The 286,165-nt window shown below is 40.9% G+C and overlaps 6 protein-coding genes across 6 annotated transcripts; 3 read left to right on the top strand and 3 right to left on the bottom strand.

Moving 5' to 3' along the window:
• The first annotated feature begins 29,852 nt into the window (after positions 1–29,852).
• Positions 29,853–38,421, top strand: LOC109032504 (uncharacterized). The gene is made up of 5 exons (XM_019044673.2): positions 29,853–30,084; positions 31,676–31,823; positions 33,012–33,237; positions 34,129–34,810; positions 36,311–38,421. The coding sequence occupies exons 2-5, from the start codon at positions 31,693–31,695 to the stop codon at positions 36,607–36,609; spliced, it is 1,338 nt and encodes a 445-aa protein (XP_018900218.2). The 5' UTR covers positions 29,853–30,084; positions 31,676–31,692; the 3' UTR covers positions 36,610–38,421.
• Positions 38,422–44,614: 6,193 nt separating this feature from the next.
• Positions 44,615–134,033, top strand: Invadolysin (leishmanolysin-like peptidase, invadolysin). Its single transcript, XM_019044606.2, has 14 exons — positions 44,615–44,856; positions 105,290–105,390; positions 107,981–108,011; positions 110,311–110,393; positions 117,666–117,783; positions 120,202–120,380; positions 121,098–121,298; positions 122,254–122,479; positions 123,319–123,506; positions 124,287–124,419; positions 124,982–125,141; positions 126,310–126,476; positions 127,111–127,230; positions 128,650–134,033. The coding sequence occupies exons 1-14, from the start codon at positions 44,731–44,733 to the stop codon at positions 128,824–128,826; spliced, it is 2,010 nt and encodes a 669-aa protein (XP_018900151.2). The 5' UTR covers positions 44,615–44,730; the 3' UTR covers positions 128,827–134,033.
• Positions 134,034–134,895: 862 nt separating this feature from the next.
• Positions 134,896–177,962, bottom strand: mas (trypsin-like serine protease domain-containing protein masquerade). The gene is made up of 9 exons (XM_019044605.2): positions 177,599–177,962; positions 153,429–153,991; positions 152,661–152,718; positions 150,617–151,399; positions 149,654–149,848; positions 148,512–148,770; positions 142,407–142,684; positions 141,422–141,576; positions 134,896–137,802 (listed from the first exon to the last, which is right to left on the bottom strand). Exons 1-9 carry the CDS (start codon positions 177,741–177,743, stop codon positions 137,635–137,637), a joined length of 2,604 nt encoding a protein of 867 aa, XP_018900150.2. The 5' UTR covers positions 177,744–177,962; the 3' UTR covers positions 134,896–137,634.
• Positions 177,963–184,863: 6,901 nt separating this feature from the next.
• nab (NGFI-A-binding protein homolog) lies at positions 184,864–221,519 on the bottom strand. The gene is made up of 13 exons (XM_072297048.1): positions 221,297–221,519; positions 200,935–201,036; positions 200,167–200,304; positions 199,385–199,557; positions 198,146–198,403; positions 197,456–197,575; positions 196,632–196,765; positions 196,380–196,476; positions 193,664–193,830; positions 193,176–193,284; positions 192,166–192,234; positions 187,857–187,982; positions 184,864–187,287 (listed from the first exon to the last, which is right to left on the bottom strand). The coding sequence occupies exons 1-13, from the start codon at positions 221,448–221,450 to the stop codon at positions 187,180–187,182; spliced, it is 1,755 nt and encodes a 584-aa protein (XP_072153149.1). The 5' UTR covers positions 221,451–221,519; the 3' UTR covers positions 184,864–187,179.
• On the top strand, positions 202,986–211,053 carry LOC109038718 (juvenile hormone esterase). Its single transcript, XM_072297047.1, is given in 11 exon segments — positions 202,986–203,454; positions 204,545–204,691; positions 204,887–204,981; positions 204,983–205,038; positions 205,836–206,021; positions 206,510–206,715; positions 207,633–207,798; positions 208,164–208,342; positions 208,676–208,838; positions 209,700–209,832; positions 210,541–211,053. Coding segments are annotated over 11 exon segments (1,638 nt in total). The 5' UTR covers positions 202,986–203,316; the 3' UTR covers positions 210,710–211,053.
• Positions 221,520–224,061: 2,542 nt separating the features above from the next.
• LOC109032462 (proclotting enzyme) lies at positions 224,062–272,161 on the bottom strand. Its single transcript, XM_019044607.2, has 10 exons — positions 271,224–272,161; positions 247,748–247,810; positions 239,869–240,122; positions 238,255–238,506; positions 237,100–237,428; positions 236,185–236,348; positions 234,039–234,231; positions 232,921–233,198; positions 227,873–228,012; positions 224,062–226,190 (listed from the first exon to the last, which is right to left on the bottom strand). The coding sequence occupies exons 1-10, from the start codon at positions 271,249–271,251 to the stop codon at positions 226,035–226,037; spliced, it is 1,857 nt and encodes a 618-aa protein (XP_018900152.2). The 5' UTR covers positions 271,252–272,161; the 3' UTR covers positions 224,062–226,034.
• Positions 272,162–286,165: the final 14,004 nt, after the last annotated feature.

The following is a 286,165-nucleotide window of genomic DNA, read 5'->3' as shown; positions in this document are numbered from 1 at the left end:
TTTTGGACCACCACATTTATTTCGGAGCTCAGATTTCATCCCTAGAGTATTTTGGGCTTCAATATCGGATTTTACAGGAAACATCACATGAAAGGAAAATTACATACAGGAAACAAACATTATACTATACTCTGTGATGTTCCTATAAGGAGACTGAAATAGTAGTTCCTTATTGTAAATGTAGTCTAAATGGCGTCTCATGTACAGCAAAATTTTAACCGGGAAAATTTTTTGTGACGTATCATGTGACCAAGAATTAGCAAGAGACAACGTAATTTTAAATCTCTTTTATTTTCAGTGCGAGAGAAGGAGAATGTGGTTACTAATCTGATGAGGGTTGCTAAAACTGGTGCAACTGTTTGTGAACTTGTAAAAGTCATGAAGTCTTCTGACTATGTGATACCTCAATATATATACATAGAAGTGAAAAATGCAAAATTTGGCGGATCACTCAACCCTTAGACACCCAAGCCGGACCAAATTAACCCAGGCTCGCTAAAAACACGTGCCCCGTGCGTTTCATTTGGCGGCACATATGAGCTTTAAGGCTCGGTAAAAAAACCTCTTGGTTCAAGAGTGCAGTTTCTTGTCGCCGGATTTAAGAGTCTGGACTCTTGTTTCAATGCAAAATCCGCTTGAAACAAGAGTTCAAGACTCTTAAATCCGGCGACAAGAAACTGCACTCTTAAGTCAATGCAATGCGGCATTGGTCCAGGAGGTTTTTTCTTACCAGTGCTAGATAAAGTTCTAAAAATACATTTGAAAAAGGAATGACGTCACATTGAAAATAAGAAAAAATTCGAGAGTTAACACAGCCGACGATACGAGAGACGCGTCCTCGAGCTTCGTTTTTTGACTTTTCTTCCGAGGCCATCGCGCCTTCAATTTTGTAGATGCAACGCGGACATCCATCAAGCACGAATAGTTGTATCTCTGCGCCGTCATCAACGCGCGTCCTGCATGCTCTGTAGATTGATTTAGTGACTACATCATTCAATATAATATCGAACTCTTGGTTCAAACCAAAACAAACTCATACGACCTCGTGTGCAAATTCTTCATGATTTAATTGTGTTAATTTATTAAAATTTAGTCGTTGCATAAATCAACGAAAGACTCATTAAATGCGACAACTTTTGATTGTAAGAAACACTTGGCTGCATTTTACCACCATGCTGCAAAGGGCGCGAATCAGAAACAAGGTTCTGTGTTTCTTTACATTTGAAGCAAGGGTTCCATATTATATCGAGTTCCATATATCGGGTTCCATATTAGTCTTGGTCTCGCAATTACAGCGTATCAACGGCTCGTTTTTATTTTTATTTTTTTTCCGGTTGAAAATGAAATTGTTACTATTTTGAAACGTTCCTGGTTTTGTTTATCTTTTGTTGTTTTTTGCAGCCTTTTCCCCAAATTAAGTTGTTATTTTATTATATCGAACGGAGAGCCACTAAATCAGTCTATTCCAGAATCAAAAGTCAAGCGCCTGGGAGAGCTGCATGTGAGACATAACCTCATGTGCGAATTCTTCATGTGTTAATTGTGATAATTTATTAAAATTTAGTCATTGAACGGTCATAAATCAATTAAAGGCTTATCTAATTCGAAAACTTTTGATTGAAAGGAACACTTGGACGCATTTTATCACCATGGAGCAAAGGGCGCGAATCAGAAACAAGTTTCTGTGTTTTTGTTTACATTTGAAGCAAGGGTTGGATATTATACCGAATGACGTGGCCACTAAATCAGTCTATTGCAGAATGAAAAGGCAAGAGCCTGGGAGAGCTGCGTGTGAGGATGCGTGGTTGTGGATGTGAGGGTGTATTGGTGGTGTGTGAGTGGGCGGGCTTACGGGTCCTCGTGTGTTAAGCGGTGAAGCGCCACTTAGGACCGCCGCCGCACGGTGGATCGAGTCAATTGGAGAGGTCGGACATGAAATTTCTTTACTAAAACCGCAAATTTTGATGTGTACTTCGTCACAATTTAAACAATAAGGGGTGGTTCTGAAAAGGAATCTCACGAGGAAACCAATGAAACGACTTTTAGAACCTCAAAGTCCTGTATAAACGGAGTTATAAGCGTTTAAAGTTTCCAAATTTCGTCCGACGTCTCCTATTGACCCGACCCACTGCGCGCCGCTTGGGCTCGGGCGCTGAGCACCGATCTGGCTCGACACTCATCCAACAGCGCTTCACTTGATGATGCTACAAGAAATCAAGCCGCCTATATATAAATGCTCCTGTCTATATATAAGTTTATTTATGTATGGAAAGTGTGTGCCCTCTGCCACCGTTTAGCATCCAACAGGTACTCGGGGTGAGCATGCTTCAGGTCAAGATCTCGGTCGATCCGCCGATTCTCACTTACGAGCAAAAACAATCGTTTCAGTCCGTTTCCGGTCCTCGGCCCCGCGCCGTGTTTCATTCATCCTTTTCGTTCCAAGTTGGACTCTTGTTTGCTCGCGTCGCTGAGTCGCATTGAATCAGTTGATTTTAAAATACGACCTTACCAAAAAAATGAATTTTTTTTTAGTTTTTTGTGCGGAAAGCTCAAAGGGACACGCTAAAAAAAGTCGGTGCTGATACAGAACCTTTAGTTCACAGGGCTCCTGCACTAGTCCTGCACTCTCTTTAGTTTTTTTTTTTTTTTTTTTTTTTTTTTTTTTTTTTTTTTTTTTTTCACTAGGTGGTTTTAAATTATCCAAGGAAATAACATCTAGATCCGTAGAAACATTTTGCCTAACAAAAAAACTGCACAAGAAAAATTTGGATGAAATTTGGAAAAGCTCATTGTCAGTGAAATAAGAAAAATTATTATTGAATGACACATTGCCTGTGTAACTTTCCTGATCTGCCACGAGACAAACGGGTTCTATATACGTACAGAACTTTTCTGTCCATATTCAATCGGATTTTTGCTTAAATCAAGAACCAAGCCTCTTAATCCGAGCGGATTTCCTTTTAATTTAAGCAAAAATCTGATTGAATCAAGAGTATTTTTTCTTGGCAATGTTTTCAAGAGTTTGAACTCTAGATCGAATGTGTTTTTTCCCCAGTGTTCGCAGCAATTTTTTAGGGCAATTTATCGAACAATGACTAAGCCACGAAACCAGTCTATTGCTGCAAAACACGATCCTCTTAAGGCGCAGAGCTGCCAGGAGAAATTCCAGGCTGAGAACTTACTCCCCAATTTCATTAGCGCACGAAACACATATCCGCGGCGCACGGACGTACAATAGCCTCGTTGCCAAATTTCACAGGCTCGTAACTCAAAACATCACTCAAAAGAGACAGAACGTTACTACTGTCGTGCTAAGGAAAAACGCCGTATGAATATTCGAGAGTTGCCGAATTTCCCTTGATAATACATGTATGTTTTACACCATTCATGCGTATTTCTTCTCAAAATTTTCAGATATTTTAGATTAAATTGCGTACAAAATTGTCTAAAAATTTCGGGAAATGATATTCACAATTTTCTCAGAAAAGTCGATTTTTATCGGAGGAAACGTGGCAACGTCTGAAGGCTCATACGGCGTTCTCCTTAGCACGGCAGACCACCTTTCGGGCATTAAGAATTGTAAATATTCTGGAGTGACGGTGCAGCGGCGCGACCACTCAAAACGCACAATTAATCCACCCTCACAGAGTCGAGAATCGGATGTGATTCGCAATTATCTACCTGTCGGAGGGGCACGAATCGAACGTCAGGGATCCCTCCGAAGGAAGTTTTAAAAAAAACAACGTGTAGTCCGTTCTGGCGATATTGCTGATACGCGTTCTTTCCAAAACGCCGATCCCTTTCGGTGAGCGGCGTCCCGATGCAAAAAGCTTAAACTCCGGTGAAAAGTGTATCGAATCGGTTAAGGGGGGGCGGGGGTGACGGAACACTGATGTGTAATTGTTTTGAAAGTAATCGGAGGGTCGGGGAGGGGCGCGTTTCGAATTACGGGATTAGCGCAATAACAAGGGATTAAGGGGCGGGGAGGCAGGTATCGGGAGTGGATGCCCTCATGCAGGATATTATGGCGCGCGGCACGTGCGGTGTGAAGCTGCTCGTCTTCATCTGGGATGCTCGGATTTCCGCGGCCGGGTCCTGGCCCTCGCCCTCATGCCTGGGTCGCCGGAAACCTCCGGTTGTTGACTCCAAGGAAGAAGCTGCATCGTATGCCGCCGTAATAGATGCCGTCGATTGTACTGGTTGTTGTAGCGTTACTTAATAAAGTTATGTTTTCAAACAAAAAGGAAAACAAAAATGGACTGCAATTTGCAAAAAGGAACCAGGAGCATTGCAATGTTGCTAAGATTGTGCAACTTCTCTTGTCTTGGAAGAAAAACCTGGTCATCTATAACATTTTCTATTTCACACGCTAAAAACGGTAAAGTTAAGACCAAAATTACCATGTAAATTTCATATTTTTGCATGATTACAGTAATTTTATTGCAAATGGTGAAGTCGCACAATCTTAGCAACATGGCAATGCTTCTGGTTCCTTTTTGCAAAATGCAATCCAAATATACCACTGTAAAGAAAAAGTACAGTATGCACAGAGAGATGCCAAAAATAACCACGATATGAATGCCAAAGTTACGAGTTTGAGTTATCTGGACCTTGGACCACATTTTGCGACCAGGAAATATTTTTTTAAACTCATTTAGTCATATTAAAAAGTTAGAAACAACGTATGAGCTCTTACTGTTCCTACGCAGACGGGTACTTTCTTCTGATTCTTCTTATTCTTCTCCTTCGTCGTATTCTTCATCTTCTTTTTCTTTCTCTTCCTTTTCCTCCTCCTTTCCTTAGCTTAGCTTTCCTAGTTTTTGCTGATGAAAACTGATGAGCCAATCAGAGAGCATGAGAGATGGCAATACTCTCCCATAAATAAGTAATTCGCGGCTTTACCCGGCGGCCGCGTTGTCGAGAAGTTTTTGCACCCAGTCGTAGGACTCGATTGATGAGGGAAATTAAAGGAGTGAGAACCAAGTGGAGTGGGATCTTTGAGCAACCTGTTGACGGATACTCGTTGACCACGAGCCATTGACAAAAATCTTACGCCTGCGCGGCGGGAGAGGCGGAGGCGAGGTGGAGAGGCGAGTCGTCAATGGGACCGTGAGGAGGCACTCATCAGAAGGATCGGGTCTTTAAACAGGTGGTTTGATGTATCTTGTTATGCACATACTTTAAAGCCGTAGTGTCTACACTCCAGCATGGACCGGTGCTTCTGCCGAGAAGGAGCCTACGGTAATTGAATGTCCCTGAAGTATTCATTCACCTCCTTCGAGGATTCCACCCCGCACCCTTTGCTTCCCTCCGCAATGCACCGCAGAGGAGTCTCGTCTCGAAAGGTTCCCAATGTTTTTCTTGTGTTTGGACCCTAGATCAATGAGTGCGTGCACCCTTTCTTTCTCCAAGCTTCATTCGAAGGTTCTCTTAATCAAGAAATCGGTTGCTAGCCTAATTTTTGCGTTTTTCAGATTGACGTTTTGTCACTTTAAAGTTACGGAAATTTGGCACGGCTCGTTTACTGGTGGCGATCCGTAACGGGACCCATGCATAACGGCAAAACATTTTCAATACAATTGCCTCGTCTGAATTCTCTCCATCGTTCAATTTGCGCTAAAACGCATTTGAGTTCCTTTTCAAATCCTCCAATTCTTACATTTTTTCATTTTGCTCACATTTACTTTCTGCATGAAGCGTTACAATTCTATACCCCAAACTTCTGTAAAAAATTACCTCAAGAGATAACCTTTTAGCGTAAAATGTATTTATTTTAACGAATAATTAAAAGGTGGAGAAATGGTGCTGGATCTACGCCATTTCACGGGGAAAACAAAGCCAAGAAGTTCCATACAAACATTTTCAATTAGAGTCACAAAATGTTTCGCTCTAACGAGTATACCAGTACCCACTCAGTCTTGTATCGATACTCATTAGAGAATTAGAGCAAACATTTTTGTGACTGTAATTGAACATTTTTCGAACTTCTCGGCTTTGTTTTCCCCGCGAAGTGATGTGGACCCAGCACCATTATTTTCTCCACCTTGTTACAATCATACAGTTCGGTCCTTTTCTTAGTTTATTTTTTCTCGTTTAACAACATTTCTATCCATTATTTTGACAAATGTTTCAATGAAGTCTTCTATAATACAGTTTTCTCGTTCACTACAAGCCGAAAGACTATCCGCGATTTTCGAATATCCGCGGTAGCTCCCGTCCCAATCCCCGCGGATACTCAAGGCCCCACAGTAATAATGAGAGAAGAAGTAATTCCCGTCACCCTACGAAGTTTTAAAACAAGCTGAATAAAATGCTCAATGACCAGATGAGCAAGTACGATGCAGAGATGAAAAAAATCGGCGCAAATCCAAACGTGTGGGAATGTGGGAAGAATTCGAGTCGTAGAGCCGTTGAGGTGATCGTGTCCTTAAACCCGAGGCTGCGACAAACCTCGGGCTCGGGCGCTGGCGGGACCCCCCACAACGCGCCACACCGGGGTTGAACGTTAGCACCCCCGATTCCCGGACGCAGCCCCCATCGCTGGCGAATTAACTTTTTCACCTGAGTGCTCGTTCTTTCGCCAGTCCAATAAGCGATTAGCCGCCGCTGTATGACCCGGGATTACGTGCATTCACGATTAACTCTACTTGAGCACTTAAGAATTGTGATCTCTCGAGCTCTCACAGGCTGCCCATGGGTGGGGAGGCCTTTTTCAAAGGCTGTGGTCAATGAGGCTGCGTAATTCGGTGAGAACTCCCAAGACGCCCAGCCTTGATATGCGCAAGTCGATAACCGAGTGGATTTTATTTCAACGTTTGAAATTGGTTTTTACACTCGAGGTTCTTGGTTGCGCGTTTAATTCGAGGTCTGGACCTTCCCTGGTAGCATCGGCTGGTTAAAAAAACTTGTACGTTTCAAAGAAAAAACTCCTCATCATTGGCAATAGACTGATTTAGTGACTACGTCATTCGAGATTATATCGAACCCTTGGTTCAAATGTAAACAAAAACACAGAACCACAAGGTTCTGTGTTTCTGATTCGCGCCCTTAGCAGCATGGTGGTAAAATGTGTCCAAGTCTTTCTTACAATCGAAAGTTCTCGTAATTAATGAGTCCTTAATTGATTTATGACCGGTCAATGACTAAATGTTAATAAATTAACACAAGTAACTTGTGAAGAATTCGCACATGAAGTTATGTTAGTTTGTTTTGGTTTTAACCAAGAGTGCGATATTAAATCGAATGACGTAGTCACCCAAATTTTTTTGGATGTGACCAAACAATTGAAGGGTAATTTTGCGAGATTGAACACAACATAACCATTTTTTGAAAGTCCCTGACTGAATGACCTGTTCCGGCTCCGTTGTATTACCCTGAGTTTTTGTCTAGCAATATGTGCAGTCATTTTAAAAATATTTTCATTAACCCTTAGATGCTGAGGCCGGGTCAAACTGACCCGAGGCTTGCATTAAACACGTGCTCCGCGGGTTGTAACGGACCGGCACATGCAAGCCTTAGATGTGGGTCTGCAAATACATCTTTAAAAACATCAGACATCTAAATTTTTTTTTTTTTTAAAAAAAGAGAAGAATCCAGTATCAACATCAACCCGGCCGAAGATGGGAGGTCTCTTTCTTTAAACTAACCCTCCTGAATCTGAGCGAGACTTTATAGGCAGCATAGAGCGGAGCTTTGAAAGTTCACGCCTCGCGCCATCGCGCCTTCAATTTCACAGATACAACACGAACATCCATCACGTATTAATAGTTGTATCTCTACGCCGTCATCAACGCGCCTCCTTTCCCTTGCTCTATTTCCGTACTGTGTTGATTTCCGTACTGTGTTGATTTCCGTTTGTCTTATTTGTAGTGGTGCTTCAAGGACTACGAGAACAACCCAGCCGAAAATAGGATCGACGTAATTGGGCCTCGTTTCTCAACTTTTCTCCCGAATCTGCGCGACATACTATTGACAGCATAGAGCGGAGCACTGCTAGCTCACGCGCCATCGCGCCTTCAATTTCACAGACGCAACACGGACATCCATCAAGCACGAATAGTTGTATCACTGCGCCGTCGTCAACGCGCGTCCTTTTCCTTGCTTCCATCGCTCTTTTCCGCTCTTTTCGCTTATTGTGTTGGTTTCTTTACTCTTACTTTCTTTTCTCCCGTTCATTTATGGAATTTCCGCATTTCTTTCGGTCATTATTTTTTTCTATTCTTTTGGCGCTGTTTCTTAAAAAGCGCGTTCTCAGCATGCCAATGGAGCGTATCTGCAAACGGCAGATTGTCCTTATGGCCATTCCGGGCATGATCTCCCTCTATGATATTTTTCCTTTCATTACATACTTTCATTCATTAATGTCAGCCTACAAATTGTATGCGATAAATCCGCGATATGTTGGAGCAATACTTTTAAAAATTTTAAATGTTGTCAAGGTGTCTTTGATGGCAACATTATTGGGAAAATATTTTTCAAATTATCTATTTTTAAACGTTTTTCTAAAAATACAACCATAAATATTACATCGTGGAAACATTTTCACAAATCATCAGGCAGTATTTTCGACAATACTTGTAAAATTTATCATTTAAATACTACAAACAATACTATGCATATTAATAAATGCCAGGGGGCGAGCCCCGTGACCGCTTCGCGCGCCAACTCCTCAAATGCGCTTCGCGTCTCAGACGTTATGCGTCACACGATCTCTCTTTTGTAATTTCATATTATAATTGTAGATTAAGCTTTAAATATTTTTCAATCAAGATCACGTCCCGATAATTTCTGTGATTTTCCATCCAGGCTTTCAGAAAAATTAACTCGCGCTTCCTTAAGAAAACAAAGTACACTGGAAAAAAAAACACATTGGATCTAGAGTCCAGACTCTTGAGAACACTGACAAGAAAAAATACTCTTGGACTACGGGCTCAGTACTACTGCTTGTAGTGTGCTTTATCTTACCCAAAGTGTTACGGCTCATGCGCTAAGTTATTTTCTCCGTGTTGTTATCCAAAATATTTCGTTACCGAAAAATACAGACGGAATGAACTTTAGAATGAACACTCGGTCTCTACTTTCCGGCTTTATCATTCACTGGAAAAAAACACATTGGATCTAGTGTCCAGACTCTTGAAAACACTGACAAGTAAAAATACTCTTGATTCAATCGGATTTTTGCTTGAATCAAAACGAAATCCGCTTAAATGAAGAGGCTTGGTTTTTGATTTAAGCTAGATTCTGGTTGAATCAAGAGTACTTTTTCTTGTCGAAGTTTTTAAGAGTCTGGACTCCAGATCAAGAATTAGCAAGAAACAACGTACACTGGGGAAAAAAAAAAAAAAAAAAAAAAAAAAAACATTGGATCTAGAGTCCAGACTCTTGAAAACATTGACAGGAAAAAGGACTCTTGATTCAATCAGATTTAAGCTTAAATCAAAAGGAAATCCGCTCAAATTAAGAGGCTTGGTTCTTGATTTAAGCTAGATTCTGATTGAATCAAGAGTACTTTTTCTTGTCGATGTTTTTAAGAGTCTGGACTCCAGATCTAATATTTTTTTTTCCAGTGTACGCTCGAAAATTTTTGAAACACCGCAATCGAGGCCCTAGGTTTCCAAGTTTAGCTATTGATATTTTTCAACTCGGTACCTCTCCTTTCACCTGTGTACAAGTCGCTCGGTTTATGCCCCGTGTGACACAGCGGTTTTTACAGGTGCCCGTCACACGTAGAAGAATGCAGTTTAGTTGACAGAAGCCTGCGCTGTCCCCCCTCCCTTCCCTTCCTCAACCATGCCGTCCCATGACCCTGCTCTAAGCCGCGCCGCTGGTGAAAAACCTCCGATCTACATAGGGTTTTCGAGTGGATTTACGCGGTTCCTCCGCTCCGCAGCGGGGCAGAGCAGCGCAGTCACCTCGGCAGATCGCCGTGGACACGATGTTTACCTTTCCACCGGCCCCCTGCCCATGCCCGGGGCGGAGGGAAAGAAAACACTACCAGTCTAAATATTTTTTCTATTTCTTTTTCAAATATTAAATTATCCCTCTTTTTCGAGGCTTGTCCACACTCTGTTAAAAGTGTCACCGCTCACTGCGCGCTGACTTGGTCCGTAGGCAGGTTCGCAGCGACGTTGCCACTGATGGAATGTCGGATCCAGTGAGCCCCTGGACAGAGATAACATACTTTAGAAATCCCGCACTAACAAGATTGTTAAGCAATAGATTGTCACCTTCCGGCCAAAGTATCACAAGCGCCATGCGACGTTTCAAAATTTCCACCGCCATTTTATTTTTTAACAGAGAAATTGTTCAACGAAGCTGTCCAAAAATTTCACTGATTTTTTTTTTCTTTTTTCTTTTCTTTTCTTTTGTGCTGCCGATAAAATCCAGTGGAATTTTCAAACAGATTCAACCAGCAATTTCTCTGTATAAAAATAAAATGGTGGTGGAAATGTTGAAATGCGTCGTATGACGCTTGTGATACTTCGGCCGGAGGATGACGAGATATCCGTAGCTGAGATAAGTAATTTAATCGAGTTATACAAAATTTTGGAAGTAAACTCGTATCATTTTTGCCTGATAATAGTTTATGAGCAATTTGTTCAGCTTTATAGTAGAATAAAATTCGCTTAATAATTACTGATAAATGTCGCGGTGACCACTTTGCTAGGCGAGTTTTTTTTTTTTTTTTTTGCAAATTAGGTTAGAACTGCTAGACCTGTTACTCTACTTTTTGATCATTAGTCATCATTAGGTAGACAAATCTGAGCGTTAAACTTCCGAGTCTAACTTTCACAACAGAGAGAGGATAACATTGCGGGGTCTCTAAAATATATCGATGGCTAACGAACAATACCTCTAATCTGCAAACTGTCGATTTTGCAGAAAAAATTCGTCATTTTTTTACTTTTAAGGTTACTGGCGAACGGATCTGCAGAAACAAATTCTACTCGACCTTAATCCCTGAAAATTTGAAAGCTGGAGCATGGATGTGCCAAAATCCCCCTGATGTCTACTGACAATAAAATAAATATCTATGTTGAAACTCATGTCTATAGATGGTTGTAGATTCCTAAGTTACTAAATAAACAGGAATAGAAACCAAATAAACCGAAAAAAAAGAAGCTAGATTTGCACTTTTTTTCATACATTAGATCGTCATTGAAACGCTCCCCTATACAGAATTGGAAAAAAACTAAACTCATCAACTTGCGTATTTTATACTTTGCGGCTAAGTCGTTTACTCTTTTTTGCCAAAATTGTCAATTCGGTGGTATTGTTCGTTCACCCTCGATATTATCTCTAATCCGAGGTTTTCCATCCATCCAAACAAGATTTTTACAAGGATCTTTCCCGCGGGGAAAGTGTCAGTTTTCTGTAAACTTCCAAACGCCCATGATTCCTTTTTCGGGATATTCCTTAACAATGTTTTGCGTCAAAATGATCTTCGATGAATGTCTTGAGTTTTGGTTCCTCTGCACTGAGGTCACTTTCATCGTGGACGCTCATTCATAGCGTGCTTTGCGATATATCGATTGTTATGCCATTTAAACCTATGGAAAAGGATCGATAAACAGAGTGTTCGCAGCGAACACCTTAATAATCGATTCTTTACCATAGCTTCAAATGGCAGAACAACCGATACATCGCAATTCACGCCACGCCACTGTTCATAACCTACGAGCTTCGTTAGTGCCAGTCAATAATTACATCATTGCATTGACAGACACCATCAAAACATTATGACCGGTAAAATTTTCCCTCCGAGCATTCAGTGTCTTTGTTAACGGATACAATGCTGAGCATATTTCTTTTTTACGGAGAGAGTCGTTAAGGAGTGAAAAAAAAGGATCCAAGGATGAAATGCTCCCTAATTCCACGTCCGAGCCATTATCAAAACGTCGAAGCCAAAATTCACCCACTATCAACCCCCGCGGAGAAAGAAGCAATCGTCTCAGCGGTGTTATTCTTCAAACATGCACCAAAAAAAAAAAAAAAAAAAAAAAAAAAAAAAAAAAAAAAACGGAACGAGGGAAAGGACCTTTAGTGAAGCGGCAATTAATGCAGTAAAGTGTTTTAATCTGTGTTGTGCTCGATGCACAATAACTCGAAGAGGTGATGAAAGGGGGAGGGAGAGGGCTCGCTAGAGGGCTGCTGAGATACGCCCCGAGGGTAAAAAAACCTATGTACACGGGATCATAGTTGTAGTTATGCTGTTAATGCTACGGGCGGGAGGGGTGGGGGTTGGCGGAAGGACCCCGCTCCTAATCTGGAGCGCGGATCAAGTGATCTCATACGGGTGAGTTGCTGCGCTGCATGAGGGTCGAGAGGAAGTATAGTCCTGCATGAGAAAAATACCGCCGCACAAATTTTGGTCCGGAGGAAGAAAGAATTAGAGGTCCGTCTCCGGGCCGCATCATTCCACTCGAGCAACCCGGGGCCCGGGCCCCGAAGGCGCAACAATCAACATTGTACCGATGTTGCGTAAACATTGGCCGGATAATCTGATCAGATTGGACAGGATTAGCGAGGGTGTAAAGATTACATTAAGATTAAGGCTCATCGCATCGGTTCTGCCCAATTGCTCCGTCCCCTTATGCTGGGCTAAGGAAAAACGTCGTAAGAACCTTCGGACGATGCCGAATTTCCGCCGAATTTTCCGGAAAACCTTAGGTTATTTTCCTTTGAATTTTTCTCAGCACTTCATTCGCACACTCTTCTGATTAATTTTGTCACCTTCCCGCCAAAGTATCACAAGTGCCATGCGACGTTTGAAAATATCCACCGCCATTTTATTTTTTTAACAGGGAAATTGTTCAACGAAGATATGCGAAAATTTCACTGAATTTTATCCGCAGCACAAAAAAAATTCAGTGAAATTTTTTAAACGTCGCATAGCGCTTGTGATACTTTGGCCGGAAGGTGACGATTTATAACTCTTTAAAAAAAAGAGCCTCTAAGGTTTCCTCTGGAGTAAATTTTTAATCGAGGGAAATTAGGCAACATCCGACTTCTTTTACGTTCTTTCTGCTAAAGACGGTGGACCTAGACTTCGCCACCACGGCCGGCTGACGGCATCGAGAAGATAAACAGTATCTTTTGGATGCCTTTATTCAAATGTGAGCACTGCTTAATTCGTTTAAACGGTGATCTGATTGATTTGCGTAGCGAGAAAAACCTTGAAGATAGACATCTTCCGTCCTCGGATCGACAAGGCCATGCATGATTCGCACACATTCTCTTCTCTCTCTCTGCTCCCATCTTCCCTCCCCTCCCCGCCTTCCGCCATTAATGAAGTTGTCAAGATCGATTCAAAGGAGGGTCCCCGACATAAATATACTAGGGGGCTACGCCCCCTGGCCGCTACGCGGCCCAACCCCCTGAAGGCGCTCCGCGCCATCAATGGGCCGCTTCGCGGCCCTATTTTTACCCTCCTAGCAGTGTTAGTTTTATTTTTCCCCTAAAAAAATACGATATGAGGTATACTTTAATTTTAAACTTTACTTAAAATTACTTTAAAATTAAAAGGACGCGTTTTGGAATGACTGCTTGATGAAATATTGCAGTAAAACAATGAACAACGATAGTCAGGTAATATTTAGATATCATGATTCGGGGATCGAACCCACACTGTGATCCAAGCGGGCGCATTTGATGTCTTAGACGACTCTGCCACCGCTCGACATGAAGTCGCAGTTGCGAATCTTGTGTAGATAAGTGTAGAGCTGATGCGCAGGCTACCCAGCTACTGCGCAACCTCCTCGACCATTGCGCATCCTCCCGCGCATAGCGGTAGCAGTACCAGAGCATTCTGTAAACTCACTCACTTTTATAACGTGATTTTAAAAAAACCTGGGTCCTTTTTCCAAAATCTGATGGCAGCGGGCTCATCTAGGGCCTATTACCTGTCGATTTACGCAAAAATCATGGAAATCGGCCCGGTAGAACGCTCAAACGAACTATGACAAAAAGTATAAATTTACATTGTTTAAATGGGAGAATTCGCAACTTTACCACGTAATATAAGAAAACCTGGGCCATATTTTGAAAATCTGAAAAAAGTTGGCTTATCTAGAGGCAATTGTCCATCGATAGCCGCAAAAATCATGAAAATCGGCCCAGTAGAAGGCTGGAACTTAGCGTCACCAGTTTCGCAAAATTAGGAGGTCTTGGAGCTTATAGTATAGACAAACTTCGGATCTTCGTATAAACACTACGCTTGAAGACTGTTCTCTGCCGTGATAGTGAAGAGAGCCGTAAGTGCAAAAATGAAGTTCTGAGAAAACGGGCTCAGAAGCCTCTGACCGGAACATTTTATTGAAATAAGCCTCCGTTCTTTGTCAAATTTCCACTATTCGTCCGGAAGACTCCTAGAAATCGTATGGATGATTAAAAGTCGACTGATTTCATTTCCATTACATAAAAAGGGTATTTTTCATTTTCATGCTAGGTTATTGGTAGGCAAGACAGCCGTAAGTGCTATCTTCTGCATGCTTTCGTGGTTGCGTTTTGGACGCACATCAAACACATTTTCAGGTTAGAAATTGGCAGAAGAGGGCGGCACTTAACTGGAAAGCACTGTTTTCATTGGCTCTCATGCACCTGCGGCTGTCTTGAAAACAACTATGTCATTTTTTGTGCACTTACGGCTTTCTCATACATCTCGTTTTCATTAAATTAGGATAAATTTTCCTGATTTAGCTGTCTCAGTAATTTCATCTAAAAGAGTTTAGACGAATTTTGAAGAAAACTCGATTTCGAAAATTTTGCACTTACGGCTCTCTTCGCTATCATGGCAGTTTTGGTGTTTAATTTTAAGCTGAAACCTCGGATATCCGCAAAAAATGGGAGTTATCCTGAGTTGGATGGATTTAAAATTTTAGGGTGAAAGTTGCAGAACACGCGCGTTTCTCGATGTCGACGTTTCAAAATTTCCTCTGTCGTTTCTGTGCATCGTCACCTTCCGGCCAAAGTATGACAAGCATCATACGACGTTTCAAAATCTCCGCCGCCATTTTATTTTTTTACAGAAATTGTTGGTTGAATCTTTTTGAAAATTTCACCGAATTTTATCAGCAGTTCAAAGAAAATTCAGTGAAATTTTCGGACAGCTTCGTTCAGCAATTCTTCTGCAAAAAAATAAAATGGCGGCGAAAATATTGAAACGTCGCATGGCGCTTGTGATGCTTTGGCCGAGGGTGACGATTTGCAAAAAGAAAAGAAAAAACTCCAATGGAAGTCACTGTTGGCCATGTTTACATATAAGATTCTGCACAACTGAAGAAAAGTCGTTAAAGTTCCAGGCTACAATGTTAGGTATTTGGGTTATTTATTATTTTTTTTCTTCTTAAATTTATAAATGCGAGAAGAAATTTGCATTTAAGAACATTCTCTTTGACTTTTTTCATGAACCTGTGGTGGCTTTGAACCTGCTGTTGTTAGGTATTCTATTAAAAGAAGCAGAACAAATTATCTTGTGGTGGGAGTCCCATTGGGCCCTAGGGCGATTGCCCCGGTTGCCCCCTAAATTCGGTGGGTGCTTATGATAAATCGTCGTTCCTAGGACGAAAGAACGTAACTCCATTCCAAAGTTGCCAAATCGACTCGAACAATTTAATCTATCACACCAATAAACATGCACAATTTTTGTCCAAAATTTGTCTGATTTTCAGGCAAGATCAGAAGAAAAATCAGTGAAATTTTAAATTGGAAAGTCTCAAGATTCTCTTAGTAGAAATGCAATTTGCGAGGGAAAATTTGGCAACATCGAAATGTAGTTACGTTTATTCGGGAGGAAAACGTCGAAATGGGAGACAAAATGTATGTCCTTGATGTTTTCGGTCATTGCTATAACCGAGAGGGGGCTTATTTACAACGGCGCAATGTGTTTTTCTATTATCATTATCGATTAATTTTTTTTTTGAGGGGGGGGGGGGTCAATAAATAAATATTATGCATACTATTCGTCAGAAAGGAACTCATTTTTCCAGCACTTGGCAACTAGTTCTCTGATAAAAATGAATGAGATTAATGAAGCGTTGATCCTCATTCACAGGAAGAGGTTAAAAATGTGAGGCTCCTTGAGCCCGGATTCAACGACCCACTGATCGCATCTGAATGGCCACTGATAATATTGATATCCTCTTCACCCAAGTCGTGGTAGTTCTAAACACGCTGAGCTGCCAAATCTCACAGAGATGTATTATTTTTCCAGCACCATCAAGTTTTTCCAGTTTTTCGTCAGATGAAAGTGTTGCAAATTATCCATTGACCTTTTATCGGTAAAAATAAATTCAATTAGATAGCAATAAAAGTCAAAATAAGTTTTCAAATAGCAAAATAAGTTTCTTTAATCGCAATGAAAGAACCTTTCGGACGCATATTGACAGTGAAACTACCAGACCACGTACCTCGTTTGCGGTGTTTAAAAATCTCCGCTCACATTTTATGTATTTGATGGGGAATATATCAATACCATTCCTTGAAATTTTTACTGAGTTTTCTTCGCACAGAGAAGAAAAATCGCGGAAGTTTTCAAGAATTTAGGTTGAGTAGTTTTCCATTTCAAAAATAAAGTAGGACAGAAAGTCTACGACGTCGCAAACCGAGATACGTGGTTTGGTAATTTCACTGTCGATATGCGTGAGCAGTAACCCATTTCATCAAAATTCGATTATTATTTGGACGTATTTATGGTGTCATTGTGTCATGTTGTAATGGTGGGTAGTCATGGTGTTCTCAACTTGTTTGGCTTATGACGTCACCCGAAGCTCATCATCCATTATGTAGGTATTGGTCAACAGCCAAAATTAGGGTGATGACTGTTGCTCCGTTATAATTGTCCATGAGGAATTGTTGAATCCCCGAAAGTAAAAGCTTCCACCTGTCACCAAGACCAAGAGGTCAGTGGAGGGTCTCTTTTCTCTGGTAACGCTAGGGGGGGGGAGGGCTATGAACCTGCGTTCCTGCGTTATGCTGCGTTACAAGGGGAGCGGGGGTGAGTGCCAGCGTTACGCAGGTAACCTTTTCTTTTTTTACCTTTTTATAGTATTTTCTTCTTCTTAGTAGATTCTCAATAACACCAATCAACAAAATCCACTTCGACATTACTTGTCACACTATATCATTAAGCATACTTCAAATTTTATCCAGCTGTATGCTCAACAATTTCCCACAATTTCTGAGATCTTAAGAGAAGAGGATCCAGCAAGCGTTAGGTACGCGATTATTAAGAGGGGATGGAGTTGCGTTTCATAGCGTTACAAGGGGTAGATCGGGGGGAGGGGGCATATCTACTGAAAAAGTGCGGTATGTAATTTATGAACGCTCCCATAGCTTAGACGACCTCCACCTCGAAAATTATGAAGACTACTTCGGCTTTCGATTCTTGAATGTAAGTTTTAGCGCTAAAATTTAGTCTAGACACAATACTTGTCCTCCAAATTCTTCTACACGCATCGAAAAATTGTCTCTTGAATTCGATACGAAATGACTTCGCAGGATACGTTTTAGGCCTATAAAAAGTCGTTTCATTTCTTCGGAGAATATTTTTTTTTCCTGAAAGTTTAAAAAGTTGGGTGCTGGATTTTCAGGGACGTCCCTCCTCCCTCGAAGTTGAGTCGAGACCCAAGCTCCAACTTGGTAATCAAATTAAAAATGCATATTGCAGATTGTCTCGTGAGCCTGCGTGATGCAACTCCAAGAAAGCAAAAATGAAACTAATTTCTTTGAAAATTAAACAAAGAAAAAAGTAAAAGGGAAAGCTGGGAAGTTGGAGTAAAGGCGCTGAACTCAAGTTAAGAGCTTTGCAAACAATCTTTATACACTTTCCCCTCACCCTTTTCATCGCTCACCCTCCTTCCCGCCCCATTTACTCTTCTTTCTCTTTCTCTTTTTCTTTCTCTGTCTCTTTCTCTTTCTCCGTTTCCCTCCCCTTCACGTCACCTGTGCTGTGCCGAGCTTTAGCTTCCCTGCTCATATTACTGCTTAGTTCCGTTGTTCTATCAAACTTCCTCACGTGGAAAATAACATACCCACGGTTTATACTCATGATGGACAAAACTCATCAATAATAATGGTGCTGGTCCGTGCGTTTCACGATGTCGAAACTACTATTTTCTGGTTATTCCAGGGGATATTTTGACCTGTGTCATTATGATATTATCATATTTGGCTCACTGCCTTCTCCTACTGTAGACAAGGCTGGATGGTTGCCTAAAGATTTTTTCTTAATTTTGTAAGAAACGTATGGGATTCCTTTATCTATTTTAACAATAAGGCAAATACCCAATCCATGTATATGAAAAAATCAACCAGAAGTATAACCGAGCAAATTATTGAGAAAGAAGGAGGAAGAGAACCACGTAAATGAGATGTAAATTGAAGTATATACTTTAAACATAACACTGGAAAAAAACACATCCCAGGTAAAAATTGGCAGTAGTAATGTGCGTTCCAAAATACTATATAGACCTAAAGCCGGCTATAAGATGTCCAATAGCTTCTGTAACCGGCTGTACAATTTCTTTTAGCCTTTTATAGCCGATGGCGATTAAGCAACAGCCAGACGATAAATTGTATGCTAAACGTTACTAATTACGGATACTAGGAGTTAGTTAGTTTTTGGGCTACCGCTCTCTTTTTGTGCCGTAGTATCTTGATTTATTTTGCGAGGAAAGCTCCGTACTTTTGAGGGATGCTTATCATTCTTAATTTCTTGGAGCGCCTTCAATTTCTTGTGATACTGTGCAATACCTCTGGTGTGAAATAGTTGCTTCAGACGCCGTGGCACGCTGCGGCGAGGCGGGCGGGCAGAGAGCGCGAAACGCGCATTGGCGCCTACAAACCTAACAGGGATACTTCACGCATTGCGCAATGCGTGAAGTATCCCTGTTAGGTTTGTAGGCGTCAGTGCGTCGCCGCTCCGCTTTGTGTTAGGCTCTAATATTTAATCTCGCGGAGTCAGCGTTTTTCAACTCATGATTTTGAAATGTTTGCTCACTCTGTGTGGACTATTCTCATTTTAATTGATGAAAAAAAAATAAGTCTCAAAGGAAAATATGATGTGTGTTTTGTAAATATTAAGGTAGTTCCGTGTCAAACTTAATGATTTCCAAAGCAGAAGAATTTCTACACAATTTCTTATAGCCTCTTATAGCCAATGGCGATAAATTGTAAAGCCCGGCGATAGGAACTATATTGCTCGACTGTATACAGTATACAGTGTAGCTTCGTATAGCCCGGCTCTATCGCCAATTTTTACCAGGGATTGGATCTAGAGTCCAGACTCTTAAAAGCATCGACAAGAAAAAGTACTCTTGATTCAATCAGAATCTAGCTTAAATCAAGAACCAAGCCTCTTAATTTAAGCGGATTTCGTTTTGATTCAAGCAAAAATCCGATTGAATCAAGAGTATTTTTCCTTGTTAATGTTTTCAAGAGTCTGGAAGCTAGATCCAATGTCTTTTTTTCCGGTGAATGATAAAGCCGGAAAGTAGAGACCGAGTGTTCATTCAAAAGTTCATTCCGTCTGTATTATTCGGTAACGAAATATTTTGGATAACAACACGAAGAAAATAACTTAGCGCTGAGCCGTAACACTTTGGGTAAAATAACGCACACTACAAGCAGTAGTGCTGAGCCCCACAGCTTTATAGGGTTCATTCCTGCAGCCTGTAGTAGTTGGTGTCATTTCACCTAAAGGCTTTGGGCTCAGAGCTGAGTTGTTTTTCCGTGAGACATAAAGTGGAAAACTGTTTATATATATCGAGAGTAGACAAAGTAATACCAATATTATCATAACAAACAGTATAAATTCATCGAAGGGAGCTAAGCGTTAATTGGATATTACATTTTGCAATAAGGAACCACTATTTCTAGCCCATTTTAGAAACAACATACATGCCATTGGTGTCCCTATGCAGATATCTGCTTTTATAGGAGAGCCAGAGATAGCGGTTTCTTATTGCAAAATGTGATCCAATATAGACTTTGCATGTACATTTTTTATTGCTTCATCTGAAAGTGCTTAAAGAACTGATTTCAAAGCATCTTTTATAATTTTTTCTGATAAAGGGAATAGTATAAAAATAGATTTAAAGGTGAAAAAATGCACCGCCTAGTGACGTCATCTGGTGGCATTTCCCATTTAAACACGTATATTTTAGCAGATTAGATCATTTTGTCATGTATTCTCCAATAATTGTTCAATTCTTGAACCAAGGGTATATCCTCGTGTTTAGTTATCACTCAGTAGTTTTCACTTAAACACGAATTCATCAAATTTCAGACACCTGCAAAGTCTCTATTCCTAGATCAATAGTTTATGGAGATTGAAAGAAAGTCTCTGCCTTATTGCTTCCCGTTGCACCTTTAAAAACATATCAGAGCATTGCAATGTCATCAAGTTCAATACCCTCGGCGGGGCTTCAAATGAGTATGTAAGCGAAAAAAGTCCTCGATGTAGGTTAATTTACATACTGCTGAGGCGCCAAGTTATGAAGTCTTTGATTTTGCCCCCACTCCACAGCGCACGATGTAAACAATGGAGTTTCTTCGGTCTGGGAGAGCGCGTGCGTTTTTGCTTAAGCAGCGTTGAATAAATTAGGTGGGAGGTAACAATCTGCGCATTATTGCAAGAAAATATGGTAGACTTTATCGAAATACTCTCCGATGTTGGAAGGATTAAACTTGTCGCCTCTCAGACAAGGAAACGTAACTTGAATTTAAAGTTGCAAAATTTGACTCGAGCAACTCAATTTTTACAATAATATGACTTCACGAAGTTTCTGAACAAAATTTTAAATAAAATTAGTCTTTTATTTTTAATTTAAATTATTTACTGATTGAAATCTTTGACTTTCTCAGTTGCCTTCATAATGTTTGATCCTTTAATTTTAGTTTTATGTTTTATCGTGATTCTTGTTTTTTCAAGAATTTTTCTTGTGTTTCTTATCAGGTCTTTTTTTCACTTCAAATATCTCACGAGGGATAATCTTGCCCTTTACCGTTCCTGAAGTCCCATCCCTCTCCGTCCCTCAAGCTAACCTCAGAGAACTGTTGTTTGAGACCATCAAACTCAGGTCACCTGGCCGGGAATCGAACCCAGAGGGTGCTGCAACCACTACGTCACAGGAGGCCGACAACGGAGTTTAGCGTGTAAAACAATTTCAGTTAGAAATTACCTACCTGCATACTTTAAGTAGTTCGCACATTTAAGGTGAGGCTGCATTTGAAAAAAAAGAAAGAAAGAAAGAAAAAGTTTCATCTTGCAAAAGTCTACTTAACCGAAAAATCGATCAATATTTCTTACTTAATTCTAGACCCCTACTTATTCCTAAGGAGCACTGCGTATCCTTCAAGTCCAGTGCCTGGCTACTTCAGTATCACCGCTCTATTCCTCAATAGACTCTATTAGCGGGGACGTCACGTAGGGATTTTTCTTTATATCGAATTGGACTCAAACAACCACAATGATATAACTTATTTTAATGCTAACAACAAGTTTAAACCGATATGTACATAGCTATTCTGTGACAGACACTAGTAGCTTCAATTGCCTTGGCCCGGGCGTTTTGCGTCTCGTCGGCACAACGCAAAAAGACAGGTCACCGTGCTTCATGCTGCCCGCAATGCGGCGGCACGCAACACGCATTACGCCCAAGTGATCAATCTGCTATCGCGGCGCTTCGTCTCCTGCATTTCGGCGATGAATCCAAATCCAATTCATCAAATCCAAAATAAATCAAATTTTATCAAATTTTAAAGCGTACACGTCGGAAACTTCCGAATGTCCTCCGTGCGATATCAATAATACCTACATATGCCTTCTAAGTTACGATCAGGAATCGTAACTTTTCAAAATCACTCAACAATTAATAAGTCAATCAAAGTGTTCGTTGCGGACACCCTGTTTATCGATCCTTTTCCATGGGTTTAAATGACAGATCAATCGATACATCGCAAAGTACGCCACGCCACTGGTTGCAATTCAACCTAGAGATTAGGTGGATCGCATTTAGCGAAAAGGAACCCGCGCGATTACAGTCATTTCAAAATCGTGCAACTTTTTTTAAAAAAAAACACTTAAAAAACGTACAGCTTCAAAATTTACAGTTATTTACCTATAAAAGTAACCACTTTTAATTGGGAAGCAAAAACTATTTGCTATTCTAGGAGGTTTTTTTAGATACTTATGAACGTGTTCATGTTAATTATGCAAAATTTTCACAACATTGTAATCGCGCCGGTTCCTTTTCACTAAATGCGATCAAGGTCAATATCTCCCAAAGATTTGGTTAATTTAACCCACAGAAAATCTGACCAAAAATATAAACTGCACGTTAAGGTTACTTTGAGTTATACTTCCCATTTTGACACAGCAATATGTCAATTCAATGCTGCCGTGCTGAGGAAGAACGCCGTATGAGCATTCGAGAGTTGCCAAATTTCCCTTGATAAAACATATATTTTTGACGATATTCATACATATTTGTCCTTGTTGAAATTTTCAGATATTTTAGTTTAAGTGCGTACAAAGTTGCCTGAAAATTTGAAAAAATAATATTTGCAATGGAGATGTTGCATGTGTGAGGGATTTGCGATTTGACTGTTGTTTCTTATGTAAAAGTTCGCGAGAAACACGATGGTGCCACTGGTTTTCTCTGAAATCAACTCCCAAGCTCAAAAAAGCTCTCAAAGTGAGGCCAAAATGGAGGGGATATCCCGCCCTACCCTGAGAGTCCACCTCTACGTCAAAACAAACTCTCCACGCAAAGATAGGGAGCAAATACATTGACAGGGCTGCCACTTCATTTGGGGACTCCAAAACTAAAAACACGGCAGCCCTGCTAATGTATTTGCTCCCTACCTTTGCATGGAGAGTTTGTCTTGATGTAGAGGTGAACTCTCAGGGTAGGGTGGGATATCCCCTCCATTTTGGCCTCAACTTGAGAGCTTTTTTTGAGCTTGAGAGATGATTTCAGGGAAAACCAGTGGCAACATCGTGTTTCTCGCGAACTTTTACACAAGAAACAACAGTCAAATCGCAAATCCCTCACACATGCAACATCTCCTTTTTCTCAGTAAATTCGATTTTAATCGGAGGAAACTTGGCAACGTCTGAGGACTCATGCGGCGTTCTTCCTTAGCACGGCAGAATGCCTGTCGGTCTCTAATCCTTCTCTATGGACGCTGAGCTTGCGCATGGTCCCCCGGAAAAACTTTCTAATTACCTTTGGAAAGGCACGCACCAAAGAGGGCAGAAATGAAGGAGCGACTCGGACCCCTCTATCCTCGGACAGAGCTCGAGCGAATGCAACTCCCCCAGGGACTCTTTTCGAGAAAAACATGGGGCATGGTCGAAAACGAGGGGAAGTAGGACGGCGATGGGGCCGAGAGAGAGTGGAGCTTCTGGGACAAATATTGACCGACTAGACGCTGTTCACCCGCACAAATCTCTCGGAGCGAATGGTTTTCATTAGGAAAGCGCGATCTCTATCTACATTTCCAGTTAGAAAGAAAAACGGAGATGGCGTGCCTAGAGACGCTGTGGATTCTTTTCTATACGGTATTAAATATGTGATCAATCAGTGTTGGAAACTCACAGGCGCCAACGCGCCAAATGCGCCAAACATCTTGCGTCTAAATTTTCATTGAATGCGCCGTAATATGTAGGCAAAAAGTCAATTTGGCCCCGAAAAAATCTTCAATGGCGCCTGAAAATTGGCCTTGATGCGCCACATGGTTCCTAAAAATCAAATGGACGTAGTTCTACACTGAGAAAAAACTATGGTTTATAAACCTATTAGTGGTTAATATGGAACACCACTAATAGTAGTACCTCTACATATAATAATAGCACATATACCTTAGTTATGGTCTCTGTACCTTAATTAGGTACAGAGACCTTAGTATGGTTCACAGACCGAGAATCAGTAGTTTATTTACGACTATTATAGGTGTTCCATATTTACCTCTAATAGGTTTATAAACCATAGTTTTTTCTCAGTGTACCAAACAGACCTATGTGGAAGTGAGAAATATGGGGTGTGCTCGTTAGTCTCTGGCCGTAAGAGTGAATGAGAATAATAAAGCGCCAGTGACGTCAGCGACGATGACGGGAGCAACGCCGCCCGGCAACGTGGTCTTTAACTCATGAGTCCTGTCCACAAGGCTCTCTTGCCATGCCCGCGGCTCATGAGTTCCGCACTCAGCTGCACATAGGTCTCTTTGATAGAATGCAATATCCCGCTTTTCCAATTCTTCAAAAGGAACCACGCACACTTTTACATTGCTTCTTATCCAGATTTCTAGAGCACACCCCACATTTCTCATCGCCACATAGGTCTGTTTAGTAGAAATACGTCCAAATGTCAGTTTCGAACGCTGTGATCAATGCAAAAGTTCCATTCGAAAGAAAGAAAGGCAAATAGTGATTCGTAGTTGGATGTATTTCTGTCGAACGGAACCAGAGACAGGTGGGGAAGAAGGGGTGTGGTCGTTAGTCGAGGGTCGTAAGAATGAGTGGGAATTATAAAGCACCCGGTGACGTCAGCGACAACGAAGCCGTCTCCGTTGTCGCTCTAGGTCGGCCTTAACTCATGAGCCCTGTCCACCACGCCCTTTTGCCATGTCTATGACTCATGAGTGCTGCATACAATTGGCACATATAGTTCCGTTTGACAGAATGTAAAATCCCGATTCGCCATTTCTCCAAAGGGAATCACGCCCACTTAAACATTGTTTCTTATGCAGCTTTTTAGAGCTTTTTAGAACATAAATGTGGTTTAATAATTTTAAACTCCGCCGCCGCGCCGCGCTGACCGCACCGTTTGGTGTAATGCGTGAAGTATTCATGCAGTCTTGTAGGCGCCATGCGTTTCACGCCACCCGCTGCTCACCGCAAACCTTATCTCTGTGTGGACAAGGCCTTCCATTTATGTGAAATGAATGAAACAAGTATAAAAGAACAAACATAAATGTGGTTTAATAATTTTAACTTTCGCCGCCGCGCTGTCCGCACTGTGATTGGTGCAGTGCGTGAAGTATTCACGCAGTCTCGTAGGCGCTATGCGTTTCACGCCGCGCCGCCCGCTGCTGACCGCGCGCAGCGACCGCACTGTCTTTGACGTAACGCGTGAAGTATTCATGCAGTCTTGTAGGCGCTAATATGTGTTACATGCCGACCGCCGCGCCACGCCGAGGGTTTCTCCTTTTCATCTCAAGTTCTCGTCATCATTGCTCTCTGTGCCGCGCCGTTCCAGGCCAAATTGCGTGTTCGGTTTCTCTCTTAGTGTTAACTCGACTAATTAAAGGTGCTGTCTATTGTATCACAGAAAGACGACAAATTTAGAGATATACTCTCAGGAAATGAGAGATTTTGTCACCTTTTCTCGTTTGTAATTTTTTTTCTGAGTAAAAGTTTTTTTACACCTATCTTTAATAAATTGCAAATTTGCCGCCCCCTAAATTTGCCGCTATGGGCCGCGGCCCATGTGGCCACCCCCTAAATCCGGTCCTGCATAACACAGCGTTCGTCCGACTTCTCACTCCAAAATTGAGATCCGAGTCTAAAAATGTATACACGTGCTTTTGAAGGCTCGTACATTCAAAAAGCTGTACTCCTTGAAAACGGTGGATGTCGACATCCGCCGTTTTTTCAGATAAGGCTTTCAGTTGCGTTTTTTCGTTAGTACCTCTCTTCCTCACAAGCGCGACCCTTCTTTCCCCCGCAGAGGCTCTTCGCTGCCCTGCACACTAGTTCTGCCGTGCTAAGGAAGAACGCCATATGAACCTTCGGGCGTTGCCAAATTTCCTTTGATAAAACACGAATTTCCTGGTAAACTTATGAATATTTTCCTTCCAACTTTTCGGATAATTTTGTTCGCGATTTTCACCTACAGTTCCTGATCATTTCAAGGAAAAATATTAATAGCATTTCTCAGAAACGAACATTTTATCGAAGTAAATTTGGTAGCTCTCGAATGTTCATACGGCATTCTTCCGTAGCACGGCAGAATTATCCTCTTTCTATTGGCTGCCGAAACTACAACGGCCACCACCTCCTATTTTTTTTCTACAGGTGTAGCTGACCTACCTACTGGAATGAGAGGACCTCTTCAAACACTCGACCTTGCCCTCCTTCGCTCCCGATCGCATCGTGGAAAAAGCCCAAATGGATTGAAATGCCGGTGCAACAGGTGGCAATGGAGATCCATTGCAAAACATATCCTCAGACAGAATATAGTATTCAAAGTTAAGAACTAGAAGGAGTGTTGCAACTTCAACTGGAGGAGGCCCGCACTCGGCTCTCGTCGACAACGCCGCGATGACGCGACGACGCCGCACCATGCAAAACGTGGACGCGGCGACGACGACCTGCGAACAAAGCAGCCGAGGCCCTCGGCGCAAGGGGTGGGGAGGGGGGCGAAAAAAGGCGGGAACGCGAGGGGGGTCGCGGGGGGCCGCAGGGCTGAAACGGTGTATTGTGGCAGTAAGAGTGCGTGCTCGAATGGATCAAGTTTCAAGAGCTCAGAACAAGTTTAAACAAGAAGGAGTATCTCGGCTCAAGAGTTCTTCACTGCTCTTTGGCAAAATGGCGCTTAAAACCTTTGAGATTTTTCTCTCTTCCCGGCCCGCCCCCCCTCCCCCCACTTTCAGCCCCTGCCCCGGCGCGTTTTTTTCTGAATACACCAAGTGTCAAAGCTGCATCAAATTCTGCTACCGTCATAATTTAGCCCTCTCTACTTCTATCCCCTCCTTTTCTCCTCAAATTAACGAACGAAACTTCGGAGTCGCACAAATGACTTGGATTCAGAGCACTCGCGAGTGACCGGAGGGGGGGGGGGATTTGGCTGATTTATCGAGCTCAATGCCTCTGCCTGGATGACGAAGGATCCAGTATCGGAAGTTGACGGCTTAAATCTGAAACCATGCGCAACATCGATTCTCCAAATTTCTGCGCTTACTTCATTTTTCGGTGGAGTAAATAGTATGCGCGCGCGGTATTTGAAAGATATCCACCTGGTTTTGAATTTAGGGGCTGGATCACAATTCAGCTGATGATGGGAAGGTATCCGGCGGAAGAGTCATATGCAGAAACGCAGTTAAAATTTTTCATCGTCCACTAGCAGCCTAGCTGCACTTTCAGCCGCTTGACAAAAAACTTGCCGGGAGTATTCTATTCGAAAACCATTCTTCCATCTCACTCATTGCTTTGCCGAATTAGACGACAAAATTCAGGCGTATCTGCAGTCATCTTTCACTAAAGATTCGCCTTCAAGCCTTGCCAGATAGGCAAAATACCTACCGAGGAACGAGTAGTCGCAGATTCAAAACTCATTGTCAGCATGCTTCATCTCGATCCAGCCGTGCTTCCATTGATGCACTGGAAGACTTTGAGTAGGTGTTTGTACCTATGTGTTGTATGCGTGTGTTTGTAGTTATATCGTTCACTTGATGTGCCCATCTTATTCCACATGCACGCTTTTCCTCTTTGTAGTATGACATTTTCAGACGCGGCATTGAAAACTATTTTCAATTCTTCTTATCTCTTTTAAGAAACCAAACATCGAAAGACAAATACGCAAATATTTATGAAAAAATTGAAAGTTGCCGAGGAGGTAGATAGTAAACAATACAAACTCACCGGAGCTTGGAAAAACAGGAATGTAAAATGGATATTATCAGGTTACGTGAGGTGCATGAAATGAGGTGGTCAAGTCCAAAAAAAGGCCCAAAAATGGCAAATTACTTTCCAAAAAGTTACAGATCTTACTTTATTCTTGATGCAGAATAAAAAGTTGAAGAAATATTCTTAGAATGAGAGAATTTAGGAAATTCTTTCTCCACGAGAGGACCTCGGTTGGACTGTAAGCTTTTTGGCCTTTACCACCTCCTCTGTGTCAAAAAAAAATGATGATATCAATGGTGAAAATAGAAAGCAACATTATCTTGACAGCGATGTTTCTAATTTCCGCTTTTAATGCATTTGGTTTTACAGGCAAACTAGAAATATTTCTTTTGAGATTATTAAAGTATTTTTTGGGATGATAGAAAGTGAAAAATGCAAAATTTGGCGAATTACTTAACCCTCAGATGCCCATTAAACCGGGTCAAATTGACCCAGGCTTGCTAAAAATACGTGCCCCGTGGGTTTCATTTGACCGGTACATACGAGCTTTAAATATAGTTCTACAAATACATTTGAAAAAGGAATAAAGTCACATTGAAAAAAAAAAAAAAAAGAAAGAAAATTCGAGAGTTAACACAGCCGACGATAGGAGAGACACCTTTGGGCTTCGTTTTTTGACTTTTCTCCCGAGTCCGAGCAACACCTCATTGACAGCCGCCTCGCGCCATCGCGCCTTCAATTTTGCAGATGCAACACGGACATCCATCGAGCACGAATAGTTGTATCTCTGCGCCGTCATCATAACGCGCGTCTTTTCCTATGCTCTATTTCCATATTGTGTTTATTCGTGATTCTCGCGAACTTTTACATTAGAATCAATGGTCAAATCGCAAATCCCTCACACATGCAACATCTTCATTGGGCCTCGTTTTTCAACTTTTCTCCCGAATCTGCGCGACATCTCATAATTGGCAGCATAAAGCAGAGCATTGCGAGTTTACGCCTCGCGCCATCGCGCCCTCAACTTTACAGGTGCAACACGGACTTCCATCAAGCAATTGAGGTTAGTTGTACTTCTGCGCTGTCACCAACGCGCATTAAGGTGTCTCATATTTTTGAAATTTGAGATAAGTTTAGGTTAAGTTTGTCCAAAATATGCTATGACGTGACCAAATCAATATGTTAAAAAATAAAATTTTAAAAAAGAGGAAAAAAGGGTTGATAGGTTTTTAAAGCGCCCCTAAGAGCGCACATATAAAAAGTGGTATCTTTGGCGAAAGTTGTGTCGTTTCGGGGAATGTGTTTATTTATAAACTCTGGAAACCGCAAGCTAGATCAAATTGACCAAACTATCTCTTCTAGGCTGGCTATACATGGCGGGTGAGAAGGTGAGCGAGAATGTGTCAATATGTTACCAGAAAAGTAAAAATTTAAAAAAAATTATTTTTTGCTTTAAAAAACACAGAAATAAAATAGATAATGCCGCAAAAACTATCAGCAATGAATCACGATGTAGGTATCTAAATATATGGGATAATACATAACCCGACTTGGGATATTGCGTATGAAAAAAGTCTTAGGCATCTTATGTTAAAAAAGATTGGGTAAACATTGGAACATGACCAGAAATGGGAAGTGGAAACCGGTAAAAAGAAGTGAAAACCTAAAGTGAAAGTTTGAACCCGGAAGTGGAAAGTAAAAACCGGAAATAGAAAGGGAAAACTGCGAGGGGAAATTGAAAACCAGAAATGGAGAGAAAATACCGGACGTTAAAGGTGAAAAGCGGAAGTGGAGAGTCCGAACCGGAAATAAGAAGTGAAACCCGGAAATCGGAACGGAAAACTGGTAGCGGAAGTTGAAAATTAGACGAGGGAAATGCAAACTGGAATGGGTGTTCACATTTTTTGTCGTTTTCAGGCAAGTTCCCGAATTTTTCTGGCCGTAATCTCTTAGAAGCAGATAAAATGTATCCCCTTGTATACATTTATATGCAGTTGACTTATAATCGACAAAAATTGAGGTACAAATCTATGATCTGTTACCTGTAATTTCATGAAGCGGCGTAAAATTTGAAAAGCCCGCTAAGAGAACAGTTAGTTCTTTAGAACGCTGCAAGAGAGCGACACATTCGTCCAATATAGAAAGTCACAACTGACGACAGAATCTTCATTACAACCCCAACAGAGTCGTCAACCCTATTTTGCGTAGCCCATGCGCTTAGCGTGTTGTGTTGGTTGTGTTTGTTTGTGATTGTGTTCGTCGTAAATGTTTTGGTCCTACGGCTTTTAGTTTTGATGCGTAATTTATTACTATTCGTGCGTTTCTAATCCTTGCAAAGTTCTTTATTGAGTCTCGTTTTCGCTTGAACTGACTGTGGTCCTCAAGTGCACATCAACATCGGATTTCCTGTGTTCTTTCCAGTTTTCGGTTCGAGAATTTTCTCTGCTGACTACTAGGTAACAGCCACCGCATGGCTACCATTTAGATAGCCTACATGGCGTTTTTAGTCGTAGAATAAGAACTTGTAATAGTTTAAACATTTTTACGATAATAGACTGCATGTTTTCTTTACTTTTTCAACGGCTAGAGTCAGGAGTTTATGTGCCCAAAAGCAGTGTGATACTGCTTTAAACTTGGCTGGAAGATGAAACTTGGAAGCGTCGAACATGTCAGAGTGCATTATTTCTTGAGTTCTCTCCTCTAAATTCATCGCTACTTTTCACTTCATTTTCTGTATGACCTGCTGCCAACAGACCTTTCAAGATAACCAAGGCAGTTTTTTTAAGGGGCTTACCTTATCCTCAGCTAAGAGGACAAACATCGAGGCCGTGGCTCTTATAGGAGGACATGAATTTAGCCAAAACATGGATTTTAGTCGGAACCAATTTTGAGACAGTGCAAGTAGTTCTACAGTATAGTAGTACCTACACAGATAACTCTTGTTTTCATTCAAGACCACTAACAACTTGCTCTTGCAGAAAGAACTAATATTCTGCATCATCAGAAATTGATTCATTCAGTTTCATTGTTCACCCAATAGATTTACCTACTCTGTCTACACTTTTAAGTAATAGGTGTGTACTTTCAATTGAGGATGATTTAAACCCTTCTCTAGTACTTATATGGCAAATTTGGAAGATTGGTCACATTTAGGCTGTTGATGTAAATTTGCCTGATTCTATCTAGTTCTTCACTTTTAAGTGGCAGGTACACATGTGAGTTATAAGCGCTTGATGGAAATGAAACACACTTATCAGGAAAGTAGGATTTGGATCGTTGGACGTCAAGCTATCAAAATCCTCCTTGCCTATTGGTGTCACTTTTTCAACAAGTGCTTGTAACTCTTACGTGTATCTGGACCTTTAGTACCAGATGCTTCTGAACGATTCATTGACCTTTAAGGATCAATGAGTGTTGAATAAAAATGTTTGGCACTTTGATAAAGACATACAAGTCATTGGACCATTCAAACAAAGTTGAATAAACTACTTATTAGTTATTGGATAAGTACTTAGTTCTGTTCCAAAAGAACTCTTAATATCCAGCTGTGGCACTGCATTAGCTTTTGAACTCAAGGCCTTTCTCCAGGTATTTGTCAAATTTATTCAGAAGCAGATAAAATTTCCCATCGAAAGACGCACAATTTTTTGACAGTAATTAATCATTTTCATCATTCATTAAGTACAGCCCACTTCAGATTACTTTTCCTCTTCCGCTGTATGAGCATACAGCAAAAGAGGAGAAGTAATCTGAAATAGGATCCACAGGATTGCTCCCACTCACTTGAGCACATACATAGATGTTTTCCTGTGAACAAAGAGTGCGTAATGAAATCTGAGGCCTCTTGCATCTTAGCTTCTGTCTAATTAAAAGTTACTTTCAGCATTAAGAACATTAATTACTTGAACATGCCTCAGATGAATTTTTAAGAAACCCAAATAATCCTAAGAGCAGCTGCTTTCCTCTGCCATTGTTTAAGGGCTTGAGTTGATGTTCCAAAAAATTGATATGCTGATTAACTTCAAAACTTTTTTTTGTCACGGATAGTTCTCGGTCTTTAAAACATGGTTGCATTCACCTGCAACGCCTGCGGGGCATCTGTGAAGAAAGCTGCAGTGGAGAAGCACTATTTCGGCGAGTGTAGACGAAGCCGTGTGGTTGACGTTACTTGCATTGACTGTCTCCAGGATTTCGAGTAAGTCACAGTAGATCTCAAATTTTCTGTTTCTGGAGCATTTTGCCTACTTTAATAATAAATTCAAAGCTGCTTTTTTAGGCAATTCCTTTTCAGTTTAAGAGGAGGAAGAAGGAAAGAAAACATCAGTGGCATAGAGAGACTTCAGTTAGTAGGTAGAAATAATGGCCAATGAACAAATTCGAAAGAATTACCTACTTTACTGTGTAAGAGTCATGAAAGACCTTCCTACTTGGAATCTTTAAAATTTCAGCAAAATGAATGTATTATAATCTGTATAGAACATGGTAATTGATTGAAAAAAATTTAGCTACAAGCCAAAATAAATTAAGCCAGTAATATTTCAAACTACATGGAGATGAGAAATAATAAAAAACTGACAAGAAACAAAGCAAACATTTTGATTGCCAATAAACTGGGGTCTTCTTCAGTGCAAAAGGAAACATTTTACAAAATAAAAAAGCTACAGAACTATCAGCACACTTGAAATTAGTACAGCAAAAATAAAAATCTATTGCAACCACATCTTGGAATAAAATCAAAATAATTTTGATGAAGAAATAAATTTTGTCTTATTTTGATTTTATTCCAAGATGTACTTAGTTGCAATAGATTTGTGCTTTACTTAGTTTGCTAAAAGTTTTGTAGCTTCTTTATTTTTTTATTTTGTAAAATGTTTCCACTTGTTTTTCCTTTTGCAATTAAGAAGACCGCAGTTTGCTGGCGGCCGAAATGTTTGCTTTGTTTCTTGTAAGTTTTTTAATATTTCTCATCTCTGTGTAGTTTGAAATATTACTTGTTTAATTTATTTTTTGCTTGTAGCTCAATTTTTTTTAATCAATTACTATGCTGTGTGCAGCTTAGCCAGCCAAATTTGGCATTAAAATGTATAATCTGTAAATGTATAGCTTTTGTCGCAATAGAAATCCCTTGCTAAAAAACTTTGGAAGCAGAACATAAAAGTTGAACAAGCTTGTAAGAACACTCTTGTCTCTTTATTTTTCTCAAGTGCCTTGATTTCACTCTGTCGTATGGTCCATTTCTAAATCTATTCTGCGATTTTTTAAAAAGATCAAATATGAAGATGGAAACTACAAACTACTGTCAATCTCACTATACCTAACTTAAAATTTCCTATTGTCCCTCATCTCAACAATCTTAATGTGGTTTAACCATCTCCTGTTCCAGTGCTGAAACCTACCCTGCTCATGTACGATGCCTGACCGAAAATGAAAAGTATGGTGAAAAGGGCACTGTTGAAAGGCCCAACAATAAAGGAGAAGTGAAACAACAAGACTGGCTTGGAATGATCGCAAGGATCTATGAAACTCACCCTTTAAATTCCAAACACAAGCAAATTTTACAGCATATCATAAATCTTGATAATATTCCAAGGAAAAAGAAGCCATTCCTGGTAAGTTTACGATCTTTAAAAATCTGATAGATTCTTATCAAATCAGAACAGTATCAATAACACAACTGTAAGAATGCTTATCTCGCTTGCAATGTTTCAAAATCTCTGCTCCTAGTTTATTTTTTAAAAGGAGGTTGAACCCTTATCATGGCTTAAAATTTTCATGTAGTGTTTTAGAGAAGAAAAAACACTGAAATGTTCAAGAAATAATGTTTAGTAGTTTTCCATGTAGATTATAATTCAAGGCAGAAAGTCGCCATGCTGTGAACCAAAATACGGGTTTCAGCTTTAATTCATATTGCATTGATGACTGCAATATTTCTTCTCATGTTTCATTGCTCTTAAAGGATGCGATTCAAGTCCTTGCTATCGTAATATGCTATACAGACTTAAAATTTTTTGTAAGGGAAAAGGTTACTTACTCTTTTCTTTGATGACTTTAAGTCTATTTCCATCCCAATTTTGAAACCATCACTTTATTGCGGTCATCAAATACACTGTCCAAGGTCTCTGAGAAATTTTCTACGAACCTTGCTCTTGTGAAAATATCAAATTAAATCACTATAGCACTACTCGATTCTCAATTTCTGCTATGACCAATTTAACCCCCCCCCCCTCTCTCTCTCTCCCCTTGCACTGCTTCTAAGATGAAGGCCTCTATCCTTTAACATGTAATGAAAACGCTTACCTTGACCCTACCTCCCCCCTCCCCGTAGAGCGCTTGTATTTTATGAGCCCCTAGAAAAACGTCAAATTTTGAAGATCCTATGAAATTAGCCCCCAATAGTTGTTATTTTCTCTGGTTGTTGATAGGACCTTATTAGGAAACATATTCACCATCACCCTTCAAATCTCTGATTTTTGACTAATTTTCTAATTTTCCTCTTCCAGAATTTCATGAAAAACAGTGCCCGCATGTTTGCCAAAGACGAATCAGTCATTGAGAGTTTGTATGACATATTAGACAAAGAATTTAAAGCCATGCAAGCGGCCAATAACAATGCAAAGAGGCCTAACATTCAAAATGGAAGCAAGGCTGAGAACGTTGCCATTAACTGTGATGAAACTCCTGTAGAAAATAGTGAAGTAGTGTCTGAAAAGAAAAAGAAGAGGCGGCATAAACTGAAAAGTGAATCTAGGGAAGAATCAACAGCCAGCGCTGAAGCAGAGAACTCATTGATTGAACCAGAAAGTGAGAATAATCCACCACCTTCAGAAGAAGCTGCTGACAGTGATAAGAAACTATCTAAAAAAGAAAGAAAAGAGAAGAAGAAGCGTGATAAGTATTTAACCGAACTAAACGAAATTGAAAAGTATGAAAAGACTGAAGAGCCAGACAACAGTGCCACCGCCGATGAAGAGGTATCAGGAAAAAAGAAAAAAGAGAAGAAGAACAGACATAAGTCTGAGTCTGAAATGGAGACTGTTAGTGCGAAAACAACTGTGGATAAAAACGGGACTGATGATTCTGCTCCAATTGAGCGCAAGCTCTCCAAAAAAGAAAAGAAGAGGAAGATCTCAGAAAATGCTGCTGCCGAAGCAGAGGCTAAAAAGAAACATAAGCATCTGAAAGGTAAGTAATCTTATTAACAACAAAATGAAAAATTTCACTGAAAAGATCATCCGTAAATCGATTTTAAATTCTAGCTGTGCCAATTCTGGATAGCCAAGAAGATAGAATTTGGAGTGCGTTCACTTCCTATTTTATGGCAACTGCTGATGCTGGGATCAAAAAAACAAACAGCATTAAAATGCGCATACTATCAACTCTAATGAACTGCAGTTTCTATCATGAGCTGATAACAAGGAACTTTTGCAATTTTTGTATAAATTCCGTACCAACATTAGTTTGCCTTTTGAACAAATTAAAAATTCCAAGCTCTGAAGTTGGTATTTGTAGTTGCTTTGTCATGGAAAAACTAATCACACTGTTTGTCAAAGCTTTTATGTCCTTGTACCGAGATATTATCACATTGGTATCAAAAATTAAAAAGCGACTCAAACGATTAAAATATAGTGTCTATCAAGAAAATTATTATTATATCAGTCAAATGATTCTTGGTTCCAAAAAATCCTTTTTGGAAGACAATAATGCAAATGTTCCATCTCAAAACTCACTCAACTTTTTTAAACAAAAAGAAGGGGGAACCTCTTGTCTGGATTTACATGGTTGACAAAAAAACGTCAAAATATATAGATAGAAACCAAAGCTAAGTCGACAATCAACATGAAAACCGTATTAAGAGCTTGCTGGTATGGGACAAATTTGAATGTACAACATTCTTTTGTGTCTGAATATGCTAAAATCGGTACGTCGTTCTCTAAGAACTCCTAAGTGAGACGTTCTCTTTCAATTCATTGAAACCTTAGCCTGGAAATGAAATCTTGTGTAATGTGAGAAACCATTGAGCTATTTCAACTCTGTCTCAAATCTGCATCTTGATATTTATCCAGGACACTTGACTTAAATTAAGCAAGTTTCCAAATTTTAATCCACAGTACTCTTAATTATATCATTTGATAGTTACTGGTAAAAACATTATCACAATTCATCGGGTCTCACCATTGTATTCTCTCTCCCTAAAACCAATTGACAATGGACGAGAAAATTTTTTGTGAAAGAAAAATGCTGGTTATCACGAGTGGCGCTTGACAAAAATATGGCGGCATTCGGACTGGATGATTCCTTTTTTATAGAGAAATTCATGTCATACCGGGTGTCTTTCTAGAGAGGGAGAGAGCACTATATTTTCTCTCTATTACCAGAGGGTTGCTGTTGGTCTGGGAAAGTTAGAGAATTCAAGGGGACCGGGAAAAGTCAGCGAATTCATGCAGATACTTTAATGTGTTCAGGGTTTAGCAGAAGTGAGTGTAATTTAAAGGAAAAAAATTAAGGTGGAAGTTTAATGAAAATGTCAGGAAATTTGAAACCTTTGGAGTCAGGGAAAAGCAAAATTAGTCAGGGAATTTGAAGGTGAAGATATTATGGCAACCCTGCCATAGAAGTAATACATTCATGATAACCTTGTCCGATGTGCTGTAATCACTAATAAATTGTCCTCTGTATTTATAGGTAGTGCTGATGTGCCAGAAATAGAGCAAAATCAAGGTAAAGATCCAGAGGGCTCCGAAGAAGAGACTCAGGAATTTATCAAACCTAACAAGTTCAAAATTGACAAAGTTGTGCAAACAATCCTTGATTCTCACGGTGGCGAAATTGCTTTGAAACGTCTAGCGAAAAGAGTCTGTACTGAGTACCAAATTCGGTGTGGAGTCCAAGATGCTGATTATATCATGGCCAAGTTCCAGAAGAAAATCTACAACATCCCCGGTGTCAAAATCATCAAAGATAAAGCTGTCTTACAAAACTGAAGCGGTTCTGAACTCACATTAAATTATTATTCCGTAAATTAAGCTAGGATTAAAAGTGTACCTATCTCCTATTGGAACGTTTCTTTAACGTTCTAAATGCAAGTCTTTACAAGATAACCTAAGTATTTTGCCTTTGTTTAGTTACTGAATCTTCTTCTTTCCTTCTGTTCTTTTTTTCCTCTTATTTTATTCAATTTTCAAATATGTTTCAGTGTATCTCCTGAAAAAACCCCATATTAAGTGGAAAATCAAATCCATCTTTATAACACTCTCTTTTAAGAGAAATCTACAGCAGATAAAAACAAACATGATTCATCTTACACTTTTGGATCATCTGACTTTTATTTATATCTTCATTTCATAAAGAAAAAAGATCGAGCCAAAGGAGAGTGACTTGTGGGATATCACTGTGCAGAAGGGACATATTGACAGTGAAATTCAGACCATGTATCTCTTTTTCGGTGTTCAAAAATCTCTGCTCCCATTTTATTTTTGTAGGAAAACAAATTAATGTCATTCTTGAAATTTTCACCGAGTATTCTTCCAACTGAGAGGAATGATCACAGAAGTTTTCATGAATTAAAGTTTAGTAGCTTCTCATTTAAAAAATGAAGTATGACAGAAAGTCTGCAACGTCGCAAACCGAGATGCATGGTCTAGTAGTTTCACTGTTGATATGTGTTTGGGCAGTTTTTCACAACTTGTACTATATTTAATAACGGAGGTTGTTTTCTAAAACTTCCTCACAGGTAGATAATTTCTGCCGTGATATCCTGTCAGTATTTATCATCGTTAGTTCTTTCCTCTTTTTTCTCTTCTCCACAAGCCGAGATTGAAATTGTGATACTCACCCCGCTCATGTTTTAGACATTGAAATTGTTCAGCATAATATTGATGTACCCAAACTCTTCATTTTGAATTGCAAAAAAGAGAAATTAGTCATTTTTAGGTGTACGGCAGCTTTTTCAGGTGGACCAGTTCTACCTACCTGCAGCATTATGCCCCTCATTTAAGATCAACGAATACGTATTTCTTTTTATTTCTCTGCAACAGTGGGAATGTTGTAGTGTTCTTGTTTCACCTGTCTGAAGGAATTCATAAAACGATTGTAGCACCAATTTTTTCCACCCAGTTTATACTTTTTTTATGCTAGATCTAAATCTTGTATTTATGTATAAGATACTTAATAGAATAAGATGACTCACTTATCAATCTAAATTTTCAATTAATGAATTCCAAGTTTCATAAAATTAGTTGAGAGTAATTTTTTTTTTTTTTTTTTTTTTTTTTTTAATCCTATTAAATCGATTACACACTATTTATAATGCATTTTTAGTAATGAATGGGAGTTTGTATTGCTAAATCTAACCTTTCCATTATTAAACTCAGGGTAAAGCATGTCCTGTTAAATTGGAGAGGGGTTGCAGGAGTATGGGCGTATTGTACCCTTTCTGAGTACAATCAGGCTGTTCTTATACATATTTTTTTTGCCTTCACTCCTTTTAAATCAGTATCCGCCCCTCAGAAGATTTTCTAATTGTTAATCTTAACTCAAGGAAAGTTTTTTTTTTCCAAGTTTATAAATTTTTATTTGTAATTGGTATAAGTAGAGGTACCCGCAATTTGAAGTGTTCATAAATTTTTCGTAATCATAGAAGATGCCAGGGTGATGTGGGTGTGTGGGGTGGACTAACCGGTTTTTCTCCTAGTTTGATTTTTACAATTTTCTCCATCCTTTTATGGCAATGTTTTATTAACTTGTAGTTTTTATCTGCAAAAATGAAATAAATTTGTTATATTTATGTGCTCATAGAGGCTTTTTTTTCATTTTTTTTCTGTCAGTCTGCCGCTAGCCTAGATTATGAGCAGGTCAAAACAGAATAGAGCGAATTACAGTAGAATCAAATGCATGGAAACTCCATTTTTTCATAGTATTACTTACCTAGTATATGCGTTTGTTCGCAGTTTTTTGCTCCACTCTCTTGGATTTGCATATGCTAACCATCCGTAATTGAGTGAATTGAATCTAGTTGTCCTCACATCATATAGGATTAATATGGTCTCTGGACTGCGAAGCGGTCAGAGGGCAAAATCCCCTAGTAATTTTGAATAAATGAGTCCCTAGGTGATTGACCTTCACATTAAAAATCGGAAAATATTGCTGTGCAATTGAGTCACTTTAAATTTGAATTTCTTTGTGAATACGATCCCCGTATGTGAAATGCATTCAACAGCTCGTCACCATCCGTCCAAAGTATAACAAGCGCCATGCGACTTTTCAAAACCTCCGCTGCCATTTTATTTTTTTACAGAGAAATCGTTGGTTGAATTTGTTTGGAAATGTCACTAAATTTTATCGGCAGCACCAAGAAAATTCATGGTGAAATTTTCGCACAGCTTCGTCGAGCAATTTCTCCATAAAAAAATAAAATGGTGGCGGAAATTTTGAAACGTCGCATGGTGCTTGTGTTACTTTAGTCGGAAGGTGACGAGTTACGACTCGGTAGTCGACGGATCAAGTAAATGAGTAGGAAAGAGAGGAAAGAGGAACCATTGACATGTCAGGTAAGAGTAAATGCAGTGCTGAGGATGAGAGTTGAGCTAGTTGCGTCGCACCAAATTGAAGGAGTTTTCAGCTCCTCGTATGTTGTGTTTCTGCTTCAGCCCAATCCCAATTGCCTCTTCCGTCCAGGCCCGCCACATCCCACCTCGGGCCCTGGTACCAGTTTTAAGGTCCGGGCCCCAAGCACGGAGGGGGGGGGGGGGGTCCGAGGGCCATCCCCCGAGAAATTTTAGAATTTATACGACTAATCGGACGCATTGTGAAGCTTCCATATAGAATTTTTCCATCAATTTCTGCGGAATAATTATGTTTTTTTTTTTTTTTTTTTTCCTACTTTCAGCACAAAATACTTGCGAATTGTTGCATTCAAAACATCTGGAAAATGTTTATTTTTGGGGGAGGGGGGCATATGATACTATTTCCAGTTCTAAGAGGGCCAGGCCCCCCTGGACTCCCCCTCCGTTTGTCTATGGCAAGGGAGTTGAGCCATGAGCCATTGAAGTCGAGGATGCCCAGACTGGAGACTCTTAGCATCTGACGACGGAAGAAAATGAAACGCAGTTACTAAAAATATCCCTCTGTACTGAAAATCTTGAAAATAGATAGCAATTTTCAAAGAAGTATACTTCTTTGAAAATTTAAGAAGAATTCTACAGTGTCCCAGCGTGTTTCCAAAAATCTATTCACCTTTTGCGAAATTTTTAGGGTGAATTTTTCACTTTTTCTTACGAAACAAGGGTTGCATGTGAATTCGTAGTGGTTTTTCACGGGTGACACGGGCCCCCTCCACGGGCCAGGGACCCAGTATCCCCCCCTTGTGGCGGGCCTGCCTTCATGCACGCTGGGCTTGTCGATTTCCTTTGACATTTTTGCAGTGGTGAATGCATAGCTGAAGTGCGCTACAGCTAGAATTGTATACAGCAAATGGGTGGTTTTTATAGGAGGATTATAATTGAACAAGAGGTTAGAAATTGAAACACAATATTATGAACTATGCAAAACGATTATTTCGATAACGGAACTTGGCTGTTTTGAAAACGCCTTCAAATGCGGCGTGATACCTCACGCATTCCGGAGAGTTCAAATAGTTGTATCATTGCGCCGTAAGAATGTGACGGGAGATTTAAATGGAGATAGCCTCCATGCACGCTGGGCGTGTCGATTTCCTTTGACATTTTTGCAGTGGTGAATGCATAGCTGAAGTGCGCTCCAGCTAGAATTGTATTTAGCAAATGGGTGGTTTTTCTACGAGGATTACAAATAAACGAGTGGTACGGAATATAACAAAAGAATATGAACTATGGAAAAAGATAATCCGGGTATCGGAACCTGGCTGTTTTGAAAACGCCTTCAAATGAGGCGTGATACCCCACGCATTCCGGAGAGTTCAAATAGTTGTATCATTGCGCCGTAAGAATGTGACGGAAGCCTCCATGCACGCTGGGCGTGTCTATTTCCTTTGACATTTTTGCAGCGGTTCAACGCCTTGTCTCCATGGGACGTTTTATGGGTTCGACCTAGGAAAAAATCTCACTTGCGAAGTTGGGAAAAATATTGATTTAGTCAATACTAATCCCATTACCAACCAAGAGTCCTTATGAAGTCCCGGGAACGACTTTAATGGAAGAATAAGAACTTTAGTTGTGTTTTTTAACGAGGAAACAAGCTCAAAAGTCTCATTCCTGCGATTCGAACTCGGGAAAAATCCCTTGAAACGTCCCGCGGAGACAAGGCGTTTAGTATATAAGTCTCGCCAGACCCGAAGAATCCAGGGTTCCCATTTCCCGGAACTAATTAGGAAATCCGGAGTTTCTGAGACTTTTCTGGATTTTTCCCGGAACTTTTGAAATTTTCGAAATGTTCCGGATCTTTTGCATTCTCCGGAACTTTCTCGGATTTTTTTTTTTTTTTTTTTTGAGAGCTTGCGCACTCTAGATGAAAAATTCTAAAAGGAATCCCGGAACTTTTGACTATCATGGAGTGGGAGAAATTGGGACAAAAAAGTTCCGAATCCCGGAATATTTTACGCACACAGAATGGGAGCACTGGAAGAATCGACACCCGAGATCTTTGCACCTGTGCCACCCAGTTCTCACCTCCATCTCGGCAGAATACTGCCGAGCTAAGGAGAAACGTAGTATGAATCTTTAGGCGTTGCCAAATTTCCTTTGGTGAATCACGAGTTTTCGGGAACATTTATAAATATTTTCCCTCCAATTTTTCAGATAACTTTGTTTGCAATTTTACCCAAATTTCCTGAAAATTTCAAGGCAAAATATTCATAAATCTACTCAAAAATAAATATTTTATTGGAGGAAATTTGGCAACTCTCGAATAAGCATACGGCGTTTTTCCTTAGCACGGCAGAATAATCCCCGAGTATATGCTCCAATTGGATGGGAGGGGACGCACGGAGCGTTCGATCTCTGCTAAGTAATAGAGCGCGAGAACCCGCTGATGTTAGAAGAGAACATTTTCTCCCCGTATGAGCCCTGGGACACACGGCAGTAACAACGCTTCAAGGCCCGTGAGGAAAAAGACATGCTTTCTTTCAACGACAATGGATTTAAATGTCCTCCGGCGCACAGGAACGGGGCACGGTTCAGATCGCGAGATGATCTTTCTCCTTTCACTGATAAGTGTGCACTCACAATCTCTCCCGTCCCGGGACCATGGGATACTATGAATAGAAAGGGGGTGGGGGGCGGGTGTGCCACGCTATTTCCGGCAGACTAAAGCGAATCATTGATTCATGCCTGATTGCGATTCTAGAGCCCTCATCATAATGCTTTCAAAGGAAGGACGTCACCTCCTTATCAAAAAAGTATAAATACCCCCCCCCCCCCCCCGGTCGCCGTGATCTTATCGGATCGATGTTACGGTTGCACCGTGGTTTATGAATTTCTCTGATCTAATCGACCTAAAGTTTACTCACTTACGCAACGTTTTATTTTCAATCGCGAACTTACGCACGACTTGCAGGAACCCATAAATGCTCCTTTATTCTGCTATAACGCGCCTAGGAGGACCGCCGTGCGTATGGACGTTTGAACGTTGCCAAATTTTCTCTGGTATTTGTATTTTTGATGGATGGACCAAATTTTGCGATAAGGAATCCTTATTTTTGGCTAATACTAGAAATAACGTAGATGCGATTGGTTTCCATCTGCAGAATTATGCTTTTGTTAAAGAGCCAGGGCCATCTGGATGTTTTGCAGGAGTCACTATCTCTGGCTCAGAGATAGTGAATGAGTCAGAGACAATGAGTCAGAGATAGTGGTTCGCCTTATTGCAAAATGTGGCACAAATTTTGTAAAAAAATTAAAAGCCCCAGAAGTTAAGTGTCTCTGAAAATTTCTAACAAACCAACTATTTTCCTCGAAATTTGCAAATAAACTAAGAATAAATGCGGAAGCTGAAACTCTAAAGAAATTAAATGCATCGTCAAAAGCGACATCATTTATTGAAATTTTCGCAGAATTTTCTTCGCGTTGAGAAGGAAAATCACGGCAGTTATGAGGAATTGCCGTTGAGTAGGTAGGTATACTTTTCTATTTAAAGAATAAATTATGACAGAAGTCTGCAACGTCGCAAACCAAGATGCATGGTTGCGGACTTACACCGTCGATATATAGCTCCCTGAAAATAACTTTTGCATGAATTTCTTGTTCAATGAGCGGCATAATTTTTGATGACGAAGGTAACTGATGAGGCCAATCAGTTGGAGGGGGGAAGGAAGGGGGAAGGGAGTGCCATCTGGAATGAAATTCTAAATTAAAACGTCTAGAAATGATGAAATTTCAACTTTTTCTTTTTTTCTTGGAGGATGACAATACTTCCTCTCTACCCTAGGGGAGCGAGAAAGTAACAAGGGATTAACACTGCTACTCTTCAAAAATTACTTTGCTTTTTCACTGCTATTGCGATCGCAGGAGTAAACGCGTCATTTTACGATGATGCCACTATTCGACCACGTGGGAGCTCGTTTTGCCTACATCAAAAATTGTAGGCGAACTGCCGATGCGTTAGAATCACTGCTCCACGAGTCCACGTTCCGCTCGGTGAGAGAATATTTATTTGTGTTCCGAATCCAAATAGACGTTACATCTGGAGTACCACTTTTCGGCAACGTAAGTCAACAGTTTCTATTGGCTTTACTAAAAATTGAAAATGAAGTAACATTGCAATAATCTAATACTTCCGTATCTTTTTCGAGTAAGCGTGATGTTTTAGGATGATATGATAATGTGGTAGGATTATGATGACTATTATTGCACTGTGAGGAGCAAAAATGCCTTGGATATTGGGTTCAAACCCCCCTGGGTCCCTCGCGAACAATGAGAGGCACTTCATAAAATACATAATTCGCCAGGGAAGAGGGAAGGAAGAGCTTTCTCCTTCGTTACACGGGTGCGTTATATGGAAGGGAGAGGGGAATCTAGGACAGCGTTACGTTACGTTACGCTGAAATCCACGCCACGCGAAAAATCATACCTAATCATCTAAAATTTTCCAAAAATCGGTGCGAGGGGCACTTTTTCGTCAAAAATTTATCATATCACTCCTGCAATTCAAGGAGGCGGGAGAAATGAACACTTGTTAGATTACTTGTTTGAGGGACGTTGCAAACGCCAGGGTTGCAATTGTCCACGAAAAATAAAATCTTGAAACACGCGAAATATTTCATGAGATTTCAGAAATTTATAAAATATATTAAAAAACACCGGTTCCTCTTCATGTTTCGCAAAATATATGAATTGTGACTTTCTTCTGTTTCTGGGCGTTTTAGTGCGGGTTGCATAGTCTAGCCCCTGAAAGCTATGAAATATTTTACAGCCTCGTGAAATTTCATGAAATATTTAACGGAAATGTCCAATCTTCATATTTTTCATTTCACGCATTCAACCCTGAGAAACTGGCACAAAGCCATTAAATAATAGAAAAAACCCCCTCTGAGAAACGAGTTCGGGGGGGGGGGGGGTCCGATTTTTAGCGTTACTTAGTTTATGAGCGAATCTAAAGCGAATCTCATTGTAAGTCCTCAAGTATTTGTTTTAGTATTCTCGCAGCCCACATGAGCGTGTTGGTCAAACAGAGTTGTGCCATCCCATCATATTGAGAAGCTAAAATAATAAGTTGTCCATCACTGAGAAAAAACTATGGCTTATAAACCTATTAGAGGTAAATATGGAACACCACTAATAGTAGTACCTCTACATATAATAATAGCACATATACCTTAGTTATGGTACGGGGTACCTTAATTAGGTACAGAGACCTTAGTATGGTTCACAGACCGAGAATCATTAGTTTATTTATGACTATTATAGGTGTTCCATATTTACCTCTAATAGGTTTATAAACCATAGTTTTTTCTCAGTGTGGAGAATTCGGTCTTGGGCTGCCGCCGCCGCTGCGCATGATCGCATGTGCCTGGAAGCCAGTATGGGCAGTCTGTGCCAGATTCGGTCGTTGGTTCGCCGCGCCAGCATCCTGACGTGCTCTCCGTACTCTGTGCTCGTTATCTGTTTATTTGTTTACAACCTGCGGGATGTCACATGATGGCTGTTAAAGTGAAGTGGAAAAGTGCCATTCTAGTTTTAACGTTTTTATTTATTGGTGCCCGTGGACATGGAAGATTTGTGAAGCGGCAGTGTGGACACATTCCACCGAAAGATCATGAGGTATGTTTAATTTCCATTGCTCCAATCTCTAACCTCAAAACAGAACGGTGTTTGACATCCTTATCACAAACACCTGGTTATTGAAGTAATTTTTACTCTCATCACAACAATTTTATTTTTTCCACAGTCTTTAGTTTTACACTATTATTCCCCTCATCATTCGAAATTTTTCTTCTATAATCTATTTGTCTTGTCGTGCCATTGATTGAACACAACAAGCACAGCTGGAGATGGAACTGAAAGGAATCCAGAAGGATTGAACAATCAATTAAAATGAATTCTTCACAGTAAAATTCTTCGTTTACCTTACTCACTTTTCGTGTAAACATGATAGTCATCTCTATCGAAAATATCAGATATGTAACACTCCAGAGCGCAAATGATTTCGGTTGCGGTTTTAAAAACAGCGTCAACAAATGCGTTGCATCCTGAAAAAGTTGCTTGTATGTGGAGAATTTCATGAGACAGATTTTCTTTTCACCCCACGATTGGATAACTGTTCGGACTAGGTCTTATTTTCTGAGGACGGTTTTTTAATTTACTTTATTGATATCCCTTTTTTAGCCTTTGTTAGGTGTCCTGAGTTTGAAAATATTTATTAAGCATCTTTGCCATCTGTTCCTGTGATTGTGCACGTACAGCTTATTGTATCATCAGTGGAATTGGTAGTTATACTTCTAAAGTCTCAGAATAAATGCCTTTGCACTTGAGTAGATATTCTTAGGTATCACTTCAACATAATATTTTCATAATTCTTGAGTCCAAGACATTCTTGTTCGATATTCATATGTTTATTGTTTCCTTCAGAGAACAAACATCCGTAAGATTTCAGTTCATTACCTATCTGAAAGAAGAATTTTTGTTGATACAAAAAGCAGGGCAAAAAATGGGGGTAAAGAACAATGAATCAGATAAAATCATGTTGGCGTCTTGTTGTACCTACTGAATATTGACGGTGAAAGGACCAGACCACGTATCTCGTTTGCGATGCTTAAAAATCTCCGATCCTATTTTATTTTATTTAAGGAGAACAAAGCAATATCATTTCTTGAAATTTTCACTGAGTTTTCTTCGCACAGAGGAGAAAAAACATGGAAGTTTTGAAGAATTGACATTGAGTACCTAGTATTTCATATATGACAGCAAGTCTACGATGTCGCAAACCGTGATGCTGGTCTGATAGTTTCACCGTCAATATGTTATTTCTCGCAGTCAGACTGATTTGTAAACCTTAAGCTTTTTTGGAAGTATGGAATTAAGGATAACAAATTCCAGAATAAAGTGTATTACGAGCAAATCCACAGGGGATTTCACAACTGTAAAGCATTTTAGGCATTGCTTAGCAAATATGTGTAGGTATACATCAGTGCTGTGAAAAATTGAATTTTTGAAATGAAAAAAGCAAAAGTGGCTTTGTTATCAGATGTACACGATCTCTGTAAGTATCGAGATCATTGCAGATTGATGCGTTTCTTTCTGGTAGCTTGATAATGTTTAGTCTATGGAAACTAGCTGATAAAGCTTTTTTAGAGGAAAAGATTACCATGGCATTGTAGAATTTTAACAAAGAAAAATTTTCAGGAACTCTTCCACTCTTTCCAAAGGGAAAGATCTGCTAAAACCCAAATAATATTCTCCTACTTAAGTATTTGCATCATACATGAGATACAGTTTTCACTACTTCCGCACTTATCTATCTATCTGACAGTAACTTGGTCCATCAATTTTAGACTTGTGTGAAGCGTAGGTACTGGAAAAATAGCCCTCACTACATGGATGAATTTTTTAAGAGATTCTAAATTAGTGATTATACCTAGAGTAGAAAATATAGCTCAAATTTAATTAGTCAGCAGTCCCTAATATACCCGAGCATTAATAAGCAGATTTTCGAAATTTCAGCCCAAATTTTTTTTGCCCAGTAAAGTGGCTGAATACAAGGAAACTTTCCTATTTTTACACACAGTACCGATAAAGTGGATATTTTTCTGTCTTTACATGACTTTAGGAAAAAGTTGTTCTTAGGGACTTCAGAAGCAGAAAAAGTTAGTAGAAAATAGTTTGCTTTGTTTTTATTTTTCCTAGGAGGAAAATGTAAGTAAATTTTAAAAAAAAAAAGTGCAGGGTATCTAATCCTGGAGTCTCAGATATGGATTTAAACAGGGTGACTGAAATATTTTTTTTTCAAATACTTAAGGAAAGAATCTCCCAAGATTTGCGAAACCTCTAAAATTATAGACGTTTCCGTAAGTACCTTTAGTCGGGCGTTGCTTAATTTCTCATGACAAAATTTGAGTTTACTAGGAAACTTGTGAAGTTCTTTCTTTGAATTTGCAGAAAAATGTATTCGTTATTCTGTCAGGCCTATCTGAAAATTCGAGAAAAATTTATTCATAAGTTTTCCTAAGACTAATGAGTTTTGCATCGATGCAGATGTGTGAGGATGTGACGATTTTGACACTTGTGTTTAGTTTTTGCCTACCCACAAATTGAAGGCGATCTTTGTGACACGGAACAGGATCCCGAATAAGCAACAAAGAGTGGCTCTGGCTCTCCTTTACCAGCGGGCTGATTATTGAAATTTATAGACAAAGCTATAGACAAAGAAGACATAGGGGGTATGGAGCGATCCTATTGGTTGAAATGTGTGGTTCTTATGGACTAAGGGAGAAAATGATAGACTAGCTATCGGGTTTCTCGTGGGTTGCCGTTATTTAGTCTATTACCTATTTCCTTTGTCCATTGCAACCACCAGCTTCCACCTATAGGTTCTCTCCATATCCCTTTTGTCTTCTTTGTCTATAGCTTTGTCTATCAATTTCAATAATCGGCCCGCTGAGCGCGATTGGATTAGAATGTTACTTAGTGACATTTTTGTCGAAATTCGCGATCTGGCAGATCCGCATATATCCGGGGATTTCTGCGGTTTTTTTCGCGCATATTCGTGATACTCGCGGTCCTACGGATACTCTCGACCTCGCGGTTTTTGCTCGATTTTGACCTTGCTGGTTTTCTCGGATACCTTTTTGCGGGTGAGCAATATAATTTGAATTATGTTTGAAGAACTGAGGGGTCAGTTATTTGATCTAAGTAAAGACTCAATTGTCATATCCATTCTGAAACCTTTTACTCTTGCAGCTACAATGGAGCTCTTACCTGTGTAAGGAACTTGCAAGTTCTGATTCCAAAGTAACATTTCGCTAGAAACACAATGGTGCCACTGGTTTTCATTGAAATCAACTCTAAAGCTCTAAAAAAGCTCTCAAAGTTGAGGCCGTAATGTAGGGGATATCCCACGACACCCCGAGAGTTCCTCTCTATATCAAGACAAACTCTCCATGGAAAGACAGGGAGCAAATTCATTAGCAGGATTACCGTGTTTAAGTTTTTGAGTCCCTAAAAAAGTGGCAACCCAGTCTCCGTGACCTACCCTTTAGCTTTGAGTCGGTCCGCGACAAATTTATGATTTAAGAGTTTAAATGGCTTGTGGTTATCATCATCTTACTTGGCTTTTAATACGGATATAAGTGAATCCTGAATCAAGTCTAGGAAGGAACTAAGTTCATCGACTCATTATGTAAAAGTCTATCTGTGTAGGAAAATCAATGACAGGTGTTTCGTTTTTTTAAAAGAGCCGAAAAATTCGGTTCCTTTCTCCTAAATTCGGGGCAATTAGATATAATTAACGTTATTGAGTCCATAGCAAGGTCGCGCGGCTGTAAAATAACAACCTAGTTCAATTGACCATTAAACAAGTGAAGACAGGAAAATCTAATCGCGTAAATGCTCTCCGTTGTTAAGTTTGTGTAACTAGGAAATCATTTTGATCATATAATTTTTTAGGCCCTAAAGGCCCAAAAATATCACAGCTTCTCCTAAAATTAAGACGTAATTGTAGAAATAATTTATTTTTGAAAAGTTTTTGAAAAATATTAATTATTGCGACCGGCTTAGCTATCGATCAAGATCATTTGATAACGCTTCAATAACCCATGCGCTTAAAAGGTCTTTCGAATTTTTTTTCTCAAGTGTGAAACTGCAGAGCAGAGCAAAGTCAATGCACCCTAATATGAATCAAGTCTCGTAGAAAACACGACCGGCGTTTTGGAAATCTTTCAATTCGACTCATTAGCCGGGAATTAGCATCTTTGTCTACTCAAACTTTCCCTCATGGAAAAAACCGAAATCCACACGGTCCAGTAGCGTGGCGTGAATTGCGATGTATCGATTGTTATGCCATTTAAATCTATGGTAAAGAATCGATTATTTAGGTGTTCGCTGCGAACACCCTGTTTATCGATTCTTTCCCATGGGTTTAAATGGCATAACAATCGATATATCGCAATTCACGCCACGCCACTGGTCATTTTAAGTGTTCAACCGCACATGGGTGCAGAAATTTCCATTAGGCCAGGCGTTTTACGTAATCTTGGAAATTTCTCTCTTTCGCTTTTCGAAAAATTTCCTAACTGTGTCAAATTTTAAGAACTTTTTTTTTGTTTTTCCTTTTTTGAAAAATTCCTCACCTAGGAACTTTTTCGCAAGTTTCCCGCGATTCGGGAACTAACTCTGCTGCCGGCCAGTGGTGCGGCGTGCTTTGCGATATATCGATTGTTATTCCCTTTAAACCTATGGAAAAGTATCGATAAACAGGCTGTTCGCAGCGAACACCTTAATAATCGATTCTTTACGATGGGTTTAAAGGGCAGAATAATCGATGTATCGCAATTCACGCCACGCCACTGCTGCCGGCGTGCGTTACCATGGATCGAGTCAATGTGAAAGGTGAGAAATGACTTTTTGGACTGAAACTGCAAATTTAGATGTTTATTTCGTGAGATTTTAAAGTTTGAGGGGTGCTTCCGCAAGTAAATTTTACCAGAAAACCATGGTACCGCTTTGAAGACCTCCACGTTTTGTAATAATGGAGTTATGAGCTTTTAAGTTTCAAAGTTTTGTCCGACTTCTCTCATTGACACGTTCCATTGTGCGACGGCTCCTGCTTGAGATGCAAATTTTCACGAATATTGTAAAATTTCATATTTTTTTATAATTTCTGCAACAGACAGAGTAATCAGTATCCCATGAAACCTAAAAAAACAAAAACAATAAAAGCCTAATTTTGAAGTGTTGGAAAACAAATAACATGAATCTTCCGAGGTTTCTTATCTAATGCTCATCGGCTAATTTTTTCGGGTTGCATACTTACCCTGTAAAATCTTAGAAATTTCATGAAACATTCCGTGAAATTTCATTTCGGATCTCTGCTCCGGCTCCTCAACGCAACCAAGAACTTCCTAGTAAATACTGGAGAAAAAAACACATTGGATCTAGAGTCCTGCAGACTCTTAAAGACATCGACAGGAAAAAATACTCATGATTCAATCAGATTTAAGCTTAAATCAAGAACCAAGCCTCTTAATTTGAGCGGATTTCCTTTTGATTTAAGCTTAAATCTGATTGAATCAAGAGTCCTTTTTCTTGTGTTTTCAAGAGTCTGGACCTAGATCCAATGTGTTTTTTTTTCCAGTGAATCTTTTCCCTCGAGCTAACAAGCCCACGTTTGCTCGCTAGAAGATTATTCGGTTGCATTGTTTGCGAATCCCCCACCCTTACAGGATCTCCGTTATTTGAGCTATCATATTTTTCTTTATCCGTGTAATTTTTTGGGCCAAGCATGAAGTCGTTGTGCGCGCGCGAAGGATTGAATTATGAGAGCGTTTGACGCCTCGGCTACCGCACAGTGCAACGAGTCTCCGGTAGTGCTCGGACAGGACTTTGCAGGCTGAATAGAAAAAAAAAAAAAAAAAAAAAAAAAAAAAAAAAAAAAAAAAAAAAAAAACTGCAAAGTTTGATGTTCACTGGAAAAAAAACACATTGGATCTAGAGTCCAGACTCTTGAAAACATTGACAAGAAAAAATACTCTTGATTCAATCAGATTTAAGCTTAAATCATAAGGAAATCCGCTCAAATTAAGAGGCTTGGTTCTTGATTTAAGCTTAAATCTGATTGAATCAAGATTATTTTTTCTTGTCGATGTTTTTAAGAGTCCGAACTCTAGATCCAATGTGTTTTTTTCCAGTGTTCAATATGTCATATCATGTATTGCAACGAGGAGGAATTGATGAGGAAATTTTACAAATAAATCAATATGTAACCACTTTTAAAGCTCTACATTTCGTTGGCACAAACAGAGAAATTAGGTTGGCTAACACCTGGGAAAACCTGGAAAAGTCTGGTAATTTTGAAAACCTGGAAAGTCAGGAAAAAGTTCACTGGAAAAAAAAGCACATTGGATCTAGAGTCCAGACTCTTAAAAACATCGACAAGAAAAAATACTCTTGTTTCAATCAGATTTAAGCTTAAATCAAGAACCAAGCCTCTTAATTAATTTTAGCGGCTTTCCTTTTGATTTAAGCTTAAATCTGATTGAATCAAGAGTCCTGTTTCTTGTCAATGTTTTCAAGAGTCTGGACTCTAGATCCAATGTGTTTTTTTTTTTTTTTTTCCAGTGAACATCAAACTTTGCAGGGATGGAGCTCCTTGACCCCAAAAAGGCAGCCAACCTGTGAATTCAAATTATCCAGAGTGATTTATAATCACAATTGTTGGGAACTGTCGTTGGCAAAGCACGTATTTGATTTGGTTTTTGCAAGAGAATGCTTACTAATGAATTTTCTCGTCCATTTTCGTTTGATATTGGAGTCTGAAGATTGACAGTGGCATTTTTCATTCCAAAGATTACCTACCCTTTTGGGCCCTAAGAGCTACATATTTCGAGTTGTCCATACTCTCCCTTTATAGATACCCTACTACTTCAAATGCGCTCTGAAAGTTTCCGGACGATGTGGGAGTTCCCGCGTTGATTCGCACCGATGTGCGGCGTGGCGCCTCGGCTCAATGCTCGCGGCTTCTGGTCAGTTTCTCGGCCGGGACTCGATGCCAGGTCGGAGTGGATTCGTGGCTAATCATCTTACCATTACATATTCTGCTCCCGTGTCGAGCAGTCGAGTACGAACCAGTAGCAGTAGCGCCGAGCGTATTCCATTCGCGCTCGCAAACATTGTGCAACTTCTTCACACAGTTTTCTCCACACAAAGCACAAAACTACGCTACTCCGACTTACGAAACTTCCAAAATTTTCGACGCTCTCCTACGAATGAGCGAACCCAGGCAGCCGAGTTTTCTGCATATCGTCCGTTCCCAAACGAAGGGAGGTAACTACATTTCAACGTTGCCAAGTTTCTTCTCTCGCAATTTTTACTCCTTTCACCACGCTGAAACTATTTGCACGGAGAAAAAAACTTCGTGCGTGGAACCCGAAGTTTAGGTCATATGGATCTCTGAAGTTTTCGGATTGAGCATCTGAACACTTTAGGTCCAGCTGCTGAGGTTTGGATCACACATCTGAAACTTCAGCACTTACATCTGAAGTACTTCGGTTTTCACATCTGAACAACTTCGGTTCTCACATCCGAAAAACTTCGGTTCTTACATCTGAAGTACTTCAGAGTAGAAGTTTGAGATGTGTGATCCGAACCTCAACAGCTAGACCTAAAGTGTTCAGATGCTCAATCCGAAAACTTCAGAGATCCATATGACCTCCTTGGTAAAACTTGGCGGTACCGCGGTAGAATTTGTGTTCCAAAATACCATAGACCTACGGCCGGCTGTAAGATTTCCAATAGCTTCTATAGCCGGCTACACAATTTCTTATAGCCTTTTGTATAGCTGATGGCGATTAAGCACCTCACAGCCAGGCGATAAAGTGTATGCTAAACGTCACTAATTACGGATGCTAGGACTTAGTGAGTTTTTGGACCACTGCTTTCTTTTTGGGCCGTAGTATCTTGATTTATTTTGCTAGGAAAGCTCCGTAATTTTGATGAATGCCTGCCATTCCTAATATATTAGAGCTCCTTCAGTTTCGTATGATACTGTGCAATACCTCTGGTGTGAAATAGTTGCTTCAAGCGCCGTGGCACGCTGCGGTGCGGCAGGCGGCCAGCCAGCGCGAAACGCGCATTGGCGCCTACAAACCTAACAGGGATACTTCACGCGTTGCGCAATGCGTGAAGTATCCCTGTTAGGTTTGTAGGCGCCAGTGCGTCGCCGCTCCGCTTTGTGTTAGGCTCTAATATTTAATCTGGCGGAGTCAGCGTTATTCAACTTATGATTTTGAAATGTTTGCACATCCTGTATGGATTATTCTCGTTTTAATTTATGAAAAAAAAAACATGTATTAAAGGAAAATATAACGTGTGTTTTGTAAATATTATGGTGGTTCCGTACCTAACTTAATGATTTCAAAAGCACACGAATTTCTACACAATTTCTTATAGCCGATGGCGAAAAAGCAACAGCCAGGCGATTAAGTGTAAAGCCCGGCTATAGGAACTATAGCCCGGCTGCATAATTTTTTATCGCTCCGTATAGCCCGGCCGTATCATTTTCTCCGCATTCTACAGCCAGCTATATGATTTTCTGTAGCCCTCTTTAGCCGGCTATAAGAATTCCTATGGTATTTTAAAACGCAGCTCCTATCGCCAATTTTTACCAGGGCTAAACTTCGGGTACCACGCACGAGGTTTTTTTCTCCGTGTGGACCGCGTTAAATAGAAAGGAACCAAGCCACGTCAGCTATTGCCAAATTGCTATTGCCAATTTAATTTTTTACATGTAAACGGTTTTGCGGATTTTTGTGCAAATTGCAGTGAAAATTCTCCATAGTACGAAGCAAATTTCTAAAAAATTTTAAAGGAATCCGCACAAACGTTCTCTCGTAAAAAATTGTATTGCCCAGTTAAATTTGTCAATAGCTGATGTGGTTTGGTTCCTTTCTGTTTAACTCGGTCCAATTGTTTATTAGTTACAAGGATGATGCCAGATGCCAGTAGTGCAGGACTATTGAATCACCATGTACACCCAAGGGAGAGTATTGCCATCTCTGCCGATCACTGATTGGTTAATTGGCTTCCCACGGGGCTCCCAAACATACTCAAAAACTCGCTTTTTACTTGAACCGGAAGAGATGACTTTAACGCCAATCAGTTTCGCAGGTCGCCTTCAATTTTTAGTGCAAACAACACGAGCACCCACATGGTCGTATCACGGTATCGACGTGAAATGGCACCTTCAATCGGACTCAATAAATCGCGTTTTATTTAACCGCAAGAGGTTACTCTAAGGGCTTATCAGTTTGCCTTCAATTGCTTGTGTCATTATGATTACCAAAGAAAATAGTTTGTACTTTTGTCTAGTTTTCTTCGACGTAGCTACATCCTCCAAGCCGAACAGTCTGAAAAAAAGAAAAATAAGTGTTAGGAGTAAAATCAGCGAATTTCCTCTCCTCATTTGCCTCCACACCATTCCACAGAAAAGCAGAATTTCCTGGTGTCTAGTGCAGAATTACATATTTTTCTGCCTTCTTCTGGTCTTTGACTTTGTAATTTGTGAAAAACAAACAGGATAACAGCAGAGCGGTACCGCTCTCTTGAGAACTAATGTACACTTACTGACATACGTTTTAGAAAGAATCACCACTGGAGATACGTGGTTTCGAACTTCGGCCATTGCTATTCTAAATTCATGCAGTACCAAGGTGTCTGTTGGTCCGGATATAGTGCTAATTTTTTAGGACGGCCCGGATGTACTGAAAAAGCTCTGTTCAATAACTCGCAGTGGCGATTCCAGCAAGTCGGTAACGCTGTTAATACTCAATTGAAATCTATTAAATCTATCGAATATTTTGATCGAAATATTCGATATATATCGAATATATCGCTATATCGAGATATATTGATGTTGAACCGAGTGTCTAACATGCATTTAAATGGAGGAACAACAGTGTTGCCAACTCGCAGAATCGCCATCGGTAAGACGGTAGTGTGGGGGCTTGGCGAGCGCTGACAGACAGAGCGATGGGAGATTTATGAGTGTTTACCCTTCGACAGGGGCGGGACAAGGGCTTAAGCGGGAACGTAACGGCTCGGCGGGTAATGTCCATAATTTATGTAATAAATCCGTTGCGTCACGGCGTCATGAGGAGAGTCGTGCATCGGCTAAATTAAATCACGTCGATTGCAGTTCATCACCTGCGAACAATGCAGGCGCCGTCGCGTCTCTCCCGCGGTCCCGACGAATCCAGGCATCGCCGTTCTTCGCCGTTCGTGATCCGCCCGTGTGAGACAAATTACCGTCTTGCGGCGCCCCCCGGACCCCGCCAGGCACCCAACCGCGACACCCCCGCCCCCCGAAAGTGATGAATGAACGTCAAGTTTACGAATCGGGAAATTGCCCCTTTGAATCGACATACATACTAAAGTACCTTTACAGACAGAGTATGGCCATTCGTATCTTTTTACTACAGGAAAACGGTACTGCCTTTTGATTGGTCGACGAGTGTTTAGGCTTCATGATGCTCTTACGGCCGTAAATAAACAAACAAGATGACAACTCACCGTAACATTCATAAGAAGCTAAAATTTGACAAAAATTTCAATTATACGCCGGTAACAATTTAAATTGGCATATCTGCGGATAACACATGAAAAACACATGAAAATACCGTCAAATTGCCTGTCACCTTTATCACAGTAGGATGTAAGATGTGCATAACCTCAAATTTGCTTGCTGATGACAGCTATCTTGTTTGTTTATTTACGGCCCTAAGAGCATCGTGTCAGCCTATTCGCTCGCGACCACTGAAAAACCGGAACAGAAATGGCCATACTCTGTCTCTAAAGGTACTCTAGTCCCAACGAATCCAGGCATCGCCGTTCGTGATCCGCCCGTGTGGGACAAATTACCGTCTTGCGGCGCCCCCGCGGACCCCGCCAGGCACCCAACCGCGACACCCCCGCCCCCCGAAAGAGATGAATGAACGTCAAGTTTACAAATCGGGAAATTGCCCGGCTTTGGATCGACGTACATACTAATGAGATCCCGTCTGACAATGGCATATCGACGGTGGAACCCCTAAACCATGTATCTCGCTCGCGGTCTTTTTAAAAGCTCCGGTTTCGTTTGGATTTTGTAAGGGGGATCCAAGGTTAAACGGCGAGACTGCAGCGGGTCGATTATTGAAATTGATAGACAAAGCTATTGACAAAGAAGACGAAAGGGATTTGAAGGGATCCTATCGGTGGAAGCGGGTGGTTGCAATGGACAAAGGACGTGGGTGATAGACGAACCAACGGCAACCCACGAGAGACCCGATAATTAGTCCATCATTTTCTCCCTTAGTCTATAAGAGCCACCCGTTTCCACCTGTAGGATCGCTTCTTACTCTCTGTCTTCTTTGTCTATCGCTTTGTCTATCAATTTCAACAATCAATCCGCAGGAGCGTGTTCTATGGGTCAAAAGAGACTTTTTTGTTGCATTTAGTTTTTTCCAAAAGTGCCCCAAGTTGGAGCTACGCCCCCTCCCAAAGAAAAATTCGGAAAGTTAATAGTTTCTCCTGAATTTTGGCAACGGTTGTGAACCAAATCTTATGAAAATGTGTATTGCCCTGCACTTTTAAATGCCTTAAATTCATAAATGATTTGGAAAAAATCGAAATCTCAATCCAAAGAGGGGGTTTGGGGGTGTTTTGGCTCCTGGAGTGTGACCGTTTAACGCTGGATCACCATGTATACAAATGGGATCACGTCTAACAGAGGCATATCGGCAGCGGAACTCCCAAACGACGTATCTCGTTCGCGGTCTTTTTAAAATCACTGCTTTCGTTCTGACAAAATATGGACCAAAAAATATGTTTCGACCATTGGCGCTGCGGACAAACGTCGAAAAAATTAATTTTTTTTTTTTTTTTGTCTATTTTTGGAAGGAGAACGAATCAACACCATTCCTTGAATTTTCTACAGAATAGTCTTCACACTAAGAACGTAAATTACCGGAGTTTTGAAGGATTGACGTTGAGTAGTTTTCCATTTGAAATGTAAAGTATGACAGTCTGTTAGTCCGCGACGTCGCAAACTGGGGTATTTGGATTAGGAGGTTTTCCTTCAATTTCGCAGTGTAGGCAACAAACGTACAGGGAAGGACATTAGTTACCTATTCGAAAAAACACATTTTATCTTTCTTTATTCGCTTTGATAAAGCCAAAATACGTGAGGCTTTCGGCAGAAATCGTAAACTCGAAGTTTGCCTTCATTCGCTGCGTAGGGGGTTTTTCCCCCTGTTTTAGTGATAGTTCTCTCAGAGCTGTTCGCTTCAAGCCCCTTTTCCTCAAAAGTTCTGAACATAGCTAACTCAAGAAGTGATTATCGATTACTCTCGGAGATATCTCTATGATAAGACTCAAAAAATGATCGATTTCCGACGAGGCCCTTCGAGTTCAACGCGGCAACCCGGGTCACAAGCGTCCGTCAATTTTTGAGCGATGAGGCACTCGTGCTCGGGCAAGAGAGAGCATATAATATTCGATTTTTGACCCGATCCGAACAGTATACAGTTGCCGCGCTAAGCGAAAACCACGCACGTCCAACGTAAATCCAATGTTAGTACGCGATTTCGTTTAAATCGGTCTAGTCGTGCAAGTCGTTTACGGATTCCGGATGAAAGTGAATCGGAAACGACCCAACCAAACATCTGTCGCCCATTGCACTCGTCTATGGATCTTGGGCTTTGGTTTGTTTATCTATCGCAGCCCGCAGGCATTTTTTGACTCTTCGATTTCGATAGCTATTCAATCATTTATCGGTCTCGTTTGAGCTGCTACGAGCCGCCAGTCTCTCGAACGCGTGGTTTTCATTTTCTCTTTTGCCGGCAAGTTTTTAAAAATTTCGACTATTTGAGTACCGCACACAGGGTCCCTTGACTTGGCCGCCGCCTCAGTGGCGTGGCACAAGATCGTATTCGATACATCAAACAGGTGAGAGTATATCGATATCGATTGGCTCAACATATGTAAACGTAGCCTCAAAAGTCAGTTCAGAAATCTGAGGTAACGGGTCTTTTGTGATTGCATTTTTATTCCTTCGAGGACCAAATGGCAATGAAAAGTGAAATTGTCAGGAATTTGCTCATTTTCAGCTTTACCACTTTAAATCCTAAAAAAATGTTTGAGGTTATATTCTATTGTTTTGAACCAAACGATAAATCGAACCTTTATCGAATACAATCTATGAGAAAGATTAATAAACGGGGCGTACGCAGCGAACACCGTAAAAATCGATTCTTTACCATAGTTTCAATGGGAAAGTACTTATTGATAATCGATCGTTCACGCTTCGCCACTGGCCGCCCTCTGATTTGTTGATCAGGTTCACGCTTTTGGGCTCCGATGGTGAATTCTGAGGCAGAGTCCGATGATTTAACTTAAGGTTATATTCAGTAGATCTGTGGCCAACAATAAACCAATCAAATTCGGGCCGAGACCAGTGGTTACAGTTCAGGGACGGTCTACTCAGAGGTGCTAGAATGCTTCAGCATCCTAGAAATTCTGACAAGTGAATCCAGGGGCCCCAACAGGTCTCCTCTAAGGGCCCCAAAACTTAAAAAACCCATACATGAAGGAAGACTTTAGGCTAGTTAGGGGAGTCCCCGCAAACGTATCAGAACCCTAAAGGCACAGATACACTTGCGAGTTACAAGCGCTTGTTGAAAGTGAAACACCAATAAGGCAAGGAATATAGGATAGGTCGACATCGAGTGATCGAAATCCTGGTTTCCTATTGGTGTTTCACTTTCAACAAGCGCTTGTAACTCGCAAGTGTATCTGCCGCTTAAGTATTTTCAATCCAGACCGACACTGCCACAGGGTCCGAATTTTGTCGGTCCTTCCACCATACTTAAATATACTTAAGACGAGTCTCGACTGGTCCGAATTTTGTCGGTCCTTCCACCATACTTAAATATACTTAAGACGAGTCTCGACCGGCTTAGCGCTTCTGATTGGCCGGAGGTGCCGTTTGGACGCATCGATGGATGTTGCACCTCCATGTGAAAGGATCGACAAAGTTGGGTCCCGCTGGTCCATTTCGGCGGCCAAATAGTCGAACACCTCAGCGTTAAAGCAAGAGCGCTAACATGAGATTTTCTGATAGCGATTTCGACCGGTTCCCTCGGTAATTGCGCGGCTTTCGATAGGAATTCGAGGGGCATCGACGTCATCGGGCACAATGCCGGTCGTGTTCGCTCGAGAAAGAATTCGTTAACAAGTGAAGAATCGTTGCCGGCGAGTTTGCATAGCGACTGCACCGCCACCGCTGCGCCGCACGGTGGATCGAGTCGATCGGAGATGTCGGACAAAGTTTGGAAACTTTAAACACCTTTAACTCAGTTTTACGCACAACTTTGAGGGTCTAAAAGTGGTTCCATTGGTTTCCTTGTGAAATTTTCTTCCGAAAACACCCCTTGAAATTTAAAATGTGATGAAATCAACATCAAAATTTGCAGTTTTAGTCGATAATTTCATGTCTGACCGCTCTGATTGATTCGGTCCCATTGTGCGCCGCGCCGCGCTGCAGGATGCGTAGCACTACCTGTTATTAATTTTACACGTGTAAATACTGAACACGCTTACTGATTTTCTCTTGCCTCTCACGACTTCACTACTTCCTCCTCTCTTCACTCGCCCATTGCGTCGTTGCCGCCGGCTCGTGTTCCTTCCCGAAAATGCTAATAAATTTAGGGCCGTATCCATACACAGCTAGAAAAACGAAAGTTAAGATAGGAAGATGAACACAAAGTAACGAAAACGTGCTATTAATATTTTTGGTTAGTTCCTCTTTAGGTAGCATTAAGCAAATCTTCGGGTTGAAAATTTGCAACCAACGCCGGGGATCGTATAGGCAAAATAGTCAAATTCAACACAGTGGCGAGGCGTGAATGATCGATTATCGATATAACCCCATTTGAAGCTTTGGAAAAGAATCGAATATCAAGGTGTTCGTTGGTAACACCTTGTTTATCGATTCTTTTCCATAAATTTAAGGTTTATCTACAGCTCCATGAAGTAAGAAATTTCTCCGCGCTGGGAGCGCCACTGCTGTGTTTTGATTTTTTGGTCCATGCTATTAGAGTCCGTACAGCCCCACGTGAGTCAGTCCTTGAGCTTTTATGAAAGTTGAAGGAATTTCTGTTAAAATCGAAGAGTCATAAGTTCTAGCCGTAAAATTCTTCTTCCTATTGACACTAAAAACGACGTGAAAAGTAATTTCTGAAGCTCTGAAACTTGATCCCAGAAAAAAGTAGGGTTAAGCATGCTGACCCTGATGCAACCAATCGCGATTGATCGCTCTCAGCAGTTACAGATATCTCTCTCTCACCGTGAGCTATCTCTCTCGCGCACTTACAGATATCCCACAAAAGAAATTGGGATCAAGTTATAGCTTTTATTCTTAAACTTTCAAAGCTCGCGTTTGTTTCTAAGCGTTCCAGACGTATGCTGCTAGAACTTATGAGTCTTAGAATTTAATATATCTATCGTGATGTTTAAATAATCACTGCTTTCGAAGCCGGATTTTAGTAGCGCGACGTGGTGAATTTTTTCGGAACTACAGCTGAAGATTCACCTTAAATCAATCGATCTAGATTTTAGGATAGTTCTCCTAGGATGCTCGAAAATCACACCGCGTTAGAAAACTCTATCTATGAGTGCACGCGATTTGACCAGAGACAAGAGACCCTCCACTGGCCTCCTAGCGACAGGTGGAAGTTTTTACTTTCGGGGTTTCAACAATTCCTTATGGACAATTACTAGGGAGCAACAGTCATCACCCTAGTTTCGGCTGTTGACTTACCTACATGGTCGATGATGAGCTTCGGATGACGTCATGAGCAGAACAAGTTTCCCAAACGTCGGCCATTTTCGGCTTGTTTGCAAAACGAAACTGCCAACACGTTGTTGAACATCAGGTAAGTCAACAGTAGAATGCTGAAGTCCCGAAAGTAAAAGCTTCCACAATGGCCAAGATACTAGTGGAGGGTCTCTTGTCTCTGGATTTGACCGAGAACCATTTTGAAATAACTTTAAAGCTACGTCCCAGGTGAAAATGGCGAATCGTTTTTCCGTGCGGTTGAAATTTAACAGGTACTCAGAGAGGCTGTTAAATTTGAACCGCAGGTTATTTTCGTCACAATCCTTTGAGGTGCGGATGCGCAATGCACGTCGGCGGGAATTAAAATGAGTGTGCGTCGAGCGTGAAAACGCATGGCACCGCAGAAACTCGTAAGGACTTAGTGTCAACTCCTGTGAGGCTTAGCTCCGTGAAGCAACGCGCAGCCGGCTCGGCTCGGACCAACGAGACGGCGAATGTGCTCGGAGCTGGAAAATGTCCCACATCACGGAGGCAACAACTTTTCACATAATCAGCTTGTTTATTGAGGAACACGCACGAGGACCCCCAAAAAAGTAATTAGGAAGGCGGCGCTACTGCATCATGCTGAAGGAGCCATCAATGCTTTTCACGCTTCGAGCTGAAAGGGCGGAATTTCATTTTAGAGGGTTCTACAAGGTTATGTTATCATTTAAAATCCATGCTTTTTCATTCCTCTTTTTCCTTTACTTTTTTTCCCGCACTTCCCCGAAAAATTCCTCTTCTCAGTTTTACTGAAATACTTGCTTTATCATTGCTGTTTTTTACTCACCTGTTGTTTGTTTGCTCACTTTTACCTTACCTGACCAGGGTGTCTACAAGTCCGGAAATAGTATTGATTTTTTAAGGGCGGTCCGGAAATACTGAAAAATTGCGGAAATTCTGCATAAAGGTCCGGAATTTTTTAAAATTGTTTAAAAAATTGCAGGGAATTTTTCCTCGAAATGTTTAGATCCGTCTGATCAATTCGCGAATGAACTTCCCTAAAAATTGGTAATAATTGAGGAAAAAATGATTCTTTGAAAATTCGTAGTTTATCAGGGGTTTGACAATTTGTGCAGGCTGATATACGGCGTTCTTCCTAGCACGGCAGTGAAGGTGGATCGTCTGGATCGTTGCCGCTTTTTCAGTCTCTTTCATCTTCTCTCTCTCCTCCGCAGGGTTCGTATCATTGGAACTGAGAAGACTTTCCGTATTTTCTCTCCTCGAGTAAGCACAGGGCAAATTTCGAAGAAGTCAACGGTACGATACGAAGAATTTTACTGAGCGCGTGAAACCATGAAAACCTCCAAGGGTTCGGGGTACACCTCGGTAACCTAAGGGAGTTCGGGAAAATTCCCTGAAAAGGCAGGAAACTTTGACGCTCTCCGGTAACAACAGTCGATAATTTGAAATATTTGCCCCGTGGCTGAGTTTTAACTTGAATTTTCGCTTTCCCATACCAGTGCAAACTCTGAACTTCATCCTTGATACTCCGAAGAACCACACGAGACACGGGGGATTTGGGATTTAGAGAATATCACGAACTTGAACCCTGTGTCCTCTTTTTTCCCCAGGTCCTCTTCTTCTTCTTTCTCAACGGATGTTTTTTTCTATTTTTCTCTTTTTTATCTCACCATAATCAGGGTGTTTACCTACTGCACGGCAAAAAAGCACAGATTTCTTAATGGTCGGTACGGGGAACCGATAAAATTTTCAAAGGAAGGCACGAAAATTCGAGCTTTTTCCGATTAACCGAAAAGAAGAGCCCTGCATACTTTATCTCAATAGATTAGGGTCTAAGGTCTAATAGTCTAAGGAGTATAAATGGCAATGAAAAGTAATGTTGTTTGGAGTTTTCTAATTAACTTAGATCTTAAACTTTTTGTTTGAGGTTATGTTCTATTGTTTTGAACCAAAAGATACATCGAACCACTATCGAATACGATCTATTCTTAGTGCGAGGTCTTGTTGATCCCATAACTGAAGATGCACCTACATGCCTGAGCTGCGAAATCCTGGGGGCTCTCTTAAGTTATCTCTAAAAAACCTCCACGAAAGCACGCCACGGATCGTGGAGCGATTCCGGGCTGAGAGTTTGGTGGCATGCAACACGGGCGACTGGCGATAGAATGCAGGAAACGACTGCATTGGCAGCTGTCGGCGTTTGGCTCTGTCGTCATTCGATTACGGCTGGACGAGGAGATTTGAGAACTCGGCGTAACGCGACGTTTCACGCATACCGCCGCAGCGCAATGCATGCGAGTGGATTTTCAATGTGCCCGGCATTGAACTCGAGGTACGCTGCGGTTTCTGCCGAATTTAGCACGGATTTCCATCCAGGCCCTTCAAGGCTCTGCCCCACATTCCAACTAGAGGCTTCAATGGGGCTCACCGATGCCTTTTTCTAGGCTTCTCATTGGCCAGCGATGCAAGGTGGGGTAATCGATGATCCCCGGCGTGCTCGCCAGGGTGAAAATGAAAGTACCGAGAGACGTGTTTTTTCATCAACATTGTTCGCAAAATTGAGGGTGGCTCAGGTTGAATCAGAGAAATTTCAGTGGCGATTCAGTTCAAAATAAGAGTTTTCCCCCATGAATATAGGTCCTCAAGTTAATCATAACCAAGCTACGTCCCTCGAAGTTAAATAAAAATATCGACCCCCCCCCCCCCCTCCCAACTCTGTGGACAGTTATGAGTCAATCGTCATTTTTTGCAGTTTGGAGTGATTTTTTGTGCCAATTCCAAATTTCAGGTTCACAATTGTATTACTTCCATTTGTGGAGGGTTTTTTTGAGGGGGGGGGGGGACGAACCGGTGGGGGATACTTGACATAAAATATGGCAATTTTAAAATGAGGTCCCTTCCACCCAACCTGAAAATCTACAAAACCGTCCCCGGAATTTGAACAATAAGGATTTTCTTTATTGAACTTCGGGGGTTTTAAAGGGACCCGTATCCATAGGGAAAAAGTTTATTTTATTTTATTTTTTTTTTATTTTTATTTTTATTTTTTATCGTTCTGCATCAAGCACCATCGATAACAGGTTTGGATTTACTTACTTGCCGCCCACGGGCTGCCTGTATTTTGCCGCCCCCTTCTCATTCGTTTTGAAACATCAATAAAAACCATCAGTGAACGTGGAGGAGTGCATAAGACGCATCTACTCGCGTTGGGTACATTTTTTGTGAAAGCCCTGTCAACACTAGCAGAAGTTCACGGAACTTTGCGCGAAAGTTAAGTTCCGTAAACCTACCTCTGTGTGAACAAGGCCTTCCATTTACATGAAATGAACGAAAAAATTATGTGCCGCACTGTGTTTGGCGCACTGAGTGAATTATTTTTACAGTCTTGTATGCGCTGTGCGTTTCACGACGACCGCTGCTGCACGCACTGTGTTTGACGCAATGCATGAAGTATTCATGCAGTCTTGTAGGCGCTATGCGTTTCTCGCCGCACGCTGCTGACCGCGCGCAGCAACTGCAGTCTTTGACGCAATGCGTGAAGTATTCATGCAGTCTTGTAGGCGCTAATATGTGTTACATGCCGACCGCCGCGCCGTCATCATTGCTCTCTGCGTCGCGCCGCGCAGTTCCAGGTCAAATTCCGTGTTCGGTTTCTCTCTTAGTCTTAACTCGACTATTAAAGATTCTGTCTATTGTATCACAGAACTACGACAAAATTAGACATGTACCATCAGGAAATGAGAGATTTTGTCACCTTTTCTCGTTTGTAATTTTTTTTCTGAATCCGATTTTTCTTTATACCCATATTTAAAAAAATTGCAAAATTTGCCGCCATAGGTCGCGGTCCATGTGGCCACCCCCTAAATTCGGCCCTAATCCACATTTGAGTTAATTTACTATCTGAAATTGGCTTAAGATTAATTTTTAAACAGTTTTACAAAATTGAAATAGGCAGGTTTTTTTTTTTTAATATTTTCGAAAATTTTTCATTTGCTATTTTCCGAAAGAGTTCAGGGAATGACAGGATGTGCGAAATTCAAATGTTCATTTATGAAGTACCGAAGCCCCTTTGAGCTACTTTATTTCTACTAACAGTGCTTCAGATTCTAATAATTTTTCATTTGTTTCAGGTAAGAAAAATTCGAATTGTTTCCTGCCTGTTTTCTGAGCTGTTTTTTCGCTTGGATTTCGTCTCACTCACCGCCAAAACGTAAGTCACTGACAATGAGTTTACGCTCCATCCAGTGTTCTTGTCCTCACTTTCACCAATTAACGAACTTTCACGTTATAAAAATAAAAAATAGAAATAATCTAATTTGACGATGATAATATGACGCAAAGACCACAGGTAGGCATCGAGGAATGATAATTAATAGTTGATAACATTGTTATTCCTACGTTTATACTCATTAAAAAAAAAACACTTTAGTCACCGGTTATCCTCCACCAGCCAACAGGAGTGAGCGATAATAATTGGTGAAATTTGGCATGTCATATTTTTGCCAGGTAAAGATGTTAGTCGTTGCTCCTCCGTCAGTAATCGATTGTGAATGAGGCAGCCTTTTTCGATAAATATCGATTGCTCTATACGCACTTTTAAATTGGCGGAGCACGATGTTGCCAATTCACTAGAATTTCAACGACTTTTCCTTTGCTAGTGTAACTTTGAAGACTTTCAATTGGTCTAGAGAAGCGGCATATTTTTGGATTATTTCTGAGACAAGATCATCAGAATTCGATGAATATTTGACAAATATTTGTATAGAGTCTGGTCGCTTGAGCAAATATTCTGTATCGATTTCTTAAACATTTCATGGAAGACTGTCTCGTCACAGCGCAGCAGTCGAATATGACACCATCAACTGTGACTTATGTTTAAGTTTTTTACCAATTGAAGTGGTACCGGAAAACGGTTGGATCCAAATTTTTTGCGGGGACGAAAATCGTGAACCCTTTTTGAAAAGTTCGAAAGTGACCATAACAGGAGCTCCGTGATTTGTTTTTTTAAAGGTGCCAAAAAGGTCTTTACGAAGCCTTGTAAAAGAAACTCTAAGGTTTATCAGCCTCTAAAACCCCGGGCCCGCCCTTCCTTGAATGAGTCTGCCGATTTTTCACGGAGATAAACTTTAAAATAAAATAAATAAAAATTAATCTTGGATCAAGCCACTCCTACGAGGTCATTTAAACAACTAGAAAACTGAAAATGTAAAGGTAAGTCACGGTTGCGACGTCATACGCAACGCTCGAAAAATCTTTTCTCTGGCAAAACGGAAGCCGCATGAATTCCTGATCTCGCCATTTTTTTTTTTTTTTTTTTTTTTTTTTTTTTAATTTTCTCGATTTTCAGAGCTGCGGTCACCCGATCTCGGGTGATTTTCGATCTAATCATCGATAAATCACTCACGCTGCCGCAACGTCGAAGTGAAAGCCAAAGACACCCCTCCCCCACATCGTAACGTATAAAAAAGTGGCTAAGGAGCTCCCAGGAAATATTGCCCCGAGTGAAAGTGATGATACAACGGTCTAGATCAACCAGGTCACTTTTCCACCGTTTATAAGAAGGAGGCGACGAAAGAAGGAAGGGTGGCGTATTTCGATTCTTTCCGCAGGATTGGGCAGAGTTCCAATCAACGGGTGAAATGACCGGATCCGTTGACCAAGACGCGACCGCGGAAAACAATGGCCCGCCAGCCGCGGGAGGGCGCAACGGGAAGAAAAACTCAAATTCTCGGCGAAAACCGCGTAACTCTCGCGGAAAGTTTGCGTGCGGATACGCGGTTTGGCGAAGATGGGAGACTGCGGGGCGCCGGTTGGGGTCCCGGGTGGTCGGATGTAATTGTGACGCAATGACCCACTGCACCGGGCACCGGGGAGCGCTGGCTGGGGCTGTGGCGATGGGGATTAAGGCTGCAATCAGAGCGGCTCACGCTTGAGCGGGCAGCCCGGCGCCCAAGACAAATCCAGATCAGTCGCTCATAATCAGACGCCTCATTGGCCCACGACGAGGCCGAGGCCGCCTGGCCACTCCGTGGCCTTACGGCCCAGGCGCCTCATCTGGGCGCCACTAGCAAAAGGCGCTTCGGTGGTGTCTTCGCCCAATTTTTAGAGTTCACTCCGTGGCCTTGCGGCCCGAGGGCGCCTCATCTTGGCGCCACTAGTAAAGGGCGTTGTTGGTGGTGTCTTCGCCCGATTTCCGAATTAGGGCCGTGGGTGTAGGACAATCGGGTTTCATTTCAAGTGTTCCAGGGTGTCTACCGGTCCCCAAAGTCTCCAATGCCCCCGATTAACCCCGATTTTGGAAGAATGTCCTCGATATTCCTGAAAGTCCCCAATTTTCTTGTTCGGGTCCCTAAAAAATGGCAAAAATCGTCCGAAACACCAGCATTTTCAAACTTTCCCGCCAGCCACGGCGGCGCGGTATAAACAGGACCAGAAATATTGAAGTGTTGCTTGGTTTTTCGTATGTTTTCATCGGTTCAACATGACTTGTAAAATTAAGTAGCCGTATATTACGCCTTTTAACGCTCTAACTAGCTTCCTTTCTCTTATAGTATTTCGGGGGAAAAAGTCCCCGGCTGTTTTGGAAAACCACCCCTAAGTGTCCCCGAAAGTCCCCAATTTAGGTTTTTTATAACTGGCAGGTACCCTTGCTTCATCCAGGGCGCCACTAGCGAAGGACTTTGGTGGTGTCTCCGTCCGATTTTCCGAATTCGGGCCTTGCACGAAGAAAAAAACCTCGTGCGTGGGACCCGAAGTTTAGGTCATATGGATCTCTGAAATTTTCGGATTGAGCATTTGAACACTTCAGAGATCCATATGACCTAAACTTCGGGTCCCACGCACGAGGTTTTTTTCTCCGTGTAAGATACGGTAGCCAATCAAAAGTAGATTCCTCGTGTCTTAACTCTCAGTATGAAGGGACTCAAATCGGAGCCCTCGAGCCAAGCTGTAGCAATATTCTCCGGCGGGGAGGCGGAGCAGGTTCATTTTCCTTGAACAATCGAAAGTCATTCGTCTATTTTGCATGGAAATTTATTAGCGCCGAACGCAATCCCATTGAAAACGTTGCAATTCGCTCGATTTTACGAGGCGGGATAATTTGTCGTGAGGTAACCCGTCTCACCTGCGACGGATCCAGGGCACCGCCTCCCCCGCCCCCCCCCCCCCCCTATCCCCGCCTGGGAATTTGATTTTCCGCCTCCCGCTAGTTGATATAATTACAAATATTCCCCCGAAGAATGCTGCGTGTGATGCAAAACCTCGGGAATAATTAAAAGGAAAGCGAAAAATAGGAGAAAAAAACCGACGCCGCTCTGTTTGCGTAAGGGAGGCGACGCGTGACGACGCGTTCCGGTATGCGGCCTCGTCGAGACTCGTCGGAAGTGGGATTAACGAATTTTTGGTTTTAATTTTTTTAATTTTTTTTTTTTTTTTGTGTCTCATCTTGGTGTTAGTTGCTGGTTTTATGCCGCATCGAATAGGTCTCTAACGGAAAGTGAATGTTGCCTGTTACACGGAAGAGTATCCTGCCGTGCTAAGGAAGAATCTCGTATAAACATTCGAGAGTTGCCGAATTTCCTGCGATGAAATGTTTATTTTTGAGGAAAGTTATGGATATATTTCCTTGAAATTTTCAGGAACTTTCGGTGAAACTGCAAACAACATTATCCGGATAGTTAGTCCATCATTTTCTCCCTCAGTCTACGGGAACCGCCCATTTCAACCAATAAGATAGCTCCATACTCCCTATGTCCTCTTTGTCTATCGCTTTGTCTATTAATTTCAATTATCAATCCGCTGAGCTTGACCCCTGCGTGGAGACAGAGAAGATAAAATTCACTTTTGGATAGCCAGTTCGGGGTCTCTGTTGCCGTGCTAAGGAAGAACGCCGGATGAACATTCAAGAGTTCCCAAATTTCCTTCGAAAACATGTTTATTTTTGAAGAAAGTTATGAATGTTTTTCCTAGCAATTTGCAGGAACTTTCGATGAAATTGCAAAAAATATTATCCGGAAAATTGGACGAAAAATATTCATAACTTTACCCGGAAATTCGTTTTTTATTAATCGAAATTCGGCAATGCCTGAAGGTTCACACGACGTTTTTCCTCAGCACGGAAATATGAGTGTTCGGATCCGAAGGGCGTCGTGCGCAAAATGCGCCGAAATACTTAAATTTTTGTCCAAAGTTGGTGCCTAAATATTCGCTGTCAGCCAGCCATGGAAAAGTTTGAACTTGTACAACCATTTGCTTTGATACTTTTACTAAAATCTGCCAGGAACCCCTTATGAAGGATTTCGTGGGGGTGAAGAAAAGGAAAGCTGTAATAATGTGTAATCAGTTCTGCCGAGCTAAGGAAAAACGTCGTATGAAACTTCAGGCGTTGCCAAATTCCGATTGATAAAACACGAATTTCCGGGTAAAGTTATGAATATTTTTCGTCCAATTTTTCAGGTAATGTTGTTCGCAATTTCACCTAAAGTTCCTGAAAATGAATCGGTCCGTCCCGGGGCTCATCTCACCACTCGATGTAATCTTTATTCCCGTTCGTGACATTATGAAGTGTGAAGATTTAAAATACGGGAACCAATCAGAAATGGATTCGCATTGCCTTTACTAGGTCTTTACCCTCACTGGAAAGGAACTCCAATATCCACTAAGTTCTTGTCAATCGTAGAATTCAAATCTGATACAAATACAAAGTTTGTTCTGAGAGTGTTCGTATGAACGAATGTGCAACAGAATTATTCCGAGTAGAAGTTTTCCACTCAGAACGACTCGCAATTCTGTTAATCCTGCCTTATTTTCCGCCGATTTGAATCCCCCGTTCTCGTCTGAGTCGGCGAGAACCATAATTGGACATATTTCTGTCAAACGGAACTATGTGCATTTTGACGTGAGCCCTGTTATGCATATAGTCTAATGGGTCTCAGGGCTCATGTCTTAATACACATAGTTCTGTTTGATAGAAATACGTCCAATTTCTGGTTTCCCGAGCCATCGGGCGCCTCGATCCCGCGAACCCTGCGAGTGACGGTGCCGAAACATCGACGTTTAGTCGGGAACTTGGACGCCGCTCCGCGTCGATCGGAAAACCGCTGTTGAAGTTTCGGGGGAACTCGACGCTGGGGCGGGGACATTTCTGGGAAGCAAGAAGAGCCCGCAGCATCATAACGAGTTTTCGATGAATTTTGATTCCGCGGTTCGATCCTGTTGTCGTCATCAATCGATACCTCGATCGATATATATCATTGCTAATATAGGTATATATCGATCGACGATTCAACAATCGAACCGCGGGGTTATTAATTGCTCGCCGTGTTGACTGTGTGCCCGTCCGCGTGGGCACGCGACCAAACCGCGTAAGCGACGTTGGGACTAGACGTCACGTTCGCGGTTTCTCGGGCGACGTCCCGCCACGTCGTATCGCGCCACGTCGCGTCTCGTTACGGCCAATATTTTCGTCCGTCGCGCCGTGCTCTACCCGATCGGCGCGTTCTTCTTCCTCTTCGTCCCATTCTTCGCTGGCTCTTTACCCCAAACTCGAGCGTGTAAGTGTGACTGATTGCTGGTGAAATGTTTATCAAATTGAGAAATGCGGTCACATGAAATCATAGTTGCCGCTCCTCTTGTGAGCCTGTATCCGTGGCCAAAGGGCGAAACCACGTATCTCCGTTCATGATGTTGCAGATTTCCTGCCGTATGTCGTTTTCTCTTCAAAAAACTAGTCAAGATCCTGTGTCACACTTGCATCAAAATATGAAGGTCAGGTGTTGTGATTGGCTTATTCGATGACTCGGAGCAATCACAGCACTTGACCTGGACATTTTGATGGAGTATTTTGATAATTTAACACCGGCTTAAGTAATATCTTGATAACTTATTTGATTTTTCCTATCTGTTAGCAGAATATTCTGTGTAAATAAGCTACACAATGTTGGCTCGTTTCTCTGTATAAATGCGTCTAAATATGTGGTTTGAGAAAGTTGACGATTATTCACGCAAATTGAATGGACTATCTACACTTTTGAATCAATCGCATGGAACGTTCGCCGTTTTTTTTGAGCTTTGAGAGCTCCATGAAGCCTAAGATGGTTCAGCGAGCCGCGAGTTGATCCTTCAGTAGACGTACTCTGTCCATAAAGGTACTCTACACAAAGGTATAAAACTCCCTCCAATTCTCGTTGATCGGGCAGCTAAACACGCCGCTCAACAGTCATCGCAAGGCAGGGGCCTAATTTTGTTGGTCCTTTCACCGTGCTTAAATATACGTAGTACAAGTCTCGATCGAACTTGGGTGAAGCTTAACGCTACTGATCGGCCGGTGGTGCGGTTTGGACTCATCGATGGATGTTGCAGCTCCTTGGGAAGAACCAGAGCCTCCACCAAAATAAGAGCCTCCACTAGTATCTTGGTACTAGGCCCGAATTTTGTCGGCCCTCTCACATGGAGTGCAACAGCCATCGATGAGTTCAATCCACACCACCGGTCAATCAGAAGCGGTAAGCCGGACTTAGTGCCGTCGAGACCCGTCCTAAGTATATTTAAGTACGGTGGAAGGAGCGACAAAATTCGGCCCCAGGTGGAAGCCTTTACTTTCGGAACTTCAACATTCAGCTGTCGACCTACTTACTTTTTTGATGGTTCTTGGATGATGGTTACTAACGGGTTTGCAGTTTCGTTTGGCAAACAAACCGAACTTTGGGAAATTTTTTCGGCTCATGGCGTTACCCGAAGCTCATCATCCACCAAGTAGGTAGGTCAATAACCGAAAAATGAGAGATGACTGTCGCTCCCTTATAATTGTCCGTAAGGAAGTGTTGAATCCCCGAAAGTAAAAGCTTCCACCTGTCGCCAAGAGGCCCGTGGAGGGTCTCTTGTCTCTGGATTGGCCGGTGGTGCGGTTTGGACTCATCGATGGAAGTTGCACCTCTTTGGGAAGGACCAACAAAATTCGGCCCCAGAGATTAGTGTCGACCGTTGAGCCCCGATGGACGGCCACTAGGGCGGGATGGAGGATATTCGGTCCGACGGCTGATCACCGAATCACCGATGGTCGGGCAAATCGCTACACGTCTCCCTGCCTTGGGCCGGAGATGGGAGCGCTGCTTCGGTTTCGGGCAGCGGCGGCGATAATAACGAGAGCGTAATGGGACGATCGGATCGCGGCGCGGAGCTGGAGGCAGCCGGCAGGAACGAAAGAAGGAACGGAATCTGGCCAAGTACCTGGAACCCAGCGGCAGGCGGCCGAATTAACAGATTAATTGGAACGATGAAGACCACTGCGGGACTTTCACTCGGCGAGTGACGGACGAGGACGGAGCGCGATGCGATGACAGACGAGGTGACTGGTGGATGGTGGATGGTGGATGAGTCCGCGGTGGCATCGCGCGTCCCCGTCGCGCGAATAAGTTGCCGTGACGCGTGATGGGGTAAAAGCGCCCAAGTGCAGGCGCTTCCCGGTCGGAGTTGGGCGCTTTCGGCCCGGTGCGAATAAAATACGAGTCGTGCTGAGCGGCGTCGCGGCTCAGCATGACACGGTCATCATTCCACCGAGGGGCTTTTTGTTGATCGGCGTGGAATATACTCGATGCAATTATTCGCCGCTCCGAGGCGTTTTCTCGAGGTTTATCGATGATCGCTGTCACACGCGTTTGTGGCCGTCCGAGAAAAGCCCGTTCCAGACGCTCGAACTGGGGGTTCGGTCTGGGGCATCGATGCGGGTGTTGACTGGTGAACTGCGAAGGTCTGCGGGCTGATGACCTTTGAAACCTCCAAAAACAACGATCGCTGAAACATACGGCTTTCTCTCATTTTTTGTTATAAATGTGGAGGTCTGGGTACACGATCAAATCCCGAACCAATTCTGATCAAAGTAGACCAGTTGATGACCGATTGCCACCATGCAACAGGCCTCTTTGATCAAAATTGGACGGGCCGTATTTTGAATGGAGTGTCACTATTCATCATTTCCTGCCGCACGAAACATTTCTGCCATGTTTTCATTTTAAAATTAACTAATTAAAGATTTTAAAACTCAAAAACGTCATAATTATGTGCATTCGAATGTTGCCAAGCTCCCTCTTAGAAATTGAGAGAAGAATTGAGAGAGTTTTGAGAGAAGTTATGGTTGTAATTCCTTGAAGTTTCCAGGCTTTTTAGGTCAAATTACGAGCAAAATTCTCTGGGAAATTTGAAGAGTATAATGTTCACGAGTATTCCCAAAAATTCTTGATTTGTCAAAGGAAATTTAGCAACGTCCGAAGGCTCACACGGCGTTGCCAAATTTCCTTTGGTAAATCACAAATTCTCGGGAAAAATTATCAATATTTTACTTCCAATATTTCATATAATTTTGTTCACAATTTTACCGAAAGTTTCCAAGAAGTTCAAGGAAAAATATCCATAGGTTTCCTCAAAAATAAACATTTTATCGAAGGAAATTTGGAAACTCTCGACTGTTCCTACGGCGTTTTTCCTTAGCACGGCAGTATAGCACACCTTCGTCTAACTCATAATTTGTTCACATCCCTCTTCGGTAACACGGCATCGTCCTAGACTCCGCACATGAAGCTTTCAGTTCGAGAAGGAATCTGGAAACTCTCTCGGTAGATTCCTGTCCCCGTTTCCGGTGGAGAACTTTTCCGGAAAACTTTGATCCCCGTGTGGGCGACGCTTTTGTTCTCAACGGGTCGATAGTTATTCCCGACCAAATGTCTTCATTGCGATTACTTCTCCATGGTGGCCAACAGAAATCTGCTTAGACTGACCGGGCACGACTGGTGGTTCATTATACAGGGTGATCCGGGGTTAAACGGCCAGACTGCAGTAGCGTGTTCTATGGGTCAAAATGAGACTTTTTTGTTAAAAATTGAGATTTCGAATGTTTTTAGATCAATTATGAATTCAGGGCATAAAAGTACAGGGGATTACCATTTTCATGAGATTTGATTCATAACCGTCCTCAAAATTCAGGATGAACGATTTACTTTCCGGATTTTTTTTATTTGGGGGGGGGGGGGGGGGAGGGCGTAGCTCAGACTGGGGGAATTTTTAGAAAACTCTTTATACAACAAAGAAGTCTTATTTTGACCCATAGAACACGCTCCTCTAGTCTTGTTGTTTAACTTCGGATCACCTTGTATCAGAAAGCTCGTATACTGCCGTGCTTATAGGAAGAACGCCGTATGAACATTCTAGAGTTGTCAAAATTCTCTTGAGAAAACATGTTTGTTTTTACGAAATTCATGCATATTTTCTCCTAAAATTTTCAGATATTTTAGATCAAATTGCTTGCAAAATCGTCTGAAACATTTGAAAAAAATATTCACCGTTTTCCCAGTAAGTTCTTTGCACTTGTCTACTGGTCCATTTCTCACGTGCTCACGCTTGTTTCTTCATACCACGCGCAGGCCGAGACTCGTCCTTTCGAGCTTTTTGCACATCTCTGACCCTTAAGTTTTCATGAAGTACTTCTGCATATATTGTCAGAAATCTGGAAACTTTCGTTCCTTGACACAAAAAATCTCTCGGATCCAGAGTCCAGACCCTTAAAAAATTTGACGAGATTAAGTAAATACGACGCTTGATTCTGTCGGATTTTTTCCTGAGCCAGAATGAAATCCGCCTAAATCGAGAGGCTCTGCTCTCGATTCAAGTATAAAAAGCCGATTGAATCAAGAGTACTTTTTCTTGCCCAATTTTTAAAGAGTCTGGACTCTACATTTTTAGCATCTGTAGCATTTTTTTTTAGCGCGCTGGAATTCTCTTGGAGGAAAAAAACTTCAGTCATATGAACCGAATGTACGGTGTTCAATATCGGCCGCACTGTTCGGTCCACGTAACCGCTCTCTCGGTTCTGGGAACCGTATCTTCGGTTCATTCAACCGAGCATTCAAACCGAACAGAACTAACGAAAAAGCTCGGTTGCTTGAGCCGAGGATATGGTTCCCAGAACCGAGGTAGCGGTTACGTGAACCGAACAATACGGCCGATATGAACACTGTAAATCTCGGTTCACACGACCGTACTTTTTTTCTCAGTGCGTAAACTTTTTATGTGCGTGTATGCAAGTGTAAAAATCCTACGTCTGAAATGAAGTTTCGCCTTGTCGTAGGCGGCCTCAAAGGCCAGGATGAATTAATTATTAATTTTATTCGACAGATGTACCAGTAAGCCGGTATTAGTGCCAAAGGCGCGACTGAGCATGGTGCACGCCGCGCGCTACGCGCCACGCGCGCGCAGAACGCCCGGGCGCACAATGGATCAAGTCAATGGAAGAGTTCGGACAAAATTTGGAAAATTTAAAAGCTTGTAACTCCACTAAATCAAAATTTTGAGGTGTTAAAAATGGCTCCAATAATGGTTTCCTCGTGAAATTTTCTTCCAGCAGCACACTTCAAAATATAAAATGTGACGAATTAAACATCGAAATTTGTAGTTTCAGTAAAAAATTTCAAGCCCGACCTCTCTGACTGCCTCGATGCACTGTGGGGCGCATGATGGGTCGACAAGCTAAGTGCCGTGAAAGAGTTCAATAAAAATTAAAAATATTCTGAGTACCATTCCCTCGCTTTACGACCTATTCAGTCCGAAATTTTTCCTGAATTACGGTTTTAATTTTGTGACAAACAGTTCGTATTTTTACTTTATCAGTACTTTTAGCGATCACTTCAAGTGGTTGGAAAGTATCAGGTAAAAATGAAAGCGCTTCAAACCGGAAACGTGTTCAAAACAAAGATTTAAGTTGTTTTCTGAGCCCAAAGTTGGGTTTGAATCGACCCGCTTGCTAAACTACCTCCTGAAGAAGCGTAGAGTATCGCACAAAAATGAAGGCGCTCCAAGCGGAAATCGTGTTTCTCTTAAAATCCCTCAAGATGATATTTCCGTTACGGTGCCCCGTGTTGGGTTCGAGTTCGCTAGTTAATTAAACTAACTGCGTGACAGAGCGTGAAGTGTCTCAAAGAAACGTAGGCGCTACGAAAAACGTGCATTTTTTCCACAAAAATTCTCAAAACCTTACTTGGAACTAAGCTTCAGGTACTATACTGTTCTAATCGGATAAAATTTAAATCTCTCAAAACATGTGACACTGAAGTATTTTAATCGAGCGACCGTTTGGGAATCTGTAAGAGGCAAAAAGGACATCCATCAACCTTTGGTCTGATCACTAGAAATATGTCCACTCGAATCACTCTCGTGTCATAAAATCATCTGAAATGAAGTGGGAGGCAGGAGGTGCAATCGCATTCTAGACATTCCAGCCCAAACAGAGAGGAACATTAACACCGGAGAGACAGCTGGTCAAGAGAGTGGAAACATAGGGTGTTCCGAAAGTTGAGTGACAAAAAATTATGCGTGGGCTTTTTGGATAGAGGAGCCGACTTTTTGAGGAATGAACAGGTTACTGGCCCCGAAAATGTCTGAAAGTGGCCACGGAATCTAGTTCTTTTGGAAATGACCGTGGGTAAGTACTGCCGTGCTGAGGAAAAACGCCTTATGAAACTTTGAGAGTTCCCAGATTTCCTACGATAATATATTTAATTTTGAGGAATTTTTTTAATATTCGTCCTTGAAATGTTCAGGACCTTTGGGTGAAATTGCTTACAAAATTGTCTGAAAAATTTGAGAAAATATATTCATCAATTTACCAAGAAATTCGTGTTTTATGAAAGGAAATTTGGCAACGCCTAAAGGCTCATACGGCGTTTTTCCTTAGCACGGCAGAGTTGTAAACCTACTCTGTGCACATAGCGGACGTTTACTATACGGTACTCTAATCCATGAAACGTCCAAGTATTTTTTAAGACAAGGAGGCAGTCCACTACATGTCTCATTATTAAAGGTAAAGAAGATTTGTATTAAAACGCATGATGGCAAGGATGAAATCCACCGCAAGTCGCACTTATAACCTCTAGAGTCCCTTTATCCTGAAAGTAAAGACAGTGCTAATCAATTTCTGATTGGTTCCCGTATTTTAGGCTTTCACAGTATCACAGGGAACAAAGAATACATTTTACTTCAATTTGAAAGATTATAAACTGGAATAGACCGGGGAATTAGGGACACCGCAAGGAGCAAGCGGAATGAAAGAAGGAACGGAAATAGAATTCGGGAATGGGTCAATCAAAGATTACGAAAAACGTCCGATTTGTGTAATCTTTATTCCCGTTTGTGACATCCACAAGCCGCGTTGTCTTAACTCTCTCGAGAAAGGGACTCTAGTAACCTCTCAAAAATCCGTACGAGCGCTCTCTTGTGAACACATGCATTGCTGGATGAAATTTGGCAACAGCTGACGTCACTCGGTTCCCTTCCGAGAAGTACTGCCCATATTGTTAGTGTCGTCAACATCTTTGAACCTGCATCGGAGCTTTTTTCAACGCTACATCCACGTTTCGGCTGCGGAAGAACGTTCCGAACGCGGTAAGCGAGCCTTACCGACCGAGTCTTTTCGCAATTAATTAAAAAGAAAGAGTTAAGCGAAAAAAAAGCATCCCGGAGTAGGATAATTAATTACGAATCTCGGGTGGATATGCCCGGCCACAATGACCTACTGGCGGTTATGAGGAGGGCGAGTCCAGGGAGAGGTGGAGGTCCCGCCCGGGCCCGGGTCACATTGCGTAACGCGACGCACGCTGCGCGGGGAGTCGCTGTGTCAGCGACCACTACCGCGTCGTCTCGAGCCACGCTCACACAGAGCCCGCGCGATGCGACACCAACCAACAGTAAGAGACCAGAGACAAGAGACCCGCCACCAGGGTTGCATGCGTGAAATGAAAAATATGAAAGATTGGACATTTCCGTTAAATATTTCATGAAATTTCACGAAGCTGTAAAATATATCATATTTTTCAGGGGCTAGAGTATGCAACCCGCAATAAAACGCAAACAAACGGAAGAAAGTCACAATTTATACATTTTGCGAAACATGAAGAGGAACCTGGGTTTTTCAATATATTTCATAAATTTCTGAAATCTCAACCTTTTGACGTCAGGTAGAAACTTCTACTTTCGGAGGGGATTCAACAACTTATGCACAGTCGTATGATAGTGTGTTCACTGCATTGAAAAAGTGCAGATACACTGCAAAAGCACGGATTGTGGAAGGTCGGTACGGAAGTACGGAAAAGGTACGGATTTTCCGTGGAAAGGATACGGAAAGACGAGATTTTCGTGACAAACTCTATCAAGCACCCTGAGCGTTATACAAGTTCCTAACACAATCCTATATCAAGTTCCCGGTTTAAGTCCGGTTCGATTCCTCGAGTTTTTCGGTTTATTTCTTTGTCATTCCATCGTTCCACCTTCCCAATCCGAATAAAGTTGAAATGCGTACGAGGTATACGGTAAAAGCAAGGACTTTTGGGAAACGCCGAAAAAAGGAATGTTCGAGAAAGTGAGTAAAAAGCAAGGAAAGGGTTCCACGTTCCAGTGACGTCATTCATTCGACTACCAAACTTTTGGCTTCTTTACGAAAGGAAATCTTCAACGCGTTATCGAACATCTACCTCGAATTAGGTTAGGTAGGCCAACAGTTCAATTTTAGAAGTCCCGAAAGAAAAAGCTTCCACCATCGCTGCAATGTACGAAGGGAGAGTCTGCGGAAAGGAGGCGGTCTTCTGGGGGAGTGAAAAACAGTAAATATCTGATATTAAGGAGTCTTTTGGGCGAAAATAAAAATGTCCTTTCAGAAGAAAATTTGGGGAAACCGGAAAACTGGAAACGTAAATAAAGCAGTAGTACGGTACACACGCTGATGAAAATATTTGTGTTCTTGTGTTACTTTTGGTTAATATAGGAAGTGAAACACAAACCAACACAAATTTTGTGTTGATTTTGGTACAGTTTGCAGTGAATTTGGAGAAGAAAACAATTGATAGACTAGGAAAATACATTCCCCCGATTGCGACGTTGGTATTAACCACTCGTTTTTTATTTAATTTCATCTAGAAAACTACCTGGCATTTTCTCTTGAAAGTGTCAACCGGGGGCTAGGGTTATTTTGTGTTTCACTTCCCGTACTAACCAAACTTTTGTGTTGAAATTTCTCCTCACGATTTTTCGGACTCGGACACTCGCCCGAAAAACCTCTCCTATTTCCAACAAGGTAAAAAAAATCGGATTCAGAGAAAAAAATAAAAATTCAAACGAGAAAAGGCGACAAAATCTCTCATTTCCGGAGAATACAGTAATTTCTAATTTTGTCGTCTTTTGGCGATACAAAAGACAGCACCTTCAATTCTTAAGAGAGAAACCAATCACGCAATTTGGCCTGGAACGGCGTGGCGCATGAGAGCTATGATGACGATGACTTGAGATGAACAGGAGAAGCCCTCGGAGCGGCGGCGGTCGGCATGTAACACATATTAGCGCCTTCAAGACTGCATGGATACTTCGCGCATTACGTCAAACACCGTGCGGTCCGAAGTGGTCGGCGTGAAACGCATAGCGCCTACAGTCACAGTGCGGTCGGGTCAGCGCGGCGCGGCGGCGGAAGTTAAACTTATTAAACCACATTTATGTTTGTTCTCTCATAATTTTTTCGTTCAATACTTATAAATAGAAGACCTTATCCACACAGGGATAGGTTTACGCAACTTAACTTTCGCGCCAAGTTCAGTGATTTTTTGCTAAGAGTGTTTCCATGGCTTTCGCAAAATTGTGTCCAACACGAATAAGCGCGTCTTATGCACCCCTCTCTCTCTCCGGCACGTTCACCTGATGGTTTTTATTGATGTTTCCAAACGAATGAGAAGGGGGCGGCAAAATACAGGCATAAAATGTAGGCAAATCCGGCCCTGATTTTCGTCTAAATTAATTTTATCCTCGCCCAACAATTCCCTACCCCAAAGGATCCTCCCTGCGCAAATGAGGCACGCGGTTAACGGCTCGCATAGGAAAAAAAACACATTGGATCTAGAGTCCGGACTCTTAAAAATATTAACAAGAAAAAATACTCTTGATTCAATCAGATTTAAGCTTAAATCAAGAACCAAGCCTCTTAATTTGAGCGGATTTCCTTTTGATTTAAGCTTAAATCTGATTGAATCCAGAGTCTTTTTTCTGGTCAATGTTTTCAAGAATCTGGACTCTAGATCCAATGTGTTTTTTTTTCCAGTGCCGCGTCGCGCGCTGTCTGTGAAAGCGTGGCTGAGCGCGGCCGCCAACCCACCGACAATGCTCCGGTGATCCGCACGCATAGTCGCACACGGCAGCTTCCGCACCGGCACCGGCCGGCATGGTACACTACACGGCCCTCCAAGTCGCAGTCGCTCGCGCATTCGTGCGAACTGGTTTTGTCGCTCCTATCCCCGTCGGAGACAGAATGCAATCGCCCTACGAAGGAATCAGACACAATTGAACTCATTACAGGCCAATTTTGGCGAGTGGATTTTAGCGAATTTTATTTGAAGTTCCGAACGTCTTCGGGAAGTTCCGCCCCGGTTTGTCTCCTTAACAGGGTGTCTACAAGCCCGGAAATAAAACTGTTTTTTTAAGGGCGGTGCAAAAGTACTGAAAAAGTACGGAAATTCTGCAAAAAGGTCCGGAATTTTTTAACCTTTTTTATAATTTTTGTCGCAATTTCAAATTTTTGAAATCGTTTAATTTCGTCAAATGGAGGTACTGAAAAAGTATGGAATTTTTCGGTTGGAGGATGTACTGAATTTCTTGAGAATGTACTGAAAAAGTACTTTAAAAGTACTGATTTTTGATCAGCCTGTTCTGATGGACACCCTGCATTAATCACCGCCACCATTGGTGACTACTTCACCCATCGTTGTCACCAGATTCTGCCAATCAGATCCGTTGGTTTTCGATAGGTCGAACCTTTTTAGAACCACCTCGCGAGGTGGTACCAAAATCACGCACCAACGTTGCGATTCGTGAGTCACCGAATCGGAAGTTCCGACTTCAAATAAAATGGCAGCCTGGAGGTTCGGGCACAAAAGTAGTACCGAACCTCTAAATAAAATTCGCTTTTTTCGACCAGATCGGCAGGAGTGCAAACCGTAGAAGAAGAACGCTCTGCTGAAGTCAAGAACTAAACTCAGATGCTTGATGAATTTTGGCCAACGTTTCCATCCATTCACTTTTTCTTTTTCCGAGAATTTTGGATGTGGTCGTTAATGCTGCTAGTGAAAATCAAATGTTGCAGGCGCGTCGTCACCTGCAGGGAATTTCGTTTTTTTGTAACGGAAGTTGTTAGTACGTTAACATCCTCAACCAATTACCATTATCATTAACCATCAACTTCCCATTAACTTCAACCAAATCCACTCGCGAAAATTCGACTTTTTTTTCAAATACCGTTCCAGGACACCCGGCTGTCTGGAAAATCAGGTAGTTTCCTGAAACTCGGGAAAATCAAGGAATTTCTTGCAACCCGAGAAAATCAGGGAATGTCGGAAAATTTATAGATAAGTCGGGGAATTTTTGCCCCGCGCGTCTGCTCAGCAACTTCTGACGACGCCATTCGAGAGAGCCCAAACAACTTTCGAGTACTTTTTTCGGTCATTTTAAATCTCTCAAATGAAGTAGAAGCTTCATCCATTGCTCAGAAAAAACCAGTGCAATCAGAAGAAACAGTCTAAGTGAAGATCAAAAGGCAGGAAAAGTCAGGGAATCCGGAATTTAGTGAGTAAGGGTAAAATAAAAAACTTCAGGGGACTTCCTTCACTTTCTAATTCCCCTTTTTGGGACTTTGAAAGATAAGGAACACGCAATAAAAGCGTCCTTCGCCCAACGCAATTGCTAGAATTGAGATAACCTGCCCCGCAAAGTTACACGGCTGGGTTATCAATGTCTCTCATTAAGGTAGCTCTGCTATACGCGCACAGGTGGATGCAAGTAAACATTTTGGCGCTGTTAGGGGTGACGTCATCCTAGGGATCCAGGACCAGTCTTCATCATATTGAATTGGATCCAAACAATAGCAATGACATAACCTCTCTCAATGCTGACAATGAAAATAAATCGGTATGTATCACTTACCTGTGATGCAACCCTATAGTAGCGCCTTTACGAGTAACAAAGCTACCTGAACCAGTGACATTGGTAACTTAGACGTGTAATTTTGCAGAGCCATCTCAATTTTAACAACCGCAGTTGGGCGAGAGGCAATTTTTTTTCTTTGCGCGCGGATCATGGAAACCTTCAATTCTTTACGTTTCAACGCTGCAAAATTTCCTGTCGCAAATTTTAATATTATCAAGAAACTTGGTTATGTTTGTGAAAGTAAGCAAAAAATGTCTGGGCCAAGAAACTTTTGGGCATTTTCAACTCACAATTTAATTGATTTTTCTTCGGACTACGCGCAAGTCAGCCAAATTGTTGATAGACTTTGTAGGTATACTCTTGTAAAAGATAGAATCGTTTAAGTCTATAACTTTGAAACCTTGGAATGGAGCTACGTTTTCTCGCCTAAGGAACGACGAATTTAGTCGTGATGTCTTTTCAAGGACGTGTAGAATCTGGAGATTACCTCCTAGGAATTCCAGGATCGACCTGAATGACAAGTATCCGGGGGAATTAAGGAATTTATCAAGGAATGGGTGTAAAATTGGGAATTTTTTCTCTTTCCCTCTCAAAATCATATTTTCCTCTGAAGGTGTTCTGTATTGACTCGGTTTTAAAAATCGAACCGAAGATGAAAAAGTCGATGTTTCACTCTGAATTAAGGAAAAAAAGTATAGTTTACCCAAAGAGGACCCTGAGAAAAATGAGAGGATTCACAAGGTTCAGTGAGGAAAGTCAGGAATTTTTTGAAAAGTCTGTAGCTACCCTAGAGTAAGAAAAGAAAGGAGGAATAGGTAATGAAAAATCGAGGCTTTTAGATGATGAGCCACCGGTAAACATAAGCATCTAAAAGAACAACTTAATTTGGGGAAAAGGCTACAAATAAAAGGCAGTCTCGGTCTCGCAATAACAGCGTAGCGACGGCTCGTTTTTATTTGTAATTTATTTTCCGGTTGAAGATGAAATTGTAACTATTTTGAAACGTTTCGGGTTTTGTGTATCCTTTGTTCTTTATTTGCAGCCTTTTCCCCAAATTAAGTTGTTCTTTTATTATGTGTATTTTGGCCGATTAAGTTGTTTCTCATTCTCATAGGCATCTAAACCCTACCGCAAGGACAGTGCAAAAAAGTTTCGACTCCTCTGTACCCACGCGCGAGTTGCGAGCACGGGAAACGAGGTAAATCCGCAAATCGGAAGTAGAAAAAAAATGAGTGAAAATAAAGGCTATCATAATGAACAACTCGCACCCGAAGTCCTTTTCGGGCGGAACACCTTCAATCGTGTACCACTCGTAAAATTTGTCGAAACGCTCAAAAGTGTGCCTGCCGTTTATCTTTAACTGCTTTAAGGGCCTCGTTACCTGTGCCTGCATGTGGCAAGTGAGAGATTCGGGCATCCAGAGAAGTTCGTCGCACCGTAGTCTACGTCCTCCACTTAGCTTGATTTTTTCTCAAAATGAAGATCTTTGAATTTTGAGAATTCCTCACCTTCCGACCAATGTATCACAAGTGCCAAGCGACGTCTACAAATTTCCGCCGCCATTTTATTTTATTTTTTTTCAGAGAAATCGTCGGCTGAATCTGTTTGAAAATTTCACTGAATTTTATCGGCAGCTTGCGCAAAGAAAACTCAGTGAAATTTTCGGACAGCTTCGTGGAACAATTTCTCTATAAAAAAATAAAATGGCGGCGAAAATGTTTAAACGTCACATGGCGTCCGTGAAACTTTAGCCGGAAGGTGACGAAATCGCCCTATTGTATTCGAAAGTTAGAATTTTGAAAACTAGAAAGAACCTGAAAAGTTCAAACAATTTTGCTGTCAAACCTCGTCTTTCGTTGTATTGAAACTTTTCGATCGCACACTCATACCCTATCGGCAGAGCTCAAATTTTGATTAGATGAAAATCATTTTCATTCTCAAAAACCCTCAAAAGTCGAGAAGTTCAACATGCAAGTAAACTTCGCTACCCTATCAATTGCTCCCTTAGGCTTTGTAACGGACAGAACTCACTTTGTCGTTCTCCAGGCGGAAGAACGTAAATACATTCCATCTTGGATAAATTTATTTCTACAAATCGTATATTTACCTGAAAACTGTCGGACATTTCCAACTGGAAATTTAATTGATTTTCTTTTTTCTGATAACACACAAAATTCGAAAAAATTAGAGATAGAACTTTCATATCGTATAGACTAAGGGGGAAAATGACGGACTAACTACGGGGTCTCTCGTTGGTTGACGTCATACCAGATCACTCGACTATTTTGTCCATTGCAACTACCCGCTTCCATCTAAAGGATTGCTCTATTTTCCCTGTCCCTTTGTCACTACACTGGAAAAAAAACACATTGGATCTAGAGTCCAGACGTTTGAAAACATTGACAAGAAAAAGGACTCTTGATTCAATCAGATTTAAGCTTAAATAAAAAAAAAATCCGCTCAAATTAAGAGGCTGGGTTCTTGATTTAAGCTTTAATCTGATTGAATCAAGAGTATTTTTTCTTGTCGATGTTTTTAAGAGTCTGGACTCTAGATCCAATGTGTTTTTTTTTTCCAGTGTAGCTTGTCCGGCAGTTTCAATAATCAGCGCACTGGAGGACTGAAAAATTAACTTCGGTCTGAGCGCATCCGAGTCACGGATCACAGTGCGGCGCGAGGCGTTGCTCAACTTGGACAATTTTCGACTCTTATGACATGAAGACCGGTTAATGATGCGTTTTGAGTCGGCTCATAAATTGTCGTCAATGAGATAATGGCTTGACCCGCGGTTTACGAGTCTGTAGGTGGGTTTTGCGCCGGCCGCGGGGGGGAGTCGGGGACAGCCTCCCGGTACTGACCCTCGTTACCTGGCCGCTCATTTAGTTACCTGCCGTAAACATCAAACAATCATCACAACGGTGTCAAATTCATCGTCGCGGGTGACTCAAGTGACGAGTCATTTCAACGGCTGGTACTGATGCCGTGCTAAGAAGAAACGTCTTATGAACCTTCGTCAGTTGCCAAATTGCCCTCGATATAACATGTATTTTTGACGACATTTATACATATTTTCCCTCGAAATTTTCGGGTGTTTTAGATTGAATTGCGTAAAATTGGTTAATTTGCGTTTAATTGTATGAAAATTTTGGAAAATACTATTCACAGTTTTCCCAGTAATTTCGGTATTTATCGGAGGAAACTTGGCAACGGCTGAAGGCTCAAACGACGTTCTTCCTTAACACAGCAGTATTATGCCGTGCTAAGGAAAAACGTCGTATAAACCTTCGTCAGTTGCTAAATTTCTCTTAATCAAATTCGAATTTTCAGGAAAACTCGTGAATTTTTCACTTTCAATTTTTCAGAGAATTTTCTTCGTGATTAGATCTATAGGTATCATCCGATAATTTCAAGAGAAAATATTCATAACTCTCCTTATAAATAAACATTTTATTTAAGGAAATTTGACAACTCTCGAATGTCCATACAGCGGTTTTTCTTAGCACGGCAGTGTGCAAAAAGTTTACAGGTTGTGTAAACATGGAAAACCGTGAACCGTCGGGGAATTTCACAAGGTCAGGGAAAAGTTAGGAAATAGCGAGGGACTTCTTTGAAAAAAGCCGACCTTTGAAAAATCTGGGAACTTGAAATCTGGAAAAGCATCAGCACTGTTTCCACGCAATCTAACCGATTGTCTGGCTCGGGGTTCAAAGCCTCCACGTTACACTATGTATCGGTCGGCTTTTATAACCAGATCGGCATTGTGTTGCAAATCTAAGGAGAGGAATGCTCTGCTGAAGTCAAAAACTAAATTCAGTTGCTCGATGAATTTTTTCCAATATTTGCATTCATCCGTTTTTCGATCCACCTGTGGAGGAAAGGGGGGGGGGGGGGGTAGTCGTCGAGAATTTTGTGTGTGGTTGTCATTGCTGCCAGCATGAAAACGAAATAACGTAGGCGCACCGCCACTAGGAGAGAATACTAAGTCGAAATAAATTAACCAATTCCATTCGTGAAAATTCGCCTCTTGTTGTTGCGACTCTCATATGAGTTACATTTTTTACACGTCTACTGTACGTGAAATTTCCATGCGAAAACATGTACTACAGAGTTCAATAATTCCTGATCATGGCCTGCGGTCCATTGACCGTATCTCGTGTGTGCAATAAACCCATTTGAGCCGTGCACGGATACCAATGGATAATCAATGAATATGGGCAGTCCCTCCTCGAGAGGCGAGACTTAAAAAGGTCGACGTCATATCCACGATTCCTAATAACAGGTGCAGTTACCGTTTGAAGAGAGGACAGGAGATCGAGTAAACGGTCGATGAAAGACTCACTTCGAGGAGCGGTCAAGGCACGCTTCCACAGACAGCGCGCCACGGGAAGTCAACCGCGCGACGAGGTGCAATGACTTTAAACGCGACTGTTGCCCCTGAAAATGCGATTTGCGTCGCCAACGTCGTGGCAACTGGAGTCCCTATATACTGAGAGTTAAGACAGTGTGAATCCATTTCTGATTGGTTCCCCAGGGTGTCAAGCATCAGGAAAAACCGGAAAATATCAGGAATATGGGCCGATCAGGAAAAAATCAGGAAAATACCATGAAAATCGGAAAAATCGGACGTTTTATCAGGAATTTTTCTTACGCAAATCTCCTTGGCGGAGAAAGTCTTAATGCCTTTTGCCTACCGTGCCAGTAGTTGAGAAAAATCAGGAAAATATCAGGAATTTTCAAAATGAAAAAATCAGGAAAATATCAGGATTTTTTCAAAATTAAAAAATACTAGACACCCTGTTCCCGTAGTTTAGGTCTCCATAGTGTCACAAACTGGAAGAAAATTACATTTTCACCGATTGCAAAGATTATTAACTGGAATAGACCGGGGAATTAAGGACACGGCAAGGAACAACCGGAATGAAAGAAGTAATGGAGACAGAATTTGATAATGAGTTAATCAAATATTATGAAAAACTCACAATTCGTGTAATCTTTATTCCCGTTTGTGACTCCATGAGGTGGGTTGCCTCAACTCTCAGTATAAAGGGACTCTAGTGGCAACGAACGGGTTTAGAGTAAAATTATGGCGGAAGTCAGTGAAAATCCAGATACCGGACAAATTTTGCTAAAATACTAGTTTCTTTTTACATTCCTCGGAGGAATTAGATCCATAACGCCTGGATACAACTATTCGCACTCTGTGAGCACGCGTGTTGCATGTAAAAATATGGAAGGCGCTCCCGGCGCTTCGGTTATTCTTGTCCACGAGGCAGTCCAAGAATTAAGCATCGCATGGCGCGCCATTACGAATATGTGACAAGATGAAAGTCTCTAAAGTAAGGCAATACAACAGGAAACAACGTTTTTGCATACCATTTTCACATAAATCAGTATTAAATAATAGATTATTCGATTGAATGGTCGGTCATTTGATTCATTCGATTCTCTTTGATTATCTGAATTTTCAATGATCCAAAAATTTGATTAATGGATGGATCAATTGATAATTTCTAGACGTTTATTGGGTCTGTTGGAGTGTTGGCGTCGCGCGCTGCCTGTGGAAGCGTGGCTTAAGAGCCCGGTGGAGCAAGCGGCGCGGTACGTCACGCGTGACGCGGAGATCTTTTCTGCTCCGAGTGGCATCTTTTCTGCTTTTCATCTGTCGTTATTAGCACGGGAGTATTAATGAGGCTTTGATGTGTGCAGCCAACGTGATCGTGTCCGTAGCGTAGCCACAACTCACAGAATTATCTCTATTCCCACATGAGCTCCGGAAAGCATGGAGTTCTACGGAGAATAGGACTCATGTGGAAATTTAGATGCGCTCTTATTTTAAAGAAGCAGCGAATGGAGTTTCATCGTGGAGCAACGATCGTCTCGCCGCGGTTGCGTCGTCTCTTCATGACGTCATTAGCGAAGCGCCGGAGCTCCCTTCGCATCGATGAGGGTGACTTTAGCAACCTGGAAAAACGGGAATGGGTCAGTTGCGCTGGGCACAGAATCGTGTTTTGATGGTTGATTCTAATGGGTGTATAGCTAAAATAATAAGATCCGTCCAACAAGAACTTTCTACGTTTAATATTGACCGAGATATCGCGCTTTGAAAAATTCTTTTATGACGTCATCCAATGCAGTAGTGATACTGTTGGTTTCTTCCACCTTGCTGTCACCCGAGTGTCACGTTGAGCAACTAGTGCAAGTAAAATTCAGTGGCGAGACGTGAATGATCGATTATTGACATTCCCGCATTTGAAGCTATGCTAAAGAATCGATTATTAAGGCGTTCGTTGCGAACAGCTTGTTTATCGATCCTTTTCCACAGGTTTAAATGGCATATCAAACAATTTATCGCAAAGCACGCCACGCCACTGGCAATATTATCATCGGTTGATGAATTCAAGGTGAAAGAAAGCATGGCATGCATAACCGGGGTGGATGACGTCATCGACAGAATTTTTTAAAGCGCGTTAACTTAGAAACGCCGCAAAATTCGGATTTTTAAAACGGACAATTTTACGCGAGGACGGATCCGGTACTTAAATGACGTCACAGTACATGACAAACCTAGTCTCCTCATCTTTTACAATGTATTTCTCCATAAGAAATTGGCAGCCGCTTGATGAAGAGACCAGGTTTGTCGTGTACTGTGACGTCACGAGATTACCGGATCCGTTCCCCGTTAAGAGTCATTGTTTTGAATGATATGAGTCGGTTCCTAAAACAGCGTCTTATTTTTAGGTTTGAAGGTGATTTCAAGGCCTCGATACACAATCAAATTCCGAACCAATTCCGATAGGTTTCGATACACGATCAAATTTCCGAATCAATTACCATCAAAGTGTCGGGAGTCATCAGTCTTAAAATCATTACTTTGCTTAATTTTAAAATGAAAACTCAGCAGAAATGTTTCGTGCGGCAGGAAAAGATGAATGGTGGCACTCCATTCTGATCAAAATTTGACGGCCCGTCCAATTTTGATTAAAGGAGACTGTTGCATGGTGACCATCAGCCATCAGCTGGTCTACTTTGGTTAGAATTGGTTCGTAATTTTATCGTGTATCCAGAACTGATCAAAGTAGACCAGTTGATGACTGATGTTCGCCATGCAACAGTCTTCTTTAATCAAAATTGGACGGGTCGTCAAATTTTGATCGGTATAGAGTGCCATCATCCATCATTTCTTGCCGCACGAAACATTTCTGCCAAGTTTTCGTTTGAAAACCAAACGAAGCAACAATCTAAAGACCTATGACTCCCGACACTTCAATGGCAATTGGTTCGGGGATTTGATCGTGCATCGAGAGCGAGACCTTCAAGATTTTTTAATAGTCCCATCGTTCTTTTCGTGAAATGTGCCTTTAGGATCAGTTATCAATCCGCGAATCCCCGCACGTTTCAACAGGCCCATTGCAAGTGACGAGGTCCCTTTTCTCATGAGAGGTCACGTAAAGAACGAGCCGTTTTTCCCAGGGCATTTTCCGAACGGCAGGAGTCGATAAGCCACCGGCACGGCGGAATTAATGAAGATCCACGTGGAATTGAAAGCGTGTGAAGAAGCACAGCGTCTGCACGATGGACGTGGCGCGAAGATGATGCAATAATAGCAACGACGGGCACCGAGCCGCGAACTGGAGCGCTCCCCCGCTCCCATCAGCACCAAGAACCGCGTAACTACTTATGGAATCCCGGCGTGGATGCGCGGTTTCTACTTAGCACGATCCCAGCTCGGGAACCATTGTTCATGTCGATCGGGCACGAATCATCGGCATAATTCACATTCATCCTAACGCGGGTTCTTTCGGTATGGAATCTCTACCTGTTGGCTAATTACATCTAATCACCAAGTAACACCTTCTATCCCCGCTCAACATACATGTGGATAAATGAACTGCATTTTGCAATAAGGAACCACAATTGGATCGCGTTAAACAGAAAAGAACCAAGCCACATCAGGTATTGCCAAGTATAACTGAGCAATTAAATTTTTTATGAGAGAACGTTTGTTTGGATTTTTTTGAAAATTTTAGGGAATTTGCTTCGTACCGTGGATAATTTTCACTGAAATTTGCACGAAAATCCGCACAACCGTTTTCATGTAAAAAATTGAATTGCCCAATTAAATTTAGCATAGCTGATGTGGCTTGGTTCCTTTCTGTTTAATGCGGTCTAATTGGACCGCGTTAAACAGAAAGGAACCAAGCCACATCAGCTTATTTAATGAAGCAATTTAATTTTTTACATGAAAACGGTTGTGCGAATTTTCGTGCAAATTTCAGTGAAAATTCTCCATGGTACGAAGCAAATTCCTTAAAATTTTCGAAGAAATCCGAACAAACGTTCTCTCGTAAAAATGTAATTGCCCAGTTAAACTTGCCAATAGCTGATGTGGCTTGGTTCCTTTCTGTTAAACTCGGTCCAATTTCTGGCTCATTTTCGGGACAACATATATCGACAGCGAAAGTCCGTAATCACATATCTCGTTGGCGATGTCTGAAAATCTCCGCCTCTTTGTTTTTTTTTTAAAGGAGAACAAATTGACATTCTTCCTTGAATGCTATGCAGAATTTTCTTCGCACAGAGAGGAAAAATCACGGCAGTTTTAAAGTATTACCGTTGAGTAGTTTTCCGTTTCAAAAATGAAGTATGACAGGAAGTTTACAACGTTGCAAACCGAGTTATGTGATTGTCGACTTACACCGTCGATATGCCATCGGCTTTCCTATGCAGAAAGTTGCTTTTATATGAGAGAGCCAAAGATAGTGGTTCCTTGTTGCAAAATGTGATCCGAATACTATAACCCGAGTTACGATTTTCAGTAATTGGAACCCCATGTTCAAAAACTTTCAAGGACTTAATTTTCGATGACGATTCGTAACATTTTCCTGTCGTACGTACTTTTGACTTTTCTTTTGGAGTAATTAACTGTCCCCCTCTCTTCTTCTCGTAACGCTTTTGTAAGGTAGGCCTCTATCCTTAAACATGTAGAGTACCAAGGGTGTCACCACTGCTACCACCGCGGTGAATGACGTCATAAGCCGAATTTTTCAAAGCGCGATATCTCGGTTAATATTCAACGTAGAGACTTTCTGTTTGGACAGGTCTTATTATTTTTAGCTGATATACAAGAATCAATCATCAAAACGCCATTCTAAGACCAGTGTAAATGACCCATTCGCTTGTTTTGCTCAAGACGCGGACTTTTGTAAGTGGGCAAGTTTTCCTCGCTAATTGTGACGTGGGACGGGGCGCCGTTCCCGAGCGGTGCCCGATCGGTGGCCGCTTGTGACATGCCAATTGCAGGAGGTCGGCGTCTCGTGGTCGCGGCTCACGGAGTCCAATATCGGCGATGCAAGTCGCGCGGTGCAAGGTGCAAGGTGCATTTACCATTTCGCGAGCTGCCAGCTTTTCGAAACCTTGACCCGGGGGCGACCCCTGACACGACGCTCACACTCGGCCGCCGCGGTCCATGCACCATATGAGCATCCCGCTCGTCCAAACGACCCATCTCCCCGTCTCCGATGAATCGCACATCTGTCGTTTTTCACGTTTTATGGATATAACGACGATGACATCATCCACGCGCGGTCCTTCGTGTCTGCGATGACACGGACGGCGGACCGGGGGTTGTTCATCCAGTGGAACAATGGCCCATCCGAACGCGATCGTGGAATCCGACTCCGGGTGAGGCAACGCGGTGTGTCACACAGTCGCCGCCGTGGCATAAAGATTTTGAGGGAAGTGACGGCCGAGACATGTCATCCAGACCCCGCACTGGTTATCCAAAAGGGAATTTTATCTTTCCTGACTCTGCAGGGGTCAAACTCAGCGGACTGATTATTGAAATTGATAGAGAAAGCTATAGACAAAGCGATAGGCAAAGAGGACATAGGGTGTATGGAGATATCCTATTACTGGAAATGGTTGGTTCCTATAGACTAAGGGAGAAAATGATTGACTAACTAAAAGGCCTCTCGTGGGTTGCCTTCAGTTAGTCTATTATTTACCTTCTCTGTCCATTGCAACCACCCGCTTTCACCAATAGGATTCCTTCCTATATCTTTTGTCTTCTTTGTCCATAGCTTTTTTTATCAATTTCAACGATCGGCCCGCAGGAAGTGTAAGTTATCCGTTGCATTTTAATTTGTCTTGTCTTGTCAGGAATCAATGTCCATTTTGATCAGTATTGGGGAATCTCTCGTTGCTTTTAGAAGTATAGTCCCATTGCCCCCTTTAGTCAAGCAAAGTTCACCGCCTCCGGAAAACTCTCACCATATCAATAGGATATCCCATCAATAGGATCCCTCCATATCTCTTTTGTCTTCTTTGTCTACAGCTTTGTCCATCAATTTCAGTAATCGGCCCGCTGAAAAAAAAAAACTCCGGCCGTGGAGGCCGTACTTACGGGCTATATTATACAGAAATACCGTTCGCTTTCCGGGCTCAGAGGCCAAAAGATGCGGGCGTAGCACCCGGAGCAATCAAAGCTACGGCTTTAACAACCGGAATTTTCAGCCTCTGAGCCCGGAACGGATACGGTATGTCTATACGGCCCTTAACTTTCTTTTAATGATACTTAACGCTCACTTAGATTCTCTAGCTTTAACCCAAAGGAAAAGTTATATAATCTTCACATTTCCCGCAATATTTTCCATCTGTAGTGTATACTTTTTTGTTATTCCTCTTCAGGAAATTTTCTCGGAGCTATTTTGTCAAGTTATACTACAGGTTCGAGAACATTGTTCTTTTTTAACGCTGCGCGAAAGGCTTCTGTAAATCTCCCTAATGTAGATCTTTTTAGAGCCTAAACCAGTGGCGTGGCATGCTTTTCGATTTATCGATTGATTTGCCATTTAAACCTATGGAAAAGGATTGCTAAATAGGGTGATCGCAACGAACACCTCAGAAATCGATTCTTTAACACAGCTCCAAATATGGAAATATCGATAATCGATCATTCTCTTCTCGCCTCGCCACTGGATTTGATGTTCGTATTCGTGGAACGGAGACTTTTGTGATGCTGAAGAAGAACTCCGTATGAATATTCGAGAGTTGCCAAATTTCCCTTTATAAAACATGTATTTTTGACATCATTCATGCATATTTTTACATAAAAATTTCAGATATTTTATATTAAATCGCGTACAAAATTGTCTGAAAATTTTGGAAAAGCATGTTTGCTATTTTCCCAGTAAATTCGGTTTTTTCGGAGGAAACTTGGCAACGTCGAAAGGGTCATACGGCGTCCTCCCTTAGCACTAGCAGCGCGAAAGATTGCCGTGGGAAGAAGGGATTTAAACGCTAAATCTGTTCCTTACGCTTAGAGCTTTCCTGTTCGTGGGCGATCGATTTTCTTTCGCGCCGTCTTGAAGTCGTAGCACATCCCTCTTTGGGGAAATGAGATTTTCCGGGAAGCGCCGGGCTCCGTCAAATCCAAGCGTGGCTCATAATCGAAACCGGGGTCGTTCTTAAAACGATCCGATGATGAACTTGAGTTTCCGCGAAATTTCCGCGAGTTTTCCGCGCTCCATCCGATCATCTTCCGCTAATTTTCTCGGTAATTCTGCCTCAGCCAAAGTGCATTTCATGCCTTTGACTTGCATGCTTTTCCGCACCCGTGTCATCGTCGCGTCGCACAGTGGATCGAGCCAATAGGAGAGGTCAGACGAAATTTGGAAACTTTAAGCGCTTATAACACCGTTCTTACAAAATTTTGAGGCTCTGAAATTGGTTCCATTGGTTTCCTCGTGGAATTGTCTTCACTGGAAAAAAAACACATTGGATCTAGAGTCCAGACTCTTGAAAACATTGACAAGAAAAAATACTCTTAATTCAATCGGATTTTTGCTCGAATCAAAACGAAATCCGCTTGAATTAAGATGCTTGGTTCTTGATTTAAGCTAGATTCTGATTGAATCAAGAGTACTTTTTCTTGTCTATGTTTTTAAGAGTCTGGACTCTAGATCCAATGTGTTTTTTTCCAGTATTCCAGATGCACCGTTTAAAATTTGAAATTTGACGAAATAAACATCAAAATTTTCAGTTTTAGTCAAAAATTTCATGACCGATCTCTTTTACTGACTCGATCTACTGTGCGTCGCACTGGAAGGCATTCTCCGCCATTAAAATTGCATTCTGAGGAAAGAAAACAGCGAGACGAGCAGCGTATTTGTTTCTCATTACCGCCGCAATTTTTATTCCCCTCCGCTCCTCTGGCCGACCTTTAAGTCGAGTAATTCGATCGCCTCACAAAGAAGAAGCAGAAGAAGGAGAAGAAGCAGAAGGAGAAGGAGAAGAAGAAGGAGAAGAAAGAGAAGAAGCTCGAGCCAATATTATAGGTCAGAAAAAATTTGGAAACTTTAAACGCTTATAACACCATTCTTACAAACCTTTGAGGCTCTGAAATTGGTTCCATTGGTTTCCTCGTGAAATTTTCTCCTAGAAGCTCTACTTGAAATATAAAATCTGACGAAATAAACATCAAAATTTGCTGTTTTATTTCAAAATTTCATTCTCTCTTATTGACTCAATCTACTGTGAGTCGCATTGGAAGGCATTGTCCGCCATTAAAATTGCATTCTGAGGAAAGAAAACAGCGAGACGAAGAGCGTATTTGTTTCTCATTACCGCGGCAATTTTTATTTCCCTCCGCTCCTCTGGCCGGCCTTTAAGTCGAGTAATTCGATCGCCTCACAAAGGGGTCCCGGAGCGAGGTTCAACTGCAGTAACGAAGGTCTTTCTCGCGAATAGGCCAAGTTGGAAGGGGGGCGTCTTTTGATCTTCTTTAATTCTCCTTCTTCGCTGTATCAATCGAACGTTACTGAATATTTGCCATCATTCTGCGGACTAATAAAATGTTTAACAGAGGTGATCAAGGAACACTCGAGTCTATCCCGTTGAAGTATCTGTCAGAAGTTTCCCGAAGGTAGATTTACACAGGTATGGACAGAACTAAACAACTGGCCTCTGATTGGCTCTCCAGAGGCCCCTTAACTTTCGCCATTTCGTATGTTTTGATTATTTTGATTTATTATGTTCGGTTTATCGTTTGTCAAAATTTTGTGGGATTTTTTGCACAATATTGATAATGCGATATTAATTTTAACGTTTAAACGCACAAACGTTTGAATGTCAATTTGATTGAAATTTAATTAAAAAACGGGCCCCTTAACCTACGTCACGTAGTCATGTGACACGTACTGAGGCTCATGGAAATTTTCAACTTGTCCATACCTGTGTAAATCTACCTTGAGTTTCCCAAAGTCCATATACATCATGTACGAGAACGGTGACATGCGACGATCGATCAAATGTTGATAATTCTTGGCAGTGGCATAGCGTGCTTTGCGATATATTCATTGATTTGTTAACTAAACCAATGGACAAGGATCGATAAACAGGGTGTTTGCAACGAACACCTTCATAATCGATTCTTCACCATAGTTTAAAGTGGGGAAATATACATATTCATTGATTTGTTAACTAAACCAATGGACAAGGATCGGGAAACAGGGTGTTTGCAACGAACACCTACTCAATCGATTCTTCACCATAGCTTAAATTGGGGAAATATCGATAATCGATCATTCACTGAAGTGTAACAACCTTGCGGCAATAGTGGCGATTCATACAGATTAGAAAAACTTTTTCCCCTTTCCATTTAAATTAAAGAACAGTCGATTTTGCCAGCTGCATCATCCGGAACCGATATCCATAATGGCTCCAAACAGAGGAAAAAATGGTGTTGCCAACTCGTAAAAATCACAAATGTCGACAACATCGGACTGGATGAATTCAATTTTTTGGAAAAAAAGCTACTCACAGTTTTTTAGAAGTTTCGAAATTTCTGGAATGATTTACAATAAAATCACAAAAAATTTCGATGCTATATTTTCGTTCGTTCTGTTTTCTTTTTATTAAGCCAAAATTAATTTTATGCGATTCAAGTTTCAGAATTTTTGCATCGTTTAAACATCGTCCGAGTTTCTGGAATTGTTGAAATTAAGATACATATTAACCTTTTAATTGGGGTAAAAACTGGGCAGGGACCGTCACAAGATATGACCGAGTTTTGGGCGATTTTAGCGTCGCGCAGGCCAGGGAAGGGAGTGCGGTGGAGTGTCGAGTCATCTTCATAGTGTGATGCGCCTTCAACCCAGCTAGCGCCGCGCCAGTGTGCCTATCCTATACTCGTAGTCGAATATCGCAAATATAACTCTCGAATTGCGTTTAGTGCAATGCGAGAAGTATTCAAGCGGGCTTGTAGGCGCTAACATGCGTCCGCACTGTTTGGCGCAATGCATGAAGTATTCCTGCAGTCTTGAAGGCGCTGATATGAGTTTGACGCCGACCGCACCGCCGTGTTTGGCGCAATTATTCGAACTCGCGTCAGGATAATCGCGGTATCGAACAATGCAATGGGGCTTAAAAGGCCCATGCTGTGTTTCGACGCCGTATGAGCATTCCAACGTTGCCTCCTTCCTCCCGAAAAAATATTGTCTCCGAGAAAAGCTAGGAAAGGTCTACATGTTCGCTTTTTTAGATTGAATGGATCATTAAAGAAGGTACGAAATTAAGCACTCTGATACTTGATTCTTCACCAAAATTTCCCGTAGAACACGATTCGCGCCACGAAAACTACTAAAATCAACTTCCTGCTAATATATTTACGTTTTAATTGTCCACTGGTTACGGGAACTTTGAATTGCTCGGTCAAGTGAAAAACAAAACCACACGTGAATCAAATTGCGCACGACAACGGCATTAGCAGACTACTCAATCGAGCTTTGTTTTTTCCCCCACACTGTGTTGTTTGCCGATGCGCTCACCGTAATTTTTGAGACACTTTCTATGAGTAAAAACTCTTATTTTTGCTCTAGCGAAAGTTTGCAACAGACCCATTGAATCACTGAAAGGAAATAATCGCTCACAATATTTTGCTGAGGTCTGTTAGACAACTCCGCCTGAGTATATGTGAGCACACACACGCGTGCATTTAGTTACGCGCGTAAAACCACGCATTAAGAAGTTTACGAAAAGTCGCTAGGCAATTTGAAATCTCAAAGCTGATTTGCGGTGCGTTTTCGAAAGCCTCGAACGGAACTGTCGAAACGAAAGGCAATCGTCAATAAATACTTCATTATCCGATTTGATAGACTTCGCATGAAATGATTACCTATACTAATTACCCTTCTTGGTCCGTTTCTCCAGCCGTTTCGGGCAAAAGAGAGCTTACGATTTTTTCTTCTGAAACACGAAAGTTTGGACCTTCCCCTGACTTTGCCGAGAGAGCGGACTGTGTTGTATCAAAGTTAAGTGAAATCCTATCGATCAACATCAGTGGCGTGGCGTGAATTGCGATCCATCGATTGTTATGTCATTTAAACCTATGGTAAAGAATCGATTATTAAGGTGATCGCTGCGAAAACCCTGCTTATCAATCCTTTTCCATAGGTTTAAATGGCATAACAATCGATGTATCGCAAAGCACACCACGCAACTGATCAACAGCATCTGTTCAGCTTTCAAAGATACAACCGCTCTCATTGTGACCGAAGTTGTTATTATTACGGTAAAACCTCACTTTGTTTGCACTGGAATTATCTCAAAGCTTAAAAGTACGTTATTAGTACCGGCATAAAAGCTTCCAGAAGTTTGAAAGTCCATCTAGAATGTAAACAATTAGGGTAACTTTGAATGCACCAACGAGGCCGGATTCCAATAACGGGCCATCAGAGAACTTCCCTTAGGAACTAACTCGATGATATAACGCACAAGTTGATTTTAGTTTCTTTTGAAGGAAGAATAGGGAGCAAAATTAAGACTAGAAAACGCCAACTATAAAATTAATTGTACAATCACTGATCGATAGTGAGGAGGGAGGACAGCTACTTTCCCATACGGGGGTGCCTTAGGGTGCGTCAAAAAAAATGAAAGTCTGAAATGTTCCGCTCCCCAGGCGGCAATCGATGACGTTTGGTAAAAAAACATGTTTGCCAAAATTTGGGCCAATTTCAATCATTTTAAATGGTGCCAAAGGTCAATTTTGTGATAAAATTATGATATTTTGGTTTAGACCTCGATTTCGTACAAAAAACTCGATTTTACGCTGAAATCGTGCGTTTACGAGAAAAATGTCAAAGAACTCGACTTGTAGAGGATGAAATTTTACACTAGGAGGACGTCTTTGTAACCGATAAAAATCAAATTGAACTAGAAAAACTCAACTCGGTATTTATTTTTTTGGTCCTCAGAATTTCCGAGGTCTTACTAAGTAGGTTTAAAAGACTCATTTTTCACGAAAATAAGTCGAAAGAGGGTATAAATGAACTGTAGGCAAGTGTTGAGGATGCAAATGTCATCAGAACTTCCTCAGTTTCAAAAAAAGTTCCAACTATTTTGCACAATCCTCCAAAAAGTGTACGACTCGAGAAGCAGGATCGTGCTATAATAGTAGGGGGAAAGTGCGGTTTGACCGGGAAAAATTGCGTAACAAACTTTCCCTATGTAATCGTCATCAGTAGGTCCCCCTGAACAACTTCCTAAAAGTTAAAAATGGCCCGACCCCGGAATATCCCTCAAAAAAGTTAAAATTGAAAATGGCGGCCGTAATAAGAGGGTCCGGGAAATCGGTATTTTAAAATGCTCATCCTGTCTCATCATGTGAGGTATCATTTCCTATGTAATTTTGGTCGTAGATTTCATAAATAAATTCCGCAAGGCCCTCCGGCCAAAGGGGGCGCTCCAAATCGAAGATGGCGGCCAAATGTGAAAGGCAGGAGGTTGCATTTTTTTAAATATTCACCGAAGGAACAAGGAAAGTGAAGTGTCTTTATTTTCATGTATTTATGGCCAAGAAACTTAAATTTGATGTTATAAATGTATTTAATGAAGGAAATTAAAGGAAACATACGACTACCGAGAGAAACGTAAGGTCAGAAGAGGCCTTGCGGAATTCATTTATGAAATCTACGACCAAAATTACATAGGAAATGCTACCTCACATGATGAGACAGGATGAGCATTTTAAAATACCGATTTCCCGGACCCTTATTACGGCCGCCATTTTCAATTTTAACTTTTTTGAGGGATATTCCGGGGTCGAGCCATTTTTAACTTTTAGGAAGTTGTTCAGGGGGACCTACTGATGACGATTACATAGGGAAAGTTTGTTACGCAATTTTTCCCGGTCAAACCGCACTTTCCCCCTACTATTATAGCACGATCCTGCTTCTCGAGTCGTACACTTTTTGGAGGATTGTGCAAAATAGTTGGAACTTTTTTTGAAACTGAGGAAGTTCTGATGACATTTGCATCCTCAACACTTGCCTACAGTTCATTTATACCCTCTTTCGACTTATTTTCGTGAAAAATGAGTCTTTTAAACCTCTACTTAGTAAGACCTCGGAAATTCTGAGGACCAAAAAAATAAATACCGAGTTGAGTTTTTCTAGTTCAATTTGATTTTTATCGGTTACAAAGACGTCCTCCTAGTGTAAAATTTCATCCTCTACAAGTCGAGTTCTTTGACATTTTTCTCGTAAACGCACGATTTCAGCGTAAAATCGAGTTTTTTGTACGAAATCGAGGTCTAAACCAAAATATCATAATTTATCACAAAATTGACCTTTGGCACCATTTAAAATGATTGAAATTGGCCCAAATTTTGGCAAACATGTTTTTTTACCAAACGTCATCGATTGCCGCCTGGGGAGCGGAACATTTCAGACTTTCATTTTTTTTGACGCACCCTAGGGTGCCTGTATGATAAATACAAGCTGTATACAAAATATGTTTTGTTAAAATAGGTTGAGTGCCCATTTTTAACAACCTTGCTGCAATATACTTCAAGTTACCTTAACAGTTCAAAGACACAAAAATTGCATGCCATCTCACACGAAGAAAGGCTTTTTTGTTCTAAAATGGTTGCAATATCCAAATGACGTGGTAACGACGATAGAATGAACAACCTCGTTTCTCGATCTGCAACGTTGCAAATTCCCTCTTGTAATTTTCCTATTATTGGAAACCATATCATGTCATTTCTTGACAACATGTGATGAATTTTCGGTGCGAATTCCGATTTGCTGATTCGTTCTCCTTGAAAAAATAACAAATATAAAGGGAGGCATAGAAACGCCGCAATTGAGATATTCTGTTGTCTATTTTACCGTCTCTAAAAAGAGCATGTTGCTCTGTGCCCTTACTGTGACTGAAAAGTCACAAGAGAAGAAAACACAGATGGACAGTGTAAAGCACATTATTTTTGTGAAGCAGCTATGAGGTGTTTGAACGATCGAGAGAGCTGTGTCGTTATAGAAACAAAGAATATTTTACTTTTGCAAACCACTTGGCGTAGATAGCTGGACAAATTCATGAGCCAAAAGCTCTTAACCGTGAGACTGCATCGCAAAACTCATAATAATTCAAGTGGTTCGCATAGCAACCAGTAGACTTTACGCGCAAGTTCCAGAGATTCTCCATAATGAAATCTCTTACTATATAAGGTTCCGAAATGGAATGGAGTTTTCGTATGTCCGTGAGTGTATTTGCCATACGTAGTGCTTTTGAAGCAAAGTACTTGAAGTACATCGATACGCTGAATATAATACTGTATTTTGATCGCTTATTGGAACTGAAAGCTGCTAACCTAACGTGCACATGCAATCCTCGAAACAGTTCACAGCACTGCAAGGCATTCTCTGTCACTTCCCCGCCACTGTCCACTATTTTGAAAAGTTTAAAAAAATAATAATCTCTCACACGTGATAGAAAAAGAGGGAATTTGGCCAATGCTCCACACGCGGGGGAGGGCCATTTGTATGTGCTCCTTTTGATGAAACCTGTTCTCAACATTTTTCTCATTATTATTACCCCCCCCCCCCCCCCAAGAAAAAAAAATTGTGGTGTAGTAGTTTAGGATTTAGCTTCTCGATTAGCTGGATTTTCTGAGCATTTTGCTCCTATTAATCCCCCTCCCTCAAAAAAAGGGTGGTGTAGTAATTTAGGATTTGGCTTTTTGATTAGCTGGATTTTCTGAGCATTTTGATCTTATTGATCCCCCCTCAAAAAAAAAAAATTGTGGTGTAGTAGTTTAGGATTTAGCTTCTCGATTAGCTGGATTTTCTGAGCATTTTGCTTCTATTAATCCCCCCCCCCCCCTCAAAAAAAAAATTGTGGTGTAGTAGTTTAGAATTAGTTTCTCGATTAGCTGGATTTTCGGAGAATTTTGCTCCTATTAATCCCCCCCCCCCCCCCTCAAAAAAAGGGTGGTGTAGTAATTTAGGATTTGACTTTTCGACTAGCTGGATTTTCTGAGCATTTTGCTCATATTAATCCCCCCACCCCTCTAAAAAAAAAAGAATTGTGGTGTAGTAGCTTAGGATTAGCTGGATTTAGCTTGGAGTCCATTACGGTGAACGTGATGCCACATTACCCGGTGAAGGCGCAAGAGCCGAGAAGGAAGAGCGGCCTCTTTAATAATTTCATAAAGGAGAAGAAGAATAAGCTTAAATTACCATTAGAGCATACTGCACACCACAAAGGTTACGATCGTGAAGAATTCTCGGGCTGAGTACTGAGTAATACCAGCTGTAATTTTTATGCCAGCTTTTAATTTACCGCGCTCGATGGTTCCTCCCGGACGCCATCCGCGCCTCCTCTCGAACAAGAAAAGGGCGTCACGCGTACCCTCATACTCCCGTCACAGCCAAGAGAGCAGTAAGTGGAATTCTGTATGAGCCACGATTAGCCCATGTTTTTATGCGTCTGGAGGTTCATCCCAGCATGCACTCACTGCTTTCTTCGCTATCACGGCAGGATAGCTCCTAAGCGCTCGTTTTATCCGAGCTTCGAGTATTGAATCGTCACTATGAGCTTAGCAACTCCCAAGTTGTCGTTATAACGATTTTCTTCTCTAATTACACATTGTTAAACTGACGGACATGCATGGGCGTAGCTGGACAAATTCTTGGGCAGACCAACCGAGGTGTGCGATCGTGGGTGGACGAGACTCAGAAAATGTTGAAAAAGTAACTTTTGCTATCAATCATTTTTACGAAACGGATTAGGAAAGAATCAAGTCATTTTTTCACAAAAAATGTGTTGAAGGGTTCCCAGGGGTCCATAGGAGACACTTCGAAAGCGTAGAGGGGGGGGGGGGGAAGTAAGGGGGGTCGGGAGGGCTTTTGCCGGAAAATTTTCGAAATTTTAAAGCATATGATATGCAGTTTGAGTCGATTTCGTCAAAATGATCATACCATATATAGGCGTCCTTTTTTCTTCTTTTCTCCGCTCTCCTGCTTCTTTCATTTTTCCCCCTTTTCTTCCTTTTTTTCGAGCGAACGGGGGGGGGGGCAGGGGCGCACGCCCCTCCCCTCTCCCTCCCTCCCCGGATCCGCCTACGCTAGGGTCTGAAAAACTTACGGTGGTTCTAAGCGAGCAGAATCGGGCTTAGATGATTTCAGATCATAGATCAGCTAAAAATAACAATATTTTTTCAATCACCAAGTTTTTACGTCCATCATGAACGGAGCTTTTGCCCTTCGATAAACACGGCTTTTGTCGTCATCCTCCGTGGGGTAGCTTATACCATGCGCCCTTTCACCTTGAATTCGTCAATGCGCACACATTTGTACTTGCTATTCGACCTGTAACACGGATGAAACTACGGTGAAAGAAACCATTGTATGCATACACCTCCGCGTCCACCGTGACGTCACAGGATGTGTTCTTTGAAGGGTAATGTCTCCGTTGATATTGGACATAGAATTTTCGTGGTTAGACAGATCTTATCATATTTTGCTGATCGATACTCAAAAATTATCAAAAATCCAACTGATGTCATCTTGTCGTTACAGATCGAAAAACTCTCATGCTGAGAAGCGCGTGAGTTCTTAGTTTATGTTACAAGGCCCTCTCAACTCTCCACAACGATTTCAGTTAGTCAAGCAAACGAACGGCAAGGTTTCAGTGCTCAGTGAAACACCATTAGCCAAGTCGGGTACTCGCTCGAAAAAGCATTCCACTTATCGACGAACAGGATTGTTGAGTGTTGGCTGCGTTGACACAAATATTGACAGACAAAACGCGAAGCGGTGTCTCCTGGTCTTCGAGTGGGTTTCGATTTGATGTTGTTCAACATTCGGGACACGCTCATTCTTACGAATATTCAAAAACAAAAGGCAGGTATCATGTATGTACGGAGGGCTTAAACCTTAGTCCACTCGCCGCGATAACTCAAAATTTCGTCACCGAGTACAGATGAGTGTATTCTGAACACTTTTTGAAAGAACGGCCAAGAGTTACAATGCAACTTAGAGTTATGGCGATCTGGAGTTGCCAGTGCCAAAAAGGTATGTGGTTTCGAGATGAGGCTGTTTAAATTGCATCTTCCAGGGGTAGGACAAAGTCCCTGTCGATATCGTCACCTTCCGGCCGAATTATCACAAGCGCCATGGGACGTTTAAAAACGTTCGTCGCCATTTAATTGTTGGTGGAATCTGTTTGAAAATTTCACTGAATTTTCTTTGCGCTGCCGATAAAATTCAGTGAATTATTTGAAAACAAGTGCCATTGGACGTTTAGAAATTTTCGCCGCCATCCAATATTTTTACAGAGAAATTGTTGGTTGAATCTGTTTGAAAATTTCCCTGAATTTTTTTGTGCTGCCGATAAGATTTAGTGAATTTTTCTAACAGATTCAACCAACAATTTCCTCTGTAAAAAATAAAATGGCGGCGGAAATTTTAAAGTGTCGCATGGCGCTTGTGATACTTAAGCCGGAAGGTGACAATTTAAGTACGGGGAAAGGACCGACGAAATTCGGCCCCTTCAATTCGAACTTGGGTCAAATCCCATGAAACGTCCTGTAAAGACAAGGCTTAACCGAGACTCGATCGCCGTGAAGGAACTTCTATTCCTTTGAGCCGCAGCAAAATCCCGGAGTAGTTGGTTCGGTTAGGGCGTTTTTTTCGCCGCTCAACAGCTGTAACCGCCGACCACGTGGTTGGCAGCGGCCGAAAACAAAGGGTTTCGGCCCGGCCCGGCGTCGCGACGCTGCCCGGCCCGGCCCCGGCCGCAAGAGCGAGTGAAAGTGCGCATTAAAACCCAGCCCCCTCCCCCTCCCCTCCACTGTTGCCACAAGCTCTGAAAGATTCCAAAAATTCCGCTCGTCGTCTTTTCAGCTGTGTTTAGTTAGTGTACCCTCTCATCTTCGATGGAGAAAGTCCGAAAACCCGCATTTCGATCACTGTGTTTCCAGGTCCCTATTCACACCGTATGGACGTATTTCTGTTAACGGAACTAAGTGCCAAATTGAGTTCCTTTTGAGGATTTTAGAATCCCGGATAGCGCGTTCTGTCAAACGGAACTAAAGCGCCATGGAAAAGCATTGCGAGTATACGACGGAACGAGCATCTTTCTCCGCAACACCTGCCAATCCAAGCCCCCTCTACCTTCCTCACCCTATGGCGCTTAGTACCGTTGATAGAAATACGTCCATATAAGCACTCTGACTTCCCATTTTTAATTTTTTTTTTTTTTGACTAAGTATGTTTTAGAAACCCTCTTGGTCAAATCTCATGATTTTTGAGGTCATTGCAGGGTGTCAACTCTGCCGTGGCAAGGGAGAACGCCGTATGAGCCTTCAGAAGTTGCCAAGTTTCCTTCGATAAAAACCGAATTTATTGGGAAAATTGTGATTATTTTTTCTCAACATTTTCAGGCAATTTTGCAAGCAATTCAATATAAAATATCTGAAAATTTCAAGGAAAAATATGGACGAATGCCGTTAAAAATACATGTTTTATCAAGGGAAATTTGGCAACTTTCGTATGTTCATACGGCGTTCTTCCTTACAACAGCAGCACTGGTCCGGAAAGTTCGGAAAAGTACTGACTCTTTAGCGACGGTCCGGAAGGACTGAAGAAGTACGGAAATTCCGCTAGAAGGTCTTGAATTTTTCGCCTCATACTATGCGTATCATGTATTCAGACAGCCTGGAAAGCATGCAATCTCTTTGCACTTTGATTTTTAGTGGCGTGTTTGCCCGCTGGATCGCGATTGTGCAGCCAGTACATCTTCAGGTTACCAATGAGCTTTGAATTTCGAGATTACGTCATTTTTGTCGCAATTTGTGCGTGTATTTTGAAATTTTTCGAATTTCGTCGTGTGAAGGCACATTGAGACACTGGAAAAGCTCTCAATTTCTCTGTCGAAAAGGGCTTGAATTTTTTGCGGAAATACTTACAAAGTTCTTATTTTTTTACTAGCCAGTTTTAGTTGACACCCCGTCATCAGTGGCTAAGAATCTTTTCAAAAGCCTATTTTATTTAAGTTTCTGAAGTAAGGTTCAAAAAGTGACCCTGTGCAGGAGAAAATCGCCTTTTGGCGTTGAGCAAAAGACATTTCATAGGAACAGAAACCCTGGAACTTCGGAATCCAGATACGTGGATTGCAAGTCTTATACCATACTCTAAAGTTAACCATAAGTTTATCACCAATAAGTTATTGTAAGTTTACCAAAAGTCAAGTATAAGCCTACCATAAGTTTATTATTGACATTCGCATTTTGATACTTTGATTCCTATCTTATCTTTACCCCGAAATCTTTTCTTTCTTTCTTCTCTTGGTTTTATCGCTAGTATTTTAAATGGAAGTTTTCGTCTGTTGCAGGTCATACGCGGAGTGCATTTGGAGCCGCCTCACATCATGAAAAAGCGGAGCGTAGACCAACCTTTGAGGATACTCTTGTACTACGATGAAAGCGTATATAGGTAAGGATCCGTCAAATTATGCCATTTACTTTCACCAGAGTGTCCACTCTGCACTGTCCGCCGTCCAGTTCACGGCCACGTGGGAAATCGGGGAAAAGCCATCTTCTTAGAATCAGAATGAGAGCTTTGAAATTTGCAATCTATGAAACGCTGAGAAAAAGGGATGAGTTTAACTCCGGCCAGAGGTAGGACTGGGAAATAAATACTTGGGGTACGTTTAAAATAAATAAATGAATAAATAGATAAACAAGCTTGAGAAGTTGAATTGAGAGGCAATATTCATTCGGAAAGTCGTGAACATTACGACTTATTCTTACGAAGACACTGGTCAAGTGGTCAGTTGCGCTGGTCACTGAATCGTGTTTTGGTGCTTGATTTTTGTGGATTAGCTAAAAATAGTAAGATATGTCTAAACAGCATCTTTTTACGTTACATATTATTCGAGATATTGTCCTTTGAAAAATCGGGTTTTTGACGTCATCCACCGCGGTAATGACACCCTTTGTTCCTTCCACCTTGAGTTACACTTTGAGTAACTAGTGAAAATGTGTGTTTCCTTGACAGATGAAAGCAAGGTGGAAGAAACCAAGGGTGTCAACACCACGGTGTATGACGTCAAAAACTCGATTTTTGAAAGGGTGATATTTCGGCAATATTGAACGTAGAGAGTTGCTGTTTGGCAGATCTTGTTATTTTTAGCGGATCTACAAGAACCAAGGATTCGATAACCGCAGTGCAACGGACCCATTCTTTTGGGCCCTCTCCAGTTTTTCCGTTTGCGCAGAGGATTGAATTCGGCAGAGCAATCACTATACTTTAATGAAATAGCTCGGAATTTAATTGGAAAATAATCTTAAATTAAAGCTGGAAAAACTGACAATGAGTGGCAACTGGCCCCGCTCTTCAGATTTCTAAAAAATGAAACTCAATTTGTAGGAAAGAGGAAGAGCGACTTTTCATTCACACCGATTTTTACGGCGAATTCTTCCATCCTCGTAACAATTAAACTCCTCATTTTTGGTATAAAAACCACGCGACTTTGTTTTTCTAAAAGGAAAAGATAATAGAAAAGCAATGTTTTATAAATTAGGTATGTTCTGTACTTTGTTTCATTCTGCTAAATTTAGTCCAAATGTACGTATGTGTGAAAGCAGGCTTTATTAGTCAGCTACCTGCACCAAGGTGAACAATTCATTAAAGCCTCAAAGTATTGTATTGATTCGGAAACCAGCGGGGAAATGGAGTAATTAAATATCGCCGCAATCCTCTAATTATCGAATGCTATGCGGTATTGCTATTGCGGCGAGCATCGAATACAACTGCATCGCTTGTAATTTCATCCGAAACCCGAACGGCATAATAATGCGCCTTCTTCGCTCAACAAGTTTCGAGTTAAATGCGTGAAACCATCACTGGCTCTTGTTATTATGACTTGCGCGCCATTGCTAGGAGTGGACTACTGGACAGCGTCAGAAATCAAGCGTTAAAATTTATGTTTTCTCATCACAATACTTGTTCAGCACGGTGAACAAATTGAAAAGTTCCGGTTACAACTTATGCGTGAGGAATTAGAACTTTCCGTTTATTTGATTCAAGCTTTCCTACTTGCCGAGGAAACCATGTTCACCATAATCAAATTGAACATTCACTCGTTTCAATAGGTTTTTGAACTTTTCTCCGAAACGGGGAACAAACAGAGGATTAGAAATGTTAGTAAAAACTCCGTAATAACCGATCACTCATGCCGCAATTACACGCTGAATGTGGGAGCTGAATGTGGCTTGAATGTGGAAGTCATCGGCCCGATGCCTGAATTTTGCGCGTGTCGCACAAAATTCAGCAACGATTCTCAGCGACCATCAGATAATGTCGGATTTTTCTGAACTATTCGAATAGATTTGATGCACATCTGGATGAAAGTAAGTCGAATCTGCGAAATTTCAGCTGTTGAGCGATGACTGTCGACTCCCATATTCAGCTGCCAAATTCAGCGTGTGATTGCGGTTTGCCAACTATTCGGTTTGCCAACCTGATACTTCGGTTCATCATTGTGAAGACCTAAACTGTTGGTTCCCTAACTGACGCATCGGCCAGTATAAAATGTAACTTTCGAAAATTGAAACAACTGACAAAAGACTAGGTTCAGAGGACACGAGCTGAATCGACGGTTAAGTGATGTTTTCGTAAATCAGAAGTCCGGTTGTGTGGACCGCAAGCTCGGTTAAGCGAACCGAAAGTTCTGTTTGACAAACCGAAAAAACACAGCTTGTCGAGCTTATGCGACCGAATCTAGAACTTTAAGAACTCCACTCGTTGTTTCCTACGTTGTCGTTGAAATGACGTAACTCTATCTCAAACTTGAAGAATTACTTCATACCGTAATTTTTTCTTCACACGTAAATGACTGCGCAGTTTCTGACCAAAATTTTGCTGAATTATCTGGATAATCTATAGAATCAGTGAAATTTTTATTAAAAAATGCCATAGAAAAATGTCCACTTTTTACCATATATTTGTGCCATCATGCACATTTATGTTCTATTTTTTTCTTTACCTAATGTTACTTCTTTCTTTTTTTATTTGATTACAGGCTGGACGAGGGAAAATTTCAACTCATTAACGTAAGTTGCTTCTCTCAATCAAGTCTCTAGTTTGTCTTATTTATTACCTATCAGATTCTAAAAAAATAATCTTTTGTAATTGAAACAACTTACTTCGATCACTTTGGCCGTTTACTCGGAAACGTTAGGGAGAGCCCTAACCTTAGTCCTACTAACCCTTTCGGAAATTTGAGTAAAATTTCTGCATTGTACGAAGCAAATTCCAAAAATTTAAAAAAAAAAAAAATCCGCCCAAGCGTTCTCTTGTATGAAATTAAATTGCTCAGTTAAATTGGGCAATAGCTGCAGATGTGGCGTGCATGGTTCCTTTCTGCTATACGCGGTCCGCGTGTTCCACGCAGAAGTCATAGATGTACTTTAGGTCATTTTGCCAGTGTGGGGGCTGGCCTCTCCATCAGGGGGGGCCTGGGCGGGGTATGGAGTACTTTCAATACAGAAGGGGGTTCCGGGAACCCCCCGGGAAATCTTTGAAAGTTAAATTCTATTTGGACGCATTTTGACGCGTCCGTGATGAAGATATTCCATCAATTTCTGCAGAAAAATTACGCTTTTATTACTTTCAGCAAAGAATACTTTCGAATTGTTGCATTCAATAGTTCCGGAAAATTTTATAATTTTTAAATCTGTTTGGACACATTTTGTGGCTTCCGTGACGGGGGATTTTCCATCAAATTTTGCAGAATAACTACGTTTTTTCTTTTTTTATTTTCCGCTCAAAGCACTTTTGAATTGTTGCATTCCAATACACACACCTGGAAAATTATAGAAATTTTAACTCTATTTTGAAGCATTTTGTGGCTTCCATGATGAACATTTTAGAAAATACTAAATGAATGAACATGGTGTTTCTGTGTAAGACTCTAATTTAAGAGAGATAATGATTCTCGACAAAGGTTTTTTCCCACCATCCAGAATTTCCCGGGGGGGGGGGGGTTAATACTATTTTCAATTCGACAGGAGGCCAGCCCCCCCCCCCCTTTTGTACGCCCACGAGACGAGTGTTTTTATGAAATAGCCAGAAATAGTAATTTCTTATTGAAAGATGTATCGCAGTAGTTTAAACGAAACTGAAACGAAAGGAAATTCGCGAGCCGGACCCCAGCTCGCTCGAGACGAAGTCATCCAAGCTCGAATTACGAGCCCACCGCACAGCCGAGCGTTTTTCCAGGCGCGCTCGCAATCAGATGTATGATTTTTCTCGTAGATGTTCTTCTTTCCTTCATCCTCGGTGAATTTTTTTCTTTTTTTTTCCTATGCCCGAGTTTTTCTTCGGCGGCGTGACCGTCGTGATCACGAAAGTGGAAAATGGTAGCGTAGAAAATCATCGACTCGCAGATCTCGCTCCACCAGGGGAGAGGCTTGTTCCTGGGCGCACCTCTGATCATAATTTTTCCCCCCTCCCCACCCCCCAACCGGACAAGTTTCTCCTTTAAGTACCGTTCATCGAATTATGCCGTTGAAGTTTTTCAGGAGAGGGAGTTTTTGCAGAACTGGTCTAATTAACTCCGCATTTTCAGCTTGCATTCAGAATTTCAAATTTCTTGCCCCGAAACTAGGTATTTGAAGAAAAAAATCTTAGCCGCGACAATTGAAGCGCTTGGTGCAGAGACTCTTCCTGGTTGCAATGTCTCGGTATATCCGCTAACTTTTCATCCATCGTGATCAAAACAGATTTATCTACTTTGTTGAAATTTTTACCGAATATTATGATTTTATAATGCTCGGAACGGAAAATATCAGAGAAGTCACGCAATATATATTCTTTTCTAAATTATAAATTGTTAGAAAAGATAATGAAACATCGTAACCGAGGAATGTCCTTTCCGAGAGATTTTTTTCTCCGTCTCCAACGCCTCCATTGCATTGCAATGAGGTTGCAATGCCACTGAGATGGTGCAACTTTGATACATTTCTTTCTTTCTTCCTTGAAAAGGTTGGATATGCTGGTCACATTTTTTGTCAATTTTTTTAATTTTTTTCGTTTATGGCGAAGAAAAATTTTCACATTAATTCACAGCTTTAGCTTACCTTTCAATAATTTCTGTTTATCTAACTTTTTTGAGGCCATTAGATTCTGGTAATGCCGCTATCGTTGAATCAATCCCAAAAGAGTTATCGGGCTTTTATTGTGCGAGAGAAAATCGCCTGTCTTCAGTTTAGCATTGGAAGGAAAGTCAATATCCAAAATGGCGGTTCCTCCATCGCAGTCTAAAAACGTAAACTTATTTGGTGTGAGCTCCAGCAGTTTACTCATCCAAGTATTTCTGATGCTCATTAGAATATTTCTGTTTTTTTCCAGAATTCCGTTTTACCCGAAGCAGTCCACTATTGGGAGCAAGCTCTTATGGTCAGAAAAACACACAATGTCATCAGGCTGAATAGGTCAGTATACTTCAACAATTTTGAAAATATCTGATTAATCTTAAAATGAATTGTTCTTCTCTGTAACCTACTTTGGGTCAGGGTTTCTTACTACCGGGGGAGGAGAGCGTAGAGTATCACGTCATAATGAAGGCGCTTGCGACCGAAACTTCGCCTATCTAAGGACTCCTTAGAATTTGGTATTGAAGGAGAGAGATTTCATTTTGAACTCCTTTAGAAAAATAGGTATTTCGTCTTGATAGACACTCTTAATCTTCCGTATAGTTAGTGTAGTTGCCTGTAATCAACTTGTTTTGCAAATTGAATGTCAAAATGGACGAATTTCTGCCAAACGGAACTATGTGCATTATGACGTGAGCGGTGAGCCCGGTTATGCATGTACTCTTATGAGTCTCAGAGCTCATGTCTTAATTCACATAGTTCCGTTTGGCAGAGATACGTCCAAGAAAGCAATTGATTTCAGGTAAGTATATGACGAGGGATTCAATCGTATATCACATTTTATCCTACTATTTATAAAATTTCAAGGCAGAATGTAGTCTAGTTTCCAAGTGAAATGACGACGATCAGGCACATAGAATGGTATAGTACTAAAACTTGATGAAGGAAAGTAGGAATGAGATAGAAGTCGAATTTACGAGTAAATTCCAATCACTTTTTTAAGATTCCGCGTGCTACCGCAATACATTTTTTTTTTTTTTTTTTTTTTTTTTTTTTTTTTTTTTTTTTTTTTTTTTTTTTTTTTTTTACATTTACTAAGGAATGTATTTATGTGCAACCCAAAAGAAAAGCGCATAGCATAATTATTCCTAGTTGAGAAAGAAATTGGAGGAACTTGATCTTTTCAACCATTTTGAAAGGCGTAGTAGAATAAATACATTGTCGTAGAATTTTAACCCAAAGGTAGGAGAGCCTGAAAAGTTCGGAAAGGATTTAAAGTAAGAGCGACATAATTATTTAAGACCAAGAAGAAATCCATCCAAAAGATTAAAAAACACTGGGGTTGCTTTAGAGAATAACCGAACATCGTCTCTGACGAGCGTCTTGTTTCATTTACTCTGGGAGAGCTTTATAGGTGGAGTGATGTCGGATAGGCTTAAAAACGCGGGAAATCTCTTCAGAAACTCATAATAACTTTTAAATGTAACTTTTTACTCAAGCCCTTGTTTCTTGCGCTTATTTTTTTTACGGTGCAATTCTCCACTTGACCGTGCAGTTGCAGGGGACTGTACTAGCATAAGTTTAGCAATCCTGCGGACCCCAGCTGCGAGCTGATTATTGAAATTGATAGACAAAGCTATAGAAATAGATGAGAAAAGCGATATGGAATGAACCTATTGGTGGAAGCTGGTAGTTGCAATGGACAAAGGCAGTAGGTAATAGACTAACTAACGGCAACCCACGAGAAACCCGACAGTTAGTCCATCATTTTCTCCCATAGTCTATAAGAACCACACATTTCAACATCTCGGATCGCTACACACCCTCTAAGTCTTCTTTGTCCATAGCTATGTCTATCGATTTCAATAATCAGCCCGCTGGCAACCTCTATCTCCTGAAAGGGTTTGGAGATGATCACTGGCTTTTTCTTTAGGGCCATGGATACATTCAGCGTTAAAAATCATGTAATCTTCTGTAGTATGTACTTTTAAATGAGTTTTGGCTCGTAATCGTCACTAAAATTCAGAAAAAAATATAATTTTTCCACTTTTGATGGTGGGGGAAGAGGTCACAGCTGCAATTGCGGGGATGCACTCGAGGGAAAATATTTTATGGACGGGAAAAGCCTTTTTTTGAGCCGTCGAGCACACTTCCGCAGTATACGGCCGTTCCATAATGGGGCACTCTGTATGACACTGATGGCCAGTAGAGTCACTCTGACGTCAGGAAGTAAACGCTAGCTTTCTGCAGTTTCAAATAAGCTTCGAATTCATGCTTTATCAGGCTTTATGATCGTCGCTCGTTATGATGATTGCTCGTGGCGCGGTGCGCGCGGCGCTCAGTGGATCGAGTCAATTAGAGAGATTGGACACGGAATTTTTGACTAAAACTGCAAATTTTTATATTTATTTCGTCATTTATTCAACCATAAGGGGTGATTTTAGATAAAAATTTCACAAAGAAATCGATGGAACTACTTTTAGAACCTCGAAGTTTTGTATATGTCGCAGGCAGTCAGCAATCGCCGGCAATTTGCAGGCTCCGTACTTGTCAATTCGTCAAATTGTAATTACGATAACATCGATATAGTAAAGGTCTCCTTGAGCGAAGAAATTCAAGGCACGACCTCAGCTTGGAACGCCTTCAAATCCAGCGATACTCTCCGCATTGCCAAGGAGTTAGTTTAGTTGCTTAACCGAACCTAACACAGATTATTGATGACATTTCACGAACTCGCGAGTGTGCTAGCTGGCACCATGTATCCAAGAAGAAGGGGCTAACGTATGTTTGAATTCAAAGCATAATAATCCCTACTTCCAATCTCGTTTTCCCACTTGAAAACGATTTAATTTGTTGACGAAACACGAATAGATTTCAATTTGCCGGCGATTGCTAATTGCCTGCAACATATAAACGGAGTTATAAGAGTTTAAAGTTTCCAAATTTTGTCCGACCTCTCCTATTGACTCGATCCAATGTGCGGCGAGCGCAGCAGTGTGCCCAGAAATCAGATACTGGAAAAATGCCTAGTCACGGTCCTTAGTTATCGGACCGTGTCAGGGACGTAAATTGCAGGGGGTCATTCTGTACTCAATCCGAGGCTAAACGCAATAAAGAAATTTCGCAAAATTTGAATTTTCAACGGAACATGCACTACAATATTTCAAAGAATAATGAATTATGAAGTAAGATCAGAAAATAATTTGGGATGGTAGTAATCCCATTTTCAAGTGCCGGATGGAATAGAAAATGAATTTCCAGTATTAGCATACAAAATTTAAAATTAAAAAAAAATTAAGAAAGGAACAAAAGGGATATCCTAAATTTTATCTCTTGCTCCTTCTTTAAATTCTAGTGTTTTATTTTGTTCAGTTGAAAGGGGGGTTGTTTTAAAACTCCAAAACGTCCCGGCCCATTAAAAATCTGCATTTTTTAGCTTTGTCACACTTTTTTAGTGTGTTTTTTATCTCTGTCCTATTGCATCGTTTTCATTGTTCCATATTTCAAAAAATTGTCACGCTTTTTTTTAGCATTACCATGTAATGCGTTGGGGGCGGAGGGGGGTGTTCAGTTTTTAAGTATTTGGTTTGAATTATTAGACATTTTTGGAACGAAAAATTTCAACCTCTTTGAAAATCCGGCGCGAGTTGCGAGGGTCAAACCTGGATCGCATTGATGATAATTAATTGCTTTAACCTCTCCCAAGTCGTAACCTCTGAGTGATATCGAGAGAAACGATCGATTTTTAGCTCAGCAGGACACAGTAACAACAAAGAGGTTGATCCGACCGAAAGAAAGTAACTCAAAGTAACCTGAAGTAAACGTAAACACGGTAATCTTTTACCGTGCGGAGAGTTTTCCGTGAAAATTCAAAACCCCCAAAGTCAATCCATCCCCACAGAAATCGCTCCCCTGAAAACTCCACTATATGCATCATGGTCCGCTTCCCCGTGAACGGTCACAGAAGAGGTTAAATTTTGAAATTGAGGCACGGTAATGAGAGTTATTGAACTTCTACCTTCCGTTCACTCTCCCCTGGCTTTTGTGGTTCAGCGTTCGCATCGATTCGCGTGCAATTTCGGGGAAAAATCAGGAACAAATGCTCGTAAGTAATCCTCTTATTTTTGTTTCGCCTCCGATTCTTGGAGTTCGAGGGCTTACGCGGTCAACGTTCAGCGGAAGGCGTGTCTGCCCCAGAGACAACGTACTTCAGAAACTCCGCGCATTGCTATTTTCCCTTGTTAAAGTTAATTTCGGCAGACAACTCTCAGATTCGCGCAATGCTGACTGGTGACCGAAGACTCGAGCAATTGTATCTAATAGATCTTAGAATGAATTTGGTGCTGAATTCTCCCAGCCAAGTATTTATTCTGACATTCATCAATCTATTATCGGCGAACTACATTTCTACCGTGATAGCGAAGAGAGCAGTATGTGCAAAAATGAAGTTTTGAGAAAACGGGCTCAGAAGCTTCCGACCGGAAAATTTTATTGAAAGAAGCCTCCGTTCTTCGTCAAATTGCCACTACTTGTCCGAAGGACTCCTAGAAATCGTTTGGATGATTAGGAATCGAACGCTTTTATTTCTATTGCATTAAAAGGGTATTTTTCATTTTCATGCTAAGTAGATATAATTTAAGGCGCAGACCCCATGAGGCTTAGACCTGGAAAATGTTATGAGGATTAGAACTGGAAAATGTTATGAGGATTAGACCTGAAAAATGTTATGAGGATTAGAACTGGAAAATGTTATGAGGATTAGACCTGGAAAATGTCATGAGGATTAGACCTGGTGAAATTTTGAAAAAAAAATTGACTTTTCTTTTTTCAAAAATCAAGTCTTTTAATGTGAAGGTTGTTACAATGTAGTCTCAACGGTTATTCATTTTGCTTGCAAGTTTGTCAGTATAGTTTTGGTGCGTGGTCGAGGAACACAGGTGAGTAAAAATTTTACCAGGTCTAATCCTCATAACATTTTTCAGGTCTAAGCCTCATGGGGTCTGCGCCTTAAATTATATCTACTATGCTAGGCTAGTGTTAGGCAAGACAGCCGTAAGTGCTATCTTCTGCATGCTTTCGTGGTTGCGTTTTGGACACACAACAAACACATTTTCAGGTTAGAAATTGACGGAAAAGGGCGGTCCTTTACTTGAAAGCACTGCTGTTTTCATTGGCTCTCTGGAGGAATATCGTCACTTACTGCTGTCTTGCCTGAAACCACGTCATTTTTTGCGCACTTACGGCTTTCTCATATGACTCGTTCTGATAAAATCAAGATGAATGTTACTATTTAGCTATTTCAGTGATCTCATCCAAAAGGAGAATTGACAAATTTTGAATGAAACTCGATTTCGAAAATTTGACACTTACTGCTCTCTTCGCTATCACGGCAGATTTTATTCTTTGCTCAACAAATAACTCATCAGCTATCGTTAGGTGAAAAATGGCGTTGACCCCGACTGTGCCCATCGAATTTCGTAAGTCAAAAAGTTCAGCGTTTCGAATGGCAACCGTTTCTGATTAATGTATGGAAATCGATTCTGGATCAGCTTGCTCTCACCCACTGTTCGTAAGTGCGAGGTCCCTAATATATACCGTCTCCAGTGTCGATTCGCGAAAAGTTGGCAACCCCGTGTTTCCTGAATTTAAATGTATGAGAAACAATCGATTCTTGGTGAGTCAGCTTGCCTCATCACCCAATATCTATATCTTAATTTGACTTAAATGGAGTGAAAAAAGTATTGTCAACTTGCAAAATCGCCACTGATTGTCTCTGGTCTCTTACTTTTACCCAACTTTTACTCTCACTTTTACTACTTTAACCGCGCAACGCTCCTTTTGTGTTTTCCATCCTATTCCAATTTTGGGTAGGGAAGATATCGTCACCTCCCCCCCTCCCCCCTTTAAAAAATTTATCCGTACCATTTTTTTAATTTTGGTAGTCATAAAGTTAGTATACGTTTTACTGCTAGGGAAGGGTGTTTTGATTTGCATTGATTGAGCGTTTTCTAATGTCTCCCTGAACCAAAAGCTTTCGTCGTGAGAATTAAATTCTGTCACCCGCATGACTAAACTGTACAGGGTGATTCAGTCATCGTAAAAAAATTTAAGAAATCGATTCTCTAAATCAAAATGAGATAGATTTGCGGTGTGACAGCCTTCTCCGAAACCGATGATCCTCAGACTTACAGCCTTCTAAAGTTCCCTAGGTTTTTTTATTTATTTTATAACAGACGTGGCTACGTTTACGGGACAAGTTATGTATGAAGCTGGGAACAGTGGCAACTTTAATAGCTCTCTCTTTTTGAACCTAAGAGGAAAATTTATTTTTGAGAAGGAAGGGGCTCCAAACAGCGGCAATTTCATGGAAATCATGTTTTTCCGCTGGAAGGTGCGATTCCCCCCGCAACCCACCCTTAAAACGAGTTGTCCCCTCTTTCCATGGAATATGAGTATAGCGCTTAAAGTGACCTTTCCCGATTATTTTCTATCTCAAATTTCAACTTTCATTTAATTTGATTCTTAAACGTTGCCACAATGTAAAAGAAAAATATTTTCTGAAACTTTGAAGGGTGTAGGCGTAGGGGGTTTGCTGAAAATTTTAGAGAAAGAACAGTTTTTCCATCTGCCTGATCATCCTGACGAAAAAGCACGTGCGTCGATTAATGAATCGATGCACGTGCTTTTTAGTGAAAATCTATCCATAATCAGGGTGTCTACACGTCCGGAAAGTCCGGAAATAGCACTGATTTTTTAATGGCGGTCCGGAAGTACTGAAATAGTGCGAAATTCCGCACGAAAGTCCGGATTTTCTTCATTTTTTCGTCATTTTTGTAGCAATTTGAGCGGGGAATTCAAATTTTTGAAAGTTGCCGAATTTCGTCAATTGGAGGTACTGAAAAAGTACTGAATTTTTCTGTTGAGGAGGTATTGGATTTCTTAAGAATGCACTGAAAAAGTACTCATCACTGGAAAAAAAAACACATTGGATCTAGAATCCAGACTCTTCAAAACATCGACAAGAAAAACTACTCTTGATTCAATCAGAATCTAGATTACATCAAGAACCAAGCCTCTTAAATTAAGCGGATTTCGTTTTGATTTAAGCAAAAATCCGATGGAATCAAGAGTATTTTTTCTTGTCAATGTTTTCAAGAGTCTGGACTCTAGATCCAATGTGTTTTTTTTCCAGTGATTTTGCGCCAGTCTATTTTAGCAGACACCCTGGTAATGATGATCAAAACATTTGTAAAATAAAAGGATAAAAACGCTGTAAGTCCGGCGCGCGCGGGGGACGATTATGAAAGGATCAACGGTGCCCCCGCCTCGCGACGGAAGTTTTTCTTCTCGGAATTTTTAATAACGTTTCGGCAAAGAAACGAGATGGCGCGAAGCTTTTCCCGGAACTGAAATTCATGGTTGGAACTGTGTTCGATTATCTTCTGGGAAGCTCGACATTAAAATGATTTCAGATTCGGAGCGATTTTAAGGCCGTGTTTCATACGAACGCTCTCAAGGTTTAATGAGAAGCGGAATATAGCTTTTGTTTTAATATGGGTGGCTCTTCGTTCCTTTGTGTTTTATTCCGTTCTCTCGCTCGTTTTTTTCCAGGAAATGCGAGCAGAACCAAGTGTTTTACAGGAAAGGAGACCCGCATTCCTACTGCAAGAACGCTTGCGAGGAGAAAACTATGTGCGGCGAAGTGCAAGTCCCCGAAGAACATCTCGAAGTGAGTAAAATTGCCTAATTGCTAAGTCATCAAATTTCAGACACCTGCCAGTGGCGTGGCGTGTTTTACGATAAATCGATTGATCTGCCATTTAAACCTGTGAAAAAGGATCGATTATCAAGGTGTTCGCAACGAACACCTTAATAATCGATTCTTTACCATAGCTTCAAATGGGGAAATATCGATATAAAATCGAAGCACGCCACGCCACTGACACCTGCGGATTCTCTATTAGAGAATTTGCAGGTGTCTGAAATTTGATGCATTTCGTATGTTTAAGTGGAAACTACTGAGTAAACTGAACAGGAGGATACCCTTGGTTCATGAATTGAATAATTATTTGAGAAGATATGACAAAGTGATCTAGTCTGCTAAAATACATGTGTTTAAATGGGAAATGCCGCCAGATGACGTCACTAGGCGGTGCATTTTCTAACTTTTAAATCTATTTTTATACTTTTTCCCATATCAGAAAAAAGTTATAAAAACTACTGTGATATCAGCTCTTTAAGCACTTTCAGATAAAGCAATAAAAAATTTGCAGCGCAAGTCTCCATAGCGTCACACATGGGGCGTGTAGGGGCGCCAAAATTTCTCGCATTGTTCCACTATGGCTTTTATTGCTTGGTATAATTTCGCATGCCAATGCCAATCTTGTTTTTGTTTAACCGTGTTTTTTTCTTAGTTTGAAGGATTTTTAAAAATTGTATTTTATTGGCGGGGGAAATTTAATACAATTCTTCTCAGTTGTGCTGAGTAAACAACCAGAATAAAAACATGATTTGCAGTTTATGAAGGCACTCAGGTTACATTTTGGAACCATGCTTCGTGTTTTACACTATTCGTAATTTTGTCTCATCCGGCGTGGCTCTCTTTTTCATTATTATTCAATTCTTTCTGATCATCCGCGGTTTTCGATCGTCCGTAGTTCTCATTCGAGATCCCACGGCCTTCGCCTATCCACGGTTCTTGATCATCCGCGGTTTTCGACCATCAACGGCTATCCCTTACCCGTGGCTCTGAATCCCCCACTGCTCTCAATTACACGAGGTTCTCGATTAACCGCGAGTGCCAACAATCCGTGGCTCTCGATCATTCGCGGATGATCAAAAACTGTGTATTGTTGAGAATTGCTGATTACTGAGAACCACGGATGAACTATCCACAAAAAACGCGGATAATCGAGAAGAACAGATGACCGAGAACCGCAGATAATCGAGAAAAACAGATGACCGAGAACCGCGGATAATCGAGAAGAACATATGACCCGAGAACCGCGGATAATCGGGAAGAACAGATGACCCGAGAACCGCGAATAATCGAGAAGAATATATGACCCGAGAACCGCGGATAATCGAGAAAAACAGATGACCGAGAACCGCGGATAATCGAGAAGAATAGATGACCGAGAACCGCGGATAATCGAGAAGAACAGATGACCCAAGAACCGCGGATAATCGAGGAGAATAGATGACCGAGAACCGCGGATAATCGAGAAGAACAGATGACCGAGAACCGCGGATAATCGAGAAGAACAGATGACCGAGAACCGCGGATAATCGAGGAGAATAGATGACCGAGAACCGCGGATAATCGAGAAGAACAGATGACCGAGAACCGCGGATAATCGAGAAGAACAGATGACCCGAGAACCGCGGATAATCGAGAAGAACATATGACCCGAGAACCGCGGATAATCGAGAAAAATAGATGACCGAGAACCGCGGATAATCGAGGAGAATAGATGACCGAGAACCGCGGATAATCGAGAAGAACATATGACCCGAGAACCGCGGATAATCGAAAAGAACAGATGACCCGAGAACCGCGGATAATCGAGAAAAACAGATGACCGAGAACCGCGGATAATCGAGAAGAACATATGACCCGAGAACCGCAGATAATCGAGAAGAACAGATGACCCGAGAACCGCGGATAATCGAGAAAAACAGATGACCGAGAACCGCGGATAATCGAGAAGAACATATGACCGAGAACCGCGTATAATCAAAAACCGCGGATGATCACGCACCACTGATGATCGAGAGCCGCGGAAGATCGAGCAATCCTGCTGATGGAGTACCATGGATGAGCGATTTTCTTAGGTGATTGAGAGCCACTGATGATAAAAAAAAACCGCGAAGAAGCAAGATCCGTGGTGTGATATGAACTTCGGACGAATAAAAGCCCCGCATAATTGAGAACAGCAGATGGCTCAGAGCCTCTGAGCCGCGGATGATCGAGGACCAGTGATGATCAAGAACCGCGATTTCAGTCATCCGCTCTCTTCCATTATCCGCGAGTCTCATTCCCCTACGGTTCATACCGCACCGCGAATCTTCAGTATCCGCGGTACTCAAGGCTCCGATCACAGCAAATAATCTGAGACTCGAGTACATTTTCTTCTTTCGATGGCAGGTTTGTCGAACGTGCAATGCGTCGGGGATGGAGTGCGGAGCGGTGGAGGACAAACCCGGTGAGGGCATCAAAGGAGCCGACTTCGTCTTCTACGTAAGCGCCATGGAAACGGAGAGATGCCATAAAGGTCTAACGGTTGCCTACGCAGCGCACTGTCAACAGGAATCGGCCCTCGACAGGTACGTTCAAAGCTTCAGCAACAACCGCGTAACCTCTCAAGAAAAATTATGTAGAGCCGTGATTTTCGCTCCAATCGGTCACATCCGCCTGTATCTTAACCTCTTTTTACATGGTCGTAATGATGACCGCAAAATGAGTAAGAGGCAAGCATTGACCATAGGTATAGTAACTGAAAATGTAGCATGAGCATTCGGCTGTCGAAAAATTTCCTCCGTTACACAATTTTTTAAGGAGGTCTAACACAGCGTTACAGATCATTACAGGGGGGGGGGGGGGGGGGGTTGTCAAAAAAATGCAAATTCAGCGTTACGTAATTTAGGAACACCCCTAAACTGCAAAATTTCAAATCAGGATGTCGAACCATTTACAATATACTTCTCTGAGTTTCCGCATTCAAAGTATTGTCGCCCAGGCTTGAAATCTAATCTAGCGTAATCTAATCTTGAAGACAACCTGACTTTAGTTTTAATATAAATGAACAATTTAAACTAAAAACATTGATTTTTATCATTATTTTTTCAGCCTCTGTTCCCTACTCTATGATCGTTATTATAAAATCTTTAACAGGTGCTCCTGTTTTTTTCTCTCTCTCTCTCTCTCTTTTTTTTTTTTTTTTGTTTCAATTTAGGTACAGAATTTTTTTTATCAATTTAAATTTGTGTCTGTACGCCTTATGTAAGTCTCTCTAATGTTTTTTTTTTTTTTATCATTTCCAGGCCCATAGCAGGACATGCTAATCTGTGTCCAAACAGTATCAGCACGAAACCTCAGGAGTTAGAAATTTTGCTGTCTACTGTCAAGCATGAAATTCTCCATGCCTTGGGATTCTCCGTCAGTCTTTTTGCCTTTTACAGAGATCAAGATGGCAATCCCCTAACTCCGCGGGAGGACAATGGCAAACCGCTCCTGAATGAAAAGTATAGTCTTAGGGTCATTTTGTTTGTTATCTCTCATAACTTGAAGCTTTTCTTTGCAAAGAATGTTTATCTATATCAGCAGATAGTTTTTTTTTTGTGTGAATGCATTCTATTACAACTGAATGTAGATCATACCCTGGAGGAGGATATGTATTGCTGTTTGTCTAAGTATTGAACCGTCTAAAAGAACGAGTCTAGCAGCCAAAATTATGACAGTAAAGACATTTTTTTACCAATTTCATTTATTGACAGTAAGTTGCAACGCACGTTGGCTACATCTCCATCTTACTGTCTACACGACCCTTGCGTCTAAACGCTTGTTGGCTACATCTCCATTTTACTGTCTAAACGACCCTTGCGTCTACCGCAATCAGTTTGTGAATTTATCTTCAATAATTTGAGAGAAAAAAAGGTCTGCACTCCCTTTACTTATGCCCTTCGTAAAGTAATGCTGAAATCCTGCAATCAAGATAATTGTGGAATTTTAAAGTTTTTTGTGTTCTGTAGTAGCCACAGACATTAAACAAAAAAACCTCCTTCATTTTCAAATTTTCCCTTGCTGAAATTCATTAAGAGAAAATTACTTGCATCCCCTCTCACCATTTATGTACTTGCCGGAAAATTTCTGTTAAGCCGGTTTCCCATGTGGACTTAAAAGGCTGGAAAAAAGATGCCAGAGCACATTCATGAGACATTTATTTGCATTTTTTTTCTATCTCTTTACAGATTAAGAAAAAAAATAAATAAACAAATTGAGGCAAATTAGGTACTCTTTCAGGTTGCACAACGTAGGCACCTGCATGCTTATTCAATATTTGATTTTCTAGGCTTTCTCTCGATTTTCCGTAACTAAATTTTCAGAACTTTAATACCTAGCAATCATATTTTTAAGCTTTGGTGCATTACTATCAGTTATAATTTCTCTCATCAATGATTTTCATCGTTCTGAACACAGGCTTCAGGCTCGGCAGTGGAGTACGAAAGTCATCAACTCTGTTGTACGTAAAAATTGGGCTATCCATAACTCCACAGTCGATCGAACTGTCAAAGTTCTGGTCACACCAAAAGTTGTTGAGGAAGTTCGCAAACATTTCAATTGTCCAACACTAGAAGGTGCTGAGTTGGAGGATCAAGGTGAAGAAGGAACAGCTTTGACACACTGGGAAAAACGTGTGTTTGAGGTTTGTATTGGACAATAAGTATTCCTAGTTCAGTGGTTGTTGAATTAGTATCCAAGACTAGTTGAAATTGAAGAATGAAGCACTAGTCAGGGTGCAACTTTTAGCATTTTGATACATGTTCTCTCTTTGAAATTTCATGAAGAACACGATTAAGAATTTTTAGAACAAACTCTGAACCATCGTTTTTATGTTTTCAATTTTATTTAGAATTGGTTATCACTTATTTAAATTTCCTGCTGACATGAAAAACAAGAGTCCATTTGAATCAAATTGCGCACTACAACGGTTTTGGTAGGCTTCAACCATGATGATAGATTTTAAAGAGCCATTTGGAACATGTCAAGCCTAGGAATTGTTAGCTCAGTGCTGGCGGGGAACTGCTGCACCAACTTCACATCGGAAGCTGGCTGCTTGAAATGATACTATATAATCTTTGCAAAGTGACGATGTTAGTGAGCCCATTTTCAGGGTTGCCGGCGGTGTGGAAAACCGGAAAAGTCAGGAAATTATTACCTAAAGTTAGGAAATTTATACATAAAATCAGGGAATTAAATGTGCTTAGCATTTAGCAGAAGGGTGTGTAATTTAAAGGAAAAAATCAAAGTGGAAGTTTTATCCGTAAGTCAGCAAATGTCTGGGAATCAAAAATTTTAGAGTCTGGAAATTTGAAGATGAAGAAATTATGGTAACCCTGCATTTTGAGGCGTGTTGCCTTAACTGCTAAGTGTGATACGCAGTACCTATCAGGGTCTATTCTGTTACAGCTAGTCTTTTACAAATTAATATGAAAGCAAATAATTTTTAAATCTACGAAACCATTTTTCTATGTTTACTCTTAGAATGAAGCAATGACTGGAACTCACACTCAGAATCCAACATACTCAAGAGTCACCTTAGCATTAATGGAGGATACCGGCTGGTACAAAGCAAATTATTCCATGGCCCAGCCATTAGCTTGGGGCAAAAACTTAGGCTGTGATTTTGTCATGAGGAGCTGCAAACACTGGATTGACTCAAAGCGAGCTCAGTAAGTTCTCAGTATTTGCAATAACCTAAAGCAAGTTTAAGCTTCCAAAACCTCACTCAGTGGGATATCTCCTGTTTTTTTCCTTTTTTAACTGAGACTCAGAGCTACCTTAGTTGTTGCTAAGGGCTTTTTTTTATCCGAACCGCAGAGGATCGCTACGGAACGCATCACTTTTTTATCCTATTCCACTGGCATGTTCCAGTGCGGTCCATCCGTTCCAGTGGAAAGCTCAGACCACTCTTCCGAGGTGGGTTGAGGCCGCAGTTAGGCCGGTTGAACCGTCCGGAACTGCAAAGATCCCAATCCATTGCGTTCCATGCGTTCCATGGATAAAATAAAAGCCCTCTAATCGTTATCAGTGTCACATATCATGGTGCAGGATTGTTTGCAATAGTTACATCAGAGAGATATGTAATTGAAGAGAGTCAGCCAGAAAGGTTAAAAGTTTGGAGAAGGGGCAGGATTGTTCGCCATAGTTAAATCAGAGAGATATGTAATGGAAGAAAGTTTTCAGAAAGGTTAATATTGGGAGGAGGGAAAAAATATTATCTTTAAAATGAATGATTTTAGTGAGAGTTAATTATCAACGTAATTTAAGTATTCAATGATATTCTAAATTACTCAAATGTTAGATTAATCGAGTTTTAGACTCCATTTAGCACACAACCAATTCTAAATTCTTCAATGGAAAAAGGAAAAAGAAAAAAAATATTGGTTCAAGACGAATTCAGTGAGCCTGCAGCCTGCACTTATAATATTTTTGGCTAATTTTATTTTCAGGAATAAATCAATCCACCCGTTTTGTGAGAAAGTGAAGCGGGATCCTCTTGAAACTGAATGCACAGATGATCGCAACTCCCTAGCCCTCTGCAACTTAGTTGAACATGCTGAGCCTTTACCACCATTTTATCAGGTAAAAAGAGATTTGAATCCTTTCAAGAAAGATTTAAAGATAAATCTCTCGTTTGAAGCATGGGAAATCGGTATTTAATTTATTTTTGGTACCTATATTTTTAATTGATGTTTTAAAAGTTTCCTAATGTTTAAAATTTTCTTTTATATTTTACTTTCTGAACATGTTGCCTGACACACCAGTTTCCCGCATCAAAGGGTTCTACAAGGGTCGTGCTGCGCTGGTCGTTTCAGCCGTTGTGTTTTCATAGGTCACGAAAAAGAATTCTATTGAGAATAAAGAAGAGAGTAAAGAAGAATTTTAAAAGATCATACAAGAATCTTAGACCCCCCCTTCCTCCCTTCCTCAATGGAATTAGTGTTTAATGTAATGTTTTGGAGGTTATTTGAACTTCATTTCTGTCAATCTCTTTATGAATCCAAGAAAAGACGTCTTGGAAATGATTTGAAAGTGGCTGTCTGTAAGTATACTAAAGCATTTCATTGTTTATTTTGTTGTGCATTGGGTCTGTAGCTCAGAAAAAAACCCCTAACTCATTATTTTTTTGTCATCTTATTTTCAGAATTTTGACTACATTCCACACATCGAAAAAGGGCGTGAGGCTTACTATGGAGGTTCTGTGAGCTTAGCTGATTATTGTCCGTACATTCAAGAGTTCACATGGCGATCTAAAAATGTTGTGATAAGGGGATCCCACTGTCAGTTTCCAGAAAATAATCCTCGTAAGTCTAATGCTTAACCTTATAATCCAAATGCACAGTCTTTTTCAACTACTTGCTGTAAATGGAGTTTTGGAAGCTGAGAAACTTGGGAAACTAGGAAAAGTCTGAATGAAGAAATTGAGTCATCTGTGTTTCCTAACCTATTTAGTTGCCTGCTAAAATTTGCACATTCAGTTCCTTGTGATATTTTAACGTTCTTTTCGCTAAAAATGTTTTCATGGGTTGCAATACTAATTACATTGGTTTGAAGAGTTTTCTCAAGGAGTGATATTACATATTCCGGTGAGACTTCTTGTACTAAGATTCTGACAATAACTAACCCAACTCACTTCACCTAGCTTTTCAGGTAATATATTTAGTTGATGAACGATAGTTGAGTGCAAAGCACCCCTGAGATTAGAGACAAGGATTTTGACTTGACTTCCTAGCCATGGTGCTTGGTTCTAAAAAAAACAGAACTACTCATATTAAATGGAAAAACTCATTTTAAATGTGTTTTACCTCAAAAAACCGACTTCAAGTAAGTTTCACTCTTTTCGAGTAAGTTTTACCTTTCTTGGAAAAACACTGGTTACAACCAATCGGGAAAGTAACTGCAGACGAGCTTCAGATTTTATCGGATCCATCATCTCTGTCTCTAATCTCAGAAGTGCTTAATACCCAACTCTCGCTCATTGAAACAGTGGCTTGCTATCCAGATATAGGTGTTTGACTAAGCGCTCACTACATGGCGGTAAGTTCGCTTGTTGCAGTGGCCCCTTGCCCAAACCTCAGATTTGTTTTAACAACGTCCCTCAGCATGAAAACAAAGGGTTCAAAGGCTTTGCTGCACTGATGATGGATCCAATTAGATCCAAAATGTTTTTAAATTTGTTCTCTTGATTTGTCACAACAAGTTTTGCTCCAAACAGCGAGCCTCTAATGGGACAATTTAATCGAAATTAGTTTTTTCCCTTTCTAATGAGTATTTTTTTTTTTATATGGCCATGACTATGATGTCAAGGCAAAATATTTGGCTCCAAGTTATTCAGTACTAACAGCTCACTGTGAGTAGACTTTTGATGTCACATCAGTGTGATTCTTTATATCAGTGAGATATTCCACTTCAGGTTCTTTAGTTACTTCCTTCCAATCCTTAATGTTCTGTCTAATCTTTAATGTTCTCTAGATGCTGACAAGAACTTTGCTCTAGAATCTTACGGACCTGAATCAAAGTGTTTTGACCACACAAATCAAATGTGGGAGGAGTGGTCGTGTAAAGAGAAAAGACTTTGGCAGCATTGGGGCTCTGGCTGCTACGAGTTTCTTTGTCACAGTGGCAGGCTACATATCATGGTAGGTTTCTGTCCTTTATGCAGGTTAATTCTTTTATTTATTTGTAACCAGCCACAAGAAAAGAACCCTTGTGCCTCGCAGTTGGAGGCCAAAAAGGCACTGCTGGTTCCAGTGAAGAGTAGATAGTGTGAGTATCTGGCTGGAGACGGATACCTGCAAAAAACGTAACTGGCCGGATCATGCAGTACTCCGAATAATTGCCAGATACCTAGCCCAATTTTAACATAAACTTACATTTTATGTAGCTTTATTTTGGCATTGATACATTGCATTTGTTTTCATACCGCATTCTTTTTTTATATAATTAGGAGTCTCTTTGATTAATTTTTAAACCGATTTTCCTTTTAATCATTGCAATATTCCATTTCGATTTCCTGCAGTTCTTCATTAACTGCAGAATTTTTGGTCCCTATCATTACAAATAATGAAGACTTTATGGTACATCATTAATTGGGTTTTTTCTGCCCAAAATACAAATAGCCATTAAAGTAGCACAAGAGTTGGTGGTAAGGCACCATCCTTCCTCTTCTCCATGACTCACTAATTTTCGTAAGTTCATTTTCATAGACGGCAGATTCTCTTCTCATTCGCTATTTTTTTCTTTTTTTTCATTTTTTTTAAATTTTTATTTCAGGTTGCTAATTATACGTATACCTGCTATTTTCCTGGACAAGAAATAAAAATTCATATCCTTTGGAATGGATGGCTCCACAAAGGATCCATTGTCTGCCCACCATGTGAACAACTTTGCCAAGTAAGATTATTCCCAAGTTCTCTCCTACTTTTGTATAGGATATTCTCCTCAAAAAAGGAGAGCCTGTCTCACCATTTCAAAACTTTAATTGTCAATTGACTAACAAGATGGAAAACTTGCATAACTCGCCCAACATGATCACAATGGAATGACTCAAAAGAAATCCTTTGCTAAATGATGAGGAATCAAAGATTGTCCCTGAAAATTTGAATATGTGCTCTGAAATGTAAGAGAATAGTTCCAGTCTCTCCAAATTTTGTCATAAAGCCCTTTATGCATCTCAGCTCTTCATTAAAAATGATTATTTCCCCTCATGGTGAGATGTTTTTTTCATGAAATTTGGCAAAAAATTACCAAATAAATTACATTACACGTAAGTGCAATTATTTGGAGTCATCAGTGCAACATTTATCCATCGAAAGACTGGGTTTCCACTTTATTATGAATCTAGAAATTCAAGATATGGAGTAGTTATCAGAGAGTCTCCAATTTACATGAAAAATATGAATGTAACAGTGTAAATTGTCCACAAAATATTCTGTGAAAAAGCATGCTAAAAGCAAAGTGTAGAAGTAGCATCCTATCTTGAAGGAGCGTATTTATTTTTGTTAACATTTACAATTGAGGTGGATGGAGGAAGGGCATTTCTTGGTTGCATTGATTCAGAATCTTCAGTGCTAATTTATATTTTAGAGAGGGAATTATTCAGTGAATTTTCTAAAATTTTACGTTTTTAACAAAGTACATATGTAATATCATTAAGAATATTCAGTAAAAGTTACAACACATCAAATACATTTGCTTTAATCATAATGGATGAAACGTTAGTGGAGATTTTGAAACACCGCAACCAAGAAATACCCTTTCTGTACCCAGCGTTTCAATTCTGTTCATAATTCTTCAAACCTCACCTGTTTCTTGTGTTCCAAGATTTTTGTTCGATCACTTTTCAATCTCAAATTCACCCAAGTTCAATAATTCTTTCAGCCTTCCAATATTGCTTGCTTGCTTTTCTGCTATGAGACAAAGAATAACGCGGACATTTAGTACCAGTAAATGCTATTGATTGTCAAAAACATGATCAAATTAATAATTATTAACTGTTCCAGCTTGAATCTTCAAAAGCTCAGTATTTTTTTTTAGTCACGGTTGTAACAGTGACAGTAAGTGCTGCTAAGGGTCTATCAACATGACTGTATGAATAAATCATAATTTCTGTCGTACAGTAGTAAAATATATCAGAACCTTGATGTGAAGTATAATAATGATGGCAATAGAAGAAAATAAACTGGAGTATGAGGAGTAAAATCCTTGCAAATAAGACAATAAGAAATATTCAAGTTTCTTTTGCCACTCTGTTCAAACTTTGATGAAATAGCATATTTATTAACGTCTTATTCCTCCTTTTTTCATGTACAGGAACAATTGCTAGAGAAGGAGGAATATTGCAAACCACCAAGCGCACTACCTCCAGGAGTGAAATATCGCTCAGACGTTCAAACATGTCGCGGCACAAATGTGCGTGGCGTGCTCTCACATCCAGTTACCATGACGACTTTTTTTTTATTATTCTGGTTTGCGTTGTCATCATCCTAGCAGGACTCTATAGATGTTTTATCCAGTTTGTGAGGCAACGGCCTGCCAACCAAGAGTCTACTGCTCCACCAGCCATCTTGTGAAATTCTGCTGTTCTTGTTGATTGAAAGCAGCAACTTGGGTTCGAGACACCCTATTAGTCTAATATATTGTTTCTATTTTGTTGTCTGGCTAGTCAACGGTTACTCTATTTTTATGAAAGTTTAAAAAACAAAACAAAAAAAAAACCAAAAAAAAAACCTTCCAGATTCCTCTAGGGACATTCCAGATTTCTAATACTTCCAAAAAATGGAAAATACTTTTTCTTTCAGAGTAGTTTAGTTTTTGTTTCTGTTTTCCAAGTTCCTTCTAAAGTTCTTGTTTTGGGCAATTTGAAGAATCTCACACACAATATGGAAGTCCGCTTGTGATCAGCTAGAAGCCAAAGGAACATACTTTATCATATGCAGTCTTATCCCTGAAGTTAACATTAGAAGGTACGGAATTAAGAACATCAATAGGTTTGCGTTTCCTTATTGAAATTTTATATAGAATGTAATGGAAGTATCAAATCTTTCCGAGTTCAACCGATATGTGAGAAAGTAAGGGCATGCATAAGTTGCTGTGCTTAATTTTTTAGCCTGTCCAGTGGTCTGTTCCGGACAAAATTTAACTTTTGCTTTCAGCTCTTCAGAAGATACTGCGTATACTCAAGTTTTAGGTACCCTGTTTTGTTTGTCCAAACAATATACATAAACTTGATATCGTTTGGCAAAAATATTGTGATAAATAGCTCGCATAAAATAAGACAGGGCCAAGCCAAGTAATTATTTAAAAAGTCTTCAATTAATGTTATCTTCCATTTTGTGTTTCCTTACAATCCATTTTTTTTTTAAGCTAAAACTAATGGGTTTTAGATCAAGAGTTATGTGATAATCAGCCATTTTTGAATTCTCGTTGCATTTTTTTAAATTATGCATTCTTACAAGTACTTTTTGCTTCTTTACTCCAATACAATCAATAGAGAAGGAAAAAAAAACCATAAAAATTTCCGTCCTTGTATGTTTTAAAAATTAATCTGTGATTGAATTATAGTATTAGATAAGGTTTTTTTTTTTTTCTGGTTCTTTTTCCATCCCTCAATGTGATGCTATTTCTTGACATCTACTTGCCGTATGTACCCCCCATTTCTGTCATTTCTCTCATTGGCATTCCTTACTTCTTGGTTTTATTTTTATTTTGGAGTCCAAATCCGAATGGAAACCATTGGTGTTTTTTTTTATAAGTAGTTGTTACAGAAAGCTTTTCAAATTCATTATGAATTGCTATTTTAAGAATTTCTGTCATCAGCATCGTCTATGAGAAAATTTACAATATCATCGCCCCACTACGGTGTTGAATAATTAAGGAACTAGCATCACTGAGATGGTTTCTAATTTCTCTTCTTTCCTTTGTCTGAAGAGATTTATATTCCTTCTAGAGAATATTACATGCATTTTACTGTATATTTACTTTGAAAGGACTTGAAAATCTTCATTGTCCGTGTTTTTTCAAAGTCATTTTTTTTTGCCTTCATCAATTTGAAGCTGAGAAAATGTATCCCTTTCCCTTTGTTTTATTATGTAATCAGTGAAGTTGATCTCGGATCGACATTTCAATTACTTCTTCACCTGCTCCTTAAGATTACAATTCACATTAACTCAGTGAAATGGACCATTGGATAAGGTGAGAACAAGTTAATGCATTCTGCTATATGTTTCCTCTTTAAAATTTCAAGTAGAACATAATTTGCTCAGTAGGAATTATTAAAATTCACTTTTAACCAAAATATTACAGTTTTTTTAGCACTGGTCACAAAAAATTTAAATTTCATGACTAGGAAAAAAAAGAAAAAGAAAAAAAAGTGTGCTGTGTTCCCTCCCTGCCGTGTGTTGTTCGCAGTGTTAACAGAGCGCATCAATGGAATCAAAGCGCTGAGATAGAGGTTGCCATATTAGGATACTGTAGAGACAGTTACAGTAACATTTAGTGTGTGATTTAATTTGAGTGAAGAAGAAGTTTTAAACATTGATAAGATGAAGTCAAAGCTAAATAGGAACGTTGATATCTTGGTGAGGAATTAATTTCAATACTTTTTGTTAGATAAATTGTATTTTATGTCAAATTTTGATGAGGCAACATCACAATGCATAAATTTGCACCTTATTGAGTGGTCTATTGGTGTAATAATTGTCTTACAAAGTGTCCCTTTGATAATTATTAGGGCTGTGCAAATAAAATTATATGCAAACACCGGAAATGAACTCTAATTCAAATGACAGAAGTGAATGTTTAGTGCCACTGACCAAGATTCTGAGATGATTTTATTGATGCAAACAGACATCGTAGCAATTTTGAACTACTATTTGTATCTTTTGCTTCTATGTATTGACATAATTTGATCATATTTGAATCATTTTCAAGTATTTTCCTCGTTTTCATACTCTGTATTTTTTTGTGGACTATTCCCTTTGTGCTCAAATCTTGTTTGCGCAGTCCTATTAATTAAAACCCATTTTTCTCTTCAGATTTTTTCATCAACATATGAATGCAAAATTTTTAGTTCCACGTCTGTGAATTATGTGAAGACAAAGAAAACATGTTTCATTTTACTGTTGTATGCTTAGTTACGTCAGATTATATTTTCATTCTCAAAAAAAGAGGGGAGCCGTAATATTTGGAAAACACATCGGTAAAAAATTGCTCAAATTTAACTTGTACTATATTATATTCTTGTGTAAGATGACTTGAACAAAGTTTATTTTAATACTGTTTAGTCTAATTTTATTGTAAATAATACCTTGCGATCTGACTTTTTGTTGTGTCTCACTATTTCAAGCTTTTTCATTTTTAAAATTAGCTTGAAGGTTTAGGAAAGTCTGAATAGACCAATGGATTATCAACCTAGCCCGCAATGTAACTCAAGCCTAAATTTCAACCTAAGTATGTCTACCATTATCGCATCATACATTTTTCCCTTCAAGACTTCAATAATAGAGAGTAAACTTGAAGTAAGATTTAAAGTTAGAAGCAGGCTGAGTCTCAAAAAGACCTCAAGTAATAACCTCAGAAAAAAAGAATTTTGTGCTTTGTTGCATATGAGCTTCGGAAAAGAGCGATAATTTCAACTACATATGTGTATTTTTAACTAATTGTAATGCCGTCAGAAGTGCGGTTGCAATAGTCAGAGCTATGTCTGATTTAACCACATTTCTGGCTGACTCAACCATTTATACCTTGGGCTGCCACAAAAATTAACCAGTAAAATAGTTGGAATTATCTTACTTTCTTCCTTGAATGATATCTGAAGTGTTGAGAAAGGGTCTTTTTCCCATTCTACTTTGCTGAGGAAGAATTCCGTCAGAACATTTAAAGATCTCCAGATTCCCACGATTTAAAAATTTAATTTTGAGACATTTGATGTTTATTCTTCCTTGAAATTTTCGGAATTCCTCAATTGAATTGCAAATATAGTTCTCTGAAAAATTCAAAGAAGAAAATCCAAACGTTTTCCAGAATTTTTTTTGTTTTTTGTGGGAGGATATTTTTTTTTATACATACTTTGTCAGAATTTTTATTCAACACTTTCTCTTAGCACAGTAGCATTGTTAATTGTACTTGAGATGCAAGTATGTACTTAACTATTCAATTCTTTTTCAGCTAAGATCTCCGATGGCTCCGTACTCATTTTTTTACATTTTCGAAACCCTAGTGAACCGATGGTTTTCTAGGACTTGTCTAAATTTAATATTCACGCATTCCCTTGAGTAGAAGTTGCAAAACTCTGCTTTTTCTCGATCTGCTTCAAGATCATTCTTCTCATAACTTACTACCGCTCTCCAAAAACAGGTGTTAGAATAGTCCTAGGTCCACACTATTCTGCGGGGAAATGGAGGCCATAAAATTAAAAAAATTTCAACTCGAGTCAAAAATTTGAGCTAAAATGAGCATCAGTGCAAGACTGAGGGGGAAAAAGTTCAGCTCAGGCAGACGCTTGGAATCTGCCCCCTTAATCTTGCATTGATACTTCTTAGAGCTCAAATTTTTTACTCTAATTGATTTTTTTTTTCAATTTTATAGCCTCCATTTCCCCGCAGAATAGTGTGGACCTAGGACGTCTACTAGCCTGTTTCTTAGAGAGCGCCACATTTTTAGTGTTTTTTCTCTCTAAAAATTAAAAAGAGATTATGAAATGCATTGGCGGATCCAGCAGACTGGCAACATTGTTTTTTCTTCATTTAAACCTATGGAATTGTATCGATTTTTGAAGGGGCCGGGTGCTCCGACAAGAATCGATTATTCAACATAGGTTTAAATGGAAGAGATCCTGTGTTGCCATATTGCTGGATCTGCCCCTGTGAGAATGACAAGGAACTGTTAGTGTTTCTCTTATTAGTAGAATGAAAATGAACATACTCCTTCCCAGACTGCCTGTTACACATCAATGATAAGAGTAACATCTATCTTGATTTGCAACATTGCAGTTTTTGTGTCATTTGCTATTTTTTTGAAGAGGGAATCATTGTTGTGATAGTACAAAATGGCATGTTATTTTCCCGTTTTCTCATTAGAAAATCCCTTGAAAAATTACTCTCAGTAACGTTGGATGCATTCTCTTGCAGAAAATAAAATGTAAATTGAAATGCTCATACTCTCGTGAATCATTAGTAATTTTTTCGAATTTTACCGTCAACATGTTGTATCTCACAATGCATTTATTTCATTATTTTTTACCATATTTATTTAAAATGATCGCTAGAGTTTTTATTACTTTTTTAATTACCACTCATTAAAATCTTTTATTTTCCCTGTCTTGCTTGTCTATCCCACTAATGTTAAGTAGGTACATATATATATATAAATGTTCTCTTTTCTGCAGAGCAAGTTCACGCCCTATGTGTGTACAGTCCTGTAAAAATGACCCAAACGAAATCGTATGTTTCGTAATTTTGTTTATGTTTGTAAATAATGTGCATCTCAAATGTGTTTTGTCATTTCAAGGCGTTTGAATAAGGTTATTTGAAATTATTAATTGTACATAAGTGTATCGAAGCTTCTCAAGACTTGAAAAGAAATTAAGACAAAGTGCAATTTTAGCGCTAGTATTTAAACGAAAAATCATTGTTGGTAACCTAATTGTTGTAAAAAATTTCGATTCGAATGTCACAAAAATAAAAACTGTAAATCAATTTCATCATTTTTTCTTTGGAGTTCGTAAGTGCTGATCTTATTACGTGAAGGGTATCATAGAGATGAGAGTCAAAGGATTTCTTAAAAAATTGAGTCATTAATTATTTCAAGTTAAACCTATGAGTATAAGAAAAACTGTCCTTAGTGAAAAAATTTAACACTATGTAAAAATTTAAAAGCAGGAACAAGAGATCTGCTTTTTTAGGCTGTGAGCGAATAAGGGGTAGCCCTTCCTTTCCCTTTTCTGTTGGAATTTTGTAGATGGTAGTTTGCTTGAAGCCCTTTGCTGGTATAATGAGATTCTTTTTGTCCTTGTGAATTCTACCATTATGGTGGGGGAGGGGAGTTAGCTTTCATTAAAGCCCCCAAAATTTTTCAGAACTTAGACTTTCCTTGGAATTTTTCTATTCTCCCTCAAGAATACAGCTAATCTTAGTACATCCTTTCAGATACTAATCTGAAAGCTAGTGAAATTTTGTGCCGGAAAAATAATGATTGGTTTTGACAGTAACCCAGAGAAACGACAAAATGGGAGGGGCTCGAAATGTCAAAATACCCCAACTTGCTGCACAAATAAATGTTTTGCCACGTTTTCCCGCCAATAACTTTTGTATCTAATAATCTTTTATGTGGATAAATGTGCACTATCCACCGGTCATTTTCAATAAGCAGACTTGTTCCTTTGTTTTTGTTTTGTTTTCTATATACAAGTTGGTTCCTTTTTGCCAACTGCTGCTTCATCAACTCCAACCAGAAATATTTTTACTCCTCCGGAAATTTTTACTCCTCCTCCTGCTCATCCGGAAATATTTTTACTCTCTGGATCACCTTCAGAAACAAACTGTTTGAGATTCTTAAAACTCCATTAATTGAGCTATTCTGCAAATGATTTGTGACGTTGTACAGATAGATTCATTTTATTAGATTTTCTTCAACATTTACAAACATGATAACAATAGCCAAAAGCTACATATCATTCATAATGACTGAGAACGGAGGCTAACTTAAAACTTAACTAAAGTATAAAATTTTCACTATGTACAAATATTTATAATTCATCTATACGTGGCTCTAACAACCAAACAATAAATTAAAAATTGATATTTACAGTGCAAAAAAGGTGGAGTGAATTGATGTCATTGTAGTATAAGGAAGTTTGATGATATGCCCAGTTCTATGACCTCACATTCAAAGCGTTCTAATTCTACAGCCTCAATAACAGTTCCTCGTTAATTTTGGTGGAAAATATAAGGAAGTCATGCGGAGGCATATTTTCAGATTTTTGGTGAGTGAGTGGTCATTAATATTAGGAGCTTTCCACCAATCAGTTCCCTTTTTATAACACACCTTCCTCTCACAATTTGAGAGGGTTTTTCAAATTTTTGGTCTTGTTTCCATTGGAAAAAATGTCTTAATCAGTTTTTTTTGTTTTTTTTTTATTCAGAGATAGCAGTAATGCCTTCCCATTTTGAAATATCTGTATCTAGACTTTTGATACTTCAAACTACCACTATTGGACTTTCAAAGGGAGGAAAATCTACTTGTTTAGATTCTGCAGATTAGATATCAACCTCAGGATGGTTTATGTGTGTCGGTCCATTTCAATGTAGGGACCTTTGTGGCGAACGGTTAAGCTGCTCTCACTTATGTTGAAATTTTCAGCCATAAGTAGGTATATACATCAACAAAAAATGGCACACTTACTTATTCTTAAAAGAGAAAAACAATTTGTTAAAATTTTATAAAAAATGGAGTTTTTTGTGGAGTTATTTTAGGGCAATGCGCTTTTCGAAGGAGGGCGACTTGCCCTATCAAATCAATAGCATCAACTTGTAGCCAAATTGAAATCTTTGAGTATAGGTTGTCATTGAATAAAGTACATATGTCAGGATAACTCCCACATTTATTCCATCACTACGAGTCTATTTTTTCATACCTCTAGTATAAAACTATTTTGTAATGGGTAGCATAATGTCATAGGCGTAGCTCATGAAGTGCAACACAGATGTAACCCTGCCTCCTCACTTATTGTTAGAAATTTTTTAAAGGGTATGATTAATGTCAATAGAATGCAATGAAAGGAAAAGAGTAATTAGTGGCATGGACAATTAGTTCGAATGTGAGGGCGAACTCTTTCCTCACAAGAGTCTGGATTTTTTTATCCTTCTTGAACATTGTCACGCATTTTTACTAGTCCTTCAGAAAGTTTTTAGAATTCTGTGAAGCATTGAGATCAAAATTTAGGTTTAGAAAATTCCTAAATGTGTGTATAACTTGGGAGAAATTATTTAAGAAAAGACTCCTGAGCTTGTTCCTGCAGACTTGTGACCACAGTGGTGAAAGAACATCCTGCATGGGCAGTAATACTGAAGGAACGACAAATCTAGAGAGTAAGGATAAAGATAAAATGAAATGAAATCTGAAAGAGAAAAAAGAGGATCTTTGGATCCAAGGTGGAAGTACGACTGATACACTCAGGACGAGCAGATTGCTTAAACAGTGCTAATTTTGATCTTTAATCTTTGGGAAATTCATAGTATCATCTTGACTTGGACGGTATGCCAAAATACGGCTCTGGCTCTTCGTTACAGTGTCATCCTGATCCCCCAAACTGCCCATTCGGCACATGAGGTATTCTTATTTCCCATTTTGAAGACTACCCCAGCTACGCCTATGAAAAAAAATGTCGACAAACACCTGATTATAGTAAGTGTTGCGCTGACTCCACCACTATTATGAGTTTTACAAAAGGAATAATGTTTCAGCTGTCAACTGCAACACGAAAATAAGAAGAAGGAAATATCTTAAAACAGGTAATCAAGGCAGTTCTCATGTCATGAAAATGTATGCCTATGGATTACGAACCGGGAAATGGCAGCATGCGGCATGCACTCAGGTTCGTTTCCACCACAGCTTCGGTTGGAAATCATGTTGGAAATCTGAGTTCCAGAGATCATTACAACATTGATTAGAGAGAGAGGGCCCTAAGTGCCAGCGGTGATATGAAAACTGATCATAAAAGATGATAAAAATCATTAGAGGAAGTAAATTTTAAGCAAAGAATTATGTTAATAAATGAAAATCAGGAAGTCATTCTCATGTACTTACATTTCCAAGTAAGAAGAACAATTATTGAAATTCATGTAATATTTTCATACCTTTCAGGTAATGTTCGTTTTGCTGTGGTGTAACTTGAATATATAATAACTCAATCCATTTTCATGTGAAAAAGTCTTTCAGTTCATTGAAAATTTTAGTAATTTTCCTGAAAATATTCCATGATCTGGAAATGATACGGTTACCTCAGGAATGGAAAATTCGTTGCTTGCTTCACTGAAATATAAATCGAAAAATTGACGTAATACATACATCTGAACAGTTTTTCAACATGATATTCACTTCCTCTTAAAAATTTTTACCGCTCTTTCATGATTGTTTTATTTCAGTAATTTTTGACAATCACCGCTACTAGGGTGGGGAGCATTGGGGAAAAGAGGGGGAGGGACGATGGTAGGGAGAACAAAGGGGCAGCGGGAGAGAGAGAGAAAATCAATGTAGATTTTGGAGACACACAAATATTGGGTAACTTTGAGGGTCTGCTCATAAGTTGTTGACGCTTATGATTTGATTGATCCATCCGATGAATGATGAGACCTTGACATAGACTCCAGGGACATCAACTCGGCCGCACCCGAAACCCCAAGACACTAGACCGGCCAGTTCATAAAATCCATCATCTTGACACACTAGCGGACCTCCCCCGTCACCCTGAAAGGAAAATTTACATCACATTCATTGCTTGGATTTCATACTTGGAACTAACGCAATATGGAAAAAATTACAATATAATTGAGTGGCTTGGAGGACAAGGCGTGCAAGTGCAGTTTTTGAAAAATTGAGATATTAATTATTTCAAGTAAAACTAGTCTTAATGCATATTCTGTGTAAAATTCGCTTCCAAATTCCAATTTTTATGCATCAGAAAGTGAGTTTGAACTTTTTTTCTGCCATGAGGATCCATGTAATTTCAAACATGTATTCCTTGAAATGGCAAAAACTGCAGCTATCCCACATGTCCTCCAAGCCCCTCAATTCTACTTAAAAAACATGTTGGCTGAGGAGACATCTAGGTGAAGTATCCTCAAGGACTTGCCTTCAGGGCCGGATTAAGGGGGTGGCCACATGGGCCGCGGCCCATGGCGGCAAATCTAAGGGGCGGCAAAAATTTGCAATTTCTTAAAGTGTAGGTGAAAAAAAAATCGGATTTATAAAAACAAAATTACAATCGAGAAAAGACGACAAAATCTCTCATTTCCTGAGAGTATAGTAATTTCTAATTTTGTCGTCTCTTAGTGATACAAGAGACAGCACCCTCAATAAATCGAGTTACGAGAGAGACCAAACACGCAATTTAGCCTAGAACGGCGCGACTTAGAGAGTCATGATAACGAGGACTTGAGATGAAAAGGAGAAGCCCTCGGCGCGGCGATCGGCATGTAACTCATTTTAGCGCCTACAAGACTGCACGAATAATTCACGCATTGCATCGAACACAGTGCGGTCATTGCGGTCAGCGTGAAACGGATAGCGCCTACAAGAATGCATGAATACTTCACGCATTGCTCCAAACACAGTGCGGTTAGCGTGAAACGCAATATTGCCTGCAAGACTGCGTGAATACTTCACGCGTTGCGTCCAACACACTGCGTTCAGCAGCGGTCGGCGTAAAACGCATAGCGCCTACAAGACTGTAGGAATACTTCACGCATTGCGCCAAACACGGTGCGGTCTGCGCAGCGCGGCGGCAGAAGTTAAAATCATTGATCCACATTTATATTTGTTCTTTCATAATTTTTTCGTTCATTTCTTATAAATGGAGGGCCTTGTCCACACAGAGATAGGTTTACAGAACTTAACTTTCGCACAAAGTTCCGTGAACTTTTGCTAGTAGTGTAGACAGGGCTTTCCCAAAAAATGTGTTCAACACGAGTAAATGCATCTCATCCACCCCTCCCCCGCTGACACGTTCATTTGATGGTTTTTATCGAGTTTCAAAACGAATGAGAAGGGGCGGCAAAATACAGGCGGCCCATGGGCGGCAAGTAGGTGAATCCGGCCCTGCTTGCCTTATTGCTGAATTTCATTGTATATAATACTGCCGTGCTAAGGAAAAACGCTATATGAACATTTGAGAGTTGCCAAACTTCCCTGGACAAGTAATGAATTTTTGAAGAAAATTATGTATATTTTTCATTGAAATTTTCAGATATTTTTGATCAAAGTACGGATAAAATAGTCTGACAAATTTGAAGAAAAATTTTCACAATTTTCGCAATATATTCGTTTTTTATTAAAGGAAATACTGCAACGTGTGAAGGCTCATACGGCATTATTCTTCCTTAGCACGGCAGGATACCTAGTACAACTTAGTTGAGAAACTTGCCGCTTTTCTCTTATAATTTTTAAAAGGATTGAATTGGTAATTCAATATTGTCCACCCAAAATTGTCACGGAAAACTATGCACACCTATTTTAAGAAATGATGCTTTTTCCTGACGGTAATTTAGCAACATTCACATAATAAGCACGCGGAACCAATTCTGCCTATAAACATGCACAGCAGGCTGCCAGAACGATTGAAACCGGAAGCGCCTTCAATTGGTTTACTTATGCAACAAGGACATCCAGAGAGCAACTATAGCTGCTCTCTGGATGTCCTTGTTGCATAAGCAAACGAGTGAAGGCGCACAGGCACTCCTGATGCTTTCAACAACGCGCTCTGGTTTCAATCGCTCTGGCAGCCTGCCGTGCTAGGACAGAACTATAAGGGATTCGCGTGCTTATTCGAATGTTGCCAAATTTCCTGAAAAATCATCATTTCTCAAAAAAGATATGAACATTTGGTTTTTGTGACTATAACATTTTTGGGTTTACCTAGAGTAAATTACGAATCCAATCCCTTTAAAAATGTTTAGGAGAAGGCGAAAAGTTATGCAAAAAATTCGTTATTCGTCCAAGGAAAATTCAGCAACATCTGAATATTCACAGCAACGGTGACGAGAGATCTCGATGGTGACATCATAAGATCACTCCATCTTCGTTCGCACTAATGCAGATTTCCTATTGCATTTTACTTCTTAGAGGGATATGATCTTCAACCTTGTAGTTTTTTTTCCCCTGCTTTAAACTGAGGGGCTCGGAGGACAAGGCGCGTAGCGGAAAGAAAGTTCAAATTGACTTTTTGATAGATACTTAAAAATTGAAATTTGGGAGCGAACTTTTCACAAAATATGTATTTAGACTAGTTTATATACTTGAAATCATAAAAACTCAATCTCTGGTAAAAATTGGCGATAAGAGCTGCGTCTCAAATATATACCATAGGAATTCTTATAGCCGGCTAAAGAAGGCTACAGAAAAGCATATAGCTGGCTGTAGAATGCGGAGAAAATCATACGGCCGGGCTATACGGAGCGATAAAAAATTATGCAGCCGGGCTATAGTTCCTATCGTCGGGCTTTACACTTTATCGCCTATGGCTGTTGATTTTTCGCCATCGATTATGAAAGGCTATAAGAAATTGTGTAGAAATTCGTGTGCATTGGAAATCATTAAGTTTGATACGGAACCACCTCAATATTTACAAAACACACATTATATTTTCCTTTAATACATATTTTTTTTCATCAATTAAAATGAGAATAATCCATACAGGATGTGCAAACATTTCAAAATCATGAGTTGAATCACGCTGACTCCGACAGATTAAATATTAGAGCCGAACACCAAGCGTAGCGGCGACGCACTGGCGCCTACAAACCTAACAGGGATACTTCACGCATTGCGCATTGCGTGAAGTATCCCTGTTAGGTTTGTAGGCGCCAATGCGCGTTCCGCGCTGGCTGCCCGCCTGCCGCGTCGCAGCGTGCCACGGCGCTTGAAGCAACTATTTCACACCAGAGGTATTGCACAGTATCATACGAAACTGAAGGCGCTCTAATATAATAGGAATGGCAGGCATCCATCAACAGTACGGAGCTTTCCTCGCAAAATAAATCAAGATACTACGGCCCAAAAAGAGAGCAGTAGTCCAAAAACTCACTACGTCCTAGCATCCGTAATTAGTAACGTTTAGCATACATTTTATCGCCTGGCTGTTGCTTAGTCGCCATCAGCTATAAAAGGCCATAAAAAATTGGGTAGCCGGCTATAGAAGCTATTGGAAATCTTACAGCCGGCTGTAGGTCTATGGTATTTTGGAACACAGATTTTACTGCCAATTTTTACCAGGGATTTTTTTTTTTAAAAAAACTGCACTTATGTGCCTTGTCCTCCAAGCCCTTTCAATTATCTAGCAAATAAGGTGCTATGTCCGTTGGTTTTTTACCTGACAAGCGTCGTTCCCTTCCTCGCCTCCTGCGCAAAAACTGCTGGCTGGTAAAATGAATATCTTCTCTGTTACGGCATTTATTTTTCGTATACATTCTGCGTCACTGACAATCGGGATCTCGGCCTCTCGCACTCGCAATGGTATTGGTCCAGCTGAAAAGAATGATGAATTAAAATTAACACAATTAATAAAAATATAAGCATAACTATAAAAAAATAAGCATAACTTTCTTTAAATATTCATGTTTTATCCGGAAAAATTCGGTAACTCTCGAATGTTCACATGGCGTTTTACCATACTTCCGTCCGAGGGAAAAATGCCGCATGAACATTCTAGAGTTGCCAAATTTCCGTTGATGAAACATGTATTTTTGACGAGATTCGTGCACATTTTTCTTTCAAATTTTCAGATATTTTAGATTAAATTGCGTACAAAATTGCCTGAAAAATCTAGAAAAAAATATTCAGGATGGAGAATTTGCACGTAAATTTTTTTATTGCTTCATCTGAAAATGCTTAAAGAGCTGATTTTACAGTATTTTTTATAATTTTTTTCGGCTACGGGAAATAGTGTAAAAATATATTTAAAAGTGAGAAAATGCGCCGCCTGGTGACGTCATATGGCGGCGTTGCCCATTTAAACGCATGTATTTTAGCCAATCCGGTTATTTTGTAAAATCTGCTCAAATAATTGTTCAATTTATGAATCAAGGGTATCCTTGTGTTCAGCTCACTCGGTAACGTCCATTCAAACACGGAATTCATCAAATTTCAGACACCTGCAAATTCTCCATTTTCCCTGTAAATTCGGTCTTTATCGAAGGAAATTTGACAGCGTCTGAAGGCTCATACGGCGTTTTTCCTTAACGCGGCAGTATAGCACGGCAGTGTAGAAGCGTCCTCAAAGCAGCACAGGGATACAACTATTCCAGCTCAGAAGACGCCTTTGTTGCATAGACTGAAAATTGAAGGCGGTTACATACCTTCTCCCATGTAGCCGTATCCGGTAACTGTGCATCTCTTGCCTGCGGCGTGGCTGACGCCGCGGGCGGGGAGGCAAACGAGGCAGACGCCGTCCCTCAGCTCGGCCTGGCCGTGGAGCTTGAGGAGGGCGATGTCGTTGTCGAGCGTCTGCGAGTTGTGGTTGTGGTGGATGTACGTCGTCGCCACCCTCAGCGTCTGCGCCCCCGGGCTCCCGTACTTGCGAGTCAAGTCGTGGTCGCCCACTCGCACGTAGATCGCGTCCCCGGAACGCACGATGCTGCAACAAACACATCACATCCCCATTAGTATTTACACACTCATACTAAAACCCAAGTAGCATAGTGCAAGGAAAATATTGAAATTAAATTGCAATTTGATTTCAATGAAATTTTAATTTTTTTACCTCCAAATTTCAATATTTTTACATCATTTAGTCGATTTATACCGATTTTAAACAATCAATAAAATGAGCTCCATGTATCAAAAAAATAGGCAATATGCATTGCAATGAAAAATTGCAACTTATTTCAATTTTAGTACAAGTTTCAATAAATGGGGCCCCTTCAAAGAGGAGCTTGGCAAAATACGCAACACTCCGTGGAACTGCAATAATTTTACTATGTAATTGGTACTTATTGCAATCTGTGCTACATAGGTTCCTCCTCCTCTTCTCCCTCCTCTTTTTCTTCTTCTTCTATTCTTCTTTTTTTTCTTCTACTTATTCATCTACTGACGACTGAAAAGGCGGGGGAAAACGGGCTGGATTAAGGTGTGAGAGGAAAATAGGTACATGAAAGGGAACATGAGCCTGATTCTGGCCCCTCGGTTGAGATGCACAGAAAATCCTCGGGGTTCTCGGTTTGAAAAAAGGTGGGCTTGCGGGTATGAGAGTCCGTCACAGTTGGAAGTTGGCACAGCGAACCGCCTCGGTGCCAAGTCCAAGCAGTATTTCGGTTTTTAAGGCGAATTTTCAGCTTCGCTGCCAGAGACAACCAGCGACAGAACTTGGCAAATTAGTTTTTTGCACTGGAAACTGCAAACCACCCTAATTCTACTCAAGTTAGACATTTTCGGACGTTCCATGTTTCTAAACATCGGAAGAACATTTTTGTGTGATCTTGTATAAAATGCTCGACAATCATACATTAAAGCGGAGATGATGAGGGGAGCTAAAAACGGAGCGAGCGACTTAGGAACCCGCCTCTGATGAAGGATCAGCGGATATTGGAAGGAAGGAGTAAGTCCAAAATGTTCATATTCTTTTCTCCTGCATTTTTGGCCACTTACACATTTTCTGAGAAATGTTTTACATATATTTTGGAAAAATCTCAAAATTCGTGTCCGTACCTACCAAAAGGAGACATCTCCATGAATTTTGCTTACTTGACGCAAATGAGGGATGAAACTTTTAAAACTCATTTTCAACTCTCAAACATCTCTAAATTTCCCTTCACTTTTTTTAAAAGCAGCACGAGTCCAAATTTCAAATTTTTTCAGAAGAGCACCAAAAATTTTTGCACAAAAAAAAGTATTTCAGAACTTTCAAGTGGTCGTTGTTTCCGTATGGGGGACTATACTGTCACAGGTTTAGCAATCCTGCGGACCCCAGCTGGTAGCCCCTGCCTCAAAGGGGGTGGGTAGACAGGGCTCTTAGCTGTGGTGGAAGCAACCTGTCTAGGAGAGGAAACTCCGAAATCAAACCCTGGTCCTCCAGGTTGGGGGTTGGGGCATCGGGCTGACTCCCCGATCCTTGGAAAAAATGTACAATGTCAAAAAACCCAATAACATATGCCTCGGTAATCATGGAAACAAACGGACTCTTCGACTTAGATTACGGAAAACGACACTCGCTTTTGGTACTTGGAATGTGCAAGGCATTTCCAAGAAACTGACGGAAGTGGTATCGGAGATAAAGAACAACGGGATCGACGTGGCGGTAATAACGGAAACAAAGAAAAAAGGCCACGGATCAGAGAGCCTTGGGGACTACGATTTATTCTACAGTGGAGTGCCGAAACATCAGCGTGCACAACAGGGTGTCGCAATTCTGATCCGCAAAAAATTTCGAAAAAATATTAAGAACTGGGAGGCCATCAACGCTCGCATGATTAAGATGAACCTAACATTGCACGGTCACAGAGTCACTGTTTTGGGAGTATACGGGGTCAATGATGATGCTACCATTGCACTTAAGGATCAGTTTTTTGAAGAACTAGACGAGGAGGTAGTGAAGGTAGGACCTGGGAGGGAAGTCCTTGTGTTGGGAGATCTAAACGGTAGAACGGGATCCCGGGTGAACAGTAAAGTCGTCGGCCCGTTCGGTGAAGTTACGGTGAACGACAACGGAAGCCGCATTATCGACGTTTGCGAGCAGAGGGAACTAAAAGTGTTGAACGGGTTCTACCAACACAAGGATATTCACAAATATACTTGGGTCCAACCTACTCGCGGCTTAAGATCCATCATTGACTACGTGCTCGTTAAACAGGTAACAAACCTTAAGATCCAGCAGGTGAGAGTATGTAGAGGACTCTCCTGCGGTAGTGACCACTATTTCCTCAGAGCGGATGTAGCCTTTCCCGCTCGTGTGTCGCAGAACGATCAAGGCGACAATCAACAACCGGAGCGACAACGCGTACATCAAGTTCAGTATAACATCGATAGCCTAAAGCACCCGAGTGTCAAGGCTCTGTACGCAAAGCGCCTGGATGAAAAGTTAGGAGATGCGTGCGATGGCAGTACGGAAGAGCGGTATGAGTTTATCAAGAATTGCGTTCACTCGGCGGCAGCGGAGGCCCTGGGGGTTTCTGATCCAAAAAATGATAATCAAAAACCGTACTGGTGGGATGCGGAGGTAGAGGAGGAAATAAATGTGAAAAGGAATAGGTATCATCAGTTTCTCTCTTCTCAAAAGTTGGATGATAAAATCATGTACAAACAGGCTCAAGCAAGGGTCCGTCGGGTCATCACTCGGAAGAAGAATGAGGCTTGGGAAGAAAGCTGTATGAAGATAAATACCTACCTTGGAGGCCGGAAAAGTACGGAAGGCTGGAAAGTGATCAAAGGGTTGCGACGAAATAAAATGCGCGACATCATATCTCCGATACCAATTGACAAGATGGAGGACTATTTTAAAGATTTATTAACGGAGAGGCGACCCGAGTTTCAAGGCGGAGTCATAAGCACTAAAGAAGATTCCAACGTGGAGATCCAGCTCCAAGATGTAGTGAAGGCTGTGAGGGAGCTGAAAACTCGCAGAGCTCCTGGACCTGGGGGTATACCGGCGGAGTTGATAAAATGTGGCACCGGTAAACTATTTGAACATCTGAGGAAACTCATGCAAGACTGTTTGCATGGTTCCGAAATACCAAAGGATTGGAAGGAATCTTGGATTACTCCCAGTCATAAGAAAGGTAGTAAACAAGATTGCGATAATTACAGAGGTATATCGGTCACAGGAACCTTGAGCAAGGTCTATGGTAAAATTCTCAAGGCAAAGGTCGAAGAGTTTTGGAGCGGCCAGGAAGCCGAAGAACAGGCTGGTTTTAGAGCCGGTAGGTCTACCGTCGACCATCTGTTCACCATTACCCAGGTCATCGAGAAGAAAAGGGCGGTCAGCCAGGAGCTGCACTTGGTGTTTGTGGATCTTCAGAAAGCTTATGACAGCGTGCCGTTAGTGAAGCTTTGGGAAGCCTTGGAAAAAAGGGGTTTTAGCAAAGGACTTGTGGGGGCAATTAAATCATTTTATAACGGGACGATAGCAAGAATTAAATGTCGTGGAGAGTTGTCCGGAGGTTTTTTCGTCACAAAAGGGCTAAAACAAGGCTGCTGCTTGTCACCAACACTATTTAAGGTATACCTAGAGCACGTTTTAAAGGAATGGAAAAATAAGGTTGCGGGAATGGGCGTTCCACTCGTTGATGGGCAGACCCTTTATACTCTATGCTTTGCCGATGACCAGATCGTTGTAGCTCAAGATGAGGAAGATGCAGATTACATGACGCGGAAGTTGGTCGAAGAATATCGGAAATGGGGCATGGACGTTAGTGTGTCCAAGACAGAGAAGCTGGTCGTGGGAGCAGCGCATCAACGGCAAAGCATAGAGCTTGAGGATGGACGGCGCATCGAAGAGTGTGACGAGTATAAGTATCTCGGTGTTTGGCTCGATCAGGATGGAAGGATGGATAGAGCAATTAAGGACAGGATCATCCAGGGCAGGAGAGCCATTGCGATGCTGAACGGGGTGCTCTGGGATCAAAGCATCTCAAAGGCAAACAAGCACCGGATATATGATGCCATCGTTAAAAGTATCTTGCTCTATGGTAGTGAAGTGTGGCCTTTGACGAAAAGAACGCAAGAAATGTTGAGGGCAACTGAAATGGATTTTTGGCGGCGATCTGCCGGCATTTCGAGACGGGACCGTGTCCGTAATGAGAGAATTCGCCAGGTGATGAAGGTTGAGAAAGATATCGTGCACGACGTCATGTCCAGGCAGTTATGCTGGTATGGACATGTGCAAAGAATGTCGGAGGAGAGGTTGCCCAAACAAGTTTTGGATTGGGTACCACCTGGGAAGAGGCGACGGGGACGTCCCGTAAAGGGTTGGCGGCAGGGCGTTGACGAAGAGATGTTGCGGTGTCAGTTGCCCGATAACCTCTGGGAAGACAGGCATATGTGGCGTTTGGGTGTCGTAGAACGCCAGAGTGCGTTATAAAGCGACTCTATATATATATAGTTTTTTGTCTCGATAAAAATTTGATTTTGTGGACTTACGCCCTTTTGATAGAGATCGATCCTATTGTTTGTTGCAATTACGGCAACGGACGATGCGTCCCAAAGCACTAATGAGCTCCCCAGGAGTATGGCTCTCCAAGGAGGTGGAGGAGGTGGAGGAGAAGGAGGAGGAGGAGGAGGAGGAGGAAGAGAAGAAGAAGGAGGAGGAGGTGGAGGAGGAGGAGGAGGAGGAGGAGGTGGAGGTAGAGGAGGAGGAGGAGTAGGAGGAGGAGGTGGAGGAGGAGGAGATGGAGGTGGAGGAGGTGGAGGTAGAGGAGGAGGAGGAGGAGGAGGAAGAGGAGGAGGAGGAGGAGGAGGAGGAGGAGGAGGAGGAGGAGGAGGATGAGGAGGAGGAAGAAGAATCAGGGTCGGGGTCGCTTGCGCGTAATGTCGCATCGGGCGTGGGGCGTCGCGTCAAGACGGCGAGCAGAATCGGATGAGGAACTTGCATGTGGATGTGGATGTGGATGTGGAAGGTGGCTAACGGTAAACGGCCCAGAAGTGAGAAGTCCGCCAACCGCCGCCGCGCGCCGCTCGACCACGGCTGTCAAATCGCTCGCTGAATTCGCTCCCCAAGATCACGCACATCCTCGCTTTCATCGTATTAGGTCCCCTCTTTCAAATGCTGGACTTGGAGTTGGAATTGACACAGGTGATTTTTTGCGGGAAAATGGGAACGCGCGTCGAGACTAGGGCAGGAATGATCCTTCCAGAATTTATGACCAGAACTGAGGAAAATGGAGGTTACCATGGCTGGGCCATGGTATAGTTCCAGAGACGTCTTTGGGACGAATCCCATGAAACGTCCCGTGGAGACAAGGCCCAAAGAAAACATTCGCTGACGGGTTGCTAATTTTTCTGACACCTAGCGCGTCTCTTCTGTCAATCTCTCTTTGTCTTTAAAAGCCCATAGATTCCTGTTGCCAGCTGTCTGATCGTTGAAATTGATAGACAAAACTATAGACAAAGAAGACATAAGGAGTATGGAGCGATCCTATTGGTCGAAATAGGTGGCTCTTATAGACTAAGGGAAAAAATGATGGACTAACTGAAGGGTCTCTCGTGGGTTGCGGTTAGTTAGTCTAGTACCTACCTCCTTTGTCCATCGCAAACACCCGCTTCAAACCAATAGAATCCCTCCATATCCTTTTTGCCATCTTTGTCCATAGCTTTGTCAACCAATTTCAACAATCAACCCGCAGTCAGAAATGAATTCAACATGTCTTGACTCTCTCTAAAAAGGGACTCGAGGGTGTTTTGAATGTCCACTCGTGACAAGCTGGGCCAGGACGAAATTACAGGTATTAGAGTGAGGGATGGGAGATACGTACTTGGTGACGCAATGTGCGGCGGTGAGGACCCACTGAGTTCCGATGAGGGCTCCTCCGCAGAGGTACTGGTTGAGGGAGTTGATGAGGGCCACTTGCCAGCACCACTCGGCCGGGTCCGCGTCTTCGCCGCCGACGACGCGCGCCGTCCGCGCGGGGGCGCCCGACCCGGCTCCTCGGGCCGTCCCTTTCACGCCGCAGACGTACTTGCTGTACACTGGAGGCCGCGTCGAACTCGCCACGCTCATCGTCGTCGTGTGAACTGAAAATTCAAATCACAATTCTTACATAACATCATTTCATACGTCTAGAATATCCAGCTGAAAGACAAAATACCCGCAGTTAGACGCCGCGCCCTTTATACTGAGAGTAAAGAAAATGCGAATCCACAATTATTTCATAACATCATTTTGCACGTCTAGAATATCGAGCTGAAAGATAGAATACCCGCGGTTAGACGCCCTTTATACTGAGAGTAAATACGATGCGAATCCATTTCTGATTGGGCCTCATTTTATGCCCTCACAGTGTCACAACCGGGAACTAATTTTGAACTCACTGAGATAGTGTTGAGGCAAAGTTAGGGGATGTTGGCTCATATCGTGGGAAAATCGTATGACCTTTGAACTGACGTATTTGGGGGGCCGAACCCCACCTTGCAATTAGTTTGAAGTGATCTCTGCGATTTTTTCTTAAAAGTGCTTACAACTTGGTAAATTTTCCCGTCTTATTTTTTCTTTACGAGAGAGGGGCAAAAATGTTGACTCCCCCAGAAGATGGTGCTCTTTGAGATAGAAACATGCCCAAAGTTTCGTTTTTCTATCTCTAACCTTTCAAAAGTTAGAGGGGGGGCGGAACTTTTGGAACACACTGTATATATCTGGTTCATCCATAAAAGAAACTAATCTCAGTAACTTTTTGGACAGACATTTTGGACATTTTGGAAACTCCCCGGGGCCGAAAAAGAAAACCAGACAATTTGAATTTTCATTATATTCGATGTAGCTAAATGTGAAAATTTGATTCTGAAGTATTCTGAAAAATTATTGATCAATTTACGTCAAATTTTAGCTTTTCCCGTTGATAAAGATAGCCCTTCCCTGTACGGTGATCACTCATGAGAAACATTTGACATCACGTCTTACCTATTTGATTTGTCGATAGTTGAGGTGAGTAGTGAGGTTTGAAAGGAACTGGATATGTATCATTGCGATTATTAGAGAGACTTGAGGAGCCTTGAGGTGATTTGGAGTCCAAGACATCGCGGATGAGAGACTTGGGTGCGCAGCACTGAGTGCCTGTCTTCCGACATTTGAAAACGTCTGTCATTTCAGCATTTCCTGTGGAAACAAATAACATTGATTTATAACTAGTATCGATAATGATTTAAACATTTCCCCTTAAATAGGTACCAAACATTTTTGGATTGTATGTAGCATTTGCAACAATTGCAACCATTCGCTAGAATGAGAAACTTCCTTCGCCAAGTAAAAGTACTGAAAATACGAATGAAAGTATGGAAAATTTTAAAAATTAACTCATTATCCTGTCATTTGCGCTTGAAACTTCAGTATTTTTAACTATTCACCTCAAAAAGTATGACAAAAATCTAATTTGATGCACATGAGTCACCTCGCCTGTTTGCGCACTTGGAAGCAATTGTCATTATGTTAGGCATTAACAACGCTTGAATGCAACTTTTCTTGCTTGGTGTGCATTTAAGTAAAACTGAAAGCTTTGCTCAACGTCCCTGCTTGAACTAAAGCTGGAGGAAGAAAATTATTTTTTATATACAAAGCCGCTTTTATAGCGCTCTCTGGCGCTCTGCGACACCTAGACGCCAAATACCCATATCCTCCCAAAGCGCCTCAGGGAGCTGGGAGCTGGCACACCCTCATTTCTTCTAAAACTCCCCATCGCCACCCTTTCACTGGGCGCCCCCTTCGTCTCCTCCCATGCAGGAGAAACCCAATCTAGCGTATTCTTCGGCAGCCGTTCGGCAGTCATTTCTTTTGACATGACCATACCAGACACGCTGTCTGGTCATGACGTCGAATACGATTGTTTTATGATAAGCAAAAGTTCCGAAAATAGTAGGGATGACTTACTGAAACAAGTGAAAGACAAGTAAGGAACAATACAAGAGCCCGGACATTCGGGGCGGGGGTCAGGCGGGAGCGACACGGTGGTCGTGGCCTGGGTCGTCGACGTCGTCGTCGTCTGCTGGGTCGTGGGGCGGGGCTTCGGCCGGCTCGTCTGAGGCCGCTGCCGCGTGTGGTCGCAGCACATGGAGCCACGCTTGCACGTCGAGGTGTTGGCGATGAGCACCGCGGGCCTCTCACAGAAGGCCGCCATCAGGTTGAGCAGACAGTAGCCGGGACACGGCGGGAGAGACGCGCTGTTCTTATCGTTGTTATTGCTGTTGTTGTTGTTCTGGGGTTGTTTGAGGGCGGGCGTGGTCGAGGGGGGCGTGGTGTAGGAGGAGCCACCGGTGGAGTGGGAGGAGTTTTGGTGGGAGGGAGGTGAGGGTGGAGGCGGGGCCGTGATGCAGCAGGAGTCGTCGCCGGGGCAGTGGGCGGAGGGGTCGATGTCGTCGCAGAAGAGGGCGAAGAGTCCGGAGACGCACTCGCCCTTGCAAGGGCGGTGGGAGGGGATGGGGCGGGAAATGGTGACCGGGCTCGGGGGCGTGGTCTGGTTGGAGCCGGGGGCGGGGCCCGAGCTGGAGTTGCGGTTCATGAGGATGAGGTGCGGGGGTGGCTCGCTGCCCCCGTAGGAGTCTTTGGACACGCAGCATCGGAGCCCCGGCCTGCAGAGCCCCTCCACTCCCACCACCGCCTCGCAGTAGTCGGCGATGCGCTCGGCCACGCACACGCCTGCGCACACTTTGGTCGCTGCAACAGAAAACATCCATGGATCAACCATTATGCATCACACCTTAACCAAGCCGAATGGGTGAGCCCCCGAAAGGAGGCAATGAGACTAAACTTCTAAAAATAACAAGAGACGCCCCAATACTGATCAAAATGGACAATAATTTCTGACAAGACAAGTCAAATTAAAATGCAACGGATTACTTACCCTTCCTGCGGGCTGATTGTTGAAATTGATGGACAAGCTATACACGAAGAAGAAAAAGAGATAGGTATAGCGGAATCCTGCTGGTTGAAGCGGGTGGTTGTAATGGATAGAGAAGGTAGATAATTCACTGAGGGAAACCCACGAGAGACCCTATATTAGTCTATCATTTTTTCCCTGAGTCGATAGAAACCAACTATTTCCACCAATAGGATCGCTTCATGCTCCCTATGTCTTCTTTGTCCATAGCTTTGTCTATCTATTTCAACAATGAGCCCGCAGCTCTCTCCAATAAGTCTCGCCCCGAATAAAAATTATAGGTAGAATAACGAAGAATACTAAGGTCTTTCCAAAGTAGTTGCGTAATTGTTTAAAAAAGGATCACCATTTGAAATAACGCGGTGTTCGACGTCATTCACCTTAAATGTCGTCTACTAACGCGGAACTAACGCGAATGCATCATTGATTGTTAAATCCAAGAAAGACGAAACGATGATACGTCAGTGCTACGGTGAATGACGTCTCGACTGTGTAGAACAATTTCTACTTTACCAATGTCCGGGTTGCATATCTAAAAGAATGAAGGCCGGCTCTCGGAATAGAAAAGCCTATGGCTGCAAAGATCCCTGCTCTATCAATGTTCGTATTGCGTGAAGAAAAAATGGATGGCGCTGCTATTCTTATATAGGCAAGGGTGTTAAAAGTAAAGGTACGTGCTTTTGCGATAGTCTGACTACAATAATTGGGAAAAAAATAATTTTAAATTTTCCACCAATAATTATTTTTTCTTGAATCGAGAATTTGACTGCTTACTATGAGCTACCTTCTTGCTTTCCCCAAGACTTTTTTTTTCTCGCATCAAGAAACATTCAGCTTAAATAAAGATAAAAAAAAATTCTTGGCGGCAAATTCAAGAATCATCATGCTTGAGCCGAGCACATTTTTTTTTTTTTTTTTTTTCAGTGAAGGTTTGTTCATATCTGGCCTGGTCATAAGAACGAAGGTGTAATTACTTTAAGTTAATATAAGTCTATTTCCAATTACTATAGACCATGATTGGTCTTAAAATATACTTACAGTTATTATTTTTATCCGTCGATGAGCTTGATGTCGTTTGCGTGGATTCTGGTGAAAACTGGAACACATCAAGTAAAAACAATATTAGCAAGTGTATAGTAATACACGAACTGCACTTAAAAAATTCAACTGGTCCGAGTTACACTAAAGGAGGGAACTTTAGGGGAAAATCAAATTTATAGAAAAACTTCACGCATCCTATAAAAATGCTTTCATTCAGCAAATACTGATAAACTTAAATAAAGCGATACTCTTTTTATTTTCCATCTGTGATTCCTTGTTCCTCCGTGTACTAGGTACTTTTTAACAGCTAATTTCTTTTTTTTAGTCCGTCTGTCAGTTCGCATCATAATTCAGCTTAATGAACATTTCAATAAAAGTCTGTCGAGTTTAAACCGTATAATCACTTTTAAATACGAACTCCCACCATAAAATCACGTCAAGCACTCATTTTTACGGCAAAAGTGTCTAGTAATAAGGTTATCAAGGATTAGTAAATTTGCAAAAAGATAGAGATTCACCCCCCCCCCCCCAATCATACTGATTTGTCATCTTATCACAATTGTTTCCTTTGCAAAAAAAGTACCTAGTCAAGTATGAATAAGCTGACTCGGAAAAAAATTATCAACGTGGGTTTTTTTATCCCAATGTCTTTGGTGAGCCAGAAACAAGCTATAAGAGAGAATGCGTTAATTTTGAACGAGGCTCTCTATAATTTAATTTGAGAATGGGCATTTCTACAATCATGTATTAAACCACAGGACTTACCAGAGAAATTTTATTTGAAGCTGCAGTAACCGCGCTGGTAGTTGGTGTTGCTGGCCTCGTAGTTTGTTGTTGGTAAGAACTGGTTTGTGACTGATACTGGTTGTTCTGTTGCATGTACTGATTGTTCTGTTGCTGATACTGGTTATTCTGTTGCTGATACTGATTATTTTGTTGTTGGTACAGATTGTTTTGTTGCTGATACTGATTGTTCTGTGACTGATACTGGTTAGTTTGCTGCGTTTGTGGTGACTGACTGTGTTGGTTGTTGTGCTGATGCTGTTGGTTGTTGTGCTGATGCTGCTGGTTGTTGTGCTGATGCTGTTGGCTGTTGTGCTGATGCTGTTGGTTGTTGTTCTGTTGCGGTTGATAACTCGAGCTGACGGTGCTAGAGGGCGCCACGGTCGAAGAGCCATTGGCTGGAGGGTCCACACAACACCTCATTGAAGGGTTCGGACAAGCGACATCTTCTAGAACTTCGTAACAAATCAGTGTCGCAATGGTGTGTACGCACACACCTGGGCAGTCTTTGCTGTCAGCTGTGCTCGTGATTGTATCAAGTAGACCTGAAAAATGAAGAAAATATACTCAATTAATTAATCGAATTGATTTAAACACGAAAACTTTTAGCCACAACCATTTACTTTTAACTAAAGGGTCTGCTCCACACGGGGGTTCAGGGCAAGTCTCTGCTTTTTTTTATTACATCTTTTTCTTTAAAAAAAAACAAACCTACAGTTTTTCTTGAAACAAAGGAGAATTTTTCTCATTCATTTCACAATACGCAGAAAACTTCAAGGAGATGATCTGGTTAGCTTTCTCGCCAAAAATAATAAACACATGATCGGAAATTTTTATCACTGCAGTAGCTAGCGTAAGGTACAAACGTCTCTCAACTTCAGCCATAAATATGTATGATATGCAATAATCTAACAAAACTTCTGATGTGGTCAATTACGATTCATTCTACAATTCCCATCAGAGTCAATCGTAAACTTGCCATCTATTCTACCACGAGCCGCTTACTTTTCTATCGCTGCGTTTAAGTCTCTGAGGGTTTCCTCTGGAGCTGCAGGTCAAGTGGCCGGCATTAACAATTTTAGACTAACTGAGTCTAACTGAGACTAACTTAGACTTTTGAGTCTAAATCTGCGTAATTTCCAATCATGTTCTATTTATTTATTTGAACGAAAAAACTACGCAACGATCTGCATGTATTATTTTAACTCTGAGAGAGTTGCAACAGGTATTTACACGTTGAGACTTTCGTCATCAATTCGTATGATATGAACTGTAACAATTAAAAACACAAAAAAAGTACTATAGAAAAGAAAAGAAAGTATTTGTTGATACGAAAACTGAATGAATATTGGCTCACTCCCACTTCTATCTCTCCGGTCAGGTCCCAGTGGCGAAATTTTCCCGAGGGGCAGAAGTCTGCGACTCAAGGCAGTGGCGATTCCAGACAATTGGCAACACTGTTTCCTCCATTCAAACGTACTTGAAACAATCGATTCTTCGTGAGGAAGCTCGCCTCACCTAAAATCGATATTTTCAACGGATTTGAATGAAAGAAACACAGTGTTGCCAATTTGTAAAATCGCCACTGGAAGCGAGAATAGAGGGCAGGGATCGGCCAAGGTGCGAATGTTGTCGGGTCGGTGTCGCGTATGGCGCCCGCCGCGTAAGAAAGACGTAAGTCCCATTCAAAGTTCGTAGCACGTCGGTTGTTCCTCCGGGCGAGGTTTCGTGTGTATAGTTAACGGGCGGTGGGGACCCGACGCCGCACAGTGGATCGAGTCAACAGGAGAGATCGGACAAAATTTGAAAACTTTAAAAGCTTATAATTCTGTTTATACAGAATTTTGAGGTTCTAAAAGTGGTTCCACTGGCTCCCTCGTGAAATTTTCTTCCATTAGCACCCCTCATAATTTAAAGTCAGACAAAATAAACATTAAAAAACCGCAGTTTTCGTCAAACATTTTTTGTCCGACCCCTCCACTGAAAAAAAATTCTCGGCGTTTTTACCAAGGTACGTTGGTACCTTTACCATCTCACTTGTTTTACCAATTATTGGTAATTTTACCAAGACAGAATGGTAAGCTTACCTAAAAACCGGTATTTTTACCGTTTTTTCAGGTAAGAATACCACTTTTATTGGTAATCGATTCCCGGTAACTTTGCCATTTTATCTCGGTAATTCTACCACAGTCGATAAAAAATATTGGCGTTTTTACCAAGGTCCAGCAAAATTACCGAGAAAGTTCAATAATTTTACCGAGATTTCTCGGTAAAATTACCAATTCCATAAACGGTAATTTTACCAAGAAAAAACTGGGATCAAATAGAACCCTGAATTCTTGGTAATTTTACCATTTTTTTCGTAAATACAACGAGATTTTTTTTCAGGGTCTGATTGACTCGACCCAGTGTGCGGCGACGCCGAAGGAAGGCGGGACGCGGTCAAACGTGCGCGGATAAGTAACGGAACGGTATTCATCAAGCCGATGACTGTAACTTGTGAATATTCTCTCCACCAACTTCCCAGTTAGGTCACCGAGCTGAGTTCACTTTTAAAATATTCAACGCCCTCCAGCGCCGCCGCGCCACCGCGCCACGTCCCTCACTCTCTCTCAGATTTCCTTCCAACCACGCTCCCCAAAACTCACCCGTTCTTCTCCTTTATGCACCGAGAAATATAGCTTTCAGGGAGTTCCTATGGGATGGGTGCATAGTTCTTGAACGGGTCAGTTGCGCTAGTCTCAGAATCGTGTTTTGATGGTTAACTCTTGACGATTAGCTAAAAATATTAAGATCTGCCCGAACAGAAACTTTCTACGCTCAGTATTGACCGAGATATCGCGCTTTGAAAAATTCGGTTTTATGACGTCATCTACCCCGGTAACGACACCCTTGCCTTGGTTTCTTCCGCCTTCCTTTCATCCGAGTTTCAAGTTGAGAAACCAGTAAAAATGAGTGTTTCCCTAATTGATAAGAATAAAGTGGAAGAAACCAAGGGAGGACTACCGCGGTGGACGACGTCATAAACCGAACTTTTCAAAGCGCGATGTCTCGGTTGATATTGAACGTAGGAAGTTGCTGGGTCCCTCCTGGTAGAAAACGTAGAGGACGCCCTGCCAAGTCGTGGATTGAGGAAATAAGGCAGGAAATGAGGAGAGGCGATCTACTGGAGGAGCTCTGGCAAGATCGCTGTCAGTGGCGGTTGAGTGTCGCAGAGCGCACAGAAGCGCTATAAGAGCGACCTATTAGTAGTAGTAGAAAGTAGCTGTTTAGACGGATCTAATTATGTTTAGATAATCTATACAAGCATCAAGCATCAAAACACGATTCTGTGCCAGCGCAACTGACCCCTCACTCTGAACGGTGACAGTTTCTTCAGTTCAACGCAACGTAAAGTAGGCAATTTTTATCACATAATGGAGTCTAGATGATTGGCCATTTTCGTGCTTTACCCGATGTGAGATTTAACAAAAACCACGATAGTGCCACGGATATTCTCTAAAGGAACAGTCTAATTCAAAATAGAGTACCAACATATGGAGCTCTTAGGGCCCAAAAGGGCGCAACTAACCTTATAACACGAAAAATAGCACCGCCGATCTTCAGATATATTGGAAAACAACGGTGATTAATGACATCGGATGCGCGATGGTGCATACTTTGATGCATCTACGATAATGCATCTTTCCACCTTGGTTCCATAAATCAGCGATGCAGGCATTTCATCAGTTGCTCCACTTACATCATTGATAAAACCAACGGAGAACTGAAGGAGAAACCATGACACGGACCATGGTAAATCATCGCGTTGGATGACGTCATCTCTTGTGTTTTCAAACTGGAATAAATCCTTAGAATAAGATGAAGCAATCTGGCGTCCGTTACCGCTTGGCTCTTGAAGACTTAGCAAAAATGAAGACTGAAGTTAGATTTACTTGACCTCCTACCCTCCTCCCGTCCTCAATAACTGCTCCTTGCGCGTTTAGCTGGTTCTCGATCTGGTAACAATTTGAAAGATGTAATTCGATGGTCTGCACTGAAAGAATTGAGGTGGCAGTAATCTGGAGTGATGGAAGGATGGAGTTGGCAACGCTGCGGGAAGTGGTGCGGTCGGCCGTCGGGTCAGTGACTTCCAAGGTCGCCGATCATCCCATCGTGAGCCGCGCGCGCGCCGCGCCACGCCGCACCCTCCTCGACCGGCCCTTGCCGTATCCCCCACACCCCCCGCAACCCCCGCTCAACGTCCTTCACATGCCCGATCGGCGAGCGACGTCCGACGTCCCCTCAAACCCGGTGGGCTCCCCGCTGATAACAGTACAGACTCACTTAATATAGCCACGCCATTCTCGCAATACTCTATTATGTATGTCGATACTCGATGGCTCCACTGCAAATAAACATATAAATCCAAGTTATTCTTCGTCTTCATCTTCTTCTTCTTCTTCTTCTTCTTCTTCTCTTCCTCTTCCTCTTTTTCTTCGTCTTCCTCTTCTTCTTCTTCTTCTTCCTCTTTTTCTTCGTCTTCCTCTTCTTCTTCTTCTTTCTCTTTTTCTTCCTTCCTCTTCTTCTCCTTCATCATCATCCTCTTCCTCATCTTCTTCTTCTTCTTCCTATTTTTCTTCGTCTTCTTCTCCCTCTTTTTCTCTGTCTTACTCTTCCTCCTCTTCCTCTTTTTCTTTGTCTTACTCTTCTTCCTCTTCCTCTTCCTCTTCCTATTCTTCTTCTTCGTCTTCTTTCTCTACTTCTTCTTCTACTTCTTCTCCTTTTTCTTCGTCTTCTTCTTCTTCATCATCTTCTTCTTCGCCCTCTTCTTCGTCTTCTTATTCGTCTACTTCTTCTTCAGGTTTTATGGCCTACACTACTTGAAGACCCCGCAGCCAACTAAAGACGAATAATAAGGGTTCTACATATGGGGACACAAAGTGTCGTATACTCTGGGAATAACTGCCATAAATTTTATGAAGTCTATAAATAATTAACTACAATAAAACGAAATTCCCTCCTGGCGACGGTGCGCCTACAACATTTGGTTTTCATGCTGGCAGAAAAGATGACATTCAAATATTCTCGACCCACCTGTCAAGGTGGGTCAAAAAGTGGATGGAGGGATATTTTGGCCGAAATTCATTGTGCACTGCGTTTAGTTCTTCGCTCCGGCAGAGCGTTTTACTCCTACGGTTTGCAACTCTGCCAATCTGGTTGAAAAAGTCGGCCAGATCCACCCGCAAAAATTCGCCTATTTGGTAGTTTCTAGCTCAACAAGTTGCTCATCAATCATCATTTGGCGGATTGAAGCGTTGACCGCCAAACTCAACTTCTGCCCATCCCGATTACCTTCAATTGATTGTGCGGTACCTCTGAAATGCACTATCTTTGGTTTAATATTTGGTAATTTTGCAGGAAAATCCGTTCCACGGAAAAGAAGAAGTCTGTTTGCTTAACTTGATGGGCTTTGGGAGGGTCTTAGACTTGAAGACGCCAAGAGATGAAATTATTAATTTAAAAAAAAAATCTTGTCCAACTTCAATCCTGTGGACAGTGTGAATCAAAATGAGGACATTAGCTGAGAGTGAGCGTTGACATCTACGAGACATTGTCAAGAAAGTAAAACTTTTCTCTCATAAAAGTACAAGGCTTTGACATCCAGTGCAAGCTCATGAACCATTTTGTCTTTTCTATCTTTATTAGGAACTTTTCTATCTAAGCTCACTTCGAGCAGATTAACCTTAATCCAGCTTATGCCTCTCCATTTTTCTAGCCTTGCGTTTGAGTCTCTTGAATAATGCGAAATTCCGAACTCTGAGCATCGTTATTGTATGATTTAGTTCTTTGAAACAAAAATCCCGGAAGACACGGTTCATGATAAGACTGTTGAACGCGATGTTGGGATTTTTGCAGTTTCACTGTCGATGTTCTGTGTTGTATAAAATTGTATTAATAAATTATTATAATTTTAGTGGATTTTAACGCAGGTTTCAGGGTCCTTGGTTAGGTGAATGTAATCTTAAGTTTTTGATTAGGCTTGTGATTTCGTTCAGATTTCCCATAAAACTGTTTTAACTTTCTACTTAAAAAGTAGGTATCCATGCTATATTTCATGGTTGCCTTAATTTACACAAAAATATTGACTCGCAGCGCTCGGAGTCGCCGGTCATGACACGAAATTTCATTGTCTTCCCGCGTAAATCCCACCGGCTTCTTGTTCCTCGACTTCGCTCGCTGTGGGAAACCACTATTGCAGCGTTCTGCTCTGATAAACTATTAATGCACAAAATGTTTGGATTTATATTTGCAAACGCTAAGTACAGAACCGACATCGCACAATGTAAATTAGAAGCCAGTCGATTCACTCGTAGCTGCCAAATGGGAAAAAAATTCTTGATTTAAGCTAGATTCTGATTGAATCAAGAGTACTTTTTCTTGTCGATGTTTTTAAGAGTCTGGACTCTAGATCCAAAGTGTTTTTTTTTTTCCAGTGAGTTACATCGATAGTACGACCACAACTCACCTTAGTTTGCAACACTCCAGATTTCCTGCAACACGATACTTTTTCGAGGGATTACGGACCTGGACCGTCGTGTCATCGCATTGAATTTCCTTTGATTTTCCTCCACCTTTCCGAAAATGATTTCTGATCATGTTATTTCGAATAATATTATCTTCTTCAAATCATGAAGGAAACTTGGAGACAATGCAATTTAGGAAAGTGTATTTGTATAGTTTTACCATCAATAGGGACTTTGTAAAGGAAAGAAATGATTGGAGTCGCAAAATTTGTACCTCCGATTGTGACCTTGTGAGTCGATTTTCATTTCTTACTTTTTAAAGGACACCTCGCCGGCAGTTTCTTTTGAAATTTTCTTCACTTCTCTTCTAAAATATCACAAAATGTTGATCAGTTTTCCTAGGAAGAGACAAAACACGATGGTATTTTTTTTAAACGCTGCATTTGAGATACGTCTTTTTTGCATTTAGCCATCAAGGTTGATGATTATGGTTTCTGGTATTTCCTCTCAAAAAGCGTGGAAACCACGTTTTAAAGGATGCAACGTGGCAACTATGATTACAGGAAATGCCCATGCCGCGGCGGGAGGATGTTTCGGGAGTTCTGGACTCAATGGTCGAATGACCCATATTTTCATTTTCTCTCGCTCCTCCGCAGCCCCCCCCCCCCCCCCCCCCGCATCCCCCTCACCCTCGCCTGCTTGGCGTCCCCGATCCTGATTCCATTCAAAAGAGGAAAAACTCACTGCGTAATGGTCGCGCGCGTGATGAATCATCAGAAAAAACCTACAAGGCACACAATTAGGAAGATGGCTGAACGCACCGCCATGCTAAGGAAAAACGCCGTATGAACCTTCAGGCGTTGCCTTATCTCCTTGATGATTTACAAATCATAAATTTTTTAGGAAAGAAAATGTTTTTCTTCCAATTATTCAGAGGATTTTGTTCGTAATTTGATCTGCAGTGTTCGAAAATTTCAAGGAAAAGTATTCATGAAATTATTAAAAAACTGAGAGGCAATGGGCCTGTTGCAAACTTTTGCTACAGCAAAACTAAGAGTTGTTTCCTGCAGATAATGCCTCAAAAATCACGATGAGCGCATCGGCAAAGTCTGAAATGCACTCATAACTTCACAATCTGCGTAAGATTTTTGCGGTTTTTTGAGCTTCCCGCTTCGAAAACGATACTACGGTACAGGTGAACATTTTGTTAGAGGAGTCGTTCCATTGGCGACAATACTCATCATGGCCGACGCCAGTCCGCCAAAACACGTGTGATGGGACGAGATAACACCTGAACAGGATTAAACCATATAACAATCGGCGTGTTTCCGTTCATATTTTCCTGGCCCGCCTTAATTGACCTTGAACTCTCCTCGAATTACGCGAGGAACTGCGCAAGCGTCGGCCATGATGAATATTGCCGACGATGGAGCGACTCCTCTAACAAAATGTTCACCTGTGCAGTAGTATCGTTTTTGAAGCGGGAAGCTCAAAATAACGCAAATTTCTTACGCAGATTGTGAATTTATGAGTGCATTTCAGACTTTGCCGATGCTCTCATCGTGATTTTTGAGGCATTATCTATAGGAAACAACTCTTCATTCTGCTCTAGCAAAAGTTTGCAACAGGCCCATTTGACAACATTCGAATGTTCATACGGCGTTTTTCCTTGGCAAGGCAGCGTAGCTCTACTAAGAAATTATAGTTCCCGTACTTAAATTTACAATCCATTTCAACCGATTTTGAGGATGCTCATGGCGAGAGAAAAGTAGAATAGGTCATTGCACAGAGTGGTGTTTTAATGAGTGGATCCTCTGGTATTGCTCTAATACTGCCGAGAGCTATTTTGGCGGCTTTAACCGAAATCAGCCAAAATGGATTTCCCGTTATGTAATGTTCTATCTTGTTTTACTATTTTAACAGTGTACTAAACCACTCGACGCCTTTGAACATTTCGGGGATTTACCATGGATTTTGAAGGGTGTATTTGACGAACTTTTACGTTTCACACTGCCCGGTTTGAAAAATAAACAACGAAGAAAATTAGAATACGACTGATGTAATTAGGCTAATTCCGGTAAAATCCATCCGACGCACAGTGGATCGAGTCAATTAGAGAGGTGGGACAAGAAATTTTTGACAAGAAACTGCGAATTTTGATGTTTATTTTGTCTTATTTTAAAGTTCAAGAGGTGTCACAAAGAGAAAATTTCACGAGGAAACCAATCGAACCATTTTAGAACCACAACAATTGGCATAAACGGAGTTATGAGCGTTTAAAATTTCCAAATTTTATCCGATCTTTCCTATTGGCTCGATCCACTGTGCAACGTGTGCATAAAGAACGACCATTTTACGAATTAATGTGAATAGGAAGTGGAATTGAGACTTCAAACGGATGATTTCTCGTGTAATGTAAAAGTTCGCATTGCAACGAGGAGATGCTGAAAGTGTCATGAGAATAGTATGAGAAGGAATGACATCCTGATAGTGTGAGAGTCCGACGGCCGGCCTTATGCGTAGAGTATTATTCGAGAAGACAATAGAATTGGTCACTAAACACACGGGACGCTGAGACGCACTCGACATTTAAACGAGTTCCGTACGGTATCTCTCATTGCCGCCTAATTTACTTCCTTTTCCAAAACCCCATCTGCCCATTCGCAGAATTCAAAAACGATAAATGCTTCGAATTCTAATCTCTGCAAGGCCTATCGTAAAATCCCAAGATTAGGCATATTGGGACCGCGTTAAGCAGAAAGGAACTAAGCCACCTCAGCTATTGCCAAATGGTCTAGGTCTCTTCCTACTTTTCTGCCCTTGCGTTTAAGTCTCCTGAAGTTTTTACAAATCGTAGTCTTTTTAAAACGAACATACATCATGTAAATATAGGTACTTCAGGAGACTTAAACGCAAGACCTGAAAGATAAGAAAACTAGAAAGATAGGGAAAAAACCATTCGGATAAAGGTGTGCGAATATGAATAAAATGCATATGAATCATTGATCTATCAAGCCAGAAATGAAGAGCAAGTCCTCTCCGCCGCAGTTGATGAGTAGGGCCTATCGTAGAATCCCATGATTAGGCATATTGGGACCGCGTTAAGCAGAAAGGAACTAAGCCACATCAGCCATTGCCAAATGGTCTCTTCCTACTTTTCTGCCCTTGCGTTCAAGTCTCCTGAAGTTTTTAAAAATCGTAGCCTTTATAAAACGAACATACATCGTGTGAATGTAGGTACTTCAGGAGACTTAAACGCAAGACCTGAGAGATAAGAAAACTAGAAAGATAGGAAAAAAACCATTCGGATAAACGTATGCAAATATAAAGAAAATGCATATAATCATTGATCTATCAAGCCAAAGTACTTTAAATTTTTTCATGAAAACGGTTGTGCGGATTTGTGCGTAAATTTCGGTGAATTTTCTGCATTGTGTGAGGCAGATTCCTTAACGTTTTTAAAGGAAACCACACAAAAAGTCTCTCGTAAAAAATTAAATTACCCAGTTATATTTGGCAATAGCTGATGTGGCTTGGTTCCTTTCTGCTAAACGCAGTCCATTTCTCACTCATCAATCGGACGTAAGTATCCTCAATAGAGAAGCACCCCTTCTGTTTTAAAATGTGACGAAATAAACATAAAAATTTGCAGTTTTAGTCAACAATTTTACGTCGGACCTCTTTGATTGACTAGACCCACTGTCCGACGACGGACAAAGCAACCGAGGAAATAATTCTCAGTCCAGCCAGGGAATTAAACTCGATGTAACTATCGGTAAGTATGCGAGTCCAATTGTGTCGCTGAAGACTTTTGACACTTAAGCGTTAAGGATTGATTGGGACTCAACTCACCTTTTTTTAAAAACTTTTCGATCGCTCATCATGCGGGACACACGGAAAGTTACATGCCATAAAATGTTGCACGACTCAACTCTAATAAACCGGGAAATCAAATAAAGAATCGGATTTAGTTGAAAGTATTTGTCATGCGTGGAGACGGTCAAGCAGGACAAAATTCGCACAAGAAACGGAAAGAAACTTGAACAATGCTGTGGGTATTTTGAATTTTCCGTCATGAAATTTCCTCGAAATTAACCTCCATCTTTGAAAATTCTTAAAAAGTCGCAAAAATCCTGTAAATCCCTCAATTTCTTAAGAATGTGAAAAAAGTCAATTTGAGGGGAAAAAAGTAGGTCAACTCTAATCCATTTCAAAACACAATTTGTGAGTCTCTACAAGAATGACATGAGTAATCTCCGTCTAAGCTTGCTTAGCATCAATCTTGCACGACAGGCATGGAATTCCGGGAGGATGACTCAACCCACGAACGAGACACTTGGCTTGGCCTCCTCCCAAAAGTGGACAATAGCCTTTCTTCTTGGCAAATGAGCGGAAATCTGTCTACGGAGACACCGGATCTGCGGTGAGATATAGCGCAGGAGAGGAGAGCGCGACTCGTTTTTCGTAATAGCATTACGTGAGTTACAACGGCATCGTGTTGTATGAGCATGTTCTCGATGTATCCAGATCTTCACAATCAAACTAACATATGGACTGCATTTTGCAATTTGAAACTAAAATTCTGGCTCTTCTGGAAAAACACTTATGTGTACGGGAAAACTAATGGCACATACGTTGTTTTTAAACCGGGTTAGATTTTATAGTTCCAAATTGCAAATTGTAGTCCATATATATGCCTGCAATTAAACAGTCTTAAGCACAGGAAAACCGTAAACAAGGACGTTCGGATATTTGGAGGGCCTAGGTAATGCGGATTTTTGAAAGATCATGAATTCCCAGGCATTTTACGGTCCCCAGATATCGCAGCGTTAAGGGCTTTCTGAGGATTTAAGAACACCTAGACCTAGATATTGCAATTGTGTTAGAATTTTTTTTTTTTTTTTTTTTTTTTTTTTTGGGGACAATTTTAGAGTCGTGGGATTTCATACGTCGACTATTTTGGAGTTTTATTTTAAGGAGTTAGGAATTATTAGAAAGGTCCCGGATCTTGGGGATTCCCTAACATCTTATTGGTAAAACGGAATGTTGGAGTTTTTTAGCCAACGTGCGTTAAATTCAGCATAAAGCTGATCTTTGAACAATAGAAAGAAGAGGGTAGGTAAGAGAGAAAGTGGGCGAGAGAGTCGAACAAGGAGCAGGAGGAGTAATAAAAAGAGGAAGTCTAGAGGAAGTATAGATTTAGGTGGGTGAAGAAGAGGAGTTAAAAGAGGAAGCAGTTCAGCTAAAGGAGGAGGGGAGGCCAGAAATAATCGGGTGCAGAAGGAAAAAGAAGGAAATTCACTGAGGACGAAGAAGAAGAAGGAGAAGGAATGAAGACGAAAGCGAAGCAAAAGCAAAAAGAAGAAGGAAAACAAGGAATACGAATCAGAGTGAAGATGTAAAAAGGAAAAGATGGAGAAAAAGAAAAGTAATTAATTTTTTAGTATGATTCCCGAAGGAAATACATTACTGAAGTCGCGTCGCGATGTTTCTTCCAAAGAAAAGAAGGAGAACAAAGTAAGGATGAAAAAGGACAAGGAAATAAGGAGGAAAATGAGCTAAATGAACAAAAGGAGGAGAAGAAACATAAATAGGAGGAGAGGAAGAGAAATTGGCACTTTTACTTCCACATCTCCTTCCTCCTATCCTTCTTCCTCTCATTCTTCATCTTCTTCTTTTCCCACCTCTTCATCTGATGAAGTTGATGCACCATGTCAGCAACATGGATTTGCTAGGTGGATCGGGTCGACGGAAGCAAGGCCGGACAAACGGATGAGCGGATGTGGAGCCAGACCCACGCCACACAGTGGATCAGGTACATGGTACAGGTCGGACAAAATTTGGAAACTTCAAACGCTCGTAACTCCGTGTATACCAAAATTCGAGGTTCTAAAAGTAGTTCCATTGGTTTTCTCGTGAAATTTTCTTGTAGAGACACCCTTTAAAGTTGAAAATATGACAGAATAGTTATCAAAATGTGGAATTTGAGTAAAAAATGTCAAGTGCGACCTCTGTAATTGACTCGTTCCATTGTGCGCCGGTCGCGTCGGTTGCGGCTGGAAAAGGAGTGCAAGTGAAGTGGACGGACGCGAGTTAAAAGTGGAAGTTGGTCCGTCACGGTCCGTCGGATTCAGACGCGGGCTCGCGACTCGGGTCACGCACCGAACGACGCAAGTCCACGAGGAGCCCCCGCGCAGATCTGCGCTTTTGAGCCGGGGACACGAATGCGCGTCGACCCGGGTGGACGCTGGGCACTGTCGTCACTCGACACAAATCTAATTCCACCATTTTCTAGGTCTCACCGGAACCCGGTCAAGCGTCTGTCTCTTGCACCGAATGCATCTGCGGCTGAGGGTCACTCAATCGCTTCGATCTCATTGTCAGGGGCACTCAGGGCAATGGGCATCGTCCTCCGCCAGACAGTGCAACTCTCTGCCGGCCCATTGAACTCTTAATGAGTGCGCAGAGGTCTTCTCGCAGACAATACAGTGTGTTTCGGACCACCCGTACCAGGCTTTTTTCTTGGTTCTTTTAGGTCATACGAGGGCAGGGACCGCGGGATTTTATACGAAAATTTACCACAGGAATCCGAAATTTATGGTTCCGTGCTCCTACCCGAGCCCCTTGGGAGCTTAGAGAGACGCCATGATCCTAAAATCCGGGATTTCCAACCGAACTGCAATTTAATTGCATCAGATTTGAAAAGTACTGGACGTTTCGCCGAATTTAGACCCCTTCTAAACTGCCCACCATAGGCCCAAGAATGACCCCCGAAAGAGGCGGGCAGTTTTCCCGTCGTAAATCTCTCTTTGGTCGCAAAACTGACGTAGATGCTTCGGGAAATTACAGTACCCCTAGCCTAAGGTATTCTACCCCAAGAAATTCGAATTTAATGGTCCGCAAGCCTCCCTGGCCTCCATTAGGGAGTGAATGGGGGTGCGTAATTTTAAAAGTCGAGATTCCCTTTAGAATCGCAAATTGATTGTACATCAAAATTTGAGAGCACAAAGAATATACATACATAAAGCCGCTTTTATAGCGCCGCCTCGCGCTCTGCGGCGCCCAATCGCCATTGCCCCCTATCCTCCCAGAGATCATCAGGCAATTGGCACCCTCTGATCTCCTCCTCCACCCCTTATCACCAACCTTTCACAGAACGTCCACGCCGTCGCCTTCCGAGAGGAACCCAATCGAAAACCTGCTTGGGCAACCGCGATCGTCTGCCATCCTTTGCACATGTCCATACCAGACCAACTGCTTGGACCTGATATCGTGCACGATGTCCTTCTCCACACCCATTATCTAGCGTACCTTTTCATTGCGGATACGCTCTCGTTCCTCAGATATCCCAGCAGACCTTCGCCAATAGTCCATCTCAGTTGCCCTGAGCATGTCTTCAGTTCTTTTCTTCAGTTGCCAGACCTCACTCCCGTAAGTTACGTTACTCTTCACGAGGACGTTGTAAATTTTTCTTTTGGTGTCCTTGGAGATACTCTGGTCCCAGAGAACCCCACTAAGCATCGCGATAGCTTTTCTGCCTTGCACATTCCGATCTTTACAAAGAATTTAAACCTTGATTGGCCAAACGATCAAAATTATGACTCAGCCAGTCTTTAACGTGGAAGAGACGTGAAGAGGGGTTTTCTATTAAGAATTTCTTACTTCTTGGTATACGAATTCACGAAGTCTTTCCATGTTTTTTCATTTGATGATAAAATTTCAAAATCTCGACGGAAACCCCGAATTTTAAGTGTACCAATAGCCCCCTCTAAACTTCCAGGGAAGCTCGGAGACCACACAATTCGGATCTCTTGGTGTCATGAACCTCGTTTTGGGATACCCTATATTGGCACTAGAGTATACCTCAATAGGAAGAGTACAGCCACTTCGGTTTCCACCTCTGATTGACTCAGCCATCTCCAGCTGAATGGAGCCCTCTAGGACTCAACATTGGTGGACGCTGTAAGTAAATGTAAGTATAGAATGACTCAAAATGTAGTTTCACCTGCCTATCGCAACGAGAAATTTACTCAAATGCACCATTGCGACGAATTTACATAGTTTTACGGCTAATCGTGTGTAATTTTCAAGAAGAATCATCTTTGGCAGCATGTGTGGTCGGTGATAACAGTCAATAGTTGGCAATGATCCCCCTCCCATCCTCCAAAAACCAAAACAAAGCACCGCCATTTTTGGGTCCTAAGCCCCTCCATGGGGCCCGGTGGCCATTCTCTCCCTTTTAAGGTACTCTACATGAAGTCACGGTTACGATGTCATGTGGTTCACTCTTAAGCCCAGCCGGCGGCGGCGGCGCGGCGCTTACATTAGGAACCAGAGATCGTAGGCATGTGGCAACGGTGCTCATGGTGGCAAGTCCGACTCCGAGGACCACCTAGGAGCGCGAGGATGGCCCCGAGGTTGGCGCAGCAGCATTACAGCACCGCTTCGAGTGGACGCTGCACAGTGGTTCGAGTCAATTAGAGAGGTCGGATATGAAATCTTCGGCTAAAACTGGAAATTTTTTATGTTTATTTCGTCACATTTGGACGTATTTCTACCAAACAGACCTATGTGGAGGTGAAAAATATGGGGTGTGCTCGTTAGTTCTCTTTGCGTAAGAGTGAATTAGAATAATACAGCGCCAGTGACGTCAGCGGCAACGATCGATACGCGTTAAGACGACGAGCTCGTTGACGGTGCGCTTTAACTCATGAGCCCTGTCCACAACGCTCTCTTGCCATGCCCGCGGCTCATATATCACGCATTCAGTTGGCACATGGGTCTGTTTGATAGAATTAAAATCCCGCTTTTCCAATTCTTCAAAAGGAATCACGCCCACTTTTACATTGCTTCTTATGCAACTCTCTAGAGCACACCCCATATTTCTCACCTGCACATAGGTCTGTTTGGTAGAAATACGTCCATTTTTTCAAGGGGGTACTCTCGGATGAAAATTTTACCAGGAAACCAATGAGACCACTTTCAAAACCTCAAAGTTTTGTGTATACGGAGTTACATGCGTTCGAAGTTTCCAAATTTTGTCCGACCTCTCCTATTGACTCGGTCCACTGTGCGGCGGACGCCGAGGCGAGGAGTGTCCGCGTTGGGCGTCCGGCGCGAGGCGCGGGCGCCGCGCGTCGTCGCTCCGGTGCGATGGCAACGGCTAATTCGCACGATTTCGTCTGGTTTTCGACCGGTTTAGGTTCACTGGCTCGCTCGCCCCGACGCCCGCCACCGACAGCTGATCACGGTCAAGGTCATACGTCACATTCCGCTCCCCAGAAACCGGGACCCACGCTACGATACGCACCGGAGCTCCCAAGAAGCCGACAAACCGACGCCGTTTCCAGGGCCTTTGGTGGGAACAAGATGAAGCGGAGTGGCATACATGGAAAGAGACGTACGAAAGAAAAGAAACATCGACGGATCCAGCAATTTGGCAACACCGGCAATTTACAGCTTTGTATGTCAATTTCAACAATCAGCCTAATGATCTTGAAATAAATGTTTTCAATTTCAATGCCTCGTGAAATTTCATAAAATATCTCCCAAAAATTTATTTTCAGAGGCGGATCCAGCAATTTGGCGACACCGGATTTCCTCCACTTAAATCTATGGAAATGTATCGATTCTTGGAGGGGCCAGGTGCTCCGACAGGAATCGATTACTAAGCATAGGTTCAAATGGAGGAAATTCGGTGTCGCCAAATTGCTGGATCCGCCTCTGAAAAGAAATTTTCGGGACATATTTTATGAAATTTCTCGAGGCATTGAAATTGAAAACATTAATTTCAAGATCATTAGGCTGATTGTTGAAATTTATATACAAAGCTATATAGACCAGGAATACGAAAGGGATATGGAAGGATCCTATTGGTGGAAGCGGGTGGTTGCAATGGACACAAGTGGGTAATATAGACGAACTAATGGCAATCCACGAAAGACCCTATGGTTAGTCCATCATTCACCCCCATAGCCTATGAAAACCACCCATTTCAACCAATATGATCGCTCCATACTCCCTATGTCTTCTTCGTCTATCAATTCAAATATCAGTCTGCAGGGTTGGCATCGCTAGAAAATGCCAGAACCCTTGTTGTTTGCATTTCATTCTCAATTTTTTATATTTTTTTCTTTAATTCATATAAAACATTACTAATGAACATGAATAACATAAAATAATATTGAAAGAATTTAAATTATGTACAGTGTGGGGATGATAATTTGCAATTCGGAGTGAGATTTCAAATTTTAAATGCACGCACACCTCTGTCCAATAGACCACAAGACAAGGTACGAATTTAAGCATTCTGATACATGCTTCTTAACCAGAATTTCACGTAAAGCACGATTCGCGCAACGAAAATTAATGAAACAAACTCCTAACGAAGATACTAACGTTTTTATTTCACATTGGCCACGAGGAATTTGAACTGCCCGCTGACAAGAAACTCAAAGCTCTACACGAGTCAAATCGTGCACTGCAACGGTTTAAGCAAGCTTCTCAATCGAGCAATGTTCATTTTTCACCACGTGTTGTTCAAACTATAAGCAATTTGCTACAGCTGAGCCAAAGCATCAAGATTGAAGTTGCCCGATCTGTATATCGCAGAGACTGTCATGATAACATTTAGCGCACGATGTGAATCACGTAGAGCGTTGAGTTTTCATGCGCGGGTGATTTGAATTCACGCATCAAGAATCATTAAATATCTTCAAAAGGAGTTGCTCTCGGTAATTTTCGTTGTGCGCATCGTATTTTACGTGAAATTTTAGTCAAAAAACATGTATCAGAATGCTGAAATTTGTACCTTGTCTAGTGGTCCATTGGTATCTCTCTATTTCATAGTCTTGCGTTTAAGTCTCCTGAAGAATACACTTATCAGAGCCTTTATAAAGCATATCAAATGTACATTTGTGTCCATCTGAACGGTCCCTTTCTGTCTAGCTGGTCTTGCGTTTAAGTCTCCTGAAGTATTTACACGCCACACTCTTTATAAAACAAATATGCGTGTTATTCATGCATCAAAACGGTTCTCTCCTATCGTTAAAATCTTGCATTAAAGTCTATTTAGGTCAAACATCAGAATCTTTACATAAACCCAACATACATTGTGTTTTTTTTTTTTTGTCTTCCTGTTTTTGCGTCTAAGTCTCCGGATGTACCGCTGTGCACAACATACCATGTATGAACCAAACATATATTGTGTCACCGAAAACGGAATGGAGTCGAAAAACCGACGACTTTTCCTCGGCCTGTTAGGTACGGCATGAACATAACAGGAATGAAACATTACAAAAGTTAGATAATTTTTGGGAGGTATATGATTAAGATTTTACAAGGCGTTGAAATTCAAGAGACATTTATTCCAGGAGCAGAGTATGCAGCTTACACTCAGAGACACCAAACAATGCAAAAACCCTTGTTTTTTGCGATTTCTTCCCAATTTTTTTAGAGTCTTTCTTTCATTTGAAAAATGTGGGGCTTTTCTATTCACTGAAAAAACGAGATTAGGGCTGGGCCCTAGAATTGCTTCACCTCCACCGCCACAGGGGCAGGCCCTGCGCGGGTAAGGCCCAGCCCTACCTGGGCAGGGTCTAGCTCTTACCAGGTAGGGCTGAACCCTGAAGCAGGTAGCTTTGGGCTCTACGCGCGCCGGGCCTGCCCCTATGGCGGTGGAGGTGAAGCAATTTTACCTACCCGGTTAGGGCCAAGACCTTCGGTGCAGGTACCAGCCCTAAACTCGTTTTTTCCGTGTAAGAAATAAGTTGAAAAACGCCGTTATTAGGTCCAACGATTTTTTGGCAGTAAATTTCTGGATTACAGTGCTATATTAGATATTTCTTCTTCCTCTTCTTATTCCTCATGTTTCTCTTTTCCCCTCCTCCTCCTGCTACTGCTTTTTTATGTTCTCCTCACGGATTTCTAATGCGCTCTCTTCTGAATTATTTTAGGACTTCAACAATCCAAGTCTGTCGAACTAGAGTGAACAGAAGAACCTACAATTTGCCTTGAAATTTTCTACGAATTGCGCTCACTCATCCAAAAATGTCGACGGGGTATTTCGAAAAAACGTTTGTACTAGATTCAAGATTCAAGATTCAAGATTCAAGATTCAAGATTCAAGATTCAAGATTCAAGATTCAAAATTCAAAATTCAAGATTCAAGATTATATTATTCAAGAAATGTATACGTACAAAAATTTTAGATTATTAGATTAGCATTAGATTAGATTCGATTATTATTATTTTAAAAAATCAAAGACGATGCACTGGAAAAAAAAACACATTGGATTGAGTCCAGACTCTTGAAAACAATGACAAGAAAAAATACTCTTGATTCAATCAGATTTAAGCTTAAATCAAGAACCAAGCCTCTTGATTTGAGCTGATTTCCTTTTGATTTAAGCAAAAATCTGATTGAATCAAGAGTATTTTTTCTTGTCAATGTTTTCAAGAGTCTGTTTTTTTTTCCAGTGTGGGAATATTTTTTAATGCTGGAACGGGGCTAAGATTTTTTCGACTTGAGCCACGAGCAGCCCACTACCTGGGTGAAAAATCTTGGACTATCATCTTCGGCTCGGCAACGGTTAGGAGCGGCAGTCGGGTAGCCGGGCAGGAGCCGCAAGCCGAACTTGGGAGTCAACCGGATTCACAGTTAGAAGAGAGGAGCAGAAGGGCGCGCATCGCGGGGGAGGGGGAGGAGGCCGGGCGGGCGGGAAGGCGGGGCGCGGTGGAGGGGACGGGCGCTTATGAAATAGGTCGTTAAACCGAACAAAAACTTCCGACTCGGAGAGAGGAGACGTTGACTGTTGACGTCTAAGGACAACATTCAAACGTGGTCGGTGACCGCGCGGTTGAGGTAAGCACTCGTCGTTTTACGTTAAGCCTCGATCATGCGTCGCCCCGCGCCCGCCGCCGTCGTCGCCCACGCATGACCGCTATTGCGCAATGCACCCGATGCTATTGACCTTGCCACTCCTTTTTCCTAGTTTAATAACATCACTCGCATGTGATCCATTCTTGTGCATGAGGGTGCATCGTTCTCTCAATTTTCTGTATATCACTCGCGTGTGATCATCTGGTGCATGAAGGGGTGCATCGTTCATCTCCCAATTTTTCTAGTTTAATAACATCACTCGCATGTGATCCATTCTTGGTGTGCATGAAGAGGGGTGCATCGTTCATCTCCCAATTTTTCTAGTTTAATAACATCACTCGCATGTGATCCATTCTTGGTGTGCATGAAGAGGGGTGCATCGTTCATCTCCCAATTTTTCTAGTTTAATAACATCACTCGCATGTGATCCATTCTTGGTGTGCATGAAGAGGGGTGCATCGTTCATCTCCCAATTTTTCTAGTTTAATAACATCACTCGCATGTGGTCCATTCTTGGTGTGCATGAAGAGGGGTGCATCGTTCATCTCCCAATATTTCTAGTTTAATAACATCACTCGCATGTGATCCATTCTTGGTGTGCATGAAGAGGGGTGCATCTCCCAATTTGTCTAGTTAAATAACATCACTCACATGTGATCCATTCTTGGTGCGCATGAAGAGGGGTGCATCTCCCAATTTTCCTATTTTAATAACATCACTCGCATGTGATCCGTTCTTGATGCGCATGAAGAGGGGTGCATCTCTGCCGTGCTAAGGAAATACGTCATATGAGCCTTCAGGCGTTGCTAAATTTCCATTAGCAAGTCACTAATTTTCAGGAAAATTTTTTAATATTTCTCCGTCAATTTCTCAGATAATTTTGTTTGTAGTTTGATCGAAAGTGTCTGAAAATTTCAATAATTTTCCTCAAAAATAAACATTTTATTCAAGGAAATTTGGCAACTCTCGAATGTCCATACGGCGTTATTTGAGAGAAATTTCTTTGCTCGAATAAAATCACTTCGCTTCGATGGATGGTACTGTTAAAATATTGTCTCAAATAGGCTCGGAATTTGAGTGATAATATTGTCAACAAATATTTATGGGTAACTTCAAAGTTTGTTTTCAATAATACTGACACTAAGCTGAGCAAACTGAGGTTTTTTCCAATCTTTCTAGTTTTCTTATCTTTCAGGTCTTGCGTTTAAGTCTCCTGAAGATTTACATGATATATGTTCGTTTTATAAAAGCTACGATTTGTAAAAACTTCAGGAGACTTGAACGCAAGGACAGAAAAGTAGGAAGGGACCATTTGGAAAACGGTTTGTAAATAATATGATGTGCAGGTACTTCAAGGTGTATTATAACTCCATAAATCAAATGTACGTTGTGTTTATCTGAACGGTCCCTTTCTATATTCTTCTAGCGTTCAAGTCTTCTGAAGTATTAACACATTACATCCTTTATAAACTGAACCTAACATACATTGCGCATTGACCCTAATGTCACTGATTTCTGTTCGCAGTTCCAGCCCAGCATCATATTGATGCTTCCTATGTTGTGCATGAACCGCATGATACTTATCAGATCTCTTATTGACCAATCACGCATCATATAGATTCACCTCTCATTCGATTTCTCTCGATACTCTTCTGATTCTACTTTTCTAATGCTGCGTTTAAGTCTCCTGCCCTAAAATTTCAATTAATTGAGAGTACTGTAATTGGCAATCAAACGCACCTACCGTGGATTGAAAATTATGAGATTAGCGCCTCTCCTATACTTCTCTTGTTTCAAGTTCATGTCTCCATATGCATGCACGCAGAAGGCAAGCCATAATTCCTTCATTAGATTAAACACTCACTGTAAGTGCCGACGATTTTTATGAGCATATTTCTTTTCTGCGTTCTACTCTACATCCTAGCCTTACGTTTAAGTTTCATGACGAGTACAGAGGCCGTCATAAATACAGAGTAGGCACGTGATATCACATAATTCATGAGACATATAATAATAATTCTCTCCAAGAACATTGTCGCTTCCCTAGCCCCTTCACCGGTACAATTATAATGAATTGCGTTTTGAGTTTAGATCCGTCAAATAAAACGATCGTTACTTTGAAATATCCAAACCATACTCTTATCAATCTTAGATGTAAACAAACATCTACAAAATTTTGGTGAAAATTCAACCTCACGCATTCGGAGGGCAAATACTTAGGAGGGAAACGTTGTTCAGAGGGGAAAAATTTTACTCAGAGGGAAGGGACCTCGAAAAAATCTCACCAAATGCCCTTGAATTGATCAGATTACATTTTAACCAACTCATACTAAGGTCAACTTTAAAGTGCCCTCTCAAATTGACACCTCTAGAATCCGTCCGAAATATAATTTTCTCGTGAAAAAATGGCTACTCCCGAGATGATAATAGCACAATTATTATGCTCGTATTTTTGACCGAGCGTATAATCCCATCACAATGAATACAGAGTCCATTTGTTTACATTTTAAGGGGATCAGAGCTCAAACGAGGTGAAGTGAATAACCTCGGACCAGCTGAGCAAATATAGCATTGTGAAGCCTGTCTTGGTAGAGCATGGAATGAGCCAACTGGCAACGACGGTGGCTGACTCTCAAACTTATTTTTTATAAAAGGAACTGCGTACATATTAATTAAATCAAAAAGACCCATACAGATTTTCATGCCTCATGGTTGGTTCCTTGTACGCAGTAGTATGTTTACCTAATTTCTATTACCTTAAATACTCGTACGTCCAATCGGAACGACACAGTGTATGTATCGTAAAGCGGGCGAAAAAGTTTTCTGTAAAACGATTCCGAAATGAGACCTTGAAAAAAAAAAACCTACAAGTCTTTGTCTGAGAAACGAAAAACTGCCACTCTACTGTAACTTTGGCGGCAGAATTAACAGCTACGTTCAATTTCAGTTTTTATTATCGCACAAAATTAACAAAACGTGAACCGTCTTAACCTAATTCCCTAGCCGCGTTTCGTAATTTCTGATTATACAAGGTTTTCGGTCCTATTTAATACTTATGCCCTCGACAACCCTGGATAGTGAAAACCCCCTTGTTGAGGCCGGGCTACGCTACGGGCAGTTTCGCACAAATTTTATCGAATAGATCAATTTTGCAAAAATACATTCAGGATATGACCCCATTTGCATGATATTTTAGCTAACCGTGCCAATCTATCATTCATTGGTCAAAATTGTATTTACATAAAACTTATGAAACTTGAATAAATTAACATTAATGCATTTAGAATAATGAACTTCAAGAAAAGTTTAACGGTAATTTATACTTATGGACATTTGATCACATCGGGCAGAGTAAGATGAAAATTTTGATGAGCTCGTGGGCATTAGATCGATCTTGATGAAAACTTTTTCAAGCTTTCCAAGTTCAATCATCAATGGAAAGTATGATTTGAAAGGACGTTTGGTCGAATAACGACGAAATTTGGAACAAGTCAATCGCAGTTCCATATAAGATTGGTGAGTAGGCAAAAAACTGACGGAGGTTTAAACACGCTCCAGAATACTTGATAAAGACTTGGACGACTCTGAGAAAGTTTGTAGAATTGACGGCATTATCCTTAGTTTGATCGAATTCTGAATTCAATGATGTCAAAATGTGCAAAACTGAAAGTTCACCTAACTGCAGAATGCAGCAATGGGGTGGCCAACGAACGGATACAAAAGAATTTAGTGCCTACCAGGTTCCTGATTATATATGATTCCCAGGAGATCTAGCATCTAGCAAGCCGTTTTAGATTTCCATCAGTGACAGCCATGCATCTAAACACGTGCATCAGCGAGGTGATAAGTGCTATCAGAAATCTGGTAATGGCTGCTAGATCTCGTGGAGATCAGATATAATCAGGAATCCGGTAACCACTTGCATTCTTTTTTACCGTGCGGCGGGACTTACCGTAGAGGATGCTACACAGCACGTCAACCATCGATGGCTAACGAACAATACCGTTAATTTAAAAACTGACGATTTTGTAGAGCGAAGAGGGAACTTCGCCATTTTTGTCATTTTCAGGGTGGATATGCAATTTTTCCATCCTTCACAGCGTCATTGAAGCGCTCCCCTGGACTGAATTGGGAAAAAACTAAAAACATGAGCTTGCGTATTTTATACTGTAGACTGCGGCAAAGACGCTAACTCGTTTTTGCCAAAATTGTCAGTTCGGCGGTATTGTTCGTCAACCCTTACAACGGTTAATGTAGCCGACGGTATTCGAAAGTTTGGAAGGGTGGAGGATTTTCGAGTATCCACAATAGCTGCAGCCAAGCGTGCTGATTATTGAAATCGATAGATAAAGCGCTAGACAAAGAAGACATAGGGAGTATGGAACGATCCTATTGGTTAAAATCGGTGGTTCTAATAGACTAAGAGATAAATTGATGGACTAACTGTGCAGTCTCTTGTGGGTTGCCGTTAGTTAGTCTCTTACCCACACTGGAAAAAAAACCTTTGGAGCCAAGCCTCTTAATTCGAGCGGATTTCCTTTTGATTTAAGCTTAAATCTGATTGGACCAAGAGTCCTTTTTCTTGTCAATGTTCTCAAGAGTCTGGACTCTAGAGCCATTGTGTTTTTTTTCCAGTGCACCTCCTTCGTCCATTGCAACCTCCTGTCTCCACCGATAGAATCGCTTCATATCCCTTTTGTCTATGGCTTTGCCGATCAATTTCAATAATAATAGAGGGAAGGAGCAGCGTTTGAGAAGGGACTTACCGGAGAAGAAGCTGCTGGCGAGGGAATCTCCGTCGGAGTCGGCGTCGGCATCATCCTGAGCACTGACGGACAGCCTCTGTCCAAAAGCGAATAAGAAACAGATCACACCGAGCAGATAGACAGACGGCTCGACGACTGTCTTCATTGTTCGAGCACTGGTCAGCAGAGGACACGGACACGGACACGGACGCGGGCTCGGACACGGACGACACGGACGGAGCAGAGCAAACACATGGGCCCGAGGAGTAGGAGCATCCGGAAGAAAACGGGGAAACACAAGACTCGGCCGAGGAAACGCAGCCCACTAACGCCGTCCACCAGCGACTCCGGAATCTCTCGGCCCCGGCTTCGGCCCCGGCAGCCCCGACCCCGCTCCTCCGCCGCGCCGTCCTCTTCTTCTCTTCTGTGTCAGGACTCCGCACTCGGGACGCGGCTCGACGGCGAAGGAGCAGGAGCCAGCGCGTGACGTCACTCGCCGTCGACGTCGCTCTCCTATCCGGATTCCGAGGAATTCGTGTGTGCGTCTTCCTGTGTGCCACCGCCGCGTCGCGCGTCCCACTTGTGCCCGAGTGAGTAAGCTTCGGCCGCTTCCAGCCGTCCCGCCTTGCCGCCTCACCGGAGGCCGGAGGCGGGCAAAGGACGCCGTTCTGTCAATGGGAGCTCCCCGTCCGGACCCGAGGGAAGTGAAACGGGGGTATGCTCTTCCCGACCCATTTGCCCAGAACTCGGCCTCCGACACCCGCCGCTAGGGCTGTGGCGCAAAATTTGAATTTCGACAACTTTGCAGTCTTGGTCGAAAACAAATGGACGTATTTCTGTCAAACGGAACTATGTGTATCAAGGCATGAGCCCTGAGACCCATGAGAATATATGCGTGACAGGGCTCACGTCATAATGCACATAGTTCCGTTTGGCAGAAATTCGTCCAAATATTACCGTCTGCTGTTGTTGGAAATGAACATATAGCCACCTCTCAAAGCAGATGAATTTTCATCCTTAAAGAATTTGCTTGCACTGAATTTGTTCGTTTTTATCAACGGCAGACGGCCATATCTGTTCTCGGCGAAGACTGCGAAGTTGTTGAAATTCAAATTTCGCGCCATAGCCCTAGCAGCGGCAGCCGAAAGCCGAGTTCTGGCCAAAAGGGTCGGGAAGAGCAAACCTGCGTTTCACTTACCTTGATCCACTGATGAACTTCGTGCTTTTCACCACCACTCCCGCCTCCCGGGTTATCACGGGGTTTTTTTCCCGCGGAAATGGGTCAGTTGCGCTGGTCTTAGAATCGTATTTTGATATTTTATTCTTATCGATCATCAGTCATCATTAAGCGCACATGAGTGTTGACTCCCGAATGTAACTTGTACATTTTATGGAAGAGAAATGCGCGGGATTTCTAAAATATATTGCATTGTCTCAACACTTGAAAATCTAGTAGGAAAATCCACGGTATCTATACACCTCACGTCTGGGTCTAGTTTACCCTCAGAAAACCCGAGTGACGTAAGAGCCGAGAGGAGGATAGTATTTGTGCGGGAATTTCGTTACTACGGAGCGGATATACCCACCCCTCATTCATGTCACTCGGGTTTCCTGCCTACAAAATAGGTTGCGAAGTTTTGAACTTCGGATTTCACTCCGAGCTTCCTGATGATACAGTGGGTTAGTACCACCATGAATGTACCGCTCTGTAATTGAATCAGTGAGAACGAAAACACACCAATTCTGTAACTCAAAAACGCTTAGTTTTCATCAAAGACAGTCAATTTTCATGAAGGTCATTGAAGTTAGTGCATCTATTCCAGCTTGGACCTTTAATAGGTCCTTAAGTACTTGTCCTTCGGCACTAAAAATCTTATTCTAAGACTAACTTCCTCACCTACTGTGCAGTTATGTGTGTGTCTTGATTATTTTCATTTTTTCGAGTTGGTGTGTTTTCGTTCTCACTGATTTAATTGGCTTGCCAGGTTTAGACCTCTCTTGAGGTTCTTAGGGTCAACTTTAACAAGCTTAACTTCAAAATTCGCCGTTTACCTCACGAAGGAACGTAACTCCATTCCAAGGTTGCCAAATTGACCTGAGCGATTAAGTGATTACGCAAAAATGTTCCTGTGCCATACTTACCTATTCAAAATGATCCTGATTTTTGCATGGAATCTGAGGAAAAATCAGGAAAATTCTCAGTGAAGAATGCTCAAGATTTTCCCGGTTAACAGCCGATTTGCGAGGGTAACGATGAAATTATTGGTTCCTACTTTTTCTCATTTAATTCTTCCTCTTCGCATGAATTACTTCGTCAAGCGTTTAGAGAAATCCCCATACCTTTGGAGCGAGTCAGGCTGTTATCAACAGTTTTTCTTTTTTTGTTTCCCCTTTTTTCCTTTTATTTTCTTTTAAAACAAATGATATGAGGAGAAATATCGATACAAGTTAAGAACACAACACGGCACAGACGCACAGAGTCATGGTGAAACACTTCAGAGGCGTCCTGATTTACGCTTTTGGAGAGTCTGGTGCAGTGCATGGACCAGTCTTCTGTAAACTCACTGAGGGCGATTACAGTGTTGGGAACTTTACTCGTGAATACTATTTTCCCCCGGGTTTTCACTTTATATCGCTGTTGATCAAAAATATTAACAAGAATAGTGGTTACACGTGTTACTATTGGTGCCCAATAAGCATCTAGACCTTACAATATTTGACTGAGACGGAATTGAAATTAATATCAAAATCGGTTGAATCATCGGTTATACATCGATCCTCACAATTATCACATAGGAGGGATTGACTCATTGTTGGGCAAAAACAGGAATTCAATGTGGTAATTGGGCTCAAGATGACGCAGGCCTGATCGGTGACTACTAAAATAAAGGAAGTGACCGAATTCATTCAAGTGAAATTTGACTCCTTCCCATACTGAATGTATTATCTGAATCAGCGGTCATTAATTCTGTAAGCTGGGGTTTGCCAGCGAGTTGCCAGCTATTCTCGCTACAGTCAATAGCGCCTTCATTACCACTGACTATTACATACAATGTTGTGACTGTTAAATATTCTTCAGCGAAGATGGCAAACCCTTATAATAATTCGTGCATGATTTTACCCACATTTCAGGCAGCAAGAGCAAGGTGCGCTACGTTCTGTCTCAGATTAAATTTCTTCGTTTGAGAGGAATAAGAAGCTAATTTGAAGCGCATTTAATCATTTGCCTCATGAATTCCTTATCAGATATGCTAGATCAATGCTAGTATCTTTTAGGCCAAAGTGAAAAGAGGCTAAGTGAATGGAAGATGCATTCATAATGATTGATGATAGAGTGAGGTTAGACCCGCAAGCAATTGAAGGAGGCTAGAATCCTTGCTTTCTCATCAAAATTTGATGCATGACTCGGTGAATGCATTAAAAATTCATATACGTCCAATTAAAAGAAGAAGTTTTCACCATTACTGTTTCGTCGAATTGATATTTTAGTTTACAGTCGAGGAGTCTCTCAGTATGCTCATTTTCCACCCCTCCCCCTTCCCTCCACACCTCTCAAAAAATGTGAGATGTAAAGAACAAAAGTTACAACTTAAAAGCATCAGAAAAAGTAGAGAAAGTGTCTTAAAATCTAACTAGGGTATAGTTTCTTGCACGCAAGGATCTGTCCTCGACGATCAATCTATCTGGCTTAATTTCAAAGATTAAAATATTAAAATTATAGGTAACTGAGGATTGGAGAATATTTCCTCTTAACAAGTTTTTGTGTGACGTTTTTAGATACTTTTATTGAGGGTTCTGTGAAATTTTGATCAAGAAAGCTGTTTTAATGTGCTGTCACCTTCACCAAATCTATAGATTCATTCGAAATCATCGCGATTATGATAAGGAATCATGTCTTTGAACCAAAGGTTTAGTATGACAATTTTCCACGTGGAATCACTCTGTTTCTCGAATTAACCTATGGTCCCTGAAAATGAGTGCATGGTTTACGTAACCTAACGTTTTGCTCTACATCTATTTAGTCCGGAAGTACAGTCATATATGCCCTCCGCAATGGTTTTATATTATAGCTTATGATATATGTGTGCTATATTCCGTTTCCGCGATGCGCTTACTTTCCTACTTCTGCGTTAAAGTCTCCGATGAAAATGATTGTCACGATACTCGCTTCAGTTTCCCAGCCATAATGTTCAAGGCAGTTATTGATACTATCGGCCTGGGCCCATTCTGAGGACAGTAGGAAGTTGATTTGAATCTTATTACTTTTAATGGCCGAATTTGCCGCAAATACCCATTTTTATAAAAAAAAGGTGTTTTGGCGAGAAATTAGTCATGGGGGCTCGGCTGAAATTTTGGCTTCTCTAAAGATGAGTGGTGCTGACTTTTCATCACTATCTGGCAACAATGAATTCCCCGTTCGTCCCAATCCTTAACGTTGATCTTGATTTACGTCGATATTGATTTTCGTGATTATCAAGGAATTTTGTGATTATCAAATAAAATAAAACCGCATAATAAAATTGATCGCTTCGCGGTCAAACCTCCCGCGTCGTGATTTGCGTCTGGGGCCGCATGCGTTATGCGTTATGCTTTATGCGTTATGTGTTATGCGTAATGCGTTAGTCTTCATGCGTTGATTATCTTCAAGTAACCCTATCGCATCCCGGAATCAAACCTTTGGAATTATTCTTCTTCGCGTCTTACGACAAAATCGAGGGGTCTTGAGACTTTTGATGGGCGTCATGTGGATTTCGGACCCGAGTTATTGTCACGCTGAAACATAATCCGATAAAACTATTACGGAGGAGGGAAGTCCACTTCACAGGCACTGTCAAACTGAAAAAACGAACGGAATTCACACCAAAAACAAAAACCAGTTCCTCCCAACTACCGGGCAAACAGTGTTGCCCCAATGGGCCAAAACTCAGTAAACTTTAAGTTTCATTGACCCATCTTGTTTTGAATCGTTGAATTTAATATTCATTTTCAATCATTTGTATTTTCGTATCTCGTACAAAGTTTGCCCCTCGATCCATAAGAGTTGCATTCATATAGCCGTTCTTTAATTATTGAGACCACAAGAATGGAGATGTTGCATGTGTGAGGAATTTGCGATTTGACTGTTGATTCTTACGTAGAAGTTCGCGAGAATCACGATGGTGCCACTGGTTTTCTCTGAAATCATCTCCCAAGCTCAAAAACAGCTCTCGTTGAGACCAAAATGGAGTGGATATCCCACGCTATCCCGAGAGTCCACTTCTACATCAAAACAAACTCTCCATGCAAAGATAGGGAGCAAATACATTAGCAGTGATGCCGTATTTTCAGTTTTGAAGTCCCCAAAGAAAGTGGCAACCCTGATACTGTATATTTGCTCCCTATCTTTGCATGGAGAGTTTGTTTTGATGTAAGGGTGGACTCCCAGGGTAGGGTGGGATATCCCCTCGATTTTAGCCTCACTTTGAGAGCTTTTTTGGAGCTTGGAATATTATTTCAGAGAAATTTAGTGGCACCATCGTGTTTCTCGCGAACTTTTACACAAGAATCAATGGTAAAATCGCATATAACCAAAATCCGCATTTCCGCCATTTTTTGGCCGCCATTTTGTTAAAAATTGAGGTATCGACAATTGGTTTGCGCCAAAAGTTTTCTTTTTTCAAGCCCTTTCGAATGATGTATCACAAGATAGGGGTTCCTATTTGAAAAAAAAGGGTTAGGGTCCGCCCCCCCCCTCAGGGGGGCCGCCCCCCGAAATTTTGGGTACGCCAAAAAGTAGTTCCCTTTCACCTAGGAATATTCCCTAAATTTCGAATCCCTAGCATTTTTTGTTCATGAGTTATGAGCGGAGGCCCAGACTTTTGAATGAGCCGCCATTTTTTGGCCGCCATTTTGTTAAAAATGGAGGTATCGACAATCGGTTTGCGCCAAAAGTTTTCTTTTTTTAAGCCCTTTCGAATGATGTATCACAAGATAGGGGTTCCTATTTGAAAAAAAAAAGTTAGGGTCCGCCCCCCCTCAGGGGGGGGGGGGGCGCCCCCCAAAATTTTGGGTACGCCAAAAAGTAGTTCCCTTTGACCTAGGAATATTCCCCAAATTTCAAATCTCTATCATTTTTTATTCAAAAGTTATAAGGGGGGTCCCAGACTTCTGGATAACCCTGTACAACATCTCCATTATTCAGACTTTAAGAATTGCATTGGTTAGGGGATAACATTTAAGGAACGACAATAACTACCTACGACCCTTCGTCGTACACGTGTCCCAAAGTATTTTTTAAATTTTTTATCTTTTCATTTATTTAGGCGTATCCCTTCGTTAATTATAAGCAGCTCCTCCACCGCAGAAACAAAAGAGGGCTCAAGAAACCCGTGGAAAGCGGCAAAGTTGGCGGACTAAGCCGAGGCGCAGGAGTGACAAATAATTCGGCTCCTGTCGCAAGTATACAACAAATTCGTTCGGAATGCCACTTAGACTTGGCCAATACCGTTACCTATGATTCAAGTTCCTTCCGCGGCGCAGCGTTGAGCTTGTGGCGCGGCGCGGCGGTAGGCTAGGCCGTTGCGACCCGGCGAAGGCGGCGCGACTTGGGGCTTCGCCGCACGCGTCACGTCTGTTTTGTCGCCGTGCACGCTTCGAGAGCTTGAATAAAAATCGCTGCACTCAACCGAGCCCTCGCATGCAGCGCCGATTTTCCATTTAACCATCCGTGCCTCAGTGAAATTTCGCGAATTTCACGCTCATCCTCCCGTGCTGAGGAAGAACGCCGCATGAACATTCGACGGTTGCCAAATTTTCTTAGGTAAAATGTTTATTTTGGAGGAAAGTTATGAATATTTTTCTTTGAAATTTTCAGGAATTTTTGGTGAGACTGCGAACAAAATAATCTGAAAAATTGGAAGAAAAATATTCATAGGTTTACCAAGATATTCGTGTTTTGTCGAAGGAAATTTGGCAACGCCTGAAGGTTCATACGGTGTTTTTACTTAAAACGGCAGTATGCCACTGGTGATGTTCCCTTTGCTTCTGTGTAGAATGCATGTGCAGTGAGAGTGTGGCCACTGGAGGATCCAATTCTGATTGGCTCAGCTATCTTATAGGTCCGTGGAGCTGCCATGGTAAAACACATGGCAGAGTTTTACGAAGATGATCAAAATGAACGCTGCATGCAAACGATTCAAAATTACAGAGAGTAAGGTTTCATTTACTACTTGTATCTCCGCCAAGTTTAAATCAGATGAAATAGTCGGGCATATTTACTCAGTTTTAAAATCAATTCTGTGCATCACATTTAAACAATCCTTCTTTAAACCTCTAGTATGGTGAGGTTGGTAACGCGTGCAAAGGGTTGGCATTAATCCCATCCACCCTGAGTTGCCGCTGTCTTATTTTATCTTGAGGGTTTACATGGGACCCATGGTCCATACTATATTCAGGTTAGTTTACGTTTAGGAATCTAAAGGAAGGAAAAAAAACTGAAATAATATGCTTCACATTAGAAAACTTATAGATATTATTACATAATCAACATGCAAAAACTTCTAATGAAATCCTCAAACAGAAAATTGATTTGGCAACAATTTTCAGACATGTGGGTACTTGGGCTCTAGAAGTGACACAATGTCATTCTAAAAGCACCTTATAAACAAAAAATGTTGAGTTCTTCATTCTTGTCAATACATGCAAATCTGCAGTGAGAAGATGAAGATATTTTATGCAGATTTTCTGTATTCTGTGGGTTACAATGTGATAACTACTCGAATGATAATTGTGTCACCAAACGAAGCTGTCCGGGACATTTGGACGTTTCCTCGGAGTGCTAAATATCGAGTCACAGGAACGGAACGTCACAGGAAATAAATCAATTTTGGACACATACACTGAGGTAGGAACCCAGATAAATTTTAACCAGTAAACAAGTGATAGCTTTTGATAAGATTTTCTCTTACTATTCCAATTTCCTCGTGCAAACGCGCCGAGCATGAATGAATATGCATATTAGAGCAAAAGTTAAAAGGAAAAAAATTCACGTTTCATTAAAGTAATTACACTGTGATAAACATAGCAGAACTACGGATATCTGCTATTTCAAGACAAGTTTTTTTATCTATTAAAATGGATATTATCATGTTCGAATGATGCGACGACTAAATTACATTGAAAAAGAACAAAAAAAAAAACAAGTTAGAGGGAAAAACGTAAAAAAAATAATAACGAACGAAAAAACACAAAAAAACAAAAGTTTCCGGACCGAAAGGGAGTATTTCAGCTAACCGTACATCACAGACCGAGAGGACAGAATACACTTATTCTAACAGAGAGGGACTCATTGACTTGTCTTAGGTATCTCAACTAAAATTGCAACCGGTGATAAAGTAAAGATACGATGCGAGATTCAGCGAAACGCTATTGTTTCCGGAAAAATTAGTTGGTTAATGAACAGCTGTATAACTTACTTTTAAAATTGTAAATTTCCATTTGTATGGTTCATGCAAGTAACATTTAATTATACTCTGACTTTTTTCTCTCTCTCTTTCTTTTTTTCTTATTTTTTTGAGTTACGAGAGAAGAGTTTTTAAAGCCTGTTCTCTCTAGATTTTTAGAGAAATGAAAATTTTTGGCTCAACTCGACAAAAGTTTCCTCTGAAAAATTTCTAAAAATCACTCACTATTTGGGTTTAAGTAAAAATTAACAATATAAAATTAATGTCTACTTATGACAAAAGTTGTATACGAATTTTTCCCGTGCGAATAGCTAGATGTGTCTCAGATTGTCCAGAAACAGAGAGCTTACCCTTCTATTACCTTAAAGAAAAAAAAATAGGTATACGCCAGTGTTCGACGGTACAGCTGAATCTCGCAACGTAACCTTTTACAAAAACGATTTCCTACGCTTACTACTACCCTAATATCACAACTGACTCTTTTCTCAAAAACAGAATAGAGCACCTTATCAAGAATATTACGAAAAAAATTGTTTCTAAAAAATTTCTGCTTCCTTAAAAAAAATTAATATAAAAAACAGGAATTACACAAAGTGCCCTTAGCTTCCTCGATAGAACCGACTTCTAACTCTGTAAAATTAAAGAACAGAATAGTACCGTAATTAAGATCTCGTAACTTTGAAGTTATAAAAGAATTAAAAAAAAAAAAAAAACACATGAGATTCTACCATTATAACTTCTTGAACATTCGGAAACTAATTACCTATGTGAGATCAAATTTTAAGAAAAACCGCACGATACAGAAAAAATAATAATTTGACAACAATTTTGCAAGTTTTCATAAGGTCCATTCAAGCTTACATGCCTGTGAAACTACGATAAGAAAACACGGTTTTATATCGCGTGATTTTCAAACTGTTCTCTCCTTATTACACAGCAAAGAAATTAATATTAAGAAATAGACCTGTCGGAAAGTCGAATTTAAGCTTTTGGATCACCCTGTTCGACAAAACCAACAATAAGTTCAAAAATCAGATGAGACAAGTGTGTCAAAACACTGACAATACAATAAGTAATTTGAACTTTGTTAAAAGCTCAAAAATTTAAAGGGATCCGTAACATAACAAGCGCTTGAATGTAAAAATTTTTCTTGAAATTATATTAATTGGAATTGAATTCAATTTTAATCGCATCAGCGTCGATTGGAGGTGATTTGTAAAGAGCTGGATTTGCCACAGCAATAATATTATCTCCACTAGTTGCAACAACCTGAAATAATACAAAGCAAAAAAAAAAAAAAAAATTAATACATAATTTGAACATACATTCAGAAACGCAGTTTTTGTAGAGTCCTGCGATTTTGAGTCAAGGATTTATTTACTTTTCTCATAATTATGTTTTTACGGTTACAAAATTAAAATATTCTTGTCTTCCCTATGGCTTGATTTTTTTTCTTTTCCTTTTTTTTGATGGGGGGGGGGGGGAGTCCGTGCATAATTTCATGAGGTAATAATGCCTCCCATACTGCAGATTTCAGATTTTCGATCAACGGTATCTCTTTCTGTGGAGGAGTACATATAATTTAATTAGGTACCTACATACACTTGAAATCACAATGAATGACCACAAATATTAGCTTATTTTTCTCTATGAATCAACATTCCCGCAAAAATTGTCATCCACATTTTATAAACGCACAGTTTGAAATTTGCAACTCAAAAATCTGCAACGTTGCAGATTTTAACATTGCCGTCTGTATGGCCGGCCATGAGAGGCCACGGAGAACATTAATCACTATTAAATAACTGGTGGCAAGAACTTTTACGGAAAAAACCTACTTGAGTTGTTGTGATAGTGTCTGCATCACTGTTTGGGCGGTTTGAGAGGTGGCTGCTGCTGGTTGAGCAGCTTACGTTAATTGATTTCTGTTGAGGTTGGCAGTCAAACGAACTCTTTGGTGAAATCTGCATTAAAATATTTTCGATTAGTTTGCATTTTAATATTGTAAATCGATGTGCAAAAGCTATATGATTGAAAGAGGTAAAAGATCCCATAAGAGAAGGAAAAGAAATAATATGAGGTAAACAACCACAACTCAAAGGGATCAAGTAATTCTGCTACATTTGGTGCAGTAATAAAATATACCCAAAAATTCCAGAAAGCATGCATTTGGACAAGTTTCAGCTTTTTATCGAAAAAAATAAATTACGGATTTGATGACAGTGCTCATAGATATAGTTGAGAAAAACAATCAAATTTACGTTCGGTGTTTCAAAATCTCATCTCTAATTTTAAAATTTAGAAGAAAACCAAGCGATGATTCATATAAAATTTTGTGGAAATAACCTTCATACGAGCAAGAGATACGATCGCAACAATTTCCGAGTGGGGATGTTGGTGGGTAGCCCTCCGAAAAATGTAGAAGAAAAAGAATTAATTAAACGCCGAAGAAGTGAGAGAAGTGGGAGCGCCTTCAGTTTTTGAATGGGCAACACGCACGTGCGTGGAACACGAATAGTTGCATCAGGACGCCGCGCCGCAATTAGCCCAATCTAGCGTTTTTAGGGTGCACTCACCGGTTAGAGTATAGAGTGCATTTAAAATTAACAACCGGCCTCCTTGGCGTAATTTTCAAACTTGTGGCCCGCCAGTCTGTGGACTGATGTCCCATTGTAAGGACTAGGCACCGGGGGTAGCCAGTTTGCTAAAGAGAAAACTGACTTACTGGGAAAATCATTCTCCTATCAAAGTAAAACATCATATCAAAACTACGAAATCTCAATGAAATTTATAGTATCTGTTTTGGAAAGATTATGGCGTTTATTCCGTAATTGAGAGTTAGTCAAATGGCAACGATCGCTCCACAGGTTGTTTCACCTTTTATTTTTAGGTTAGGTTCCTTTAGAAGCAGCCAAAAATAACCGAAGATTGGCGGCTCTCGGAGAACCCACCTGCTGTGGCATTGTCGAGAATTCCTCTCGCCTCACGATTAACGCACATGGCCCACTAAACGAAATCTATTGTTGACATGACGTCATAGAACGAGATCAACAGACAGATCAAGCAATATACCTGACTTATCTAGGTACTCTTTTGAACTTGCAAGAGTTTTCATCCAAGGTGACTCGGACATTAGAACTTAGTAGGGGCCCACCCTGGTCGCTACATGGACTGAGATTATCAGAAAGAAACTGACCCACATTTTCGAAAAAATTGAGTTAAGCATGTTTTTGAGTTTTGCCAGCCGTACATTTTCTCCTGCCAAGCACTCAAAATAACAACAACAACAAAAAAATTGTGAAAAGAGGGTTTAAAGTTTATTGTTCACATTGAGTCTTATGCAGGAATAAAACTTCAAACCTCTTTACTTAGTTTCAACTTAATGTGGGTCGGTTCCTTTCTGATGAACTCGGTCCACATGTCCTATAAACTCTGATGGTTGCATCGCGCCTCCAAAAGCATAGCCGCTCTGCCGTGCTGAGGAAGAGGGCCGTATGAACACTCGAATTTAGCCAACTTTTCACTTGGAAACGATTTATATGTAAAACAATTCATATATATTTTGCCTAGAAATTTGCAGACACTTCAGACCACATGTTACGAACAAAATTCTCTAAAAAAATCGGGAGAAAAATACGTACAAATATTCCCGGAAATGTATTATTTGTCAAAGAAAATTTGGCAACATTTGGAGGTTCATACGGCGTTTTTCCTTACAATGGCGGGTCTATGATCCCAGTAGATAAAAATGAAGAGTACTGTCGACTGTCGTGTTAAGGAAAAACGCCATAGAGACCTTTATACGTTGCCTAATTTGGTTTGATAACATATACATTTTTGGGGAATTTTAGAATATTATTCGTCAAATTATCCAGATAATCTTATCCGAAATTTAATTTAAAGTATCTGAAAATTCGAGGAGGGTGTTTCGAGAACTTATCTCAAAAAGAGACTTCATATCGAGGAAAAATTGGCTGCGTCCGAAATCTCCTACGGCGTTCCTCCTTAGAATGGCAGATCAGCACTTGCCAAATTGTCAACTTATACCTAAGTCAGTGTTATTAAATATCAATACCAGACTAAGAGCTGAAGTCACTCCACAGTAAAAAGAAGCATTACATTTATACTTACTTACCTACCTCCAAGAAGACTTCTGCGGATCAGCAGTAATGGAAGAATCTGCTTAAGTTGAAATTTTTAATTTTTCAGTAAATTACGATTTTAATAAATGTTTTTCAAGTGGAAAATGTTCCTCTTCCCTTAATTTATCAAGATTAGAATGTTTAGTGTATTGAATGAAAATACTAAACTCGTGTCAATGTTTTTTTTTTCTTCTTTTTTTTAATGTTATTCTTTTTTTTCTATTTTTTTTAATTGCCTCAAGTACCCCCTGGGAGGCAATCCGCCTCAACAGTTAAACTCCCTGTCCCACCCAGTTCCCAATCAAAATTCAGCCCCCGGCAACTGTTGCTCAAGACCATCAAACTCGTGTCGACCGCGGCTGCGAATCGAACCCAAGACCTCTTGATCCTAGAGCCAGCGCTACAAGCAGTACGCCACAGGAGACCGACGAAGAAAAGAGTTTAGGGAGAGCAATGCTGCCTTGCTAAGAAGGAACGCCGTATGAGCCTTCAGACGTTGCCAAGTTTCCTCTGACAAAAACCGAAATTACTGGAAAAATTGAGAATATTAATTTCCAATATTTTCAACGAATTTTGTACGCAATTTGATCTAAAATGCTTGAAAATTTCAAGGAGAAATATGCATGAATTTCCACAGAATTTCATGTTCTGCCAGAGGAAATTTGGCAACTTTCGAATGTTCATGCGACGTGCTTCTTCAGAAAAGAGGTATAAAGAACGCCGTTTGTCTTTCATGGTATTTTTAAACCGAAAAATATACTGGTTTCATTCAGTTACAATCTGAGGTGATTGACCCGATACAGGCGGCGAAGAAAAATCTATAACCTGACGTGCAGCTGTGGACGCTTAAACCGTCTAAAGTTGAGACGAAAAAGAGAGGGGACAATGGAAAACAGTAAACTTTGAACATTTCCCGGGTTTTATTTCAAGGAATTAGAAGCGGCGGGGAGATTAATCTAAGATATACTGAATTTTCTTGCTATTTCACTGTATATGGATCTCCTTTAATGAATTAGCATCGGTGTATGATAATAAGAGGCATGGGGAAATGAAGGCGCTACTTTAGGCACGGTATTTATAATGTCCTAGCATTCCTCTCCGATCAACCTGAGCTTTAAATGATGGTCATGATGGGAACTGTTTAATTGGAGCTGTGAATATTGAATCTGATTCTTCCTATTTTTTTAAATTTTAAAACTTTTTATGATTGTTAAATATGGTATCAAACAAATAAAATTTTTTAAGTTCCATCGCTTTTCAATTACAAGTTTAAGTCGATGAAAGAAACATTATTTTCTTCTCATAGGAAGTGAAATTTGTTTTAAAAAGTTCTCACGAGCCGTATAAATGCAGGTATCATTTTTAATTTTAGGTTATCTAAAAAATGATTAACTTTAACGTTTTACGCACCTCTTTTCGCGACTCGTAAATAATAATTTAATTGAGGCCGGTTTTCTTCCATTAATTCTGCATAAAGTTTTATTTTCATCGTTTGCATATTTTAAAGGTTTGTTTTCTACATTTTTTATTTTTAATGTGTGTGGATAAATACCACTAGGAATAACTTTTAAAGTCTAACAAAATTTTGATGTCTATTTTTTTAAACTTTTTTTAACGTAAATTTCACATAATTTTACTTACGCAGGATCAGGTTTTCCTGATCTAATTGAATCGGTTTATTTTTTTACGTTTTTTAAAAGTCAAAATGTATCGGTCAATGCTACTAGGGAGGTTCTTTCTTACAACTTGCAACGTTTATAGACGTCTTTTGCACGACTGGATCCAATTAAGACTCAGCTCAAGCGATGGAAATTTGATCGAGGCTCCATAAGAGGAACATTCTCCGGGTCAAAATAAACAACACAAACTACGACTCACAAACACGATAAGCACACGACACCAATTAGAAATGACGAGAGGTTTGCTGGAATTTTCGGGCTTCGGAGTCATTGACCCCTCTCCTGGATGGAGATCTCGCCTCCGATCCCTTTGTTTTTTACGTTACCTGCGTTAAGTTGGACGTCCAACCGTATTTTTCCTCACTGATGCCGTCTGTATGCGAGTCACCTGCATCCTGTGTAAGATAATGTTTTATTTTAATTCCTCACAAAAAAATAGAAACAATAATAATCTGTGCATCCGACAGTGGCGGATCCAGAGGCCAAAAAAGGGGAAAATGGGGAAAGGAGGGGAGGGGGAAGTGAGAGTTTTGTGCTCTTAACAAAATTCTAAAAGGGTTTTATAACAGAGCAATATAACCAAAGTCTGCCGAACCAAACCCGAAATAATACCTAGTCCATGTACTAAAATAAAATTACACTGAAAGAGGTATTACTCGTCGATTTTTAACTTTCAAATAATGCACAAATTGTGTGCTAAAATGCTTAAAATTCAATCTGAGAGGGGCTAATTTTTAAAATTTTCCAGGGGAGACCCCTCGACCCCCTATCTCTGAGGGGTGTCCCCCCAGACCCCCCATATAAGCAAATGCCCCCCCCCCTCCGATTCACTCTAGATCCGCCACTACCATCCAACAAAGCTCTAATTAATCAATGCAAAAAATTGGGCAGCATGGGTCTAAATAATGAAAAATAAGGTAAACCTCCCTCACATTTGTCGCCTCCATATTGAGTAGGTACTCTATTTAGGAATATATATTTATAACGGGTCCGATTTAGACAAATTGATTTACCATAGATATGGGTGGTCATGCACATGATACTGAATTTAATCATGGTTTTAGTTTTGACCTTGATATTGTTTTCAGACTTTGAAAGACTTCAGACGAAACAACCGCCACGAGCATATTTTTAATGACAGTATTTGCAACAACGGTTGAATTCTTTGTGTTTTCAAGGATTCTGTTACAGAAAATGTGATTTAGATAAATATTATTCCTTGGACTTACTAAAATGCTTTAAAACAAATCCAATTCAAGCCAGCTATATAACTAGAACTAGAAAATTTAAAGAGGAATCCGTAACAGTATATAAGTACCTAGGTAGGATAACTTACCTGAGAATAAGAACTCATATTACTGAGAGAATATTGTGAATCTGTATCATCGGTATCAGGACAGGAAGAAGTTGGTCCGCATGTTTTTTTACTTTGAGACCATCTTGTCCTGCGGAAAAGTAAAAACTTCATTTAGATCAAGATACGTGACTACATGTTCACAGAAAAAAGACTTGGAGAAAGCGAAAATTTTAAAAAAAAGCGAGAGGGAATGAAATTTTTAGATCTGCAAAATGTAGGCTACAAATTCACACGAATTAATCTGTGTATGTAGTAGAGATCAAGAGCTACGCACTTTTCCGAAATTTATTAAAACTGAAATGTACTTTTCTTATAAAATTCTCAGAAGAATAAATTAAATTGCATCTTCAGCATGAAATTTTCGAAAATCACTGTCCGCTCTTTTAACCTTTTCTGGTGATCCATATTCTCGTGATCTCGTGCAGGCAATCAAGCACTCAAGAGACTTTGTATAACAGGTTGCGTACCGTGAATTTGAAGGTGCAAACTTCTCTCCTCGGTATGCACCATCTTCCGGCTCGCTCCGTAAGGGGTCATTGTAACGTTGATCCAAAAAATCATTGGATTGGAAGGACTCGAACAACTTGGATTCTGATGAGTCACGGGGCTCGTCCGTCGAACTACTCAGTTGTCCCTGGTCAAAATACAAATGAATACATATAGAAATACTTGGTGTAAGTACGTACTATATGATGGGCTTGGAGGATAAGGCGCATAAGTACAGTTTTTGAAGAAAAAAAAATGCAATATTAACGCTTTCAAGTAAGACTAAAGTCTTGGTGCATATTCTGTGAAATATTCGCCCCCAAATTCCAATTTTTAAGCATCAAAAAGTCAGTTTGAACTAGCTTTCCACCATAAGGATCATTGTAATTTTGAAACTTCCAACATGTATTTCGAGAAATAATAAAAACTGCACTGATGCGCCTTTTCCTCCAAACCTCTCATAAATGCTTTGGGTCTTAGACCCAAAAAAATACGTAACATAGGACTCCTAAGCATTGGTTAAATTGGACTGCATTTTGCAATAAGGAATTACAATTTGTATTTAAGGGTGTTAAATTATGTCCATGCAACTAACGGACATGAATAATTGAAGAGCTCGAAAGACAAAGCGCATCAGTGCAGTTCTTGAAAAAAAATGAGATATTAAATATTTCAACTAAAACTAGTCTTAAAATACACTCTGTAAGCAATTCACAGTTAAAATCCCATTTTTCAGCATCAAGAAGTGATTTTGAACTTTCTTTTTGCCATAAAGCTCCATGTAATTTTGAACCTTTGAACGAGTATAACTTGAAATAGCAGGAACTGCAATTATGCACCTTGTCCTCCGAGCTTGTACATTCAAATTAATCTCAATGTTCTTTATGTATAAATAAAGGGTTCCTAAATTGAAGGATTTAAAAGTCATTTCTGTGTCGAGCAAAACTCGTCCATGCTTAAAAATAAAATAAAATGAAGAAAAACAAATAGGATTGAAGCGAGAGTATGAGAGCATGTGTTCAATTTTTTTACAAACCCGAGCCATTTGCAGAGTAAAGTTGCGTCTCATGACTAACATCTCAACTTTTCCAATGATTTCACTCAATACTTAACACGAGAGAGTCATGCACCCATTTGTTTAGGAAATTCTGGATTTTTTTGCAGAGAGGAATTCAAAGTGAACTATTTTCATTCTAAGTGGCAACATTGAGTGAGAGGAAGATGAAGATGGGGCATGAATGAAACAATGTAAGAACTCGTTCTAAATGAGTATTCCTTTTTCATCGTTTGCGTGCACTGAAACTGGTATCTGCACATGGAGATGAAAATGGAATTGTCATCTGAGACGAGTCTAAATTAAAAGGACACTGAAATGGATACATGGTGACTGGAGAATTTGTCAATTTCCATCTTTTAGTGTATTTTCCGAAGGAAATACACTATTGCATTCTCCCATGATGTCGGACCCAGACCTGAGACATTGTGAAGAGCACCGATCACGGGTCGTAGATCACGAAAATATATGCTATTCAAATTCATGTGTATATATATATGTATGTATATATGTATGTATATATGTATGTATGTATGTATGTATGTATTTCCGCCTTTTGAAGATTTTTCGATTTTTGAGTGGTTATATCTTTCTTACGTTGAAAGATATTTTGACCAATTTTTTTGCATTTTGTAGAGACTCATTAGGACTACTATTCTGCGAAAAAAAATTGAAATTTGAGGCAATAGATTTTGAGGGGTGGGGCTCGAAAGTGGGGGGAGGTCAAATCTTGTCCACTCGATAACTCGAGCGAAAATGAATATTTTGAGCTGAAATTTTTACGGGTGGTAGTTCTCCCCTAGGACTGGTTTGGTATTGAATTTGAGCTAAATCGGCCGAGCCGTTTAAAAATGGCGAGCTTTGAAAGTTTTAGGCGAGGGGTGCGCGGCATGAGGGGAGCCGGCCGGAGCAGGGCCGCACAGTGGGTCGGGGGAGAAAGTTTTTGGACAAGCTGATCGTCGCACAGTGGGTCAGGGGAGAGAAGTTTTTGGACAAACTTTTCGTCGCACAGTGGGTCAGGGGAAGGAAGATTCTGGACAAATTGTTCGTCGCACAGTGGGTCAGGTTAAATGATCTGTTCTTGAACAAAATCTCACCATTTAACCGTCACAACCTTTCGCAGCGCGTTCGCTGGCAACGTACGCAACTACTATCTTGTGCTCAAGAAATTAATTCATTCCCTTACAGATTGATCCCCCCCCCCCTTCGGAAAATACACTCTTCCCGCGGTGGACGCGCGGGTCGCTTAAGAAGACAGAACAACTGGAATGGACACTCAAACTAAAAAGCGCGCGCGAAGCGCGCGTCTACAATACGCGCGCGAAGCGCGCGTCCTGGGGGGGCTTGGGGGGGCGAAGCCCCCCCAAAAAACCGGCGCGGAGCGAAGCGGAGCGCCGGTTTTTTTTTTTCCGATAGAGTTACGAAGGATGATAAAAAGAGCAGTTCTGAAATCGGCATAATATGTGGTGTAGTGAGGTAGAAAAGCTATCTTCGGGTGGAAACTAAAATTTTACAACCCAGCAAAAGAAAGTGATTTGGGTTTAAAACATGTAATTTCAGTTTCTGGTAAGAACGCCCCTTAAGGAAGTAGGAGAGCAAGTTTTTTGTTATTAACTGAAGAGTCTAAATCACAAGTGACCTACCTGGTTCGAATCCAAATACGATTCCTCTTCAAGATCAAAAACGCTAACATCCGTTCTACTTCTCTTGTATCTACTATCACAGAATGACTTTGAGGACCTGAAAGTAACATATGCATACAAATTAATATAATTATATACGAAAAAATTTAAGAATTCAACGGTGAAAAATTTTTCCTTCCCACATAGGGGCTTAAAAAAACTGTATCCTTTGTTACAGAAATTGGAAATTAGGAGAAAACTATCATTACTCACTTTGAATGCCCCTTGGAATATCGATAGCCGGAATCACGAACAACTTGTCTTGCCAAAGGGAAAAGTTCGTCTCTCCTCGTTACAAGAGCAGGTACTAATTTACAAAGTTGCGCCGCAGCCTCATTGACCGACACCTGTAATAGAAATCGTGAGTTAAAGAAGAAAACAGTGTTTATGAATCATTAAAAATTTCCCTCAATATTGACACTACATAATATGCTGTGGAAAATAATGAAAATTTGCGGAATGAGTCAGCTGCGCCGGTCACAGAATCGTGTTTTGATGCTTGATTCTTGTAGATTAGCAAAAAATATTAATATCTGTCCAAACAGCAACTTTCTACGTTTAATATTGACCGAGATATCGTGCTTCGAAAAACTCAGTTTTTGACGCGTCATCCACCGCGCACTGGAAAAAAAACACATTGGATCTAGAGTCTAGACTCTTGAAAACATCGACAAGAAAAAATACTCTTGATTCAATCAGATTTGAGCTTAAATCAAAGAACCAGTGCTCTAAATTAGAGCGGATTTCTTTGATTTAAGCTTAAATCTGATTGAATCAAGAGTATTTTTTCTTGTCGATGTTTTTAAGAGTCGCTGGACTCTAGATCCAATGTGTTTTTTTTTCCAGTGCGGTAGTGATACCCGGTTCACCCGGTTTCTTCCACCTTGGTTTTATAAGTATAATAGTGCACAAAAAATCCAAACACGAAAAAATTTCAATTCCAATTTTATGCAACTCGATTCTCAGTTTTTAAGGGATCGTTGAATTGGATCTTTTTCGCTGTTACAACGATATAATTTGATTGATGTAAAATTTACCTCGTGAAGTGTGAGAGGTTTCTCTGGTTTCCTCTTGCAGTCAAAACGGCCGTAAATGGCGGAATATTCTCGAATCAGATCCATTCGGCGTGGGTTATCTTCACTCATGCTCATTAACCGCTGTTAAAGAAGGAAACACAAATAAGAGATTATAGGAACAAATTCGGTAAATAAAGGTTATTAAAAACAGTCTTTTCTGGTAATATATTTAAATGCATTTGCAGTGTTTCCGTCGTGCATAAATAAGGGGCTGGGAGGACAAGGCACGTACGTGCAGTTTTTGCTATCTCGAGAAATATGTCTCGTGTTTTGCAGTTTCGAGATTGCATGGATCCTTATGGCGGCAAGAAAGTTTAAACTGACTTTTTGGTGCTTAAAAATTGGAATTCGAGAGTGAATTTCTCAGAGAAAATGTATGAAGACTAGTTTTACTTGAAATCATTTAAAATCCAATTTTTTCAAAAACTGCACTTTTGTGCCTTGTCCTTCAAGCCCCTCAAATGTAAATGCTTTTCACTGTTAACATTCACATTCAAAGTAGTTTACTTCGTAAAACTACAGAAGAAAAAAATGAAATCATTTTTGCAGCATATATATCATCAGATAAATCTGCTTCACAACTCTTCTGATTTTTCTCACATTTCTTTTTGTTTTTTTTTATAATAAATTAGATCTGAGTTGTTGACTAACCTCTAAATCTTTGGACATTTTCTTCTTATTGGTGGTGAGAGGTTTCGGGTCTAATTCAGGAATGCTCTGGACGAGATGTCGAGCTGCTGCGGCGAGTTTCTCGATTTGGGAGCTGACTAGAGAGGGGTTAGGGGCGTGAAGGGGGTTGGGGGCTTGGAGGGGGTTGGGGGCAGGTGAACCGGGGGAAGAACTCAGGCTGGCACTAGACGCTGAAGCACAGCCTGGGGAGTAGACCCGCGGAGGGCCCCAACAATCAGTCTGCACAGAACAAAAAAATTCAATGGTCATTTCGAAAACGAGTTATCTACACTGATCGTGTGATCGGATTTTCATGATTTAAAATTGCTGGTTAAGGCAAAACACTCTGTTCCACCCGAGCTTTAGATGGTAAAGATTATTTTACCAAACGAGTTGTTAACGAAAATGAAGTACCTATGAAAAATTAATTTCCTATTGATTAATATTTTATGTTCTGGTTTCCTTGATCAGAATTCATGAGGTTTTTGTAGTTTGCTATCTTTTTCGCCCGATAATTTTTACATGAATTTTCAGTCTCTTTTCTAGCTTTAGATAAGTTCAAATCTCGTTTCCGTCAATGCAACTAATGATAGCTAAAATAACCGAGACGGCCATCTAAGTTTTTTTGACAACCGGTAGAAATCAAAAGGGCAAATAAGAAAGCAAAAGGTATATTACCTAATGTTTTGATTTTAACTTGATTTTATTCTATAGACGAAGTCAACTAAAATTACTAAGAGATCATATCATTGGCGTGGTATGAGAAAGGGAAATACTGAAACTAGAAGAATGAGATATGTGTAAGAAAGAGACAGACTCATACATTGATTAAAATGATTTCCTTCTTTGAAAATATTAAAAATACAAAAGATTTGCAAATTTTGAAAGTTCTAAAGCAGCATCGTACTTTCTTCATGCTTACACAAAATCATGGACAATTTAGTGTGTATTTTTTTTCTGCAGCGGAAAATTATTGCCATCTCTTTTAACGATCTATTTCCGCAGTTATTTTGTTGAATTTTACTGGAGCTTTCTGAAAATTGTACTTTTGGTGCCATGTTAATAATCTCATTAAGCCCCTCTCAAGAGCAATGTTAACCATAAGGCATTTCTGAAGGAAAGGAGCTGTCCCAAAAACGGCTATAAATACAGCAATTTGACCTTCCAAAATGTGCATCTCAAATTGGAAGGATGTAAGCATCGTATCTATGAAATAAATACCTTTAATGGGATTTTGTTGGCCGGAACGGGGGATCCATAACTAGAAGAGACAGGTACACTAGGGGGAGGGGTACAAGAGTTGACTAGATTAGCGCCAGGGTTTCGAGTGAGCGGGGAAACACAATCTCGAACCACACTTGATCTTTCAGGCTCCAAAGGCGTCTGGAACATTGCTACAATAAAAATAGACACATACATTAATACGTTTGCCTTTCCCTTTAGAAGGTACAGATAGACTGTACTGTATTACATGTAGAATCCATAGATATTAATGCTTATTTTAAGAATATGTGGACAAGCATGATGTAAAAGATATTAATGACTAGGGGATGAGCCCCCTGGTCGATCATCAATTCTATTAATTTCAATAATCAACCCGCTGATCAGAGAGTAGATTTTGGAGACTTAAACGCAGCGCCAGAAAAATAAGCGGCTTGAAGCGGATGCTAGGATCATGCCAGAGTGACTCTTGGTATTCTGTAATTAATAAGTGGCTTACTAGGGGGTGCGTCCCCTGGCCATAACGCAGCCGAACCCCTCGAGACCGCTAATAAGTGAATAGAACGGGCTTATTTAGGAACAATCTCCTATTTACGAGTATAGTCGCAAAAATCATGAATTTCCACCCGGTTAGATCTTCAGAACGAACTGTGACAAAAAATGAACAATTCCATTGTTTAAATTGAAGAATTCACAACTTTATCACGTAAAATATGACGTTATAGTATATGTTCACTGAGTGCTGAAAACTCTAGAAAAAATTGTAACTGTAGAATACGAACCAGGATTCCTCAACCACTCATTGAGAGCTTTCTGAAATCTCCTAACGTGAAGAGGTTTCGCTGCCATTCCAACAAGAGCCATTATTTCCAAAAACTCCACTTCGCCCGCCTCGCAGAGTTGATGCATATCATCGCCGCCTGCACCAAAAGGAAAGGAAAGCAAGTAGTTGAAATATTATTATCCATGGAAAAGGTGAACTTGACCTACAAGAGGCAAAATTTTCAGTAAAATCATTTACGTCAAGGGCGCAAATTCGCTGTTTGCGTGGGAATTGATTTGCTCTTGCAACGGTCTTGTTGCACTCAGGCACTTTTGTGCTAAGGAAGAACGCCCTATGAACCTTGCGGCGTTGCCAAATTTTCTTTGGAAAATTACAAATTTTCGAGAAAATTTGTAAATATTTTTCTTCCAATTTTTCCGCTAATTTTATTTGCAATTTTACCTAAAGTTCCCGAAAATTTATCGGATGAGTATTCATAACTTTCCTCAAAAATAAGCATTTTATCGATGGAAATTCGGCAACTCTCGAATGTTCATACGGTGTTTTTCCTTAGCACGGCAGTATTAGCGCGTATTGTGTATTTATAACGTACTAAAACAAACTTTGGGTATCCATACGAATAGGAACCAAATGCGAATAATTTGCGCGCGCTTCATAGATCCTTTCGATTAAAGTCATCTTGGCAAAGGTTATCACGCATTTATGTACGTTCATTTTGAAATGTGTTTCCTCATAGAATATTATTGCCAAAGATCAAGTCACTTACCCATTTCGAGGAGGGTGTCGTAATAAGACAGGAGGCTTGCGCGTTGCATCACCCTGTACAGCTCGATCTCGGCCTGATTCCTCGGCACAGATGTCAAAGTAACTGAAATCAGAGTGAAAATTCAAATAAATTCCTAAAAACATATCGGAAAATTTGTGCAAAGTCCCCCCTTCCTTCCCCATTCTTTCATGCTTTCCATTGACATGCTTCTCCCACTTCAAATGGCGAAGTTATTAAACAGACTCAATATTTATGCTAATCTTTCAAAAATATATTCATAGCTGTATAATTTGTCGTTCCAATGAGTAAAATTCAAGAATTTTGTCACATCCCAAAATTACCTACTCCAATCAATGTTCTAATCTTACTGCGTTACTACGTGATCGCTACGTGCTACATTCATACTGCACGTAAAAATTATATTGCGTACTCCTTTTGATTAATTGACATTGTTCAAAACTACATTTTCATTTTTCTGATTCAAAAAATGAAAATTTTACCTCACCGATAATTTCTCATCAACTGATCAACATATATATTCATTTTTGAAAAGTCGTGAATGATCTAACGCCACGCCGCAGTCAAAGGTCACATCGTCGTGTTATTTTGAACATTAATATTCTTTTTTACACATATGTGATACTGAGTAAATGAAAATTTATCTCTCTCCGCAATATTTATAATTAATAGCCTTTGATTGCTAGTTACCATGCCAATCATTCAACTATTCCTCAACCTTCAGGCGCTCAACCGCTTAACCTTGATATTTCATCCTCCCGTATCTGGCAGAGTAAGTCCAATCATGATGCTTTTTCCAGGTTTGAGACAGACTTTTTATGTAACTTTAGCTCGACCGCACAATTTCCACGTCTGAAGCCCATTGGCGGATCCAGCGAATTGGCAACGTTGTTTTTCTCCATTTAAACCTATGGAAATGTATCGATTCTTGTAGGGACCAGGTGCTCCGACAAGAATCGATTATTTAACATAGCTTTAAATGGAGAAAAGCCGGTGTTGCCAAATTGCTAGATCCGCCTCTGCTGTAGCCTGGCTCTTGAATTAAAGGCTGGTACTGATAGAGTGTGTTTACTCTCTAACATAAGTAAACAGTGCTCAAAGTTCTAAAATCTTTCTGCCTCACGGGTGTTGAAAACTGGACCGCGGTGAATAAAATGGAGCCAATGATCAGTGCCTAGGCGTGAATGATCGATTGTCGATATTTTCCCTTTTGAGCTGTGGTTAAGAATCGATTATTAAGGTGTTTGTTGCGAAAACCCTGTTTATCGATCCTTTTCAACAGATTTAAATGGCAGATCAATCGATTCACCACACACCACGTCACGCCACGCCATCTGCAAGAGATATCGTCACCTCCTGGCCAAAATATCACAAGCACCATGCATCGTTTCAAAATTTCCGCCGTCAGTTTATTTTTTCACAGAGAAAGTTTTCAACGAAGCTATCCAAAATTTTCACTGAATTTTCTTTATGCTGTCGATAAAATTCAGTGAAATTTTTAAACCGATAACCAACAATTTCTCTGGAAAAATATGAAATGGCGGTGGAAATTTTGAAACGTCGCTCGCATGATGCTTGTGATACTTTGGCCGGAAGGTGACGATATCAAAATCGAACCAAGGAAAAAAGATTTTAAATTTTACCTATGATGAGACCCAATGTTAGAGATAGAAGCAGGTCTTTTTTTCACGATCAAAAGATTTTTTTCTCGACTTCGACTTTTTGACGGGAGAGTATGTGCGGCTAGTCAAGCTGAAAACTGTCCCCAGCAATTTTTCGATTTCAGATTTTTAGACCTTCAATTAGACACCGTAAAGACTGAGCTTTAGCCAAAATATGCGGTAAAGCCAAAAAAATTGCAACTTGGGAACAATTATCGGAGTTATTAGAAGCACCATCGAAAACAATGTTAAACTCTCGATTCAAAAGATTGTAATATTGTAACCTGTAATCTTCACTTCCACCCCCCCCCCCTCCCACTCTAAGACGGCATCACGCAACAAGGCGAGTTGAGCGATCGGACGCTAAGACGCGGATCCAGAATCTGTTCAAGTTTAAGATCGCAGACACCAGAGCTGATAAAGTTTTAGTTTTAGTATTTTCGTCATTATTTATTTATGTTCTTCCATTTCCATGTACATGTTTTTTTGTCCTTGTGGTTTTCAAAATGTTCGCAATTCTCATAGTTCTGTAAAAGTGGCGACACTCTAACCAGTGGGGGTTATCTAACGGTTAAGATGTCTACAACGTTTCCTTCGATTAATTCTACCAGTTTGTTTTAAAGAACATGTTCAATCCTCACCCAATCTAACTTTTTTGTATATTTTTCTTTTCTTCTTTTTTTCATTTCTTGACATAGAAAGAATGGACCGCACTGTTACAGAAGTTGATGGAGGTTTCATTGAGGGAGAAATACTCATCAACAAGCTCAGTGATGAACCTTACTACAGCTTCAAAGGTGTCCCATATGCCCGCCCACCCACTGGATCGCTGCGTTTCATGGTAACTTTGCCAAACCAAGTGGAATTTTCAGAAATTCAACCGAATTTACCTAACAGGATTGTTGTATTTAAATTGTCCCTATTTTTATATTATCACGATCTGTGCTGCTGTCGGGTGTCTTCTGAATTAATTTACATTAATTTCCGGACATTAAAATTCATATTTAAAAAAAAAAACTTTTATATAGCAAAGATGAGATCTATTTAATCAAAAATAAATTTCCCAATGCTGTGGGGACACTGGTCTAATTGGACGTACTGGATAAGGAACATGTCCATAGACGTGAAGGTGATACCATTCAACCCTCATGATGATTCCGGGACTACTCGCCCACAGACTCATCATCCGCACGATACAAGTCACCCGGAACTCTTGACCCACAGCATTTACACCCCCTTATACGCATTCTTGTATAAACTGTTTTTTGCAAAGAGGAAGTTTTCACCTATATTTAATTTACACTACCCGTGGAAGTCGTGAAGGAGGTCTGATTGAATTTTTAACTCCATTATTCAGACGTGTCCACAAGAGTGGTACTCAATTCTAACTTTTGCAACTTTTCTAAATGTCACCATCAAAATATTTTTCGGCGGGGAGATTCGAGTAAAAGTTACTGGACGTTTCGTTGCGGCGATGATTGAAAACACGAAGATTAAAACGAAAGTCGCTTGTCCCTGGACATCATGCTAGACTAAGATGCGCGATACAAATATGTCAACTTCTGAGCCGCTCAAATTGCATCCATCGAATTGAAGGCGATTTTGATTTCCAACTCCAGTTTCTAGTTATTCAGGCATGACCGCGAGAGTGGTGCTCAATTCTAACTTCTGCAACTTGCAGCCTAATGCTCGTAGGTAAAAATACATGTAGATTAAAAGGTTTGTGAGTGAATATCCGTAGGTTGAAATTGAAAAGTCTTGAGTGCGAAAACGAGTGGGTAAATAGTCCCTAAGGCGAAAATTCTGTGGGTGAGTAGTCCTGGCACCCTCATAATTTTTAGGTAATCGATAGTTTTGTGACATGACTTACATTTTAATGCGTGAAGAGATATTATTTTAGTGTGCTGATTTTCTCTTATACATTTTTTCAGCCTCCAAAAAGCGTCGAGAAATGGGACGGTGTTCGTCAGTGCAAAAAACATGGAAATGCCTGTTGTCAGAAAATGCTGTTCACCGGACCCTTGCTTCCCATTATTTCAGGAGCCGAAGACTGCCTTCACTTGAATATTTACTCTCCAGTGGTAAGAGTTATTATAATGTTTGGGGCTAAGTATATCAACAAAGTAAAAAAAAAATCCTCTTCCCAAACCTCGAAAAACCTTAAAAATAGTTTGAAAATTGTGTGACCGTAACTTTTCAAGAATTCAGAAAATGTTCTTACCGGCAATAAATTTAACCTTAATTTTTTCTCCTTTTTTTTTCTCTTTCTCCAGGGTAATTCTTGCGAATCATTAAGACCAGTGCTGGTATTTATTCACGGTGGCGGTTTTCAGTCCGGAAGTTCAAACTCTAATTTGTATGGACCGGACTTTAATTGCAAAGGATGTTGTTTTAGTTACAATCAATTATCGGTTAAATATTTTTGGTGAGTGTTTCGCCAGAATATTCAACATTTATTGGAATGGACGAGGGAGCATAACAACAAATAATTACTAAGAATTGCTGCTGTTTTTCCGTTGGTTCGAAATGTCCTCCTGGTGTCCTAGAATCAAAAAAAAAAACTTTTTTCCTTACAGTAAGGAGCGACAAAAATAAGTAAAACTTTTGACTCAAATTTTAAGCCGAATACTTTGCTTTTATGTAAAATTTTGAAATATTTTGTATTGCACAAGAGTTACAGGGTCTTGAAAAGTCAAAAAAGGAAATGACGAGAAATTTCTGATCATCGATGTCTTAAAATGGCTCTGATCGCTCTCCGTGGGAACTACAGCCAATTCTCAAACTTCGCATTTGTGGAAATAATTTGCGCGCCTCAGCGTCCTTGAAAAGACAGTACTTCTCCTTTTGAATAATCTTAAAAAAAGACGGACAGTCCGAATATTTCTGAATTTGAGAATATTCATATCTCTGCTTCATGGTTTCCCAAAAATACGATATCCAAGCACAACTGTAAGCAAACCTTAATCAAACTTAGTACTGAGTTCTTTCCTAATAAAAAAAATCATACTCTGAGAAGGAAAATTGAAAGGACGAGAGTACGATGTTTGTCCTCGGAGGACAATTTACTTCTCTGCGGTTGCAAAAGTATGCTCGGTATCCATTCAATGGCACGCTAAAAACCGTTTTCGACCTCGCCGTTAAATTTTTGCAACGCGATTTTATTTATATTTTCTTCCTTTTTGTTATATTGGTGCATTCATCGTTTCGTATCTGCTTTTTTAGGGTTTTTAAATTTAGGAATCAAGAAATGTCCGGGAAATGTTGGTTTACTAGACCAAAGAGCAGCTTTAATTTGGGTAAAAAAGCATATCAAGAAGTTCTCTGGGGATCCTGACAATATTACAATCTGCGGAGAAAGTGCTGGATCTGCTTCCGTCAGCTATCATTTACTCTCTCCACTCTCCAAAGGTAAACATAAGATACCGACGTATACAGGGTGTCCCAAAAGTCCGTACTGCCCCCCCCCCCCCGGTAACTTTTGAACAGTTAAAGATAGAGAAACGAAACTTTGGGAATGTTTGGGGCAAAAAGTTGGGGGCTCCCCGCCTCCCCTCCCTGAGGGAGAGACAAACAAGTTGACTCCCGTAGAAGATGGCCCCCTTTGAAATTGAAACATTCCCGAAGTTTCGTTTTTCTATCTCTAACTGTTCAAAAGTTACCAAGGGGGAGGGGGGACGGACTTTTGAGACACCCTGTATGGAATGATTTGCAAAAGAATGACTATGGAGTTACTGAACATGCGTGAGATTTTTTAGTTTTGAGTTTAAGTGAAGCATCAAGTCAATACAGTGAAAATTGGCTCCAATGGATGGTTCTCCGAACCGTCTGACGAGCACACCTCTTACTATCCGCGAAACACTTCCCATTACCAATTTCAGCTTTTCTCGATCTTTCAGGTCTTTTCCACAAAGCGATCAAAGCGAGTGCCTGCGTTCTTGATCCGTGGGCTTACATGGACCCTGAGGTATCAGTTAGACGAGCTTTCCGTGTTGGAGAAAAACTTGGATGTGTCACCCATGATGTAAAAGAACTTCATGAATTTTTAATGGCAGTGCCTGCCAAAAAACTTGTCAGAGCTGTCCTATCTATCATGACCACTGAAGTAAGTTATAATTGTTCTTTATTTCGGTGCTTATCGAGCCCTAAACCCAACCACTACCTACATCCAGCACGGAAAAAAAGTGTTGAGGGTTATCTCTTAAAATCGTGGTACTACCCCAATTTCTTGGATGATGTGGATATTCCCAATTAATTGTGGTAGCACCGCAACATTTGGGTCAGTAACCTAATTTATTAGGGTACTATCACAATTAATTGGAAATGTTCATACAACATCAAACAACCCAGTGCTCTTTTTTTCCGTAAGCTCTTTCAAAAAATCACCTATCCTCATACCGAAACTAGTGGTACAAAAATTGTTCATAAACTGAGCCAGAAATAGTGGTTCCCCAATGTAAAATGGAGACCAATTGGGCTAATTTAAATGAAAAGGAGCTATCTCAATTGCAACATGGCCCGGACCCTGTCATTCATGTATTCGCGCGGGTTTTAGGGTCCAGGTCACATTAAAGATACATCAAAATTTTTATTTAAATACATCAAATTCAGTCCTTGTCACCCGAGTAGCACTGATTGCTGTAAATTGCAACTACATGGTAAAATTATCGCGATGAAGTGTATTAGAGCATGTTGGCTGTTCATTAATAGAGGAACTCGTCTAATTAAAATATGTAACAATAAATAATATTCAAATAAGTTGCAATTCTTGTGCATTGCAAATTGCCTGCCCCTCGTACCTACTATGCTCATTTAAAATTGGAATTTATCGGCCAAAATATTTAGAATATTGTTGTTTCATGGTCAATAATTATTTCAAGATGTTTGTCAGATTGTGCTACTCGTCTACCAACTCAAACATGCCTGACACGAAAAGGGGCTCTTGCCATGTCAAACCAAACTAAAGTTTGATAAAATGAAACAATTTTCTAATCGGCGATTGAAATTGTTGCCTGTAACCAGGACCTTCACACTGGATTGGCCTTTTCGTTTGTCCCTTCAAAAGAAATTTGTGGATCTTACAAGGGTCGATTTTTACCTTCAGAACCTAGAGCTCTTCTAACACAAGCTCCCGCTGTGCCCGTTCTTCTCGGTTTGAACAGCTCGGAGGGATTTATCATTTACTTGGGTAAGTTACAACCTTTTATGGGCTTAAATTTCATGACAATTACTACTTTCTCTCTTTGCTGGAATTCACTAGATACTGCCTTTTACGGCATTTACACCCCGAAAGTTTTCTAAACAAATCTCGAAGGCTCGTGACGTATGGGAAAAGTAGGGCTGGTGGTGGAGGGATTGCGAAAACTGCTGAATAAGCTTATCCATGAGATCTTTAGCATAAATTATAAACAAATTTCAATTTTTTCAACCTTTGTAGGCGTATGGCTATGTATGTATGACCTGAGTTCATTGACTTACAAACCATTAAAATTTCTCCATTACCAGTTCATTTGTTAAAGTGTATTTTTTTGTATTTCTATTCCACTAATTTAGAAAATCATAAGATGTTGAATAAAGTTAAAAAAGATCCAGGACGGGCTATGGACACTATGTTTCCCGACGACCTGAGGAGCATATCGAACGATCGATCGAAAGTGGCGGATGCCAAAAATAAAGTAAGGCAGTTTTACCTGGAGGCCCAAAAAAATATTCCCGTTCAAAAATTTGCAGACGTAAGTTCATACTCCTTTATTCTGCTGAAAAAAAGACCCTGAACTTGTTTTCTAGTTTTATTAAGGTACATTGCAACAATTTAACTAGACTTCTTAAAATTGTTTTTCTAGGAATTCACGGCAAGAAGTACCCTTAATATAGTAAGGTATAGAGGTAAATAAACAACGCAGCTCTTATCATTCTAATTTTGAATACTAGATATTCTTCACCGTTTAAAATACAATCTCTGATTTTTCAGAGAAGATCGATGGAATTCGCTCTCCTCAAAAATCCATTTTTGAGCACCAAAAGTACCCTGTGTTTATCTAATTTATTCTGTCCCCTCTTTACAGTTTTTCGGTGACATTAACTTTTTGCGCGGAAATTATCAATGGTTGAGGACTTGCTTAAGCTATTCAGACTCAAAACCAATATCTTTGTACCTGTTTGATTTTGATACCGCTATAAGTATAATTAAACTCATGCCTGGATTGCGGATGCCTGATTATATTACAGGTATGTTGTTGCACTGTTATAATGGACTGCTAATCTGGTTGAAAAAATGAATTCCTTGACACGTTTATTCTTACTAAAATGTCACATGAAACACAGCAGATGCATAGGATTTATCCAAATTCAACTCATACGCGATAAATCAGCATGTTTTTGCCGCAATGCAATTTCAAGATTTCCAAGATGGTGAGGAAATATAGCACAATCAGTAAAAGTCAAGCACAGCAGTAGTAGGTGTTCCTGAGATTGTGCATGGATAAATTTGAGAATTTACGAATACATTGACACAAAGCATTTTAATTTCAGTATAAATCTTCTCTGTCTAATAATCTCTAAGACGACGAACACAATGGAAATCATAATTAATTAACTGAAAGTATCCAACTAGAAAAGCTGAACGGGAAAAATTAAAGCAGCGTGATGAGCTGTGGGACCAGTATCTAAAAGACCTGTATGTGAGAGCATCATGCTAATAGCATCAAGTAGGTTCAAGAGGTGCCACCTGGATGGATTCAGATTTACAATAATGTATTGACACAGTTCCTAAAATGGCGCTTCGTGCCCCATGTTAGTTAACGTATTATGACAAACTTCACCATGCTGAAATTATTCCCTTGTTGTGATCAACATTAGCCTGTGTTGATTAATTTTGTGCCTTTAACTTCCCCGGATAGAACCCAACGTAGGTTCATGCTTAGCAGGCATGGGCTCCTGTTGGCCAAAAACAAATAAACAGCCCCCTGAAAATGGTCATTTTTACCAAGGTTCGGCCACGCGTACAGCGCCGACTTTTAATATTTTCCTTTCATCAATAGTTACTAAAAAAATCTGTATTTCTTGAAGCCTTTCTTCTTCTTTGGACAGGTTCATGCCATGGTGATGATCTCCTCTTCCTATTCAGCAAGCGAATTTTGGACTATTGTATATTGAGATCAGATGCTTGTAAGCAGGTTGTGGAAAATCTGACCACAGTTTGGACAAATTTTGCCAAGTTCGGGTAATATCTTTTCTAGAACTTCTCGAAAATTTTCATGCGCGTGCCTGTGCCTGTCCTGGGTGAATCCAGAGGCAGTAAAAAATGAACGTAATCGTGCTAGAAAGAATCATGTGAAAACGAATGAAAATTAGAAGAACCATGAAGCGCGTAAATTTTATGCACGTAGTTTTTTTTTTATTATTTTTAATGCATTTTCATCGTTTCCTACAGCAAATCTATGTCCAAATATCAGGGTGAATTGATTTGGGTAAGATATATTTGGCACTAAGCTCGTGATATGCCACGATGATATGACTGTTGATTTTTCTCCCTCGCTTAATATTTTTTGATGTTGTCCAATCATCTTCAGCTTCTTGTAGCGTTCGGGGCGTCAACCAAAGTTTAACCGGGGAACTAAAAATTTAGATTCGGTCATGAAGGCTCTGTAATAAATAAAGTAACGCTTAAATTGCCCCGTTAAATTTTTGAAAGCAAACTGGTCATAGTGAGCGTTAAGCACAGTGAAATAGCATGTTCAAACTGGTGCGTGCAAACTGCTCCAAAGACGCTCAAATTGCCTATCAACTTTTTGAAGGCGAACTGGTTAGAGTAAACGTCGAACACTCAAGACCGAATTTGCAATTACTGTAAAAAGACTTATTTTATCCAATTTAGCCAATTCAACTGCAGATACATCGTGATTACCGTAGACTATAATCTTTGTTCCAGGGATCCGAAAGGTTCACTCGAGATTGATTGGAAACCTCTCACCCTCTGTCAACCAGTCCATTGTAAGATTGGACAAAAGCTGGAAATTCAAGACGGTTTTATTTATGAAGACAGAATCAAATTCTGGAGTGATCTTGAGCTCTCGATGTTAAGTCAATGCAAATTGTAAGATGAATTGGCTCTTTTACTGAGACTGAAATCTAAATTTTTTTGCTATTTTTGGTGTCCCTTATTGTAAAATTTAAAATTTAAAATTAAAAAAAAGAAGAAGAAGAAAATGGCATACCCGCGCAAATACAATATTTTTGTGTACAGTTATTATTTGTACTGATGAATATTTGTGTTTATTTATTTGTTTGTCGACGAGGTATTTATTTACTCTATAAATATCGACTGCTAAGGTAAAATAACGTGTACCTCCGTTATCACCTTAAAACATCTCTGATTGTGATCCATTTTTTTATGAAGAAAGTAATCGAATAAGTCCTTAAGGTTTCAGTTAATGAAGTTAAACAGGCGGAGAGTATTTATTAAACATTCGCAGAAAAACTATCTATTAGTTTCATGTGAAAAAAATGAAACCCGAGTGGAGCCTGCTCTCTTGGCTTAACATCGTCGTCCTCCCAACGTAAGGTCGTTCCTTAATTTCCGCGCGAGCTCTGTTTTATACACGAATCCATGCTTTCTGGGGCTGTTGTAAAAATTGAGATACGCCCTTATGCCAGAGGAGTGACATATGAGTACAGCAAACCCATAATATATCAATTACTCCCACAATGAACCGAGTTTTAAATTACATACACTAAAGTAAAAAAAAATTAATATTTGTTACTTTTGGTTTTTATGTACCTACAACTGTGATGCCTTTAAAAATTCCCATATTTTTTTCGTCATTACCTGCCACACGTTGAACCGGGGCCAAATCGATCCCATGTTAGGATGCCGATGGGAAAATCCGGAAGAATTTTTTTACGGAGCTCTGGACTCAAAGCTTAAAACAATCCCGCGGTGAACATCCAAGGGACATTTTCACACGGGCTCGCTCATCGTAAGAACAAAGGTAGGAGTAAGATCCGAAAAAAATGACCATACGAAACCAACGCAGCTGTGAAATTACTCGACGTTGTCAAACGAACGTAAAAACTATCAGTCGCATTCGGATACCCTCGATGCTCCGAGAAGATCCGGCAGATACGCTTCGGGAATCCGGAACCCAAATCAAAGAGAAAAAAGTAAGGTCGGAAAAAAACGGACATTATCTGTGCGCGAAGACCCTCAACTTCTCGGGAGTAAAACACTGCCCGGTTTGTTTTCTTTTTTCATCTTGCGCGTGCGTTTTTTCTTACGAGATCCGCTATTGAGATCGGAAGGTGTTTTAAAGGGAGGCTCATTTGCATCGAGTCTCAGGGCTGAAAGCTCAGCTGTCGGAGAAGGACAGAGCGCGAGACTAACCCCTTCGCTCCGTCCTTGTCTCACCTCCGCGATTCGAAGGGTTGAAGAGAGACGGAGCTATTCTCGAGTCCGCGATCGCGGAACAGCTGGACTGGGGCTATTGTCAGCCCAGGAAAGGGTTACTCATCTGCGGCTGGCTTTTTTTTTCGTCTACTTTTTTTTACCCTTTCTCTTTTTCTGGAGTCCTTTGAATCGCCCGGGACGCGATCTTCTGCGAGATTGCCAGATTTAGAATGATGTATTACTGAAGTTTAATATATGGAAATTAAATATTTTTCGGGTAGATTTGGTGATCCGGTGCTTCTTTTTTTTCACGGCGTGGCTGTGATTGTCTTTCGAGCCTATCTCAAGGAGAGACATACCTATTGGTCATTTTCAGCTTTGTCGCTCGCGCCCTCTCAGCATGCAGTGAATCTTTGATTTTCAAAATATTGTCGCACCCATCGATGAATGTATTGTATTCCTCACAAAATTCAATATTCTAAAGATATTGATCTAAGATATCAGTTATATTCTTACTCTGAAGATAGGAGTGTCCGATCACTCTCTCTTCCACCCATTCGCCAGACTATGGTCCCAATCCGCTCGGGACCGCTCAAAAATCGATTTTTTGAAGTTGGCCGAATTTTTTTTTTTTTTTTTTTTTTTTTTCGAGTAAAAATTGATAAATATGGTATCTTTGGATCATAACTACACTTGGTGTGCTTGGAAAAAAATTTAAGTCACTTCGACAGCAGCACAAACTGTGCAAGTAGACCAATATGTATTTTCTGACCCGCAAAATGCCGATTTCTACCAAAGCGTTTGGAGCCTCCCCTGAACTATTAAGGACATTTCTTAAAATTTTCGAAAAAATTCAAAAGTATGAAAAAATGAAAATGAAAGAGAAATGGCCTCTTACGAAGAAGTAGAATGATTTGCCCTTGCAAAAAATACAATATACCAAAGAGAGCATATGGTTGATCTTCAGTAGTATTTATCCTAAAAGGAACTAGAGACGGATGGGAAATGATTAGGTGCGCTCGTTTGAGCTGCATAAGCGACAATGTAAAAGTGGGATTTGTAATTAAAGCAATAGGAACTAAATTCCAAAATATGCTAACTCATGAGCCGAGGGCATGTGACAAGAGCAGGATGGACAGGGCTCATGCGTTAAATGACGTCAACTTGAATCTCCTCGTCCTCGTCGTTGCTGCTTTCGTCACTGGAGCTTTTTAATTCCCACGCATTCTTATACGGCCGTTGTTGACTAACGAGCACACTCCTTCTTTTCCTCCCGTCTCTGGTTCCATTTAGCATAAATACGTCCAATTTTTAATGTAGGTCCCCTAAAGTGTGTCGAAATCAAAGAATTGCCTCTTTTGTATTTTCGCAGCGGTTCATCATGGCAATCCTTTAGGGGGCCGTCCATTTTACATCATCTAAATAGGGGGAGGGGGGTCAAGCGGTGGATGCCGGTGGGTGACGAGAAGGAAGGGAGGGATCAAGCGAAGGATGACGTAACACCTGAGGAAGGCTGAGTTTTCAGCCGAAATGTTTCGGTGATATTTGCGTGAAAATTTGCCTTGTTACCCGCTGTGTAATTTGTTTTATTATTGGATGCCGTAAGCTTGCCTGAAGGCAAATAGGCTGAAACTCCGATCAATTTTCTGCGTTTCCCCCAAAAAGGGAGGAAGAACACAACTCATTTTAAACTCAATAAAATAAAGCAATCATGTTCTAAACGCTGTAGATTGTATCTACTGATTTTTATCGATTTTCTGCGTTTTCCTCCAAAAAGTAGGGGGAGGGGGTACGCTAGGGTTGACGTAATTTTCAGGGGGGTCTAGCAGTGGAGGACGATTTGATACGGCGAGGGAGGGGGGGAGGGTCGAAATATTGAAAAAATTGGTGACGTAATCTATAAACGACCTCTTACAAGGATCTATTTCCAAAGTTATACTTATAAATTTAATTCGAGATTCGCGAAAAATGTCCTTATTAGGGTGCTGCGTCAAAGGCCTCCTTAAACTTCCCACAGCCACAATCGCAATTTACAGTGGCGTGGCGTGCTTTGCGATACATCGATTGTTATGTCATTTGAACCTATGGAAAAGGATCGATAAACAGGACGTTCGCACCGAACACCTAAATAATCGATTCTTTACTCTAGCTTCAAATGGCAGAACAATCGATACATCGCAATTCACGCCACGCCACTGCAATTTAAATCGTGCGGTAGGCCCTTAAGGAACGGAGTTATACTAGCCCCTATCCGACCCTTACAATAAGGCTCTCCCGCTTTTGGTTTCATCACTCTACAGGGCAGAGGATATAACGTTCCCGCAAGCACGACATTGCAAGTCGGTCAACATCGATTCATATTCACGCTCCGTGCCGACTGAAAAGCACTCAAGGCGTTGAAAAAAATGATTCTAAGCTTTCAAATTATCGAGGAGGGATAAGACGCCTCCGATCCTGGGGATGGGAACTCGCGAGTCAGTAATCCGCCGCAGGGACAGTGGATCACGCATCCTTTTCACGAACTTGTTACCCGTGAGAAAACAAAGGTCGAGAGTCGGTAGAAAAACTGGCCGCGGCGACGAAAAAAACAATCCTTAATGACAATATTAAAAATTGACGCGGTTTTTTTGTTTTTCGGCGAGGACGCGGCTCGCATGAAAGATCCTTAATTAGGACCCGTGAGGAAGAACCTGTACGGGATTAGACTCGGCCGGAAAAAAACAGCTTTGTTTCAACGAACGCCACCCACCAAAAAAATAGCGACGCACTTGCAGCGAGGACTTGTTCATCCCCTAAGTTTATCGGATTCTCACGAGATCGTCCGGTTTTTATGCCGGTTCCTTTTTTGCCCGTCGGAATGAGGCGAAAAAAGAGACGGAAAAAAAGGCGACCCTTCGCGTCGGGCTCAAAGGGTTGCGAATCCTGTGGGAAGGGTTGGTTTTTTTCTTCCTCCCTCCTGTTTTTTCGGCGCCGGCTACCCCCCGGCCGGCTAGCTCTCACCCCTCGGAGCGGGTTCGCCAATGAGGTGCCGCCGTTTTGCCGCCCTTCATTTTGGGTCGTCCTCACCCCGCCTTTTTCTCTTCCTCAGGGGTGGATTCGTATTTCGTTTCGCGGCGCTAGGTCTCCTTATTTATTTGCTATTGTGAGGCCCCCTCTCCTGGCCACTACACAGCCCAGACCCTGACGGGTGCTTCGCTACATCCAAGGGCTGCTTCGTGACAGTACTCAATGCTCAAAAATTTGAGAATAGCGGGCTCAACTAGAGCTGATTAACTATTGGTTGCCGCGAAAATCATGAAAATCGGTTTGACGACTCCATGAGTTTAACTGTGATGAAGATGGAACTTTTAAGAGTCGGAGAGTTTATATGGATAGCTCAGGTTAAGAAATACGGAACGTTGAACATATTTGATCAAGTTTAATTTTTTGAAAAGAAAAATAACCAAATTACCTCCCGTGAGACCATTCATAAGTATGTAACAACGTAACGCTTTAGGGTGGAGGAAAGTCTGAGCCTGCGGTGCGGGTGCGTTACAAGAGGAAGAGGGAAGTTCAGGGCTGCGTTATGTAACAATAGAATGGGCGCGTCGCGCTGATTTTTCAAAAATTTTACGTAAAAAGTCAACACGAGGTGGCAATTTTTAATTCAAAATCCATCACAAAACGTTAATTTAAGGGGGGGGGGGGGTCGAACAGAACGTTACGTAAATTTCTTACGGGGATGCAGACCTGTGTTGCGGGTAAGGGCAGGGGGAAGGGGATTCCGCGGTGATAGGGCAGTAACCTCGGAGGTACCACGGTTAGTCTATAATAGCGCTTAATGAATAATTTTAAGAAACATGACTTGGAAACCAAGCTGGAGAGATTTCTTTCCTTAGAAAAAAAGAAAAATTCATAATGGTCCGAAAGCCAGACGATATTTTGTGGTAAACTGATGACACAAGTTTTGACCACTTAAATAAATAGCCTTGCATGGATTGACATGGAAAATGGTCGTCTGCCACGTTGTAGCGTGTGCCGTTACGTGGCAGACAATCATTTCCCGTGTCAGTGCATGTAAGGCCTTTGATTTAAGTGGTCAAAACTTGGGTCACGAGTTGGTCACTAAGTATAGTCGGGCTCTCGCCAGGGCCGGATTCAGCTACTTGTCGCCCATGGGCCGCTTATATTTTGCCGCCCCCTTCTCATTCGTTTTGAAACTCGAAAAAAACCATCAAGTGAACGTGCCAGCGGGGGAGGGGTGCATAAGACGCATTTACTCGTGTTGAACACATTTTTTGGGAAAGCCCTGTCAACACTACTAGCAAAATTCACGAACTTTGCGCGAAGTTAAGTTCCGTAAACCTATCTCTGTGTGGACAAGGCCTTCCTTCATAAGAAATGAACGAAAAAATTATGAAAGAACAAACGTAAATGTGGTTCAATGATTTTAACTTCCGCCGCCGCGCCGCGCAGACCGCACCGTGTTGGACGCAATGCGTGAAGTATTCACGCAGTCTTGTAGGCGCTATGCGTTTCACGCTGACCGCACTGTGTTTGGCGCAATGCGTGAAGTATTCATGCATTCTTGTAGGCGCTATCCGTTTCACGCTGACCGCAATGACCGCACTGTGTTTGATGCAATGCGTGAAGTATTCGTGCAGTCTTGTAGGCGCTTATATGTGTTACATGCCGATCGCCGCGCCGAGGGCTTCTCCTTTTCATCTCAAGTCCTCGTTATCATTTCTCTCTAAGTCGCGCCGTTCCAGGCCAAATTGCGTGTTTGGTTTCTCTCGTAACTCGACTTATTGAAGGTGCTGTCTCTTGTATCACTTAAGAGACGACAAAATTAGAAATTACTATACTCTCAGGAATGAGAGATTTTGTCGCCTTTTCTCGTTTGTAATTTTTTTTTTTCTAAATCCGATTTTTTTTTATACCTACACTTTAAAAAATTGCAAATTTTGCCGCCCCTTAGATTTGCCGCCATGGGCCGCGGCCCATGTGGCCACCCTCTTAATCTAGCCCTGGCTCTCGCACTATAAGAAGAAAACACTATTCAAGACTTGAAATTTATTGAAGACAATTTAAAGAGGGGCTTTGATAGTTTTCCTTTTTTTAAAACATATTAAAAGAAAATTTAAATTGTCCTTAGGAATTGACCGACTCGGCAGCTAATTTTTCACGCTTTTCTTTTGTGTTAGCCCTCAAAAATCGTCAAAGAAACCTGACGAGGCATAGTTTAAATGGCAGCAAATCGAAATTCTTCTCTGCCCAGATTGAGAGAGTGAAAATAGGATACATACATAGAAGCCGCTTTTACAGCGCTCTTTGGCGCTCTGCGACTCCCAGCCGCCAAAGTCCCCTATCCTCCCCGAGCCCTTCAGGGAGTTGGCACTGCCCCATTTCCTCTAAGACCCCCTGTCCCCACCATTTCACCAGTGGCGTGGCGTGCTTTGCGATATATCGATTTATGTACCATTTATACCTATGGAATAGGATCGATAGATAGGGTGTCCGCAACGAACACCTTAATAATCGATTCTTTACCATAGTTTCAAATGGGGGAATATCGATAGTCGAAGTCGACCATTCACGCCTCACCACTGCCTTTCACTGGGCGTCTCCTCCATCTCCTCCTCCTCGGAACCCAATCAAGTATTTTCTTCAGCAGCCTCTCTTCCGTCATCCATATGTTAACATGACAACACCGGACAAGCTGTTTGGTAATGACGTCGAATACGAAGTCATTTTCGACTGAAGAAGAGGATACTTTGCTAACAATGATCATGTTGATGCGTGAAGCACGGTACCATGTTTTATTCACCATCGTGATCATTTTTAGCATAGTATAGTGGCATACCCGAACCAGTCTCGTTTATCACTGAGATGAGCTACCTACCCGAGAGCGGTCCGGAAAAATTTGTTTTGAAAGAATTTGCATGAGAGTCGTTAATTATATATTTTTTCCTGTTAATTCATCTTGTGCAGTCTATTGCCTACGTTTTTATTAAAAACTCTCAAAGTTTGGGCTGTAATGGCGGTAGATATTTAAAATTAGACAGAATCCACCTTTAAATTTTGTCAAATTCGCGATGCAGAAGGCCAGCAAAAGGCTAAAAGGTTGTATTAACATTAATTGAACGAACTTCAATAAAAAGGACTACTAAATGTTTTTCTATATTGAAGCACCAACACAAAAAGATGAAGAAATTTCACTGACGAAATAAAAGTATGAATTTATTTTCAGTTTGTATTGCAGGAAAAAATGATAATCAACCAGTGCCAAACACAGTTAGAATTTTAATTGGACTAAATGAACCGCGTTAAGCAGAAAGGAACCAAACCACATCAGCATTCGCCAAATTTAATTGGGCTATTTATGTTTTACATGAAAACGGTTGTGCGGATGTTTCGTGCAAATTTCAGTGAATTTTCTGCATAGTGCGAGGCAAATTCCTTGTATTTTCAAAGGAATCCGTACAAACGTTCTCTCTGAAAAATTAAATTGCCCAGTTAAATTTGGCGATAAGAGTCGTGTGCTGGTTCCTTTTTACTAAACGTGGTCGAAATAATCTGAAATGATCCAAGGGAATTAAGTCGTGTCAAGGAAAAAAGTATAAAATGAGCTTATACACTTCAATAGTCCACATTTGAGGTACTAAAAAATTTTCATAGACTTTGATTCTTGGTAGAAGGAATGCACTGAATTTTACAAAGAGGAGCTAAGACGTATAAATTCATACTTATTGGGAATTTTGAAGTTTAAATTTTCTTATTTAATGACACTCGACACTCAGTCTGACAAATTGACACATTTATGGTAAAAGAAATTAAATTTCATGCAAACGCTACGAACACACGAGTAGTTTTTTTCAGTAAAAATACGTCCAAATGGTGTTTGAGTCCATTTTTGAAATGATAAAAGTTATTCGTGAGCCTCAATCTCATAGCAGAAGAATGTGATTGATTTTTACTTTTATTTAATATTTTAAGTTAAATTAAACTAATTATTTTCAAAATCATAATTATTTACTCAATTTAATGCACTTGTTAAACTTAAAATCATTCATAACTCATTTTTCTGAAAAATATGAGAATGTGTTCCTCCCTGTCAGTCTTTAGTCCAATTGATACGGATATAGATTGGTAAACTCGATGACCGAATTTCCCTGATCTTAATTGGTGTACTCAATTCTAACTAGTTTTGACGATGGTAATCCGACATTCGTGATTGCGTGGATGAAACCATAACTGATTTGTTTTACTGTTTTATGCAATTCTACGCTTAAAATTTGATTTTAGTACCTATTTGCCAACTTCAAATATTCATAAATGTAATTTTATCACTCATCAAAAAAGGATTGAATCTATTGATAAGGTGACATATTTTTTTTTTATTTTTTAAAGAAATTATTTAGATGATTGATGATGATGGAAGGAATTTACCTTCGACCAAGAATAGATTCATTCATTTCATGTTCGGCAAGACAGCAGTATGTACCATTTTTTTTACGCTTGCAGGTTACTTTTGGACAGATAATAAAATATTTTAAGGTTAGATGTGGGAGAAAAAGGTAGGTACTTACCATTATAGTCAAGACAGCAGTAGGTACAGATTTCTCAGAAAATAATGCGGACTTTCTGTTTTTTTTCTGAAATGACGTCAATTTTTGCGCGCTTGCAACTTTTTATCCCTATCAATTTTCTAATATAAATGTTTAGGACGAATTTTGCCGTCTTGGCTAAATTAGTCAGTTCGCATCTAGGTAAACGAGCCTCTAGACGAGGCATGAATACACATGTTTTTTCTTCAAAATTTCACTAAAAAATAAATCTCTCCACAGAAAGTCTGAAAATCCAGTGTCAAAATATAAGAGTTTATAACTAACATCGGTTAATTAGTAAAGGTACAAATAGAGAAATGAACAATTGTAGAAATCGCATAACTTCCATTTGATCTATGTTAAAAATACTTGTTAATATCTTGTTCAGGAGTTGCTTTCCGGATTCCTGTTGAATGAATTGGACGTATTTCTGCCAAAGAACTATGTGCATTAAGACATGAGCCCTGAGACCCATAAGAATATATGCATACCAGGGCTCACGTCATAATGCACATAGTTCCGTTGGTAGAAATACGTCCAATTGCTCTCTACGTCAGATTTTGAAGAGAAAACATGTGCCTTTTCAACTGGTTCAGACCTTGTCTGGTGACCCATCAGATTAGTCCGACAGAAAGGAACCAAGCCACATCAGCTATTGCCAAGTTTAACTGGGCAATTAAATTTTTTACCAGAGAACGTTTGCGCGGATTTCCATGAAAATTTTGAGGAATTTGCTTCGTACCATGGAGAATTTTCACTGAAATTTGCACGAAAATCCGCACAACCGTTTTCATGTAAAAAATTAAATTGCCCAATTAAATTTGGCAATAGCTGATGTGGCTTGGTTCCTTTCACACGTTACCACTCTTGTCGGTAACACGGCAGATTTAGAGATGGTCTCTCTAGCTCATCTATGAAATCATCTAACTACATCGGGAAACTAATGGCACATAAGATCTGATTGACGCTCCGCAGCCCTTGACAAGATATACGATAAAAAAACAATTTAAAAAGCGAGTAACAAGGCTAAAATTTCACTAATGAAACCAAAACGTTTCGGCTGAAAACCCAGCCTTCCTCAGTTAGACAAAAAAGTAAACAGAAAAATGGTAAAAATCTAAATAGTACCTGGCTGGACCTTTCAAAACGCGAGAATGTTGTTATGAAAGAAAACATGACAACACTTTCAATAACTACTAACTTTCATAACAACATTCTCGCTTTTTGAAAGGTACAGCTAGGTACTATTTTAGATTTTTACCATACTGTTTACTATTTTATCCAACTGAGGAAGGCTGAGTTTTCAGCCGAAACATTTTGGTTTTATTCATGAAATTTCAGCCTTGTTACCCGTTTTTTAAATTGTTTTTTTATTGTAATGGCACATATCGACGGTGTAAGTCGGCAATCACATAACTCGGTTTGCGACGTCGCAGACTTCCTGTCATATTTTATTTCTTAAACGGAAAACTACTCAACGGCAATTCTTTAAAACTGCCGTGATTTTACTTCTCTGTGCGAAGAAAATTCTGCTAAAACTTCAAGAAATGACGTCAATTTGTTCTCCTTTAAAAAATAACATAGAGGCGGAGATTTTCAGACACCGCAAACGAGATATGTGATTGCGGACTTACGCCGTCGATATGCTTCTTCTTAACTGAGCCGAAAATAGTAGCTCCTTATTGAAAATGTATTCCGAATGTGCTTGGACTCACCAGTGCCGTTGGCGTTCAAACCGGGTATCCTCTGCGATGCGTCGGGCGTCGCGGCGCTGGACGTCGTGGGCGCCGGCGAGGGGATGGACGTCGGCGTCGGGGTCGTCGCGAGGGGGGCGTCCGGGGTCCGTAGTCGCGGGGGCTGCCGCTCCATTCGACGTCGAGTCACGGATTTCCACAAGCGCAGTTCTCAAGGAAGCGAGGCTAAGAAGTCATGCTTCGATCTCGGATCGTGGACTGGCCGCGGGCCTCCGCCGCGTCCCAAGGAGCCGGCGTCGCCCGCCTCCCCTCCCGCCGCTCCCCTTCAAGGAAACGAAGGGTTGAAAAAAGGAGAGAAAAAACTCCCCGGAGAAAGAAAAAACGCCCCACCGCGGCCCTCCGCCGCGTGCCGGCCGCGATTCGCTTCCTCGGTTGCCTACTCTCGCATCCATGGAAAATTACGCAAGATGTGAGTGCTAGAGGGTACGCCCTGGGCCGCTACGCGGCCCACCCCCCGGAGTACGCTTCGCGCTCTCTGCGTTGCTTCGCGGGTCCTTGTGATATTTGAATCAGTGAGAACGAAAACACACCAACTCGAAAAAAATGAATGTAATCAAGACACATACAAAACTGCACAGTACACTGAAAAAATAATCTCGGTGTATTTACTAAGAAAAGGGTAAAATTACCAAGAATTCAGGGTTCTATTTGATCCCAGTTTTTCCTTGGGAAAATTACCATTTATGGAATTGGTAATTTTACCGAGAAATCTCGGTAAAATTATTGAACTTTCTCGGTAATTTTACTGGACCTTGGTAAAAACGCCAATATTTTTTATCGACTGTGGTAGAATTACCGAGATAAAATGGCGAAGTGACCGGGAATTGATTACCAATAAAAGTGGTATTCTTACCTGAAAAAAACAGTAAAAATACCGGTTTTTAGGTAAGCTTACCAGTCTGTCTTGGTAAAATTACCAATAATTGGTAAAAAAAGTGAGATGGTTAAGGTACCAACGGACCGTGGTAAAAACGCCGAGAATTTTTTTTCAGTGTTCGCGGGTCCTTGTGATATTTGAATCAGTGGGAACGAAACACACCAACTCGAAAAAAATGAATATAATCAAGACACATACAAAACTGCACAGTAGGTGAAGAAATTAGTCTAGGAAAAAGATTTTTGGTGCAGAAAGACAAGTACTTAAAGATACTTTAAAGGTCCAAGTTAGAACAGATGCGCTAACTTCAATGACTTTTATAAAAATTGACTGTCTTTAATGAGAATTGAGCATTTTCGAGTTACCGAGTTGGTGTGTTTTCGTACTCACTGATTCATTTATTGGGCTCGTCTAGCGACTATCAGTATCTTCTGTCGGTATCCGCAAAAATCATGAAAATCGGCCTGGTGGTTCTTTAAAACGAACAGCACAGAAACTTATTGCATTGAACCATTGCATAGTTTCACCTGACAACTATTGTTTTATTATTGAAGGGTACGTTTTAGCTTATGAAGTTTCAGGACATTTTCGTCAAATTACAAAAGAAATTCGCAAAAAGCGTCGCGAAGAAACCATTTAACCGTTTTTGAGTAAGTAAGGTAATTGTCAGTTGAAACTTATTCTTCCAATAACGCAGTTGAGCCTCTCTGATTTTCATTCATATATCTCCTTATTTTGTCCAAGTCAACAGTTGAAAACATATTCATTTTCTGCTGATCAGGTAGTTTTCATTTTTATACGAAATCACCGAACGTTTAGACACCTGCAAATCCTCAAAAATTGTGAAACCAAACCGAAGTCATGACGTATAAAATTTGCTTTTCTTTTTAATGAAGTGGTTATTTGCTCAGTACCTTACCGTCAAATAAAACGTCTTTCGTCAGTAACGTACCGTCAAATAAAACGTTACTCGTCGGTACTGTTGCCTTTGCTATAAAAATCTCCCTAGAAATGTGCACAAAGTTATGTTTTAACAATTTAAAACTGACGTATATTTTACACTGCGGTCCAAACTTTAAGAAACGCACTAAAAGAAGATATGATGATATGGTTATTTCCAGGCATCTACTGACGGGACAAATTTCTTAATACCTCAATACATCATCTCATCATAAGCGGAACTGATTAGAATCGAAGTAAAACGATGCACTGTCAGAAGATGCAGTAGTTGAAACAACATTTAATGTGAATAGACGTGGCTACATTACTGCAAGCAACTATTACTGCTCCTGCTGCCGCTCACATTGCCTACTTCAATATTGAAGGCGCACTGGTCTGAGTGAGCGCGCGACGAAGTACTGTTGATAGTATAGCCCACTAATACAATTTTTCATGTGCATGAACGTGGTTACATTACCACATGTCCAAAATTTCCGTATTAATTTACCTACACTGGAAAAAAAACACAATGGATCCAGAGTCCAGACTCTTAATCAACGACAAGAAAAAGTACTCTTGATTCAATCAGAATCTAGCTTAAATCAAGAACCAAGCCTCTTAATTTAAGCGGATTTCGTTTTGATTCAAGCAAAAATCTGATTGAATCAAGAGTATTTGTTCTTGTCAATGTTTTCAAGAGTCTGGACTCTAGATCCAATGTGTTTTTTTTTCCAGTGTGCCTGATGAATAAAGTTCTATTTAGAGATATACGGTATCGAAGAATGACGTTTCATACGACGGGATGATACCGACGACTGACGTCATCCTTGAAAGAAGAAAAAGAAGTTTTAAATCAGTGAGCTTTTCAAAGTTTTCATACGTAGAGTGGTTAAGGATTAAGGAGAGAAAGTTGGTGTTTAGCGTTTTATTTTGATTAAGGCTCTTCAAATGGTTCATTCACTGAAGGCGACGAAGAACTTTAAAATCTAAGCACAAATTTTGGTCACAAATGTGTATATGTTTTTGCACATGCGTTAATGGTAACATTATGGAAAGATAAAATATTTTCACAAATGTATTTATAAATAAGCTCACATGCACAAATTAACTATTTGACAAAGGTATGAACAAAACAATGCACGGGAAAAAATTCTAGTTCAAGATACTGTACGAATGACAGTGCCCTGCTGCTAATTTGAGGAACCATTTGGAAGTATTCAAGTCATAGGGAACAAACTGCATTACAATTTCGTAGGATCTCTTTTTGTACTTTATTTGTTTAACGAAACTTTAATGAAAGATGACATTCTTGTTCGAAATTATCTTTGTTTTTATACCACTTTGCGAGAAGTGGTCCTTTAGAATTTCGAAACATCATGCGTAACCATCTTCACTTTAAAAAATAAAACACATGATTACTCAAAGCTATATAACCATCCTAGGAGGAAGCGTCTCAGGCACTATCATACTTTGAATATATTTTACTAACACGCACTATACTCATTTTGGCTCACCCACAAAAGCACCTATCTGCATAGGAAAACTAATGACACATACGTTGTTTGTGAAGTGAGCCAAAAATTGGAATTCCCTGTTGCAAATCCCATTTCATGATGATATACTTAACAGCATTACAAGGGGAGGGGGGGGAGGCAAAAATCTGAAAAAGGCGTTCAGTAACACTTGAACTATCTCCAAGGATGAATTGCGGGAGTATATTTCCAGCTTGAATAAGTCCATTTGAATTGTTATGAGGTTTTAAACGCTTAAGCTTCACATTTCCAAAATGCGGCATGATTTTCATAAATGCCGTCAGACCTGTAGTACCTCCAACTAGAATTTTCTCCACAAATAAATAAATAAATTTTTATGACGGATAATAATATAGTAGCGACAATATTCAAATTGGTATTCGAATATCAGTAACTTGGTGCCAGTTGGAAAACGTGAACGTCCTTCAGTACTGCCATTCTGAGGAAAAACGTCGTATGAACATTCGAATGTTGTCAAATTTTCGCTGAAAAAATACTTATTTCCAAGGAAAGTTATGAATATTTTTTCTTGAAATGTTTTCTTGAAATACTTCAGATCAAATTGCGATTAAAATTGGGAAAAATTTGAAGAAAAATATTTACAAGTTTTTCAGAAAATTTGCGTTTTAGTAGAGTGAATCTGATGACGTCTGAAGGCTCATACGGCGTTCTTTCTTAGCATAGCAGAATACTAGCGTACAGAGATAGATTATCGACAGTGAAACTGCCAGACCACGTATTTCGTTTGCGGTGCGTAAAAATATCCGCTCCTATTTTATTTTTTTAAAGGAGAAAAAATCAACATCATTCCCTGAAGTTTTTAAAGAATTTTTTTCGCACAGAGAGGAAAAATCTCGAGAGTTTTCAAGAATTAATGTTGAGTGGTTTTCCATTTAAAAATTATAGTGTGGCAGGAAGTCTGCAATGTTGGAAACCGAAATACGTGGTCTGGTAATTTCACCGTAGTTATGTATATCTCTTGTACTTCATCAGTTCAAACAATTTCCGAGCACGTGTATGCATCATTTCACTGAAATTTTACTCCTTATGCCGCAATTTGTTGAAAAACAAACGGACGTATTTCTGTCAAACGGAACTATGTGACGTGAGCCCTGTTATGCATATATTCTTATGGGTCTCAGGGCTCATGTCATAATGCACATAGTTTCGTTTGACAGGAATACGTCCAAATGTTTCGGGTCATCGTTCTATTCTAAAGGCATAAATTAATTTTATAAGTTACTGTTACGAGGAATCGTAATCTTCAGCTATCACAGAGATTCTTAATTTTCAAACAGAAGGAAACAATTTGTGTGGAGGCTGTAAGAGCTGGAGCCTGGAGCAAGTGTCATCACGTGACGTTATCTTTGAGCCAGTCGAGGTATTTTGATACGCGGGTGTAGACACCGGGATAGCCGGGCTCCCCGCATTTGTTCCCGAAGGAAACGATTCCCACCTGCATCCAGTGCGATCCCTGTTTCAAGAGAAGGGGTCCTCCAGAATCTCCCTGAAAAAAAATTAGGTTTCAAAAACCAGGTGTAACTAAAAATGAAAACAGAACGTCATTCTTAAGTTGGGCTCAAAAGAAGGAGCCATTTGGAGCCATCATGTCCTTTAAAAATATGAAACTAATAAAATAAGTCAACTTTTGGCCTCTCTTGGAGCGACCTAGGTCCAATCCTGGCTACTAGCGCCTCATTTTTGACGAAGTTGCAATTTTCCAACCCCAAGACTTGGTTAATGTAACCCAAGAATTTACTCGACATAACCCAAAGAAAAACTAACCAAAAAATACCAGCCGCCTGTACCGGTTACTTCGTGCTCTATTTCCAGATTAATACACTCAAAAAAAAAAAAAACTCTGGCTCCAGGAGCCGTAATTACGGGCTATATAGCACTATCGTGCGTTGCGGGTTAGGAGACCGTAAGTCCCGTTTGCTATGGCTTTAGACGCCGTTGCTACGGCTCCTGAATGGGGACTTATACAGTCTCCTAACCCGCAACGCACGGTAGGCTATACATATAGCCCGTAATTACGGCTCCTGGAGCCGGAGTTTTTCTTCAGTGTACAGAATGTCAGTTATATATCTTTTACTATGAATCTGCTTAGGAAAACCAGTTGCACATGCATCGTTTTAAAATAAGTCAGAAGTAGTAGTTCCTTGTCGTATAGTGCAGTCCAATCTCATCACGGTAATTCCTCAGTACACCAAAAACATTCCCCTGAGGATGAAAAATTCAACCGAATGTGGGACTTAATAGACGCCGTCATTCGTGAAGACGGATCCAGGACGAGCCCGCGCAAAGACTCGGAGGGAAGATCGTAGCTGATGTCATCTTCATCCTCCTCCCTCCTCTTTTTCTTCTCTTTTTTCGGTCCGGTCCGACGAGCAGCCTTTTGTTTTAACCCCATATTTGCACGGTTACTGAGCTCCTGCGGTAGATATAGATATACCAGCATTGGTGAATTAATCCTCGTTTAAATATTTGCAGAGTTGCCACTTCCGCTGAAAAATCCACAGTCCCACGACAAGAATGATGAGAAATAGGTGAATTTCAGCTAAATACGGCAACCTTGATGGTTACGTTGCCGGATTGAAGAAATAATCAACGGAGGGTGGAATCATGCTGATATCGACTCTTATTTTGAGTCGGTGGTCATCAAGTGGCGACTCGTGAATGATCGACTATCGAAGTATCCCCATTTAAAGCTTTGGTAAAGAATCGATTCTTTAGATGTTCATTACAAGCACCCTGCTTTCCGATCCTATTCCACAGGTTTAAATGGCAGATCAATCGATGTAACGCAAAGCACGCCACGTCATTGCGATCATCGTAGATGAAGGAAGTAAAATTTTAAAAAATTGAGGAGGCTTTCTTGAAAAACAAACTTTCAAATAGTTTGAAAATCGTCAAAAGTTGATTAACTGCCCAGGCACTTCACGGAATGTCTGATTTGATCACTTTTGGCGACACATTAATTTAAATGAAAGAGCCAAAATTCCTTATGGCGAATGGCGATGGTCAACATTTTCAATTTTTTCATCACTATTTTCCATCGAGCGCTTTGATCATCAAAACCGAGGGTTGTCATAAGGCCGAAAACTTCAGAATAGACGAAATTAGTCAAAGTTTAATTGTTGTCAGAGAAATTTTTCCACCGTGCACAATGATAGAGTGGGCACAAACCTGACAAGCATCTTTGCCGCCCTCCTTCAGGCCGGCACAGAGGAAGTTCTCGGTGATGGGCTGGAAGTAAGTTTTGTCACATTCAGCGTTATTCCAAATAGGTAGCTCAGCTTGGCGTTGTACGGTGCTCTCCTTCCCACCTGTGCAAAATTCCCAAGAACTTTAAATACTTGAAAAATTTGAAACATGACTAGGTGGCTCGCCGATGAAGCTCCTGCATGTGTCAGGAATTTGCGATTTAAGTTCAGTTTTCTGCGTAAAAGTTCTCGAGAAACACGATGGTGTCACTAGTTTTCTCTAATATCAACTCCAAAGCTCAAAAAGCTCTCAAAGTTGAGGCCGTAATGGAGGGGATGTACCACGCCACCCTGAGAGTCCATCTCTATATCTAATCAAACTCTCCACGCAAGGATAGGGAGCATATACATTGGCAGGATTGCTGTGTTTTCAGTTTTAAAGTCCCCAAATTAAGTGGCAATCCTGTTAATATATTTGCTCCCTATCTTTCCACAGAGAGTTTGTGTTGATAGAGGTGGACTCCACGTATAGCGTGGGATATCCCCTCCATTACGGTCTCATCTTTGAGAGCTTTTCTTGAGCCGAAACACTGGAATTTGCCATTAAAATGTATGTGAAACGATCGAAATAACTTATCGTGGTAGGCTGCTTCATTTAGAATAATTGATCCTTGATCCTTCATAAAGGCTTTGAATGAACACGACAAGCGTTATCAACTTGCGAGAATCGTCAATACATGTAACACGTGATCCACTATTAGTGCCTTTTAATTTTTACAAAACTTAAGAAAAAAAAATCTGCATTTTTAATTTTAAAACACAATATTTACAGGTCACGGCCTAAAAAGGCCCTAAAATCCCTATTCAAAAAGGTGTAATATGAATCAAAACACGGCATGTCCAGTGGCCAGCAACATCTTTGATAAACTTCCATAAAACAAAATTAGAGGCAAAAAAGTGTCCCTGTGGATCTACCGCTCAATCTATAATATCATTAAATTGAATTTATTGGTTTTGTAAAATCAAAATTTCGGTCTGTTGAACCAAACTGACGGTTTATACGTTACCGAGATTTGCATTTATATTTTTGAGTGTTTAGTTAAAAAATCTTTTCAATTTTTTCGATTCGATAAAATTTTAAAGTTCGGCTACATGGACCGAAATTCCGGTAGCACGATCCACGCGTGAAGTTTCAAAGACTACTGCGCTACTTTAAAAATAAAACGTTTGATTCACCCAGCTAATTTTTTCACATCGCAACTTTGGCTGGTTAAATGAAAATCCAAGAAAAGGGGTAGCTAAGAATGATTCCACAAGAGTATCAATTTATTCGTAAAGGATCAGTTTCTCCGGATGTACTAAGATTAAACTTTATATCAGTGGCGTGGCGTGCTTTGCGATAAATCGATTTTTATACCATTTAAACCTATGGAAAAAGATCGATAAACAGGGTGTTCGCAGCGAACACCTTAATAATCGATTCTTTACCATAGGTTTAAATGGCAGAACAATCGATACATTGCAATTCACGCCACGCCACTGCTTTATATTACATTTGATAACCACCATTTGTCAAAAAGTAAAGTTTTCAGTCCCTTGCATGTCTAAGATTTGTATCAAATTTAGCCCAACCATTGCCAAAATTGCTCCTAAACGGTTTTAAATTGTAACCCCATGAATTAAGTACTATTTTTTTCAGACCATAGTTACAACTCAACAGTCTCACACTTTTTCCTCTTCTTTAATTGATCTGCTCAAGGGTTATCAATTCTTTGTTGTGATGCTCAAAATCTAATGATACAGAGAGCGTTACAGACCGTTATAAGATCAAACGCATGCTCATACTTTAATCAAAGAGATTAAGGGGGAAATTAAACTTTTTTTTTGTTTTAGACCCTTAAAGTATAATGCCAGATTGCAGCAGTGAAGTATTTAATTTTCTGTTACCTTCATCTTCACATTAAAGTATATGGGTAACTGTTGTTACTTGGCACGTTGAAACGCTGCCACGTGTTTTTCTTCCGTATTCTTTTCCATTTTTTTAAACTTTTTTTTTTGTTTTCTTCCGCATTTTAAACGGTCTTCGACCGAAAAGCTTCTTTGCTCCGTGCCGTGAGCCGTCTCATTTTCCTGCTTAGCCGCACGGTACACTCTCTGTCGTTCTTCCCCTGCGAAATAAAGACCTCCTATCCCTCTGGGATTGGGGTGTAGTTTTTGTTCCCCTCCCTGCTTCCCGCGGACGGACCAATACGAGAATGTATATTTTTTACAGCCCGGGACAATTCATCTTTCTCTCCTCCCTTGCGTTTTTTCCCCCCTTCCCCGTGTAACACGTCCTCCTTCTTGCATTATTCCATTTCTGCGCTGCATTGTCGAATCTCATCGGAATCTTTCTGCGAGTTTGGAGCTCTGGTGTACTCAGCCACTCACCGCGAGTCGAAATTCTTGAAGTGAAAGAACACCGGAAATGAACAAGTATCGAGTAATCGTCACCTTCCGCCCAAAGTATTAAAAGCGCCCTTTGACGTTTAAAAATTTCCGACACCATTTTATTTTTTCACAGAGAGATTGATGGTTGAATATGTTTGCAAATTTCACTGAATTTTTTCGGCAGCACACAGAATATTCAGTGAAATTTTCGGACAGCTTAGTTGAACAATTTTTCTGTAAAAAATGGAATGGCGGAGGGAATTTGTAAACATCGCATGGCGCTTGTGATACTTTGGCCAGAAGGTGGCGATATTAGAACTGCACGGAAATTGACAAGACTAAAGCGCTGATATTCTTGAACTTGCCGCCGAGCCTAGAAGAAAAACTTCCTCTTGAGGTGACAACAAAATATGCTTAAGTTGGGAAAAAAGTAGCTTGTATCACGTATAATTTTGATTGATTTAAGCAATTTTATTTTTCATTCTACAGGAAATCTTCTTGACGGCAAATTAAGTAATTTCCCTTCCAATTTTACATTTTACAATAAGGTTCCACTATTTCTATAAAATAACGTATGCGCATATAGAAGCTATTAGCATACGTGTTGTTTCTAAAAGGAGTCATATTGTGATTCTTAATTGCTAGAGCTAAATGAAATTCATTTGAATTTAAGAAATAAAGGAACGTGTACGCGTAAAAGCACATTTTAGCTGGCTAATCTCTCCTCTTCCTTTTTAAATAGGACCAGAGGCCTGCTTGTCTAGCTTCTAATCTCGGCAGCCAATGATGCTTAGTGGATCGAAACACCTCTTTGGGAAATCCGATTTTAAAGTGACACCAGTTAAGAGCAAACTATGACGAAGTATTGGCTAGTAAATCAAAGAATCAATTTCTGCTTGAGTCAGTGGCGATTCCTGGAAGTTAGCAACATTGTTTTTCCTCCATTTAAATGCATGAAAACAATCGATTCTTGGGGCGGCAACAATTGCCTCGCCTCAAATCGATATTTTTAATGGATTTCAACCGATGAAAAACAGTGTTTAGCTTGTAAATTTGCCTCTGGCTCAAATGAACAACTAGACAGGGTAAGGTGCCATCTAAACACCTTAAGATACGTTTTAAATTATGTAAATTGACGTCATCCGCCGCGGTAGTGACACTATTGGTCTCTTCCCACCTTGCTTTCATCCGTGTTTAAGCGTATTTTCGTTGATGATCGGTCGAGCCAAAATGTCGCAAAAATGGCGGCGAAATCTTAATCGGGTTGGCACACATTTGAGGTTAGGGCCGGATTTAGGGGATGGCCACATGGGCCGCGGCCCATGGCGGCAAATTTAGGGGGCGGCAAATTTTGCAATTTTTTTAAATGTAGCTATAAAGAAAAATCGGATTCAGAGAAAAAATTACAAACGAAAAAAGGTGACAAAATCTCTCATTTCCCGACAGTGTATCTCTAATTTTATCGTCTTCCTGTGATCCAATATACAGCACCTTTAATTAGTCGAGTTAAGACTAATTGTAAGAGAAAAACCGAACACGGAATTTGGCCTGGAACGGCGCGGCGCAGAGAGCAATCGAGAACTTGAGATGAACAGGAGAAACCCACGGCGCGGCGGACGGCATGTAACACATATTGGCGCCTACAAGACTGCATGAATACTTCACGCATTACGTCAAACTTAGTGCATGCAGCAGCGGTCAGTACTGTAGAAATACTTCACGCATTGCGCCAAACACGGTGCAATCAGCGCGGCGCGGCGGCGGAAGTTAAAAGTATTAAAGCACATTTAAGTTTGTGCTTTCATAATATTTGCGTTCATTTCTTGTGTGTCGAAGGCCTTGTCCACACAGAGATAGGTTTACGGAACTTAACTTTCGCGCCAAGTTACGTGAATTTTTGCTAGTAGTGTTGACAGGGCTTTCGCAAAAAATGTGTCCAACACGAGTAAACGCGTCTTATGCACCCCTCTCCCTCCGGCACGTTCACTTGATGGTTTTTATGGATGTTTCAAAACGATGAGAAGGGGGCGGCAAAGTACAGGCGGCCCATGGGCGGCAAGCAAGTCAATCCGGCCCTGTAACCTCAAATTGAGGTTACACTTTCAAAATTGATGCTGGCCGGATGCCATCATCTTCATCAGGTCATTTCTAAACCTTACTTTTTGTAGGATTATATTTTGGCTCCAACGTTTGTAAAAATTCCACCTTCTATCCGTCTGGAGAGTCCCGATATTGTTCCGAAAAATTATGATCGCGTCAAAACAAAATACGAAACCGCATGATCCACGCATTTTGGCTCGACCGAGCATCGAAGAAAATACGCTTCCATACGTTGAGTGAGTAATGCAAATGTCACACCGACTGATGAATAAAAGGTGGAAGAAACAAGGGTGTCACTACCGCGGTATAGATGGCGTCAAAAACCGAGTTTTTCAAAGCGCGATATCTCGATTCATATTGAACGTAGAAAGTTGCTGTTTGGACAGATCTTATTATTATTAGCTGATCTACACGAATCAGGCACCAAAACACGATTCCATAACCAGCGCAATTGACTTATTCTTGCTGGAAGGATACGATATTGGTTCCGGTGGGACTTACCGTAGTAGGTGGTGCCCCAGCCGACGACGGTGGGGTTGCGGCCGGTGAAGGGCTCGTCCTTGAGGTTCTCGGTGGGGAGGCAGACCGGGATGACGTAGCGGGAGCGCTTGACCGGTCGGTCGAGGACCAGGACGGCGATGTCGTTGTAGAACCCGACCCGACTGAACCGGGGGTGGGCCCGCACCTCCAGGACCCCGTAGGTCTCCGGCGCCGAGGGCTCGTCGTCTCGCCGCAGGTCGATGTCGCCCAACCGCACCGTGAACTGCCGCGCGCTGAAACTGATTCGAACAAGTGGTGAATACGTTTTCACGTTATTAGTCTCGATACACGATCAAGTCCGAACCATTACCATCTAAGTGTAGAGAGTCATCGTCTTAAATCATTAATTTGCTTAGTTAAAAAATGAAAACTTGGCAGTAATGTTTCCTGTGCAGAATGATGAGTGGTGGCACTCCATTGATCAAAATTTGACGGCAGTACAATTCTTGATCAAGAGGATTGTTGCATGATGACAACCAGTCATCAGTGGTTACATTAATCAGGATTGGTTCGGATTTGATCGTGTGTCCAGACCTATTTAAATACCATCTTGCTGCTTTTAGGAGCATGTTTTGCAGAGGCGTAGCTAGGAATCTTCTCGGGGGGGGGGGCATGTGTCCACCTTTCGTGTGAAGTAGCGGGGAGGGGTGAGAATGTAGGATCCCGTTTTTCTGGATGGCCACGAGATTTTGGGGGGGCCAGCCCCCAGGACCCCTAGCTACCCTGATGTTTGCCTACTCTCTTTGAATGAATGCGAATCCTTTACAAGTTATTTCGATACTACAATTGCTGCTCGTGTGAGCTCGTTCTGCCTACTCTCTTCAAATGAAGGCGAATTCATTTATACATTGTTCAAATACCATTTCTACTACTCTTAAGAGATCATTAATTAATTATGAATTTTCTAAACCCACCTCGTTTGCAAAAGTATACTCTTCCTTTTACGTTATTTAAGGCGCCCTCGTTAATTATCGTTTCAATTTAAGTAACTACTCGCTATTAAAAATCATTTTTAGGTTAAGTTACGTTAAAAATAGTTTTTGAGTTGAACTTGGCTTGCTACTCAGGTCGATACATACGGTCTTTGGCGGTTGTCCCGCGTGCAGTGGGCCGCTGTGAGTATGTGTCGCTCCCCGATGAGGGATCCTCCACACCAGAATTCGGTTCGTCGCGGGCCGTGGAGAAATATGGCGGCCATCCACGGCCAGCGTCCCGGAAGTGACTCCTCTCCTCCGACCACCCGGAACTTAGGGACCTCCGGTTCGCCGCAGTCTACGTCAATTGAACGAAAATCAAAACAAGTAAGATTAAACCAATAATGGTGGGACATGAATAAAAGGGGCGTAACATTGCGCTGGTTACAGAATTGTGTTTTAATGCTAGATTCTTGTAGATCACCTAAAAATAATACGATCTGTCCAAACAGTATCTTTCTACGTTCAATATTGAGCCAGAGGCGGATCCAGCAATTTGGCAACACCGGATTCCTCCATTTAAAACTGTGCTAAATAATCGATTCTTGTCGGAGCACCTGGCCCCTCCAAGAATCGATACATTTCCATAGGTTTAAATCGAAGTTATCCGGTTTTGCAAAATTGCTGGATCCGCCAATGATATTGACCGATATATCACGCTTTGAAAATTCCGTCTATGACTTCATCCAACGCGGTAGGGACACCTTTTTGGTTTCTTCCATACTTACTATACTCATTTGCACTGACCACTCACATGCCGGAAAGCAAGGTGGAATAAATCAAAGGTGTCACTACCGCGGTGGATGACGTCAGAAACCGAAATTTTCACTGCAAGATATCTTTGTTAGTATAATTGAGAGTTGCTGTTTAGACAAATCTAATTTTTGTTAGCTGATCTACAAGAATCAATTATCAAAACATAACTCTATGACCAACGCAACTGACCAATTACTTACATCTAGAGTTTTGAGGACAAACCGTACATAAAGCACGTCACGCTGAAAGTCAAGTTTTTTTCACCCTCTCTCCCTACAACCCAGCCGTAAAGCGTGTTTACACTACTTTAGAAAATAAGTTAAGGCTTTCCTTGGCCTCCCTCCCAAAAAAGTAGGAAAGTCATTGGCAAACAGGGCCGGATTTACCTACTTGCCGCCCATGACCATGGGCCGCCTGTATTTTACCGCCCCCTTCTCATTCGTTTTCGAAACATCAATAAAAACTATCAAGTGAACGTGCCGGAGGGGAGGGGTGCATAAGACGCATTTACTCGTGTTGGACACATTTTTTGCGAAAGCCCTGTCGACACTACCTGCAAAAATTCACGGAACTTGGCGCGAAAGTTAAGCTCCGTAAACCTATCTCTGTGTGGACAAGGCCTTCCATTTATGAGGAATGAACAGAAAAATTAAGAACAAACATATGATCGCACTATGTTTGGCGCAATGCGTGAAGTATTCCTGCACCTGCAGTCTTGCAGGCGCTATGCGTTTCACGCCGACCGCTGCTGAACGCACTGTGTTTGGCGCAATGCGTGAAGTATTCATGAAGTCTTGTAGGCGCCATGCGTTACACGTCGATCGTTGCTGACCGCGTTGTGTTTGATGCTATGCGTGAAGTATTCATGCAGTCTTGTAGACGCTATATTTGTTACAGGCCGACCGCCGCGCCGAGGCGAGGCGAGGGCGTCTCCTTTTCATCTCAAGTCCTCGTTATCATTGCTCTCTGCGCTCCAGGCCAAATTGCGTGTTTGGTTTCTCTCATAACTCGACTAATTAAAGGTGCTGTCTCTTTTATCACCGCAAAATGACAAAAATTAGAAATTACCATACTCTCAGGAAATGAAAGATTTAGTCGTCTTTTTTCGTTTGTAATTTTTTTTTTACCCTAAATTTAAAAAAAAAATGCAAAATTTGCCGCCATGGGCCGCGGCTCATGTGGCCACCCCCTAAATCCGGCCCTGTTGGCAAACTTCTGTTTTACTCGATTTTTGTTTGTTTTCCATTAATAATGAAAAGAAGCAAATATTTTTCAAAAAAATAAAAGCAAAACGAAATATCACGAACATTTTTTGAGTGACTTAGAAATTCTACTATTCGTATTTTCTTGCCTACGGAGCACCTTTTTGGATTAGGGCGTTTTTTTTTTTTTTTTTTTTTTTTTTTTTTTGGTCCAAGAGGAACTCCGTAGTGGCTGAATATGTGGCCGCAGTGATTTTGGTAGCATATCTGATGGTGAGAGATGTAAAAAGTACCTTCGGAGAGGAATGCCGAGGAGGCATCGGTCGTATGGATTGGCACTGACACAACTGGTGGTGCTACATTTGATGGCGCGCTGTTGATTACAGGACGTCTGGTAGTCGACGTCGTATACTGAGGCTTCTGGTGCTCTATTAATACTGGCCGTTCTGTGAGGAATCTGAAACCGAAAAATTTGTAAAATGATATTGGCATTTGTCGAGGGGGAGGGGTGGGTAAGGAAATAAGCTTTAGTATTGACCCCCCCCCCCCCCACTGCTGATCATGTCTTACAATTCTCAGGTCTTTAGCTTTTTCCATCACAATGCGTGTCTAGAAGCCAGTGTTCGAAACTCACAGGCGCCAACGCGCCAAATGCGCCTAAGAAATCGGTCATGGCGCCTAAAAAATGAAGGCTCTGCGCCATTGTGGCTCCTAAAAATTGCCCCCCCCCCCCCGAAAAAAATCATAGTTTTTCTGTTTGGTGATTTTTCGAAATTTCCCCCGAGTAACAGCTACTAGCTCTGTAACTAAAACATCTTGCGTCTAAACTTGTCACTAAATGCGCCGTGATACATAGGCAAAAAGTCAGTTTGGCCCCTAAAAAATCTTGAATGGCCCCTAAAAATCGACCTTGATGCGCCACATGGCTCCTGAAACTCCAATGTGAGTTTCGAACACTGCTAGAAGCTTACAAAATTTCAGTATAAGGGACAAGTTTTGCAGATTTTGATGTTTATATCATCACTTGTTAAAATGTAAGGGATGCCTCCAGAAGAAAATTTCAAGAGGAAACCCTTGGAACCACTTTTAAAACCTCAAAGTTTCGTATAAACGGAGTTGTAAGCTTTCAAAGTTTCCAAATTTTGTCCGACCTCTCTTTACCATTGTGCGACGGCTCATACGATTAACTTTTTTTATCGAGCACTTACTGTTGGTTGCCTTTGGTCGGGCAGCACACGCCAGGGACGAAGAGGGACTTGAAGCAGATGGACTGGCGGAGGTTGTTGAGGTTGAGGAGGAGCTGGGGGCAGTTGCTGAGATCCTGGCAGTTGCCGGCGATGCCGTCGGGGGTGGTGCACGGGCGGATGGCGCCCTCCCCGTTCCCGCTCTCCTGAACGACCACTTTCCCGGAGGAACTGAGCTGGACCAGCGGCGCCACCCCCCGCACGATCGGGGCGATCGTGTCCGTCATGTTCCGACCCAGGACGTTCTTGCTGATCGTGTACAGCGCGTTGGGCAGCTCCTCGCTCGGTTTCGCCTGAAATCATACAGGAGACCATTCAATTTATTTTTGGACTGAAAGAAATAGATGGTTAAATAAAAGGTCGTTTTTACAGCCATTCCTTCCAATGACGAGGCGTGAATGATGAATTATCGATATCTCCCCATTTGAAGCTGTGGTAAAGAATCTATTCTTAGGGTATTCGTTGCAAACACCCCATTTATCGATCCTTTTTCATAGGTGTAAATGGTAGATCAACCGATATACCGCAAAGCACGCCACGTACCTGATTTCTTCAACTAATCATTCCCTTGAGTGATCCCATTTGAATGGCATCCTTGACGAGGGGCGCAACTGCCAAAAGTCAAATTTCTAAAAAAAAAAAAAAGACGGGAAACTTGGTTTCTGCAAGAATTCATCGTATTTCTGTCCAAAAATTAACCAACTTCTTACATAGATAATTAAATCACGTTCATATGAAGAGGGTCGGAGGGATTTGACAAGAAATCCAATTTTTTTTTTAAAAAAAAAATGCTGATGGATGCGCCTTTCTTCCATAAAACCGGCCACCATGCCATATTTAGTAGTATTTTAATAGCCGAGTAGTGTGCATGTTCGATGATAATACTAAAAATCATGGTTTGTTCCCTTAATCATGAGAAGGCACCCTACATTGGAATGCGCGAAGCGCCCACTGGGGACTTGCAGAGCCGCGAAGCGGCAAGGGGGCGTATCCCATAGTTATTTACATCGCTGTAGAACGTAAATTAAAAAATAAAGCAGAGTTAGGTAAATGAATTGGGATCTGATAATCCTTGGGGTTTATCGGGATCTTACGATGCGATCGTTTGAGAGTACTCACGACTGTCGGTTGTGGTTTGATGTGCTGGATGGCGGACTTGTCGGCCCGGGTGTAGTTGACGAGGTACCTTCCGACGGTGTTGATGGCGCCCAGGGTCTCGGAGAGGGTGGCGATGGCCTGCGGGGACAAGTAGCGCGGCTCCCCTTCCGGCCCGAACTGCTCCTCGCCCTGCGCCGCGTTGGCCAGGATGTGCCGCTGCTCCTCCACCGGCGTCTCCGGCCGCGTCGCATCCCAATCGGACGTCAACCGCGACTGAAATCATATCATCATGAACCCTCGAGTTTTCAAGGAATTTTTACTCTTTCATCCCTTATGACGTATTTAAAAAGTTTTAAATAAAAAAAGAATAATAAGTATAAGATCGGCCTCTATAATTTTGAAGGTTACATGCTTATGAATTTCGGGCGTGCTTACTGTAGGATTTTTTGCAACGCTCGTGCATTTCAGTCAAACTAAGTTTTGTCAGATTTGAAAAAGGCTTGCTGTCAGTATCCCATCATTGACTGCCCTCTTGCTCTCTTCTGTCCACGAAACAACTCTCACGAATCAATGCGACGCGTCGATGACAAAAAACGCCTTCAAATTAGCTTGATACCACAGTCGTAACCCCGGCGAAGATCGGCGAAGTAGCACGGCGCTTCGAAACACTGAATGCAAGAAGGGCATCGGACAATTAATTTTACTGACTAAGGAATCAAACTAAGGTATTCAACTGTCGGCGTTTTACTCCCTGCCCGCGCTTGACCTCTTCCCATGAACCTTGTAAATATAGAATTTTTTCCAAATTCTCCTATGGTCATGGACCTCTTAACAATCATCAAGCATTTAATGTTGTAAGATTCCTAATCATGTTTTCAGTCTCTTTCCTTCTATAAACACGCTTTTTTCCATTCAGTCAAGTTTCCTGATTATTTTTCTTTTAAAAACCAAAAATAGAACAGGAGATTGCTGAAAACGAGATTCGTGGTTTTGAAGTTTTGCCGTCGATTTAAGTATGTTTAAAAACATGCTTTTATTACATTAGCAATTTTACATTGAATCCTAACGCTACGCGTTTGGAGAACCAATATTATGCTAAAACTAAAATAAAAACTGAAATATAATTTTCTCCTCAAAATTTCACAGGAAAAGTATGTACACGCCGCGCCGGTAAATCTTGAATTCAACTCTTATACAAGATATCCGCGTCCACAATAAATTAACTTCGGTTACGTGGATCTGTGGTAGAAAAACTTGTTGATAACTCGTTTAGGAGTTAATTTCAAAACTTTCCGTTGTGTGAATCGTTTTCTGTGTAAGATTTTGAACAGGACACATGCGTGTGACCTGTTTCCTAATTCGGGCCCATTTTAATGGCCCATTTACCATACTTACGGTAAACGCTTACAGGATTCTGGTAATTGCGACCATTGTGTCTTTTGATAATTACCATACTCAAATCACTGTCGCTAATTTTTTTTTCCCCAGTAATATCTTCGTTACTACAGGACGCAGAAACTTAGCGTTTTGACAGATCTCATTGTTTCGCCGCCAAAATATAGATGTCAAACATCATGATAAATATTAATGACTTTCACAACCTACGAATCAAATTTCACAACTAGGAAGACTGACCTGTCGCCCCGAAGATCGGGATCTCCTGGGGCGCTGACCCTCTCCGCTCCATGCATCGTCCTCAAATCGAAGTGCTGCTCTTCTTGACCTGTCATGACTAGTATTGGTGAAAATTTGATAACTATGGGCATCATGGTCCTGCAAATTGTCTAGGGGGCCACACACAGGCCAACAGGTCTTTAGGGAGCGGTCATCGGATGGCTCCGGAAAAAGTTGACTGGAGATGTCACCTGTGGACCATTCTGCCTTGTTAGCTGAAAGCAAAAAACGCATGCTTGAATTCATAATTAAATTGTGTTAAATGTAATGGACGCAGGTAAAAGGGTTTTATGGTGGAAAAAAATAAAATGAGTTAGCTGTAATTCAGCTCAGAGAAGTTAAGCCTCTTTTGATGTGAAAAACTTTAAAAAACACTAAAACTTATCTGGCTTTGTCACCAGCTTTAGAAATGATTGATTTTAAACACTTATGAAATTATTTTGAAAAAAAAAAAAAAAAAAAAAAAAAAAAAAAAAAAAAAAAAAAAAAAAAAAAAAAAAAAAAAAAAAAAAAAAAAAAATAGAGAGAGAGCGGAAATTTTAAAGCACCCCAATCAGGACGTGTTTTCCCCAGAGACAAGAGACCCTCCACTGGCCTCCTAGCGACAGGTGGAAGCTTTTACTTTCGGGGTTTCAACAATTCCTTATGGACAATTATTAGGGAGCAACAGTCATCAGTTCATCACCCTAGTTTCGGCTGTTGACTTACCTACATGGTCGATGATGAGCTTCGGATGACGTCATGAGCCAAACAACTTTCCCAAACGTCGGCCATTTTCGGCTTGTTTGCAAAACGAAACTGCCAACACGTTGTTGAACATCAACCATGTAGGTAAGTCAACAGTAGAATGCTGAAGTCCCGAAAGTAAAAGCTTCCACCATGGCCAAGATACTAGTGGAGGGTCTCTTGTCTCTGATTTTCCCGTAGTTTTATCGCCTATGTCTCCAATTTTTTATTTAAATTTACTTTAACGTTTAGTTTCAATTTACTGGTGAGTTTGATAGGTATTATCCATTGTTTCCAGCCCTACATCTAGATAAAGCGCGGAGGATAAGTTTTCTGCTGGAGATGGGAGGAGGAATAGAGATAGAGTTGTTTACAGATCAGAAATACACTGGTTTATCAGAAAATCGTGTTACCCCTACATGTCTAGAGGTATGCAACCCGCACCGAAAGTATCCTGCCAACAATTTTTGACACGTTCATCACCCTAGAATGGGACATCTTTTCAATGCAATGCCTATCATACGTTAGTTGCTGTAATCACTTATTTAAATTCCAGTGGAAGCTATTTAGTTAGACTTTCACTTGAGTTATTTATCGGAATTTCCAGAATTTTCTCATAGACTAATAAAGTACTTCCTTGGACATTTTCCAGTGAAGTTACTTGAGGTAAACATACATCCGTTCAGGCTTTTCAAAGAATACCCAACGCTTTAGGAGAATCAATCTGCGATAGAGTGCGTTACATGGGGGAGAAGGTCGTTCGAGGCTACGTTATACGTAACGCTAGAAAAAGCGCGTGCAGCCAATTTTAGGAAAATCTAAGATGAAAAATCAACACGAGATACTCATCCAAAATGTAACATAAAACGCCAATCAAAAAGAGAGGAGTTGAGCAAAGCATTATGTATTTTTTTCAACAAGCGTGCAGGCTTTCGTTATGAGTGCGTTACAAGTGAATGGAGGGAGTAAAAAAAATTATTTTACCGAAGATTCCGCGGTTACCGGAATTAATTCCAATTTCCAAAAATCTCGAAAAATATTCCGATTTTTCAAAAGTTCCGGGGAAAAATTTTGAAAAACGCCCGGATTTCGTTCCAAGGGTTGTCTAATTTGATACCAAAAAAAATTTTCAAATTTGTTAAAATAATCGGTCAAAGTGAGGAATGATCCCCAAATTTCCAAAAACAGCTGAAAATCCCGGGAAAAGTTCCGACCATTTGAAAAGTTCCGGAATTCGGGATTAATGCCAGGAAATGGCAGCACTGAAAAATATCCAATTTTCAGCGTTACGTATATTATGAACGGCTCCTCATTACGCCTCGCTCATATTTATGCCCACCAGAAAAAGCCCGAAAGTAACTCTCACCCTGCTTGTTAACTCGATTTTGATTCGTAATCTGTCGGACGGACAAGAAACCGGGGGAATCCTGGGTGCAGATTGCATGGTCCTTCCGTATTGCGCCTACAACTAGTCTGTATGCAACGAACACGAAGAATCCGATTTGTCATGCTCACACGCCTAATGGCCCCGCTACCCGCTTTGATCGCTTATTTCATAACACTTGACGAGGCAATGAACGTCAGTCATCGCCGTTCGATAAAAATCGGTTGCCAGACTGAAAATATTGATTTTATTTCCATTCAAGACGCAAAACATTTTATGATTAATGGGCTTCCTCCTTTGATGAGCTTCAAAATTAATAAAATTAAGGCGTTGGCGTTGGGTGAAGAAAAGGCATTTTAGTCGCGATGTTTCAGAATCTTCACTGCAAATTTATATTTTACGGAGGAAATTATTGGGTGAATTTTCTTAATTTTTTTCGTTTTCAGCATTGTAAAGTCATTAAGAAAATTCAGTAAAAGTTTCAATGGGGCCCATACATTTGCTTTAAAACGTTAGCAAAGGTTCTGAGACACCGCAACCGATAAACGCCCTTTTTGCACCCAGTGTTTCAATTTTGGCGAAAAAAACCAAAAATTGCGGAGTAGGTCCATTGAAATTCGTCGTCAAAATTTCAGTTAAAGATAGCTTTGTATCCTCCGATTTATCCTTTATAAAACGTTGGTGTGAATATTGGGGGCACTTTTCCTGCATTTTCGATTTCAATCGCCCGGTTTTTTTGTGAGCTCGTTTCATCTTCCTCTTTCTTTCCATAAACAATATAAAATACAAAGAAATACTCATGCAGTTTTTGACAACGTTTTTTACAAATAAAATCAGTTTTAGAACGGAACCCTAATAATTATACGGAAATTGGTTTCTACCAATTTTGTTCACCAATAGGGGCACGCTCCTTGACCGCTTTGCGGTTCAACCCCTGGAAGCGCTTCGCGCCTAAGACGTTATGCGTTACTCTTATGACGTTATGTTGTAGAGTAAGATTTGGGAAAATGATCCTAACACTTGTAGCAATATAAATGACCCAAAATACCCTCAAACGTTTTACAAATCTACAAGTTCCCTCAATAAAATGACCTTACTGATTAGCTCTAGCAAATGAATCATTTATTTTTCTTCCTCCTCACCCTCCTCTCCCTTGCCCTCCTCCTTCTCCCTCCCCTCCCCCCATACCATCTCCCTCTCCTCCTCCTCTTCTTATTTCTTTTCATTCTTCCTCCACTCCTGTTCTATGGTTCCTCCTTTATCTTCCTCTTCCTATTTTCCTCCCACTATCTTCAAGTTATCCTTCTTCCTCGTCTTTTTCTACGCTTGCTTTGTGTCATTTTCCTCCCTGTCCAAGTATCTTATTTTCTTCTCCATCTTGTTCCTCTTCATACCCCCCCCCCTCCTCATAATCCTTCTCTTCTTTTCTTCGTCTTAATTCCTTCTTCTAATTTTCCTTCCAAATCTTCTAGTGCCTGTTTTATTTTTTCCTCCCATTCCTTGGCCTCCTTTCCCTTCCTCCTCTAAGTGCCCACCCCTTGTCTTCTTCCTCTTGTTCTTTCTAATCTCCTTCTTCCTCTAAGTACCATTCCCTTGCCTCCTTCCTCCTATTATTTCTAATTCTTTATTTCCCTTCAGCTTCTCTTGTTTCTTTTCCTGTACTTCTCAGTCTCCTGTTCCCTCTCTCCCCAGGATGTCCTCCTCCTGAGCGGCCGGTGCGGTGCCAGAAGGACGTGGGTCCCGAATCGGGCGGAAATTCGCGCGCGAATCGGGGCGTTGCGGCGGCGGAGGGGGGGGGGCGGGGCCGCGACTTGGAGCTGAGACGAGGAAATTCCATGATGTAACACTTGAGGTGGGAGACATGTTGCTCTGCTATGATATCACTGGGCGCCGCGCCGCCTGGCCTGGCGTCGTTACACTGTTACACCGACACGGTGGTGTGCTGTGCTGTGCTGTGGTGTCATGGCTCTAGTGTGGGCTTTCCATAACTTTCACCGTTCGGACGCGATGTAAGCACCAGAGACCTTCGATCCACACACAAATACCCGGATCCCGGGCGAAAGTAAACGATTGTCTGCCGCCGAGTGCCCAATGCCATGTCCACTCCACCGCCACCGCCCCCGCCATCACCCAACTCCCGGGTCAAAAACCAGGGGGCAGCAGCTCAAATTGAAAATTCATGACCGTTTCCTTCCTCTTCTTCCCCATCTCATCCTCTCCTCTTCCTCCTCCTCCTTCTCCTCCTCCTCCTCCTCCTTCTGCTTCTCCCGCTTCTCCCTTCCCCTCTCCCTCTGTTCTCACTCTCCTCTCCCCTCTCCTTTTCTTCCGCCTATTCCTTTTCTTCCACCTTTTCCTCCTCTTCCTCCTTCTCATCTTCCTTCTCATCTTCCTTCTCATCTTCCTTTTTCTTCTTCCTCTTCTCCTTTTCTCCCTCTTTTTCTCTATCTTACTTTCCTTCCTCTTCTCATTCTTCTTCGCCTGCTTCTTCTTCTACTTCTCCTCCCTCTCCTTCGTCTCCTCCTTCTCCTTCCTCTCCTGCTCCTTCTTCTCCTGTCTCTCCTGCTTCTCTTGCCTCCTTCTCTACTTCTTTTTCTTCTCCTCTTTTTCCACCGTCTTCTCATTCTTCTTTTCCTGCTTCTCCTTCTTCTGCCTCTCCTGCTTCTCTTGCCTCCTTCTCTACTTCTTTTTCTTCTCCTCTCTTTCCACCTTCTTCTAATTCTTCTCTTTCTGCTCCTCCTTCTTCTCCTTCCTCTCTTTCTTCCTCTCCTTCTTCTCTTCCTTCTCCTCCCTCTCCTCCTTCTACTTCTTCCCCTCCTTCTCCTCCTTCTCCTCCTTCTCTTCCTCCTCTTCCTTCTCCTCATTCTCTTCCTTCTTCTTCTTCTCCTTCTCCTCCTTCACTTTTACTCCTTCTTTTTCTCTGTTTTCCTCTCCTTACGGCTCTCCTTCCTCTTTCCTTCAATAAAATCACTTCCTCTCTTTTTGCGATGGTGGTAAAATTAACTTAATTGTAAGAGATCCCACCTCCTTTTTTAGTCTTTCTCATCAACCATACAGGGCTGATTACGTGAATAGGATTGTCACTTCGTTTGAGGAATAAAAGTCGCAAAAAACAAAAGTTTCGGACAAAACAAATTTGCAAACAGTTCGGAACAAAGTCGCAAAGTTTTCGGATCGCGCATCCGAAACTTGAGGTCTACCTGCCGAGGCGAGGTTCAGGTCAATCATCTGAAGCACTTCAGTATATACCGAAGTAATTCAGATGTGTGAGCTGAACCCTTCGGTGAATACCGGAGTACTTCGGGTGTGTGACCCGAACTTCGGCGGGTGGACCTCAAGTTTTCGGATGCGCAATCCGAAAACTTCAGAGATCCATACGACCTCAACTTCGGGTCCCACGCACGAAGTTTTTTTCTCCGAGTAGAGGCAACAAACAAAGCACGCTTCAAAAACCCAAGAAAATAACTCAAAATTTTTACGCAATGCCTTTTGTACAAAAGAGAGTTGCAGAGACAAGACGTGTCGGCACACAAAATCTCGTATAGCTGACTGTTGCTGCACGAATGATGCTTAGTGGCCTACCTCGAGAATTGAAGGAAAAACAGTAAAGCTCTTCACCTCCTTCTTGACCATTTTACTTCTGCTGAGTTTTCAGTCAAAGAACATCATTGATCCAAAGGTAAAACCGTAAAATTTCTGTCCTGGGGGGAACTGCGTTTGGCAACATATGTAATGAGAGGAGAAGAAGAGACAAGAGCGGCTCGTTTGCGCGAGGACTGATTATGGATAATTAACATGTTACGCATTTCTCGTAAATCTCGAAGTGGAAAGGAGATGACATCTGTCATCAGTCGTTGATAGTTGGTCATTCGTCGGACTCCTTTCTGTCAGTCGCCGCTCCGTTTGTTTCGTCTACGCCTCTGCCTGCGTCGCTTGATCTTTCTTTTTATTTTCGTTTTCAGCCCGAACGGCTTTCTCTCTTGCACGTGTCGCTTTATCGCCTCTCGGTACTCTATTTACGCTCCAACTTTTCCCTCCCGAAAGCACCACGCTTTTTACCACCATTCAGCGCGATTACGCCGATTTTTAGTGGGATGCAAGACAAAATATTACTATCAGCAACGAATATACATATCGTCACCTTCCAGCCAAAGTATCACAAGAGCCATGCGACGTTTAAAAATTTTCGCCGCCATTTTATTTTTTACAGAGAAATTGTTCAACGAAGCTGTCCAAAAATGTCACCGAATTTATTTGTGCTGCCGATGCAGTTCAGTCAAATTTTCAGACAGGTTCAACCAACAATTTCTCTGTAAACAAATAAAATGGCGGCGGGACTTTTGAAACATGGGGAATTTCGAAATTCCGAGGAACACGATTATGCTCCTCACTTTTTCTCTAAAGTCATCGGCCTAAATACTTAGGAAAATATCCCTTAAGGTTGAGATTGCAATGGTGACATAATTCGTAACTAAAGGAAAGTTCACCTTTGAACGGATAATCTATACTTATCGGTACTCGCTTGTCTTTCATCGAACACTGCGCGCTGCAGGATTACTAAAATGAAAGATACAACTATTTCAACTTCGGAGTAGCTAATATTGCATATCAATCGAATTGAAGGCGAATCATATTCCTTCCTCTCGAATCAACAGTCGAGACTCAATACGTGAGAAAGATGCAGTATAGTAGTTGTAGCGCTGGCTCTATGGTCAGGAGGCCTCCGGTTCTATTCCCAAACAGGTCACCCGAGTTTGATTTGCATAGAAAATGTTGCTAAGTATAAAGGTGAACTTTCTCATGGGGTACCTATAGTCCTTCCTCTACTATGGTCTTCATTTTAAGAGCTTTTTTTGACTTGGGATGGATTTTAGACAGAAATCATCATCAGAATCATGATCTATGGTCTTCATTTTAAGAGCTTTTTTTTGACTTGGGATGGATTTTAGACGGAAATAGAGCTTTATCATGTTTCTTGGAAAATTTAAACCAGGATAGTCTGAATTAGTGACATCATAACAAAGTATAAGTTGATGTATATTTCTGACAGAGCTTCTTTTTAACTCTTGCGCCAAAACGAATATGTTCGGATACGCGCTCAAAATTTTTTCCTTGAAGTACTCTTATCTCAGGAAGTACCGAGCTGCAGCCGGCATACTATGAGGGAAACTTTGTAATACATTTAAACGATTCAAGCTTTTTTCAGAAAATTGACAATGTTATGATAAAAATCAGCAATAGTTCACTTCATCAGCACAGTAGGTGACGTTGATTAAGTTAATGTGTGAGCGAAACAAACAAAGCAATGAACACTAAGCGAATTTCAGTACAACGCCTGGATACAAGTGATACAACTATTCGAGCTTCACGGATGTCCGTGTTGCATAAGCACAGAAGTTAAGGCGCTTTCACTCTGACGGCACTCACCACTTCATCCGCGGCTCGACGCGGCACCGGGTTAAACTGCATAAGATTCCAAAATGACCGAGTCAGACAAAGCCTTCAATTCTTCGTTTATACTACCAAAATATCCACCGCGCCCAGTCAAATTAAACATTTGACTCAAATTTTTCTTCTGTGCTATCTTATAAATTACTAGCATTCAGAAAATAAATATCTTTACATTATCTATCGAGAAAAGGTAGGGAAGCACTGAAGCAGCACTATCCTTGGTTACCTTGCCACGCCACTGCACTGCATGATTAAAATTAAGTAAAATTATAAATCACTTACATTTTAGGTTTAAAGTTAGCTCAGCAGAAAGAACCAATGAGAAGCACGAAGCAATCAGTCCAGCTGTAAAAAAAAGAAGAACATTTCTTAACGTCATAAAAAATTAAGAGTTTCAATGTGTGAGATAACTATGTAAGTCAAGTCGCAGTGGAATGAAGTAAGTACTAATTTCATACAAAAGTGGACCTTCTATCTCCGATCTTTCATACTACAGTAATGATGTGATCAGAGACTGTAATTCACTTTGTTCACCTTTTCCCAGTTTTTCCTCAAAAAAAAAAGGAAAAAAATGAACCGCTTTGAAAAGAAACATTGTATTTATCAAAAAGATAGCATGAAATGAGAGTGATCACCGTAACCAGAAAAATTTAGGGATATATTTTTTTCGTCATATAAATATTCAGTGTTTCTTGATGCAATACGTCGCCTCCTTGATGTAACGAGGATCTTTCCTCATCGTATTCAAAAACTGCCGAAGTTGCCAAGTGAACAGTTCTCTTGCGGCAACTAATTCTATGTTTCTCTGTGATTGTTCCTGCACCTATCCTTCGTGGCAACATTGGAACAGTATTTTATTATTCAAGCAGAGAAAACATATTTTAAAGACTCCACACTAAAAATATAAAGGAATATGTAATCGGGTGAGGCAGGTCGAAGGTCAACGCTATACTTTTCGCCTAATGATGTTGAGCATTTAATCCAATAAAATTCACTTGGTGATGACTGATGAGAGTCGAGATGAGCACCTTGCTAGGCAACGTTTTGCAACATTATTGCTAACTTTTTGATCATCAGTCATCATTGGGCGAACAAGAGCGTTGGCCGTCGAAAGTAACTTATACCCTCCAGGAAAGATTGCACCGCATGCGGGATCTTTATTGTCTATGCAAGGTGGGTTGGTTATTTTCGTTCAATATTCTCGTTTTGGCGCGTATACGTAGTATACCGCCTTTGCGATCGTTTCGACCCCCCCCCCTCGATACAATAACCGAGTCCCCTAGTTCCTTACCGAAAAGTGACTACCGCGAACTTCTGAGATTTTCCAAAGCGTGTAAAAAGTTTACTAATCCGTCAATAATAATGATTAAAATTTGTTTCTCATTCTGGGGCTCGCTAGTTTATGTGTAATGAATACCAAGAGTCTACGTTTCTTGGTTTTTTTTAAAAAAACCTTAGAATGGGGCGCGCTGATTTAAAATATGCATATATAAGCGGAAGCAAGCGAACTGATTCGAGGATGGCTGACCAGTTCGGCACTCCTTGAATGAGAATTTCACTCACTCCGTTTTGTTCACAACGTTGCTTTGACATATCTCCACAACACTGTTATCCTTTTCAAAAGTTGGTACTCCTTGCTCTGATAGCCGGGGCCACCAGGATAGTGGTAAGTGCAATCTGTGATGAGCCTCGAGACTCATTAGACCATTTGCTAAACGTGGCTCATACAGGAGTCCACTAAGCCCTCTCGTCCCCACGCTCCTGATCACTGCGTCGGCGTCACGAAGAACAATGGGCCTTGGGTCCCAACGCGGCCGATACCCGTACCCCAATTACTCACGCTTCATTAACCATTTCACCGTCACGCTAGGATTCATCCAATTTTCAAAAAAAATTGTTTCGCATGTATTTAGCAATTTTTTCCTTACTCTCCGTTAAAACACAAATAAAAAGAGACCTCATTCATAAAAATCGGCCGAATAGAAGAGAAGTTACAGTAATCGAAATCCGAAGAAATCAACAAAACCTCGACTCCTCGATACGAAAAATAAAATGAAGGGGAAAAAAAGAAAGTATAAATTACAATTAAATATAATTGACCTCAAAATTTGACAAACAATTCATTTATATACCTAACGCTGAAAAAACTGGGAGAAATTACAAAAAATTTGCCTCTTGCAAGGGGCTTCTTTGTAAGAATTTTGACCTGAAGACAACGGTCGAATAACAGCAGTACTCCATACAATACACGGTGTGCCTGAACGAGTTAAACATTTTTCATACGTCCAAATCGAAAAATCTTTATATTTTTAACTACAATGTTTCTTGAATCGTTTAAGCAAAAAAAAAAAAAAAAAAAATTCCGTCGAGATTCTGGAACGCAAAGGCGCTTTAAAAGTATTCTGGGGCTATAATAGCTAAATCACCGGTAGTAAATTCGTTATATTATTAAAAAGAAATTGACTCCATAGTTTAATTCCTTAGTTTCTTGAATACGATTATTTTAAGCACTTAAACATTTATACCACCAATTTTAGCCATGGGGTGATTTCCTGAGAGCCGATAATATCACGAATTTCTCATAGAACCCCTCAACAGTGGCTTGCTTTTTTGGCAGCCGATTCGGCCATCGAACCGGAGTTTAAATGGAAGCTGATAATAACCCAAAGCTCTGAGAAAAATTTTGAGATGAGTATAAGAACGGTTTGTTGTAAGTAGCGAGGAGAGGCGGGCAAAGCGGCTAAAATCCTATCTAATTTTTACAGTTTTTCTGTTGAATTAATGTTGCCGCGGGCTTCTGACTGTCCACACATAGTTCTGTTCAGCATATCGATACATAAGTATTTACATTTTACATACGTAGAATCTAATTTTCACGTCGGGGAGTTGACATATTTTGATTTTTTCGATTTTATACGGAAAATTGATGGTTTTTCGGGATTGAAATTATTATTGTTTCATGAAAAATAAATGCACCCAAAATGACTATAGCATATTGATTCTTACACATTTGCACTCACAAAATTGGTTGGTAAATTCAACGAGTGGGTGCATCGACCTGGTATATCAAGTTTCTGCAATTTTTTACGGCAAATCAGTAGATTTTCGGGATGTAGATTGCTTACTTTCAATTCATGAATGAATAAAGCAACGACATGGTTGAACTTCTTTGCATGGAAAGACGTTTAAAATAACAAAATCAAGACGTATTTAATGCAATTGCATTTATATCGAGTCAATTTCTTTTCAATAATATAACGGGATTTTTACTACCGGTGATTTGGGTATTTTAGCCCCAAAATACCTTTAAATCGACTTTATCTTCTAGGAGTTCGACAGAATTTTTCCTTTCTTCGCTTAAATTATTCCGTAGCACTTTTCTTCAAGAATCTGATAAGATTTTGCTTGAGGCAGATCAAAAAACTTAAATTCGATCGAATAGCTTTCTACTTTCACAATACACGGTCTCGTCAAGGTGCGTCTTTGACCTCGCAGTGTTGGATCGTGAATTCTCTTTTTATGCTGTTTGCCTATTTTGAAATCTCTGTAAATGAAAACTAAAGGGGTTGATATGTGCGAGTTAATGACGCGCCTTATCAACACATTGTGTTGGAGTTCACTGCTTGTTTTTTTTCTTCTTTTTTTCTAACCTTTTTGAAAGGTAAGTACTTCGTTTCCTTTGTATTGTTGAGACTTTTCTCTCTTTCTTTCTTTTTTTCTGTCTTTAAAAGTTTAGACACCTGGCGAAATGAAATCATCGTACTTCTACAACTACTTTTTCCCTTTCATCCTTCCTTTCTTTCAATCCGTACAAACGTGTTCAATGGCTCTCTTTCTCGTGAACCTGCGATGGTTACACTGAACGAGTTCCTTGCCATGTGGGAGTTTATCCAAATAAGCTGACAGCCGTGTCTCCGTGTCGATGATAATATTTATGCAAAGGAAAGTACCAGGAAGAATGAGCCTCATCAGTCTTATTTCATTTTCGTTCGTTTTTTTCTCCTCTCGCTCCTAGCCACGAGTTCCTCCTTTTCAGTTTTAGATCTTTAAATAACTGATTATCGCCGGTGAAAGTTGCACTTAACATAATGCGGTGGCGTCAAGTCATTAACAGGAGTCGGCGATGAGTCATCAGACTTTTCCAAAACGAATTTTCCCGGAATTAGACTAGAATTTAAAATGTAAAGAGTCGTTCATCAAATAGGTACGTATATAACTACGAAAATCGGATTTTTATCCTCCCACCCCCCCCCCGCCTCTCGAGTGCAATCGTGACACAGGTCTGCAACCCCCCCCCCCTCCCCCAAAAAATGTACTTGACGCTCCGGCTGACCCCCCCCCCCCAGCCTCAAATTAACATTTTGTGATGAGTTGTGGATTGAAAATTCTCACCTCAATTTGATATTCACCTTAGCTTTCCAACAAATCTAAGATAACCTCTCCCCACGTACTTACGAAAGGATTTTTCTGTGCGGCAATTAGAAGATAGTGCTATACCGTGCTATACTAAGGAAGAACGCCGTATGAGCATTCGAGAGTTGCCAAATTTCCTATCAGAAAATAGTTATTTTTGAAGAAATTTAGGAATATTTTTCCTTGAAATTTTCAGGAACTTTAGGTGAAATTGCGAACAAATTTATCTGAAAAATCGGAGGAAAACTATTTACAAACTTTCCCGATAATTCGTGATTTACCAAAGGATATGTAGCAACGCCTGAGAGTTCATACGGCATTTTTCCTTAGCACGGCAGAGTTGACCTGATCGAGTTAGGTTTATATTGTTACATCTCAGAGAGATATTTCATTATCATTAGGATAACTCTATGTTATAAACAGTATGCGGCCTAGTGAGATGAGTAATCAAATAATGATTAGGAACTTCCATGAATCTTAAAGTTCCTTTTAAAATTGCTCGTAAAAAATTATAACGCATCGTTAAAAGGCGCACTAATGGCTTAAAGTAACGCATCTTCTTCAAAATCTCATCCTGCGAAATTCTCATTGAAAATTGTTCTAATTTTTGCGCGAGATCAGAGGAAAAAACAATTAAATTTCAGGTAGAAATTCCCAAGATTCTCGTTGAAGAAGGAAAAAAACAATTTCGCAAGGAATTTGGAAACATTAAAATGAGGGGCTTGGAGGACAAGACGCATGAGTGCAATCTTTGAAAAAATTGAGATTCTAATGATTTCAAATAAAACTAGTCTTTATGGATGGTCTATAAAAAATTCGCTCCCGGTGACAAAATCTCTCATTTCCCGAGAGTATATCTCTAATTTTGTCGTCTTCCTGTGATACAATAGACAGCACCTTTAATTAGTTGAGTTAAGACTAAGAGAGAAACCGAATACGAAATTTGGCCTGGAACGGCGCGGCGCAGAGAACAATGATGGCGAGAACTTGAGGTGAACGGGAGAAACCCTCGGCGCGGCGCGGCAGTCGGCATGTAACACATATTAGCGCCTACAAGACTGCATGAATACTTCTCGCATTGCGTCAAAGACAGTGCGATCGCTGCGGTCAGCAGCGGGAGGCGTGGAACACATAGCGCCTACAAGACTGCATGAATACTTCACGCATTACGTCAAACTTGGTGCGTGCAGCAGCGGTCAGCGTGAAACGCATATCGCATACAAGACTGCAGGAATACTTCACGCATTGCGCCAAACACAGTGCGGTCAGCGCGGCGCGGTGGCGGAAGTTAAAATTATTAAAGCACATTTATGTTTGTTTTTACATAATATTTTCGTTCATTTCATGTAAATGGAAGGCCTTGTCCACACAGAGATAGGTTTACGGAACTTAACTTTCGCGCCAAGTTACGTGAATTTTTGCTAGTTGTATTGACAGGGCTTTCGCAAAAAATGTGTCCGACACGAGTAAACGCGTCTTATGCACCCCTTCCCTCCGGCACGTTCACTTGATGGTTTTTATCATAGAGTACATAGAGTCGTAATGTAATTGGGAGAGCTGGCGCCACTTTTAAGCATTTTCCATGTCCCGAATTCCGAGACTCCTGTGTGACGCCGGGTCACTTTTTCGATACATAATCGATTGTTTGCGATACACGGGTACCCGGCCATCCGATGACAACAACAACAACAACAACAACAACAACAACAACAACAACAACAACAAAGGAGATAAGAATTACCACGTATTCATCACCGCCATTTTGGATCGAAAATGTATCGAAAAAGCGACCCGAACTCGGCGCACACCGGGCTCGGAATTCGTCGAGCAGAACATGGCGCCAACTCTCCCATTTACATTACGACTCTATGTACTCTATAGTTTTTATTGATGTTTCAAAACGATTGAGAAGGGGGCGGCAAGCAAGTAAATCCGGTGCTGAGTGGGTTCTTTTGGGAGGAAAATGACGAATTCGAGCAACGTCTGATGGCGATTACCAGATTTTGAATTTCCACTCTTCAATTATTACGCGCTGGCGGTATTCAAAACGAGAGATTCCCTGATTATGAAGGAGTTTCGATAATTTAGAGAGTGGATGGATGCCTGATTTCGATGAGTGGGTGGCGCGGTTGCGTGACGGAGTAAATGACGGCCGGCGGTGGCTTTATCCGGTAGATTTTGGCGGATACGCTCCGGAGGTTGCGCCTTGCCCGTTGCGGGAGACCACGCAAAGAAGAGCAGCTCCGCTTCTGACTCATTTTTGGCACTTTCTGCCTTGCTCTTGCTCTTACGCGGGCGGCCGGTCGCCGCACTCGCCGTCATATCCAACTCTCCTTGTCCGTTTCCTTGTCATATCTTGGAAACCGCCAAGCATCGCTGCCTGATTTCTCGGCTCTTCCTAATAGTCATGTGTCCACTCGTCAAAATGGAAGTTCAAAATCAACGAACTACACCTCTAGAATGGCCGCCAGATAGAAAATCTGCGTAATGCGCATGGGACGGTTTTTGATGGCAGGAGGGGGGTGGGAGCCCAAGTATAGCTAACCTCAATCTCCATTTCTGCCGCGTCTCGCACATAAGGATTACATGTGAAAATTTCAACCTTTGTAAACTTTAATTATTTTGAGGGTTCCTTTCAACTTTCGCGTATTTTTTTAGTAAAGAAAACCTTTTGAGGTGCGATTATTATGCCATCTTTTCATTGCTATCACTGTATTCAACTAAACTGGGGCAAAAGGTGGGCAGTGTCTTACATGGGTTTCGATGGCAGCTTGCTGTGTGAGCCCAAGTAAACCTAACCTATATCAACTTCAAAACGTTACGGGTCTCTAACACTGGTCAGCCATTCTAGAGGTGTAGTTCGTTGCTCAAAATGGCTCAAAGTCGGGACTTGATGCGATTGATGAGTGTTGTCTTTCAAAATAGAACGGCGCGACTCTCTTTTGATCAGAGACAAGAGACCCTCCACTGGCCTCTTGGCGACAGTTGGAAGCTTTTACTTTCGGGGATTCAACACTTCCTTATGGACAATTATATGGGAGCAACAGTCATCACTCTTTTTTTGGATGTTGACCTACCTACACGGTGGATGATGAGCTGCAGGTGACGTCATGAGTCAAAAAAGTTCTCCAAACTTCGACTTGTTTGCAATGGTTTGCAAAAAGAGACTGCCAACACGTTGTTGAACATCAACCATTTAGGTAAGTCAACAGTAGAATGCTGAAGTCCCGAAAGTAAAAGCTTCCACCATGGCCGTCTCGGCCAAACTCGTATCTTACGAGTGGAGGGTCTCTTGTCTCTGGCTCTACCTGAAATGAAGCAGCAGCATCATAGACTAATTCAGTGACTACTTCATTCGACAGATCAATATGTTCACTGGCACAAGTGTAAAAACGACATAACCTCTATCTCTTCTTCTTCTGTTGGTTTACTGGCTTATATTTCAGCTGTGGAACCTAAGCCTCTATCTTGGCAAACTCAACCCTCTGATTGGCCGTTTTAATTTTACCGCGCTTCCAAAGCGCGGCAAAATTAATCGAAATTCAAACGGGCCAATTATTTTTCGATTATTCTATCGCAATATCGTCACCTTCCAGGCAAAGTATCACAAGCGCCATGCGACGTTTAAAAATTTTCGCCGCCATTTTATTTTTTTACAGAGAAATTGTTCAACGAAGCTGTCCGAAAATTTCACTGAATTTTCTTTGTGCTGCCGATAAAATTTAGTGAAATTTCCAAACAGATTCAACCAACAATTTTTCAGTAAAGAAATAAAATGGCGGCGGAAATTTTTAAACGTCGCATGGCGCTTGTGATACTTTGCCTGGAAGGTGACGATATATCGAATGACGTAGCTATTAAATCAGTTTATTGGAGAGGGGATGCTCGTCTTGGGAGGCCTAAAGTTTCAGCCGTACATGATCTATCACCAGGTTTCCGCACATGTTTCTATTTTCCCATGAAAAAATTGCGGGTGCGTGAGGACTTGTCATTAGATGCACCCGGTTTTTAACCACGAAACCCTCATAAATTGGCACCACTGAGTTTCATCCATTTAGGTGTATGTGAAACGATCGGCAAAGGGCAAGCTACCTCACCCGGAATCAATAATACATTCTGCTGCGGTAAGGAAAAACGTCATATAAACAGTCAAACGTTGCCGAGTTTCATCCGATAAAATATTTATTTTAAAGAAAATTATGACTATTTTCCTTTAAAATTTCCAGATACTTTGAACTGAAATCAAAAAATTTTTTTTGAAAAATTGCAGGAGACAAATCTGAAGGTTTCCTTAAAAACCGTACTCTATCAAAGGAAATGTAGCAACGTCTGAAGGCTCATACGGCGTTATTCCTTAGCACGAGGAAAAACAGTGATAGCAACTGGGCGTATTTCTGCCAAACAGAACTATGTGCATAATGACGTGAACCCTGTTATGCATATATTCTTAAGGGTATCAAGGCTCATGTCTTAATGCACATAGTTCCGTTTGGCAGAAATACGTCCATCTGTCGAGAATCGCCACCGGCTGGGAGGTTTCTACTCAGCGCCGTGAACTTGCGACCACGGCTTGTAATGGCTCAAATTAATGGACTGTAACTTCGCATTGCGGATCGGAGGTGCCCGAAGGATGTTTTATTGAATTCTTATGATGGATGGTTTCCGTCGGCGTGCAGCACGGACCAGCAACGAATGGGGAGGGGGCGGCGGGAAAACTCAAAAAAGGGCGAGTGCAATTGCAGAATTTTCTGCTGCTCGGCTCCAGGCCGCGAAGAATCGTGACTCCGTCGCGTCGCGTCGGTTCGCACCTGATCGGGCCAACGCACGGCCGCGGCCTCTTCGCGTTGCCGCTCAACCGGTGAATTGAAGAAAAAGCTAGGAGGAAGCTTCAACACTATAGTATATTCGCTAGAAAACAGAGAGCTTTCCTGCGATAACATTTGAAGGTTGAATTGAGGTTAAGATGGAAGTAAGCCGATGGATAGCTTCGGAGACTTAAACGCTGAGTAAGAAAAGTTCGACGCCCATGAAAATTTCATTAATATTTGCACTTTCTACCGAAATGCTTACAATTAATTTAGATAAATTGGTATAATTTAGATAAAATGAAGGTAAGCCGATAGATAGCTTTGGAGACTTAAACGCAGAGTAAGAAAAGATAGACGCCCACGAAAATTCCATTCATATTTGTACTTTCTACCGAAATGCTTACAATTAATTTAAACAAATTGGTATAATTTAGATAAAATGAAGATAAGCCGAAAGATAGCTTCGGAGACTTAAACGTAGAGTAAGAAAAGTTAGACGCCCATGAAAATTTCATTAATATTTGCACTTTCTACCGAAATGCTTACAATTAATTTAGATAAATTGGTATGATTTAGATAAAATGAAGGTAAGCCGATAGATAGCTTCGGAGACTTAAACGCAGAGTAAGAAAAGTTAGACGCCCACGAAAATTCCATTCATCATATTTGCACTCTCTACCGAAATGCTTACAATTAATTTAGATAAGTTCTGTGGAGATAAGGGCGGAAACTACGAAATTAAGTAATTGATGAATAATTAAATTAATTAAACTCTACTGAATGTTTCAGTTGGCAAATCGGACGTGCACTAGAAAAAAAAAAAACACATTGGATCTAGACTCCAGACTCTTAAAAACATCGACAAGAAAAATAATCTTGATTCAATCAGATTTAAGCTTAAATCAAGAACCAAGCCTCTTAATTTGAGCGGATTTCCTTTTGATTTAAGCTTAAATCTGATTGAATCAAGAGTCCTTTCTCTTGTCAATGTTTTCAAAAGTCTGGACTCTAGATCCAATGTGTTTTTTTTTCCAGTGTGCCTGCATACGAGGGTCTCCCGATAAGCAAGTTTCGCTATGTTTTGCTCCACGATTATTCAAGATAGAGCAAAATTTTAAGAAACTTTTTAATGGAAATATTCTCCGCTTTAAACAAAGCTGTAGTTTTTCAAATTTGACGCACGGGACACAGAGATATCCAACTTTTTATCCACCACCTCTTGCCGCGGGCCCGACTTCTAGGCGCGTTCTACGCATTCGCGGTTTTCATTTCGAGGCATCCGTAATGCACGCAGCTAAAGGAAATTTGAAGAAAAGGCGCTATACTTCACGTTTCTGAGTAACTTCCTTCTTTATCCATCACCTTAGCATGGCGAGCAATTTGCAATTGCAAAAGTTATTGCGGTATTAAAATTGAAATAACTCTCATTAAATATATTCGGTTTTATCATAATTGATTTAAAAGACCAACACTTACTTTGAGCTTTTTAATGATCTTGAATTTTCTAATCAAACTGATGATAAAAATAAAATTAAACACTGACAATAAAAATAAAATTCAGCGATACATTTTGCAATTATTTGATCAAAATCAGATGGTGCGGGGAGTGTTAGTCTAAATCAATACTAAAAGAGTGTATACACTGAAAATCTCAACCCATGTCTGAAATATGATTGAAACCTGAAGTTGGGGGGTCTAAGACCCCCTCGTTAAATTTGCTGGGTCATTTTCTCTTGAAAACACCTTTTGGCGGGATCCTTGAGAATTTAGTAACTCAGCATTTTATGGTCGGGAGGAGTGTCTTCCAAACTTCGGGGTCAATATTTCAGACAGGGAAGGGTCGATTTTGGGAAGAGCTAAACAACTCTAGCAGCATTATACGGTGTTCTTTGTCATTTTTTGCAAAATGAAGTCCATAAAATGATTCTCTAGGCGTTGATGTCTCTGTTACTAAAACGCTTAAACGAGTTGAAACGACTGATTACATAGAGACTCAAGATCGTTTTATAATCTCGTTGATCACTTCTAAGTGTGAATTAAGAATTGTTACTTTTCTCTCGTTTCTCGGTCCTTCACACGCACGTGATGTAATGAAGATCGCGTGATTCGTCTCTCGTTAATCTCTAAACTTCATTTAAGAGGTGAAAAAGAGCCTGTTATTACGAGCCGAGTCACAAAACGAGATCAAAAATTTGCTCCCGTTAAATGCTGGACTCACCGCCATCTTAGCCGTTCCACGTTTTTGGCCAATCGCAAACGACCACCTGCAAGCGATTAAAGCTACGTAAACCAGTTTTTGGCCCTTTCAAGGGTAGCACATCAAAAGCGGCTGCACCCTGACGCCATCACAATACTGCCGTGCTAAAGAAGAACGCCGTATGAACGTTCGAGAGTTGCCAAATTTTCCTCGTATGTAATGTATTTTCGACGGAATTTATGCATATTTTTCCTTGAAAATTTCGGATATTTTAGATTAAATTGCGTACAAAATTGCGTGGAAATTTTGGGGGAAAATATTCACAATTTCTCCAGGCAAGAGACAGGAGACCCTTCACTTCGTCCATCATTTTCCCCTTACTCTGTTACAACCACCGATTTCAACCAATAGGATGGTCCATGTTCTCTACGTCTACTTTGTCTATAGCTTTGTCTATCCATTTCAATAATCAGCCCACTTCACTATCGCTGTATCAGCACTATCAAACTAAAACTATTCGGAGGGGATTTGAGTGTAATACAACTTCTAAAATTCATTAGCCACAATCCATTCTTTTTTCTTTCAACAGAGGTCCCGACTGGGGTCTTGAGGCTTATCGTTGATAATTTCATGTCCGCAAGTATCCGTTTCTATTTGAGTTATGACTCTTTTCTATTTCCAGACGGTGTCGTTGGTTTTATTGTCTAATCATGCTCGGCGATGGACGGAACGAGACGCGGCGGCGCAAGCTTATTTTCACGACCTGCGCCAACCAGAATAGGAAGGAAACCCGGGAATAGAGTGAAGAAGAAAGTGAAACCATGAACTCCAAGTTGCGACATAACCTGGAGAATCCTCCGATTTTACCAACGTAGAAATCGAACGCAGGAGAGATATTTGTCATTCATCCCACCCTTGTTCGTCGTAGAGCACCTTTAGAGAGAGAGAGAGAGAGCCTTTACGCTAGCCGCCTTGAGTCCCTTTAAAATGAGAGTTAAGACATAAGGAATCCCTTTCTGATTGGCTCTTGGATTTTAAGCTTCCTCAGTACACTGGGGAAAAAAACATATTGTATCTAGAGTCCAGACTCTTGAAAACATTGACAAGAAAAAATACTCTTGATTCAATCAGATTTTTGCTGAAATCAAAAGGAAATTCGCTCAAATTAAGAGGCTTGGTACTTGATTTAAGCTTAAATCTAATTGAATGAAGGGTATTTTTTCTCGTCGATGTTTTAAGAGTCTGGATTCTAGTTCCAATGTGTTTTTTTTTTTTCCAGTGTATCACAATTGATAAAAAATGTTTTATACTCAGCGATTGCGAAGAAACTGGAATTAACTGGAGAATAGAGCTAGGCTGCAACAAACTTAACGAGAGGGAGAACAGCATGGGCCACAAGATGAAACTGAGGTATCAATTTAGCGAGGTCAGGGAGGTCAGGGTTCTGATTGGCGCGCGAGAATCCACTGCGCAGTCACCTTGCTAGTTTGATAGCCTCAATTTGATCGTGTGCCAGGCTACTGGAAGATGGGGATCCGGGAGTGAGTTGATCAAAGACTACGAAAAACGTTTAAACTGTGTAATCTTTTTACCGTTTGTGACATACATGAGCCGATTTGTCTGAACTCAACTGTTGACAATTTTATTATCTTATAAGATTGGTGCTAAACATAGAATGAGCGAGCGATTATTACTTTTTTCTTCTTTTTTTTAGGTATTCGCCCTAACTTGGATCAGTTCCTTAGCAAAGCAACCTAAATCGACAGTATAAGCAGCTTGAGATTATAGTATTAGCGCTCGCGCTCGCAGCAGTGTGGCTAATTGTAAGTCTTCCATTTCATTTGTGGATTACGAATACTTTTTCTCTACATCTAGTGTCTCATTCAGATCAGTTTTCCTTCAATATCTTGGTTAGGCAATGTGAGCGGCACAACATTTTTTGTGAACAAAAAATTTATATTCTATTCCCACAAATCGATTCTGAAAATCTTCGTGTTTAACTAATGTTACGTTCTTTTAAAAATGGGCTCATACTCCTGGGTCCAATTTGACGAACGATTTCCGTTTAAACAAAACTGAAGTACTCTCTTTTCTCGGCAGAAGCACGAGTTGGAAGAGTCGTCGTGACAGAAAAGCCAAATTGGTAACCCGGGAGTCGGTGGGACGGTCCAGTGGCGTGGCGTGCTTTGCGATGTATCGATTTTTATGCCATTTAAACCTATGGAAAAGGATCGATAGACAGGGTGTTCGCAGCGAACACCGTAATAATCGATTCTTTACCATAGGTTTAAATGGCATAACAATCGATAAATCGCAATTCACGCCACGCCACTGAATTCAAAAGTATGAGGATCTGGGAACGACGATTGTCACGGGGAAACATCCCACTTTCGAGCTCTTCGTAATTCTCATTTTTCGGTGAGACGTGCGGTACATTAAGCCGTTATCTCAGCTCCTTTCACGGCATTTTATCAGCTCCAACCCATCATCACGTGATAACCAGACTTGTTTAAAATTGGACGTCTTTATGCTAAAAGGAACTATGTGCACGAGGATTGCGTGCAGCTTAGTTTCTTTTAGCATAAATACGTCCAATTGAAGATTGAAGCTGGCGTGAGTGGAACTTTAACTCAAGCATACGTAAGTCGACTAATTACTCAACCGCTTGGTGCCATTACTGAAACCAGAGGAGAATATGAAGTTCTTTCACGCAGTGAGGATTTTTTATTTAATCTTTTAATTTTATGCGTGTAAAATTTTGCAAGATATGAGACGGTGCCCCTCGTTTTCTTTAAGATCCATGGTCAATTAGAAAGGGTACAAAATTAAGTATCACAAAACATGATTCTCCAAAGGTCCAAATTCAAGTGGCCAGTGAAAAAATAGCGTTCTACTGTATTTTTTTAATTTTTTTTTTTTTTTTTTTTTTTTTTTTGCCGCTTATTTTGGCTCATATTCCGTGAAGAATCCACAGCCACGAGACAATACAAAGGGTACCAGAGAATATAGACAGAACCATGCTGTAAAATATTCAAAATTTCCGCGTTTAATGCCGCGTGTAATCTGTTTAAATAGTGTCTTTCGTATACGTCCGTCCACTCAGAAATAGGACCAAGCCGACTTGAGTCAAATCGAGCACTAAATTAATTTTAGTTTTACCTAACTGTAGAATAAAATATTCTTCGTGCTGAATTTTTCTTGAGAAGTTTGTAAGTTTCATAAAATAGAGAAGGGGGACAATTTCATTAAATCAAATATGACTTATTTTTTGAACGGATAACATCAGTGCCCTGTTTTAGATACGTTGATTTTGGTTTTTTTTGCTAACGAGGCATCTTAATTGATTGATTCTAATGTAGACTAATGTACGTTATAATTCCTCCTTGATAAGATAATAGTTGAGGAGCTTGCAGGACAAGACGCATAAGTGCAGTTTTTATTTCGAGAAATAATAGATGTTTGAAGCTTTGAAATTACATGGATCCTTACGGTGGAAAGAAAGTTCAAACTGACTTTTTGATGCTTAAAACTTGAAATTTGGGAGCAAATTTTTCACAAATAATGCATTGAGACTAGTTTTACTTAAAATCATTAATATCTCAATTTTTTCAAAAACTGCACTTATGCCCTCCAAGCCTCTCAATTGTGGATGTTTCCGATATTTTCCACGCCTTTTACTTGAAATTGTGATGAGAAATTAAGTCTTAAGACAGTATAATTTTTACTCTGCAATCAAAAAACAAGTATGGGAAGAGTGACTTACCGGCCGAGTTATGGATCATGGAGCCATAAAATATAGTTCGTGGAGCCATGCTTATAGGTTCACGACCAATAAAGTATGGCTCAGAAAGCCATACTATAGACGGTGAGTCACTTTGGTTAAAAGTTATGGATCTCCGATCCATTTTTTACGGGTCTCAGAGTCATACCTTTTTTGGAATGTGGCTAGTGGTCTATTCATGAAGTAGAAAACTAGCAACCCTTCTTAATGAACAATATTGCACCACCTTTGTATTCAGTCATATTCTTCATAATTCCCTCTTGTTTCATCCCTCGTAAGAACTTACGCTCGCCGCAACCCTTTTCTGCCTTTAAAGAGCGTTACGTAAATGATGAACCATTAGAACCACTGGACCATACTGGATGGACACACGTGACATAGAGTGCTCAACAACTGACAATGAGATGGATGATCAGTTGAAACTGAAAGTGCTCTGAGCACGTTCAACAGCATGTCTTTTCACCGTCAGCGTTGCGTCGTCACCGGTAACCGGTAAGTGGTAACTGACTCGTTTGAAAATTAATTAAACGTGGATTGTTATCAAACAGAGAGAGCTGTCCTGTGTTCCACTGTCCACCATTCCACGCCTGGTCTCGTATCATTGTTAATGCTGCATTGTTCTCGCACACACACTTATAAAGGCCACGGCGAAACATTGCAGTTGAAATTTTTTGCAATAAGTTTCCCTGATAACTCCGAAAAAGGGTAGGTATCGCTATTTACTCACACCCTTCTTCACCACGGTATAAAAGCCTCTTAAAACTTGAGAGATTATAATTTTTTCTTTTTTTTCTGTTGTTTAATGGCTTTGTGACTAAGCACCTACAGCCAACTTTAGACTAGTGTAGAGATTATAATTACTGATGTATAAGATCGATTGACATTGGCCGCCCTATGAGGCCATGAAAAAATATCATGAAGGATGTGCGCCCATGCTCTCTTTGTTATCTACTTGTTCTAAATGAAGCCTTACATGGCTGAGCCAATCAGAAATGGATCATCCAGCGAGCCGATTATTGAAATTAATAGACAAAGCTATAGACATAGAGGACAATTAAAAGGGGTATGGAGGGATCTTATTGGTGGAAGCGGGTGGTTGCAATGGACAAAGGAGGTAGGTAATAGGTAGAGTACCTTTATAGGGAGAGCACGGACACGTCGAAAATTTGAAGGTCAGGTTTGATTTGATCAGGTCATGTAGCTCTTGGGGCCCAACCGTGCAGCTAACCTATGAACTCGAATTATCCAGTGGTACTGATTTTCACAATTCTTACTGCTAATTCTATAAAAATTTAAAACCAAGTTTAAAACTTTGATTTCGCTTAAATTTTCTCAGATTCAAAGTCTTAATTCTTAAAGACGCATGCTTGTTTACAATGCGCTGTCGGTCATATCGATTAATCTTTCAAATGCATAGGTTGGCAGCGGCACTTTTCTAGTGATTTTCGTTTTACACATTGTCGCCCTTTTGGGCCCTAAGAGCTGCATAAATCGACGTGTCCATACTCTCCCTATAGAAGTACTCTAGTGAGGCCTTGTCTCCATGGGACGTGTCATGGGATATGTCCCAGGGAAAAATCTCACTTGCGAAGTTGGGAAACATATTGAGTTGGCCAATACTAATCACAGTGCCGACTAAGAGTCATTGTTGAGTCCCAGGAACGACTTTTGAAGAAGAAGAAGAAATTTTGTTTTGTTGTTTGAGGGGGGGGGGGAGGCCCAGAGATTTTACTCCTGCGATTCGAACTTACAAAAAATCCCATGAAAAGTCCCGTTGAGGCAAGGCGTAATAGACTAACTGACGACAACCCACGAGAGACCCTGTAGTTAGTCCATCATTTTCCCCCTCGGTCCATTACAACCAACCTTTTCGACCATAGGCTCGCCCCATACTCCCTATGTATTCTTTCCCTGTAGATTTCAATAATCAGCGAAATGATTGGTGAAATTGGTAGACAAAGCTATAGACAAAGAAGACAAAAGGGATACTATAGGGATCCTATTGGTGGAAGCGGGTAGTTGCAATGGACAAAGAAAGGTAAGACGCTAGACTTATTAACGACAACCCACGAGAGACCCTATAGTTAGTCCATCGTTTCCTCCCTTAGTCTATAGGAACCAACCATTTCAACCAATAGGGTCGCTCCTTACTCCCTATGTCTTCTTTATCTATAGCTTTGTCTAGCTATTCCAACAATCAGTCCGCAGCCGGCAGAACCATACTACCCGTATACAAGTGGTTGGCCGTCAATTGCTTCATTTTCGGGCGGATTCGTCATAACGAGGCGAGTCGGTGCCGTTCAGTCACCGGAGCGGCGCGCACTGTCGCGGATGAGAAAGAAAGTCAGTCGTAGGTCAAAACGAAAGTTAATAGTTTTCGCGCAATTGCGACTGCGGTGCAGCGCGTCGACGCCCGTGCCGCCCCCGGCCCCCCGGCCGCGCCCCCCTCACTCGCGCTCGACCCGCGGCCCGTAACACTGCCCCCGCGGCCCCCGCTCGGGCGGGTTACGACATCGATCCGCGATTCGCACGCCGCTGACGCGCGCCGCGCCGCGCCGCTCGGCGACAAATCGCCGATTCGCGCTTCGCGGCCCGGGCCCCCCCGTTCTAATTGATTTCCATCCCGCGGTTTTTCGTCCGCGACCGCTCCACCGGCTTCGATGTTGCCATCGGAGACAATGGAGTTGTCGTTTGCGCCTGGGATTTTCCGTCGAATTATTTACCGAGGGAACCAAGAGTCTTTTAATCTGTATTGGGGAGGGGTAGATTTGCCGTGGTAGAATCGTGTCTTCTATACTCCACCAGTGGCGGATCCAGAGTGAGCCGAGAGGGTGGCGATTTGTTAATGTCAAGTGGGGGGCAGGGGTCTGGGGGGTCTGGTGGGTCGGGGGGGGTCGGGGGGGTCGGGGGGGTCGGGGGGGACACCCCCTAGGGTGAGAGGGTCCGGCCTCCCCTGGAAAATTTTTTAAAAAAATAGGCCCTCCCTGATTGAATTTTAAGCAGTTTTACCATAAAATTTATGCATTATTTAAAAGTTAAAAATTGAAGAACGATACAACTTAAGCGTTATTTTATTTCATTTTACGGACCGGGTATGGTATTTATTTCCGCGGAGTTGAGTAACCTTTGGTTTGGTAAACTTTGATTTTATATATTTGTGTTGAAACCATTTCAGTAAATTTTTATGAGAACTCTTCTTTCTCTCCCTCGTTTCCACTCCTATCCCCCATCTCTAATTCCCCCATTTTTGACCCAAGGTAAGAGGGGGAGGGTGTTACTATGATCCCCTCCGAGTCCGCCACTACGCTCGACGGCAACCTCATCACCCCGCTCCAAGGTTAGAAAGATTTTTGGTTTCTAAACTCTCCGCGTATATCACTTGAACGTATTTCTGCTGAAGGGAACCAGAAACAGGCGGAAAAGAAGGGGTTTGGTCGTTAGTCGAGGGCCGTAAGAATGAATGGGAACTATAAAACGCCAGTGACGTCACCAACAACGAAGCCGCCTCCGCGGTCGCCCATCCCCGCTTTAACTCATGAGCCCTGTCCATAACACTCTTTTCCCATGCTCACGGTTCATGAGTTCCGCATACAATTGTTCCGTTTGTAGAATATAAGATCTCGCTTTTACATTGTTTCTGGTGCAGATTACTAGAGGGCACCCCATCTTTCCCACTCCTCTTTAGTTCCACTTAGCAAAAATACGTTCATTTGAAGGAAAAATGTAAGGCTTCCCTACAAAACCGCATTCTTTGTCCTGATACGGTACCTCCCGTGCACGATACAAGTTTCCCTCCACTTAAAACCGATGCAATTTTTGGTCATAACTTTATGGTAATTCTCAGGTCAAGATTTAAGAACAAATGGTCGAACTTTTAATGCTACACGGTACAAAAAAGTAGATGTACCGATAAAGGGGAGTTGCTTGACGCATGAAGACATTATTATTTAAATATTTCTCAATGCTGAACTACACGAAGGATCGCCGGAACGGAAAAATGCAGGAATCACTTCAGAGACTTTAACGCATGGCTAGCAAAGTAGGCGTGCCGACTGACACGAGACGCATGGACACATGATTAATAAAAAATTTGCTCATGTCAAACCTTACCATATATTTTTAGATTTTTTGTGGCACAAATTTGGACGTATTTCTGCCGAACAGATATGTGCATTATGACGTGCTTTGCGATCAATCGATTAATCTGGCATTTAGATCTATGGAAAAAGGTCGATTATCAGGGCAGCTTCAAAAGGGGGAAATATCGACAGTCGATTACTACGCCTCCGTTTGTCCGTTTCTCTTTGGGATACCTTCACTCATAATAAGAGGTACTCGAAATAATCGTTCCCTCACGCATTTCATTGCTCCTCTGATGGAAGGACGTAACTTGATTTCCAGATGAGCCTCAGAAAGCATGGAGTTTTATGGAGAACAGGATTCACGTGGAAATCCAGATAAGCCCTTACGTCAGAGTAGCGACGATTTAAGGGCATATCTATACTTAGAGATGAGTTCTAACGTCTGTAGGGTTCCACGTTCCCAGGTCCCACGCAAAAACAAAGTTACGTCCTTTCATCAGCGTAGCGACGAGATGGGTGGAAATGAAGGGGCTCATAATCGTTCATGCGTAGATGTGTCAATCAGGAGATTTAGAGACGTCGTCCGTTTGTCCAATAGACAATATTTCTGGGAATATTAGGCTGGATTTTAAAAAGTCATATAACTATTATTCAGGACATGGTATCACCGAGGTCCTTTTTCAAACTTAATGAACTATACTTATTGCGGCTCAAAAAAGTCTACATTTTATCCAAAGACCGGCAACTTCACAACTTCACTAGTATGTACACTCCCACATTCGGAAACTTTCGGAACGGAAATGTTGGAGACATCGTGACCAAATTCTCGGCATTCTTGCCGTTTCGTGCTAACAACAGACTGGATGCGTACAAACTAGTGTTGCACCAAAGATCATCTCTTTGAAGGAAAATCGTGCTTGAATGAGCTTTTCCCCCCCTCTGTATTGAGATTTTTAGACTATCACTGAAGTACTGAACTCTAATGCACATTAGGAAAATTACCAAATATTTGTCTAAACTAAATACCTGTAAATACGGCAACCGAGACCTTTGGTCAGTCCAGCATTTTCCCCCGTAGTGCATAACAACCACCCGTTTCAACCAACAGGATCGCTCCATACCCCCTGTGTTTTCTTTGTCTATCGCTATGTCTATAAATTTCAATATAGACAGTAAGTTATAATTTTTTAAGCCACGTGCGTTAAAACCCAGAAAACTGGAAATCTCAATACAGAGGGAAAAGCTCATTCGAGCACAATTTTTCCTCCAAGAGATACGCTGTTTGGTGCAACACTAGTTACGACCATTTAGGAAGGCAACTGCAGACGCGTTTCAGACCCTGGTAAAAATTGGCGATAGGAGCTGCGTTTCAAAATACCATAGGAGTTCTTATAGCCGACTAAAGAAGGCTATTGAAAATCGTATAGCTGGCTGTAGAAAGCGGAGCAAATCATATAGCCGGGCTATACGAAGCTATAAAAAAGTATACAGTCGGGCTATAGTTCCTATCGCCGGGCTTCACACTTTATCGCCATTGGCTATAAAAGGCTATAAGAAATTGTGTAGAAATTCGTGTGCTTTGGAAATCATTAAGTTTGATACGGAACTACCTTAATATTTACAAAACACACATTATATTTTCCTTTAAAACATTTTTTTTTTTCATCAATTAAAATGAGAATAGTCCATACAGAGTGTGCAAACAGTTCAAAATCATGATTTGAAAAACGCTGACTCCGCGAGATTAAATATTAGAGCCTAACACAAAACGGAGCGGCGACGCACTGGCGCCTTCAAACCTAACAGGGATACTTCACGCATTGCGCAATGCGTGAAGTATCCCTGTTAGGTTTGTAGGCGCCAATGCGCGTTTCGCACTCTCTGCCCGCCCGCCGCGCCGCAGCGTGCCACGGCGTCTGAAGCAACTATTTCACACCAGAGATATTGCACAGTATCATAAGAAATTGAAGGCGCTCCAACATATTAAGAATGACAGGCATCCTTCAAAAGTACGGAGCTTTCCTCGCAAAATAAATCAAGATACTAAGGCACAAAAAGAGAGCGGTAGTCCAAAAACTAACTAAGTCCTGGTATCCGTATTTAGTAACGTTTAGTATAAACTTTATCGTCTGGCTGTTGCTTAATCGCCATCGGCTATAAGACTATAAGAAATTGTACAGCCGGCTACAGAAGCTGTTGGAAATCTTACAGCCCGGTTTAGGTCTATGGTATTTTGGAACACAGATTCTACTGCCAATTTTTACCAGGGGATGTAATTGGACCCGTCATCACTGTCTATAGTTTAGTGTTCTCCTATTAAAAGCTCATGCATGCGCGGATATTTTGCAACGTTGCAAGTGAGATCCGTGGTTTTGGAGGTAAACCATGGAAATATTACCCTGCTCATGTAGAAAATCCCTGAGATCGTGAATTCGTGATTCGCGGCGCGGTTCGCGATGTCAGGACGGGGACGGTAGAGTACCGTGCTTGCCGTTCTGCACCGAGTAAAACGGCGCGCGGGTGCGTTGGCGAAGGCGATTAAAAGTGCCCTTTGTGCGAACGACCAGGACTCCGGAACACCGACAAACAACCGAAGCGACTTCGCTTTCTATTAATTGTAACAGCACGAGACGGTTTAGCGCCCGTGCGAAACGCGGGGCGTTGCAACATTTTGGGGGGAAACCTAGAGTACCTATATTGAGAGAGTATGGCCACTGGGCCCCATGGAGAGGTTTAGGACCCAAAAATGGCGGTGCTTTGTTTTGGTTTTGTAGATGGGAGGGGGGTCATTGCCAACTTTTGACCGTTATCACCAACCGCACTTGCTGCCAACCTTACTACATCTAAGATAATTTTTCTCAAAAATTGCACACGATTAGCCTTAAAAATATGTAAAGAAATTTGAGTAAATTTCTCGTTACGATAAGCAAAGAAAACTACATTTTGAGTCATTTTGCATTACATTAATTTATGGCGTCCGCCATTTTTGGGTTCTAAGGGCTTCATTCAGCCTAAGATGGCTGAGCCAATCAGAGGTGGTAACACCAGTGGCCATACTCTCTCAATATAGGTACTCTAGGGAAACCTGCGCTCATCCAGAATCGTGGAGATCCCCGTGCTTTCATGGTCTCCCCCGCAACCACATTTGCCGAATTCCCATCAGGCACGTAGCCAGGGGGGGGGGGGGGGGCAAAACACAAAACCCGAAAGCAAAAAAAGGAGGAAGAGAATGAAGAAAAGAAGAGGTAGAAAATAAGGAAAGACGGTAAAAAAGGAAGCTTGAACTTTCAAAATGCGATCAAGTAGAGTTAAAATTTCCAAAATTTCCAAATTTCCCAAATGTGTCGAGTGCAACAATTTGAAGGTGTTCTAGGCTGAAAGTTAAAAAAAGAACTTGATTTTTCTGCAGAAATTGATGGATAATCTGCGTCACGGAAGCCTCAAAATGCGTCCGAATAGATTTAAAATTTAAAAAATTTTCTGGGCCCCAAACTCCCCCTTAAGTCGTTTGTCCCCCCTTGTAGAGGGGGGGGGGGTAGAACCTCGCTCACCCGACCAAACCCCCCTCGAAACAGAATCCTAGCTACGTGCCTGCTTCCGATTGCTGCCGTCACAAGAGAGTCCAAAATGGAAAGAACTTTTCCATCATCAGAATTTTACATAGACGTATATTAGTGGCATAGCCGTACATTTCCACGCGGGTAAGGGAAAATCCTGAGGTTTAAATATCTCACAGGAGTCCTGAGGTCTATAAAAATCCTAAGAATAGGAGAAATTGAAATTTCGTTTGAAAAATATTAAGATCTAAGAAGATGGAAGCTGCAGAGTGCAGACCTCGGAAGTTGATTTTCCTACACCAGCGTTTAAGTCACCCATCTGTTAAAGCGTAAATTCCGAGTAAATAGTAGCAATATAATATGATACGACTTTGCTATAATTCATATATGATAATGTTTTGTTATGGTGTAACATTGGTTGTACGCTTTACAGAAAAATCCAACAAACGAAATAGGCGGGTTGGTAAACATAGCCCTTTTCCTGGTTGCGGCCACCAATCTCTTTTCTCCGTGCAAATTGCTGGATCCACCTCTGATTCCGCTCTTCATCCAATTTTCTGCGTGAGACCATCTTAAAAAAACTACTGAACAAACGGTGAGCTTTTTTTTACCAGCTCTAATTTTCTCGATCAAAAATAGGAAGATAATAGCAACCAAACCGAAAACCCGAAAAACCGAGAATAGCAAGATCATCAAAATTAAAATACCCTCAGAGATTATTTTACCGTGAATGTGAATTCGTCAGCGTCTCGGTTTTTAATGATAACGTTAAACCTTCTTCCTTTTCATTAAACGCTACTCGACTTTGGTCGAAGCCATTCATCACGCATAGCCTACCATAGATACGCTAAGAATCATCATAACGCATTTCTGAATAATTCGGTTTGATTATACATTATAGCATCTAACCTACTTCTTACCTTGTGATAAAAACCATGGTTTTGGCATATTCTGCAGGGGTGACAGTCACTGCAAGGTTGAAAAATCCGTTAGGGTTGGTTCCGAGCAGTTTTACATCACTTTAAAACTCAAAGCACATCCATTGAAACTCCAGTCGTGTCGCAAAAAAACACTTCAACAAAGAATCGCCTCTCAACATCTGCTGTAACTTCGCGAGTGGATCAATTAGATTGGAATTTTAAAGCCTTGGTTTTAAAAAATAATCGCACACTTTATAACACTACCGATCGATCGGCCAAAAAAAAAATCAATTTTGAGAAATTCTCCCCGAATGCTCAGTTCCAGGGAACCCAATTTTTTATGCAATCGACCTCTGTCGCATGAATTCAAATTTACATCAATCGCACACGAAAGTTCGAAACATCAAGTTGAATAAAAGATCCGAAGTATCAACGATCGCTATGATGTACCAGAAATTTTTCGAAATATATTTCTTTCCAAACAACTTTCATAGAATTTGTATCGAGCTTGGATCAAATCAAATAAATTAAAATTCAATTTAATTCCGGTATGAAGAAGAGTTCGTGGAAATTTAACGGCCGCAATTTTTCGAAGGTGTGTCTAAAAGGTCCACCCATCAACAGTACCAGAGATTTGGCGCGCACCGATACATAACACACAATACACACGTAGGGATGCAATAGAGGTAATAGACGATAGCCTATACTGCAATAGACTATATACGGGAATATACGATCAATAGAATGTATTGTTCAGTAGGATCGGGACCGGAGACGGAAGCGAGACGCGGGTTTGGTATTCGGAGCTTGGATCATTTCCCGTTGTGATCGGGGCGCATGCGTGAACTGATACCGCTTATCTGGCGATTTCGAGCGTGGACCGGCATTAGCGAGACCCCGAGACCTTGAGTTCTGACTCCGTTGAGCGCCATCTATCGACAGAGGACAGCGGTCGACTGAGGCCGGTGGTGAGCAGAGCCGTCTGCCTCTGCTATGATGGTGAGTGACCCAAATCTCGGAGGAAAGTGAAACCTTCTACCACCACTCTCACTCATACGCCCCGGCCGGCCTACCGCCGCACAGGAGTCAACTATACCGACCGATGCTGAATCGGGAGAGGGGGGGGAAAACGCTGCGTCCCCCCTCCCCCGCATCAGCCCCTCATGAAGTGCAGAGTCTCTGCTTCCCAAATAATACGGAGGTGCGATTTTTTTTTTTTTTTTTTTTTTTTTTTTTTTTTTTTTTTTTAATTCAATATTTGAAGCATCTAATTCAAGTGAAAGGGTACGCGAGATAATGGGTGTGGAAAAGGACATCGTGCACGATATCAGGTCCAAGCAGTTGGTCTGGTATGGACATGTGCGAAGGATGGCAGATGATCGGTTGCCCAAGCAGGTCTTCGATTGGGTTCCTCCCGGAAGGCGACGGCGTGGACGTCCTGTGAAAGGTTGGCGACAAGGGGTGGAGGAGGAGATCAGAAGGTGCCAATTGCCTGATGATCTCTGGGAGGATAGGGGGCAATGGCGATTGGGCGTCGCAGAGCGCGAGGCGGCGCTATAATCGCGACTTTATGTATGTATGTGTAATTCAAGTGAATTGGCTAACTCAGTTAGAACTGGAAAATTCGTCTTATTTGTAAAAGACAACAGTTATAAGTGCGAAAAAATTGGCATAATTTCAGACAAAAATGTAGGAGGTCCACATTATTCCGCGGCAAAGCTGTACTTACTGCAGTCTTGAGTCAAATATGGTTTTTCGAAAATTTCAAACTTCGAAATTCGTTTGTTGTGTGTTCAAAACGTCAACAAGCATACATGAAATGCACGGCATGCACCGCTCTTTTACCCAACGTGAAATGAAAAAGACCTTTTTATATAGACTACATTTTGCAATAAGGAACCATCATTTTTGGCTCATTTTAGAAATAACATGCTATTGGTTTCCCTGAGCAGAAAGATGCTTTTGTGGAAGAGCTGGGGCTAGTGGTTCCTTATTGCAAAATGTAATCCATATAATCTATGGTTACATTAGTCATTAATACTAAAAGAATAAGAGTAACGCTTAACGTATAACGCCAACGGCACGAAGCGCTTCGGGGGTTGGACCGGGAACAGTCAGGGGGCGTACCTCCCAGTTCTCAATCCAGACGGAATTTGGGTTTTTTTTATTATTATTACATTGGAAAAAAAACACATTGGATCTAGAGTCCAGACTCTTCAAAACATCGACAAGAAAAAATACTCTTGATTCAATCGGATTTTTGCTTAAATCAAGGACCAAGCCTCTTAAGTTGAGCGGATTTCCTTTTGAATTAAGCAAAAATCTGATTGAATCAAGGGTATTTTTTCTTGTCGATGTTTTCAAGAGTCTGGACGCTAGATCCAATGTGGGTTTTATTTCTTTTTTTTTCTTTTTTTTCTTTTTTTTTTTCTTTCCAGTGTATTATTATCATGAAAATTGTACGAAAGAGGATTCATTCATTGAAAGTTTCCGCCATCTAGTCCATCGTCTCAAAATTACAAATCTGCATTTACTGATCTCTTCGATCTTACTGCAGAACAGAGATGCGGTCTCCATGTGTATCTGATTTGGACCAGCGTGCGGCGGTACCCTGCCCTGGCCGCCGCGTCGCTCCACCCGCGTTCACGCGAGCTCCAGCGCGCTCGCTCATGATGACCTTGACGTCTTGGGGGTGAGCCGACCCCCTCCTTGCCTCCCTGCCCCAACTTCTACCCCTTTCTGTGATGTAATAAAGCTTTGTCTCGACAATGGACCAGGAGATGTATTTTATCGCTCCCGCATACCAGCGCAGCGCCTCGGATCTCGGAACAGGTGAATCACGGGAGGGATTTTCGTGAACTCATCTCAGACAGCCCGACCAGGATCTGATATTTCGATGTATCCCAGGCGGAGGAACATAATGCAATGCCAGGGTTGCGGAATTGACTGAAGCATATCATTCTTCAAGTGAATATGACTTTAATATCTACCCGAAATTGTACTTCTCTTTTTCTTCCTTTTTTCGTTTTTTTTTTTTCTTTTTTTTTCGATGAAAATCGGATGGATTATCAGAGACATTTTCGTTTTACAAACCCCAAGAGCTCCTGATTAAAATGAGGTTTGCAGGTGAAAATGTTCCACTTGTGAACGACGAACTCTTTACGTTAAAATGTTTCACCGAATGATTGGGTCATTTTCCCGCGCAGGATATTTACTTTCTAAAAAAGAAAGGAAGTATGTAAGACGCACTTTCTACACACAAATCGTACCGTATTTTAAGAGAAATAAATTCATTTTTTCTCTTTTATTTGTCTTTTCTCTTATTTTTACTGACTTAATTTGTTGACTTTAGACTACTGGTGCCAAAACGTGCTTTACGAACATCACATGAAAAACCAAGTCGCTTATTTGTACTACGGCGCCTCACCTCCATCTCCAAGTTGCTTATCGGTAACAAATTACGAAAACCTTTCCCATCGTATGGGCTTAGAAGAAACGTTCAGTTGAGGATGTGATACCTCTTACGAAATTTGGTCGATCATTGCGAGTCAAGAGCATTGTATCACAGGTCTATGAACGGGGAATCCCGGGTGACAGTTCTTGGTAGGCGAGGAGGCTGCACCATGACGAAAGCTGTACGTAATAAAGTTTATAGCAAGTCAAAGAAGGCTGAGTGATCTCAGAGCTCGGAACTGCAGGAAAAGGGTTAAGGCTAGTGGAGTGTTTAATGTCACTCGCCTACCTGATAAACGGGTCAGTTGCGCTGATGGTCACAAAATCTTGTTTTGATATGCTTGATTCTTGTAGATCAGACAAAAGTAATAGCATCCGTCCAAAAAGCATCTTTCTACGTTCAATATTAACTGAGATATCGCCTTTTAAAAAGTCGGGTTTTTGAAGTCAGCCACCGTGGTAATGACACCCTTGGTTTCTTCCACCTTGCTTTCAGTCGAGTTTCACGTTAATGAAACATGCAATTTTGTGCGTCAAACCGAATGATGAAAGCAAGGTGGAATAAACCATGGATGTCACTACCGCGGTGGATAAAGTAAAAAATCCGACTTTTCAAACGGTGATATTTCGATTAATTTTGAACGTATAAAAGATCTTATTATTTTTAGCCAATCTCCAAGAATTAAGCATCAAAACACGATTCTGTCACCAGCGCAGCGCAACTGATCCACCCGTTTTGATAATGCCTTAATGTTAGTCATCGTCCACTGCCTGGCTTAGGGGCTGTGCTCAGCTATGTAACAAGTAGGTGATATCAAGTATCTATACTATCCAGCATATATCTTGACTTATCATTACAACTTCCTGCATCACTTTTCCAACGATACCACACTTCAGAGTGAAGCCGTGAACTTGGCAAGAACGGTTTTCAACTGGCAATTCTCTCTCCTCAACGTTCCTTATCGCACATATCAGCATTGCAATATGGAGCTCACAAGAGCAACGAGTGTCGGATGCTATATTTTTCCTCTAAAAAAACCTGCCTTCATTACGTTGAATTTATTCGTCAAAATTGGTAAGTGAATTCTTTAGCCTCCTGACAACAGAATTGCGATCTCAAAATTTGAGAAAAATGACGAGTAGCTGAAAAAATGGAACGAATCTATGCGACATATCGCATATCGTTCTGACAAAAAATATAGCGTCCATTGAATCACCTTAATACTGCCATGAATTTGGTTTTGTCTGATACGTTCGGGCGCTTTTCCGTAAATATTCACAAAACACCCCTCTGCACTTAAGCATCGATAAGTCAATAATAATTTTTTGTAGACAATGAATGGTTCCCTCATTTCGTGGATGGTCCCATTTTAAAAGAAAAAATCAACGCGAGGGTCTCAAATTTTTCTTGACTTTTCATTACCATTTCACCATCGAATCACCTTTTTTTGCGATTTCTTATATGACCCCATGTAAAGGATTGTACATGATGACTGAAAGGGTCATAAGGGTCACTATACTTGACTTTATGACCATGTCTCCAATGTCTCCCATGTCTTCCAGTCTCCAATGTCTTAACTGCAACCGAACATAATATCTGTCTCAAAACAAGGTGAAGAGCGGCCGCGGCGTTTCTAAAAAAAATCACCGGAGGATAGATCACGGTTACAGTTTGGCGACCGCTGCGGCGACTATATGCAAAAGAAAGTGATCTGTGACAGTGGTGTTTGTCGCATTTCGAACCGCTTAGCGTGACGCTTCATTTAATGCTCTTGAGTTTTACAATTATTCCTCGGCCGCGTCGCGTCGCGCCTCGCCTCGCCACGCCGCCGCGCTCAAATTTCGTCAGTTCCAGCCTTTATCTGCTTTCCCTCCGAGGAGAGATTCCGAAGAATGGGTAAAATCATCGAGTTCTTGCGCTCAACGAGCACTATCATAGGTGATAACATCGCGCTGCGCCTTCCAGTGCGGAAGTTGTAAAGTTGCCGAGAGTGGATATCGAAGTGGCAGGACAAGCGGAAGTCGTAGTATCTTCGTGAGAAGGGTATGAACCATCTCCAGCTATAGAGCGCTTGACAGCTGTGCTGTACCGTTCTCCGATTGGTTCCTCATCGTGGAGCTTTTACCGCGATTACGATGAACTTTGCTTTAATGGAGTTCCTCATGGAAAAAAAGAACTAGATCCAGCCTGCTGACTATGGAAATTCATAGACAAGCGATCGACAAAGAAGACAAACTGAAAATAAAGCTACCCTATTGGTTGAAATGAGTGGTTCCTATATAGACTACACTGGAAAAAAAAAAACACATTGGATCTAGAGTCCAGACTCTTGAAAACATTGATAAGAAAAAATACTCTTGATTAAATCACATTTTTGCTTAAATCAAAAGGAACTCCGCTCAAATTAAGAGGCTTAGTTCTTGATTTAAGCAAAAATTCGATTGAATCAAGAGTATTTTTTTTTTTTTTCGATGGTTTTAAGAGTCTGGACTCTAGATCCAATGTGTTTTTTTTTCCCATTGCAATTCAATACAAAAATTCCCTACTTTTGCAGGTCTCCATTACTTAACGAGACATACTCAGAGCTTTACGTGAAGGCTGATACTTGAGTTGAGAGGAAAATCTACTCAATAGATTTTATGAATTTTGTCGATCCTGTCAATCTGAAAAGGAACGGCTATAGGTCATTTCTTTGTCTCCGTCTTGCAGTTAATTGCTGGTTATTACATCGATCAAGTGGCCAGAACGCCTGGCTGATTAAGGAAACGCAAAATGTACTTATCCGATTACACTTAATGGGGCACAGATTCGCAGAGATAATTGAAACGTTTGGGGTCGAGGCACCCCGCTGAGCAGCGATCAAAATAATTAAGCCCTTAAAAATTATGATGACACTGTTGCAAACGAAATGTAGGAGACTAAAAACACATTCATCGATTAAAACTATTATTGTAAAAATCGAAATCAGAAAGCTCAAAATTCTTTATCTCAGCGATGGCTCAATATTTATGTCGTAGGATGAGGTTAAAGTTACAGTAAATCATTAATCCAGCTGTTCTCGACTGGAGTTTCACTTGAGAATTTAGTCTCAGTGACTGGTGTAAGTGAATTGTTTCGAAGAATGACGTTTAATTTGTAGCGCTTTTGGAATTTTGACTTACTTTCAAGTCCAAATTTTATTAAAGTAATACGGCTTATCACTTTTTTGCCGAGAAAATAATGGAATTCCTTTTTTTCTCATTAATGAACGATTTTTAGAGGATTATTTTCTATCAAAATGTCTTTTGTTGATGCCTCTAAACGAGAAATTACGTAGTTTTTAGGTACTTGCGCTTACACTTAACTTTTTGATATGACCATCTTAATATTTCAAAAAATTTAATCACAGCTTCAATCAAATTAAAATTATTATTGTTTTATGAAAAGAAAGATAAGAGAGTGCGAAGTAACGATTTTTGGACTGATGGTTCCCGACATACTTCCTCCAGTGGCGTGGCGTGCTTTGCGATATATCGATTGATCTGTCTTTTAAACCTACGGAAAAAGATCGATTGACAGGATGTTTGCAGCGAACACCGTGTTAATCGATTTTTTACCACGGATTCAAATGGGGAAATATCGATAGTCGATCGTTCACGCCACGCCACTGACTTCCTCCTCTCATTTGGATAAGTGGTTCGGAATTTCATTGTCAATCGAGTCCTGATTACAGTGCTTAGAGACGTTAGTACAGAGTCTCAAAAATATATTGTCTCAGCTAGGGCCGGATTTACGTTTTTGGCGCCCTGTGCAGAAATTTTCGAGGCGCCCCCCTGGCACGCCCCCCCCCCCCCCGCCCGCGCATTTCCCAACCCGACGGTCTTCTTTGGTTACTACGTGCTAACTCAAACTAAATACGAATTTATCGAGTGAGTGAATGATTCTGGGGCAGAAACCAAAACGTATTGTCGCGACACGGGACAAACCGCCTCGCAACATTGTCTTGCCGTTCTTGTCTGTGTCTCCATTGCCTTTATACAATCAACCAACAATCAGAGTTTCTGAACTTTCGACGCAATTCCCAATTTTTTGCAGAGTTTGGAAAAAAAAACCCAAAATTTGGCGCCCCTCAAAATCTTGCGCCCTATGTGCAGCTGCACCGATGCACCATAGGTAAATCCGGCCCTGGTCTCAGCCTAAAAGAGACGAATTCTCCAAAAATATTAGCAGTAGAAGGTAAGTTAGGAGCGCATTTTCACGTAAAAGAATTCAAATTATCAAACACATCAGTGCTCAGATTACGCTTGGTTGGATGTGAGTTTATGGTTCCACACTGTTGCACTCGGAAGTTCCTCAGTTGGAGAAAAAAGCAGGTTTGCGGAGAAGTGTGAGAAGGATTCGAAGAAATTCTACTCGGACCGGGCAGTGATGCAACCTCTCGTTTGCTCCGAGGCGATTATGTATGTGGGATTGCATCACAACCGAAACGAGAGATGTGCGGCACGTATATTGGCGCGGAGCCGCGGCGACCGCATCGGGAAATACGGGGCGACTCATCATTCTCGGCATGCATGGCCGGAAACAATAGCTCGGAATTGGCATATGGACCGAGGCAGATCCTTGGACAAACGGGAACAAGGATGTCGTCGCGGGAACAGTGGCTGATCAATGCCCCCTGCCGGTCTCCGCGGTGACTTGAACGCAAGGTAAACAAAAAACGAGGTGTCCCGGGGCACGGAATTCCCCCTTACGTGCGCGACTGCCCGCAAAAGTTCGGGATTTGTCGTTACGAATTAGTCGTCTATCACAAGTGCCATACGACGTTTCGAAATTTCCGCCGCCATTTTATTTTTTTACAGAGAAATTGTACACCGAAAAAAAAGATGCTGCAGTAACATCCCGGATGTTACGGTTGTTAAAAAAATGTGCGACAACTCTTGGATGTTGCTATCAACACTCTGGCAGTTAACGTAGCATGATAGGATGTGAAAATAACATCCTAGGATGTTACTTTAACAACCAGAGTGGTAATGACAAAATCCAAGAGTTGTCGCACATTTTTTTAATATCCAGGATGTTACTACAGCACCTTTTTTTTCGGTGTATGTTGAACCGAATCTGTTTGAAACTTTCACTGAATTTAATCGGCAGCAAGAAGAAAATTCAGTGAAATTTTTGGACAGCTTCGTTGAACGAATTCTTTGGGATAAAAATAAAATGGCGGCGGAAATGTTTAAACGTCACATGGCGCTTGAGATCCTTTGGCTGGAAGGTGACGAATGAAGATATATATCTATGGCGAGAAAAAAACATGGAGATACCGACAAATAATTCACTGTGCAACAAAAAAAAATGACAAAAATGTCTCCCGGACGAGATAAGGTGATCCTTATGTATTTTGAGGCGCTAAATCCGAATATGACCTCCGTTTTTTCCCATCACCCTCCAGTTTTCCGGAAAAGTCGATTTTACCCGGAAAAATGGCCATTTTTGGGCATTTTTGGTGTTTTTGCGACTAATACCCCCTGCAGAATGTAGGTAAAATTTTTCTCCGGTACGAGAAACGGCTAATCCGATGTATTTTGAGCCGCTGAGTCCGAAAATGACCTCCGTTTTTTCCCATCACCCTCCAGTTTTTCGGAAAAGCGACTTTTCCCCCGGAAAATGAGCAAATTTGAAGTATATTTGTCATGCATGCAATTTATTTGTATAAATTTTTCTGGACCCGTGGTACAGTCATTCTTATGTATTTTAAGCCGCTGAATCCGAATATGACCTCGGTTTTTTTCCATCACCCCCCAATTTTCCGGTAAAGTCGATTTTTCCGAGCCTAAATTTGTGTATAAGCTTTCCCGGACTCAAAGGGGATCAAAAATATATTTTAAACGTGTCCGCGACGTGCGATACATCGATTCTTATGTATTTTGACTCGCTGAACCCGAATATGATCTTGGATTTTTCCGATCACCCACGATTTTCCCGGAAAATCGATTTTCCTTGGAAAACTACCTTTTTCGGTGTTTTTTGGACGATTTTCCTGTTGTGAGGAGTCTAAGAAATTTTCTGAGATCCTCTCTAGGTCTCTTCTGCTATATTAAGAGCAGCTGAATCCAAATTTGACCTCTATTCATCTCTGACAACCCCCCGTTTTCTAGAAAGTCCGATTTTTCAGGGAAAAAAGCTTTTCCGAACCGTCCCCACCTCCAGGGAAATTTGAAAATTTTTCCGCACGTGTGATACATCGATTCTTATGTAATTTGAGCTGGAAAACCCGAATATGACCTCAGAAATTCGTTATCACCCACCATTTTTACGAAAAACTCGATCTTTTGGGAAAAATGGGTATTTTTGACCATTTACGGTGTTTTTGCGACTGTTGCTCCTTGTGGAATGTGCGTAAGATTGTTCTTAGCTACAAATTAGATTGTGCATCAGGTATTGTGAGTCTCTGAATACGGAAATGGCCTCTATTTTTTTCTATGAGCCCTCAATTTTGTAAAAAAGACACTTTTTGCCGGGAGACTGAGTGAAATTGACTTATTTTAGTCTGGCATGCAATTCTTTATTTAAATAATTATCCTGGATGCGTGAAGGGGAAATTCCTATGCAGTTTTAGATGCTAAATGAGAATATGACCTCAAATTTTTCCCATCACCCTCCATTTTGTCGGAAAAGTAGATTTTTCTTGGAGAACGTGTTTTTTGGTATATATCCGAAATTTTCCCAGAAAATCGAGTTTTTCGTAAAAATGGTGGGTGATAACGAATTTCTGAGGTCATATTCGGGTTTTCCAGCTCAAATTACATAAGAATCGATGTATCACACGTGCGGAAAAATTTTCAAATTTCCCTGGAGGTGGGGACGGTTCGGAAAAGCTTTTTTCCCTGAAAAATCGGACTTTCTAGAAAACGGGGGGTTGTCAGAGATGAATAGAGGTCAAATTTGGATTCAGCTGCTCTTAATATAGCAGAAGAGACCTAGAGAGGATCTCAGAAAATTTCTTAGACTCCTCACAACAGGAAAATCGTCCAAAAAACACCGAAAAAGGTAGTTTTCCAAGGAAAATCGATTTTCCGGGAAAATCGTGGGTGATCGGAAAAATCCAAGATCATATTCGGGTTCAGCGAGTCAAAATACATAAGAATCGATGTATCGCACGTCGCGGACACGTTTAAAATATATTTTTGATCCCCTTTGAGTCCGGGAAAGCTTATACACAAATTTAGGCTCGGAAAAATCGACTTTACCGGAAAATTGGGGGGTGATGGAAAAAAACCGAGGTCATATTCGGATTCAGCGGCTTAAAATACATAAGAATGACTGTACCACGGGTCCAGAAAAATTTATACAAATAAATTGCATGCATGACAAATATACTTCAAATTTGCTCATTTTCCGGGGGAAAAGTCGCTTTTCCGAAAAACTGGAGGGTGATGGGAAAAAACGGAGGTCATTTTCGGACTCAGCGGCTCAAAATACATCGGATTAGCCGTTTTCTCGTACCGGAGAAAAATTTTACCTACATTCTGCAGGGGGTAATAGTCGCAAAAACACCAAAAATGCCCAAAAATGGCCATTTTTCCGGGTAAAATCGACTTTTCCGGAAAACTGGAGGGTGATGGGAAAAAACGGAGGTCATATTCGGATTCAGCGCCTCAAAATACATAAGGATCACCTTATCTCGTCCGGGAGACATTTTTGTCATTTTTTTTTGTTGCACAGTGATACACGGAGAAAAAAACTTCGTGGATGGAACCTGAAGTTGAGGTCATATGGACCTCTGAAGTCTTCGGATCACGCATCCGAAAACTTGAGGTCCAGCTGCAGAAGGGTTCAGGTCACACATCTGAAGTGCATCGGTGCATATCGAAGTACTTCAGATGTCTGGCCCGAACCTCTACAGCTGGACCTTAAGTTTTCGGATGCGTGATCCGAAAACCTCAGAGATCCATATGACCTCAACTTCGGGTCCCGTGCACGAGGTTTTTTTCTCCGTGTATAAAAATGCTGGATTTACTTTTTTCCTGCAAAAAAGGCACCCTAAATACGCGACTACCCGATGAGGTTAGTAATTTGTCTCTATGGATTAAAACAAGTTTTAAAGCGGGAGTAGTCAATTATAGAGATAACGAGCATATCGACTCTTAAGCCACCCCATCTCGATTGTGCAGACTTCCGATCATACTTTATTTGTTAAATGGAAAACTACCTTAAACAATTCTTAAAAACTGCATTTTTAAAAACTGGGTGGAGAAATCCCCATCAACTTGAAGTAGATTCCGTGTGTTTGCTCAGATATTAAAGTTTGGTTGTTGCACAGTGGATTACATCAATCAGAGAGGTCCGATATGAAGTACCAATTTGACTAAAACTGCAAATTTTGATTTTTAATTCGTCACATTTTAAATTTTGAAGGGTGCCTTAAGAAGAAAATTCCACGAGGGAGCCAATGGAACCATTTTTAAAGTCCAAACGGAGTTATTAGCTTTTGAAGTTTCCAAATTTTGCCCAACCTCTCCCATTGACCCCCCACTGTGTGTCGTATAAATATCTATCATCAACACACGATTTAAAACTGATCCATCGTCAAAGAAACCTCGCGCATGCCCTCAAAATCGGACGCGTGAACGTTTAAAACAAAAGGAACCTAAAAATTTAGAAAGGCTTAAATTGCCTATTGTGTGCATGGAGGAGAAGAAGTTTTTAGTACCTCGGCGAGTACTGGCGAACAGCTTAGTTCGTCCGGAACTTCCTTTCAAATTGCGAGCATCGTGGCGTCGTTGTTCGCGGTGTCCACATTTATGTAATGTAATGATGGTTGACACACGCGAGACACTGCGCCTCCATTCAAGTTCCGCGACCATCCACCTCGTTGCTCCGCACATAATCGGGACTGAAGATGGCCCTTAGCGCTCTAAAATGTCTCGCAAACTTCAACAACCCATCATCATATGGACGTATTTCTGCCAAACGGAACTATATGCATTAAGATATGAGCCTTGAGATCCATAAGAATATATGTGTAACAGGGCTCACATTATGATGCACATAGTTCCGTTCGGTAGAAATACGTCCATGGCCTGGCCTGTACTCCGGCGTGCCGAGCATTGCAAAGGCATTTAATGTGTCTAAATGTAATCTTGTAAAATGTTAAATATTTGGTGCAAATAAAAAAAAAAAAAAAAAAAAAAAAAAAAAAAAAAAAAAAACTCCGGCGTGCCACCGTGATAGTGGAGAGAGCGATAAGGGTCAAATTTTCGAAATCGAGTTTCCTTCAAAATTCGTCTTATCTCTTTAAGATGAAATCACTGAAATAGCTAAAACAGCAAAATTTCTTCTTAGTTGTATCAAATTGAGACACTTGACTAAGCCGTAAGTGCGCAAAAAATGGCGTTGTTTCAGGCAAGACAGCAAAATGTGACATTATTCCTTCAGAGAGCCAATGAAATCAATGCTGTCAAGTAAAGTGCCGCCCTCTTCTGCCAATTTCTAACCTGAAAATGAGTTTGTTGAGTGTTCAAAACGCAACCTTGTCCTTGTGAACAGGTCCTATCACAAAATAATTCTTTGCCTCTCTAAAAGAGAATCCTTCCTAAAAATTGTCGTCTCCCAGACAAGAGAACGCAATTGCACTCCAAGGTTGCCAGATTGACACAAATAATTAATTTATTTTACGGAAATGTATCTATGCAATTTTTATCCAACATTTTTCTGATTTTTGGCTGAAATCTGAGGAAAAATCATTTATTTTTTCAGTAAGGGATACTCAAGATTCTCCTGGTTAATATGCAATTTGCGAGGGGAAATCTGACAACATTGAAATACAGTTACGTTCTTTCGTGCGGAATACGACAAAATATGCAATGTGCACGTGTGTTATTTTCTGAGGTTGATTCTTATCACTCTATCCAAGTCCTTCGGTGAGGTAGCTACCTCACCCACGATCAATATTTATGATGGGTTTAAAAGGAGGTTGCTACCTTGCGAGCATTGCCTCTGTCCTGTATCCTGTCTTTCATCCATTGCCGCTTAAATGAGAGTGACGCAGCGGTAAGAGAAACACCAATTCACGCTCATATCTAGGTTCGAGAGCAAAATTAAAAGGGAGCGCATTGGTGATGATTTAATCCGATTAAACTGGAAAAAATTAATAACGGAAGAAGACGAGGCGCAGTGAAGGTGCGTGGTGCTCCGCCACCGGAAATGTGATGACGCTTCTCGGTCGCCACTGCTGCCAAATTGTACTTCATTCAAATAGTTTACTTCATCGCAATGTAACCGGATGTCCGGCTAAAAATCAAACATCGGTATTTGTTTTACCGGCAGTGCAAATTTAAAAGTGAAAATTTGCATATTGATTAAAAGTGAAAATTTGCATGTTGATGACTTCAGTTGAGCGATCTACGATATCTATACTTCCTGTATGATATATGATTTTTGTCAAAAACAGTCTCTTCTTTTCAAAATGTAAATATATACTTTTTAAATATTTGGAACACTGGAAAAAAACACATTGGATCTGGAGTCTGGACTCTTAAAACCATCGACAAGAAAAAGTACTCTTGATTCAATCAGAATCTAGCTTAAATTAAGAACCAAGCCTTTTAATTTAAGCGGATTTCGTTTTGATTCAAGCAAAAATCCGATTGAATCAAGAGTATTTTTTCTTGTCAGTGTTTTCAAGAGTCTGGACTCTAGATCCAATGTGTTTATTTTCCAGTGAACGCTTTCACGCAACAGACGAACCACTCGACTCAACCACCCTTTCCGCTTTTTCTACAGGCTTCCTATTGAAAAACTAATGAAAAATCAATCGATCAATCAAAGAGTCTTTAATATATGACGATCAATTATTTGCGGGGTTTAATTGACAAAGGTGAAGTTTTGAATCATTCATAACCCCTTTTTACAGAATGGGCAATGGGCCAAAAAGCTAGGATGGCCAGTTGACTTTTGAATGGTTGCATCGAGGAAAATGAAATTTTTAGGGTGCTTATTGATCATTCAAGTCTACTTTTTGGCGAATGCAAGCATATAACCCTTTGACTCGTACGGACGAGAATTCTCGTCCTCGCGTAACGGCACTGTGACCCTACGGACGAGAATTCTCGTCTTGGAGCTTCAAAAATCTTCATTTATGATGTAATTTATTTTTAAAAAAAATTGGGTGCTGGTATTAACTTTTGATGGCTGGTCTTCACTCCAACGCATACTTAATGGTGAGGCACACAAAATTTCAAGCTGTCTGGTTGAGAAATAAGCAAATAAAGGTGAAAAAACTAAAAACAGTCATTTTTGCCTGTTTTACAATTCCTAACCTACAAGCTGGGGGAGCACGGCGTGAAAATCTAAATCAGTAGTCGAAGGGTTAAATATAAAATCGTGAAAAGGACGTGTAGCTCATTTTTCTAACCTTGCGTTTAAGTCTTCGAAGCCACGCATTTTATTACCCAATGATATTCAGTGTATTTTAGAGTGTTTTAGCCAGTATGCCCAAAAACTGTACGCA

The sequence above is a fragment of the Bemisia tabaci genome, chromosome 2 (assembly GCF_918797505.1).
Source record: "Bemisia tabaci chromosome 2, PGI_BMITA_v3".
NCBI classification, from domain to species: domain Eukaryota; kingdom Metazoa; phylum Arthropoda; class Insecta; order Hemiptera; family Aleyrodidae; genus Bemisia; species Bemisia tabaci.
Note: the sequence above shows the minus strand (reverse complement) of the source record. Positions and strands in the feature narration are given on the sequence as shown.

Bases quoted from the DNA above. Each gene is read 5' to 3' on its own strand.
- mas (XM_019044605.2), bottom strand. From the start codon at position 177,743: ATGAAGACAGTCGTCGAGCCGTCTGTCTATCTGCTCGGTGTGATCTGT. The intron at 152,719-153,428 runs GTAAGTCCTGTG...GATGTGTTCCAG, and splicing joins CTTCAAATAAAATTTCTCTG to TTTTCACCAGAATCCACGCA. The intron at 141,577-142,406 runs GTATGTAACCGC...CATTCTTTTCAG, and splicing joins ATACGGCTACATGGGAGAAG to CTGGACCAATACCATTGCGA.
- nab (XM_072297048.1), bottom strand. From the start codon at position 221,450: ATGGAGCGGCAGCCCCCGCGACTACGGACCCCGGACGCCCCCCTCGCG. The intron at 199,558-200,166 runs GTTCGTATTCTA...TTTTTATTGTAG, and splicing joins TGAGTGGTTGAGGAATCCTG to CAATGTTCCAGACGCCTTTG. The intron at 187,983-192,165 runs GTAACGTAAAAA...ATTTTAATGCAG, and splicing joins GGACGTCCAACTTAACGCAG to ATTTCACCAAAGAGTTCGTT.
- LOC109032504 (XM_019044673.2), top strand. From the start codon at position 31,693: ATGGTTGCATTCACCTGCAACGCCTGCGGGGCATCTGTGAAGAAAGCT. The intron at 31,824-33,011 runs GTAAGTCACAGT...CTCCTGTTCCAG, and splicing joins GACTGTCTCCAGGATTTCGA to TGCTGAAACCTACCCTGCTC. The intron at 33,238-34,128 runs GTAAGTTTACGA...TTCCTCTTCCAG, and splicing joins GGAAAAAGAAGCCATTCCTG to AATTTCATGAAAAACAGTGC.
- LOC109032462 (XM_019044607.2), bottom strand. From the start codon at position 271,251: ATGCCAAAACCATGGTTTTTATCACAAG. The intron at 247,811-271,223 runs GTAAGAAGTAGG...TTTTTTTTACAG, and splicing joins ACCATGGTTTTTATCACAAG to CTGGACTGATTGCTTCGTGC. The intron at 233,199-234,038 runs GTATGTATCGAC...TGTTCGAATCAG, and splicing joins CGGGACAACCGCCAAAGACC to TTTCAGCGCGCGGCAGTTCA.
- Invadolysin (XM_019044606.2), top strand. From the start codon at position 44,731: ATGATGGCTGTTAAAGTGAAGTGGAAAAGTGCCATTCTAGTTTTAACG. The intron at 125,142-126,309 runs GTAAGTCTAATG...AATGTTCTCTAG, and splicing joins GTTTCCAGAAAATAATCCTC to ATGCTGACAAGAACTTTGCT. The intron at 127,231-128,649 runs GTAAGATTATTC...TTTCATGTACAG, and splicing joins CATGTGAACAACTTTGCCAA to GAACAATTGCTAGAGAAGGA.